The following is a 272647-nucleotide window of genomic DNA, read 5'->3' on the forward strand; positions in this document are numbered from 1 at the left end:
AAATCCCTGTTATCGCTGAATAACTGCTGCAAGGGGGTTATGTCAGCAAATAACTGTAGACAGGAAGAAGCAGAGAATTTGCTTATCGATTTCTTCCTCATGACATTCAAATTTGCCTTTTAAGCAGGAACCAGTATATTTACAAGACTTTGGTCTTCAAATGCTTTCCTGTATCCTCATGTCAAGCAACCTGCTGTATTATTAACAATATTAATAAATTAATATCTTCATAAATAGATACCTCTGTTTCACTGTAACACTTCTGCCAAAACACAGTAGTGAAGAACATGGCTGAGATACAAATGGTTGAACAAATGGTTGAATACATGGCTGAACAAATAACCCAATTGGCCCAGATTCTACCTAAACTTTAGAGAAGCTGGTTGGTTTGGTAATCTGGTGAGCTGAGTATCAAGATTTGCCACTGCCTAAAAGGTCCTGTTCCTTTCCTCTGTTTGCATTCTCTTTCCCTAATGTTCTCCTGCTGCTTAACCTGTACCAGCACAAGGGCCTGCTGGACCTCTCCAAGAGTCAATTTAATTCCCTCACGTGGCAGAAAACAACCCAGCAGTGCACTTTCTCGTGAAAGATCTAATGAGCAGCACCACCAACTAGGAAGAGAGGAAAGAGCAGAAGCAGAGGTGAGGAAAGTGCCGGATTCTGCACCTGGGATGGGGCAACCCTGGATGCACGGACAGACTGAGGAATGAGATACTGGAAAGCAGCACCACAGAAAGGGATCTGGGGGTCCTGGCCAGTGGCAAGTTGAATTTGAGTCAGCAGTGCCCTGGCAGCCAGGAGGGCCACCTGTGTCCTGGGGTTCATCAGGCACAGCATGGCCAGCTGGGCAAGGGAGGGGATTGTCCCTCCCTGCTCTGCTCTCGGGCGGCCTCACCTCGAGTGCTGGGAGCAGGTTTGGGTGCCACAGTATAAGAAAGATATTAAACTATTAGAGAGCATCCAAAGGAGGGCAGTGAAGATGGTGAAGGGCCTTGAGGGGAAGCCGTATGAGGAGCAGCTGAGGTCACTTGGTCTGTTCAGCCTGGAGGAGACTGAGGGGGGACCTCATTGCAGCTACAACTTCCTCGTGAGGGGAAGAGGAGGGGCAGACACTGATCTCTGCTCTGTGGTGACCAGTGACAGGACCTCAGGAAATGGCCTGAAGTTCTGTCAGGGAGGTTTAGGTTGGATATTAGAAAAAGGTTCTTCACCCAGAGGGTGGTCGGGCACTGGAACAGGCTCCCCAGGGAAGTGGTCACAGCACCAGCCTGACAGAGTTCAAGAAGTGTTTGGACAAGGCTCTCAGGCGCATGGTGTGACTCCTGAGTATGATGCTGTGCAGGAGTTGGATTCGATGACCCTTATGGGTCCCTTCCAATACTGTTCTGTGATTCTCTGCTTGCCTGCTTTCACTGTGAGCCAAAATCAGAGACCTGAGCTAAAATGGGATTAAGACATGAACCTTTGTTCTCTGGAGTGGAGCAAAATCACAATAGCACTAATGCTTACAGGGTTCTGTGAATGGGACAAGGAGAGAGAGTCTGGGCTTTTACTATTCTGGGATTGATTTTAACTTCAGTGGTATCAAATCTTCTAATGTGCAGAACAGTAATGTATTTTTCCTGTTTTCTTCATTTTGTGCCATTCTTCCCCATTCACTGCTTATAATGGGACCACGCAGAGGATTAAAGACACTACAGATCTAATTGCAGACTGGATTAAATTCAAGGAAAAGTAAAAAATCATGGAGGGTGCAGCTGAGCTGGCTTTCTCCAACACAGTTTAACAAGATGCTTTGCTTGAATATTTACGGTGCTATTGAGGCATATACTTCCTGAAGCTTTTAACTAATTTTTGAAGTGAGTGAGGATTTATGGCCCTTGGCACAATATTTAGCATGCTAGAAAATAATAAATTGGAGAGTTGAGCATAAACAATGAAAATTGCATGTAGGTTTGCACCGTGAAGATGACAGATGATTACAGGCACTTGACTATCAGTTAATTTAGAAATTATCAGTTTGTGCTTATTTTTCATGTGATCTCATTTATCACAGAAATGGTTGCTAGGATGCTATGCTTTGAAATTTGAAACTTTCTCCAGAAAAAAGGCAATTGTAAAAAGGTTTTTTGAACATATTTTCTTTTTGGCAGCCTCTCTATAGTGACATTATTGATGCTAAATGGTTTTCTTATATCAAGACTTCATCTTACAAGCACTTATACCTAGACTTAATTTATGAATTTTGTTAGATCTCTGAGTGAAGTTAAGCATGCATAAGATGTATGTATTCAGCTGATCCTAAACTCCTGTTAACTGTCCTAATATTTTCTCCTTGCTCCTGGCAATTACGTTTCCAAGTTACTGTTTAGATCATGGAAATAATTTTTCAGTGGTCACTAGCTTCCACCCCTGAACAAACATGGAGACTCATGTAAAATGGAAGCTGTGTGTGTATGAGCCGAGTTGCTTAAAACCCCAGGGAGCTGATGAATAGTGAACATTACATGCCTGCACGGAACCTTGGGTAAGTCCTTTCAAATCCCAGTCCATGGCAATTTTGAGCAAGTCTTGTGACTTTCCTCTCACGTTTTCTGTGTCAGGGTAGCTGTAAACACTTTTAGTCTATTCCAGGTGATGCAGATGGAACTGGGATTCAGGCTGCAAGCACTGAAGATCACTCCTGACAGTCATGGCTTGCTACTTTTGGCAGATGCAATCCCTGAGTGGCCTTGCCTCATGCTCAGCAGGACAGTAGCTGGCTGCTGTAGGGAGCAGCCAGTTAAGAATACCTGAGTGAGAGGGAGGAGTAGGAAGAGGTAAGCAGAGTAGAGAGCCCTTAATTCATGCAATGGGAGCAGCCACTTGAAGGAACAGGTCAGGGAATCTCAAACAGGAAATCAATACTAAACTTGTATTTCAGAAAGAGGAGATTTATACCTTTCTGCTAGAAATTCTGAAATACGCACGTATACCTGTGAATATAAATACTTAGCTGGATGTTTCTGATCCTACCAATAGTTATTTGAATATTATATACTGAAGAATCTTTCTTGTGAATTTGAGACCCAGGATACCTGACACTTTATCCACCTATATCCTTTTCCTAAATGACTAGTTAATGAGAGAGGAATTAGTCCCCATATGCAATAGTCCTGACTTAATTTCTGAAGTGTCAGAATGTGACCAGGTAAGTCAGTAGACCTGTAAGCCCAGAAATGTAGTGGGATCCTGATTCAAAAGATAACAGGAATCATGTTCATTGCACTCTAGCTGTGATTGAAGAAAGTATTTACATCCTAAGAAATGGGCATTACATCCTATAGTCATGAAAAGAAGGCACAAATTGTAGAGAAAAATCCAGCTCACTCCTCAGAACATCTGGGGAAAGCAGATGGACAGAAGGCTCATTCCCAGGACTACACAGGGGGCAGAGTGATCTGCCTGCCCTCTGCTGATACCCCCCTTCATCTGTTGCCCACTTGTCCTGAAGTCTTGGGACCCATGAATGGTTTTGGGGTTGCAGGAAGGATGAACTGACTCTGAGACACTGGGGAAAATGTGAGGATAAAGACCCCACTTAAATGCCTGAAAGGAGAACATGATGTTGGGCTGGAGGGAGAGCATGATTACTTGCTGTGCTGAAGGTAACTGAGGGAGCAGGGGGTGGGGACAGAGGAGATTACTTTGTTCTAGTATGGGATTCTCCAAGGAGGTATGAGCTCCACATTATGATGCAACCATTAAGCCAGATCTTTATAAAATTGTTTTAATCAAGTCTTCTAGGAATAGCACATAAAACTCTGACTAAAATACCCTCACTAGGAATCTGAGAGAAGTTGATAACCATGCAAATGCCACCAACACAGCTGGTGGTTGTGGGCCCAGAAATCAGGGCATGCCAAAATCCACAGGACAATACCTTAAAACAGTAAAGCAAGTCTCCTCTTCTGTTGTTGGCATCACTGTGGCTCCCAGGCTGGTGGTAGTGTCTCTGCAATCCTCCTTTGAATGTACCAGCTCCCTGAGTATCCCTCTTCATCGGATGGAAGAGACCTACCCCACAGACAGCTGCAGGGAGTACCCATGGTTTTCTGACATCCTCTAGCCAGATTTGTTGGCTTGCTAGAGGTTTTGCAGCACAGGCTGGCTGGAGCAGGGCCTGAGGATGTAAACTGGTATGCTGGGAAGGAGGGGGCACAAGCAGCATGTCTCCAGAGCGCAAAGATGGGAGTTCCTCTGTGGTTGATAAGCATCTATCACAGCAGGGTACAGGCAGTTGGAGTACTCTTTTCTTGCTCAGGATAACCCAGGAGTCTAATTTAGGCAACTACAATCCTAGACATAAAACTAAAATGCAGTGTGTGTGACCACTGAGGTCCTGCATGAGGTATTCAATCACTTTGATGGCATTTTTCTTTGTCTGCAAACTGATAGGTTTAGTTTGGAAAAAAAAAAAAAAAAATTAAAGCTGAATAAAAACCAGCACTTCAAAAAATATATACTCTACCCTTCCTTGCTGTTTATAGGCCTCTAATTCGGTAGTGCTGCTGCAGCTGCCAAACTGTGTAGATTGGCTCAAAGTTGTTGTAACAACATTCATTTCTTATATATGAGTCAGTGTAGGAAGAACTGTCTTTTCAAAAATAGCTAACTAAGGATGGAAGATAAAATAGATGATTTATAAACAGATATTTTTAGCTAAAAAAACTTGATTATATTAGAAGTTGTAGTCTATAAAGATAACAGAGTTTGTCAACTGTTCCCATCTGTCTTGTCCCTGTCCTGTGTCAGTAGGGGGAAGTAGTAACTAAGACCTTCTGTGGTTTAGATACTAAGTGCTTTCATTGGAGTATTTTTGTCCACCCTCCTTTCTATCCCTCTTTGACATCAGCAAGAAGTTTTATTTATATTCTGCTATGAGCTATTATATCTACTACGGAAAATTACTGACAACTGCTTTGTCAGTGACACTTATGTCCAAGTAAATCTACTTATTTTACAACATTTTTTGTTAATCTGGATTAAAATATTGCAGGTGCTTCTCTCTGAAAGATATTAATGTTGTTTCAATTAGGCTAATCTCTGTAACAGCAGTTTTCTAAAAATTGCAGTGATGGTGGCTTCGAGGCATGCAGTGTGAGCGAGGACACCTCTCGCTCCCCATCCAGACCTCAGGCTGTGTCTCCAAATCCTGTGCCTGCTCCGAGCAGAGCCAGTTTAGCTCCACCCTCTCAGCAGTCCAGCCCTTATTTATATGAAGTCTGTGGTCCAACTGGCTTCAGATGTCGTGTGTATGTGCGTGTGCCTGCCTCCTGAGTGTGTGAGACGAGCTGGGATCATGAGCCAGGGTTGTTCCAAGTGGTTTTAATCAGCAGCCCATTAGAGGGGAACGGAAAACTTCAAACAGGGTAAGAACCAAGTAAGTAAACCTAACTTTGAACTTGCAATCTGGACAAAACAAATGCAAATGAAAATCTTCATAGTCTGTCAGTTTTCAGATAAATTATCACTTTTAGAGAGAAAGCTGTGCATTCTAACAGGAAGGAGGAAATTTAAAAGGACTGGAATGAAGGAAACTGTAAAAACAAAGTGGGAATTGAGAATGCAAGAGAGACAAAACAGCAAACGATTGTTCACAAAGTTGGTACACTCTCTTACTTTTTTCAGCTGTGGACAGGACATGTTAAGCTTTAACCTCTTGCTTTCTTGAATACTATTGTCTGGCTGAGTAAGTAGTTCCTTTTGCAAAGGGGGTGAAGATTTCTGCTCCTCACCTGTCTGCTGGCAGGTTTGTTTTCCTGAGAGCATGGAGTGGAAGAGCTCTCCACAGCTCCTTGCAGGATGGCGCATGGCATGCTGCAGTTTGCTGCTGCTCACTTGCTGTTTTTTTGCAGGTCATTCCAGTACCTCCATGGGAAGGTGTTCCCCAAACCTCTGCTCCTCTGGAATTTGTGACTTCTTGCTTGGCACCAGGAAAATACCCAGCAGCAGAAATGGGAAAATGCATGCTAGTTTTGGGTAAAGCGTGCCTTTGACTTATTTTACTCTGGCAAGACGTGGCTACTTGGACTGCATCTGCAATGTGGCAAAGGGCAAAGTGAGGTTGGCAAAGAGGCCATGCTTTGTGGGCACATCCCCAGATGCCGCAGGCTTTGTCGCCCTCGTCCCTTCCTTCTGGCCTTAGTGGTGGCCCTCTGTCTGTTCTGCCAGACCCTGACTCCTCTCATGACCAGCAGCATCCTTTCAGCAGTTGTTAATGGGATTGCACCCAACAAACTGACTAAAACACAGCAAGGAAGATACAAGGAGATCTCCCCAAGCACTGTTCACTGCTTCCTCCCTGGCAGCAATTCAGAGACAGTGAAAAAGGTAAGTCAGCTGAAGCAGAGTGCTGAGCAATAATTAGCAAAGCGAGGGATAGCAAGTCTGGCAGGATCATCTGAGTCCAGCTAAAATTAGCCTAAGGTTGGAAGTCTGGGATCTGTATACAAACAAATGGGTGATCTAATGACAGCGGCATATGCGCAAGCACATTCCCATTACCAGCTCCTCAGTGTGCTGTTATTAACACAGGAATCCTGAAATCTTCAACTGAGATGTGGCGTTGCTCTGTGACTCCAGCAAGATTTCAGTTTGCTGCACAGACCATACTTTATTTTGGCTTTGGGAATTGGTTTAGAGGCTTTACAGTACAGGCACGTAAATCAGGAGCCAGTGGGGTTTCATGGAAGTGACTGAGGCTGTTAATTGGCACAGGGACTGCAGCTGCCCTGTATTAAAGTTATCTGCTTGTCAGCTCTGAAATTTATTTGGATTCTGCTGAGAAGCTAAATTTAACTGCATTTGAGAAATAAAAGAAACATTTTTTATATTTTCAAATCACACTATATACTTCGGAATCTCTGTCTCACAAATTTTGCTTTGTCCATAGGTTACCTGACTTCATGTTTATTTTGTATAGGGGTCCTAGGATGGGTATTAAAACCTAACAAATGGAGACACTGTTATTTTTGTTGGGCAATGTAGTTTGTTAAATGGTCTCCAGACTGAGGTAGTTATTTTTACTCTGGAATCTGTGATCAGCACTAGCACAAATGTTTCAAGTTTCCTTCAGTCCTACAGAGAAGCTGCTAACAGTGCAGCAAATACCACACTGTCAAATTATCATTATGCTAACATTTTATATACAGCTGTAGCAGAACTGTAAAAAATCTGTGACCTCACAGATTATGGACAGCAACCACATAAAGCAGTTCATATTAAAAAAAAAAAAAAAAAAAAAAAATAGGCTGCTTCTTTGATTAGACAGAGTTCACAGTCTAAAAGGTCAGCAATATTGATTTTAGGAGAGCAGCTGTAAAGTGCATCTTCTGCAACAATCAAAAACAGATATGTGGAATAACTGTGGCATGAACTCTTTAACCTTAACTCTTAAAATACCGTTTTTTTTCTTATAGCACATGCTGCATTTGTCATAATTTTATATTTTAATGAACTTTTAGTACACTAGGTACCCAGATTCAGATTTGATCTGCAATATGACACAAATAATTTCATCTTAAAGGGAAATAAGCACAGCTGACATATGTGGGTTGCATTGTGTTACGTCTATAGGTACACTCCATTCCTTTTTACTCATTGCTATTGTAATGACAAAGAACATTTCATACCCTGGGTTACTTAATGTCTGCAAGAACTGGTGAAATAATGGCAGAGTTTTGCTAGTATGCTGTTTGGCTGAAAATATCTGTAATATCTTCTTTTCCAAATTGCCTGAGAAAAAAATGCAGATTGACATCAAACTTGGTGTGCTGGCCATTTGAAATGAGAAGAAAGCTTTTGTTTTTACAACATGCTGTACTTATTGCTCTCCAGCATATGTGGTTGGATGTGACTATCACATGCACATGCTGGACCTGGACCTGTAGTACAGATGTGGGTATATTAACCCTTAGAGGTATATTTTCCAGGGCTGTGCTACCTTAACACATTCCTTTTCAAGTTCTTAGGACCACCCATAACTGGCTCTCTATTTGTCTTGAATTTTTCCTCTACAGCATGATGAACAAAATGTCTTGCACATGTTGGGACGTTACTCTAAGTTGCTCTCTGTTTCCCAACTTTCTCTGCTGGTTGTGTGGGCTGAATAATAATCTCAGAGAACAGAAAAGACAAACAACACCAAAAATATCTGCCACTTTGCTTTGAAAGTGTGTTCTTGAACTGTGTGTTTTCATCCACTGCTGATATTCAGATAGCTGAACTGTTATCTGGCTTGATTTTATTGGGCACTCAGTAACATCTAAGACAGATGTCACAGTTGAAACTTTACACTGTTTTATTTTACAGTCACATGCCCACGACGGTAGCTAGTTTGGAAACAACTTTTCATTAAAGCTCCGGTTAAAATCTTCATTTATGAATCTGGAAAAATACTTTAAAATACAGTTATTCACATTGGTAATTAACTAGTCATACATGTATTCTTATTCTACAAGTAGTCCAGCAAGAAAATTTAAATGCATTAAAAAGAATCTATTATACAGTTAAACAGTGACTTAAAGCAAACACTGCATCATGCCTGATTAAATTAAAGTTCATGAATAAATTTAAAGGAAAATAAGACCCTGCTGGAGATAATATTCTTTAGGTAACACATAGTGTTTATGGGTTTTGAGCCATAGCATGTCACACTGCAGATTCTCTTCTGGGTAGGGGCAGGTTTTGTTCTTGCTTCCTTCAGAAAAACAACCAGTATTGTGTTGAGTCTGTTGTGAGAATTTGGTTCTGATTGTTATTAGAGGGGCAAAATCCCCTTTCAAAGCCCAATAATTTCTTACTTCAGAGTATGCATAGCACTAAGTGCCTCAAAAAAACCCCATAAAACTAAACAAAAAAAAAAAAAAAAAAAACCCTGGCATCTTTTATGAGTCATTTTTTGGAAGCAAAGGAAGAGATCTGAGGAAAAGTCCAGCTTTGCCAATGCATCTCTGATATCAACATTTTGGACAGTTACAGACAAGTGTGGAAGAAGCATGGGGATGGACATTGCCAATTACGTCTGTAAAAGTGTCTTTAACTACATCCAGGATGCTCTGGGATGGAGCCCTTCCTGTTGGGTACATAGTGCAAGCTGTCTTCTTTAAATTGCAAAAATTCAGATTTCATTCATAGCCTGGGAAACCAGACAGAGCTCCTAGTACTCCTCTCTCAGGTATCACACGTTACAGGAGTTTTAAAAGCTGCTGGGGATCTTATCCTGTGGCTTTAAATTCACAGGAATAGCGGTCAACATTTTCTAGTACAAAATTAAATGTTAATATCTGAAGCATGAAAAATAGAAGGCTCATTTCTGAATTTTGAGCATTAAAGGCATTAGAGAGTGATATCACATCTAGCAGCAAGCTGTCTGCAGGTTTAGCAGGGCCCTCTTACCTCCCAAATGATAAAATACTTGTGAATTATATAGTAAGGAGAAGAGCTGGTGCTGTAGCACCAAAACTGGAATAGGTATCAACAAAAAAAACCAAAACCATACAAGCCCTCTGTGTTGTTTGCCTGGCACAGTATTGTGCCAGAAATACTTTTGGTACCAGCCAGCTGTAATACTGCTACACTTCTCTTAAGTAATTTAGCTCTGCTTCTCGGCCAGTTTTGAGAAGAGCTAATTATCTGGTTAAGCTGTGTTTCCACTCTCAGAATTAAGTCAGCCAGAGGCAATTTAGATGTCTCTGCACACGAGTAATTTTGCCCAGGGAGACGGTGAACCTCTGCTGAGTAGAAGGAATATGGACCACATTGCTATTAGGAGGGCAGATACCTGGTGTTCAGTTGCTTTCCCAGTAAGAGAAGAGCCACAACCACTTTTCCTTTTTTCTTAAAAGACCCAGTCCCCAAGCCATTAGGCTTTACATCCAGGTTGAAATTGTGAGCCTGGTTCACCATATTGGCAATGGGATTTTCTGTTTCATCCTGGAAAGCAAAATTCTCTCTTTAGTTCTTCCACAGCTGGAGAGAAAAGAGGAGGAAATTATTAATCACCTTTTATAGTTTTTACTCCTGTGATAGGCACTTTTTTGGCATACTAGCTCTCCAGCCACTGCAAATGTATTAAGAAAAAAGAAATTCAGATTTTAAATTGGGTTTTGAAGGAGATTAATTATTTCATGGATACGCACAAGACTCTTGCTTCACATCCCCACACCATTAGGGCCAGCTGAGAACAAGAAAACAAAGAAGATACACAGCTGATTATATGAGAACTTGATGAGTAGGTTAGGCTGGCATCCAAATAATGAAATACCACAGGTGTGGTGAAAAAAAGCTGTCTTCCTTTTAAGGCCCTGAACCTGCCACTTATGCTTTGTCTAAAAGATGTATCTCAAAGAGGAATTATATTGAAGTGAGCAAACAGGAAGGGAATAAAAGGGTTTTTATGGCTTCATTCTGAAGAAACAGGAGAGGATATAATTTCCTAGGAGTGGACAGTGTGAAAGATCCAAGATAATGACAGCTTAATGTGGCCATATCTCAAATATACTATTTTTATAGAAAAATAAAGGAAAAAAAGAAAGGAAAAAAAAAAAAGAGAAACATCACAATTTAGTCTTAACCGACATCTAGAGGAAGATCCAGTTGAACATCTTGCATAGGTTACTGGCCCAGGCATCTATATTTGAAAACTGGCAGTCAAATTACTGAAAAGCTGAGAAAATGTTACTAGAACATTAGAACTCTGGACATCCAGAGTGGAATTATCCTCTCTTTACTTGAGTGCTCCACTCTGTCAGAGGCAGAAAGCTGGACTTCATAGTCAATGGAAATTGCTACCTCTAATGCAAAATTCATCGTGAATTAATGCAGACATTTAAAACAAATCTAGTGAAGTTCATCCTCTAAAGACTTCTTTTCTATTGATTTTTTTCTTTTGATGGAATATGCCTGCTTCAGACAGAATAAGCAGGGAACAAAGTAGATAGGAGCAGAGTCTGTTATGGAAGAAGGCATGAGGAAAGAAAGCAGATGTGGGAAGAGAGTAGGGAACTACAGTTGCAAAGTAATAGTAACCTCAGAAGGTACAGAAGAGATTGTGTGCAGGGACGGTCAAATATGTGCAAGGGAAGAGAAAGGGAGATGAGAATGGAAATGGAAAGAAAAGAAGACAAAGCTAATGAGAACTTTTGAAATGTAAATATGTGAAAAAGGAGAATTGAAGCTTGATGATAGAATGAGAAGGGATGATTTTTGCTGTTATGCAGGATGGAGCGTGGTGAGAGCTCTGGATAGAAAAGATTACATTATGCATAATAAGGTTTAATACATTTTTAAGTATATGTAACTTAAAAACTATTTATTTTATAGAATAAGTAGGGGGATGAGAACTTTTCACAAAAGGATAAAGAACTTTGCTGGTATGAAACCTGCTGTTACTAGAAAGCAATCAACATAGGGTATGGTATCAGTGACTGGTTTCCTTGGAATCATACCACATTCACATTGCGCCCTATGAAAGCAGGACATGTAAGTGTAAAATGCAAACAGCACTGAGGAAACAACTATTTTTACTGAGCAGATAGCTAGAGATATTCTGGTGATAAAGGGCAAGGCTATTGTGGTAGCAGTCAGGAAAGAGGGGCAGGGTGGAGACTTTGCAGGAAGGGGACTTTGAGAGGGACACATGAAGAGCAAATGGAGGCAGAATCTTACTCATATACTTCACTGGAACTTCCTCCAAAATGTGGTGTTTTGATAAGATGGTGGGATTGGCTCATTGTCTGTTCTCAAGACAGGGCAGTTGACACCACGTACTACATGCAGGCATAAAACAAAAAGCATTTTGATAAAATAGCTCTGTGCTTCCTCCTCACAGTGTTGGTGAAGACTGTGCAAATAATTCCAGTTTTGCTCTTGGATTTATAGTCATCAGAAGACAGCCATCAAAGTAATGCCAATAATCTAATTGCTTGTTCTGTATTTATCCAACAAACAATTCAAAGCAGAATTACATTTCAGCCGTTTCATTCTACAACCCAGTCCTTTCTGATTAGGAAATCCAACAGAACATAAAGCTAACACATTTAAATATCCTCCAGAAAGTGAAACAGGGAATTAACTTCTCTCTTACTTCTTGATACAGGAGCTATGCACACTTTAAATATAATGGTAGCATGAACAACTTACTATTTCTATGAAGTTTTATGCAAACACAAAAAGGAATTTAGAAGTCACATTTGGAGCTAATAAACATCTGCATAGTCCCATAAATGAATGGCTTGGGGCATTAGAACCACATGCTAAGTTTTTATTATCACTCTTCTGATTGATGCTGTTTAATAATAGTGCAGTATTTTCTAGGAGTCCCATTCACGTATTTTTTTGTAATGTTGTTTTGCTAGGTGGTATGTAGTAGCAAAGATAGATGCTGACTTCCTTTGCTAGGTAAATGGGAATTCAGGCTGTTCACTGCCTGTGAATATTGCTAATAGTGCCGGCCTTGTTTTTATAAGGCTGGTTCTATTTTGTGGTATTTTTGTTGCACTCCACTTTCATGCAAAGGCCTTTTGGTTTACATTGTGGCTCATACACCTCTTTTGCAGCTGCTCAGTACCTACAGGAAGCAGTGGGGTTAAAGTAAGCTGCAGTCAAGTTATTTGAAGCTACTGCACCAAGTCTCTGACAGTCTTGGCTAGCTCAGTGTGAAAAGTGGCTGCTTGTAATCAACACAGGGACTAATGACACCAGAAATGCGTAGCTGAAAAGATGATTCACAGTTTTTGAGTTCTTTCCTGAGAGAAGCTTAGGCTGACATGAGTTGGGCCATTATGTTAGGATAAAGAATTTTGTTCCTGCAGTTGAAGTGATGGTCAGTGAAATTCTATGGCAACAGTTCAAACTGTATATTTGCTTCTTTTCCAGGCATAGACAATGCATCAATATTTATGGAATTATGTAATCTTGGAATCTGAAAGAACTTCCGAGGAACTGTTTTGCTCTCTTCAACTTGAAATATCTTCACTATTTTCTTACAAAAGCAGTAATTATACATCATAAGATTCAGTTACTGACCAAATTCTAGGTTTTTGGAACAACCCAGAAATTCTGTGCAAGGGAGGAAAGATTAGAGACTAGTAGAATGAATTATATACTTACACATTCATGACCTAGAATTGGATATACTGGTTTCAAGGGAAACGTGAAAACATTTTCTTTTTAACAGAGAACTTCACAGCTATGTGGAAGTTGCAGACAGACAGAACTAAGACTTGCAACTCTGATAATGGGTGTCTATTTTCAGTTGCACAAGGATGATTACATAATTCTTCAGCTTTCATATTATATAAACTGGGCCTTTTATCTTGTTTGCTAAAACATCAAAGGAATATACATTTGATACAATATTTTTTAAAGAATCTTTAATAAATTTTAATGGAGCTCAATTTGTTTTCTTTTGTGTTTTTCATGTTATTTTGTAAACTGAAAACAAAATTACAAAATTCTTTTTTATGCATTTTTATTTACTTTACAGCCTATTCTGGTTTGTTTGGACCAGTTGTTCAGGCTGTGGATCATCTGTGTAACAGCCAATTGCACTAAAATGAGGTCAGTGACTCAGCTAAGTGCAGTGTTTTGTAAGCTGTAAGAGCAGGTATATCATGTCAAAGCTGACATAGGTCTCATCCAAAATCATATGGGAAATCTCAGTCTTGCTGTAAAGCCTCATTAATTTCTGTGGAGACAAACACACAATTTTCTAGGTATGACATGGGCTGCAGATGTTCTTTACCAATCCCTTTCACATAAGATACACTGAATCTGTAATAAACTGAGCCTGCTAACAAATAGTCTGAGCCTTCAAACTGAGAAAGAGCTACAAAAAATGGTTGGGACATGGGAACACTTGACCACTTACCAATTATTCTCAAATTTTCAAAATGTTATGGATCCTTTTTTTTTGTGTCTGAGTCTGCTGTACATTAAAATCACAGGGATGCCAAAAAAATCAGAACCATAAAATGTGGAAATATGTGAACAGCTTATTTTCATCTATTGCACGCTGCTTCTCTTGTACCAACTCTCTGCCCAGACCTCATTTTTATGATTGAGAAACATTTTATGAAAACCAGCAGACTTTTTAAATATATAAACATGACTGCTATTGCTATAATACTGGAAATTCTGAAAAACATCCAGTAGTAACTAGATCAGCATGTCCAGTGATGCAAGGCATTTTGTATAGAGCTTTGGAAAAAAGTATGGAATCACTTGCTACAAGCATGCAGTTGGCCAGATTTTTTTTAAATTCTGTGTAGCTGACAACCCACCCTACACTGCACTGCCTTGGCAAACAGAGAGGCCACGTTGCATCTTGTAACCTGGCCTGCAAATAGCTATTAAAGGACAGGGCAGAGAAAATAAATTTGGCATCACTATGCATGGATCTCAAGCAAGTACCCTAAAAGGTGTAGAGATACTTAATATTATTTAATAGTACCAGATTAGACATCAGGTCAAGCTGTTAAATTTAGGCCCTTGAATTGCCTCTGTGTCCCAGAGACGCCGTTGCTCTTCGGGAAGCTGGTGGATGGAAGTGCCGGTACCCGGCTGCCGGGCGGGGGCGGGGGCCGCGGCACGGACGGGTGTGTGTGGCCCTGCTCGGTCCCTCTCGGCGCTGCGGCAGTAGGCTTGGGACTCAGGGGCTTTTGTGTGTCTCTGGAGTGAGCAGTGAGCGTCCCAAGAAGAGCCCTCCGCAGAAGCTGGTGCTGTGCTGTCTGTGAGGGCTGCCGCAAGCCCTCTGATGACCCATCCCGGGGACGGCGCCCGCTGGGAGCCGGACCTTGCGTGGGCCCCGTGGAGCCGCTCGGGGCCATTTCCTTTGTGTTTTGTGGAAATGACCCAGGCCACTGCCACTGCCTGAACTTCCTCTTTTTTTTTTTCTTTTTTCTTTCTTTTTTTTTTTTTATGCCGCTATCGATGTTCTGTTGAACATTCGTCACTGCCAAACCAGAGCGCTGTAAACATTTCAGCCCTTCCCCAGGGACCTGAGGAAGATGCCTTCTGCATTAAGGCTGACGGGTTGCGGCGGGATCTTCCCTGGCAGATCCCGCTGCCGGCGGGCGGGCTGAGCCCCTGGGGCCGCCCCGGGGCTGGTTGGTCCCCGTCCCTTTGCCTCGTCCCTCTTGCAGCAGATGTGCGAGTGGGGGAGCCCTGGGATGCTGACCTTGGAGTATTGACCGTAGGGGAATGGAGTCATTGATGGGTGCCTGAGGCAGGACCTCTTAATGATTGAAGCAAAATACTTCAGAGGTGGCACTGCAGGAGGCTTTGCTTCCACGAAGAAAGGTGTGTTTTCCTGGCATAACAGAAGTGTGGTAATTGTTAGTGAAGAGGGGGGCACAAAAAGTGACCCCACATCCAAGGCAGGACCCTCGCCCCAGGCCGCGCTGGGAGGGACGGGAGTGGGAGAAGCCGTAATCTCCTGCAGAAGTGGAACAGGATCAGGGATGTGTCCTGGTCTGCAGCCCCTCTGTACTCCTCATGTGTCCTCAGTTCACCCCACAGCGCTGGCCCCTGCAGCACACGAGGGATGGGAAATGGAATTTTCTTGCAAAATAAAGCAAGAGGTGTCTCTATTTTCTGGGTTTTTTCCACGATGCAAGTGAAATGGAAAGTAGGAAGTATCTGGCTGGAATGCCTGGAAGAGAAGGGAGAGAGCAGAAGAGGGGGGGCTGGGACAAGGGCTGGATTTAGGAACAGGGAGAGAGGGAGGGAAATGAAGAGGAAGGGCTGCCAGCAGCTGCTGGCGCTGAAAGAGAACAGGAAATACAGAAGATAAGAGTAGAGAAAGGAGGGGCAAAGGCAGAAGGGGGACAAGAGTGATGTTGCTGTGGTGGGCAAGGGCCATCGGAGGCTCTAACACTGTGCTTGCCACCTGATTAATGTGTTTTAAAAATTCTGGGACGTCAGGAACACTATCAAACAGGTGACCTAACACGATTCTGATTACTTCACCCTGTGCTGTTTGTGCTTATTCTGGCCAGCAACCTTTACTTGAATGTCTCAGTTTCTAAACTAGTTTTGGGTTGCACACTTAGCAAATATGTGTGGAATACTCTGATAGTGTTGTATTGAGATTTTTTCATGGTCCCTTCATCAATGATGATAACACTTTCCAAGTGCTCTGGAGCAAAAGAAGATGTGGTGTTAGAAGCTAAGGTCTCTGAAATAGTTTGTGCTCTTTACTGCTGCAGAGAAGCTTACACTTCAGCCAAGCACAATGTAAAACTGCATCCCACACTCAGGGGACACACTGCTGAGAAGAGTGACTTTAGCACTAGATCCCAGGCCTGTAAACAACTGGACACATCTTGAATGACATTTCTTTGTATCAAAGTATCTGTCTCTTTTCAGTCTAGTCTACTGTGCAAAAAATGGTGGTGACTTGTTTGTGTAGTGCTTCCTATCTTCAGTGATAAGCCTACTAAAATTAGAAGTTATGGAATAACTTAGTTTTTAAACTGCTGACAACTGTCAGGTTGAAATTCACAAACTTGCAAAGAACTAATTTCATGTCCTGAATTTAATCCCTGCTGGTATGTTTCAATCCTAAAGACAACTATGTTTCGCCAAAAGAAAGTCTTGTGTTTTAGTGGTGTTTTTATTGCAAAAGAACAGCTAGACTGACAGTGATTGAAACATGGACCAAGCAGTGATACTGTAAGGACATGTATTAGTAAAAGGCACTGATATTTATACTGTTTTAGCTTCTGCATAACAATTTTCACTTGTTTTGTCTACCTGCTAGCTAATGCAGGAAGCCACAATGTTGCTTCTTCTTTTACGCAATTGCTTACCACAGCAGGATGTTCCATAATCTTCAGCAGAGTGTTCTATCCTTTGCAGAAGGATGTGATTTCTGCAGTTCTTATTTCTCATGACTCCTGCTGGACCAGCTTCAGTAAGTCAGCTATGCTGTTCATGTCGTTTAACTCATTCTGCTCTGCAACACTAGACTGTTGCAGATATTAGTGTCCTAATTCCCACATGGACCATGCTATTTTTACGCTTTATTTTATTGGGGTTTGAACAGCAACGTTTTGGTATTGGGGGGATGGCTACCATGGTGGCTTCTGTGAGAAGCTGCCAGAAGCTTCCCTCATGTCCCACAGAGTCAATGCCAGCCAATTCCAAGACAGACCTGCCACTGGCCGAGGCTGAGCCCATCAGTGATGGTGGTAGCAGCTCTGGAACAACAGATTTAAAAAGGGGAAAAAAGCGACTGTGCAACCGCAACCAGAGGGAGGAGTGAGGATGCATGGGAGGAACAACTCTGCAGACACCAGGTCAGTGAAGAAGGAGGCAGAGGAGGTGCTTCAGGCACCAGAGCAGAGAGTCCACTTCAGAATGTGTTGAAGACTGTGGTGGGGCAGGCTGTCCACTGCAGTCCACGGAGGTCCACAGTGGAGTAGGGATCCACCAGCAGGCCATGGAGTACCCATGCTGTTCCTGATGGATTGGGCCCCATGGAAGAGGCCCACGCTGGAACAGTTTGAAGAATTGCAGCCTGTAGGAAGACCTCATGTTGGAGAAGTTAATGAAGGACTGTCTTCCATGGGTGGTACCCCACACTGGAGCAGGGGAAGAGTGTGAGGAGTCCTCCTCCTGAGGAGGAAGGAGCAACAGAGACAGTGCGTGATGAGCTGAGAAAGCCCCTGATCCCAGCCCCCCTGCTCCACTGAGGGAGAGGTAGAGAATTTGGGAGGGAAGTTGAACCTGGGAAGAAGGGGGGTGGGGGAAAAGTGTTTTAAGGTTTGGTTTTATTTCTGATTATCTCACTCTAATTCCATTTATTATCAATAAAAATCAGTTTTCCCAAGCTGAGTCTGTTTTGCCTGTGACAGTAATCAGTGAATGATCTCTCCCTGTTCTGATCTCTACCCGCAAGATTTCACTCTACTTTTTCCTGCTGTCCAGTTGAAAAGGGGAATGATAGGCTGGCTTTGGTGGGCACCTGACTTCCAGACAGGGTCAACCCACCACACTTATTTCAGACATAAAATATCCCCCTTACCCAAAGATCTGATGGTAATGGCCCAGTAATTTGTCCTTTTCAGCAATTAATGTTATGCTTGCTCTATGACTCTGTGTTTGGGGTGCCTCTTCTCCATTTTTCTCTTTCAAGAAACTCATGCCCCAGGGTAGCTATAGAGGATGGATTTTCTCTAGATGCCGTTGTGCCTAGGCACCATATGGGAAGACAGTAAGTGGTAGATAATGCAAATGTTCCTTGGGATTCATTGGCGACATCAGATACCTTTCCACTTGCTCCTATATACAAGTCTCTCTGCCAGTCCTCCTATGGGCTAGATCATGTTGGACTGATAAGGCAATAAGGTACTGACAAGGTTACATTTAACTTTCTAGAGCACAGTAATCTCCAGTACTGTTTAGGATTCCTGTGTATGATTTTACCCCAGTACTCTTCTTACTTTTCTTAATAATGCTGCATAGCCCAACTCAGATTCCTGCACTTACTATCTGCATAGGACCCACATTCCATGGAACAGTTCACATGGGACCTAGCAAGCCCTCTCTGCTTAGGTGACTGCAGCCACAAAGTCAAAGTCAGACGGCAATTGCTGTTACCAGCTCACCAGGGCAGCCCAGTTTTCAGGAAAAGTTGTTTCCAGGAAGGGAAGCCGATGGTTTAAAGATCCTTCAGTGCTACCCAGAGCTTTCAAACCTTTATAGTATCAGTCCAAAATGAAGATAGAAAAAACGGAGAGGCAGACAAAATAGAATTTGTGGTCTGAAGTCCCTGATATAAAGAGAATTCTTAATTATACTAGAACTATTTCCCATGTTGTCACAGTAAGTTACTAGCTTCTTTTTGTGAAAAACAACTTTATTTTATACTGTTGAGGAGTCCTATCTTTACAACCATTGTCTTTGCACTGTGTTTGCTGTAGATCCATGACTCCATTCTCCAGTACTTTGGAAGCCACACGAGAAGAGCAGTTCTCTATGCACCTCCTGCTCACCATGAAACTGACCGCCAGCTCTGTCAGCGCATCCTGGCAAAACATGGATATACAGTCACAGTTCTTGAAAACAGGAGACTGGCGGAAGATCTGGGACATGAGGGCCCTTATCACAGTAAGAATAATTAGACTTAGTTGATTTGTTAATTACTAAGAGTGATCACTAAATGTAGAATTGATCCAGTGTTCTTCCACAAACATAAAGTGCATAAACTCTGATAAAAGTAAGGATAGCAACTAAATTCTAGCCCTTCTCAGCTGTGTGGATAATCTTCCACAATTAGGTGATTCTTCTATTAGGTAGAGTTCTATTAGGTATCCTTCTGTAAAAAGAATGCAGCAGAGTAGTTCATCATAGTCTTAACAACTAAATCAGATCAGTTTGGCTCCTGATAACTTCTCAAACGAACTTCATCAATATAACGGAGGGATTTTCAATAGAATGTTTCATAAGAAAACACATACCTGCTACATTTGTTTCCTTATCATTTTCTTTCCTAAAGAAAAGTTGTATGTGTGAAGGTACTTTTTCCTCTAGTAATGTTTTGATTGTTCTGTAAACTTGTTGAAGAACACAATATAGGACAAGTAAATTTTGCACTTGCTGTTGAATCTGGGATAGATTACTGTTGGTTCTCGGTTCCTCTTGAAATTTGATCCACAGTTAAAGCAGACTACTGAAGAATCCTGATCTCTTGCACAAAGGACTGTAGCTTTATTGTGTAGAGTTACAGTGTGCTTGATAGAGAAGCTTGGGCACCAATTATATATGTGATGACCATGTTTGAGTGTTCTTAGACACCTCTGAGGTATGAACTGAAACTGTGATGCCAATTTGGTCTTGGAAGTCAATTTGGGAACTGGAAGGCTTTGAAAAAAATACACAGGCTGCACTTCCATCAGAGGAAAAATGGTGTAGTTAGATATTTCTCGTGCTAAAGGGAGTACTGTTTGTGTCATTCAGGCTTGCAATACACTTCTGGGGCTACCAGAGAGCTCAGGTTTGCTTGAGCTTTAAGCAAACCAGATAATTTCATAGATGAAAACTACAATTACTTAGCATGCTTGAGATTGCTCAAAATTCCATTGCTAATTTCAAGTTTCTTTAAGAAACTTTCTTGAAAATGAGGTACATGTGGTTTTCTTTGGCAGGCTGTACTAAGAAGTAGTAAATTGTCTTCATCTCACTCTTACTTTAATCTAGTTTTATAGTCACCTTTTAGCCATTCCTTGCCTTGAGTACTTTCCGTCTGAAAGTGACAAAACACACCATGTCTGCAGGCTTTGCTAATGTCAGATGGGCTGCAGAGAAAAGATGGTGTCTCTGGGGACCGTGTGCACCATCTCTGTGAAATACTTCTGTTTCAAATGGCCAAGGAAGTGGGTATGCTAAAATCAGTTGAAACCTGTAAAAAAAAAGAAAAAAAAGACTGTACTAGATTTTCCTACAGTGCTGAGTTCAGATTGAAGTTCTCCTGTACAGTTTTTACACTCCAAATATTACCTCTGCAGAAATGAGCTGAACTGTGGATATTTATATTTTACAGGCTAGAACCAGTACTTCCTGTAGTATTTTCCCAGTAATAATAAAAAAAAGTAATGAAAAGGCCTTAGGTATTTTCCAGGAACATCCTACAGCTTTCAGCAGATGTTGGAGTATGTAAAAAAGTCAAATGCTTGCCAACTTAAAGCTAAGAGTAAGACTCTACTAATTCTATTTCACGGCAGCATAAATCTGCCTTTAACTATTCTCTGTTATGTAAGTGCTTAGCTTTAATGTTATGTTTTAAAAACAAGAAGAAAGTAAAAGAGGATGTCTACATACCAACCCAATGATCTTTTCTTACAGCTAAGCAAGTTACATTCAAAGTTAATTTTCTTCCCCAGTAGATGATGGAGTTTAATCTTCTGGAAGGGACGGTACTCCTTATTTTGGAGAAGGGTATTTTGAGCTATGCTTTGGCATAATATTTTTCTAATAGGAGTGTTATAACTTATTAAAAATATGCTCCTTTGGCCTCAATTAAAAATATATAGATAATGAACTGAGAAACACAGAATGTGAGTGCTGCGAAAAATCTATAAAAAGAGTAATTCCTTATTACTTGGTATTATTTAGCAGCTCTATCGGGTGCTTTTATTTTTTTGTGCAGACTGTCTTACTCATGTAGCTTTCAAAGTTCACTCTAAATTTGAAAGGATTTTTTGTTTTGAATGGCTGAGAGCCAAGACTCTAGCTGAAGTCATATATGGAAAAAAATTCACCACAAAACATTCCTAACTGTTTTTTTTTGTGCTGGCCTGCTAAGAATTTTGGGACCCATTCTGCTGGTGTTTGAAACCCAAATGTGACAGCTCTGCACACTGATCTTCCAGAAAGGTCCTCAACACCTGGGCTGCAGCACTATGTTGAATTCATTGCTGTCAGGGAGAAACATCAGGGGAATAGTTTTCTTCAGTGGAAATTTTTCACTTCTTACAAACCAACCAAAACCATTTTGAGTTTTGGTAACTGGAAAACAGTTGGCTAAAAAGGAAAAACATAGGGGTTTTTTTTATCATGGCAAAGTGACTGTGGTTTATGGGTTTACTATGAAAAATCCATACAGATGTGTTCTGCAGTAAAACATAAATTATTCAAACCCCTAATTTTTCACTGAAAAATAGCTTTGTCAGTAAATTCTGAAGCAGCTTTGCTTGAACAAAAAGTAGTTGTGCTTTCACCATTCCTTAGCAATTAAACCCACATGGAGGCAAAAGTCCATGGACTGATACCTGTGTCTGCTCTGAGCTGTGAGAGACTTCCTTTTGCAGCAGCCCTAAATGGGCCAGTTTTGCTGTAAATTTAACATGTCTCTTAGTCTGCTGTTGGGATGGAGATAGAGAGGTGGAACTGTGTTAGAACTACGTTAGTAGCAGATGATGGAATAGTCAGATTTTGCAGAGAGCTGGGATTACCACCTTGGGCAATGTTTTAACATGGTCATTATCTCTAGTAAGTATCTGTGGTAAATCCATTTTGAAGTAAGCAGTTCAAAAGAAGTTGCTGATGAGCAAACAGCTCATCATAACAGCTGATAAGAAAGATATCAGGTTGTATTGGCCAGCACATCTGCAAATGGCACATTGGTTTTCCAGCTAGTGTGACTGGTGTGTGTCCTTCCGAATTCCTTCCTTCCTAATTCCTTCCTTCCTTCCTTCCTTCCTTCCTTCCTTCCTTCCTTCCTTCCTTCCTTCCTTCCTTCCTCCTTCCCTCCCTCCCTCCCTTCCTTCCTTCCTTCCTTCCTTTATAAAATGTGAAAATCTGCTCAGAGAGGCATAGCCTCTGGAATAAGTTATGCATTCACCACAGCCTTGGAGGGGGTTGAAATGGGTGTCATAATCTCATTGAAAATAATAAAAGGATCAGGAGAAGTGAGAAAGCCCCACACTTCCAGGCTTTCTCCTGGGAGATTTGCCATACTGAGCTGTACAAGCCTCTGGGCTTCCTTCCCTCAGCCCAGGACAGAGCTGTGCTGCTCTATTGGAGATGAGTGTGATGGGCCACCTGGCTTCAGAGCCCCCTTAGATCCTCCCAGAGTGGCAAATACCAGAGAAGAACTTGCCAAATGTTTTCCAGGGTCTTCTGCCTTCTTCCCTGTTCTTCCAGTCTGAGAAGCTCTCATCTCTGTTACCACAGTAAAGATTTAACAGGATCTGTGTGTCCCTATGACTCTGTGCTACCATGCCAATATTTTCACATTTTTTAAAAGGATGGTTTTATCTCAGAAACTTGTTTCACTAATAGGCATTTCTGCCCTCCAAAAATAATGTTCCCTAGTTACTGCCTGCTGCCTGAATCTTTCCTGAATTCCATACTTTGCCCAGATGATATCTTCAAAGATACATAAACTACTTACGTCTTTCCTTACAGAGCCATCAGTTTTTGTGTCCTTTGCTGAATGTGCCTGCCTCATTAGTCATTGGTGACCCTCCCTTAATAGGCGTTTCCTTCATTTCTCAATTCTTCACCTTTACCAATAGTTAAGCAAATCTCAGCAAACTGCAGGCTCCAAGAAATGTGTGCAGTTGTATGTTACACATCTGACTGGCCAATTTTAATTCATTCTGCAGTAACATGCAAAATTCTGTCATTACCACTAGCTCTTGGAGTGGAAAAGATTGTGCATAAGCTCAATGATAGCCCATCAGCTTGGCCATGGAAAAAAGCTCATGTATTCAGGCTCCTGACTGAATGCAGTGTAACATTATATGCTCCCTGCTGCCTTAGAATGTTAGTAATTTGGTGGAAGTTTTTGCAATTGCAATGAGAGACTTTAAAAAAACAATCATAAACCATTTTCATAGTATTGCTTTTACATGATCATTTCCTATTTTTAGAATACTGTAGTTAAGTATTTAAACTTTACTATTGCCTCTTTTTGCAGTTTCAGTGACATCCATTGAAGATTAGCTATTTCCTCTTTTCTGAGATTATCAATATACACTGAATTCTGCTCTGTTTTCTTCCATTTTAAGAGCATGCTGCGTTTAAATACTTGGCTGTGTAAACTAAGCCCTGGTTCCAGCAACTAACTATGAGGATGACCTAGCTTTTTGCAGATGTGGGAGTGGTGCTTGGGTGGAGCTGCACCAGGAACAGGAAGGGCTGGTTGAGACAACAGACCCATGGGAGCAAATCTTAGCGAATCTTGGCCTTTCTCTTTATGTGCCTGGGTTAAGAGATCTGTCTGGTATTTAAAGTGGCACTACTTATGTATTACAGCAAGGAGTAAATACCCCCTCACTGATAAAGCCACCTGACTATATTCAGGCATAACTCATTTTGCTGTGAAATGATGGTTTGAGACTTGTATTGTTATGGAAGATAAGCCCTCTGCTGTTCCCCTCTTGGCTCTCTATAGAGAGTTCTTTTGCTTCTTTGTACCCAGTGGTGGTCACTCCCTGTAAAAGCTGGTGCTTGGGGAATGTCAGGGAACATGAGGCTGCAGGAGCAAGAACAGGTGTCCACAGATGTGAAGTGATGCTAGCTGCAAAGTTTTCTGTCTCTCTATATATTTACATGACTGAAGAAGCAGTTGGGGACAGATGAAAGAAAATTCTCATTTGATTTTCCCCAAAAGAAATTTTCAGTGTCAGCCTTTGTCAGTTTTTCGTTTTGGTTTTCTGGGTATCCTTTGGGAAAAGTACTTTTTAAAGAAAATTTACATTTTTCATGGAAGAAAATTACTCAGTTTACTTTGCTTCACAGGTGGAGTTACAAGGCCGGAAAATGTTGCCACATCAGTTAGAGATGGAGAAAACTAGGATAGAACCTGTATGAGTCACTGTCAGGATGAAATGCATGCTCTTTGCTGTATATCTTCATGTTATTCCTTTAGCATTTTGTACCACCTCTACTACTCCTCACTGTTCATATTTTTGACCAGAGGCTAAATAGGAAAAGTATCAGCTTGATTGCTGACATCTGGCCAGCAGCAAGGTAGGAACTCTCAGAAGTGCTACTTCGTAAGTGCAGCCAGTAATAGTTTCCTCAGAGTTGCTAATTAGTGTAGAGAATAAACTACAGCCATGGGTTTTGGAGGCCTTCAGGGCCACATATGTTGACTGTCAGACATCCGTTTTGCATTTTCCAAGACATATCATATCAGCAAAATTAGTGAAAATGAGACAAGGTGCTAGAGACAGGAGGACACAGTGGTGCTCTTTCTTCAGTGACTGTGAAGACTGGTATATTTGGGTGAACAGAGGTACTTGCTAACACAAAGGGCTAACAAATTCTGCTGCCAAGGAAAATAGAACAATCTGTTCATCATGTCTGTAGTAATCAGGGCATGATGTACTACAACAGAGTTGTTATTAGGAAATCTGTTTTGGGAGTAAAGCTAGTGAAGTAATCAAATGGATTCCCTGGAGCTCTGGAGCAGTCAATCTTAGATGTCTTGAATGATTAGGTAAAGAGATTTTATTGTGTGTAGTGAGTCCCCTGGTGGGGTAACAAGATGGTCTCACAGACTTCTTGAAGTACATGACTAGCCTTGAGAAAATCAAGCAGACAAGAAACTGAAGAGGAAAAATGGTGATTTCTAAAGAAGATGGAGAGATTTCAGGTATGATTCAGCTATGGTGACTTAGGGCTTGGAGGAACAAACAGTATGTAGTTTACAGCATATTCTTAAAATGCAAAATATTTTCAAGCCCCCCAAAATTTATGAGAATATATTCCTGATGGGAGTGGGGAAAGAGAAGGGAGCAAAAATCAGTAATGTATAGATAACAGCCAGATGAACTTTGAGAAAGTAGAAAGCAAATAATGTATTGTGAAATAGGTATATTTTTCATGGGATGGCATGTAAAAATAAGTACTAATAGAACCAAATTTCCTCCCTTACTGAATGACTTTTTGTGGAGCTAGAAACACATTAACAAGAGTAGGAAACTTTAGTTTTAACTTTTCTTTCTGTTTTGTTTTTTTTTAATTGTTCAGAGTACTGTTAAGAGGAGCCCCTACTTGCTGTTTGTTGCAGTCTCAGACAAGTTTTGCTGAAATCCAACTAACTTAGCAAACAATTATAAAGAATAAAAGCCTCAAGGAAAATTTCTTGTGTGTTCTGTAAACATCTGGTTGCCATTTTCAATTACAAGGACCAACCCACTGAAGGAAGCACTTTAGTTTTTTTGGAACAGAAATGGGACACTGGGGTTTTTGTTCTTTTTCATAGTGGAGAGTAAAGGAAATGTCAGGAATAGAGAGGTCACTAGATGCTCAGCTTTTATAAATACAAAAGTCTCTGAGAAAATTAAAGTAAATTGAAATCAGGTTCTGAAAGTGTAAACAACCCTGTGGAGGTAAGGTTAAATAAGCAGGACTGGAGATCCTAGCATGCCAGCAGAAGCACAAGATCATTCTATCATAAGTAAGTAATTTAAAATACTGTGCAAAATAATAATGGTGAAGGTAGCCACAGAAAGATATTTTTTAAGTTACCATACAAATACATATGTGTATTCAAATCTAGCAGATGTAAGTTCTCTTCCCAAAATCCTTTTGGTTAATTGTTGGTACAAATAACCATCTACAAAACTGGTTGGTTTCCTAATGCAAAATATACATCATGTGAGTCCTGAGCTAAGTTTTGACAAATAAAACACACATTTTAGAAACACTTTTTGTGTGTTGTTAAACAAGGAGCTTCCTAAACAAGCTAAATAGGTAGAAATGTGATCCTCAGAGCATGCTGAGTTACAAGCATGTAACAGACTTAATCTGCTTCCATAACATGGAATTTCATTTAGTTTTGGGAAGGTAATGCATACCAGAAACATACATTGTCTTGTTCACTTTTTAGTTTTGCTTTTAGCAATTAATGTCATGCCCACACATATTATTGGATTCAGTACAAGAGAGAAGTTTCTGACATAAACAAATGAATGCTGCTCTCTAATGTGATGCTGTGGTTTCATGTTAGAAAATCTAAATGCATCATATATTTTTCTGGACAATATGTATTCTTCTTACTAATTACTAGCAGAACATGTTCATGCTTTGTAGAAGAAGAGCACACAAATGATTTCTTTGTATTACTAAAATAAACCCTCTATAAGACTGTACAGAATCTTCTGTTTCAAATGCACTCTTTTCCTTTAGAAAGGGAAATTCTTTATTTGTTTATAACAAAAGTATAAGGACATTGAGCTTTGCCAGGTAAACCCAAAATATAGCATTTAGTCCTAAATGTAACAAACGTATCTTTCTCTGAGTGTTCTTTTCAGTTTTATAAACAGAACATACAGTCCAGTGGTATTTAAGGGGCTGACTTAGAGATTACAATAATTAAAATTATACACACTGATTACACAGTGAGCTAAAATTAAAACTTTACTGGAATAAATTATGTCATGTTAACAGAATCTGAAAAACACCAGTGTCCAGGAAGATCCACATGTCAGCCAAAGGAAGGCAGCAATGTGCAAGGCTACTGAAATTAAATAAATGCAAGGGATTTAGGCATCAGTATACAAGCTTTGTAGTATGCTGGTAACATGCAAATCCTGAAAAAGAGTTTGAGGCAATTTTTTATAACTGTAGCCTGTCGGATAAGAGGGTAACAGCATACAATTGCTTTTTCAAGTATTTTAAAAATGCTTCCCTATAAGAAATGAATCCTGGCTCTGATAGGGTTCAAGCAGAGACTCTGGTTTATAAATATATATGTCTGTTCCTAAATGTCAGATAATTGTCTGCTAATATAGGTGCTGGGAGAATGTCAGTCAGTTTAGCCAGAAGCCTGTCACCATCCTGCCAGAGCACTCTCTCTAAGGGATTGTTGGTTAGGATTGCTCAGTGATTTGGCTGCTGGAAGCTGTGCACCCTTTTTGATGCAGTCACTGGCTCTGAGCCCTGGTCAGCTGTGAGAAGTGTGCTGCTGCCTTTCATCACTGTGGTCCCATTTTAGGTAGTGGCATTATACACCACTGAAACAAAAACCTTTTTTTTTTTTTTCTTTTTTACTTTGGCTACCATGACTTTTATTGGTTCAGGCAGCAAAAACCTTTTACACTGTATAGGCCTTCATTGTAATTTGCAGCCAGCCCACGCCATTCCTAGGTTCAGATTCCAACTTTCTCCAGCTGCATCCACTTTCAGCTGACAGCTCCTTTGAATGCTGCATCCCAAAACCACCCCAGACATCAAAAGTGCATTAGCCACCCACAGTTTAGAACGTGTTTCTGAAAATTTCACACAACGTATTGTTGTTACACTGGCTTATCTTACATCAAAAAGGAAACTTTTCTTCATGGGGGGAGTGATGATTCTATCTTTCTGATGTTCACTGTACTCCCTCAGAGTTGATTTTTCAATGTAATATTGAATTTTTTTTTTACTCAGCCCCTGATGTTGTCCATTTGGAGGTAATCCTAGTTTGCACAGATGTCAAAGAGAATAGAGGCTCCTCTGACATAGTCAGAAATTGGAACTATATCTCAGTTTCAAATTAGTCATGAGAACTTTCAAATTCTGGAAAAAATTATTTCATACAGGAAAGTATTACGAAAAGTGACACCCTCTCTTCGATTAAAAAGGAAAAACCCCACATATCATGCATTTCTATCATTTTTGGCAGGCATGTTTCCTTACAAAACAATGTCCATTTTTCACAAGAGAAAGGCAAAACATTGAAGGGGTTTGGTTTAAAAAGTAACAAAGGAATAGGATTTGAGCAACTTTAACTGGTAGCAAGATTAAAAAAATTATAGTCTGAACATATTTTCTCAATGGTGCCTCACATAAATGAAATACGATCATGCTCTGATAGAGGGAAGGACAGAGGAGCTGAGTGGTACACATTTTGGAAAATTTGAACCAAATTATTCAAGTCATAAAGTGTTTCTGTAACAAGACATTGTTGTAATGACTTTGTTTCTGACGTTTGTGGTAATGCTTTCAAAAATAAATATTTAGCTATAAAAAGGATTTTCAGTATTAATTTATAGCAACTACTAGAAGTGTATATATAGAGAGAGCTTACAGAGTGTTCTTCTGTGTTTTGTAAATGCAAGACGAATCTGGCAGAACCACAGTTATTTTAGATCTGACATAATACAGCTCAGTTGATCTGTTTATTGAAAAAGTATTTTTAGTGTAAAATGCAGAAGTAAGAAAAGATAATTTTTTCTTTATTTGAAAGAAAACCATTTAACTACAATTTTTTTGTTGCAATAGGTAAAATAGAAAATATATCAGCCTACCAAAGTACTGTTCAACAGCTGATAGACAAAATAAGAACAAGACCTAGCTATTTTGGAGCAAATCAAGAAGCATTTGTCTGTCTCAATGGGAATTAGGCATTTAAATATTTTTTTCCCATTTGACTTCAGAAAGTGTATCAAAAAAACTCTCTCACTTCAGGTTTCACAGCCACAGTGAGGCCAAGTATCAGTGGAGGCTGTCTAAAAGTCCTTCTTCAACGAAAAATAATTGAGGTAATTTTGTATAAAGATGAGGCTGAAGTCAAGGACTTTAAATACATAGAGTTTGACATGTTAGCCCTATTTTCCCTAGGAATGTAGTGTTAGGCCTTTAAAAAAAACTCTGAGAGTAGAAAAAAAAGAAGTATTCAAGAAAGTACTAGCCCAGAAGGTAACTGTAGACTAGTTGGGTTGCCTTCTTTATGACAGGATGATGTGTGAAGTAGGAGAAAGCATCAGGTTTTCTTCCTATACCCAGCTCCATGACACTTATGATTTACACCCCAGATGTTACAGTACGCATTTTTTTGCAAATCTAACAACGTAAGGATGTCTGTTGACCTTCAAAAGTGAGGTCTGACCCTACGTTTCTTTAAAATGTTTGCAGAGATAATTTTAAGGTCTTTGGAGTCCATGTTTTATGGATGCTCTACATGGCAGTCCAAATATCTATCATGGACTTCTACTACCCCCTGGCATGCCAGGTGAATAGAGATGAAAGGCAGCATAGAGTGGTACATAGAAAACAGTATCTGTAAAGTACAGCTGAAAATCTTACATTTGGCATGACTTAATTATTGCATCACTGTCTTCTGCAGTTTTGTCTTACTCATAAACAAAATGGGTCAATTCCCTAGTCCTAGCTGCAAGTGATGCAGTATGGCTCAAGTCCATGTATCTAAACGCTTTTCCCCTGACTGAGGGTGGCCTGCTTTTTGCTGAGTTTTAGGAGCTGTCACTGGCTTAGGCTGTCTCCTGGGGCATTGCATGGCCACCCAGGGAGAAGAAAACAAACACAGTAGATGATTGCAGGCCAGTGATTGAGTCTGTGTCCTGACACTGTTTAGTTTAGTCATTGCCTTTATTCCCAAGCTTCTTTTTTTCAGTACTGTTTCATGTCTCCTGGGTATTATGGAATCTGATATGTTAATAAGGATTGGTATAGGATACCTGAGTGCTGTAATTGCAGTGATCAAGTTTGGCCATTTGGACCTTAAAAGATGTGTCTTAGTTTCTTGCATGTGATCAAACATCATTATTTTAATATTGTAATTGGTATCCTCATTCATTGTAATTAGAATGAGACAGGACATTAAGACAAAAAAATCCATTTACTCCTTGGCTGCCTATCCTGAGGCTCCTATATTCATAGAAGGGAAGAGGCTGTTTTCTCAGTTCTAGCACAGTTTCTGCCTTTTAAAGTCAGTGATGAATTCCCATTGGTGCCATCATTCAGAGACCTTCTCAGCTCAGGTACCTTATGTTCTGTTGCAAAGAGTGGGAGTGGTAGAAAGGTTGGGGTGAAATGCAGGATGGAAGATATACACAAGCTGGCAAGTTGGCTTCCTTGGGAGGAACTTCTCTTCCCTAGGAACTGCTTTCCAATTGAATCTTCTTTCCAGTCACCAGCTCTTCCTGTTTGTTGTATGTGCCTTTCTAAAAGCTCAGACTCTTCCTTATAAAAGTAGCAGGATCCGGAGGTTTTGCAACAGTCTAGTGGGGAGGGTGCCTCAGTACCACTTGGTGTTAAGGTCTGGGTACAAACTCATCCAAGTTAGTGTGTACTTCCACAGTTCCTCAGGTCCACAAGGTGCTTTGGGCCTCCCGTTCACTCATCATGATAGGCACTGTGGCGGAGTCTCCCCAGGGACATCTTGGGGGTACCAGGGCAGGGGCTTGTGTCTCTCTGACAGGGTTTCTGGGGTCACCCCACCCAGCACTGTGCCTCTGTGCTCCTTCATGTGTGTGTGCATGCATATGCATGAGAGAAGAGTATTTTGTGGGCAGATCCCCCTCCTGCTATGTCCCTGCTGGAGCAGGGTGCTATTTGAATTCTCCCACCTGCTGCAGTTCCTCTGGGCTCCACTGTGCAGCCTCCTCCCTGCATGTCTCAGCTGCATGACCCTTCTTCCCACATGCACATTCTCTTCTTCCAGTTTTCACCTGGTTCTTCATGCCAGTCCACTCTCAGTAGCCTGTCTCTAATATCTCTCAGTCTGTCTTTTCTGTCAGGTGGTTTCCTTCTCCACCTTCACAGAAGGTAAGGAAACACCTACATAGATGGATTTAGCTGAGCTTTGGTGGCTCTGTGACGTCTGTGCTTTAACTAGGTACCAAATACTTCCATCCCTCTGAAGGTTAGGTCCAAGTCCCACAATGTGTGAGTGAGAAACATATAGCAGTTTTGACTGTCGTAGCTTATGTTGTGTATTAAATACGTATAAAGTAAGAATTCCAGCATTTGGTAGCAGTTGGGGTTGTAAGTTATTTTAGCATGCTTACAAGAAGAGCATACCATATTGGATTATTAGAAGCTTTGGGTTGCACTGAGACTTGCTGTGCAGAAAATACCCATGTGTGGAGAACATACCAGAGTAATCTGAATATTCATCCAAAGCACGGTGTGTAAGCACAGAAGTGGAATGACAGGCTTGAGTGTTTGAATTGCCTCAATGTGTTTGTCATTGGGTCAGAACTGCATATTTTCCTTTTATTTGCTACTAAAGCTCTGAAAGTATTTTGACAGCATATTTTCATACCTTGAGTTGACAGGTTATGCCATGATAAAACCTATAGGTTTTTAGAGTTACAATCTGTAATACAACTCAGTGGAGAATTATTCTTAGCCTGACAGTCTTTCCTGGAGAGACTGGGAACTATCTATTGCACCTGCCTTACAATACTGCAGTGCTCTTCTCCCCATGTCAGACTAATACAACTTTTGAATGCATTTTCATTTCCAGTATTCTGCCCATTCTTTGGTTGCACAGAAAAATATAGGGATATAGTTTAATAATACTGCAATTTAATTTTTTTATTACCTTTTGTTGTCTTACTGACACTCATCTGCAAATTGAAAACCCAACTTTAAAACATTTGCTGCAGGTCTGAAAATTCTTTTTTGCTTGTCTCTTATAGTATGGTAATTTGTTGATTGAAGAAAAGATTGTTGATCTATTGCATGACTAAATGTGATATAAATGGAGAAGGGATTGTCCTGTCTGTTCTCCATTCTTGTACTTATGCCTGCAATAGATTTCTTTTGCTTCTTTTAGAGAAAGTAATCTGCCTTGTATTGTCAGTTGCTCCAGTAAGGAAGTTGATAACTCTGACTTGGTAGCTAGGTCTAAGGTAGTTTTACAGTTTGAGACCAGGCAGAGAAATTAAAATATCTTTCCACGTTTGAGAATATTTCTGATAGAAACAGGTAGCTCTTGGCTTGTTACGCTCATTTTTTTACTTTTAAAATTCGCCTTCGGATTGACAAGAAAAGGAGGCTTGAAAACTGTTCCTGATATAAATAAACAGTAATAAAATAATTCTTTCTTTCAGGCAAGAGTGGAAGTGTTATGCCTCTCCATTTGTAGTTAGACCCAGTATCCCTCCACAGCACTTGCAGAAGAGATACAGGATAGTCAAGCATTACTCTGTTTTTATGAGAGGCACTGCAATAGAACTTAAAATGCCTATTTCACTGCCCAAATTCTGAACTCAGATGTGACTGTGCATTAATTCTTGAGCACAGGGCAATCTTTTGTGCTAAGCTGTTCAGGGACAGATGAACTGCTTTTGGAATTACACTGATTCCATTTGGTTCACGCCAGCCTTTCCTCTACAAGGAATGGTTGCCTTGGCACTTCATATCCTCTTAGTTAGGGAGTAGTTGAGCCAAAAAAAAAATCCTGATCGTCCTCAAGGGGAGTGAATAGTGACTGTCCTCAGGATTCCTTCAGCCTTTCCCTGGCAGCCATACAGCAAATGCACAAAGTATTTTGTGAATGAATTGACTGTGTCCAACAATCTCAGCCTCATACATAGGGTGGGGTATTTTTTTACACGTAAAATACTCCGCTGTGATTAATGTGACAATAGATTTTAGCCTAATTTGTCCAGCTAACATAGAGGTTATGGGGCTGTGTGTTATGACAGAGTACAGTCAGTCTGAACACACTGTGTGAAACAGTGAAAGCTTTGCATATGGACAGGTGAACAGCTGCTTTCCAGAATAGTTCAGAAAATATCAGAAACCTCTTCATCTTGTCCTGTGCTATCACTCAGTGGAGTGATCATTTCTTCATTGTTGTTGAAATGAGTCCATATTGGTGATTGTTTATGACCATCAAGGGCCACACCACAAGAGGAATTAAAATGCTTCCAATAACTACTTTTTAAGGAGAAAATTCCTGAACAACTAGGTGTGAGACATTCCTTTAGACAAAGTCTTACAAATGGGACAGTGATATCAAAAACTTGTAAGAGGAGGCATTATTAACAAAGAAAAGCTCAACAAGTGGCATTCTGATATTTGCATAATGAGACAGCCAAGCTGCTGTAACCAGAAATAGGCTTCAAAGGCTATTTTCCCCTGGAGTGTTATCAGTGAAGCTCAGATCTTCAGAGGTGTAGAATTCCCACAACCCCAGACCCCATCACGCAGCCTGCCTGATGCTGCTGCCCTCTGACATGCTGAAGGGCATAAAATTCTGCCTAGAATTGAAAGGCAGTGAGGCAGAAGTTCTGTCTTTCAGACATCTGTTAGTGCTTCCACTTTAAACTCCTGGCTAGCAAACTATTGGCTCTTATAGAGTGACTACATTGTAGGGTTGAAGCCCAACATATTCCTCCGTCCAGTTTAAAGTAGGATTTGTGCACAAACAGCTACTTCCATAAATAGGCGCCTCCTCACCAAACTCGGTAAAATCTGTGCTCACTCCGTTACCGTGCAGGAGCAGAGGAGGTTGACTTTTTTTTTTCCTTGTATACTGTGACAACTCATGATTCATGAAACTAAAACCTATATTCATCATATTTATTTTTTTACAGATCAGGGTTACAACATGCCATAAGTATAACTGAATACAGTTGAATGCATCAGTATGTAAAAAATAACTTTTCCTGATAATCTTCTCTTTACACCCATACAGCTCAAAGGTGCCTTAAAATATATTTCAAGTACAGCTGACAGGAATTTCTCTTAAAAAAGGATCCTGTACAAATCTCAGGATCTCCCTTAGCAGGGGTTCTATAGCCTCCTTAGAGTAAGGTATTCTGGTACTTGATACATGTGTTTAGAAATGGTTTTTTATGTACCCCTTGCTGCAAATTAGAATGCTTACATTGTATCCTGTCTCCAGTGATTAAAGAGACAATTGATTTTGGAGGGGTGAAAATTTATTCTGTGGTGGTGTGGTTTAACCCCAGCCAGCAGCATAGCACCACCGAGCTGCTTGCTCATCTCCCCCTGGTGGGATGCGGGAGAGAATCAGAAGGGTGAAAGTGAGAAAACTCATGAACTGAGATAAAGACAGTTAAATAGGGAACGCAAAAGCCGTGTCTGCAAGCAAAGAAAAACAAGGTGTTGGAACCCTGAGTTCAGAGAATTTCAGCCTTTCAGTGCTGACAGACAATGATCTTCAAAAACACACTGCATTTGACCTGAAGCCTTGGGAAAACTTCCCAAATTGTGTGATAACACTGAGGTTGTTGCTGTGTAATTGAAGTTATATCACAGGGTGGAATATGTAGAGGTGTAGAAAAATCAGGTTTATGGGATTTAGTAACAAGATGGAGGATTTTGGGTGTGGATTAGTTCTTCTTCTTTTTCCTCCTTCTTCTTCACAAATCTGGGTGGTCTGGTATTGGTTCAAAAAACCCACAGTGCGGATCATAAATGAATAATTACTGGGTTATAAGTAAAAATAAATTAGTTGGCATTCCATAACTGGACAGTTTGGACTTTGAAAGGTCTTGGAAGTTAGAACTCGGGGCCATTTTCACCTTGTTAACTCAGAGGCACCTTCTGTGCAGCTATATTTTAGATAGAAATAATAAACATTTGAGTCAGAAGATAAACCTCATGTCTCTTGCGTTTCAATCCAAACTCTGAGTAAAAGAACTCACGAAACAGAGGCAAAGAAGAAAAGAAATTAAACAGAGAAAATTAATAACAAGGAATTAATTCACCACTTCCCATGAGCAGACAGGTGTTCAGCCATCCCCGGGACAGGAGCTTCATCATGGATGGAACTGACAATGTTAGTTAGGCAGACAGATGTCGTCACTCTGAATGTGTGTGTCTTCCCCCCCGCCCCGGCCCCTTCTTCCTTCAGCTTTTGTTGTTGAGCACAGCATCATTATGGTAAGGAGTATCCTTTTGGCCAGTTGGGGTCAGCTGTCCTGGCTGTGTCCCCGTCCAGCCTCATGGCCAACCCAGCCTCCTTGCTGCAGGTCAGAGTGAGACACCAAGAAGGCACTGACACTCATAAATAGTTAAAAACAATGGTGTTTTATAAACCGGTTTGGTAACAAATCAAAAAGACATGACTCCATCTCAGTTAGACCCTGTACGAGGTCTTCCAAAATCTACCTCCGTTTTCTAACCCTCTACTGTGAAACCATGTTTTCCAAAACTGGGAAACAGTGTTGCTGGAGAGGTATGACCAGCACAAACTGAAGCAGAAGGATTACCCCCCAATCATTTTTACCACCATAACCCTCATAAACAGGTTTGGTTACAATTCTTGGTATCTACAGGGCTATTATTTAGAATTCTCTGGGGAACTGGCATGGAGTAAATTAAAACTGAAATTTTAAAGGAGGGGATTAAACTCTTTCAGCATTAATAAATACTTGCCAACATCTGAAAAGTTGTTTATATTTGCTTTGTTGGATTTTTTTTTTGGCAACAATATTGTATTGTTAGTTCATATGCAGTTTATGAATTTGATCCTTTTCTGCAGTAGTTCTCTATGGCAAGTTGTACCTCTCCATTTGATTTGTGCTCATGAACTATGGCACTTTTAACTTGTTTTGAATTTCCTTGGATTGAATTTGGACCAATTATCGGAATTATATTGAATTCTGACCATGCTTCATGTGACCTTATACTTCTTTTCAACTTGGTGTCACTTGCTATTTATAAATGCATTTATTATTCCAGCATTCAATTTGTTACTCAAAAATTTGATCAGAACTGATTGTACATTTGGGTATCTTTTGCGGTTCTGCTCCAAAAAATTCCACTTTGATAGTGGAGTAGACTTCATTTTTTCAAATAGCTGTGCAATCACCTCATAGGTGTGTTACATGGAAACAATGTCTAAAGACTCACTAAAGTAAAATTATTTCATTGCTGGTATTTTCTTTGTTCTCTAAATCAGTTACTCTGATTTCTGTTTACAAGATCAGTTACTCTGTCAGAAGAAAGGAGACTACTACTTTTATGTAATATGTTCTTGACAAACAAATTCCAGCTGTTTCTTGTTGTCTTTTCCTCTAGTGCTCATAAACTGATTAATTTCAAGGTAGTGGTGTAAGCAAATGCAAAATTGAAAATTGACTTGAGATTAAAATAAAAATAAATCCAAGTGGGTTTTTTTGGTTGGGTTTTTTTTTTTGGTTTTTTGGGTTGGTTTTTTTTTTTTTTTTGGTGCTGGTGGTGGGGGTTTTTTTTTTAGTTTGGCTTGGTTTGTTTTTTTTTATTTCCCATAATGAATGAAATACAGGAAGATACACATGAAAGATGAAAATTTTATTTATTTTTCAAAGTTCTTTCATTTCAAGATTCAGGATAGAAAGCTTAACACTGCAAAATGAAATTTCAGTCTATGGTAATGAAATGAAACTTAGTCATTTGATTAAATGAAATAATATACACCTAAGAGATTAAAAATTCCAGAGGTGCATGCATTTAACAGTGTTTCTGAAAAATTTAGCCTCCAATGCCATAGCTCATGGGAAGCATGTGGTCATTTCAAAGACTGGAATAAGATCACTTTACTTTAGAAATCACCTTCAGAAATTCTTGAGGTTTATCTGTAAACTTGAAACCCCACTAAATCCTACAGTTCTCATTTGATTTCTGTTAACTTTGGTCTATGATACCAGAATACAAAAACTCTCTGAAGAATATCATTATAGAAAAAGTTAAATGTTTTTATTGGTATCTGCATTGCTATTTCCTCTGCTGCTAAAAAATGTTTGGTTTTTTGCCTAGACTATTATCTTTTAAATTATTTTTTCCGCATTAGCTATTTAAATGATTTCAAATGACAACTCAGAGTCAAAGCCAATGAAAACAGGGCTCTCGTTGAAAATTATAGTTTGTACATTATACCAATTTTCAGTTGAAAGGTATTGCTCTCTAAATTGAATAGCATGTACTTTGACTCATTCAGAATAAAAGTAAATAAAGCTGATGACACCAGATTTCAATCAAATTATGCTGTACTGCTACTAGTTGAAGTAGAAACTTGGGTTGATGTTCTTAGGTAAACCTGAGATACACATTGCAGGTACAAATACTTTTTGAAATGGGACTGGATGACAGCTACAAAGCCTGCAGGAGAGGAGAGGCTAAGACCTGGCAAAAGACTGGTGAATAAAAGCATCATGCTGCCAGCATGTATCACTTTGCCTGCATAATTAGGTGTAATTCTGCAGATGAGCACTCCTTGTGTGTGCAAGGCCTTAATTAACAGGCTGAACTAAAAACCTTGATTTGAAAAGATATTCAGAGAGCAGATGAACTTACTCTCATATATTCTCATCTTGTTACCACTTTTCTACTTGTCCAAAATAATGCAAACAGTAGAGAGTATCTCCATGAGGTGTGATTTCATGCTGTCTAACTGATCTGTGGCTCCTGTGTGCTGAACTCCACTGGTTTGCTGAATAAAGCAAACAGAATTTCCATAACTAGAGACAAAGTTCCTTCTGTGGGAAAAGCTTCATGCAAATTGCTAGTAATTAAATTGTTCAGATATGAAGCATTCTTTTCAACCTTCCACCTCAAATGTCCTGTAAAAGCGTGCTTTTGGTTTGAAGTCTACAGGAAACCGGCAAAACAGTGTGTACATTGAATATCGAATATTATGGACATTATTAATGCTTCTTCATTAAAATCTCTAAAAACATTTTCAAACATGAGTCCTTCCATGTATATGGCTTTTGTTATCACTGTCACTTTTGTTCTTTCTCTTTTATTGTAGAATGTTTTAGCTCACATGTGTCTTGCTTTACTTTAAAAATAAGTTCTGTGAAAGGGATCTTCTATGTTAAAACACAGAACCTGGGGTCCTTTGCGTGGCCCATGTGATGTTGTTGGAATACTAATAACAGTAGCACTTTTTTTTTCCTGAGATATAGTTCTGTAATTATTAAATATGCAGAAGGAAGACAGATTGTTTGTTTCATGATCACAGATGTTAATTTTCCACAAAAAGTTAAGCTGTGAAAGGAATGACATGGGCAAATTTGAGGTAATATCTATTCCTAGAGGAGCCTGTTCTAGGACTAAATAGCTTTTGTAACACAGGCTTCTTTTGTTTTTGTTTTCCAAGAATGTTTTTTCAGGTATAGTTTATGAGGAATATATTGACACACTTAAATAGAAGTCCCACTGCTCTGTCAGCCGGAATCTGAGAGAGAGCACTAGGTGCACGCTGTTTTTCTAATAGGAAATCTCCTGACTTCTATAAATAGACATGTTTCAGTTCTGATTGTTCTGTACTGAAATAACTGGCTAGAGGTTTAATTACTCTGAATAGAAAACACAAATAATGGCAGGCATTCAAGCTCTCCTGAGCTGTTCTACTTCCTGGGCACTGGCTCAGAAGCCCATCAGACCTGAGGGTACATTTTTCTTTTCTTCTCTTAGGTACATTCATATTGATCATTCTGATGTATCCTAAAGGCAAATACAGAGTGCTGCATATCCTCTGGAGTCAGGGATCAAATTCTTCCCAGGGCAGGATGTGTCACAATAAAGGGAAGGAAATGAACTGTTTCTGAGAAATGGAGTTCCCTCCAGCTCCCTTTCAATTTGCACACAACTAGGCATTGTGATTTATATGTAATTATAATGATTTATTCAAAGGTGTTTACTAGTCAGAGGCATAACCTCTTGCTTATCTGATAATTACATAGCTGGTGAGGACATTGAGGAGGTTGTTAGCACTGCCAAATTTTTGCGCTAAAATGAGGTATTTGTTTGTACATTTCTTTAATGCTTCGTTTGTTTGTTATCTGTGGCATTTTTATCTACCTGCAGGGGTTTTTTTGTTTTCTTTCACAAAGAAACATGTAGTGAATCTGTCTTGCCTAAATTTCATATACCCTAATTACTTTTATACCATAATACTGGTTCTCATAATGTGAAATTGAAGAACTTTTTACAGTAATAAATGCAGTATAACTGAAAATTGATCTCTACAGCTTTGTCACACTGCTAATAAACATAAAAAAGTGATAGTTACTTTCGTAGTCCTGGATCCATTCTACACAATCAGTTCATTACTGTACTTAATGTAAATTGAGTGTTAAATCTCCTTAAGTGGAATCTTTACCCTGCTTGACATTTGTAATCATGATTGGGATAGGAAAAAAATACATTCTGGAGAAAGAAAGAAAGGAAATAAATAAAATAAATACCTCTGTGGGCCATCAGTGGGACTAAATTAAGGGGGTAATCTAAAAAAATTAAGATTTTATCACAGATGGATAGCACAGAATGGAACAGAATACATGTAGTCTTCCCAACCTTGGGAAAAAGAACCAACCAGTCCCTGAAATGGCTGTTCTGCAGGTAGCTTTGAGACCTGATTCTATACCCTGCCTTGGATGCTGTACAGCTTCTATGACTGCCCTTTCTGTTTGAAGTTCATTATTACTGGTTGTCTTCCTGTCAAGGAAATAATTTACCCTTTATTGAACATATTCATGGTGTCCTCAACAGATGTAATATTTCTGTTGTAGACTGACACTATCTCTAACTGGTCCAGATAGCGAAGGCTGTATACAGAAGAAAGAAAATGACCACGTGAGGGAGCTGACCAAGGTTACTTGAAGCAACACTGGCATTTCTACACCACATCACATGCTGAGATGTGGGCAACTTCAAGACCTATTTGTATCTTCAGGTCACTTTGCCCCAGGAAGGAAGCATCACATTAGCTCGAAAGCTAGCAATCTAATTCCCATTTGTACACCAGTTCTAGATCTGGCAGTCTGGTGTCTAATATTTAGGAATCCACTACACCAAAATTCCTGCTGTATTCAATAGCATGACCAGTAATACTTCCTGTAAAATTTGCTTCTCATTAAAGAAACACCTCAGAAGATCACACTGCATGTACTGGATACGTGTTATAAGCGTTCATGTTGAGGAGTTCAGAAATAAAGGAACAATGTAAAGCAGCATCCTGTTAGTGAACTTTTTAATTTCTGAGTGTTAAACAGGTCAAACAGCAGGGTTCGGACAACAGCAGGCAATCCCAACTGTGAAACACCTAAATATAGTTCCAAAGCATGAACTGTGATAGCAAATATGTCTTTCATCCTTCTGCCACCTGTAGCTGTTCATGTAATTAGCTCTCCAACAGTTTGCTGTTCTTCAGGATTTCACTCTTAAGTACTTTTTATGCAAATAAGAATGGCATGATATTTTCTTTCTCAAAGTGCTTCTTTTCTTTCCGGATAGGTAGAATGAACCCTTGGGATCTTTTGATCTGCTTATCTTCCAGAAAAAATGGTGGTACTGGCTGCTTTCAAACAGAAGATTTGCATAATCTAGAGCTTTTCCAGAAGGTATGAGATTATTGTGTTATGCTTTGTGGGAATGAAAGGACATGCTAGCCCAGATTTTCAGCCCTCACTCATAAAAGGAAAAGTATCTAATGTTTATTCTCTACTGCAGCAGCATAGTTTAGCAGGAATGAAGTTTGTTCATGTTTTCTATTTACTGAAAAATACTTGTCAAGTAACAACATTTCATTCTTCTCTATATCACACCCAGTTATCAAAAGCAATTTCTCATTTGAACATAGTATGTTAGTTCAGATGTAAGTATTTCAGTGTAAATACTGAAAACTGTTACAAACCAGTGTCAGATTTCCCTTTTCTCTTCTTCAGCTTAAACTTTTGCATTCTTGGTGACCCTTACCAGCATGTCTGGCTGCAAAAGTGTCTTCAAGGGAAACTTAAGCAGTTTACCCCATCGGAAAAGATAATTTAGAAATGGTGAGAAACAATTAGAAAATGCATGCAATATTTCAGAGTAACAGTATGGGCAGAAGATAAAGATGAAAGAATTTAGGCTTCACGTCTTATATTACTACTGAGTTTCACCTAATGTAATTCCTCCTTTGTAAACATAATTTAGGCACTTCTCCAAACAGTGGTAGTAGTGGTCCTACAATCGATAATGTGTAATCTGGATCAGGGCCTTCAAGGGAGTTCTTTGCTCTGGCACTGCAAGCTGCTTACTCATGGTCCAAGGCATCAATAGTGCAAATTATCTTGGTATTTTCAGGATTGCTTTTTGGGATTTTTTTTCACTTGAGCATGTTACGGGCACAGTTTAGGTTACTTAGATATGTAACATCTATGTAAACACCTGACCTGTTGATAAAAATATTTAAGTGGTATAAACTGAAGTCTTTGATAAAATGTGACCAAGCTGCGGGTACAGTTTGACTTCTATTTCAAGTAAAATAGCACAGGTAATTATGGAAAGACTCTAAATTATAGAATCCAGCTTGAGGGTCTGAGAGAAATGGAGCTGCTTTTAAAAGGTGATACAAAAAAATCATTGGTGTCCATAGAAGTTGGCGCTAGGAGCATGTACTGGGGTTGCCTGGGACGAGATGCCATATCTGAGTGTATTCAAAGTGAAATTTTTATGGCAGATATAGTTTGCTAGAAATATACATGCTTTGAATATGCTCAGATAATAGAACATCCCATGTTTCTGCAAACTGCTTTTGCTCATTCTGAGCCTCTAATGCTGTGCAATATAATAAATCCTTACAGTATGCTGCAATGTCCAGATGTGTCACACAAGGTGATCAAAAGAATTGTCCAAGTTCTCTCAGGAAGTCTACAGCAGAGCAGGGACTTAAACCAGATGGCCCATTCCTCTGGAAAACTTTAAATATTGAAGTAACATTGCTTGCTGCTGGCATGTCCATACCACAGTGCAACACAGTGTTTTGCTGCAGAACCTGCCTGTGATTTAGCTACATTAACTTACTACTGATCCCAAGCACAGCAATTCAAGAAGCAATGGGTATTTCCATGCAGGGAGAGACAGTAGTTGGTAACTGGACAGAATAGAGAAGCTGCAGAGACTGAAAAGGGGACAGGGAACGAGTCAAGGCTCAGCAGCCAGAAGGAGAGATATAGGCCTAAAATTTTAGGTTTTATGGACACAGAGGAAGAGTCCACACCTTAACTTCATTATCCCCACACTGCAACGAGAGCAAAGTTGTCATTTCCTCTAGACTGTGACGGGAGTTTTGCACAGGAGGTGTCTCTGATAAATTGAGCACAAACCAATTGAAGGTGTTTTCCATTGAAGAAAAAAGAATATTTTTTTGAATGAAATCATTAAAGCTTCTTTTTTTATGTACAGGTAAACCTGCTTCCAGAAATCCAGCATTTTCTTTGCAGAAAAGAGGGATTATGCCAGATAACAAAAGCCTTTTCAGGTAATCTAACCCCTTCAAATCTGTGTATGTGATGATGTTCTTTTAATAGTTGTCACAGGAAGTTTCTGAAATGAGACTGTCAAGCTTACAATTCCATTTTATTTTTAGTCATGAATGCATAGAGGGGAAAAATGAAAGATTGATAATCCATTTTAGACACACTTAAATATAGATTACAATTATACAATATCTTTCCAGGTAAAGATATTGCATTGTTTAGCTGTTGCGTATTGCAGAAATAATTTGTCTAGAAGTGCCTTATTTTTGGACTGTTTTGTGTTAATATAGTGTATTGGTGTTTACACTTCTGTGCCCTGGGTTTGGTGTAATATGTTTGTTCAGCTTTACAAAAATGTTGTGGCATGGAGAAGGAGTAGGAGTCAGAGTTTGGTTCCCATCCAGACATAATTAACTGATAAAAAGCCTTTGTGTATTAAGATCATCTACCAGAAAAGTTTAAAGGTTATGGGCAAGTTTCCAAAGAATTCTAATTTACCATGGGTAAAATTCAGCTTTGAATAGAAACTGGAAAGAAACTGTTGTGCACTGTATTAGGTCTATTTAAACCTCCCTCTCTTTTCACTTGTATATATATATATGCTAAGTCTAACACAAAATGAAAGGATTCATTACATCTCATTTAACCATTTAGGAGTTAGGTATCTTCTGAAAGCAGTATTCTGGTCTTCCATTTAAGTCAGTGGAGAGAGAGGCATACCTACAAATGCTACTTCTTTTTATCCTAAAACATGTATTTAAAATAGGTGTGTTGAATTAGTCTGTGCAGGTACTTGCTACCCAATTATGTCTCACCACTGCCTTGAGAAATGGGTCAGTCCTACTCATACTGTAACAGATTGCCTTTAAAAACATTGGTTTGCCCTGCTACTCGAAGAAAGGTCAGTTGCAGTGGTTTTATTATTTTACTACCACAAAACCACAAACACAAGAGGCACTTACTACACACAGAACTTCCTCTTTAAAACATGCATGTTTTCACTGCTGTCCGTAAACATGGCACAAGCCACTTCCTATATGACACTTTTATTTAGCTGCTCAGGGTTTTCTCCTGTACTGGATTTGCATGGCAAGCTTTTGGTAGTGGGGGGCCACAGGAGTGGCTTTTGTGAGAAGCTGCCAGAAGCTTCCCATAAATCCAGCAGAGCCAATGCCAGCCAGCTCCAAGATGGATTTGCTGCTGGCTAAGGCCGAGCCCATCAACAGTGGTGGTAGCACCTCTGGGATAACATACATAAAAAGGGAAATAAAACAATTGCACAACAGCAGCTGGAGAGATTAGTGAAGAAGGAGGGGGGAGGAGGTTCTCCAGGCACCAGAGCAGAGATTTTCCAGTAGCCCATGGTGCAACCCATGGTGTGACAGCTGTGCCCCTGTGGCCCATGGAAGTACATGGTAGAGCAGAGATCCACCTGCAACCCATGGAGCACCCAGTGCCAGCAGAGGTGGATGCCTCAAGGAAGCTCTGACCCTCTGAGAAGGCTCCTAGCAGGACCTGTGGAGAAAGGAGCCCATGCTGGAGCAGTCTGTTCCTGAAGGACTGCACCCCATGGGAGGGACTCACGCTGGAGCAGTTCATGAAGAACTGCAGTCTGTGGGAAGGACTGTCCTTGGAGAAATTCACAGAGGGTTGTCTCCTGGGGGAAGGGAACCCAGGAGACTCCCATGCTGGAATTTGAAAAGTCCTCCCCCTGAGGAGAAAGAGGCTGCAGAGGCAATGTGTGATGAACTGACCACAGCTCCCATTCCCATCTCCCTTCATCACTGAAGGAAGGAGGTATTGATTCAGGAGTCAAATTGTGCCTGGTAAGAAGGGAGGAATGGAGGGAAAGTGTTTAAGATTTGGTTTCTTACTATCCTACTCTGATTTGATTGGTAATAAATTCAGTTAATATCTACACAATTTTTTGCCCATGATGGTAATTAATGAGTGATCTCTCCCTGTCTTTATCTTGACTCACAAGCATTTCATAACAGTCTCTCTTACCTATCCAGCTGAGTGATAGAGAGGCTTTGGTGGGCACCTGGCATATAACCCACCACATCTTGTCTTCAGGGAAGGGCCATTTGAAAGCATCTTATTCCTTACTTCTATTTTTAGTGCTTTTCTGGCAAAGAGAAAAGGCCTTGTGACTGATGTTGAAATCGCATTGAAATTGAGGTAATACATGTGCTTTGCAGCAGGGCTCTGAACCTTACCCACACAGCAAAGGAGGATTATTCTGGCACTCTGCTGAAGAACTGTCATACAGAAAAAGGCCACCCCTCACTCTTCTGTTACCAATAAGAAACCTAAACTAGCTGAAGTGTTTTAAAGTAAAAATTTAAAAATTCCATCTCTTAAATCTAGGTATCTCCAAATCAGCATGTAGCCTAGGGCTGAGATAGCTATTTCAAAACAAGGTTCTCATGACATTTAAGATGCCATGGAGAGTCCAGCATGCCCAGTAGAATAGGCAGATTGGGCACAGGACCCCTGTCCTTTTGGTCGAGCAGCTAGAGGTTCAGAGGGATATCCTGTGGTATCCTAGGTGGCAATAGATGTCTATTTGTGGACACTGAATTTAACACTTGGTATTTAGAGTGAGCAAGCCCAAAAGAGCATTTATTTTCAGCATAATTCAGGGTTAGCTGAATTGCTCTGTACTGACTTGTACGGACTACACTGATGTACACTGATGTACACTGACGGGAATGGAAACTTAGACTGTGGTACACAGCGGGGTCATCTCTGTATAGACCAGACCTCAAAGTGTTTCAACCCGTGAATTAATCCCATTCAGTATCACTGGGTATGTGACATGTTATTTACAATGAGTGGAACTTGTCCATAAAAAGTGAAATTAGAATCAGAAGGGTAAATTATTTGATTTCAGGTTCAGTGGACAAAAAGGTGTAAGTTAGAGCAAAGTAGTCTAAAATGGGACTTCAGTTACTCTCCCTTCCATTCATCTGATAAAGCCAGCTCTTTCCACTTTCTTTTGCTTGCATTCTCCAATAGATCTCTCTTTCCAACAACAGCAGAGTTGCCAATTTTTTGATCCTCAATTTTAAAATTATTCAGAGAAAGAACAATTCTCATCAGTGTTTCCTTCACAGAGCAGTTTGTTTCCTTTCAAATCAGTCTACGTACTTTCACTCTTGTGTCTTTGAGTCAACAGGATTTCTCTGCAATTCCTGTTAGAGAGGATCAGTTGGTTTGTTATTACTGTCGTTTAGTCAGCCTCCAAGGAGCCAAGCAATTTCCTGTAAAAGTGAAAACACAAAGAATTATGTTTTCTAATTAAAGACGTAGTAAGTTGTAGGAAGAAACATCAGGCAACAAGGCTGAGAAAATGGGATTACTGGATTTACTATGCCTATGACAGTGTTGATGTTGATAAGCAGTGGTAAAGAGGTTTGGGGTTTTTTAATGTTATTTTATTTGTTGTGCAACTCTTAAACTGGTAGGCTTTGTATTTAAGACAGCATGCCCATTCTCACATGCCTGTTGTATAGGAAAGAAAATTATTTGTACAAAATATTGGGCCAGTTCCTCCTGGAACTACTACTCCCAGCCAAGAGATGGAGAGTACTAAGGTCCACAATGTGAGCAGAGTTGCCCAGCTTCAGTACAGGGCACAGGAAAGGCATCCTGATGCATGCACAACAAATACTATATTTTACAGATTTTGCCTGGGAAAGTGGTGGAACTGCTTCTAGCATTGCCTCCCTAATTTTCCTATTCTCTACGAAATCCAAACTAGTCTGTCTTTCCATGTAAGCATTTGTCTCACTTCACTACTTCCAGAGCCCAGCCTGTGCCATGCATAGCAGTTTTCTCTACCCATGCAGATCACTGATCCTCTTTTTAAGTAATACTTTTGCTGTATGCCTTCCTTCTGTGTTTCAGTTTATTGGTGCCACTAGTGCAGAGACTTTATGAGTGTCTGCCAGCCTTGTGTGCACCCGTGATCTCCTGCTGGGCTGGCCAGCAGCGTTAATCACACAGAAGGTCTTGGGATAGGCATGAGCTTAATGAAATTGTTCAGGAGGGAGAGCCAAAATAGTCCAGCTGTGTGACTGTGCTTCCACTCGGTGATATGTTTATTGTCTGGTGCTAACCCCGTGCTAGCTTTCTTCTCTGCTGCCTATCCCCAGTGTCCTTGAGTTACTCTGGAGTCAATATGAGAGGTTATGATCTGAGGGTAGGAAGCAAGACTCAGTGGAGCCACCTGTGGAAGACAGAAATTACAGATTAAATTTCTTTTCTGTTGTAGCAATTCAGTATCTCTGAGATAAGAACTTGATTTTTTATAGGGGGATGCATTTCTTTTGCCAGCTGGCCCTTACAAATATTTGCACACCAGTTTTGATCAGGTTTGTGCCTATTGCCTTTCTGCTACTGAAGTTACTAAGAGCCTCAAGAGTGGCCAATAAAACCAGCATCTGATTTTTTACAGTTAATTTTATTATAAACTATGTGGGGCAGGAATTTCATTGGTTTTACAACAGTGTCAAATCTCAGCTAGGATAAGAGCAGCAACATAACAGCAATTATTAGTAGTTTGAAAAGAAGTAAAGCAGCTAAATTAATTTAATTACTTGGCTTATACTTTTCTATATTCTACCCTGTCACTAGTACAGAATTGTGGCTCTAATCATGAACAGTCAGCCAGCATTTTCACTGAGTTTCTTTTTCCAAAGTTTTATAGCTTATCTGTGTAATTAAGTTCTAGTATGAAGGGTGCATACAAAAGAAGCAGCCCTTCTGAAAAATATTGGAAAAAACCCCACACCTCTAACTTTTAACTCTTAGGATGCTTTAGGAATGAAGACACAAACACTGTACTTAACATTGTAAATACTGTTTTTTATGCACCTGCCAAAACAGAGAGTCAAAAAACATGGTAAGTGATTAATCTAAACTGAAGCTGTATTTGCTGATGTTTCTAAAGGGAAAAATAAACATCATCATACAAATGATGCACTGTCATAATTTTGTCTTTTTAACTCTGAAACTTCACAATGAATTTCAGTGCATTTCAACCCACAGTATAAATTAATTTACCTCTAGCTCTGTTTTACTATAAAGTTGTTTGGTTTTTAATACTATAATTATTTAGGACAATTTAAACTTCCAGAAATGACAAGTAGTTTGACATTTCTCCAGTCTAAATATCCAGGGTGTGTTGCTTTGAGATTAAGTGTATTATAGCGTGTGGGATCACTGTATTTTTTAATGTGTTCTTTTAAGGACAGCTGAATCAGTAGTCAGCAGTGGGTGGAATATTGGGCTTGCAGCAATGTTGACATCACAAATAAAGCTTGTAATGCACATCAAGGCCATCACATATTAAATCTCAAGCAAGAAACCATATTCCAGTGAAATCAATGGAAATTTTTCCAGGACTTCACTGAGGGCCAGGATTGCCCCTAGTTTTTCTAGTTTCTTTCAAATATTCATCATCTACTTTGAGTTTCTCAGCCACGCTTTTCTAAATGCATAGGTTATAAAATTGAGTGCTAAAGGTTCTCTCTTTTCTTTAGCAACCTCAGGGCATAATGTGTAAGCCATAGTACATTACCAATCCTTGTTTCAGAGTCTTTTCATCCAAAAGTCAAATGGGTAACAGCAAGTGATTAAATGGGATAGATCTGCTTTCTGTGACAAATCTCAAGGCATGAAGTGGCAGTAGTTCAAGTGAAATTGTCCATCCTCCAAAATCAACCCCAAAAAGTGGAAAAAAATTGTACTTTCAATGCTTATTGCTTTCACAGTTATGCAGCTTAGAGCAGGCTGCTATAACTGATTGAACCAAAGGTTACTAGGCTTTATTTTGATCAAAACTCCTTGTCCTGGAGGACTCAGAAGTCTGCCTAAGAATCTATGAAATCTTTGTAGGCATCTCCTGCTGTGAAGCAATCTTTGCAGCTGTTAAACACACCTTTCCAACCTACGGAGGCTCAAAATTGCCCAGCTGTAAATTCTAGAAGAGGACCAGGTCATAGCAATACAATGTGCCTGGTCGGTATCACAAATTAGCTCTTTGTGCTCCAGCAGCCCATACCAGTAAGGAAAATGGATGATCCCAGAACAGGATGCAGTATGGAGTTCTAACTCATTTAGGTGCCCTGTCAGAACACAAACCTGCGAGGCTGACAGAGAGGATCTGTTATCAGTAGTTCCTGAATATTGTACTGTAGAAAATGCTGATAAATGACATGAGGTGCCTATCATTCTCTTTTTTTTTTTGGTTTTTTTTTCATGCGAGAGAATTCAGACTCCTGCTAGAAACAGACTACCACTATGAAAATCTAGGAAGACGTTCATAAGGCTTCTAAGCAGATGGAACGGCTGATGTACAGTTCCAGGATTAATGTACTTTAATGTTCTAAAGTAATGTTTTTCCTGCTAAAAAGAAAAGCAATTGGAGGAAGACCTTGCAAGTACAAATGTGCTGAGCTTACAATTTCATTTCATGAAAGAAATTAACAATGTGCTGGGCTCAGAACAAAACACAGCACTTCAGTGACATTTCATTCCATCTCTAGCTTTGTGCTTCATTAAACAACCAGGAGCTCCCAAGGTGACTCAATCAGTCTTGAAATGTTTGTAACAGATCTGACAGTTGATGGGCACTTTAGAAACAAAATGACTTTTTTCTCACAGACAATAGTCTTAATTGTTCCTTGCTCCATGTTTGAAGTGTGTAAAATATATTCTATTTGATCTTGCACAAAGTAAGAAATCAACTAACAAACCCACATCATAACCTTCCTTGTAACATCAAAGGATACTGTAGAAGAAAAGATAAAGAAGAGGGCACATCCTCATTCATCTTCTGTTTCCTTTTCTTTCAACCAAATGTTATTTAGGTCAACCAGTAGGGTATTCTCCTGCTGAATTCCTTGCCTTTGCAGATCTCCAGATGTTCTTGTTAACCTAAGTGTTCATTTACCACCAGTCCAGGTGGCCGCAACCTGGATTTTCTCCAGGAGTTCTTAATTTGTCCAAATGTACTTCTAGCTATTGGTAAACCTTTTTGCTCAGCCACACGTTGTAACTCTTAAATCAGCTAATCTTTATTGTGTATGTGTTGAATCTCATGTTACACTTCAGAACTCTGAGCCAAAGACAAGTAAATAACTTGTGAGCTGAAAATGGGGGGAGAAGGAGCAAGAAGTCATAGCTGTGTAAAACACTTGAAAGGCCTCATTAGATGTCAGCGAGGCTGCTGCATTAGGTATCAGTTGTCACTGTCAACTGATCTGTTTGACTGTTGTACTTTGAGAGATAGCAGTTGACAGAACAGTATCTGCCACGTGTTTGTGTGACAAAGAGGTGCTTAATTTTTTTGATCTAGAGGTGTTGACTTGCTTTGATGGATTTTATACCTCCTCTTCACATGTGCCATGCAGCTGTTCTTATGTCTCAGGTCTGTGTTTTACCTGTTGCTGTGGTTAATGTGTGAATTCAAGTAAGAACATATAGTGGCCTCCTTGCTCATCAGCATGGCCTCATGTGAACACCCTAGGCAGAGGTAAAGTGTGTTGTTTGTCAGTGTTTTCAATGGTACTATTCCAGAGATGTCAGCATCAGAAACCTTCTTCAAGCCAGAATTTCAAGGAAATGAAGCTTTGCGGTTTTTTCAAAGTGAAAGCAGGTATCGAGCCATATTTGCTTTACACTCTAGCATCAAAAATGGCAGCAGCTAAAAGTACTTGTGGCAAAGCCTGCAGCCACTCCTTAGGAAAAACAGCACTTTGTGTAACATTTCCATTACTACATAGTCACTATAAAAAGAAAAATGATCTTTTTGTGTTTAATTTTTTTTCCTTTGATCTTTAGAGTCTGCTACAAAAATTACGATTTACAAATTACAAATACTAAGATTTGGATTTTTTAAAGAGGGGATGTAGTCTGGACATGCTATTAGGATGCTGGGACTCTTTCTAACTTGGTTTCCCAAGCTATCTGACACATCAACTGCTGAGCCTGCTTCACCTCTTCCACTATAAAATGTTGATGTTGTTTACGTACTCCAAGAGGACTGGTTAATTAACAAGAGTTTGTAGAGTGATTTCAAGATGGAAAAACATGGGAATTACTGCAAACAGTAAAGGCTCTGAAGGCTAATTTTCATTGATGATAAAGTTGATTAACAAATACACAGATCTAATAAACACTGTTACTGCTTTTGAGTGCAGGAGCGGGTGAAGAGTTGCCACAAGAACTGAAGAAGCTGAGTGTGCTCAGTTCAGCACTAATGATGTCTCTTCATTATTATGATTATTGTGTTCATTGATTACTAGCAGTAGATTTACCATAGTGAGGGACTGTCACTCCCTCTGAGCTCTGCCTGATGGTGTACATTCTCTGTGTCATCTCAAAGGAGTAAGCACCTAGTGACAGTCTCACTTCTTACAGCCCCCTTGTGATGGGCTCTCTCCCAGGGGCATGCCAACACAAATCCAATAAAGGCGTGTAAGGCACTGTACAAACAGGATGCTCTATAGAATGAGGCCTAATTTATGAGCATTGCCCTTTTTTAGTTTTCAATGCTAATCATCAGCACCCTGAAATTTGTTTAACCTTCTCTTCCTTGAGATGTGGTTTTTTTGGAGGGGTGTTTTTGTTTGGGTTTTTTTTGTTTTGTTTTGTGGTTTGTTGTTTTTTTGTTTGGGTCTTTTTGTTTTGTTTTGTTTTGTTTTGTTTTAAGTTGAGGCATTTTGCAATGACTTAGGGCAATACTAAGGATCTTCTACCCAGTAGTTTGAGAATTCCAGGACATTTCTGTTTTTCATCTGTCCCTACTCAGTTGTTTTACTTTGTTATATCCAGCTCCAGTAAATGGTCCACTGGGTAGTAATAAATGAATTAATGTCAAAGTAATCTTTTTCCTTTCCCTGAAACAGCTAAAACTCTCATTTAAGAGGGATAAATACAGGTACACAAACCTCATCTCATTATTTTCAAACTCTGTCTTGTTACTTAATATGATACTGGTTACTTGTTGCTTTAGCAACACAATTAGAAACATGTTTTTAAAAGGAAAAGACACATTGCTTTCTCTTAAGTAATGATCTGTACAGCCCTTCGCTGCTGTTCTTATTTTCAGTAAAATGTTTACTTTCTCTTAAATAGCTAAAGTGATGCGTAGGAGTAGTTACATGGGACCACTGTTAATTGCCGTGGTGAAATGCTATTGGCCTTCTACAGGGTAGAAGTTGCCATAGTAAAATGCCCTTGTGTCTTGACATCAAGTCAGATATGGAAAAAAATACAACTTGATTGTGCAGATCTGGTTCCTGTGCATATTCAGAAGCAAGTCTGCTCAATGAATGACTTAATGGGAGTTTATTGGCTTACTCCTGTTGTCACTATACAGTCAAGTAGGCGGAGCAGTCTGCTTTTGTCACTGTACTTCAAAAAGCAGGTAGTCACTTACAAAGTTCAAATCAGTTATAAAGCATAACACAACAGAAATATGTCAGTGTGAATGTAACTTGAGCATGACGTGCTCTATTAAATAATGGCCTGGTTTTGGTTATTAGAGCCTTTAGTCTGCTAAATGGTGCATGTAAGGCAGAGGACCAGATTAATTCTAGATCCCAGGAGACTGGAAGGCTGAACCGAGCTGATCTAATGAACAGCCAATAAACACAGACAATCACAATGTCATTTTAATAGGATGTCTGGGAAAATGGATAGTTTTTTTCCTTAAATATCTGTTTACAGGTCATCAACAGGAACACAACATCAGTTTTATTTTTCGTTTCATGTACCAAAGTTGAGAGTGCATGCTTTAAAAAAGATGCTCTACCAATAAATTCATAACATAACACAATGCTGTATGTCATTAAAAAGAAAAGTAATAAGGTTTGGGAATAATGCAAACAACTTGATTTTTCCTGACCATTACTTAAGAACTCAAAATGTGAGGCGTATTAGAGTTAATGAAAACTACCCTACATTAAATAATGACACAACATAAGGGCTTTGTGCCTTTTTTACCAAGCATAGTAAAAGCAGAAAATACATGCCACCCCTTGACTGATCTCTCATCACAATATTTTGATTACTATTAATAGTCACATGCCTCAATAATTTTGAGAACTGTGGCACATCAGTCCTGCTCCCACTGTGTTTGGTGGCAGAACTAAGCCTCCCATAGATTTCAGTACCTGCAAATTGTAGCCTTAAATGGTGAACATAGAAACAAGGATATGTGCTTGTTAATTGAGCTATTATTACAGTGGCAAAGTCCCTTGGTCCTTAGACAAATAAATTCTTTATCCCCATTAATTGTAATTAGTGCTCCATGAGAAACTAAGTTTTGGTATTCTATATTTATAAATCAAGGATTTCAATTTTTAGGAAGGAAGAAGGGGATGCTTTTTGTAAGCAATATTCCTGCACTCACCTCTGAAATGGAAGTTGCAGCTAAGCCTTTCAGCCTGCAGCTTGCAGCTGGAAGGGGGTGCTTGGTGGAGGTGAAAATCTCTGCTAGCAGATCCAAAAAGGTTTATTGTCTCAGCATTTATTATTTTACATTTTCATCTGATGTTGGTGTTGTGTTTTATACATTTTGTCCTTAGCAGCAGTAGTCCACACCTGCTTTCAATGCTCTGCTGACTTCTTTTCTCATCCTCTTGGTACTTTTTCAGACCTGCAGCTCCCACTTGTCACCCCAGACTGTTCTGGCCAGCCTGGACTGTCAAGGGCCAGCGCCCCAAGAAATGTGTCCCAGGGCAGCGCAATCACTGGGCAGGCACGTGCCTCCCATGTGCAGCACTGGTGGAAGCAGAGCACGAGCACACAGCTGTAAGTTAATGATAACCCACCCTCAGAAACTGCCAGTGCTTCAGCATGCAGTTATTTGGGAGTCAAGGATGCAGAATGCAGCAAAAGAGAAGACCACAGCAGATGGAGCACTTGGATGTATTGCATCTCATACTTGCATTATGTTTGTTTCTGTATTAGCCAAGTTTGCACGTTTTGAGTATAAACGTCTAAGTCTTTATGTTGAGGCAGTGAAGCACCTAGACAGATAAATACAGACCCAGAGACACCCCTGAACCTTTAGGTCTCATGGTGGCTGAGCTGTTTCCTGCTCCATTGTTGTAATGCTAGGCAGATCACCACACTCCATCCCTGCCTTGCCCCTACCACAGACACACATAGTAGTCATTTGCACAGAGGTCCTCCCTTAAGTGAAGAACCAAGAAGTTCTTGATAATTTGTCTGTTATCAAGTGCTGTTTCCTCCATCACAGTATATCACAAATTTTATGTTCTGAGGACACTTTCTGCAGAGTGGAGAAAAAGTTCTCTGTAAAATAGATGTTGTTAGACTTACTTAACAGGTAGCAAAATTGAGGTCTGGAAAGGCCACATATTGCCAAAAATTACACAGAAATGGAAGGAGAGCCCCTTGTCTTTTACCAGTAATCATTCTTAGAGATCCACAATTTCTATCATCATCTTCCCATTGAATTTTCTATGAGGTAAATTGATACTCAAGAGATTTTTAACAGACTGATTAATAACACCATTGTGAATATGCACAAGTATAGCTCAGATTTCCCCAAGTAATGAGCTTTTAAATAATAGGTTTTTTTCTTGGGTTTGCTTTTTTTCTGTTCTGCTTCTATGGCTGACTCTTTTTGTGTGTACTATGGCAGCTGTAGGCCAGTTTTAGAGAGCTGTGTCACTTCTTAAACAAAGCTAGCTTGCAGAATTCTTAGGTTTAACTGATTTATTATGGGTTATTTCTAGGTATCCTAGTCTTTCATAATATTTGGAATGATTGTATATGGCTTTCATTAGGGGAAGTATGCAGCACCACATGTTTCTGTCCCTTTATTACAGAAGAAAGTGCTAACAATAGTGCAGCCTTTCCATAGGATTGGGTGGGGGTGTTTTTCTGAATTCACTGCAAATCAGTGTTAAATAGGGTACCTTGGCTATGCATTTCTGTTATTTAAGATGCTTGGATTTCTTTAATGTTTAATTTAATCTTGATCTAATCTTTCACTCTGAATGTCCTGGATTTCTAACACTTATATTATTCCCACAATGCATTTACCCATATGTACTCTCAAACATTACTCCCTCCAAATATAGTTGCTTCCTGTGTTTGGTAATTAAGAGTTAAAAATGCTGAAAGCAATAATATGACGATGCAAAGCTTTGTTTACTTGATTTAATCTACTGTGCTGCTTAACTTGGGGGAAAAGAGGCTAATTTACTATTTCCGCTAATTTCACTGTTTTTTATAGCTCATTTGCAGAAGAACTGCATTAATGCTACATATTATTACATTCCAGGAATCAAGTATCAACTTTGTCAGACCACAAGGACGTCCTTAAAGCTCAAGACCTTTCTGTCATCATCAAAGCATATGTGCTTGTGACATCCTTAACACCCCTGCGGGCATTCATTCATTCAACCACCACTGTCTGGCATCCACCCAAGAAGAAGCATTTTACCATAAAGGTGAAACATTTCATTTCCTCAGTTTTCCATCTTTCAGGCAAAGTACATAGACAGAAAACTGGAGAATATCTTCCTTCTCTTTTACCCCTTACTTATTAGCAGTCCACAGCCTACAGTGAATATTCTCCTAATGTACAGCTTTCATTTCTCAGAACAAGCAGGGTTTGCTTCATGAAGCAGGAAAGCCTTGCCCTGTGCACTGGGGGCCTGGGATTTGCATGTCTCCAAGCCCATTTTTATTGGTGACATTTGACAGCAATTGCAAGGTCAGAGTTTTCTCTAAAGTGTGAGTGCTGCCATGCAGTAGCAACTTTTGCGGGGATATTGACAGTGTTGTGAAAAAGGAAAGTAAATATTTAAAACAGCTTATTTAGATTTCCTTTTTAGGTACACTAAAGCAGACTAGAGGAGGGTCAGGGCACTTCTAAATAAAGGGAAGGAAGTATACCATGGATAGAGTGGGCCCCCCATGGTCTCAATTTTTTGAAGAAGGATGTTTCATATGTGCCTTAGATTAATTCTGGACATCTCCAAGTGCCTGGAGATACCCCTCTCTCCACATCTTTCTTGCTCAGCAGTCCCATGGATTTGCAAATATGCCTTGCCATTCCTTTCTTCTCCTAGCAGGTGACTGTGCTTGCAATACATCAGCTCTTTGTGAAGAAGCTACAGTTGTGCCTCTGCTTCTTCCCTTTTGAAGAATTAAGGTCACAATGTGACAGTGGTTTCTTGAGGTCACAGCTCAGCTCCTGCAGGAGCTGTTAGAGGATGGGTGCACTTTGCCCATGTAACCTTCTCGGGGTAGGAGCAGGTCTCAGCTTTGGATCAGTCTGAGAGTTGTGGTGTCACTGTCAGGACTGTAGATGATGTCAGCTATTTGGTACGTTCTACAATTTTAGCCCTCACCAAGTGCAGTGCCTAGTTTAAGCTCATTATCTAATTCTAGTCATTGGAGAAACAGACACCTCTAGAGAACAAATCATGCCACCTAATTTAGACACCAGTTTTGGAATAAGTTTCCTGGTAAAAGTGTTTGCTTCCTTCTATGGGCTATGACTTTCTTAGAGAACATGTCAAATTCTGGATTGCCAAAATTAGGTGAGCTGAATCTACTTCTCCCTTCCCCCCACATAAGCTATGGAAGCCCATGAAGATATATTACTTTGCTATGTATTTTCCTCCATTTTCATTTATGAAGAGTGATGGTCACTCACTTTCAAACCCTGGGATACAGTTTTTGTTTATGTTTATTAAAATAACACAATATCCAGCAGCATCGATGTTGCAGCTGAAGTAGGGACTACTTTAAAGGCTAGTAGTCATTAGTAATTTTGATATGGCTCTGTAAAACAATTCCCACTGAGGGAAGTCTGCTGAACAGGGTGCCAGCCACCATTTACAGAGCACTTTGGCAGCTGAAGAAGCAATAAAAATGATAGATGGAAGCAGCAGCACATCTACAGTGGTTCCAGTCTGTTTACTGTTGTTGTGGTGTTATGCCTTCCATAGCTTTAGACAAACTCATCAAAATAGTGAAAAAGACACAAAAGATAGGCAGGTTTTGTGAAAGAAAGCACATTTGTAGTGATGTAGATTGAAATGCAAATTAAGAAAATGATGAAAAATGGTGTGTGTAAGGCTGCCTCTCAGCACAGTGTGCCCTGTAAAGAATATGGAAGGGGGCAGGGAGCTTCCAGGAGAAGTGAGACACTGGGAATTCAGAGTGGCTAGAAAGCGCTGCTAGGAAAATCATATAGAGGGTCTGTGCTTGATGCAGAGGCAACAGGCAGGTCACCCATCAGAAAATACTTGGGAGAAGGTGTGAATTCAACCACTGATATCCTTTGTTAAGAGATTTTTTTCAAGTTTCTTAAAAACTTCATGTAGCCCTCCATCAGTTGCCAGTGAGACATCCAAGGCCAGGAGAGTCATCTCTCCCAAAGTAGCCAGTAGAGCTATACATGCTTGTACCAGCCAAGGAGCCTAGTCCAGAAAGCTCCTAAGCTTTAAGTTTCTGCCAGCTCTATTGTGCAGGATGGAAATCGTCACGTTTTGAAACTTCAACCGGTCAATAGTCTATACAGAGAATCTCCAAGACCTATTTTTCCACTGATTGCCAGAATGCCCACTGGGGACTCAACATGCCTAGAGGGGAGATTTTGGTCTGGAAAAATTTGCCAGTGTTTTTCCCCAAGAGCAGGTGACTGAGTTTTATTTTTTATTTTTTTTTATGAAGTGATGAGAATCATTTTGATTATCTTCTTTCAGTAATGTTATACCATAATTTAGAGACCTCCTCAGTGAGTACAGACCTCCGGTCAAGACATTTTTTCTCATACCAGTATAATTACAACATTTTTAATGAGAAATTCATCCACATTTGTGGTCAACTTAGTTTTGCTATCACAAATTCAGTATGTTAAGTACATTTAAAATTTGATTTCCCATGTACAACAATAACAATGCCTTATTAAAAAAGTGGAGATGGGGTAGATATATGATATCAATGATTAAGAGAAATTGTGTAAAGAAAAAACAGGAGTTTCATTAATTAAATAATACTGCATTCCTCACTGCCTTTTTGTTAGTAAACTATTGTAAATGAGTTTTGCAATGCATATTTGCTTTTTATAGTCATAGTGGCATGGCTTCAGAATGATTCCTTGAATATTGGTCAAATGGCAGTTCAGGAAGAGTTCAAGTGTGTTTTGCTCACCAGCTGCCAGGTTTTCTCTGGATTATGCATATTTTAGTATTTCATTTCAGAAAGCAAAAGAAGGTAAATCCTGAGCTGGCATGAGGATTTTGTGTGCAGTCAAGGGGTAAAAAAGTGCGACTCCAGATTTGGGCCCAGCATGGGAAGATGCAAGAGATGCAGGGGAGAGAATGGCTTTCTGCCACACAGATGTTTAGATATGAGGCTTGTTTAATAGCCCTATTTCTTTGAGGAGGGCTGGAAACTGCTTATTTAGTCCATCTGTGTGTGCAAAAGTTATTAATAAAATAGAAGCTTTCTATTTTGCATATTGTAGCAATTAAGGGAAGGGTCTCTGTCAATGTATGCAATAATTCCTTTTGTGTAAATCGACATTATGCATGTGCATTGAGAAGAATGCTGACCCCTGAATAATTTTCTGTTTTATAGAAACCAGTGTGCAAACCAGTAATTTATGATTAATTATTTCAAGGCTTAACACACTGTGAACTGCTTCCTTTGCCCTGCCATTAACCTTTCCCAACCTGATCCCAGTTCTTTATGAAGGGATACACTTTCGTAGACAGAAGTGCCACATCCTGCATCATCAGGGGAGGCTCTTCTGTGCTGTCAGCAACTTCCCGTGGCCCCTGCTGTGGCTCATCATCCTTTTGCTCATCCAAAATAGACAGGTGCCTCCTGAACTTGAATTCCTTGACTGGTGTTCTTGTGTAACCCTTGATGCTCAGATGAAACTCTGTTCTTAAGTGATTTTCCAGTTGTGAAGTGAAGTACTTATAATATATTAAAGCAGTTTGCTGTTAAGCTTGCTGTGGTGTGAGTCACTAAAAATGTCGCTGAAACTCTCCCTGTGTATTAAGCATTTGGAAACTTGAGTAAAGGAATTTTTATTTTTTTTTTCTACTTAACATACATGCAAATAAATCTGGACCCTCACCTATACAGGAAATCCATATTTTAATATGACGTGGCGGTCTGGTTTATAGCCGAGCATGGTGGAAACTAGGTTGCAGTATTGCCCTCAAGTGGCCAGTTTTGGTACCACTTGAAGTATTAGCCGCACGTATTTAAAGTGAGAAGGAATGCAAACGTACATACAGATACAGAGCAAAGTGTTGCAAACAGCAGAAAGGCTTGGGATTTTTTTCCTTTGTTTTACGTTTACTTGGTTTGTTTTTGTTTTTGTTTTTGTTTTTGTTTTTAATTTAATATTGTTGCCCTGACACTTACAGGACAAAAAAACACAAAAGAAAAATTACCATCAATTCTTAATCAATTAGATTGCAGGGTTATTTGGGACTAAAATTATATTTGTTCATTAGGTTCTGTTAGAATGCTGTAATGCTCTTCTTTCTGTGAGAATGAGCATAATATAAATGCCATCTCTGTTTTCTTTCCTTGTGGTATCTAGAGCCCTATAATTTCTTTTTTCACTGATATAAGAACAGAACTTCTAGGCTCGGGGAGATCAAAGACATGCTTAGTCTGACACTCATTTGTGGCAGCAACCAGGCAAGAGAGCATCATGAAACTGTGCAACAGGACAAACATAAAGCAGTAGTGGTCCCTAGGCAGGCTGTATCTATTTCTGGTAACCTGCAGGGTTAGAAACACAAAACTGGGAGTGGAATATATGTCTTGATGTTTAATAAGCTCCAGTGGGCTTTTATGCATGCAATCGTCTCATAGATTTTTAAGTTCATGAGTGCTTTTGGTCTTACCAATGTCTTTGAGCAATGATACTATACAGATTACTTACTTGTTGCTTGAGAAAGAGTATTTGTTTGCTTTAAAACCTCAGCAAAATCAAATATAGCTTGATTTCATATCCTTAATTATTATCTTAAAAGGAAGAATAAGAAATCCTTCCTTATTTGTCTTCTTCATCTATGTCAACCTGTCATGCAGTGCACAAATAAAATCCTTTCTGAAGTTCTTTTCTGCTTTTCTCATTCTGAACATCCTTATTTAGCTAAGCAAGAGTTCAGACTGATTGTTCTCTACAACATGTGAATATGCCATAGGTTTTATACAATTACTCTGGCCCTTAGCTCTCTGTTTTTTTTCTAGTTCATTGGTCTTCTTGCTTAGGCTGTTCAATCCAGTCAGCTCTGTAAGCATGCCCTTCTGTGGCTTCCAGCTTTCCTAGACCTGCCTCCCATTATCCTGATTCTTCTCATCTTTCCTTTTTTTGATTTCCGGCTTCCCTTAGTCAAACTGATACATTTTTGTTTCTCACAGCAACCTGGGAAATGCTGTTAGTAAATCACCTTTAATTTCCCACTAAGAAGTCAGTGCTGAGTTGGGAAACCACTCTTAGTTCAGTCTCTTCAAAAGGCCTAATTTTGTGGTTGCTGAAGCTGGTGAGTGGCTTTTTGCTTTTGGACTTAGTCTTAAGAGCAAGGAGCTTTACAGGAAAGAAAAGGCCTACTCAGATGGCTTTTTCTCCTCCGTGTAATTAAGTTATGAAAGTGTTAAGGGACAAGATGTTGGGGTGTTTTGTGAACAACTCTTTTTCTGAACAATTTAATTTCATCTTTTTAAAAATCACGTAATGAAAAATATATACAGAAGTGGGACATTTACTGTAAAAAAAAGTTGAGTACTAATGTAATTTCCCCTTTCATCTAGTGCCATGTTAGATCTGCAGAGAAAGGGCACATCATAACACTAAATCAGGAGTGGAATAAACAGATCTACCTGAAGCTAATGCAATAAACTTATGATAAACTGCTGAACTGTTTTCTCTGTGTTTTATTCTGGAACTAATGTTACATGATTCATGGCTACATTTTTCTCCCATTACATGGCCTTTGACTATTTCTATATACTCCAATCAGTGGAAAGGTCCACCTGTGCTAGCAGAAAATATGGAAAATAGATTCCTTGCTAAGTATGTTTCCTCCTGGCCTTATGTGTGGAATTAGTTTTTATTCTTGCAGACATGTTAGCTATTTAGATACTTCCATACATATAATCAAAGAAATTCTTGGCTTTGTGTAAAACATATTTTTGTACCTAAAAACAACTACTTATGCCCAAAAGTATTTGGACCTGGTGAAGAAATTTCACCAAAGACATCCAGTAAGAAGAATGAATGTACAAAAGTGAACTGAGAGAATAGAGCCTATGCTGAAAGTTTTTAAAGATTTATTGAATTTATTCAAGCTATTTTTAAGAAGAGGCAATTACTGTTAGTCTTTGAGACCCTGCAGATCCAGATGATCAGAAGGAGTGCAACAGCTCCAGTGCATAGCAGAACAATCTGGAGAGGATGCCCTTTGCTACTTCAAAAAGGGTAATTTCTTGAAACCAAAGGTCATGCTTTCATTCCTCAGCCATAAACCTTACTTTCAACTCTTATCCTGATAACTTTGTCGTTTTGAAGGCTACTACTGGGAACGAGTATCGTCTTTCAAAATTGATTCATACAAAACTGTAAAGTAGGATGTTCTAAATCCCAAAATGCAAACTTCAAAATTGCACTGAATTACTCAGTAGCCTCAGTGGTCTCTTTTCTTCTACCTCCTTGCTTCTGAGGTAGATTCAGAGCTCATCTATGCCTCCGAAGGAGTTACTGTTACAGGAAAAAACGTAGGAGTTCACCTTGTTTAACCAAACCCAGAAGTGTCTAACTGATGATATACAATCAACTGGCAATGGGTAATTATAATATACCTTCTATCAATTTCAGTAACAGAAGTGATAAATCATGATACCAGACACTTGAAACACTTCAATGAACATTGCACATTTCTAAACATCCTTCTATAAATACCCTCTGAAACTCTAGTGACATCTGCTTATTCACCCATGTTTATCCAGCCTCTATCTCAAAGGCAACACAGGTTACAAACACAGTCCTGCTCTTCTTCCATGCACCTCTACTTGGAGAAGTGGGGGCCCCTGCTCTGTGTGTGCCTGTTTCACACATACCCGTACAGGACCTGTGTCCATCCTTACATCCCAGTATTCCCTGAAATCTAGGCAGGAGCTGTGGTGCCAGCAGGCTGACTTGTGGCAGTGCCTGACCAGGTTTTGGCTGCTGCTTTCTCCACCCAAAGTCTCTCCCCTGCTGCTTTTCTATTATTTCCCAAGCTGACTACTTCTTTGTTTCAAAAGTCGCTTTGCAATTTCCTGGTTACTGTTTAACCTTGCTGATGGTTGCATTCCTCTTTATCAGGGTAAGTTTGGTCAAACATCATCCCAGACAGTTCTGCATATTCCAGGCACACAGAGGGTGTTGTCTGTGGGCAGGCTGTATGAGCATTCCAGTGATAGATCTCCTACCTGTCTTCAGTGTCTCACTTAGATTCCCCAGGCGAACCAAACAATTTTAGATCGCAATTAATGTCACTGTTTTGAGACATCTACTTTAGGATAGCATAAATTATGCTCTGTCAAGCATCTGTGCTCTGCAATGTGGTGTAAAGGGAACCTAGATGTTTAACTTGTACATAGACATAAGCCATGATGTCTTGTGGTGTGGGATTCCTCTACAATATTGGCACCCGAGTGAATAGTCTTCATGAGAGCTGTGTCTCTGAACATCTGTTACAATCAACAGAGAGCTAATCAGTGCAGTCAGTGAAGGAATGTGTTCTAAGTTAGCATTTATTGCCATTCCCAAAGTTAGCTAAGGAAAATCTTTCTTGTTTGTTTCATCAGGAGGCAGGATTTTCTAGGATTGAGCTAAAGGCAGTCTCAGAAAGATCACTACATTTTGATTTTATACTCTTTCCCAGGGCAATCCTCAGCTGACCACTCAGCTAGCTGCCCCAGGCTGCCCCAGCAGCTCTTCTGAGAAATTAATTTGCAGAAAAATTGCCCAAGGAAAATCCTGAGGGAATTACTACAGTCATCATAACATCCAGCCCTGTGAGTGCCACACTCTTTCACTCTTCTTCAGGCTCCATGACTCTGTGCATGAAGTCTGAAAATCAGAATTCCTTTGTCAATTAAATTGCATTTTTTCTATGTGTCAGACCTTTACGTGATGACTCAGTGTATTTTTGAGGAGCCAGAGGGATCCATGTCATTGAGATTATAAAGCTAATTTTAATGACTGCAGATTTTAAAAACTGGATGTCAAAATGGGTGAAGAAAAAACATCATAAAAGTAATATTGACTTGGCCTTTTTTTCCCAGTGGCTTTTCCTAAAGCAAAGAGAAGTTATTGGGGAGTGAAAGGTCAATGAGTTTAAATTAATTGAAAGAGTATTTCTTGTTCATTCTGGCTTTACAGAAAATGTGTGCTTGATCCATGTAACTTGACTGCATTTGCACACTTCTCTAAGGCATTACATAAATATTTGGAACATACCTCCAACTGTATGAGTCCAGCATTTGGATGAACACCTTCATGCTTCTGAGAAGCCTTGCAATTCTCTGTATAATGGCATCATTGTATAAAATATATGTACATAGCTGCATTAAGTCTTACAGCCTACTAAAATTTAATCCCTATTCCTCTGCTTAAAAAATCACCAGCTAGAGGTCAGCTTTCTCCCAGAATAGATTCCTGTAACTGCCAGCAGTAGTTCCTACTCTGTCCTCTTTAAATTGTTCAATGCTTCTGTTAATCGCACTCAATCAATGGTGAGGTTGCATTTTGCTGGACAGACAGTTTGTTTCCTCTGAAGTTGAGAGGATCAGCATCAGTGGTGGTCACTTGAAGAAACCTTCATCTCTTTAGTATCTTGCAGTTGAACACAGATATCTGTATACTTTTATTCACTCAGAAGAACCTGAGGTTTCTGGAGATTTTCACACTTTATCACCCTTAATCCATACAGTTTAAATTTTTCCTATCTGTTGCTGTAAATCCTGTGGAATCTGTTGAAGTCAAACCTAACCTGAACTTCTTTAAATAGGATTTTTTTTAATGAATTGAAATTTAAGCTGAAGTACTCATCTCATCTCCATTGGTCCTGAACCAGCCTGACTAAATATTTATTTTCAGCTATTGGCTTAGAATAAACATTGGTCTAAAACCTGATATCCTCCAATGAGAACCTGTTGAGCAATGTTTCTTTTCTAGGCTGGCTAAGGAGAGCTGTAACTAAAATGCAGTTTCTTGGAGATGCCAGTATTATTTTAATGCCTGTTCTGATGGCAGCAGTTGGCTAGTATAGCCAACAGTATGCTCTGAGTACCAGTAGGGCAAACCAGCCTGTCTTTCATCAATTGTTACTAGAAATGTATGCATTATGTATCCTTTGTATTAAAGTGCTTGGGAATTGATTGATGGTGAGGGAGAAGATGAGCTAATGGTGCTCGTGCTTTTCCTCCCAGTAATCCCCATCTCTCCTTATAAAACTCTTCAACTCCGTATGTTCCCTGTGCAGCAAAATAGCACATCTCCTCACTTAGTCCTTCAATATGCACTGGAGATTTAGGAAGTTAGAGAAAAGGTGCAAGCCAGAGTAGCAGAAATGGAAGTTGTGTACTGAATTTGGCAGACGTGCTGGTAATAATTGCAGTAGAAAAATTCCCAGAAACAATGAGAAAATTTTCCTTTCTTAATGTTAATGCAAAATGTGTTCTACATGTACTGTACCTGCTTTATTTCCAAAGATAGCATTTTTTTTGCCATGTAAAAGTGTCTCTTTGGTGATATAGTGCTACTAAATTATCTAACAGTTTTGCATGGTTCAGACCTTAACTGGGTTCTGTGCTGTATGATAACTCTAATGGAAATATGGTTCAAAGGCAGCCCCTTTCTTAGTACAAGGGACTCATATTACAAAACCTGCCTACGTTCCACTCTTCACTGGGTCTCTGTATTGCTCCAGTTGTTTCACTGAATCTCTGTCTGAAGTGATGATGGGGTGAATTTGCATGAGCGATGAAAGCACTTGAGGACAGTGTTGTGCAGGCCAGTAAATATGCCGCTGGGAGGATTCACGAGTCTGAAAGCCACAGAATATGCAGAGTTCGGTAAAAACACAGGCTGTGGCTGATCATTTTTCCAACATCTTTCTTTTTTATTCTATTTAAAGCTTGTTGACCAGGGTAAGGAATTGTAGTCAAGGTCAAGTGGGATAGCCCTTGGCACAGTATGTTAAGAAAAGAGAGTGTGCTATTACCCACTGATGAAAATAGAAGCATTTGTGAGTTTGTTTGCCTAGAACCAGTGACAGCAAAAGGCTTTATCAAAGTAAGCTTAGATTCTGAGCAATATTTTTTAAAACTGTTAATACAGATTTTGGTTTCGATATACTTATTTGTAAATAAAAAGTCGTTCTCTATTAGTATGCTGTCTGAAGCTTTTCATTCCACTTTATTGTACAAATGAATAAGAACTGAAGTTGATATTCCAAAGCAATTTTTATTTCTACCAGCCTTTTAATTTATGATTTTAAGCACTGATTTACTGTAAATGCTCAAAAATAAATGTATTCTCTTTCACAGCTGCAAAAGTTTTTTGAGATATTCTTCAGAAACAGTTCTCCCCAACAAGCCTTCAACAACATGAAGGAGGCTATAAACAAACTTCTACTTATAACTGAGGTCTTCAGCAAATCATCCGCCTCAGGACCAAGTTCTTTCAATCAGTAAGTGACTTGCAGTAGTCATTGTAATGCTAGTGTCAAGATAGCTCCTTAAAACAGAATAAAAATTGTAGAGGATACAAGATTCTTAAAATAAAAAATTCCCATCTATTTCACACTTCTTTATAAAGTAAGGACATACTGCATTTAAGGAGTACAACTCTTCAATATCCACAGGGTTTCTGGTTTGTGAAAAGGTTTTGATGAATACTTAGGACCAGATGCTAATTCCTAATGAAGTGTTTCAGGCAGCACAAATGAACAGAAATCACTCACGATTGGGCTAGTCCTAACATATATAAAGCTGTATTTCCTTTCAGTGAGTATTCTGTCATATGTCAAATATTTAATGCTAGAGTAGCCCAGATTGTTCAGAGCTGGTTCTGGTAGGTAATCTGAACAAGAGACACTGTAAAACTCTTTATGAAGTGTACATTATGAAATATACCTAGGCACCAACAGTCACATTTCTGTGTGTAATCACTTCTATTAATGTTATAATTCTTACACATAAATCAACCTTTATCATGTAATATTTTTACTAAATAAAATTAATATTTGTTCTATATATGTTATGCCCCATCCCTGACATTTTTATGATAAGTACTAAATAAGTTACTATTTATTACATTTATGTGTTTTATAAAGCTATTTTGAGAACCAGGTGTTTTAGTAGCAGTAATGTAAAGCTCATTATTTGACTTACACAAGTTGGGAATAAAGCTTATATTGTGAGTGGAGAGGGTAGCAAGGAGGGGAGGAGTGTAATGGGGATGAAGCTATTTTGACAGTGGTCCAAACGCTCTTTTTTACCAATGAAATGGAGTCTCTTGTTTGTGTAACACAAGGCTTGCTTATAACTCCTGACTCGTGCCTCCAAACATACCCATAGCTGCAGCAGAGCTCTTTGGCTTCAGTGAGTCTGGAGCCTTTCACCATCTCTTGCCCTCCAAATGTCTTCAAAGCTTTTGCCAGGCCTCATTCATTCTCTTCAAAAGGCATTTCTTCCTTCAGCATAATTCACCTCCCTCTCTGTCAAGCATTAAAAACACGTTTATATAGCACTATTTTCATCACCTCACAATCTGACTCCTTCCATGTTTAATGCTGCTGGCTCTTCCTAGAAATTTATTTAGTCTGTATCACATGTTGTCTCTTGGCCTGTGTGTATATGTTTTCTTGCATGTGTTCTCTGGACCTGTGTGTGTATGGAATTTTACTGTATACAGGGACGTGGTTCAGTGGTGGACTTGGCAGTGCTAGGTTTATGATTGGGCACAATGATCTTAAGGGTCTTTTCCAACCTAAATTATTCTATGATTCTATATTTCACAACAGTACCTAACCTCACTGAAACTGATTCCTTTTATATTGTGTTTCAGATGCAGCCAGTGTTTTCAAATGCTAACCTTTGACATTGGATTTGGCATGTCCATACACCCAGTAGTTCTTAAGGTGAGAAAATTGCACAAATTATTGCTTGACTCAAAAAAATTACACCAAGAAGAACACAGCAGGAAACTCTCTTTGATAGGTACCCTCAAATCTCTAAGTGTACCAATACTTTAATATTAATTTTGCCTGATTGTGGAGATTTGCTGTAAAAGAAACCCGTTTTTAAGAGTCTGAGTTACTGTGATGAAGTTCACCACACCATTAAAGTGTGCAAACTTTTCAGTTTATATTAAAAGGCTAGCTATTACCTCAAATGAATATCAGTGGAACAAAATCCATAGGAAGCATTGCATGAAAGTGGAGTTAGGTTTTAAATGTGGCAGAACAAAGATGAAGGGAGGAAGTTAAGAAACCGCAATTGGCTTTAAATACAAATTAAAGTTCTCCATAAATTAGATTGTACTTCTTCATTTCATTACCTGCTTTGACCTCCACTGTGCTGCCTTCTTCCTGGATGATCCACAAGGCCCTTAAAACCATGGAAATGGGAGCTGTGCCAGTTTTTGTACCACTCCTGCCTCAGAACAGTCTGTCCTGAAACAAATATTGTACTGCTTTCCAGCTGTTCTCATTACCTCATGTGCATGCATATAAATAGGTATATAAAACGTTTCTTCATATTTATGATATACAAATATTAACAATAATTAGCTAATATATCCCCACTTAAAATCTGTTCAAGTTTCTAGTAACAACAGTGCAGTCAATCTCTCCATCTTTCAGAATAAAAATCCTTTAAACATAGGAAAAATGCACGTATGAAAGGAAGTTTGCACAATTGAAAAAGTCCATGAAGACCATATCCTTAATTAGTCTGAGAAGACTTATTTAGCTACTATAAGAAATGTGGTATGTCATAACAATTCAATAATTGTATATCAGACTGTAAAAAAATTATCTCAGAAGTGCTTAAAAAGCTAAATATAAAACAAAATGTTTACCTGCCTGTATAGAAGTTTCAACCATTAGCCATTATCCATAAATTTACAGTATGAAAAAATAAATGGCTCTAAAAAATAGCAGTTGATAATTAATGCAACATTGAATTTGAATATTATCACTTGGAAACTGTAGCATGCACACAACCTATTCATGTTGATGCTATATTTGTGTTTATGTTAAAATAATGATTTAGTCAAATTTTATAGCCATGAATTTGTTCATTGTGTTTATATATTATAAAACTTACACATTCATCTGTAGTAACAGATGTTCTGTATTAACTCTAAACACATGAGTTTTGCAAGAACTGTATTAACATAGACTGTGACATAATATTTTTTTAATCAAATTTCAAATCAAGCATGGAAAAAAAAGCTTTCACTTGTGTCTGCAATACTGCACTCTGTCCACTGGAGGACAGCAAACATTGTGGTATGGACTTGTGACAGAAAATGTGGCACAGCATTTGTTGTTTTATAATCCTGTCAGTTTGTGTTATTATTACCTTTTTTAAAGTTCCAGTTTAGTATTTATTGCTATGAGAAGACTGGAATTCTTCTGTAGTTATTCAAACTATACATTCTTATATTATTTTCCAACAGGTGCATGAACACTTTGACTTTCAAGATGAGAATGAATTGACTATTCAGGACCAAATTTCGAAAGAACTTCTTTTGGAAGATACATTTAAATTTCTCTTATCTAATGAATCCTCAACATCCAGTTTTATAGAAGCTCTGCAAAAAATATATGGATCATCTGTGAGCAAGGTAGTTCATTCCAACCTTTTCTTATTATTAACTATTTGAAAATACTTAATTTTAAATTGTATGCTTCTGAAATTCTTGGTGCCAACTTATAGAATGAAGGATTTATTTAAAAAAAATCTTTTATTGTATGCTGGGGAATAAAACTGTAATTATATTAAACAATTGAATATTCTTTTGTAAAAATTCCTCTCTCAAATTGTTTCATTTTCCAAAATACCTGAAAGACATATTTAAAGTTTTAACGAAGTAATTTTCCCACTGTTCTTTAAATGGTCTTTTCTTGATATACAGATCTGAGTGTTTTCACAATTTCATCCAGAATTGATTAACTTCTGCACGGAGATCCATGAGCATCAAAATTAAATTTTGGTTCTTACAACTTTGTGTCTTATTCTCAATGCAAGATCCAGTTCCAATATTCTTTTTGCATTTATAGAATCTGTATAAATTTTGCTTCACTAGTGAAAACCATTTCTGACAAGCTGAGATCTCATTTAGCAGTATTTCTCTCAGTCTGGGCACTTTTAAGAACTCATTTCTGAGGAGTCCCCTTCTTGAAAGACTTACAGGGACTAATTTATCCAGGTAACTTCTGCCTCTCAGACAGATGTGGCTAAAACAGAGTCATGGGTTCTAAATTTATGACAGGATGAAGTAGAAGCTGTAGACATACAGATGTAGTGATATGATTACCCAGCCCGTGCTCCAGAGACCCGTAGTTTCTATGGGTTTGTCTCCACACAAAGCTAATGCATAGTGTGCTTTATTCTAGACTGAAAAACAGGATGAGCTGTCAAGGAGCTGGCTGGCTGAGGTAACAGCTAGTTGAGAGCTGCTGTAACTTGTTCCTATGATCAGTGAAGGGATTGGGGTCTACTGAAAGCACACTGCTTTCCATGTGATTTCACCAGAACATGCTGCTGTTTCCTTCACAGGATGGAACATACAACAGAGAAGAAGAGCAATGTTTCTCTTTAGAAGAGATAAATTCAATGATTACTTTCATAAAGGAGCTGAAGAATCTTGGACAATTTGAGCTGGTAAAATAAATAGGGTTTTGTTTCATTGCATATATATTTTATGTAACTCTTAACATTTCTCCTTCATTACCATTCTCTGCTGTCTCTGGCATACGTAATTAGGCTGGATGGGCAGGGAAGCAAGGAGATAGAGGTAACACTGATTTTATTTTGGTGGATCATTTGAGTTTATTTTAAAAGAGAGAAACAAATACAACAGAGAATTTGAGATGAGTTTCCACTGAAAAGGACAGCTAAAGCAGAAACAGAGACATGAAAATAGAAGGAAAGGAAAAGAAGGAAAATAACATAAGTGACTAATGAGGTGGTAAGGAAATAGAATGATAACAAAGCAAAGCAGGAGTGAGTGGAAGGACTAGACAAAGTACAACACTGAGATCATGACCAGAGTGTAGAAATAGATTAAAAAGTGGCAAAAAAAAAAAAAAAAAAAAGGCAGGTGGAATATGTTATGTTTCTTCATGCTTTGAATTCATTTTTGGAGAAGAACACAGATGGAGGAATAACAATCACTGTCTGTGAATAGGCATAGTTAGTGAGGGAAATGGTGAGTGTTGGGAAAATAAAGGATCTGCAACTGAATCTGTTGTTCAGAAAGTCTGCATGATATCAGGATTTCTTTGAGACTCCCTGGATGAGTATTAGGGATGGAGACTGATGACACTTTCTGAAGAAGCATTGAGCCTAATACATCTGGAATTCACAGAGTTGTCTGAGTTGGAATTGGTCCAGAAGGATCATCAAGTCCAACTCTTGGCCAATACAGGGGTTGAACCTGTAACCTCAGCATTATTAGCTCCGTGCTCTGACCAACTGAGCTAATCTCAGGGTCAAGTCAGGGGCAAAGGAGATCAACTTCCACATCAGTACTGGTAATCATGATTCGCAAGGCTGGGCATGATACTCAGTTTGTAAGCATGTGGGAAAGAGCATTAATATATAACCAGCCCTATGCTGTACATACTGTCTTCTGATAATTTCTCATGTCTTTGCACTCTACAGATATCATACTGTGTTATCTCTAATCAGTGTCTCTCTTCTCAGCTTTTCCCTTCTTCTGCACCCAAGATCCAAATGTTGCTGCGTGACCTTTATCGAATGGTAGACCCAATGAGGCGTCTTAGTTCAGTCCTGACTGTGCATTGGTTGCTTTCCAGTTTACTTCAACAATTCCAGTTCATGAATAAAGAGGCACATACAAATCTTTTTGAGTGGTAAGATAACTCTTATATATGTTGAGGGTAGTTTCTCAAATTATATAATTGCAATGTGTCCAGTGAGCATCATAAAACTTAATCCTTCAGTAGATGTAGGTGGACTTGCAATGCTTGAGGTGAAGGTCTGTCATCCCATATGAAGCCCTGTCAGTCATTCTGCCATTGGAACTGTAGCTAGGTTTCTAAATAGAACAGGTTTTGCTTCTCTGTCTAATGTGAAGGACTCTGGATTAAAAATTAATTGGAACTACAGTAAATTTTTTTTAAGAAAGATTTATTAGGTAGGTTTTTTTCTAAACAACTGTAAACTCTGAATTAGTAGCATTTCCCAGGGTTAAGACTGTCTTAATTTATGTACCAATTAAAAGCAAAACTGTAAAGAAGATATAAAATTTCAGGTGAAGATTTTTCCAAAAGAATTAATAATTTTGGTTGGCTCCAAGTTTTCTGTCCAACAAATAACAGGTCAGAGAGCATAATACTCTGAGAACCTCATTTTAACTGTTTGTGAAAATATGGGGAAAATGCTGCAATGTTAAGGGTAGATGCATTGAACTTTTGGCAAGAAGTTTTAACTTTCACAAAGAGAGGAAGAGGAAAGGAAGGACAGAACAAGGGAGGGAGGGAGGGAGAGGAAGTAAGGAAGCAAGCAAGGAAGGAAGGAAGGAAGGAGAAAACTTATAGTATACTGTATGTTTTCTATAAAATTTGTTAAAATGTGGTTTCTGTTTTCATTATCTCTTAGTTAATGATGTTTCATATATGTGTGCCATACTGACTACTGACATTTGTGATTTTACAAACAAGGACTTGGGAACAGGCACATTAGACAATGTGTATGCTCTATTCCACTGAGTCTCAAGATGAATGTGTAAATGATATTATTTTGTACATTTTTCTGGGAGAATGCTGTAGTCAGTGTATGAGGCATCTGTAAGATTTCTTAAGTTTTAATTTTGTTCCTCATTGAACTGGGCGTGGCTTTCAGCAAATCAATAATTATCTGTATCTTTGCTTTACTGTAAAGGGGAGCTTATACTTTATCACTGTACTAGGTAACTGTTTATTAGTGTTTTGAAAATACACAGTTCCATGAAAGTGCTAAGTTATTGTTGTTACTGCCGACCACTCTGATCCCTCCATGAGGAGTGATTCAAAGATGCAGCTGCTTGCATTCATATGTAAGCCCTTGCCCTTTTGCAGAAATATTTAGGTTTGCATATCAAAGCATACCAGCCTTTAGCAGCTTTCTGTTCTAATCTAAGCTGTGCCACTCACTCATTTTGAGCAAGCCCCTTGGCCTCCTCTTTTCCTTCAAGCTCAACATTATTGTATGTGTATAAATATGTGGAAGTACCATGACCTTTCTCCAGGGCATAGGCCAGTCTGCTTCTTTGCACTGTATTTTTCTGCAGTGGCTAAGCTAATAACACCATTCTCTTCATTCAGTGTATAAAAAACCATGTCCTTTGACATTGCTAAATCAGAATCTTCCGCTCCTTTAGCTACATGCATGTGATGGTGATGCATGTGTCAGATATGCATGTAATTATACTTAATTGCAAGGAAGAAAGAGCTTAGCTGTATTTACTCCCCAAATAACTCAAGTATGCATTCTCTTTGAGCTTAGATTAATCTTTTTTTTTCTCCCAGCTTTGATGAGTTTGTGTATCAGAACACTTTTCCTGAATTTCTTCAGTTAAGGCCAGGTTGTTCAGTCGATTTATTTAACAGTTTTTATTTCTCTGACTGTGGAAAACTGGTATTTCCATTTATCAAATCTAGTGATTGCATAACTGACTGTCCAAGCAGACAAGAAATTTATGGGAGAAATAGTGACTTTTGACTGAGGTCTTGTGCAGTTACTTTGTTCACTGATCATGACTCCGTAGGATGAAGACAGGATATAAAGATGTTTCCTAGTCTACGTATTTTAACTCATTTCATCTATATGACTAGTGTTGAAACCTTAAATGGTATTAGTGAACTCCCTGAATTCCTTCCACACAAGAAATAAGAAGAACTCTAGAAACTCATCTCAAACTATAATGAAACAATTACAGCCTAGGTGAAAATGACCACTTCAGATGTATGGGTATAAAATATTACACCTAACATGTACTCTGAAAAAAATTTTTGGCATTTTTTTATGAACTTTTTTCAGCTCTATGAAGTTTATACTCGTGATATGACTAGGACATACATAACCACTGTCTTCTAGATTAGGGGCTATGAAGTGTCATGGGAAGTATATTTGGCTATGTCAGACAGCATGGAAGAATCAGATTAGTGAGTAAAGCTAATGCTTCTGTATCTGTAAAAGATAGAAGCCTAAGCAGGTCTAAAAGCTGCAAATGTTTTGTGAAATCAACTGATGTATTTGGGAAAGTGGTTTTAGCTTCTCATATGCAAGCCCTTTTTTAGTTCAAACTAGAAGCATCAGCCCTCAGACTGAATCTGGGCTGAAAATACTTTTTTGGAATTTAACTTGGTCATGTCAATTACCTGGAAAGTCTGAGAAATTAACAGGTTTTGGACTATGGGACAGAAAAAAGCAATGACAAGGAAGACAAGGATGAGATCACTGGCCTGGAATGGGAGGAGTGAGAGACAGAAGGAAGGAGGAAAGGAGAGAGACAGTTGGGGTTAAGTGCCAGGAAATTAATCCCACTCTTGAGTCTGAACTTTTTTATTTCACTTCTGAAGATCAGTGCAAGGTATTTCATTTAAGGAGCCAAATGCCCCCATGGAAACTCTGTGACTGAAGCCAAACAAACACTCTACAAAATAGAGAGCTTATTTTGAAGAGAGACCTACATAACATCATCTAAAGAAAGAAAATTCATAACTCTACTGAATATTGAAATATGGTCTCAATGTTGAGTTTATGACCTGTTAAAAGTTGCACAATTCACAACTAACATATTCATCAGAGACACCAAAAGAGACTAGTTTTTTCCTTTTTATGTTTTAGTTTACGAAATATTCTATTTCTACATGTCCTTAATCGCTTATGTCTTATTGCATAGACCATCAGAGCTATATTATTATTGCTGCTGTCAATCCTTTGCTTTTCTTGTTTGCTGAATCAGAGAGATTCCTAAAGGACAGGTTCATAGTCAATAGTTTGTGATGTACACATTGGGAATCTTTTGAAAGGTTCATTCACAAGCATGCACTCATCAAGGGTGCTGACATACAGCCATTAGTTTCATTAGAAACTGCAAACTGTGTAGGCAAAGTGCACATCTGTACTAGACACCTCCAAGATATTTAAGTAAGTAGGAGGCCACTCAAACAGATGGAGGTCCTTTCTTGAGGAAAGGGATCTGCAGAGTGCTCTGTATTAGGAAGAGCTTCATAACTGCATTGTTACCTCAGTCTGCTTATTGCAAGGAGCTTGAACAAAGGAAAGCTTCATGGTGCTGATGATTAAAAAGCTCAGGCTGCAGCAGAGATAAATCATTGAACCATAGAGTCATTTATGTTGGAAAGGTTCCTCTCATCCTATCACTTATTACGTGGGAGAATGACTCCACCTGGCTACAGCCTCATTTCACTGACTTGTAGAGAGCGATAAGGTCTCCCCTGAGCCTCCTTTTCTCCAGACTAAATACCCCCAGCTCTCTGAGCCACTTCTCATAAGGCTTGTGCTCCAGCCCCTTCCCCAGCTTCATTACCCTTCTCTGGACATGCTCCAGCACCTCAATGTCTTTCATGTAGTGAGAAGCCAAAACTGAACACAAGATTCAAGGTGTGGCCTCACCAGTGCTGTGTGCAGGGGGACAGTCACTGCCCCAGTCCTGCTGGCCATATTGTAATCTGAGTATTTTTCTCTAATATGATTTCTAAATAATCAGATATAGTTATTATATGTCTCTTAATGCTGTCTGATGTTAATTGCAGTCTCTACAGATTTGAAATTCATACAGGTCATGCTGTTCCTTTGTGAGCAGGGACCTTGCAGTTGTGGTGTTGTCGCACTCCTCACGTGTTCTCTGACTAAACAAAAGTCTGTCATTTTATAGAGTTAAGACATGTTGCTTCCACCTTAAAACAGGGTTTGGGACCAGGCAAGCAAATAAGAACAGCAGAGAGAAAAGGTGTATTTGATAGATGTTAGCTGTTACTTCCTTGACAAGCAGAAAGAAGGGTGCAAAATAACTTACAACTTGGAAAGCAAACTCCAATAGTGTGTTAAGTGCCTCCTTTGAAGTAGGTCATGAATGTGAATAAAATTAGGGTGGTGTCTAGACACTGCAAGCTCAGAACTACGTTTTCCTGCGCACGCAAAGACACACAGATCTGCCAGCTGCTTCTTTCCTTATCTCATTGAGTTAATGCAGAAATCTGTTTTATCACTGGACAGTTTTTTATCGCTGGGCAGTTTACGTTTTCCCATGATTGACCTCAATACTGCTTTCAGAAGCTACTCTTGAAACATCAGTGATGGATGCTTGCACAGAGCAATATTGCCACCTCCCTTCCTTGGCGCAGAGAGTGACTTTATGTCCTTCAAAACCCAAACTGCAGTATCCAGGAAGAAGTTGTGTTATGAGAACTTCTAAAGGAAACACTAGGAGGAAAACCAGTGAAAGCTTCAAGAAATGCTAATGGACCTCCAAAAAGGTCTTATCAGCCAGAGGGTTGGATTGAAGAGAAGCCTACTCCCTTTTTTTCTACCATGCTACCAAAATTCTACTTGAAAGAAAAAATCTGCAGAGTTCACAATATGGACACCACTGACATGTTGATTAATTGTCACAATTGACTTGTCTTTTTTTCACAGAGATTTTACATATATATATATATATATATATATGCATATATATCCACTCTCTGGATTTGTTTTTAATTTGCAAACAAAGCAAAACACATAGAAGTTCCATTTTAGGAATTCGTGATAATCTCAGTACAGATATTCCCCTGGAGGCATGCCTTCATTTTTATTTAAATGTTTTTGAACGAAGTCTAACTTTAATCTCAAGTATATGCAAAAAAACCCATCATAGAAGCAGTTAAGAGATATAGTGTGGGTTATTTCGTTCTTGGCTATATCCACCCTTCCTTTTCCTAGCAATGCAACTATGTTTTGGAATTTATTTCTTTTTTTTTCTGTTGCTGTGATGTGCTGCCATGTATTATTTGTGTTTTCTGTTATGTTCACTCAGGTAATATTGCTAATGCTGGGAATATGAATGCAAGAGGTTCATCTTTCCACAGAGAATACTAAAATACCATGTGCCCTGGGATACCATATAGAAATTTTTGCAAAATATTTCATTGTTTCTGTTCCTTCCATTCATGTAGAAATATGTCTGCTATTGAATTGACAGGCAACCTTCTCAAGAAAATATGAATCCAAAGCAGAATGTTCCTTCTGACTTCAGGAAGAATCATGGAGGTAAGGGTTCAGAGTAAGATCTTTTATATACAGTACGTTTTTCCTATTTGTATTATTTCTGATAACATGTGGATTTAGATTGCATTGTCTTGCATTCCAACTGAAAAATCTTAGCTTACTCCATATAAAAGACTAATTACTTCTTTATCTTATGTAAGTTGCTACACTGAGCCCATGAGCAGCATTCACAAGCCTAAAGTAAAAATTTCACACTGTAAAGAATAAAAGTACAATGCGTCTCTTATAAGTAAAAGATGGTTCCTTCTCCAATGGGACTGTAATCAGGCTTAGAGTAGAGAATTATTAGCTGTTTCTGTTTATCTTTCAGCATTGCATTATTCCAGTAAGACTGAAGAAAGACAATGCAGTTATGGTAAGTCAAGGTCTTTCTAGATCACGGAGGGGGATGAAGAAAGATTTCTTGAAAATTTTTCTTGGGTTTCTCTACATAACCTCTAAGCGAAGAGAATCTGCAGGCTTTTACTAAAAAAAAAAAAAGGATTTTTCAGTAGCAAGAACGTTTATTAAACACTCAGTAAATGGGCTATTATATTAAATAAGCTCAAAACCAAAATTAAACATTGCTGTATGTGCATATTAATGTGAGTATTCCAGCACCCATTGATCCCTTGTCACACTTCAACAGACTTTTGCCCCCCTTTTTCCAATAACCTCAGCATACATTTGTTCTTGTGGAAAAACCTTTAAACTTGTCTGGAGTTTAATCAGCTTTGTTTAAAGCTTTGTCTTCAGCTCAATAATGAAGTATTGAGGAGCTGTTTAAGAGATGAGGAGTTTTTCTAAAATATATGCTTACAGGAATATTTAAAGTATTTTTAAAGATCTGTAAAGATGTAAAATATGTTTTTCTTTGGTGGTAGCAATGTTTTCTGCTGCCTTCCTCATTCCCAAATTATCTGAGGGGCCCATTTGTAAACATGAAGCCATTGCTCCATGGTGGATAGGCTTTGTTACACATTGAGCCTCATGTCCCCTCTGTTGATGATCTCGTGCTGCCCCCAGGAACAATTCTTGTGTCAGATAGAGGCCAGAGATACTCGTGGGCTGGCTGATGGGCATCACCATTCTAACTGCATGATATTTTATTTTAAAAATACCTCGATTAATGTTATTTTGAAATTCCTCCTCATTTTTAAGCTAGTAGTAAGAAAACATTTCTAAGTCATACAGGATATGGAGAAGTGTTTATATTCATCTCTCAGGGGTTTTTTAATACCTTCTGTGTGTCTGTGTGTAAGACTCTATTCCCCTACAAATGTAGCCCAAATTCTGTTCTTCCACTGGAATATTTTCCCTTAAATTTTCATCCATGCAAGAGAGTTCTGACATTGCCCTGTTTTGTTTCTCAGGGCAGATGTTTCAAGGTAGAAAAGGTTCACATAAAAGTATTTGCATAATTTTTGACCCTTTTAAGCCACAAGATTTTTCAGATATTATAGTAAAAGAGTTTCCTATGTGGAATATTTTCTGAAGTACCCAGTTTAAAACATGTACTAGTGAATATATGTGTAAAGCAGTTTTGAATGTGTAATTATACTGTAAATCTGAATCCAATAGGCTGGATTAAAATATTTGTCATAAGTAGGTTGCCAACAAATAATTATTCTCATGAGTAATTTGGCAAACACTATGAAATAAAGGACACATTTGAGTAAATAGGATTTGATTGTGGAGATTTCATACACAGGAAAGGAGCTGGAATTTGTTGATATAGGAATTTTAATAAAACATTCTTCCAGCTGTACTGCAAATGACCCCATGGGTCTTGATATCTCCACGTGACTTGTTCTTATGAACAGTAAGAGTATGTCTAACTTATTTTGATTTTTATTGGAAATTACACTTGTGCATAAACCCTGTACACAGCCTGGTACCTAAGTATGTTATGAATTTTGGCCTACCTCTTCTTTAGGTTTCAGTTAACTAACTAGAGACAGATCTCCCAGACTTAATCCTTCCATTTTCAAAGGCTTACACAGGCTTTGAGTTTTTGACTAGGACTAAAGTGATTGGACACTGAATGTTTAAAATCCCTCCAAGGCCTACAAATTTCTCAAGTGCCATTACAAACTCCATTAAAATTTTGCAGCAGGATTATGAGTCTCTGAGTCACTAGGCATTAAATATCTTGCCACTGTACATGTTATCAATCTGCCAGAAGTTGCATGTAGTTCCAAAATGTTCATACATTTCATAGTTTTTTTTCTTTGATGCCTTCTTGGAACAGATAAAGATACCCTATCTCATATCAGACAGCTCTTCACCAGTCCACAGCTGGACTTGAATCCTCAGTTTAACCCAAAGATCAGAGAATACTATGCAGAAGTGCCATTCGACATGGTGACAGTGAAAATAGGAGCAGAACCCTCTAACTGTCAGTGCCACGTACACCTCGATGACAAGAAAGGGCCAAGGTACGAGAAAAAAAATATGAGTGTAAAAACTTAATTTTGGAAATATGTCATCATGTTCCACATTTTTTTTTGTTTCCGAAAACCCAGGACACAAATAGATTAGTCATGGGAACATCAGAGGGAGTTCAATGCTGAGAAACTTGTGTTTATTTTCAGTATCCTGAAGGCAATGGTCTGTATGTTGTTCTCAAGCCATAATTAACTCTAGCTTAATGGAGTGTACAATTGCAGTATCTCACCCATCTTCTGCAGTCACTGACAACATCAAAGCTGGGTGGGAACAGACCATCACTACACTGCACACAGAAGATGACAGAGAATTTGAGCTTTTGTATCCAGGTGTTAATTTTGCACAGTGCCCTAATCTTCTGCCCTGCTGGACTTGGTCTGCTTACATGGGTCAGAGTAGGGCAGCTGTCTTCAAAGGAAGAAGTAAGTTCAAGTTTACTAACTGAGAATAATCCATTTTTGTCATGGTTGTATTATAAGGAATTGTCGTAGAATCGTAGAATAAGTCACATTGAAAAAGACCCTTAAGGTCATCAAGTCCAACTGTTAACCCAGCATTGCCAAGTCCACCACTAAACCACATCCCTAAGCAGCACATCTACACAACTTTTAAATACCTCCAGGCATGGTGACTCACCACTTCCCTGGGCAGCCTGTTCCAATACCTGACAACCGTTTCAGTGAAGACATTCTTCCCAATATCCAACCTAAACCTCCCCTGATGAAACTTAAAGCCATTTCCGTTTGTCCTGTCACTTGGGAGAAGAGACTGACCCCTACCTTGCTACAACCTCCTGTTATCTGCAAACAGACTGAGGGTGCCCTCAATCTCCATGTCCAGATCATTGCCCTGGCCATCCAGCCAGTTTTTTACCCAGCAAAATGTATGTGAATGTAAGGTGTGAGCAGCCAGTTTCTCCAGAAGAATGCTGTGGGAAACAGTGCCAAAGGCTTCATTAAAGTCTAGGTAGGCAACAATCACAGCCTTTCTCTCATCCACTAAGTGGGTCACCTTGTCATCCACAAGAGTCCCAGCTTATCTGATCTCTTAGAGAACTATAAAGCTGAACGATAGAGGAGAGAGCAGAGTCATCACTAAACATCATGTTTGAGCACTGACCCACAATAAACCATGATGTTTAATTGCTACTGTGATCCCTGGCACACTTTTGGCTTTCCCAACCAGCTCTGAGAAAACAGCATGTACCAGGGACAAAACCAATAGGTATTTTGGGTATGGCCTAGTTTTTAATGTTGGGAAGGACAAAAAGTGTTTATTTATCTGGGTCAAGTACCTCAGAACCAGAGAACTGGCCTATTTGCATACTAGCCATTAGTGAGTGGATAAAAGGGAGAACAGGGACAGTGATTTACTTGGGAAGAAAAATTCTTAACTATTTCAGAGGTAACTTTGCTTCATGACATGAAGTGCTTAGCAAACCTAGCATCTTTTGACTGACTGTGAAGCAGATGCTTTGAACTAGAATGTCTGTTACTAACCAGAAAGTCTGTGCAGTTGTTATTGATCTAATGCCCAATATGTTTCCTTGTTTTTTCAATAAAAAAGCAGTCTCAATTTATCATTTCAAAAGAAACTGTCATTAAATTCTTCCACCCAATATTTTGGTGTTTCAGTGTTAGCTGCCTTGGCAGTCAGCATAGATATATGTGAAAACCTCAAAGATTGCTTCCTTGTAGAATGAAAAAGAATAGCAAGATGGTCTTAGCACTGAAAAGTAAAAGCCCTGCATGTGCAGGTTCTGTGCCTTTCAGCATTTATTTCCCTGCTGAAGGAAGAAGAGCACAACTCAGCTTTTCTCTGGTTTGTCACTCTGAGTAGTTTGACTGGGAATCCATCACATTTGGCTAGTGGACAATTTCAGCAGCTAACTACACTTCTGATTGTATTTATCTCCCTGATGACTTCATCACAAATTTGGGCCTGCTGGGAATTATTGTCCCTAATGATTTCATTCACAGATTTCATGTCAGAATATTTGCCACTGCCACTGCTTTCACTAAGGTTTACTCTCAGTATTTTTTCTTCTTGAAAGAACTACAAATACTTACAAATCTTATTTTACACTGTTTTTATTTAAAATCTCATGTATTTTGTAATACAAAGAAAATGTTAGAAATAGCAACCTCTAGGAGCAAGCGGAATTCAGCAGCCATAGATGAAGGAGTGTAAATCTTTGTGTCTTTGGTGTTCCACTTCTTTCCTATTTTGTCATGCAGCATTGCTAACTATCCCCTTGGCCTTGGATTGAACAAAGTCATCATTCTCTTAACGGATGATTCGCAGCCCAGCCCTGAGGTCGTGAGCAGCTACAAAATCACAATTTATCGAGAGGACCGCCCCAGTCTCCCTTTGTTTGATGACTATATGATGTGTGGGTTTGTGCAGGTATTGTCTCTTCATTTTTTTGCTATACACATTAATAGGAATAGCTGGTTTCTGTTCATTCAGTGGTATAAATTAGGGTACATGAGCCATGTAGAGCCAGTTTTTGTTGAGATTAGAATCTGAGTTCTAAGCACTTTAATTGTATGAAATTGAGCATTTACGCAACATTTTGGATATAAAAGGTAAGTCCAGCATAAGTACCTGTTACCATGTATTTGAGAGCTCCAGGTTAATTAATCCTTACCTTGGTCAGCTAAACCTTCTCAAAACTTTTCATAAGTGTCTCTCTCTGACACTGGAGCCATGGAATTCCTTTTACCAGGGAAGATATTTATGATGACAGTCTATTTATCAGTGTTCAAGACAGATGCTGCTACGTAATTTATTAATGAAAACTGTTTATTCTAGATCAATAAACACAATAAAAAAGACTCACTCATAATTCCAAAGGAAGGGATTATTGTTGCTTACATCACATTTATCCAAATACAAATTTGAGAATGCATGTAATTTACTCCCAGCAAATAGCAATCCTTAGGAAGGAGTGGGTCTGTTGAATGAAAAAAGGACCAGAGTCTGTCCAATAGGGCTTAATAAGGGCTGGGAAAGGGGAGCTCAGACTAAATTAGACACAGAAATGGAAGAAAGGTAATGAAATTAACAGTGTAGATTTCAGTTAGTGAAACTATAATGATAAAAATATTATGCATGAGAGAGAAAACCTGGGACACATGCTGGATCAGAATTACTTGTATTCAAAAGTTTGTCATTTCAACTAAATGTTGGTTGCTACTTGATATGGTGGGCAGAGATAAGCCAGCCAGTTCAAAGAAGGAAGTGACATTGTAAATGGTAATCATGGGCAGTTCTTTTATCTGTGGAATTTTAGGCAGATTAAAAGGATTGGTGAGTTCATTCCAGAGCATCCGGGAGTAATATATTTTGTCACAATTCTACAACCAGGAAGCAGAATTTTCAAAACTATTGTGTTGAAACTGTCATCCATGTTCATGTCAAATATCTAATCCTATCTTTATTTATCTTCTTTATGAAGATCTTAATACATCCTTTAGCAAAACTTGCTTCCTTTCCCTGGTTTCTATGTAGTGCAGAAGAGGTCAGGAGACCAGGATCATAGAAGGCAGAGCATTTTATATGATGGGGCATATCAAGAGGGATTTTGTTTTTCTTGCGGAGATATGAGCACTAGAGCTTAAAACAGGAGCCAAAGAGATTATAAATGTTGATAGCAAATTCGGTGTTGACAAAAATTATCTCAATCTTCAAATCAGGACTGCCAGAAAAAATGTATGTAGTAGTCATAGTGTACTGACTGCTGACCTGAGTACCTGATTATGGTGTTGTCTGGCCCACCACCTAGTCTTTCTCTTCTCTTAGACTTCTCTTACAAGCTCAAAAGGTCAAGGACCATATTCTTACTATTTGTACTGACTCAACACTACATCTAGTAGTTACTACAGTAAAATAAAAATAAACACATTTAATACCTGAGATTTTGGTTCAGGTGTACAGCAACCTGCTTGACATCTTAAGTATGACTTAATATGAAAAGGAGAACAGCAGTAAGTTGAACTAGAGTTATATTACTGGAATACACTGGCTGGAATGATGTGAGAAAAGCTCTTTTAGTTTCCTTATTTGGGGCATGTATCTGAGTGTAGGAACAGGAATTCAACCTCAAAAATGTCTTCCCACACCAGAGTTTACACTGTTGTTAATGTTTTATCATAGCATTTATGAGACTGAGTATGAATCTTTGAAGCACTGTGAAGGCAAAGAGATCTAGACTGATAAAAATGAAAAGTGATTTAGAAATTTCTTTTGATTGAGCTTGGTTTTCTGCTCCTCTGTGAATAACTGCTCTCTAATTAATACAGTTGTTCAGAGCTAGGGATGACTTAGGGAGTTCAGAGTAAAAATGAGATGAAAAGCATTCTTGTGGTATCTAATAAGTGCTGTGAAGATACAGTGTGAGATTCTAAAACAAGTTTTAGATATGTTAGAGGCAAACTTATCAGAGAGTGCCTTTAAAAAACAAACAAAGGCTGGAGCTGGAGATAGAAATGGCATTCTAAAACATTTAGAAGCTTGAATTTTTTCCTATTTGCTAGAATAGAATGTGTTGTCTTTTGCTTAGAATTATGTTTTTTTATCAATACAAAACTCAGGTCTTAAACAACATCATTACATTTTGCTCTTCATACCAGAAAAATTATGCACTCTTGCAGAGTGAGTTGATACACTCCCATCAGTGGCATGAATACTTGTTCTCTTAGTAATGAGACACCTGTTTTAGGAGCAAAAGGATAAATACAGCGTGAACTGATGGAGACTACTTTGGACACTTGACTAGGCACAAGTGGGATCACACACAAGGAGAGCAAGGCCACTGATAGTGGTGTGGTCTTTCTCATAGAAGGCTTCAGTTAAAATTCTAATCCAGCAACTTTTTTTCCCAACTTTCTTTTATGTTTAATCCCAGTAGGATATTCAGGTTTCACTGCAAGATGATACTATAAGGAAGCTTACAATAAAAAGAAAGAGTGTGGGATGTGGTTTCCAGCAGTCTAACAATTCTCATGAAGTTGAATAATCCTGGATTAATTTCAAGGTATTGAGTTGAGAAGTGTGTGGTTCCAAGCCTTGCAAGCCCTAAAAAAGGAAAAAATATTGTCTCCTGTACTTTTTGATACCAGGTATAATATCCCCATTAAAACCAAATTAGTATAGGATAAACTGCCATCTCACAATAGCACCTTCAGCAGATTTCGTTGCCTTCCATTCTGTGTTCCACATTTTGCAGTATTGTTTGGACTGCAAATGGAGAGGTTATTGATTTGTGCTTGAACTTAATTTTGTGCAATTGCTGACAATATTCAAATTAAGTATCCTTGAAAGAAGTGGTGCCATTTCATTATCACCTCTGAAGCTGTGATATGAAGATAGTCAGAATCCAAGGCAGTCAGCAGAAAAAACAGTGAGCTCTTAAGACAGTTATCAGCATCACTGTCAAGTGAAAGATCCCAGACTATGTACATACTAGTGTAAAGGACAAAATATTTTATACATTCTTACACTGCCCATTATCTTTAAAATGCAAACAGATTTATCTATGACTCACTTGAAATGTGTGGATGCTACCTCTTTGATTGTTAATATTTACCTAGTTGCAATCATGGAGAGTAACTGCTGATGTGCTTAGGGAACCTTTTGACCCTGTGGACTTCTGTACCTGTTTGTACCTACAGTGTCCTGTTGCCACATGGCTTGTTTTGTTTGGTTGGTTGGTTGGTTGGTTGTGGGTGGGTTTGGGTTTGGGTTTGGTTTGTTGTTGATGTTGTGTTTTAGTAATACAGTTATTTATTTGGGTTTGCATTTATATTGTGAACAATGGACAGCTAATGCTATTTTTATAGCATAGTGTGTTTCATTCTCTGTCATTTTCTTTTGTGCATTTGTACATTTGATTCCAAAATCAGTGCAGTGCAGTGGGCTGATGTTCAGGCTGTCCTATACCTTTCTGATGTCTGAGAGAATGAACTTTCCTGATTTTTGTAGAACATCTTATTCTTATGTACTATTATCTCTTGTATTTTTGCAAATCCTTTTATCATATTCTTTTCCTAGAGCCCAGATAGCTTAAGAAGCCCAAGAGAGCTTATGAGATGAGCTGAGATACTGGCATTGCATTGCTGACTGTGTAACACTAAATGGCCACAATGCAGCTGGAATCAAGATGCCAGCAACAACATGTTGATTTCTCTGTCTACTCAACTTCCATTGATCGAAAAGCAATTAAGACCTAAGCCTAGCTTATTAACTGTATTTAACTTTACTATAGACTTTTTGAGGTAGAGATGAAAAAACTCTTTCAAAAGGAAGAAGCCTTAAAAAAAAAAAAAAAGGAAGTAATTTCATTCATATCCTCAGGAAGATATGAGAATACTTTTTTTTTTTTTTTCAGCTCAAGTTACACATTTCCAAAGGAAAATAAAATGGTTTTACTTCATTTTAATCTGTGTGCTGTTGCCATTGCAAAGCTTTTCATACCAGACAGTAGAAGTAAAAACTGTCAGTTATAGAAACGGGTATTAAGTCTTTGCCTAGTACTGTCATGCAAAGATTTCTAAGAACCTCACAAATATTAAATAATGTCAAGAAAACCCCCCAACAACTTAGGAGAAAAACAAAGAACTTGTCCCGTAGTAGGACAAGCTGGAAGTACATTAGTCTCTTCTGGATTTCTCATTAGCTTTATTAGATTCAGTGTGACCCTATTACAAACCACCCATCTCTTCTGTCCTAAGGACATTGTGGATGCTGTGAAAGACTCCTAGGTTTTGCAGTGGTTATTGTAGCAGCAACTGACCCTTTTGGCAGTTCTGAGCTTGAGTGTCTTGCTTCAAAAGGCATGGCAAGTGCATATCTGGAACTGAATACACATTCTAATTATATCAGCAACCAGACTGTATCTTATTTGCAAAGTTAGCTTACTTCCCTTTCAGAGAAAAAAAAAGAATATCCATTATAGGAGCAATCATGCATTGCATTCTTCCACCTTCTCAGATATAGAGCTGGTGAGAATTTTTTTCAGTGGTTTTGAATTTTTCAGAAAAAAACATAAAAATCCCCCAGACTTCAAAAAAATAGTTTGAGTTCTTTTTTGTTATTGTTGTTGTTCAGAAGAGGAAGTTTTGATTCAGTGAGGACTATTTGATTTAAAGATTTTAGCATTTGAAATTTGTATTGGTATAACTGTTAGATATTTTGACTATTGTGCAGTCCAGAATGCTAACTCATTTCAAGAAGGGAGTGGCTGGGACAACCAAAAAGCTCACTCATTCTATTTGAAAGAGCCAAATCTAAATTTTCCTCAGAAACACTGGTGAGAGCACAGTATGACAATCATGTTTTCCAGGAGCAATGCCAACTTAAGCATCCCTTTCCCTGCCTGCAGCTACTCATGAACCAGATGGGAAAACCCTTTTTTTTAAACAAACTAGTTTCTGGGATAAGGTTCTCATTCTCTCTGTGTCAGCACAAGGGAGTGGGTAAGTGCAGGGGCAGAAATGAGCAGCTGAGCACAGAAGGAGGGTTAGTGGGTGCTGTTTCAGGCAGCTTTTTCTTTCTTCAGGAAAGAAATTCACATTGAAATTGGGTTTAAAGCTCTTGCTGGTTTTGAATGAGCAGGAGCTTCATGTTCAAAAATTGTAGAAGTGATTTATGGGTGGAAACACACAAAAAACACTAGAAGTACTTTGCATTGCTATTAATCTATAAATTATTTTGGTTCTGTGTGACTGCAACCCACTTCCCAGGAAAAACAAAGCGAGGCTCACATAGCCTTGAGGAACAAATATGTAGCAAACTGAGCACATGTTAAATTGTCAGCAGTTCAGGTGAAAACCACAAAATAGAGAGCTAGGAGAGAGAGACTGCCATAAAAAGAAGGTTGAGGTCTTACATCTTCAACTGCTGTATGTCAGCATGGTTCAATTAATTTCAGGGGAGCAATTCCAGATTATAGAGATTGAGTACCTCTCCTGACAGATTCTTACAGATGAATTCTCTTTCATTATATATGCCAGGCAATGCTTATGAATTCACTTGCATAAAACTGCTGAATTTGTTAGTAATTTTCCTAAACATTTGGGTTAAACAACATCTTAGGATAATCTAAAAAACTGCTTGAAGGTGCTTTAAAGTATTTAAAAATTAAGGGATGTATGATCACCATTCACTGTAAGTATAAACTGAACAAACACCTAAGTTGAATAACACAACTTGGTGCTTCTAAAAAAGTATATTTAAGATGATATAGAAGGGAGAGAGGTATAATAAATATACTTAGCTAATTTTCAAGTAGAGGGTTAATTTGTGTGTGATCTCAGAGAAAACTTTGTAGAGTCAGCATGTTCTGTCTTTGTCAACATCTATACGACTGGGAAGAGAAAGCTTACCACATTTTCTTAATTATACCAAAGATTTTTGTGACGATTTAAAGCATTGCTCTGTAGATGAGTCAGAGGAACAATTAACCATTGTGATGGATATTCTTTATATTTATGCAGTTCTGTGCTGACCTCCTTTTGGATCTCAGAATCAGGATGTGGCTGCTAGGCTGACATCTTCATCAGTGGCCAGTATCTGCTGCTTTAAGGAAAGCTCTCAAAAATTCAGCAGAGCATAGATCCATCATTTGAAGGAATTAGTATAATGCTCTGGGCTTTCTATAGAAGTCAGGCCCATCTTTCACCTACAAAGTTAACTTCATAGACAGTCTGCACTATCATCTGGTGGTCATGAGTTCCCATCATCAGTGCTCACTGTGAGACATCTGCTGGACTCTGAAGAGGCCACAGAGAGCAAATGGGCACAACTACAGCATAAAATGGGAAGAAACAGCAAAACAATGAGTTTTTGTGTGCTTCTATTTAGGCATCTCGTGCTCTGAGCATGGAATAAAAATTTATCATTTTATTCTCTATCTCCAGTAGGCTGTGCCTGACTAGGACCATCATCCTACTCTCCAATACTTTGGGGATGCCACATTACAGAGCCCAAACTTTAAGGATCAAGTTCATGTTGGCTCCAGCTGCCCAGAGAAAAGTTTATAGTCTTCCAGTTTACAGTATTTTGCTTAAGCTTTGCTGATTTTATATTAGTTGTGCTTAGTCTTCTCTATGTAGCTAAGTTTCCTGTTAAGCATATGATTCAAGATTAATACCAGATATCCTCCAGGAAATGTTTCCAGAAGTTTCAGGCAGAGACTGAAGAGAGCGGATGTTTCCATGTAGCAGCAGCTACATTTGTCATTATTACGATGCACTGTACTTAGGAAATTGTGTGTGACACAGATCACCGGCAGATAAATTGTCACCAGTGCTTTGAATCCATATGAATACTGAGTCAAAGATTCAACAGTTATAAGCCAATAGTGACTGGGATGACACCAACAAACAAATTTGGTTCATAATCATTAGCCAGAAGAAGTTTTAAGTTGCTATAATAATTAGCCCTTGAGGATTGAGAATTTTATAGGCAGCTTTCTTTCCTTGCTTGGCACTCTTGTGGATAAGAACTTTTTAAGTCAGGAGTGATATCATTCTTCAGCACCACTGAATTTATTGACAGAACTAGAGTTGTTTGTAGCATCTCTTACCTCAGCAGTGGAAAATTTAGTATCTCCTACCATTCTTTTCTTCTTTTATGTGTTTGCAATTTAGCACAGTCTTACTAGGAATATCCCACCCTCCTAGATACTCAGTTACGTGACTCCTGACTTGAATGGAGATTTTGCTATTATGCTGCCACAGAAAAATGTCGTTAGTATATAATTATGTGATGAACAAAACCGTAAAAGATAAAATTCAATCACCTGACAGAGCAATTCCATTCTTTTGTGTGCTCAGGTCATTCTCCCCTTTCATACAATTACTGATGTCATCCCATGAGTGTGCATGACACATGAAAGATAGAGAAGATGAAGAGCTGCCCATAAACTCTCCAAGGAGAAACTCATAATTGCATGACTAAAAAGGTCAGGGAATTAAATTGTGACCTGTATGATTGCAAATGGTGAACAAAATCCCACTGGTGCTATTGGGGTGTATGGTTGGACATTCAGCTGCTCCCTGCTGTGCTGCAGGACAGGGAGATACTGAGGCAGATACAGTGCTGTGGGTGCAGATTCTGTAGATGCACTGCTATCTCTGAGCCCATGACAGACTGTTAGTACAGACTGGAAGAGATCCAGGTTTTTCTGATTCCTTGCCTTTAACTAAAGGATTAAAATGTCTTTTTAAATAATAGCAGCAAATCATTGTGGGTGGCTGTGAAAGGAGACAGATGACAGTAAATGCTGGGTAGGCAATTCTGCTCCTGGGAGAACACTGTTCTCTGGAAAAGTTTATCAGAAAACCTATTTTATATAATTTGTGTCAGCTATGTGGTTTTTTGTTTGTGCTAAGTTATCAGGCAATCATCCCACATATTTAAATTTTCAGTTATGTCCTTCTTTGCTCTTATTTTTGATGTTTTTAAGATAATACAGGTCCAGTAACACCACTGGAATCAATTACATTTTGCTAGAGAACTGGTAGCAGTAACTTTTGCAAAAGATTCCTCATAGCACAGACTTTTTTTCCGCTTAATCTTGCTTCCTCTCTCTGCCCTACACAGTAATTCCTCCATGCATTGCTGCACTGTGGTGCAGTTCAGGTAGAGAGCTACAGCTTGATGGTCCTTTAGGGGAAGGAGGGAGCCACACGCTCGAATCACCTCAGCCTGAGGCCAGCCAAGAGAGAAGGTGTTCGGGGGTTCCTGGCCCAGCCTGACTAGATGAGTTGCTTCCTTCTGGCTGCTCCTACCTACAGAAGGGCACTGCTGGAGCTGGATGCTGGGCAGGCAGAGGCAGGTCCTCTTGAGTCGTGCCCTCTGTTGTACTGATGATATTACCTTGTGAAGGCATCTGAGATCTCTGGAGAGGAACAGAAGATGTACTTGAGGACTCTGCCTCCCTCTACCAGCTGTTGTTTTTCCATGATTACACAGGGAACCTAGCTTAGCTGTCTCAATCACCATGCTGGGTCAGGATTTGCGTTGCCTACATTAACTAGGCTAAATTAGCAAGGTAGGGTGAAGCCCATAATTTTTTGATGCTTCCATTTTCAACTATACAATGTCAGGATTTAAAAATTAACTCCTCAGTAAAGCATAAAGCCTTACAGGTCTTTGAATGAACCATGTAAGTATGAAAACTTCATATATCAAAGTTTGAGTTAAGCAGTTCTCCTTTACAAGTTCCAGAAAATCCAATAACATTTAAAAGTACAATAATTGAAGAGGGAGGGGAAGAAGAAGGGGTCAACCAAAGTTTCTGAAGCCTCACTGAAATATTTAGTTTATGTTTTGGGTAAATAGCTGTGTCAGTGTTTGCATTCTGTCAATGTACCTGATTCATGAAGAGAAAGTTCATTAATTAGAAATAACTTGCACTGTATGACAGCACACAAAGTATTACAACCATGATCAGACTGGCAGTTTATAAATCACAGACAAATCAGTACAGGCATGTGGGTGAAGTATTTGCAAAGTATGTTGAGGGTAAATCTGTGGGGTTTTCGTAAGTGGTCACTGCAGTTTTTACTGAAGCAAAAGTTATTGTTAAGGTTAAACTTCAATAGGTTTGTGTGATACACCAGGGCTCTGTGGTGCCTTGTTAACATTTTTTGGTGAATGGTGGCACTTGTTAAAAGGCTAGTGTGACAGTAGAGTGAAGGGGCTGTTTGTGCTGACTGTGTGCAAGCTGGTCTAAGTACAAGGAGCAAACAAGGTGCCTCTGCTACATGGCACCCAGGCCATTCCAGCAATGTGTTAATGGAATATCACAGTTTCTGGTACATGAGCTTATTACTCTGCAAGGCTTTCAGTCATGCTCATAGACATATCATGAGGGGTGTACGGTAAAACTGTCTAGAGTCACGTTTGGGGCACGCAGAAGTTGCATGTTCCTTAGTTATACAGTTGTACACCTCAGCTCTTCCAGTTCTGGGACTCTCCAAGTAGACTGTCATTTGGATTTAGTAAAAGCTTCTGTGCCCAATTTTGTGGTGTGTATAACAGTAGAGAAAAATATCCTTAATTCAAGCCCATTGAACCGGGAAAAGACTCCCTTTGACTTCCATGTGATTTTTATCTAACCTAACTAGACTTATCTTCAGATGTAGGATCAAAAAATGAGTCTGCAGAAAAGAGTATGCCTCCTATTGCATCTCCAGAAACAATAGCCGGTCTTTGATGATCTCAGTTTTTGGTGCTAGTGGAAATTATTGGTGGCATTTAGGCATTGAAAATCTGTAAAGTGAAGTAGAGGGTATAGGTTGTTATGAAGATATAAAAGGAAGTCTAATGAGTCATAGTAATGACATCATAAGTCTTCATAGCAATTTGTCTGGACTTTTAATGACAGTCTTAAAATTCTAATTTGGTAAAGTTAAGCAAAAGGATAATTCTGCAATTCAGCCAAATGGTGCAATAGAACAATGAAGAGTGAAGTGATTTATTGCTGCACGGCATAAAGGCTGTCACCTCTTCCAGCTATACAGTCACAATGCATATTTGAAATGCAGATTGTTTTCCCTGTGTGCTATTTTGGTAAAGAAGATGTGACATGACCAAAATCCTGCTGTGGGTCTCATGATCTGGTATAGAGGTTTGACCATTTTTGTTCTCTTTGAAAGAGCTGTGGATCCTGTGGCTCTAGGAGTCAGTAACTTACTCAGGCTACCACACAAAAGATAGGAAATGGGATAATTCCATATCTCAGTGAATACAAAACTAAATACAAACCTGAAGATTTTATCGCAATATGGGGCAGTCCTTGACTTCTAGGCCTGTCCGTGATAAAAGTGGGAAATTTGGTCACCCTTGTTAAGAAGTTTGAGAAATGGCATACTTCGTGGACTGTAGAATTATAGAAGTATTTAGCTTAATTCGTGTATGTCTCTAACATCAGTCAGAAGTGGTTATACCTAGGTCACAGAAATCTAGATGCTTTGTAGTTTCATCTCGAAAAACTTACGGAAACTCAGATTCCAACTTCTTTTCTTGAAGTTCAAGAGATAAATAAGGAAGTCAGTGTTCTAGATTATTTTACTTTGTTCCTCAGTAGTTTCTTCTTGTAGAATGTTCTTAATTGAGACCCAAAATAGAATCCTAGCTGGCTTGTCAGATTCTTTTCCATATAGAGCTGTAAATGTATGAAGAAGGTTCTACTGTTCTAAAGACTGCTGGTTTTGGCCTGTGTTCCTCCCAAGTAAGATGGTACAAGTTTCTTGCAGGGATAATAATAGTTTAATTGGTCTGATTTTGTGCTTATTTAACAACTTGATAAAGAGCAGTAAAATGAGTCGTTGAAAAGTATTTACTATGTAAGATAAGTCCAACCCCTGAAGGAAAAACTTCTGCCAAAGTCAGGAAGCCAATCCACCACTGCTCTTGTTCCTTTTGGAATCAGGGTAGGTATAAAACACAATCACTTATATAAAACACAATCTCCAATATATGACAAAGAAGAGACTCAGATTTTGTATACTTTTCTTTGCTGAGAAAAGCAGGTTCACAGTATAGATCCGTTGCTATTTCTGTGGTTGTAAAATTGTCTGTATCCTACAGAGAACTGTTATTCTCTTTACCTGGCCCTCTACAGTTTGTGTTTCAAAGCTGAAATCCAGGGCATTCATTACTGACAGTTCAATTGGTGTATTCTTTTTGGTTCACCTCATACACTGCTCTCAAATTCATCTGAAAATGTGAAATAGCCTGTTGAACTTTCCCCTTGATGATACCACAATGGATTTGAAAGAAGAGCCTCGAGCATAAGGCTTCCTAAGTGTTAACAGATCATGAAAATTGGCAACAACTGTTGTGCCGAGTATCATAACCTGCAAGAGGAGGGCCAGCAATTCCACTGTGATGAGAAGAGAGTGCTTGGTGTATGAGCTGTGGTCACATTTGCCTTTCAAGTCATTTGGGCCTCCATGCCACACTTTTCACGAGAAGAAAGCTAATGCAGCTGCCTTTGTTAATCAGTCAGTATGACCCAGGCCCTCGGGGAGGCAGGCAAAGGCAGATACATACTGAGACACACAATCCTTGCTGATTAACAGTAAAAGCTGGTAAAGTTACTCTCTAAGCCTGTCTGGCCCATCAGCTGCAGAAACGTAATTTAGATGATTATCTACATGCCCATTAAACCTTGTGACCCATCACTAGTCTGTTTGAAGTTTGCCTGCTTAAACTCGCTAATAGGAAGAATAGAAGGATTAACTCAGAGGTCATGAAATAAGAGAGCAGCAAAGAAGATGACAAAAGAGCAGAGGAAAACTTCCTACTGCATGCATTTGGTAAGGAGAAAGAACTACAGTACCATGATCATCTCAGCAGATACTGTTACTTTATGGAGAAAGCAAGCCATCTGGAATCCAGGCCATTTAATACTTGTGTGTTTGTGCTTTCAACCTATTTTGTTTAGCTGCACAAATAAAACAAACTGCCTGTGTGATGAATGTTGTCAAGTTAGGTGTTTACTAAACATAATGCAACATAAAAGAGTGTGGAATGTTGGTGGACAATAAGTGTTTCTGATTTTGTTCAGGGCTAGAGTGTGTAGATATAAACAAGGAAGGAATTTAAATGAGTCTCATCAGAGTAGTTGCAGTCAGGTCAGCATCAAGTCCAGCCTTGTTCCTTTTAGGATAAGAACCTCCAGCCATTACAGATGCTTGTTAACTTAGGAATTATGAATGAAAATCTTACCCAGTGATCTATTTTTTTTTTTTTTATCAAATTGAAATAAGTATAAACATTTATAATAATCTGCCTAAATTAGTTGCAGGATGTTGCAATGAAAATGGTGACCAGTTAAAGCTGAATTCATGGAGAAAAGGTGGGATGCATTGCAGAAAACAGGATGGAATATATGAGTACCTCAGCAGGGGTGTCCTGGGGTCTGACTAGTTACTGGAAGAAAATGAGCTTGAACTTTAAATGGAGTCTTGACGGTCATTTACCTGCTTTTACATATACTACCACTCTTGAAATGAGTCCTTGCCTTTTTGCTAAAGACAGTCAACTTATTTGCTGAGAAACATTGGTTAGGAGCATATTTCACTGTGTATCAAAGAAGACAAAACCATTTCTCTCATGCTATGTCTGGATCCCTAGGTTTTGCAGTATTAGATCTCTTTATAAAGAATTATTGTGGTCTATTTTGCAATACTTTTGGTATATTTATTTACTTAGATTTTTGTTCATATAGTTATGATTAAACATAGTTCTGTTTCTCATTTAATTCTGTTGAATTAAGCATATTTTCCAATTATCTCAGTTATCTGTTCATTTACACGTACTGCTCTGTATGAAGTGCAGCAATATGTTACTTACTGGCAGTATTCAGTGCTGTAGCTTTTCATTTTACAACCTGAGATTTTTCCCCTGGTGCTTTTAGTATTTTTCTTTTTGTGACTGATACTGCAAACTCAGATACCTGATGCTCTGAAGCTAATGCCTGTACTTTGTAATAAAATGCATAAATTTTAAAACTCCTCTTTAAGCATCACCTGAAGATGCATTGCACATTAATCTGGTCAAAAATTTTCCAAATTAGTGTCAACCACAGCTGGATCTTCAGTGTAAAACTGTCAGTCTTCATGTGTTGGTCACATTAGCAGTGATTCTCACCTTGAAAAATATAGAAGTTTTAGGAGAGAAACAAACTTCTGTTGCTGATCATAAGTCTTCCATTGAGTGGCATGTACTCAGCTGTTTGCAACCAGAATGCTTCAGACAGAAGTTATTCATAAATCTCATTCCATTGGTGTTGTCTGAAAAATAAAGTAGATGCCAATATCTGCTGGGAAGCCTTGTAGAAAACAGATCAAAGGCTTCTGGAGTTTATTTAAGAAGGAGCAGTTGTGAGTGGCTTAGTGTCTGAGCATGGCATGAAAAGTGAAACAGCCATGACAATGAGCCACCATATGCAGAAGTCCTGTGGACTTCAGTAGAGAATTTGAGTAATATGTGGTACAGATGGACTGTAGTCTCAGCCTGTCATTCTGTTATTCCTTTGTCTCTAAGGAATGCATTTCCTCCTCTGTCTAATCCCATTAAAAAGGGGGAAATTCTGAAAGTCATTGCAGAATAGAGCCACCTTCCCTTACACAACGTTGAGCCTGACGAAGAGATGCTGTCTTCTCTAGGGCATTTGGTTTAAAGGTCTGTGATTATGTGTAATTCACTTAACCTGTGGCCAGTGTTCTGGCCAGCATTTTTCCTTTGATGGCATGAAGCTGTGTCAGACAGGATTTGGGCTAGATATTAGGAACAGGTTTTTCACCCAGGGGGTGGTTGGTCACTGGAGCAGGCTCCCCGGGGAAGTGGTCACAGCACCAGCCTGACGGAGTTCAAGGAGTGTTTGGATGATGCTCTCAGACGTATGGTGTGACTCTTGGGGCTGTCCTGTGCCAGTAGCTGAACTTGATAATCCTTATGTGTATCTTCCAACTCTGGACATTCTGTGAATCTATGATTTGAGAGTTTCTGAATGAAACTGTTATCTCTGTTCCAGATGTGAGAAACTGTCTTATTTTCCATTAGAATTGTCTATTTTATTTATGTCTGCTCCTCATATGTCTTTGTGGTGGGTTGACCCAGGCTTGACCCAGGCCCACCAAAGCCACCCTATCACTCCCCTCCTCAATTTGGCAGGGGAGAAAAAAGTCTAATGAAAGGCTTGTGGGTCAAGATAAGGTCAGGGAGAGGTCACTCGCTGATAACTGCCATTGGCAAAACAGACTTGACTTAGGGAAATTAGTTGAATTTATTACCAATCAAAATCAGAGTAGGATAATAAGTAAAATAAACCTTAAAAACACACTTCTTCCCATTCTTCCCTCCTTCCCTGGGTTTAACTTTGTTCTTGATTTTCTACCTCCTCCCCAGTGGTGCACGGAGATGGGGAATGGGGGTTTCTTCCAGTTCATCACATGTTATTTCTGCTACTGCTTCCTCTTCAGGGAGAGGAGTCCTTGTTACTGCTCCAGCATGACATCTCTCCCACAGGAGACAGTCATCATCAAACTTCTCCAGTGTGAGTCCTTCCCCAGACTGCAGTTTTTTGTTAACTGCTCTGGCATGCGCCCCTTTCCACAGGGTGCAATCCTTCCAGAACAAACTGCTCCAGTGTGGGTCACCTGTGGAGTCACAAGTCCTGCCAACAACCTACTCCCACACGGACTCCCCTCTCCAGAGGTTCGCAGGTCCTGCCAGAAGCCTGTTCCAGCACAAGCTTCCCATGGTTTCACAGCCTCCTCTCAGGCGTCCAGCTGCTCCAGCATGGGGTTCCCCCATGGGCTGTGGATGGATATCTGCTCCACCATGGACCTCCATAGTCTGCAGGGGCACAGCCTGTCACACCATGGTCTGCACCATGGTGTGCATGGGAATCTCTGCTCTAGCACCTGGAGCACCTTCTCTCCCTCCTTCTGCACTGACGTTGGTGTCTGCACAGTTGTTCATCTCACATATTCTCACTCTGCTCTTCTCTGGTCACAATTACTTCTGCGCAATAAGTTTTTTAAATTCTTCTTTACCCTGTTATCCCAGAGGCACTACCACCATCTCTGATTGGTTCAGTCTTGACCAGTGGCTGGTCCATCTTGGATCTGGCTGGCATTGGTTCTGTTGGACATGGAGGAACCTTCTGGCAGCATCTCACAGAAACCATCCCTATAGCTCCCCCCAGTACTAAAACTTTGAAATGCAAACTCACTACAGTCCTGTAGGATGCCTTGATTTATAAAATTCCTTGGGACAGCTGCAACATCTTCAGTTCATACCACTAATAGATTGTAATAAAAATAGTGCCTGTGCTTCCCTCTGGAATCATTCCTCCTGTGTTTTAGGGATTTCCCATTATTTTCTTCTTCCTTCAGACATTCCCTGTGAGGCTCTGTTTTCTTCATGGATGGCACATACAACAGCAAAAAAAACCCCAAAAAACCAAAACCTAAGAAGAACCTGAAAAGGCTTAAAAATTTAAATAAGTGGCTGTCTTGATATCTCAAGGTGGTCCCTACCCCTTAGTCAGCTTTCTCTTTATTGACCTCAGTGGGGTACAAAGGCACAAGCCTTTTCCTGGCCATACCAGGCTCTGCTGGGAGAATAGCTGAGGAATGCTTCCACTCACTCTGACCTCTTAGTTTGAGTTCCTCCAAGGAAAGGAAAAACTTCAGCAGGGAAGTTCCCAACTACTGCATCTTTAGCAATGAAATCACTTTAGAAAAGGATCAAGGAACCTACTAGGAACTGCCACATGAAAAGGATACAAAGAGAAAGGGAGCAGGTATCAATTGCCTCAATATTAACTTCTTATCACATCAGAAGCTCAGTATCACACCTTCCTTCAAGCTGCTGATCCCAAAGAGACTGGGACTGTGCATACTGCACCTTCATGCATCCAAGCGGCCCTAGATACCTGTGTTTCAGTACCTGTACCAAACCCCGAATTCCCTGAATGTTGCTGGCTGGTCACCTGATCAGATGAGGTAATTTCCATGACCTCTTGTTGCTATATGATTTTTTTTCTAGGAAGTATGTTGTTACAACTCAAAAACCCTCCTGATACTCCTGATAACTGTCACCATTGTGCTATACCTTTCCTGATCCAATAGCCTAGTGTTTTTCATAATATTGAGCTACAGATAAAAATCAAAAAAAGATATTGGAAAAAAACTTCTTGAGCGATTGTCTTCTTTTAATCAAAATTAAAACATTCCTAAGAAAATTTTTTGTGCAATATGCCATAATATCTTTTTCAAGAGATGAAATACTTGACAGAAAAGTTGCACAATTTTAATTTAGTGGTACTTTTGGGGGGCTTTTTTTGACGCAGATGTTTAAGACTTCAGAATTTTATTGTGAGAGAGTGTGGATGTGCTGGAAATTGGTTATGATAGTAACAAAAATCTCTACGAGCTGCCAAGCAAATTCTAGACAAAAGGGAACACTATATAGAATGTGTGAACTAAACAACAATATAGTAACAGCAAAAAGACAGAAAATACTTCAGAGACCTCTAATCCCCATGGCTTGTTGAGGTTTCAGAGGGAGAACATGAAGATCTAGTGCATTTTTCCTCAAAGTTGTATGCATGCTTGACTTCCCACGTTGGACATTTCCACTGAAGTCAGTGGGATAACTTGTTCTGAATAATACCATATGTCTCCATCTTTTCAGGCCCAAAGTCCTAAGATGTATTTATTAGGTCTGGGATGTGTATAGTTTTATCCACGTTCACATTTGTCCAGGACAGTCATTATTTATTTACTCCTAAAACAGAAGAATATTTGTAGTGTCTATCAGTGCTCCTGACCTTTGTCTTCTAAATCTTTTTGCTCTTTTGCATGGTGACGTGCTTTGATATTTATGAAAAATGCAAACAGAGTTCAGCCCTCTTAAATATTGCACCAAATCACTGAGCACTTTAGAGGCTGTTGGTGAACAGTACTTTGAGATCCAGGATGTAAGGACATGGTCTGTGAATCCTTGGCTGAGCAGATACATTAGCTGCCCAGTTTTCTGGATGATGTAGAAAATACTCAGAAGGAGCCACTCTGTTTCTTTTTACCTGACCCCAGGGAAGGCTTCTCCACAGTTTATTTGGCAGGATGCTAAGGCTCAGGCCCACTGTTTCCTGATAGAGAAAGTGGACTGTAGGCTTTTATAAATGGTAATTCCCAGTATTGCCAGCACTTACATACAGTTCGTGTGATAAGCAATGCTACCCGGCAAAAAACCTTTAAGAAGAAAAGACATCCCTAATAAAGGCATCATGTAAACAGCTAAAAACCATTGTAGATCACAGTGGGAGAAACTTGCATTATGTCTCACTCTTAGCAGTTCTTAACTTGCAGTAATAAAGATAAAATGGGCACCTTTCTTTTTATTTATTTTAAGGAATTTTTGATTTTTGCCAAGGGATGCAAAGGTGCCTGGCTCACAGAACCCCAGCCATCTTTAGTTCTGTGATGAAAAATACACTTCTGCACATACTGATCTCAATTGTGCACACAGCTTTGGCCACACATTTCAAGATTTGGACACATGACTAGGATGCATTTTCAAAACTAATAATAAATATTCAGAAGTCTTTTAAATTATGTATGATGACTAACACATATTCAAAATGACCTGAAAGCAAATTCAAGCTGTGAGACCCAGGGTCTTCAAATGTCCAGCAGAGAGGTCAACATTAACTGCATGAAATTGTTTTGTGTAAAAGGGAAAGATTATTCTCTTTATTTTACTTACATTCATGCATTTCTTTTCAGATATATTGCATATTTTATGTTGACATTATGAAGCAGTTTACTGTAATCCATAATAAACTTGGATTTTTTTCTTAAGCTGTGTTGTATTTTTTGCATTTGATTGTAGCAAATGAGGACTGAGCCTGCATTCAGCTGTTGCTGTGCCAGCCTGGCATAACCCCACCAAAGTAACTGAAGCTTTGTAACTGAGTCCAGACTGTAGGTTTGTACATTTTGCAAAGCATCTGGAAACTTTGGTGGACCAGAGCCAAACTCATAACTCATTGTTATTACTTTCATTATGTGATGATTTTATGACATACAATATCCCATTTTCTTAACAGCAGTCTTTTAAATGCAAACCTCTGGGAACTGATACGTTTTTGTCCCTAACTTTTGTTCATTGCTTGCTTGGGTAAGGGTGTTTTATTGGAGACCGGCTAAGATGTATTTGTTTGAATCTAGTGCTTGAACATGACAAACTTTTAGCACCTTACATAAACAGTTTGGGTATCTGAGCCAGCTTCCAAGACAGGACTGAGGGCATCATAACAAATATGATCTTAAATCAGAAAATGACATGAAGGACCAAACCATTCATTCTCTGTCTGAAAGACTGATACAGTCCCCTTAATAATATAATTTGCCTGGGAACATCAGAGTTCCCGTTTGAAATGAGCACTCAGAAAAATGGAATGAAACAAGTTGAATTACTTTATTTATACCTCTGGCTGTCTTTAGGAGTATAAAGAAACTTAACAGATATTTGCTGCTTTGGATATTTGCAGTGCTAACCCTAGGTCTGAGACAGGATCATTTATTTTAATTTGACAGGTGAGTTTTTGTACTTAGGGTTTCAGAAATAATCAAATTTCACCTTTGAATTATTGCATATAACTAAGCATTCTATTTTAAAGAATTGGCTAAAGCATAAGTCGTTCAATAGAAGCATGAAAATACTTTTGTTATCATCTTGGAAAGTTCTACAATAAAATGGGAATAATCCCTTTGGAAGTTAGTTGATGCATGTGTTAATTAGGTTCAGAAATACTGATGCATTGTCTGTTCAGGCTTTCAGTTTTTCTACCCCTGCTTTGATCATCTGATGTCCAAATAGGTTTCTTTTGAAGGCTGGTTCAGCATATTGGAATTGAAGCAATTTGGTGAGTTTTTCCTAAAACAAACTTTCAATGCAGAACATCCTTCTGCTTCCTCCAGTCTTACCCTAAAATAAAAAAGAACATAGCTCCTAGTCTATTTTTCTTCTGCCTCCAGCTCAGTTGTGTCCTGTCTTCCTCATTCTTAATGACCTCCTCCAGTTGTTCTCAATCTGCTCCAGGTTCTTCTGTGTATATAACAAAGTAGGTAAATTATTTCTCAGAAAGCTCTTTTCTCTGATGGCAGAGAATAATCTGTTTCCTGGCCAATAGTTTCATTGGTGATATGTCATTACTGAGATGAGGTTCAGAGGAATGCAAGATGAGTACTGCTGTGCCCTCCTCTTGACTGGCTTTGTCCTTTATAAGAAGTGTGACAGCACCTTAAATAATTGTCCTGCTGGTGGTCTTAATGGTTCCTTCTGAATCATATTCCAGTGATCATCCTGGATTAAAATGTCTGACTAGTCAGTTTTCAGAGAAGCTTTCTGTTACTGATTTATGGAATTCTCCACAGTTCCAAATCAGTATAGTTGTCCTAAGGCAACTGTTTCCACAGTTTGATCTCTTATATAGCTTGATGATGGATTGATGTACAAAAAGATGGTTCTCTGTCACCTTAAATACCATGCAAACCTAATTTTCCAATCAAGAAAAAAATCCACTCATTTGGGATTTTATCCAAGACAAAATATTTACACCTGGAAGGTTGTGTTTTGGTCCCCACTACACGAGAAAGGACATGGAGAGGCTGGAGAGGGTCCAGCACAAAGATGATCAAAGGACTGGGAAGCCAGCCAGATGAGGAAAGGCTGAGACTGCTGGCTTTGTTGAGTCTTGAGAAAAGAAGACTTTGGGGAGACTTTAGGGCCGTGTTACAGTGTTTGAAGGGTGGCTGCAAAGAAGATGGAGGCTTCCTTTTTACAAGGAGTTACATGGAAAAGATGAGGGGTAATGATATAAGTTACTCTGGGGGAGATTCCAGTTGGACACAGAAGGAAAATTTTTCACAATTATGTCAGCCATTGAAACAAACTGCAAAGAAAAGTGGTGGATTACCCAACGTTGGACACCTAAGCTTCAGTGGACAGGGCACTGGGTCATTATGTCTATGCTATGCTTTTGACAAAGGAGTTGGACCGGATTATTCTTGAGGTCCCTTGCAACCTGGTATTCTATGTTTTTATGGTTCTATGGCAATTCAGATTGAGACTCCAAGAAGGAGCGTAAGCAAAACTGGATTGAGAAGGTTCATTCTGGAATAGGTTAAAACCTTTGACTGGGACATCTTTGGCTAGAGGTTTGTTAACCAACTGATGGGATCCACCAGGTCTCTGCTGTATTGCTTTCAGTTGCTGCTGGTCAGCTGTTTGGTACTGCTTCCTCAGCAAACATGCAGTCACTTCTTGTAGAAATTCTCCTACACTGTTTCAAAATAAAATTAACCGGGTTTGCTAGACTGAAGTATGTGGAAGTTGAAATACTTTGGAGCCCTCAATAAATGAGTTATCACATTTCTGCCTGCTTTCAGCCTCATAAAGTCTGTTTCAACCTAAATTATTCTGTGAGTCTGAGAGTCCATGAAAATTAGTTGAGTGTGAAGACTGTTGGGAATGCCTCAGCTCCATGGATTACTTCACAGTAATAGTAACTCTATCCCATAGTATAATGTCTTTTCTGTAATTCCTGTACACAAGAATCACAGGTGAGCTTTCCTCACCTCCTTTGTATATGTGTCCCATGAAGGAAAACAGAATATTTCCACTGCATCTAGCAAAAATTCACCTATCTTTGAAGGTCTGAGTTGACTGTAGCCCTTCCAATTTGCTAAATCCCACAAATAAGACTGTGTGCCTGCCAGCTGGCAATCAGACCTACAAGTGGATAGAACTCATTAGCAGGGACTGGTTCTATTTGGAGATTGGACTTGCAGTGTACATATCCCACACATAGTTGCAACTAGATTCCAACCTCTGGACCTTTGGCAGTGTAAGGCAGGAGCATCGTCTGCCAAGTCAGACTGCAACTCCCCACTCAGCAAGTTAGAAGCTGTGCAAAATTGCCTACTCTGAAGCTGAGACATGTCCTAGTACTCTCATACAAGTTAGTCCACTTGAGAAAGGAGAACACATTCACCAATATTGTTTTTCTCCACAGTCATACTTAGAGTTTTGCAAACCACTGTTTATTTTCATCACATTCAAATAAAAAAAAACCCTAATCTTTTTTCTCTAGTATTACTCTGACATTTTGAAGGAGAGAGTTAAGGTCCAAAGGATGCAATGCACTCCTTCATGTCACATTTAATCAAAAATTCCACTCAGAAGAATTTGTCTCTTGATCATATTCACATAAAAGTAACCAGGGTTAGTAATTAGTATCTTAGATGAATTCATATTTTTAATATTTTTAACTGAAATGAGCATAAATAACCTGGAGTTTTCTGTTAGCAGGTCTTTTGGTTAAATATCTTTTTTGGTTTAGAACTCTGGATTCACTTTTTTCTGAATCCTTCTTGTGCTCGAAGGAAAATTTGTTCATACCAGAGTCTCTTCTATATTGCACTGTTTTAAATTAACTTTGTAGTTGCAAATCTCTAGAGAATTGCTTTTTGTCCTGTGAATTAATTCCTCTCTACTAATGGTTAGTTAAAGATTCATCTATGAAACGAGGGAAGGTCCTATAAAGAAGAAATAATAGATGTGAAACAGATATTTGGCAAAGAACATTACTGCTTATTCCTTTTGCCAATTGCTTTTTCTCAGCATTTCATGAGTGATAGATTATGTGGCTTCTCACAGACATTTTAGCTATGTTGTGGAATGCCCTTTACTGGAAGACTTTAGGTGAGCTTAGTAAAACTTCTGGTACATTTGATCTTGCCTCAGTATGGGAGGATGAACTAAATGACCCTGTGGATTTCTTTGCTGAGGGGTTTCTATCCTGCTTTATGTGTCCAGGATTCTCACAACTCAGATTTTTTTTTAAAAAAGCTGTTCTATGCTACATTTAGTTAGTCTAAACTGGAAATAAAGTAGAACTGCCAATGATTTTATCCATTTCTATTTCTCATATCTGAGCTTAAGAACTTCTCTTTCCATTCAGTTTTAAAGAAGTGAAACAAGAGAGCAGTATAATTTAGAGACTTCTTACTGGCAGAAATCTTGCTCACAAATGCTTTGCTCTGTAAATTAAAGTTCGAGAGGGTTTTAAACCAGGATGTTCCTTGCCAACAGTGCAATTTAGGAAGCAATTACTTGTAGCTAATATGGTTTGGGATGGATGCCATCATTGGAACAATGAGATTTTTCCCTTGTTTTTGACCCAGTAAACACTCTGTTATGAAGCTATGTAACCATACATATGGACATTAGGGAAATGAAAGAAGAGTTTGAAAAAAGAAATCTCTGAATTGAAGGTAAACTTATGATGATACAGATTTCAACTCAAATTCAAGCTGGGATTGAGAGTAAAGACTTCATTTATGATTACTGAAGACTTACGAGGTTGTTGGAGGTCAACAGAACTGTGGTGTTATGATTTACATAAAAGTATAAAAGCAAAGCAATTACTTTAGTCCATTGTTCAAAGCAAGCTATAATGTCTACCTAGTTTAAATTAATAAACTGTGATGTAGTAGAAAACAAAGACATTTTCAGACATGTTTTACTTGCTAGCAATCTCCAGCTATATATTGCTGCTCTAATGCTTTTCCAGAAATTCAGCCTAATCACTAATAATTGAATTTTTCAGAAAACTTTTTCTACATATTGGCTTCATAAAACCAAATTGAAAAGGTAGACAAAATCGTTTTGTTTGAAATGCCTTTTTTTATCTGAAGAAAGCGGCTTTGCACAATTATGAGAAGCGATATATGGTCACAAGATGTAAAGTTCTAATACAACATCATTTTTACAGCATAATCAAAGGAAACTTAACATTGTTTTCTGCATTTCTGGTCAACTGTGCACAAGTAAGAAAAATCATTAATATTTTCCCTATTTTGTCCTCTGATATTGGTGGTAATTTCAAATGAAAGGAAGATGCATTTGCTAAACAAACCATGTTTTAACCACACAGTTCCTATTGTATCTCCTGTTAGAGTGCTGTGGAATGGCCAGTGTCCAAGGACACAAAAATACGTAAAACATCTGTTCCAACATAAATATGGAAAACTACTTTAGGAGACATTTGTGTCTATTAGCATCAACTGTGTTACATTTGTTAAACTTATACTAAGTTCTAGTGTTCTGAACAAAGCCAGAGTATCTAAAACCCCATTCTTTTGAAAAAGCAGGACACAAATAGGACAGAAATGAAACAGTGAAAAAAACAGCTGCAAAAAGAAGATCTGTGGTCACCTGCAAATACTGAAATAATGACTTTTTAAAAAATTTTAACAATGCTACACTTAGATAGCAGAAGAGCTGAACATATCTTGTCAAAAAGTATAATGATTTATTAGCTGTGGGATCTGTCTGGGTGTTTCTGAAAATAAAATTTGGACTGTGATTGTGTACACATCATTAAGCAGGAGTAGGTTAAGCTGCCTTTTTTCCTCATAACACTGTGTTACAGATTTTACCTAAACACACTCCACTCTACTGATGCTTTAATCCAGTGAAGGAAGGCTCGAGGCTTCCATATTTTCAATAAGGGAAAGAACAAACCATCTCAACTATTGAGATTATTCTTAATCTGTCCAGCAAAAATGCTGACTTTAATTACAAAAATTGGCATGTGCCATATTTTAATCCTAGATAAGACTGGAGAAATAGCCATAGAAATCTAAAAATGTTAACTTTGTCCCTCTGTGTGGGTAGATTCTGCTGGATAACAGTATGGAAGGAAAAAATAGCTGTAAGCTTTATTGTGTAAATTTGGTGTTTGGTCCAGGCAGGTGAAATCGTGATGTCCTTAGCCAAGGGACGTTTTCAATGATCTCTTCTAGGCACAAACCCAGAAAAGCAGAGTCAATACATCATCCACACCTTCTTTATTAATTCTTTCCACCGGGTATTATGTTAAATGTTAAATTATGTTAAATAAATTCTTTATTCCCTGTTGTTTAGATTTGACAGAGTTTGAATGCCTGACTGGCCAAATTAAGATGAGGCATTGTAGACCAGGCTCTGTCTGAAAGGTTAATCAATAAAAACAGAGGCCTCTGATAGAAAAAATACTGTTTCAGAAAAAGAAAATGGAGTATTGGAATTGTTTTGTTCTACTTCAATAATTCTGTGTTTCGTAGCTGTTTTCAGCGAAGAGCAGATGGAAAACTGAGTCGTGGATCAAAATACTCTGTAGGAATTTAATTTTTCTGTTTTACAAGAAATTAAACTAATAATCATAAACTTTACACAAAAGCACAGAAAAATGTGTAAATCCACCAAAAAAGAAATGTGAAAGTGTATTTTCTCCTCAAAATGCATTTCATTGTTCCCTCTGAAAGCAAGATATTGAAAATAGCTTAGCTTCAAAGCCCTGTTTTTCATTATTGTGGCTTATTGCCCACTATTAGCTGTTTCCAAAGCCCGTTAGAAGCTCTTGTGTTCTTTGACTCCTTCTCCTACAGATTGTGAAAGAAATTTCTGCCTGTTGTGGAGCATTAAGTTTTATATTTGTATTGCTATAGAAAAAAATATTAACAGTATCTTCTGCTGACTACTCTTCTTACAGTGGGAAAGATGGAGACAGATGTGTGGGTTTCCTCTGTGCTTTGTAGAAGCCTTAAAAGGCATTTGTTTGATGATGAGTTGCCAGAGAACTGACATGGTACCTGCAGAGCTGCCATGGGCATTTCTGATAGCTGCTGTTGTAGCTGACAGCTTACACTGACCTTCTGTACCAAATATTTTGCTTGGTCCCTGCTCTCTGCAGAAATGAAAATAGGACAGTGGGATGGAAGCGAAAGTCTTCTGTGGCCCAAGTATTTTTTCAGTCTGTGCACTGTGCATGGGATCCGTCTTACCTGACTTCTGTTTTCAACAATGAGACCTAGTTCCTTTGGATGCCTGGGTGAATTCCGGTTTTAAGGCACAGTTCAGCTGATCTTTTTGAATATCTATTAGTTGTCTGAGTGACTTAGCTATAAAGTTGTAGTGTCTGTGTTTCATCTCCTAATATCTGATCAGATTAAACCTATCTTCTGTAACTTATATCCTGAGCAATCTGGATAAAATATGTTTGACTAAAACAAGTCATGCAAGCAAAGTTACATGAGTCTCCTCTGCAGAGGAGGTAGGGAATGTGGTACAAACTCCTTTAGCAGGATGTTGGTTGTATTCACTAGCCCATGAAATTCGTGTAGTTCAAACCTGATATTGTAACTCGTGGTACCACTTTGTGACTAGTGAGTATCTGATGATGGATATCCAGGGCTTGAAGACTTGTGGGGTGCTGAATAGTCTGTATACATGTACTTGAGCAGAATGAAAGCATTTGATCCTAAGAGATTGGACCTGTCTTGGATCTGGCTCTTCACCCACTGAAAATTCCTAAAACTCTTATAAATACAGGGTCAAGTCATTATAGAGGTAACATGATTTTTGCATGAGGTTTGTTTTGGAAAAGGAAGTGAAAGAAGAGAAAATGGGGCAGGGAGTGGGAAAGGACTGGTGATGGAGGAAATTGAGCAGAGAAACCACTTTTCCCGTAATCATTTTATTTGAAAGTATAATTTCATAACCTTTTTTAACTTTTTCTTTATAGGGCTTGAGGTTTTACCCTTCTTCCAGGGTTTTATCATCTGTTATGAATTTAATGTATAATTTAAATAAATGATAGAAAAATGAACCCGCTAGTGATAAGAATGAAGGCTCTGTCTCTATGAAATAAAAATTCAAATTGTTCATTTCTCACCTTATAAAGTTATGAAGCTTTGCTCCAGTCACATACTTTTGTGATTGTTCCCTACCTTTAGGTGTGAAAGTCATTATTAGTTGTCAAAAGCTGTTGAAATATAAAATCTGACCTGTAAATATTATTTGCTCTTATTATTTTGCATTAGAATAATATGAACAGCACAGCAAATTAACATACAGCATACAAGTTCAAAAATGCAGTTTTTATTCTTTTGAGATTTTAAGTTCCAGCCTGCCAAAAAGGCTCCTTCAAAAGTGTCCCTTAATCTTAAATAACAACCTAGAGGTAGTAAGGACCATAGGGAAAGTCTCTTTTGTGGGAAGAACAAAGAAATGTATGGTGTCTAAGTCTTGGTGTAGATACCTGTCAAGATGAAAAGAGCACATCATATACCATATTTGGGATGTGGTTTTGGCCCTCTCACTTGCTGAGCAAATGTTGGACTTTAAGAAGCTTGGAAACTTAATTTATAGTAATAAGCACCTGGATCAAGTTCATTCCTCTTGATAGAAGCATTCTTTTTGCATCAGCTCTTCATGGGAGCATTTCTGTTAGGGGCATACTTACAGTAAGTTCCCTCTGTAGCAGATGGGCACTATCCTGGTTCCTCCAGAAGGCTATTAATTTTGGCACAATCCTAATCAACTTCTGAAGCTACTACTCTCTGTTCTTTGACTCAAAATGGCTTCAGCTGTTGTGTCATAACTTACAGAACATCGTTAAGCCAGAATCAAAGAATCAACTCACATGCCAAGATATGAATGATACAATGCTCTTGTGTCGATAGCTTATCTCTGTCATAAAATATTATAGTTAAAAAATTAAGACAACTTGGGGTTTCATAACCATCCTAAATATTTTCAGATTTGCTTCAATTCCCTATGTCTCTTCTGTGTTTGAAAACCCCCTGAAGAAAATGGAGGTGTTTATCCCTGTTTAAATCTGAGCATCTCTTTCAGATGCCTGAGCCAGAGCATTTATCCTTCAGAGTCCTCTCAGCCCACCCAGTAAAGCAAATGGAGAAAATTATCCTTCAGGGAGTGAGTTGGAGAACCTAACAGATGCTATCACAACATTACAGAAAACAGCTCTTAAGTCAGTAGCAACCCTATCCTTGTCCTTCTCAAAGATCAGAGATAAGGATCACTTTTTAAGCCAGAATTATAGTTTAGGTGATGGTGGTAAAAAAGACATTCACTGAGCTTGTACTCTGCCTTTCCATAATTTTTGCGAACTGTCTTGCAGCTTCAGAAAAGACCTGTGAGTTTCCTGCATGCTATCTGGGGACTCTTACAATGAAGATGCTACAGAAAGAAGGCTCTGTGCCTGTAACACCATCTCCTGTAACCAGGAACTGTAGCAGTCATTCCTATGAAGTGCTCAGTATTTTGTTCTTAGCCCAGAAAAGTACTAATATGAGTGCTCAACCTCAATCATGTGACCTTAATCAAGAAAATGTGAATGGGAAACTATGTCCATTCCCCTAATGATGCAAACAGGAGCTGATATAAATGAATACATATTTTGAGCTTTGTATTGCTGAAAATATCTTGTCTTTAAAAACTAGACCAGATAACCAGTGACTGATAACCAGTTAATTGTGAACTCCAAGTGCTGAGTTACAGCTCCTTTTTCAGTTGAAGCTGCATCTAAGTAGGATCTAAAATAGTAGTAACAACAAATAGAGGACTTGACAATCTTTCAATCACTCAAATAAAACTTCATTGCAACAAGTATAGTGTAGCTGATTAAACTAGGGGTGCGATTTTCATCTCATAGAAAAAATATTTTTATTGGTTTGTGTTTGGGTTTTTTAAGTATATGAAACCTAAAGTGGAGCAGAATTCCCAGATGGACCCCTACCTTAGAGTTAGTCACTTCTTATCCCATTGGAGATTTTTACTTAAACCACTAACTGAACTCACATCAATCAGTACATAAAGGATTTGAACTTGCATCTCCTACATCACAGCACTTCTCATGAGAATTATAGAACCATTGCATTATTAAATTTGGAACAGACCTCTAAGATTATCAAGTCCAGCTATCAACCTAGCATCACCACTATGCTCACCAATAAACTGTGCCCTCCAGTGCCATATGCACACATTTCTTTGAACACTTCCAGGGATGGTGACTCCATCACTTCCCTGGGCAGCCTGCTCCAATGTTTGGCAACTCGTTCTGTGAAGAAATTTTTCCTAATACCTAATCTAAACCTTCCCTGGTGCAACTTGAGCCCATTTCCATTAGGCTCTTAGAGATTACAGAGGTGTTTTAGTTGTGTTTTCTACTGGACATGGTCTGGTATATCCGTTCCCAGGTTATTTACTAATCAGCCTTTCCTGACAAAACTAGAGGAACGCCTGCTTCTAACTTGAATCTCAGCACCATCAGGTCTCCAATGGCTGTGTGAATGACAAGCTGCACCATAGGAAGCCCTCAGGGCACTTCTGGCCTGCAGCAGTTGCCTTAGGAGGGAAGGCTGAGGGAGATGGTCTATTTTAAGCTAGAATACACAAGGTTTCTGTGAGAGTTCATAGCAGCTTTCCTGTGCAAGAAGAGGTTGACAAGAGGGAGCCAGGCTCTTTATGGAAGAGGTTCACAGCAGAATAAAAGCTGATAGTCATGAATTGAAACAGGGCAGTTTCTGCCTGGAAGCATGTAAGGGAACATTTCTTTCTTTGTGATTCAGGCTGCCCAGGGGGGTTGGGCAGGCTCCATTCTTGGAGGTTTTCAAGACCAGAATAGCAAAGCAATCTGAACAACTTGGTCTGATTTAATAGCTGAGTCTGCATGAAGCAGGAGGTTAGATTAGAGACCTCCTGAGGTTCTTTCCAAGTGGAATGATTTTGTGAGTCAGTGATCCTGTAACTGTATGAAGGAAGCACATTTTTGAGGGATGTAAAACAAATCCGATATGCTCTTTGACTGTAGCAAATTGTTGTGATGTGAAAGATTCAAAGCTATATATGTTTGCTTTTATTAATGATTAGAAGTGCCTTTTCATTTTGAAATTCTATGATTTGACATTTGAAGTACATAATATAATGTATAAAATATGAAGAGTGTTACAACTGTAACATATAAAACACAGATGAACATATCACAGCCTCAAGGTAACCCATTTCTTGCTTTATAAGCCAGAAATACTTGTGGAAGTATCATAGTTTTCCAAAGTGCTACACTGTGCAAACAGATCTCTACTCCTAGCTTACAGATGTGGAGCAAAAATATGTGGTTAGACAGGCCCTTAAACACTGCACATGTGGGGGTTGCAGGCAGCAAGTTATTCCAGATAAAATCATGATAAAGCTGTGATTGGCATGCTTCCACTTTGTCATTTTTCTGACAGTGTATCACGATTTGACACGTTTTGATTTTTTTATACCATTACATCTGTATGAGGAAAGCTTCGTATTAAGGACCTTGTACTTCAGAAAAGAAGGACAAGCAGACCTGAAGAGCTGCTCTGTTGGAAAAAAACCTATATATGAGTTGTATCTAGTAGGGTGCAAACGTAAGTATTTGGGAAATTTACACTTTGCTTTAGCTCCTGGCATTTGTGACATTCACTATTAAGCACGGTGAAACAATCAAAATTACTTTTGTAACTTGCTATATTTGCTGTGGAGAGGTACTCATTAGTCTCGTGGACTTTTGAAATAATTGCACTCAACAGCTGACACTGAGGTCAATCAGAAGACAGGGAAAAAATATCTTGGGAAATGTCCAACTTCTTGTAAAAACTGGTTATGAGCAGCACACTGCCAGTGGACCACCAGCACTCATAAATAATGATAGCACAGCTTTTGTTTGACTTTAACTCAGAACTAACTGCACAGCTTCAGTCAATTACTGGAGGGTGAGAAAGGCAGAACAGGACTGAAAGAGCTATTTTTGCTTTACATTAAATGCCTTACAGCACATTCAAGATTCATTTAATCGTAGAACCATTAAGGTAGAAAAAGATCTCCAAGATCATCAAATCCAACCTTCATTATGGTTCTGCATTCTGATACAGTGAAGGGGTTTATGCTGTTTTACCAGGAGGAAGTGGGATCATTGAACTTGGCAATGTGAAGGCCATTTGGAGCCTCTGCATGTCTGGGATTTCATAGCTGCATTGAAGTCCTTTGTTGGATCTGTGTACATTTCCATTCCCCACTATGCTAGATGATGAAGTTTATCAACCTAGAAGGAGCTTATTTAATCACATAATCACTGTGGGGTGTTCTATTAATATCAGTCTTTATATGGACATTTTGTAGTGCAAAATGGTAAGCTAGATTTTATCTACTACATGTTTTCTTTTATATATGTATATATATATATATATATATATATATAAAGTTTACTCTTTAGTATGAAAATAGTAATGCAGTGCTTTCAGACTAGCAGCCAATCTTGAGCTGTTTCCTCCTACATTATTCTTTCAACACAGTAGGATAGTAGGTTTAATATTGAAAAATAGAGGCATCATTTCCAAATATTTTTTAGGAATTGCAAATAATTATTTAAGCAATTCTGTTCAATTGCCATAGCACGGCACATCTAGACAGCTGTGTGTCCTAAGAAAACAATTTACGGTTTATTTAGGCCATATCCTTCTCTTTCATCTTTCCCCTTTCTGGCCTTCCCTCAAGATTTCTTATTGTCTTTCTCATGTTGGTAATATGAAAAAATTACTGGGCAGAGACAAGAATTTCTCAAACATTAATACTTTTCTGTAAGTATCCTCCTCTGATTCAGTCATGCAGAGCTGCCATTTTTATGAGAGAAAGGGTTATTAACAGATTGGGGGAGGATCAGCACAGCAAAATTACGCCACATCTGTGTATTCCTATAAAAAAAGACTGTAAATTTTATACAATCTCTACTGTTGTCAGATGATAAAAAGGCTGTAAAAAGGATGTGGAAGGAAGGAATTAAAATGAAGTAAAAGCAAGATGACAACATCCTTGTGCTAATACTTAATTTAACTTTTCTTAAATTACTATCATGTATCTAATACAGATTATAGTATACAGTACATAATGGAATCTAATGTATGCTTTATCATAATACACTGTAATCTAATATTTGCTGGAATAGATCCTTTCCATTATCTCAGTCCTTTTGTCTGTGGTAAATCCTCTGATTCAAACTTGAAATATTTCAGTTTTCTGCAGCAGCTTAGTCTGCTGCAAGGCCAGGGTCTCAGTGTCCACAGTAAGTTCTTGCAGCTCTTTGCCACATGGAAGAGAGCTAGAACTGGAGACAGTCTGGTCTGTGGGATTGGTTCAAGATTTGTAGGGCTTTTTGTAGAGCCTTTTTACTACTGGGCAGACACTCTGAATAAAATTCCTGTTCAAGGTAGCCAGTATCTTCCTGAGGAAGAGTAGGAAGATGAAAAATAGATGGTTAAAAACTAAGAGCATGGGCAGGTTGAGGGAGATGCCTCAGCCAGACTGTCTGTCTAAGGCAAAAAGATTCAGACAATAATATTCAATCCATTATTTTAGAGCTGCTTCAGGGAGCATTGCTTGTAATCAAAAAATCCTTTCAGTCAGAAACACAATGTGAGTCATAATGTGTGAGAGTTTGCTACAAGATGTGAATATATCCGTGCCTATTCTGCTGAAAAAAAACTTGTTCCATGTTTCCAGAAACTTGAATTTACAGTAATTAGTTTTATTAGTGGACACAAGAAAGTTAAATACTAAACACCTCACAGGCTGACTCAAAATACATATGAAAGGTAGAGGAGTCCCTAGGTCTACAGAGAATTACTTCTTTGAAATGCTGAATCTTGGTTTCACCTGGCCTGGGAACATTGCCCAGATCCAAGTGTAGCCTCTGTCCTTACAAGAAAAACAGTAGTTAACATGTTTCTGACATTTCAGTGGAAACAACCTGAGTCACTTTGATTTAATTATGTTTGTTGTGCTACACTGGCTGCATTTTCTGCCTCCTCTTTGCTCCCCAGACCTGAAGTAAATCACAGAAATCTTCCAGATGTCTTCCTATAAGGGAGAGAGAATTTCTGTATGGAAGTATTTATGTAGGTCAGGGGAAATTCAGTGTCTAATAAGATGTAATTAACTGCCTTAATACCTCGTTGAGGAAGCCTAAATTTTGATTTTTAAGAGTTTTTTTTTCTATTCCCACTATGTCCCATCTCTGGGCTAATGTGATCTCAATATTTATCAAAACAGGACTTCAGCTCAGCGTCACTTACCATGCCTTGCCTATAAATATAGTCATTAAGCACATTATTTGGTTTTCAGAAATAGTTGGGGTTTTTTGAGGAAGGCCTTGTTCGACTAGTGGCTGCTTGATTACTTTACCCAAATGAAAAGTACAAGTAGTAAATTACTGCAAGAAGGATGTTGGAGAAAGCAGGGTAAATTCTTACTTCAGCCTGCTCATTTGGTGCTAACTGCATGCAATCTGTTTCTGTCCATGTGTGAGAGCTACCTGCACACAGTCTGCTGTTCAGTGAGCCATCAAGCTGTAAGCCTGCATTTTCAGTCTGCTGTGCACCAGGAGGCAAACCTTTAATCAGTATCTTTTGAAAGAGATCATGGTTAGTAAAAATCAGTTAAGTTCACTTCTGTGATTCTAGCAGCCAGTGTGCTGCAAATTCACTAGAGTCAATTTCGACCCCATTATAGTTTAGAAAATAAATCACTACGTGGCTAGATTTTTAGGTGTTCTAGGAAAACAAACTTACTCGTCTTACTCCTGTCTCCCAGCTGTGTATATTAAATGAGTATCTGGGGATATGTGAAATTTAGTGCTGCTCATAGCTATTAGACGTCAATGAAAATATTCTAACTCAAAGGCTCTTTTGAATGAAATACGTAATGATTTTGAAAGTCAAATCAGTCCTTCATTACATCATTTTTTTAATGGTTAGCCACAGTGCGGTGTAAGGGAAGCATAAATGATAACCAGATTCTGTCTGTAAATGTATTTATCTTTTTTGTTTTGATACAGTCTCCATTATGAGTGTTTTCCAAGAAACTTTAGTCTCAAATGATGTCAATTTCTTTCCTTTTGAGTAATTTTATTTTTATCAAAGCTTTTAACTGAAGAGAAAGAAAGGAGAAAAAAACCCCATCACTTCTTAAATCTTCCCATTTATGACTCTCTTTCATATATAAAGTCACTGTCATCCTTTCTGTACTACCATGGGCTTATACAGCACATCCTGAGTATAAGTAGCTGTGGCTGGAGTTATGGATAGTGTTGAATGGAGACCTATCCATGCACTGCCCATGTGTCCTGGACATTTGCATAGATACTTTCTCTAGTGTCATTTACACATTCTTAGTTTTAGCCCTCACATTTTGTTGTGTAGGCAACAACACTCTGAACTTTACATCAGTAATAGGTTTCTCATAATGTATTTGCTGGTTACAGTTAGAAAGATTTGTGTAAATGCACTCTGTCTAAAAATATACTTTCTCAAGGTCTCTTGACTCACTTAAGCAAACGGCCTAATGTTGTAATAAGAGAAGGGTCTGATCTTTGGCCAGAAAAGCCTCAGAGATTGATTCTTTATCAGAGATGGATCCTTTGTCGAAGGTCACTTTAAAAACAGAGCCAAATACAGAAGGGTAAGTCAGCTGCTTGCAAGACTGCCAGGCACTATGACCTGCCTCCCACAGAGCTTCTGGGAAAGCTCAAGATACAGGGATCACCCCTGTCCAGAGTAGGGGCATTGCAATGAGCACACACCTATTTCAGGTGCCTCTTTTCTTCTTGGCACCTTTTGGATGAGAAGCAGTAGTGGATGAGATGGCTTACCAAAGAAAATCTCTAAACTTTAAACTGTGTTTGTTGTATCACAAGGAAATGTTCTACCAGGGAAATACCTATTGATGCACTGCACACTCCCAGTAATATGTCCTGAGAACAGCTATTAGACCAAGCATTATTGGCAAAGCGATTTTTAAACTCAGTTACTGCTGAAGGGGCTGACTTACATATTGCATGAGCTATGGGTGGCTTTGCCTATGCTCAATACTAGAAAATTAGGCCCTTAGGAGGATGGTGGTAACGGAGTGAGAGTTTTGAGATGAGGGTGAATAGTGTTGGATGGAGCTCCAACATACAGAAAATAAGAGGCAGAGTTGTGAATTGGGCTCAAACATCCTAAATCTCTCATTGGAATCCTAACCCTCAATATGCCCCAGCCCCTAAATAAAAAGTTAATAGATGTATTTCATCATCTAAAGGATTTTGTTCTAGAAAGAGAAAGAAGTGTTTTTGGTATGGTATACCCCAAAACACAGAGTGTTTTGCAAGCCTTGCTTACTGTGAAAAGCAGTTTTAACAGTAGTGTTGGCAGATGTATAGCTCATAGGTCCTTGGCTATCATGTTTTTTCAATGCATTGCATTCACTGTCAGAGTATTTCAGTTTCAGAATTCATGAAGGAACAGTAATGCTTTTCAACTCATTCTTTCTCTCATCCCTCTTCATACTTTCTGAATGCAGTGGTAATTGTGCAGTCTGAGAAGTTCTGCTGTGTTTGTCAGAGAAGTTCTGCTGTGCTTGTCATGGCTGTGATATAAAGGTCTCAGCCTAAAAGCAAAGGGACAGGGCTAGAGCTTGAGTGCCTCTTGCACACAGGAGGCTTAGGGTATAGATCTCTCTGCAGTGTGATCTCTGAATATCATATACCCTGAGCATGGGAGAGTAGAAATAAATGCTCCTTAAAAAAAGTCATGAGGCTGTGGGATTTCCCAGCTAGTATAGGACATTTTTTTACCTAATTACCAGGGAAAACAGTCAGGGTCACATCAGCACTTTATTGAGAGAACCATAAATACGTAATAATTCCTCTGTTTATTCCTTAAAACATTTACTTTTTGCACTGTCAAAGCACATGGTTTTCTCAAGCTATTCTCTATTTTCAGATAGTGGACTTGGCAAAATTCAAGTCAGTTCACATTCAGAGCTTGCACTTAAAACAAAGGATGTAAAGAAGAGGACTAAATAGGAATAGAAAACTGAAGCAGCTCTTAAGAGTCTCCAGGTCAACATTACCGTATCACTTTTTAAACTAAAAAACACCAGAACATAAACAGCAAAATGCTCCTCTTTATCTGCTATTCCTTGTTCCTGTTTTATCTTCCTTTTTAGGGAGGAAGAAATACTAAATTCTTTTAATTCCTTTTTTTTTCTTCCTTGTGTACTTTGTTTATAAAGCATATGAGCTGGAAATCGTCACTGTTCTTGCTTGGGAGAAATATCATTAGCTTCATGAGGAAAACATGTTTGCTAAGAAAGCATGTGAAAAATTCATAGAGATGTTAGCTACAAATACTGAAAAAACCCCTTCTGTAATTACCATTAGGTACATTTTGAAATGTTTTCCAAAATTTATGCTTATAATATTCTGTTCTTAGTGGAGTTGGAGTTGGACTTCACATTCAATTGTCTTTGTTCAACTAATTCTGCTGGATCTCTGAGCTGTTCAGAATGATAATTCACAAGACTTTGCTAGATTAAGAGTCATACATTTTAGGTCTCATGAGTATTTTTGTTCCATGGCTCACAAATGCAGCACTTTGAACTGTTTGGGAGCAGGAAGGCAGATAGTGTCTAACTTATGTCATGTGCATATAAAATGGAATCGAATCAAAATCATTCATAGATTAAAAAGATTATTTTATATTCCCCATGCACATAAAAGATACTAAACTAGTGTTATGAAACTTGTAATATTTTCTCAAAACAGTTTCATAGCTTTCTGTGAGGTTAGCACTCTCATTGCAGAGGAAGACACAGCATCTGCTGTAATGTTGGGATGAAATTTATTTGTCCATATAAACAGTAAGTGCTTTAATGCTCTCTTTGTGGAGAGGCACCTACTGGGATTTTCAAAAGTTCTTTAGCAGTTGGTAAAGGTACTGTATATTTATGACAATCTTCAGTCACTGGTTAAAGCATGTGACATTATTCTCAAATAAATTTTATATGCATAAATTTGTGATTGGGAAAAATCATGCAATTTCAGGTATGCTTCTATTCTTAAGAAACAGTAATATTAATTATAGCAAGAACATGATTAGCACAATTAAGAACTTAAAAGCAATTTAGACTGATGGCTGTACTTTGTCCACATACCAAACTGTTCTACCCTGACAACATGATCAGTATCTCAGCTTTTCATATCATTCCCAGTCTCTTACTGATGTCTGGGTGTTGCGTTTTCCAACCCAGGAGTGCCCAGACTCCTTTTCTAAAGTGTTTTTATGGTCCCTACTAGATCTGTGTGGAACTGAACATCTCACAGTCTTTTAATGTGTTATTTGTGACAGTCTTTGGGGTTGTTGGGGAACTATTATCCCATATTTGCCGGTAGATCTTATTAGGTTTCTTAAAAGATACTGTGGTGACAGTTTCCTTTAAAACATAGCTGCTGCACAAGGACACATTACTCCATCAGTTCATCCCGTTACTCCTATATTCTCTGTTTAATGGCTTTGTGTGTCTTTTGGTGTAGACAATGTTTTATCTATGCCTTCGACAGTGCTTGATGGCTAATAATAGTCATTGTTTCCCATCCAACAGCAGTAGCAAACTGAAATTTCTTGGGCGAATGCCTCTCCTTATGGCAGGTCTCCATACTTATTTTGTACACACACATGTTTCATTTCAATCTAGTCAATTTGGGTGCTGAACTGAACTGGCCTGAACCTCTGGATCTTCAGAGGTTCATCTGTCACTGAATACTGCAGCTGGACAGAGGGAGACAGTTGAAATGAGGTCAATATGCCAGCTGTTCCTTCATTTATCCCTGCCATATTAAGAAAGTTGATAGAGTGGAGCTAATCCATCTGCTCATAATTTATTACCTAGCAATAATATACAGTTTCACTATTTCATGAGCTCACTCTTTGACTAATTTTATTAGAAGTCCTTCCATAGCATCATTTTTAATCACTTTTCATGCAGTTTTAGTTATGTATAAAATAGAAGAAAAAGATGGACTAAAGAGACGTGAAAGTATTTAATGAGAAACTCAGGTCAGCTTAAATAGAACCAGATCAAATAAAGTTCAGTCAGTGAGCCTACAAAGACCAACAGAAAAGTGTTCTAAATTACCTCTTTCACATGAAGCTTTATTCTGTCATGTCTAAAGTGCAGTCAGAAGGAATAAGACAGCCCTGGCAGCACCATGAGAGGAGGCAGGGCTGCAGTGCCTGGAGGAGGTGGCTGGGTGACCTGCCAGGCTGATGGGCAGTGCTGGCCAAGGGACCACAGGGTCAGAGCTGGCAGGGGGAGGGGTCTCTTGCCTTCTTTACCAAGAATGCTCAGTGGGGTTTATCTCATCCACTAGTTCTCAGCCATGCATGGGTTCTGGATGTTAAAAGGATGCAGAATTTTGCCTGCGTGTTGGTTGTATGCAACACTAAAAGGAATTCCTGTGATCTTAATTATATTTCTCTTGTTATTTAGTTTAAAACATTCTGATCCTTTATTAGACTGGTAGGGGTAGTCTTCAGTGAATTGGGCTGGATATAATTTCAGAAATGAGTACTGAAGCAGAAATTGCCTGTTTTTCAGTGTTGAGCCCACCACTCCCATCGACTGTTAGAGGTTTTCATATAAATACAAGAAGGACTTTTACTGAGCAAGCTGACTGTAGAGCCTGTATACAGGCATCCTGGATGGGAGTTTCCAAAGCATTCAATTCATTAACATAAGTCTACTTCCACCAAAAATTATAGCTTTAGCCGCAGCTTTGAATGAACAGAGTTGGGTTATTCCAGAAAAATACTGAAAATCATTCCTTTCTATTTGAAAATGCCTTTTTGAGCTGATAGGTAGCCGCAGCTGTAGATGTTAAAAGTAACTTGATTTTTGTTTTGGTGTTGTGTCACTGCTGGAGCACCAAGTGTTAAAATGAACACAAATGGACATTTTTTCCCTATTGGGATGACTTCTCCCAGGAAAGTCAAGGGCTTCTTACCTTCTTTCCTTTTGCTGCAATTTCACAGTGATCATTTTTTCATTAGGGTGGAGGCGGTGAAAAGGTACAACAACAATAAAAAATCCATTTAAAAAATCCATCCATAGTTGTTAGACTCCTTAATCAAAAGCATCACTGCATCTGCAATGGTCTTTGCTATATGACATTCATCCCGTGACATCAGCTGCATGAGTGTGTTATGTGTGTAATGCTTTGTTTGTCTCTCTCTCTCTCTGTCTCCACCTGTGAGATTTTAAAACTGGTTGTAATTTTTTTTTTGCTATTTATATATATCTGAGTGAAACTATGTATGTATATGTATATGCGTAAGTATATAATTGAGAGGAAATATAGTGTGGTTATTGAAAGGTGAACTAAACAAGCAACATTCTTATTAAATTAGGCACCCAGACTATAAATAAACAAAATACCATGAACTAATAGCCCCAAATATTTTTAAGGTAATCATTAAGAAAACTTACTAAAGTAACAGACTTGAAAATCTGTTTCATCTCTTAAAGGCTTAAATGTTATGAAGAATCAGGTTCACTGTAGTGTGATCTGAAAGAGACAAGGAAATTGTCATTTCACATAGCAGATGGACTCCAGGAATGTTCACTCTCTAAGTATCAACTGATGTTGATTAAAAGCTAGGTAGATACACAGAAGACAGCTTTATTCCTCTTTTATTTGCTAGTGTCCAGAAAATCTTCCATAAAGATAAAAGTTTACTAGCAAAATACCACACTAATCTTATAGTCAATGCTAAATGCAGGGGAAATTTTCTTTTGATTCTAATTCAGACATTACAAGGGCCTTTTTATGTCTCCCTTCTAAAAATGAAGGTTTGCAGGAAGAGCAGACACAGAGCATCAACTATCATTTAAGTTTACATGTCTGGCTCTCATCTTTGCCATGAGTGATCTTTTGTAAAGATGCTTAAGATCACAAGATGTTTCATCTTTGGGCAAGGCAAAGAGGATGTCATGTCACCATGGCACCTGAAGAAAACAATAAAAAATCTACATGCAGTTAGAAAAACCCTCAATGTGCCATACATTTATGGAACTGCAGTAAATCTGTAGCTGCCACTGATTCATTTTGCATATTATATTCAATATGTCAAGGATGGTAAAGGATTGGTCTCCTACAAAGGTAAAAAGGAAACAAATAAATCTTGTTCAGGGATTCACAACCTCTCATGACATGATAGTTTAGATGTGAATTACAAATTAAATGCAAGCAGTGTCCTTTACTTTGGAAACACAACAAAGGCAAAGGGAATCAGTTACATAGTTCCCTGCATATTGGTTGTAATTAATAATAAACCAGAAACATGAAATTGTTGTTAATGGTTTTGCCCAAGAAATGTGATTAAAATAAAATTTTGTTTGCTTAAACACATACCCTGGGCAGAATGAACAAGAAAATCCCTGGTGAGTTATTTTATGGCACTGTGTTGAGGGCAATGGCAGCACATTCAGGAATTTGGGGCTTTCTTGTGAAGTCCTGTGCAAATTGTTTTACTGCAGGGTAGGAACTTTCTGATATTGATGTTAGTTGAAGTTATACTGTCAAATAGCTGTACAGTGTGTCCAGACCCAGAGACTCCAAACACCATTTAATACTAGAAGATACTGTGCCATTCATTTTGTCATAACAGTTTTCCCTAGGTAGACAGATTAAGCAGAGAACAGGACAACCCACACATAACCACTGTTTTGTTGCCTATTTATGCAGAGATATTATCATAACCCTTTGAAGTCACTGGGAAGATTTTTTTTTTAGGTTTTTTTTTCACCACCATGGAGTTTAATGAGATCAGAGTAATTGTGAGACAATGGTTTCACTTTGCTTTTTGATTGCATAATCAAGAACCACCAGTATTGACAAAATTCCAAGATGTGTTCATATTGCTATCCACATCAGTGGCACATATTCTATTAACTGTCAGCACCTTGACCCTGTTAGGACTTAATTGTCTTTTGCTCATTGGTGCAATTTAAGCATAGCGTCCTAGATGTAGCATAATCTCATGGCAACAGTGAATGATATTATATAACAGTGGTGAAATTAATTTTAATATCATTTTAAAAAATAGAAATTTTTTTCCTTTAAGCACCTGTATCTCCTGAAGCTAATTTGGGGCATTTCATCACAGAAATGGATCCCATATGACTACAAATAGGCATACAAAATTCCTAAGGGCAAATAGGTAAGAGATTATACAATATGTAGAGACCTCATGATGTTACATGAATGTTATATATGTTAGCCTTAATAAATTTTCTTATATCTTTAGCAAATGTAGTATCTTGTATGTTTACTGTGGACTGGGATAATTTATTGCAAAACCTTTGTCTGAATGGAAAAAGGATTCTAAATTTCATATTAAGCTATATATTGAAGAGCTAAGGGCGAATTAATTGCAGAACCACCCCAAATAACTTTTTTACTCTTGAAGAGGATTTCAAGGTGATGTGGATGGGTGCAGTGATGTCATTTTCACAGACTCTATTTTAATTCAGGACTGTGGTTCCAAAATTCACCCAGAGGAGTCCTGTGGCTTGCAGCCTCTCTCTCATGAATACCTCTCAGCAATTTCACAGACAGTGTTTAAGACCTGTGAAGCTGGAGACACAAAAGGTTTGTACTTTATCCCCCTTTTTTCTGAAAATTAACTCATTCACCTCTTCAAAGAAAAACTAGAAACACTATTAACTCTTTGCTATAGACATGCACTAACCTATGCACCATAAATGGAACTAATCACTTGTAATAGTTACTGATTTTTAAAATCAGGCTAATTTGTTTATGTGAGAATTTTTTGTTTAATAATTTTCTAATCAGTGACCACCACTGCATGTGCTATTTTCATATAGTCTTTAAAATGCATTGAAATGTTCCATCAAAACCACTTAAAATAAAAATGCTTTATCCTAAATAGAAGGGTTTTTCTACTCCAAATAAAAATTAACTCTAGAAGAGGAACACAACACTTAGATCCATTTGGATTTTATATTTCCACTGCTATATTAGAAACCCAAAACTAGTTTTTAATTTTACATATATTTATACCTTAAAAAACAAGGGGGACAAATAAAGAATTATACAATAACCAATACAATCCAGACATGTCTTTGGTTTAGTGAGAACTCAGATTACAACAGATTGTCAAACAGGTACTCATGTGAAAGTCACAGCTTCATGAAGATTTATTCCAGTGTACTTTAACTACTCAGGCATGGGGTCTTTTTCATATTTAAGTTGTTGCTGTATTAGACAGTAAGTAATTCTGTTCGGTTCTTGGTTAGAGAAATGAAAAATAAACCAACAGTCCTCTATGGTCTACTGACACAACTGTATTCTTTATCTTGCCATAGACAGGAGCAGCCCCCCACAGCAGTAAATTTGCACAAACTCGTTGAATAATCTATAAAAAGTAGCAGGAATGTGGGAACTGCCTGAATGCATCACTTCATTTGAAACAGAGGCATGTAATAAATTTGTGTTATATGGAGGGAATGCACAAAAGAGACACTGCTGTTCCTAGCAGCGTATTTTAATCACACAAATTGTGAATCATTCTATGCAACAATATCAGGACATAAAGTTCGACACTAGAAAGCCCAAACCAAATCCACTGAGTCCTTTCTCAGGCAGACCATCTCCTTCTCCTGATATACAACATACTCTTTTTGAATACTGAATCTAGCTAAGTGAGGCTGCATATAATATCTTTTGCAGCCATATTGTGAATAATATACAAAATTAAAGTTCAAACAAACTTCAGGAGATGTATACTCAAAGGACAAGTATATTAAACAGGGAAGAATAATTTGTGCTTATAAGTGAATATTGCCAACAGGTGTTTAGTGAGCCTAGAAGTGGGGTTTGCAGTATCTGGCAACAAGAAACTGTATAGAGTTAATGTGTGTCTCAGCTCCCACCTGGAACTGGAAAGCATCATTCCAAATTCGTAACCAACAAATGATATACCAATCCTGGCAATGAACAATGGCAAATGGCAAATTCCCTGCTAAAGCAGGAACATCTCTTAAATAAGTTAATTTTTCAGAGAAGCCAAGCAATGTCATTTCCCCTCAGAAATCAACTCAAAACTTCTGCAGAGGTAAGGTGGTGTCATACACTGTTCTCATGCTAGGAAACAGTTTCATAGGGATACTGAGGTACTACTACAGTAAAATATATCTGTGCTGAGAAAAGCTTGTGTTTGAGCGTTCACAGACAGAGGCTGAGGTGGAGCATCAGAGATAGAGATGAAACCTTACTTCTTCTGACATTAATGGTAGAATTTAGAAGGCTGCTTTATAGCTCAGTACAACCAGGATTTCACAACTCATTTCTGACCTTTTGAGGTAGAGCAGAGGCAGTAATTCAGGGTCTAACCGTGACAGAAGTGACTTCCTCTTCTCCTAGTCACCCTGGCACTATTCTTTGAAGGAAATTCAACACTTTTCCAAATATACACTTAATTTGCACTATTTCTCTCTCTCTCTCTCTCCCCATCCCTCTTTTAATCAATAAATGCAAATATACAACAGGGGAAGTTTCTTTCCTTTGTGTTTACATCGTGGAATGAAATTACAATTTTTCTACCAAAAAAATCTTTTTCTTTCAGAAGTTCTCCTTTGATTCATGTGGTTTGAGCCAGGCTATCATATGAAAATTAACTCGTTGTTCATTTTTGCATTATCAATAATACAGAAGTAAGCAAATATTAACTGTGTGTTTGGCTTCTAAGAAGGAGAGAGGGAGAGAGAACTGAAAGACACCATGAGAACTTGTGCTAAATTCCTGCAGGTGGATTAGATTGCTGCAGTCTGTAGAAATGTGGTTTGTAGACAATTACAAAATCTGGTGGGTAAGATATCACAAATTCCCTTTTAATTTTCTGTTGCTGTGACATGTATGTTTTAGTTATATCCCACTTTCTATTCTTCCTACAACTGTACCCAGTCTAAAATAATTCTGTGTGGTCTCTCTCTGCATTCAACAGCTGTCTGAATCTGGATCCAGCAGAGACATAAATTGAAGTCCAACAAAATGAATGTGTCCTTTGGTTACAAGGAGTAAATCTCAGTTTGGCCATAAGTCCATAGGCCTAAGGCTATTTATTCTGTAGTAAATCATGTCCTTTTAAAAACAGTTTTTACTTTTGTTTTTCATAGATGCAGCTAGAATGAAAAGAAAAATATTTCCATAGCCTATTCACAGAGAGAAACCTTTCTAAATGCCTTAGGGTACCAAATAAAGACCAAATGCAAAAGTAAACTAGTAATAAATTAACAAATTAACATCAGTGTAGGTTAAACATTTAGATTTTGAATTATCAAGCTAGAATAATATTTTCTCTTTCTATGGATGATTGTTCAGCACTATAGAAAAACCTTGATTTTAAATTTGAAAGCAAAATATGTGTAATTGTGACTATGACAATGTAAAAGGATGAATAAAAATAAAAGAGACTGAAAGAAAAAGCAAAACTATCAAGTGTACAGCCGTTATTGGTTAAAACTTTCAATTTTAGGCTAATATTTTTTAAATAGAAAGTAAACAATCCCAACTAATTATTTTGAAAGTCTGTTTATTTTCATGTGATTTTATGAGAACAGTATTAAGGAGTACTGGCAATGTTTTATCTCGTATCTTCAGCAGAAGATTTATGTATGCAACTGATAACTACCCTAATGAGCCAAAAATCCAGCTTTCGCTCTTCCTGTGGAAACCTCCTGCTTACTGGTTTTCATAAAACTTTGATTATGCCAATTTTTATTTTGTGAAGAAACTAACAGTGTGTCTTTCTTTCTTGCTCTCATTCACTTAATTATTGGTAAACTTGCCCGTTCCTGGTAGAGCCAATGTTAGTGCTTTTGCCTGAAGCACCACAAAATGCTGCCTGATTGAAATGGTGCTGAAAGCTGGATTATGTGCTGCTAACTTATATAAGTGAGGGAAGAGCAACTTAAAATTGCCATAGAATATAAGCCTAATTTCCAAGCTAATAATGTTTGCAATTTTTCACTGTTGTCTTCTTTTTTGTGAGATTCATTTTATCTTTTAACACAATCCTATTTCTGAAGGTTAAGAATTCATTGACCAATTGTTGTGAAATTGCAACAGGAAAAGTTCACAATAGTTGGATTTAAAATGCATAAACTTACACGCATCATTTAAAAACTCTATGTAAATATAAAACCAGGAAGTATTCTGTTAGCATTAAATGTTTAGTGCTTCCTATAAATATGAATTTATCTCCATATATGTGTGTTCTCAAATCTTTTTACATTTGCCACTAACCTTTAACATATGCCAGAAATTGATCTTTTTTTTCATTAATATGCCTAGGGAATTATTGAACATAAACCAAACTATTTAAAAGAAGCTAGTCAAAAGTTACTTATCACTTTCAGTTGCCAAAGTTTAAACTTTTATTTTTCAGATATTTTGGCTCCCCAATATTCATTTTATATAGTTCTACTTTTCTAGTTTATTACATAAGACCAGATCAGCTCATAAAAGTATGGGATGTTAAAAAGAAAATTCCATGAAATGAGGGATCTCGTATGTTGTAGACATTGCCAGAACTTTTATGTATTTGGGTTGAAAGAAAAATTACAACATCAGGAAAAAAATACTGAGTTTTCATATAATTTTAAAATATAGGTCACTGCCTGAAACACCTCTTGGGTCATTTATTAAGACCTCTATAGTAGTGGCAGGGTCTGAGTCCAGACTTCAAACCAACCAACCATTCTGTCCCTGCTCTCAAAAGGTACAAAGCAGTAAAAGGTGTTTGCATGGCACCTATTGCTGGGTTATGAGAGTCCTGGCATTTTCAATCTCCTCAAGAGAAGGCTGTGAAGCTGGGAATGACCATTTAGTCATAGATTGCAAAGTGGGAGCCAATGGCAAGATCCACAAGTGGCAATAGAAATCTTGGAGGGTCAAAGTATTCCTGGCCCCAGTGATGGCCACGGGACCACAGCCTGGAACAGGGCACCACAAAGCCAAGGGAGGGCCAGCATGAGTAAGGGATTCACAACAGGCAGCGCTGGGAGGCTACAGTAAGAGAAAAAGTCGAAATTCAGCCTCTGGTGTCCCAGCTGAGCAGGGTATTCATTTGGAAGAGGACTCCCTGCTCTAGAACCTGATTATCCCCTTTGTAACTTGATAAAGATTCAATTTAACCCCTTGATAAAAATTCTACATAGGATCTTGCTCAGGGATCAAAGTTCAGATCTCTCTTTTCACAAAAAATTACCAGGTTACAAGCATGCTGTTTGCCTGTCCTAATGAATTTTGAACTTTAGAGTGGTCCTTAACTGAGTGGGGAATATTTCTCCTAACTGCTGAGTGATTAGGATGCAGAAAATGCAAGTTTGAAACTCCTCTGAGCAAGAAGCGTGGGGTATCTCTGTCTTTCTGTTTGCACCCTCCCACCATGGTCCTGAGTTTCCCTCCTTCTCTCCTTCCTCCGTCCATGCTGTGAACTGGGCTGCTTGCCCAGCACAGCTTCCATGAGGCACCCATGCCCATGGGAACAGGGGAAGCTGGGTTATGCTCACTGAACCACACTGTGCTCAAAGCCAGAGTCCAAGGTTTTGTTTAGGTTCAGTCTTCTATTATTTGCTCCAAATCATCTACAAGTGCTTCTGAGGGTGGTGTGAGCATGTTCTGCACAGGGCAGAAAGAAGGGCAGCTGTGCAGTGTACGCAGCCACTGGTACTGCATGGTCATGGCACTGTGGGATGTATTCGTCCTTTAGATGTACCTGTGTGGGCTCCCATACAAAAAATTCTTGATGCTTTTATTTAGAAGGACTTCTTTATCTACTAAGACAACTCACCCTGCTACTTACCAAAACATAGTCACTTGGACTTTTGCCTAAGTGCAAGCACAAACTGCCTCCCTGGAAACTCCCTCGCTCCTGAGGTAGCAGCTGACTCTCCCAAGGCCGCTGGGATCTTGCAGGGTTTCTTCACTCAGCCTCCCCCTCAGTCCCTGGCCAGATGAAATATCAAAAGGCAGTATTGTACTTTTTGTTGTTGCTTCCTGTGCAGCAGCAATCCATCGCACACAGCTGGCTGCTGAGCTGCTGCCTGGCAGCAGTGGTGGGGACAAACTCTAAGGCCAGGTCTGATCTCCAGGCATTTGACTTTGGCTCTGTTTTCTGGGCTTTGGTGAGAAACTCATCTGTGGTAGCAAGGCCCAATAACACTGACACAAGGATGTGAGGCCTCTGTGCCCTTCTTTGTGTAATGCCTTCAATAAGAACAGAAGTAGGTTTTGCTGGCAGTTACATAGGCACTGGGAGATATTGTCAGCACTGTGTACTTCTAACAGCAAGAAAAAGTTTCTTTTGTTCATCCGAATACAAAGGCAACTCAAAAGTTTTCTGTCTTCCTTCAGAAATTAAATCCCTCAAGTTTCCAGTAGGATTTTGGAAAGGAATAGTTTTAGAAAATCAAAATAGCAAAACCATTTAACCTTAGATAAGGGATTACTAAAACCCACTGATTTTTAGTAATCCTACTTTATGCTCCTAATCTTCAAAATAATTTTTGTAAATAAGATCAGGCTCTCATAAATCACGTATATTATTCATTTCACTTTACTGTCATCTTCTGAAGTGTATTTGTGCAGTCTGGGACAATCCTCTGAATTCTCACAAGTTAAAAAAAATAGTGTTTTGGAAGGAAAGTCTTAATCTTGCTTCATTTTTATATCAAGTGCTCTCAACCATACACCCAACCTTTAGATGTTTCATTGTAGATGAGAATGAATCTTCAGACATGTCTGAATGTGCATATTTTCTTTTTGCATCCAACGTCCTCACCCGTTTTCTCTTTCGCATACCCCTTCTATTGAGAAAGGATAAGCTGCTACAAGAAAGGCAACAATGGACTGAGAAATGAACCCACAACTGGCTGTCAAATTTGAGCATTCGCAGCTCTTTCAGGAAAGGAAGAAACTCCCACCCTAGCTAAAGGAAAAGGGCATAACACAGTGAAACGAAATAGTCTCTTCAAAGGATTGGAGGGCATTTAATTTACAGGAAACTCCCATATGAGGTTTTTTTACTCATATGTGAATAAAATACTCAAAAATATCTTACTTACTTCCTGTGTAATAAAACTACTCAGAAGAATACAGAGGAGGTGCTGACATTCATTGCTGTTTTCCAGGGCAATGGATTGTCCCTTGCCTCAGCTGCTCTGACAACAGAACCTGCGACTGGAGAGAAATAACATGGCAGCCCCACGGCTGCCAATACTCTGTGCTGGCCAAGCCCGAGCTCCAGCGCTGTGTGGAGGGCAGAAGGGTATGTAAAAGGCTTTACATTTTAATTCATTCTTATTTACCTGGATATTTAGTGTCCTGAAGCTTTCAAAATATTTTTAAGATTGATATGTGAGAAAAATCCCTTTTTATTGTAACTAGAAAAATATTTGGGTGAAAAATTCACAGGGATGAAAACCAACCGCTGTCTGTAATTTAGCCTCATATGCAGACACAGTTGTCTGCTGCTGTTTCACAGAGGATCTTAGGTCACAACACTGGAGTTTCAAGACTTATGGTGTATGTGGTTGTCAGTCTGACCTGCAGTGAGTACACAAGGACAGCGAATGGAGGACATATTTGCATTGTTGTACCGGTTTTGTCTCACATGCAAGTTGGTTTTCTTCTGCTGCATACCTAATGCATGGCATTGCTTGTGCACACTAATCTTACCAAGTCTTCTTGCACATTCTTTTCTTTTAGTGAAGCTTCTAAAGTGATTGCTTGGAAACACAAGGTCTCCTTAATAAGCATGCTATGACTGTTAAACTGTTGAGAGAGAGCTCTGATCTGAGGCTCAGGTACCTTACTGAGGATACAAATATCCAGAAAGTAAGTAATTAATTGTTATAAAGCTCTTTAAAGTGTATTGCCTAGGTAAGAAAATAGTAACTGAAAGTGGCATTTCGATAAAATCCAAGAGCATTTCCATATAGACAAATACAAAAATAATAGTCTTTCAATTAATATTTTCTCCTTCATTTCTGATAAATTTCTTGCCCTGCACAAAGGACTTTATTGCAATTTTGCTTTATTTCTTCCAGTGGTTTTCTCTGTTACTATAGAGCTGTAGGTTACTCCTAGAATATTAAAAAAAAAAAAAAAAATATTGCTTTTTATGACTGAGGAGAAGCTTGATTTGCTTCTCATGTACAAAGCAAGCTCTTCTGGATTCACCACAGAGAAAAATATTCAAGAATATGATTGGTTTGCTTTGGTCTTTGATTTCCATGGTCATAAGGCTGCTTTGACAAGAAACCACCCTTTGGTCAGGCAATTGAAGGACAGTGGAGGAACAGTATGCCACTATGGAAGTGGATTGCCAGGGAATTGCTGAGAGGATTTGCTGACATTTCCACATCCCATATCTGACCACTCTCATTCATGAGTGTCAAAAACAGGACAGCATTTGTAAAGGCTCCATTAAAACCAAGTGTATGAAATGAGTGTCTGTGAAGCTTAATTTTGTAATTCAAATTCCATCATATTCTAACTCTGAGGTCGCTGATCTATTCTAGTGTCAGATGACAGCCAGATCCTATGTGACCTACATTAACACCTTGAGAGAAAAATCTCTGTAAAACTAATAGCACTTGTTTCCCATTCTGCACCTTTTACAGGAGTCTCCTGACATTGTCTGATAACCTTTGCTGCTCTGTGGAAATCTGCTGAATTACTCCTATTACCTTTGCACAGATGTCCATTTACCTGGTTTATTCTTTTAAAGTCATCACTCTAAAGCATGCTCCCCTTTTAGTATATTTCTCCTATCTCTTTCCTTCAGATGTTATTTTATCATAACTTTGTAGTGATTTTAATTTTGTGTGACATTTTGCAATTGCATTTTTACTTCTTTTACCAAATAAATAAATAAATTGGATCAACTCCTTTGTGTCAATGCAACTTAAGAACTAAGAGTGACTTTCTTCATACCAAAGTCAGATGAAAAAAAATGGTTCCTTCTTGGCTGATAAGATCCTGATTCTGCCTTTGATAAGTCAAACGTTGAAATTACTTTACGCTGTCCAAGCGATGTAGTAGAAAAAGAATTTTTTTTCATTTGCTTACTGAAAAAGACTTTTGTCTGCGTTATTTAGGTTTAAGCAACCTGGACTTTTTATAAAGGAGCTATTGAGAAGCAGGAAGATATAATTCTTGTGAACAAATACATGTTTATTTCAAAAGAGATTTTGATAACCATCTATAAATGTTTATATTTCCTCAATTGTGATTTTAGTTTTGATTTATTATATACCTTGTCTCTAAGTACTACAGAGATCACTGACATCTCAAACTGAAGATATCATAATTTCCTTAATAAAATAAGCAGGAGGTTTCAATGCTGGAAACAAAAGCAGATGTCAAAAAATAGCATGAGTGCCAAATGAAAGGGAAAAAGTCATCAACCCAAGTGAGGACACTGAGGTGATCTGGAATGCTGTTTGATTTACATTTTTGTTTGCTGAAGTTCACTAAGAACTTCATTCATCTGTCCACTCAAAATGGGCTCAACTAACCTGGGTGCCACTCTATGCAGGGGTTTCAAATATTCAGCTTGTGTAACTTTGGTCTCTGGAGTTCAAAATCCCTTACAAAGGACATCTTTGCTGTTGACATGGACAGAGGAATTGAGTGCACCCTAGGCAAGTTTGCTGGCAACACCAACCTGTGTGGTGCAGTTGACTTGCTGAAGGGAAGGGATGCCATCCAGAGGGACCTTGACAGGCTTGGAAGATGAGCCTCTGTGAACCTCAAGAAGTTCAAAAGGCCAAGTGCAATGTCCTGCACCTCTGTTAGGGGAATCCCAATCACAAATTCAGGCTGGGCAGGGAATGGACTGAAAGCAGTGAGAGGGACTTGGGGGTGTTTGTGGACAAAAAGCTCAACGGGAGCCAGCAGTGTGCACTCACAGTACAGAAAGCCAACCACACCCTGGGCTACATCAGAAGCAGTGTGGGCAGCAGGCTGAAGGAAGTGATTTTCTCCCTCTGCTCTGGCTGGAGTACTGTGTCCAGCTCTGGGGTCCTCAGCAAAAGAAAAAATGCTGACTGTTGGAATGAGTCCAGAGGAGGGCCTGTGAGTGGTCACTGGGCTGGGGCACCTCTCCTATGAAGACAGGCTCCAAAAATTGGGCCTGTTTAGTCTGGAGTACAGAAGGTTTTGGGGAGACCTTAGGGCAATCTTCCAGTATCTGAAGGGGGTCTACGAGAGAGATTGAGAGGGACTTTTTACCAGGGCATGTAGTGATAGGACAAGGGGGAATGGCCAGAAAGAGGGTAGGTTTAAATATTAGGAAGAAATCTTTAAGGATTGTGAAGCTCTGGCAGAGGTTACCCAGAGCAGTTGTGAACTTGCCATCCTTACAGGTCTTCAAGACCGGGCTGGATGGGGCTCTGAGCAACCTGGACTAGTGGAAGGTTCCCTGCCCATGACAGGGGGTTGGAACCAAATGATCTTTAAGGTCCCTTCCAACACAAACCATTCCATGATTCTATGATCATGCTAAGACATAAACAGCATAAGTGTGTGATTACATCTTTTAATTTGAATAGGTGTTAATCTCTATACCACTGTCAGATTTCAACTTTGGTAGCTGGAGGCTGTTTTCATGTGCTTCTCTATTAGTTTTATATGGGGAAAAAAAGATAAAAAAACCCTACTTATCTTTCTACTTTTAATGAATGTGAAGGGAGACATGCAACAATTAACCAGTGCTGTGCTGTGTCCCTGATTTGTGTTCACTTCAGCAAGTGATGAATTGAGATGTAAAGTGAATGCTCTTTTTGGCTGAAATGCAGCGCATGGAAGATGAACTGTGTTTATAAGTGCAATCCTTCTGTTGTTCTCGAGTTTCATAGAACAATGGCAAAATGCAGCAGATATCTCTTGGTCACTAACTTGTATTCATTTGTCAGTGCTTCTGAAATATATTTGTGGTCACCCAAACAGAGCACTTTTTTCCTGCCTGCATCATAATTAAGCTTTCAAAAATGCTTTCTAATTTGCTTTCTGACTCCAGGCTACTTTTATTTCTTACATTAAAATTGATTTGTTTTCCAAAGCACATCTGTAAAATTATAATCTTTCTCTATAAGAGAAATCCATTTCCCTGGCTGAGTTCCAATTGATTTCACATCATCATTAACTGCTATTTTAGTTTGTGTCCATATAAAACTGTTTGAATTGTTTCTGTGTGTTGTGGTTTAACCTGGCAGGCAGCTGAACACCACACAGCCATTCACTCGCCCACAGGGATGAGGGAAAGAATCAGAAAATAGGTAAAATTTGTGAGTTCAGAAAAAGACAGTTTAGCAGAATGGAAGAGGAAGGGAAAATAAGAAGAAAGAAGAAGAAGAAGAAGAAGAAGAAGAAGAAGAAGAAGAAGAAGAAGAAGAAGAAGAAGAAGAAGAAGAAGAAGTATACAAAGGAAGTAATGCACAATGCAATTTCTCAACACCCACTGACTGATGCCAATCCCATCCCAGAGCAGCAGCCGCTGCCCCCCAACCAATTCCCCCCACTTTTATTGTTTAGCATGATGCCATATGGTTTGACATATCCCTCTGGCCAGTTGGGGTCAGCTGTCATGGCTGTGTCCACTCAGCTTCTTGTGCCATCATCCTCTCTGGCACGGAGGAAGGAGAAGCTAAAAAGTCCTTGACTTAGTGTGAGTGCTGCTCAGCAACAACGAAACCATCAGTTACCATAATATTGGTAACCAGTGTGTTACCAATATTATTCTTATCCTGAACCCAAACCACAGCACTGTACCATCTACTAGGAAGAAAATTAATTCTATCCCACCCAAAACCAGGACACTTGGTTTCATAAAAACATAAGACCACCTGTAGTGAAACAATAACACTCAAGCTGGTGGAGACATGAGAATGTATGTACATGCACAAAAACAGTTTTATGAGGCTTTATTTTGCTTTATGATGTGTTAGCAAGAATAGTCAGTCATATGTTTGTATTTCATACACAGTAAACAGGAAAATTTTGAAGTGCTGAGGTTAAGGTTTTTCTGGCTGAGTAGATTTTCTTTCAGTCCACTTATAATATCAGCAGGCTTTTTTCTCCACTTTAAGGGAAATGAGATGCAGACTGTCTCATTCTTAGGCAGCTCCATATATATGTCCTAATTGAATCAAATAAATTTTTCATCATAATAAAATACTATATCTCTATTATGTTGGCTCAACAAAATTCTCTGTAGCTGTGGTTAACGACTTTTTACAGTAAGACATACACAAATGTATTAAGACAATTCTTTGATTTTTGTACAAGATTGATTTTTTACTTTTAAAAATGGGTGAAGGGAAAAGGGTTCTAGCAGGTTGTTATTTATCCAATTAGCAGTATATAGAAAGTTGGCCTCAATAGCAGGAGGGATATATATTTTGCTTATCATTGAGAAATACTACCCAGAGTTTAGTCGTATAATAAGGTACCATTGAGTCATGTGTAATTAAGAACAGGAAATATTAAAAGGTAATATTTGCTGAAGTACTTAAAATTCAGCTGTTAAAACAGGAATTTTAACTTATAATTTCTTAATAATATTTTAGAGTTAAGTAGTGTTTTGAACTTTCAGGTGTTTAAATTTCCCAAGTGTGGTTAATTTTTAATGATAGGTCTTGTTAAGAAGTGAATTCCTCTATGCTTACACAATCTTTCAAAGCCTTTAAGCTATAATGGAATTTTTCACACAAAATATTTGCAACAGAAGACAGTGAAAACATCTGTCTGTGTGGAAGCGTTGTTCTTTGTCTGGTAAAATTATAATCCGTGTATGTCTGATTGTTTAGTCATCCTGCAGACAAATGCCCCATCAACTTGAACAGTATATGACTAAGTCTTGTGCCAGACTTGTAAAAAAAATGAGGTATGTTTTACTCTACACACCTAAGCCATCATGTTCCTCATTATTTCATAGAGATAAATACAGAATCATCCCTGGAGCCTTTTGTTCAAATCATATTAAATACTACATGGCACATGCAACTACAATGAGTTCATCTAATTGTATAGAAATAAATGTGTCTATAGTTACCATACATTCAATTACACTGAAAGATTATTTTCATTCATTAGAACTCTTGGGTTAGTTGAAGGACATAGGTTTTCTTCCTGGGGCTAAACACCACTTATTTTAACATTTGAGTCCTCCAAGCATTTGCTGAAAATGAAGCTGACTTGCAAAAGGTGGACTTTGAAAGATGCTTTCTGATGGCTTGCATACCACAACAAAATGTGTTTGGCCAACTCTCCACAAGGGCAGTTTGAAAAGAGGGTAGGATACCTACAGATATCCTCTTCCTCCACTAATTTTTTTTTTCTTTCGAGGAGAAGAAAAAGAAGAATTTGGGGGTTTTTTCCAGGATTTACACGTCTCACATCATGGTTGAACCAATGGTTTGAAGCAGATTGTTGGATGCAGACAAGATCTTAATGAACGGATGTGTGTGTGCAGATGTGTTGGTGATGTGCTAAGCATCCACCAGCCTGGGGTGCATCAAATTACAAGAAATGCACACCTATTTTGCTATCTGAGATCTTCTTCAGACGTATGAGAGAGCATTCCCTTCAAAATCCCAGCACACAGTCTCCAGAGGGTGACTGCTGATACTGTCCCGTGATGACTGCAAACAGACTTTAGAGCTCCCTCTGAGAGCTAGTGGGCAGGAGCCATAGGTTTCACATACTGCAGTCCTAGTTTTCATACCTTTCAACAAAGCCATGATTTCACTGTGGAAGACAAAAACAAAGTTAAACAAATTTGTCTGATTCCAGTGATACAGTCCTGATGTGGCTCATACCTACTTGAACAATCAAAGATTTCTTGACTGAACGCTAATATGGGTACTATAATTGACTGACACCTTTAAGAATAACCTCCCCTTTTGATCTTTCTGTACAACCACAAGTCCACTTTGGCCCATTTCTTTCTTTCCCACTTGCAGCAAGCCTTGACTATTCTCTTAGCAGACCTGTTTCTAAAAGTCTATGCTAATTTCCCCAGAGGAACAACATGTATTCTTCCCCAGTGTGATGTTGCTATCTTTCTCATTCCTGATTTGGAAATGGGCTGAGCGCAGTCTCATCGGTCTTGTGATAGTATTTGAAGAAGTATGTCAGGGCCTTAACAGTTGCCTGTTTCATGATCTGATTGCTCTAAAGGAATCTGCTCTGACTCCTGTCAGCTACTTCACATTTTCCGAACATCAGGACAAAAACAATAAGAGTATGCTAAGGCCCACCTGATATTTTCATATGGCACCCAGCATCATGGCATTTCCAGACTAGAACTGCCACTTTAAGACATGATCGTATCTAACTTCTTTCTTCTGATAGGGGTTTACTAAATGACTGCACATAGTTCCCCTCCATCTCCAGACCTGGCCAGCAAGGTACCCCAGGGCAGACTTGAAAATTCTGTCATGGGTCCACTGTTTATGTGTATGTACCTGTGTAGGTATAGAAAAATTGCAAAGCCCTAAAATGCTAAATCGTTTAACGATGTAGATTGGGGTGTGTGTATGTGTTTTGCTCTAATTTTGACATAACAAAAACATGGGAAAGAGATCTTAATCTTTGGTGCTCTGCAGTCTTTGAGACTTTGGACATGTTTGCATGATTCTTCACACCTAAATTGCTGGTGAATGCAAAGTGTTGGCAAAAAAGACATCTGTGCATCATGTTCATTGGCATTGGACATGGTTCTTTTCTCCTTTTTTCCCATGGAAGTTGTTGTCCTGCTATTTGAAATCAGTAGTAGATGAGATTAGATCAAATATAGTTAGGAGAAAACAGCTATGAGAATTCTAGTCACACTAGAATGAGATAAAAACATCCCATCTGCCAAATTAGTGTAATTAATAGCTGAATATTCTCCTTAGCAATTCCCATGTGCTGTGATAACAAAATGGTGTCATATGTTACTAGAAGTAGACGAGAAGCAGTCTGTATTTTCTACCAACTGCTGTACGTGTGTAACTCGGTAGGTCCTGTTTGTTATTCTGCTAATAATGTGTTAGGTTTTTACAGAAGTGTTCTCACCCACATTAGAAGCTAATGATGGCCTTGTCTGTGAATATCTGAGAACTGCTTTTTAAATACATATGCATCAAGATACTACAGTGATGGGCTTATGAAATGGAGATTAAAGAGACAAGGATATAGACAGGCTGGAGAGATTAAGAGATTTTGCAACCTAAAAGAATTGTTGCATAAAACCTCAAGTTAACCTATTTTAAAATTAGGACGTATTCTAAGCATGAACTGTCTTCCTAATTGTAAATAATGTGTGTGTCTGTCAGAGAGGGAAAGAGAGAAAGAATATGCAACCAGTCCTTCCATGGATCCAAGGATCCTTGACTTCTGTGAGTCATGTTATGCTTGATTTAAAGAGGTTTCTTTTGACACGATGTGAAAAGCTGAAAACCCCCTTGCATGTGAGAGAAATGCTTATGCAATACAAGCATGAGCAGCAGCTGTTAAAGAATTTCCTCAATGAAGCAGCTTTGAGGAGTCCAGGACAGGAGTTAGAAGAGCCTCTGTGGGCTCAGTGCTAGTTGAAATTTGTTTGCTACCATACATAATCTATCAAGGGCTTCTCTGCAGCCCACCACGGGCAAGGCATAGGAAGTTAAAGGCATTGTCATGCCCGTTTTTGGCCCTAACCAAGAGGGATAAGGGTATGCTCATCTGAAATTCCTTCTCTCCTGTGGAAAGTATCATTGGTACACTGTTGTGGCTTATTTTTAATCGCAATGGGTTAAAAGTGAGAAGTGGAATCAATTTTCAAAACTGTGACATTCCTGACGAGAATAGACAAACAGATAAATAGATAAATAGATAAATAGATGTGTTAGATGAGTGTAGTCCAAAATGCCTCTACCACATAAAATCTCTAAGAAAAGCTTTGGAAATATATCCTTAAACATATCATCTTGTGCAGTCTCAATTTTATTTGCATCATCAAATATTCAAGGTGGAAGTGGTAAAACATCAAACTCCAAATCAAATTAAGAAATGAAACAACAAAATCCCAGTTTACAGGATGCCAACTACCCTGAGTGCCAGAGGAGGTAGGAGAAGCTGAGTATTTCTGTGCAGAGAACAGGGCTGTTACTGTGTAATGGCTCTATGGGTTTCGTAATCCCAGTTTTACATTTTTGCTCCTCATTGCGGATTGCTGGCTGAGGTGATTGGGGTAATGGATTCTGCACACAGTTTCACTGGCAAACCACAGTGAACTGGATTCTCCTACTCTTTGGACTTTTCTTCTATTACGTGCTTCATCAGAAGGAAATGCTAGTCCTATTCACTCAAAAATAGGGCAATAACATTTTAAAAAATCCCACAACACTTTAAGTTCTGTAGTCTCCCCATACAGAGACGTCTGTTTTTTCAGAGGAATCTACGGAATGAGTAGGAGCAAACCCAAATTTACTTTATTCATTTTCAAGTTCAGGGTAGCCCAGCAGAGACTGCTATGCTTACAGCATTTTTGTCATCCTGGGAGGGTTTCTAACTCCTTTCAGGCCATGGTGCTTCCTGGTGGTCACATCACACACAACAGGACTCTATTCAGATTATCCTCCACCCAAATAAGACCCTTTTCTTTCCCCTCTGAAACTGCAGAAAGGCCATCTCTCTACAAATAAGGCAGCAGCTGCATCCTTCATGGGGGTTGTGTGTGCGTGTGTGTGTGTGTGTTACTTTGATATAAATTCTAATGAATCCCATTTGTTTAAGAGCAATACATGCTGTGTAGGAACAAACCACATGAAAAACTGAAGGAAATACTGCAGGAAGCTGCAAGCAATCATGAGAGCAAGTGTGTACTAGAAAATGGAAGTAAATATAAGCTTAAGCAGAAGAAATTATCACCAAGGATGGAAAATGCAGGGCTATCTATAACCTGCACTTTTTGCCTTCAAAATATACAAAACAGCTTTTTATTAATCAAATGACACAGATTTTGCTAAAAGAGAAATTTAGTATTAAGATGCCAGGGTACTGGCGGTTCATAAAGATATTTCTGGAACATTATGAGAAGCATTTAAAAACCTCCCAACTAGCCGTATGCTTTTCTTAGCTTTGGTTTCTGGATTGTACTTCTAAGTCATATCTTTTTTTCCATCTGAAGATTCTTTTTATAGGTGACTCAACTAACAGAGGGATGATGTATTATCTAATAGAAAGAGTGAATAAGACTCTTCAGGAATGGCAGAAGACCCATGATGTTAAATGTTATCACAATATCAACGAGGGGAAAACATTTATCAGTTACTCCTACTACCCCCAGTTCTGGATGAATGCAAACCAGAGACCGACTTTTGAAAAAGCACTGGAACAGCTGCTGCAGAGGTATGGTACAAACTTTGTATCTCCCTTGTTTGTATCATCATTCTATTCCCAAATGTGTTTAACACATTTTACAATTAAAATCAGTAAACAATAAAACATAACCTGCACAGACCATATTGTGTGGTTAAAAAATAGCTGAAAATTACATCAGGCCTCTGATCAGGGTGCCAGATACAGTTCAGTGAAATGCAAAGCAGTGTAGTTAAAATGTTTGCCATCTGTTTAAAGCAACGTGTGTTGTTTTTCTTTTCTGGGTTTCAGGTCACGTCCCCTGGAGAACACAGACCAGACCGTATTAATTGTAGGTGGTGTTCAGTGGCTTAATTCCAATCACCTGCTAATTATCCAAAAGGTGTTGAACAGGTAATGTTATGTACTTGGTGTTATTCCAGTTTTTGATATGATAAACTATGAGAAACAACAAAAAATTATAAAAATACAAACTTTTAATTTGTTTTTTTCATAGACGTGTACTTAAATGACTTTGAAAAAAATAAAGTATGCATTGTCTTTTGATGTGTCTGTTAAGAAAAAAGTGTGTCCTTGTTCTTTTTTTCAATTTGCAAAACAGGGAGAATTTATCAAATATCCTGGTAATTGTCAAATCCATAGGGATGGGCTTTCACCTTCCAGTGGATGGAATCCATTCTCTGTCACAGGTAAGACACAGTACATTTTGAGTGCATTTTCATGGAAGACTTGTAATTTCAGCACTAATTTGCTGTCTGGTCAAAATATGTTACAACCTCTGCTGAGCACATTTTAAGTGGATCCAGGAAGGTTAATGTTTGTATGTGCTTATACTGCTTACTAATAGGGATTCAAACCAATTTCCTTATTTCATGGATTCTGCTGCAATCAGAGAGCCATTTGAGATGCCATACTTGGTCAGCTGTCCCAAGAACCAGAAGAAGCTCCAATATTAATCCAGCTGCCAAAATTGAGAGATCGTGCTGGGGATGAGCAGATTGCTCCTCATGCCACACTGCGCATAGGCCCTCCCCAGGCTTCCTCCACGGTTACTGCTGGATCCGACTCACTCGTCTGGCTTGCACAACTCAATAAATCCATCTTAACCCACCTATGAAGCCAGAACATTACAGAGCAGCTGGAATGTACTGATGAATCCAGCCTGTTATTTGCATGTTAATCGGATGTTACAGTCGGTTTAAATCATATCCAAGCCTCTCAGAGTAACAAATGTGCTCATTTCAATGCGCTGTGTAATTCACTCAATTCACTATTTTTATTTACAATTTGGACAGTGATTCGCTATTGAACACACATAAAATGCATGGATGAGAAGCACTGCAAGGCAGAATGGAGTAAATGATGCCTACCAGTGCTGTGTGTCATGCTCCAGCTATTTCCAGGTGTTGAAAAGAGAAAATTATTACCTTTCACAGATTATGTACAGCACTCCCTGTGCACTGGGGACTGGCGCCCACGTATTTTTGCAACCATAACACACTGCTGTATTCAGCATGTGGCTTCCTGCTACTCTCACCCTTCCTTTTGCTACAGAGACTGCCCTGTCTGATTTTGCCCATTCTTTCTAAGTTAGTACTGCCTATCTGCCTTGTCTCTATTGAATGTCTCCTTATTGATTCAAACAATTTTCTTAATTTACCTGCATGACCTAAATAGAATGAATTAAGGAAACTGTTGTCATCAACATGAAGAATCATTTTCATAGCTCCTGTCATAGTTTTCAGCAAAATTCAGTCCTAGAATGAAGAACTTCAATCCAGGGTACGTGAGGCAAGGATAAAGTATTAAAGGCTTCCCAGGTTTACCTTTTTCTTTTTCTTATTTAATAAATTTTAAAAGCTCCAGAAATCAACTACAGTGCATAACCAACATTCATTTCCCTTTCAATATTGGAATCATATGCCAAATTACCCGTGTGGTTTGTATGCTTCAGGATTACCCCAGCTACTCTCACAAGCCTTTCATCTGCTGTGTCGAATCCACTGCCTTGCCAACTTTATAGCTAACTTTTTTTCTATTCTTGGTCTTCCTGAAGTATATTCAGAAACAATAATCTGTTCTTCAGTATAACCATATTTAAGATACCCATGGTCCTGTACTCCCTTTTAAATAGCTGCCTCAATGAATTTGATTAGAAGCTGAGTTTTTCTTTAAAGGAGCAGTTTCACTATTTGTTACAGACAACTTTATAATTGGAATTTTTTTCTGGATTACACCTCATTAGCTAAATACAAGTTAAAAACCATTACCCAGGAATTATATTTTAAACTATCATGAAATCTTCCTATAAAGGAAGCTGCACGTGTACTGAAAAGTAATTATAATTTCTGAAGAAACCCTATATCAGTCTTGGAGTAGTAGCTATTTTCAAGAGTGAATTTATAGTAATTCATGTCTGTAGTATAACATAATTGCTTGTTCAAAATGCAGTTTTGCTATTTATTTTCATGACACAATAACCTTTAAACAGTCCTTTTGACAAGACATTGCAACATTTTATCTGGAATGCAGGCAGAAGTGCAAAACTTGTGGAATGAAAACTTGGTTATTCTGGATACAGCAAAAAATTTGGGCTATGAAGTGGTTGACACCTTTGTCATCACCATGGGACGTTACAAAGAATTCCTGCAAGGGAAGTGTGGCTGCCATTTCCATGAGGTAATGGTTTACACTTATATCATTCCCAGGTATTTAAGAAATTTTGACTTTCAGGTCTTAGAAACAAAAAGGCATGTGGTGAGGTTAGCATCTGTCACTCAAAGTTAGGCCTGAATACAAATCGTGGGGAAAGCAGTTTGTACGGTGGCACTTGTCCCTCACTGCTCAGAGTGCAAGGCCACCCAAGGACATGCTGAACTGCTGGCCTGGTGATACCTTGAAATAAAAATAAACGTGCCCTTCTGCAAAGGTAACTCATATAAAACGATGTTGCACAGTTTCCAGGTTCTTGTTTTATTTATTACGTGTTATGTATCTCTGCTGCTTCTGCATGGACTCAGTGTCTCTTTTTACTCAGTCTCACAGGTTTTTGACTGATGCCTCCCTAACTGAGCAGCTCAGCACACTCACATCAAACCATAAGTACAATTAAAATGGAGCTTAAAATTGAAGGACCTATCTTAATGCTATGTATCTGTTTTCTTATGTCTGAGAAAAAATAATCTGGAATAGTTACAGTGATCCACTGTACAAACAGAAGTGTAAATTGCTGATTCCCGCTCACACCTGTAGTCCTGCTTTCTTGACTAAAACCTACAGAATTTTCTTGGGAGTGTTATCAGACTCACATGAGCTCACGTGCCATGTGTCAACCTCCCAGCTGGTTTCCGCCTCAGGCTCCACAGCAGCTCACATGTTTTCAGGCCCGTGCCAGGGCCTCTATCCTGCTTTGGGGCCAACATCAGCAGGTGTGGTTAGTTAACCAGTCCTTTAATCTACTCTGCTCAATACTTGAGAGGCACAAACACAGCTCAGTCCAAATGAAGCCAGAAAAGAGGGAGTAAGTCACAGAGTAGAAATTTATGTGATTGATAAATAGTCCCATGGAGCAAATGCCTCCGTCCATTTTACCCAGACAGCTGTATTGATCCTTTTTTATCTAGAACCCAGATGCTGGTGTTTCTGTGGGTCATTGCTGATGGTTGCAATTTCCACAGATCTTTTGAGTGAAGCCGTGAGTGTCGAAATTGAATATTTCAAATGTTTTTTATGGAACTGGGTGGAAAAACAGGGTGTGATCGGTCATCAGCATTTTTCATGTACTCCTCCATTATTTTCTATGAGCTCATGTGCACATTTGGTCTTGCTTCTCTGCCCAAGGAATCTCAACAGAATCTGTGTCTCTGGGGAGGATCAGGGGAGAATTTGGCTCACAGAGCTGTTATTAATGAGGCTTGAGAGGTCATTGTGCCTGAAAGAGCCATAGATATGCCCAGTAGAATCCATCATGCACCAAAAATCAGACTTGATGCTTGAGGAAAGCAAAAAGAAAGTCCTTGAGTTCTTTTGATACTTCATTAGTTTTAATAGTTTTGTCATCAGCTTATTTCTGCATCCTGGCAAGTGGAGTTTCATTAGGTGCTGAAGCAGTTTGCACCAGGAAAATGGCATTTTGCCCCCACGGACAGAGCCAAGAACGCTGTGTAAAACCCCAGCACTTTTCATGTTTTCTGAAACCAGACGAGACAGATTAAATCTTGTGCTTTGTACTTTCACTTTCTTTCTCTTAAAAACTGACATTCCCAAAGTCTCAGAAGATGGCACCCCTCTGTAAATGCCATCTGAGCTCAAGTACGGCTGTGCAGGAATGGAGGACTGGCCATTCTGTGCAGTCAGGAAACAAGAACAGAAATGCCTTGAGCAGTTCTCATTTAGTTCCCACTAGCTGGCTGAAGAGAAAGCTATTTCCCCTGAATGGCCTGAAAAATTGAGTTCCCACCAACTCATTTCAGAGGGTCTCAGGTGACCCTGATAGCATAGAAATCTCTACCTCTGTAGACTCTACAATCTTTGCACAGAATTCTGAGGAATCTGGACTTTCAAAGGGATTATACTGAGCTAGGACAAAATATCTTGCATAACCCTGGCACTTAGTGCCCAAACATATTTCTGGTTTTATGTACACATGAAATTTGATTTTTTATTTACCTCATTCTTTGAAAATGCTTATGGAGATTGTTCAGCACTATGAAATTATTATAGAAGCCATTTTTTAATTCAGATTTATTTCATATTTTAATGGCAGTGAAATCATAATCACATCATAGGAATGAGCAACCCTGGGATTTTTGTATCTTAATCAGTGGCTGGCTGCTGGGCGAACATTAGATTGCATTCCTGGGAGATTATGCCTAACAGGAATGCAGTTTGGGTGATTGGTTCAAGGTGGCATCATTTTGAAATAGTTGTAAGATCTAAGACACTAATTAAGAAAAATGAACCTACAGTAATTGCATGAAAACAAATAATAGCCCTTGGCTTAGCTGTATGAAATTGATCAGAGGATATATTAATTTTCTACATGGGTAATTCCTAGTCTGTTTTCAGTTCAGCCAGCTCCCTCATAGTCTCTCTGCTCAGTCTTTCAAGCCTTTGCACATGTTATTTCTTCACTCACATTTAATTTTATATGATTTATTTCATTTATTATGAGCTTCGCTGCATATGAACATTTATTCTGATTGTTTGGTGACAGTAAATATACATTATATTTTTAAAAGCTAACATGCTTCTGCATAAATATGTGCATCAGTAAATGAATTCTGCATTTTCAAGTGTCTGCTGTGATTGATATAGCAGGATAACTAATGGGCATCAGAACTATCAAGTCAGCATATATATACTATTTTCGAAATAAGTTAACCGCCTTTTCTGCTTTCTCTGGGTTTGCCACTGCCTGGGCTGAGGTCCTCTGTCCTGCATATATGCAAGGTTCTAAAGTTTTGTCTCTCCCAAAGCTGCTTCATTATTCATCAGTGATTGAGTATTCACTGAGACAAGACCTTCAGCATTTCACAGGAGACCACCCACCCCCCCACCCCCCAGTTATTAAGTTCCTGACAACCATACCTTTCACTTTCTCACTTGTTAGTCCCATGAGCATGTTATTTTTCCATACGAGTTGAACACGATAATCCCAGAGCTTTATACATATTTCAGGGGCCAAGGTGGAGCATTCTTTGGCACTAAGTTACTGAATCATGTTGTGTTTATGTCAGTGTGGTGTCCTGGGGAGAGGGATGTTAAATTGCACCGTCACTCCCTTCTTGGAGAAACACAACACATGAGGGTTTTCATCTCAACATGGGGCTGGGCCAGGTTTGCATCAAGGCCTCAGAGTGAGGCATTCTCACTGGGCTCATAGCTGAGACATGTTATATGTGCCTCAAGTGCTTGGTATCAGAGCAAGATTTAAACCTTTCTGCAATTTGAAGCAGTCATGAGTGTGTTTTTTCACATGCTAAAAATACAGGGACAAGCTGTTGAGTATCAATTTTATTGTTTAAGGTAAATTGTCTCTAGTGAAGAGAACAGAGTCTAATACACAAAGGCATTACAGAGTCAAGCAACCGAGTATAATGGGCCTATGCATGTAGATTTCAAAACTTATGTTCTTGCACTTTAATTTGTAACATAACAAGTTTGCTATTAAAATACTCTTTATGAGCAACTTGCACCTCAAGGTAAGAGTATCAGTACCTGTGTCATGGACAACTGCCTCAGCATTTCTGCACACACAGCTGTGTATCTGTCTTTCTAGGTGCAGGCAGAAAGCACTCACATATGTCATTTCTTTTGCAGGTGGTGAAATCCAATCCCTCTGAAGAAAGGCCACACATAACAATGACGTTATCGAGGCGCTATACACGGGGGAAATATTTCGGCAGTCAAAGCAAACCATCACAACTGCAGGACTATGCAACAAATTCTCGGTCCCCGTATCATGTCCGAGGTCCAATAAATCAAGTTTATTCTGAAATCCTTCTCAGCAGGCTCTGTGCAAGTAAGAGGGAGGTTGTCAGCACATAGCCTCTCTTGGATATAGCACTGAGACTAGAGAAGTGCCACTGCCTGAGTGACAATTGAAGGATCATGGTGGATTTGTGATATGCTTCCTTGATTGGTTGCACGCACACAAAGAGAGTTTGGGACATGTGGTGTTTTTCCAAAAACCTTATGAAATTAAGTTATGCCCTGGTGACCCTGCTGTGTGAAAATGGAAGATGGAGGGCTGCAAAGGAGAGAAGAGGGGAAGTTACTTGAACTGTTGCCAAAGACTAGAACAGCTGTAGTTCAAGCAAGTGTGTATTATTGATAGCAAAAAGAGACCTATATATTCACTTGAACATTTGGAAAGGGCTGCTTTAGGTCTTCAGCACTATCTAGTTTTCTATTTATAGAGACACTGTACTATTTGAATGTATTTAGAAACTGACTACATTCCATTTTAAAGAGTTTAATTTATGTGGACAGGTTTCTCTTCCATATCAAACCTTTTCTGTTTAGACACTTGGTTTATAGAATCTGAAAATGTCTATTAGCATTTTACTGGTGACGTCGAGTTTTGGACTCTAGTGGTTTTAGTGAAAGCACATCTCTTCTCTATTTTTTTATATACCTACTCTATTTTTTTGCATGTTCTGAAGGTAATAGGGAGATAGGTTACCTACACTTGAGACTGTAAATGTCTCAGTGTAACATGTAAATATAGTGAATTTGTTAACATAACTTTATTTATGGTCCCAGTTTAAGAGAGTGCCCATATGCAGGAAGAATGCTTAGATAAGCACTTCAGTGTCTACCTTGGCCTGTAAGCCAAGCAAGTATTCTTCCTGGATGGAAGTGCCATTTCTGTCATAATTTTTTATAAAATACTTGCCAGTGTGTGAAGTCAGTACCACAAACATAAGAAAAACCCCTCTTGCAAGCACACATAAGGATTTCAGGATCTGATAATTAATCTGTCATAGGAAGTGTGATGTGATGTGATGATGTGATGTGATGTGATGGCAGCAGAATATACTGCCACCATCTCTTGCTTGGCAGGGAGAAGACCTTCTCTGAGTGCCAGTTTCAGTTCAAACCTTCTCTGAGCTGCAGTTTCATGCTGTCACCCAGCTACATCCCCAGGGTTTGCAGACCTTCTGTGTGTGACACCCCAGGGAGAGGCTGTGTGTTGGTGCCCTGCCACAGTTCTGGCAGCCCACTCTTTCACAGCTGTGGTGCCCGATGGGAAACCACACATGGTCCAGGATTAGCAGCTGGGTGACAGGTTAGTGGCAACCCGTAAGACTGTTGTCCCTACAAATTACCCAGTTACGGATTTTTATTCATCCAGTCATGCAGCAGGCAATCAAGGCCACTCTCCCACCATGCATTAGAGAAGGGAGTTTTAACCGGGCAAGTGCAAGTCTAACAAAGGGTCTGCTGAGTTCTGTGTCATGCTTCCCTGTCACAATTTTACATACAATCCTCCACTAGCTTCTGCTTCGTTAAAGGAAGCCACAAACAATGTCAGGGAATAAACAAATTATAGCAAGGAACTAATCATCATCTTATTGGCCTTAGTAGCACACAGAGGGGGTACTCTATATAGAAGTCGGGCTAGAAATTCATGACACAACATTTAGTATTTGCCTAAGATCCTTAACAGTCTGTATGCCCAGCTATAGTTTTGTGAATTTGTGCTCCTTCAGGTAAAATATGTAAAGATATAACAGGAATTTGTCATGCAATATGGAGTTTGGCATTCTAGGTGATAGAGAGTATCCTCCAAAATAGGATCTGGCATACATAATTTAAGACACCTTTCACTATGTTGAAAAAGTTCTGGATTTAAACAGTGACTTAAAATTAGTGAGATGGTATGATTACCTCTGTTTCTGTATAGTATGCTGCTGGTTGCTTACAGCAAATATCCCCAAATTTCAGTGTAAGATTTTCCCTGGCATGGAGATCTACATGAAAGATGGGTCAGGAGCTGTGCATAAATACTGACAATATCAGCATTTGGTTTTGAGCAATATGATTATCTAAAGAATATAATTGTATGCAAATGATATATTCTCTTGGGTCTGGAAATCCAGGGCTGCACAACCTTAAAGCTGAAGGATAGAATATCATCATTAATACTAGCAGATGCAAAATACAGCCAGATGTCTTTGGTATTAAGATGATCGATGAGAGGTGTATTACAGTTCTGCTTTTGATAAGATTTTTTTGTAGCTCGTTTAAATCCACATGCTGTTACTGTTATTGTTTCATACACAAATGTTTTTAAGGCATTAACTGGGTTTTTATGTTTGGGTTTTTTAGCCAAAACCTATTGCTGAAGCATCAGTTTAGTGATGAAAAGGAGAGAGCTGACTTTGTTATACTGTAGTGGATATCAGTGAATGTGCAATTCATCAGTTCTGGTTTCACCATGAAATGGTTTACATGTGCTGTACACCCAGATGTCTTAATGTTTTCCAAACCTTAATATTTTTCAAATGTATTAAGTGTATATTTTCCTGTGTGTTTTCTATTTTTTACGTGTCTATGTACATTAATATGTTTGTACAAAGTCATTGGTACAATTTGCAAATTGATTTTTATTTAAATGAATTCTTTGAATAAGCTTTTTCCAACACTATATATGATACATGTAGTCTTAGGAATAAACAAAGAATACTAAGCTACATTTTTGTTATTTAACTTTAAAATATATCTAGTATCTAGGTATGTGAAAGGCAAGAGTTTAGATTGACATGCAAGGATTGCTTGTTCATATGCATTAAGATTTATGGATTGAGACAATAAAAGAATTACTGTGTTTGAATTCCAGTGAGAGCACATGTGTTGCTATCTACAGTTTACTTCAGAATTATTGTATCTGCTGTGACATTTTGCCTGAATAAATATTAAAGTGTTCCTATAGTCCATGTATTTACCTTAGTCCCATTACTTACCATTAAAATAGCCAAGGACTGAGTTGTCAAGTTAAGTTCCACCTCGTAATACAGACATGAGTGGCCCTGGAATTAGTGGTAGGATTGAAATATTCAGGCTGGGAAACAAGTACTCTGAGAAGTGGAGTTTCCTGCTCAATGTCTGCCCGGCGGCATGTGGAGCTTAGAACAGAACTAGGGTATACTTTAAGCTACAGGTAGAGAAAGAATGGGACTGTGTTGCAAAATAAATACTCTGATATACAGAGCAGTAGTCTCAGTTATTCTTGCATCCCTTTAGCTGAAGCTGGAGCACAATTTACAGTGTCCAATGAGTTGCAACTCCTCACCTCTCATATAACTCTATAGATGTTGAACAGTGAATTGGGTTAGTGAATTGGCACCTGGCCACCATAACCAAGTCCGTCCTAAAAAATATCTTCAGAATAAGTGACTGACTTTGGAATAAAAAATATTTCCCTTTTTGTAGGGAAAGGCCTTGATAAGTCATCTTTGTCATCAGAGTTGCCAGATTTCAGGGTGCTGAAAGAATGGACTACAAATACAATATTTAGTCTTAGTATTAATTTGAAAATGATAATCTTTAGAATAATCTCTTTCACACTGTTAAATACAAAGCCTTTATTTTTCTCTTCTGTGACACATTAAAGGGACATCAAAGTAACTTTATTTGCTTAGTGGGTGGGTTAGCGAGGCATCAAATTACCTCAAGGTTGAAACAACCACTAATAGTTATGCTTCTGTTGCTATGTTGAGCCAAAGAGAATGCTTTGAAGATGCAGATATGTGTGATATTAAGTTGACTGCAGTCCAGGGATCTTTCAGATTATTCTTTTAGAGTAAAGCAATTTTTAGAGGTGCAGTGAACTATTTGCTGTAGACTCAAACTGCTGAACAAGTCTCTGTAGGGTCACATGAAAAATATGGTGTTACCTTCTTGTTTGCCTGCTCGCTTTGCATCTGGCTTGTTTTACCTCCCTATCTGTACCTGCTCTACTCCACATCACCCTTTCTTTCAGATGACCTTAGAAATTTGTGTTTTTTCAGACTAGCAGCTCCTGGAAATCTGAGACATAATTCTTGCAAATGCAGTCTGAGTCTTGAAAATATGTTTTTGTCAATCCCAACAGCGCGCAGCAGGGGTAGAACAAGCCTCTTACCTAGGGCAGTGATTTTCTCTGATGAATTTAAAACAGCTGTGTTGTGTTAAGCAGTTAGTTTGCATTAGCACTTAGCTCTTCATGGAGCTTGCCTTTACCAAGCAAAAATCCATCTTTCAAACTCCACTGCCATCTTTACCTGTGTAAATTTTCAAAACACCAGACCAGTCTGTGTAAAATGCAGGCATACCTATTTATTGGTGCTGGTACATAAACTGAAGTATTTACTGGTGCCTTCACACTATCCATTGAACAGAAAATCTCTGACTACACAATAAAAAGACACTGTGCATTTTAGGCTTACTCACCTGTGATTAGATTGTACTAAAAATAGTGCTACATCTCAGCCTAGACCAGAACCTGGAGCTAAGCATTCTAGAAAACTACTCAAGTCATTAACTTCAATGGTCAAGTTGAGCCTGTAGGGTCATAACAGAGTCTTCTGCAGCACAAGTTTCTGTTGTGATGGACTTCTCCCTTTTCTGTGTTTTTCCATCTGACTGTTTGGCCAGCTCTCAGCACCTGTGGGCAGCCCTTCCTGCAATCCCTCAAGCATGTTCAACAGCCTTGGCAAGTGACACCACATTAAGCAGCCCTGAACTGAAAATCAAGCATATGTTTAAATGAAATCTGAACTAAGGTCTTTATGAAACACAGCATCTACTAAGCATCACTTTCATTTCCTCTAGTACTGAACTTCCCTAATGAGGAGCAGGATTCACTCCCTTTCAGCTGAAACTCAAGTACAAAGACATTTTCCCAGCTTTTGACAAACTTTTCCCACTGCTTGCTGGCATGAAATGAAGGGAGGGAACTGCTCTGCATGCTCCTGCCTAACACAGTGAGGTGTGTTCACACAGTCACTGCAGTGGGCATTTCCCTCCCATACCTCACTGTGGGGACAACATTTCCACAGCAGAAGGTGTTTTCAATATTGTGACTTTTTTATCTGTTTTGAGCAGTGACAGTCTATGTGGTTCAAACAGACAGCTCAGTGTCTGCCAGCACCACCTGCCCCAGTGCTGCTCTAAGGATGCTGGGTAGATTCTGGGTGAAAACAAGAACTGCAGAACTAAAATCCTTGAGTGAGGAATAAAAATTACTCAGACCTCTGGACAAAGTCAGGGCGGTTATGAAGAGCTCACTGCAGATCAAGCAGGTGCAATTAAAGTCATCAGGAGCCCTTTAAAGTTAATAAATTATATGGGTTATTGTCAGGGTTTGAAGACCAGATCTGTCTTTGGCAGAGTTTCTCACTTGCCATGTTTCAAAAACATATTCTGTATTTTCTTTTGTTCTTGTCATTATCAACTTCCATATTTCTGTTTTTATACTGTGGGACTAAGAAGTTTGAAGTAGTATTTCTACTCTGCCTGATAATGATTGTGTAGCCTCCCCAGACAGCTGTCAAATCATCTAACAGATCATCTAACAGAGTTTTATTACTTCTGAATGGTATTTTTCCTTTACTTCCATATGCCAGCTCCAAAGTTTCTTTACATTTACAGAAAGCTTTAGGTATGATAGCTCTAATGCCTTCAATGTATTCAAAGAAACCTGCCAACCCCTATTTATCTTAACAGGACGGAAAACACTTTAAGCCGTGAAAACCTGACCTTGCAAGCCATTAGACAATGCAGCACCCAGCATGATCTAGCCCACAAATGGCTTCCTTTGAAATAAAGAATCACAGTTGTGTTCTACTAAAGTTTTCACTGGGGTGATTACAATTTAAACATGATTTGTGTGGACTGATAGGTGTGGTTTTTTTCAGCTCAGGGCCTTTGTTGAGCTCTCTTTACAGCAAATGGTATCTATTAGCTACTGTAAAATCCTGTTTCAACATCCTTTGACACTGCGTCCTGCCCAGTTCTTATAAAACACATACATACAAGGGGATTTGCTGTTGATGGTAAAAGGTTAAATCGTAACAGGTCTTACTGCTCCACCCATTACTGTTCCCTAAATTCTACATTGCATCATTTTTGTGCAATAACAAGGAATCAGGGTCTAGTAACCTCTTAATGCATGTCTCCTCAGTCCCTAGAACAGTTCAGCACTGTAGCTCTGATGGAGTTATCAAAATAACACACCTTCAGCTGTGAAATGCATGCAGCAGAGCCTGCAGACATACTCAAAGCTCGCCTGTTAGATCAAGGCCAGCCTGAAAGTCAAGGTCAACAGCTTCTAGAGACTGTTTTCAGGCACCAAGACCTGGTTTCCTCCTTAACTCTACATATTTAACAGAGGCATTGTAATTATGATTGTGGTCATACTAGGGTTCTTTGTAATCATCACAGAAAGACCAAAATCTGAATTTTTCTCTAGAGGTGTCTATTATTTCTACAATATTGCTTTCTGTAAAGGGAACCGAAAGCAACTCAGATTTTTCTGATTGGTACATAAAATTTTGAGAGAAGAATGTCAGTGTTCCACAGAGATGTGGCTGTGGGATTCATTATGCAGGTAAGAGAGGTTTTTACATCCCCCTCCTGCTCCTTCACTGCAGGATCTTGATCACAAGGCCACCGTTACCATCACCAGGACATGCTTTCCAGCATGGATAATGTGAACCATTCTCAGCATCTGTTCCTGGAGCTGCTTGTGCGTTTAACAGTGCACTGGGTCAGAGGGAAGCCAGTCCTGCAGGTGAGCAGAACATTTCATGGTAGTATAGGATATACAGGTTTAAGACCCTTCATTTGGGTAAATGAAGAACAAATCTCCACCTGTTGCCTTACAAGAGGGCTAGGTGAATGCCTCTGTTTCTGTGAGAAAAGCCAAGCTGAGAGGCACCAAAAAACAGTAGAAAACAATAGAGATTCTTTTTCAAGTTTAGAGGTCATATCAGAGATAGGTACCTGGCTGGTGTTTGAGGGCCCCAGCTTCTAGCACTTACTTCTGTACAAGAAGTGCATGGCGAACCCAAGTAACGTAGGAACTGCTGACCTCTATGCAGGAAAAATGTCTAATAGGCATCAAAAAATTAGTCTAACCTTGGCTACATTCCCAATTTTGGGTCTATGCAGGATTTAATGCCCTGAGCATCTCTCTGCACCTCACACACAAATACACCCCCAACGCTACCGCTCTGTGCGTGGCTGTTGGGGTTTTAGTTTAGTCTTAGGTTTTCCTGTTAAAGGAATTTTCTCCCATATGCATGTTGCTAGGGGACAAATAGCTGTACTTAAGAAAGACAAAAAGGGGAGTGGGGCGGGCCTGGCTACTCTTTTGTCTACACCTGGGTGTGGGGACAGTTCGCTCTGAGCGTCCGGAGAGAGAAGCTGCAGAGAAAGGAGCTGCTGCTTCTTTCTTTTTGGCCGTTCTTTCTTCCTGCTGGAAGCAACGCCGGGACCCCAAAAGCCGCTTTCCCTGCCCTGCTGGAGACCGAGCTGTGGCTGCCCTGCTCCGCTGCTGCTTCGAGTTTTCGCTACGCTGTAGCCCTGCTCGCCCTGCCTGCCTGGGCCTCCGTGGTTTTTTTTTCCCATCTGGATACATCTCGTCTGCCACCCGGGATTTGCCGTTCGTCCCTGCCGTTTCAGCCTGCTGTTCCTGAGAGCCCGGGATCAGCTGCCCAGCGGTTTGTGAAGCCTTTGTTCCATCCTTCCCGGGATCCCAGGGCACCAGAGCCGCGGGTTTCCCGAGCTCGCTCCGGAGCGCCCCCTGCAGCCGCGGGGGAACCATCGCACCTGCCCTGCTCACCGGGAGCCGCCAGCGCCCCTGCCGGCTGCGAGCGGAACTGCACCCGAGGGGAAAGGGCCCGACAGCCGAGAAGGCTGGCACTGGGTTTGTGATTGCTGTTACTGCCAGAGTTGTTGTTGTTTTGTTTGACTGGTTATATACATATATATATATATAGTAAAGAACTGTTATTCCTATTTCCCACATCTTCGCCTAAAGGCTCTTGATTTCAAAATATAATAACTTGGAGGGAAAAGGGGTTATATCTGCCACTTCAAGGGGGGCCTCTGCCTTCCTTAGCAGACACCTGTCTTTTCAAAACCGAGACAGATCTTGGCGCCCAACGTGGGGCCTGAGGGCATTAAGAGATAGAGGTGAAAAAGGAATAACAGTTCCTCGATAACTTTATTTTGTGTGCTGGATATTGGAACCTTGTTAGGCAGCACTATGTGGTCTAGTTTACCCTGGTTTGGGTGGCACGTAGCCGTGGCTATATTCTTCCCCTTTGCAGCTCCTTACTTGAATATGGGTCCTCTGACTAAGGCTACCATTGCTGTTATCCAGCTTGCGTTATGGGTCGAGAAGGTGAGGAATTCATGGGTTTTTAACTTCCTCCGGAATGTGGGCTCATGGATAAACAGCTATCACACACTGAGCACATGTTTTTGGGGTTATGTTAACAATGGTACCTTCTGTGAGGAAATGACACCAGGGGAAGTTTTCTGCCAACCCCTCAACCAGTTCTTTGGGCCCACCCCATCAATTTTCGAAGGGTTTAAATTCCCTCTGAATACTAACCATCTGCTGCTGATAGGCCTACTCTATTTAGCATTCAAGGATAAGTTGAGATTGGCTTGGATATCTACTCGGACACCAGCCCCAGAGACTAGAGATCCTGCCCCAGAACCTGACATGGCCCCAGAGAGTAGAGTTCCTACCCCAGAGCCTGATCCTGCCCCAGAGCCTGACACGGCCCCAGACACTAGAGATCCTACCCCAGAGCCAGAGCCTGCCACAGCCCCAGACACTAGAGATCCTACCCCAGAACCTGACACGGCCCCAGACACTAGAGATCCTACCCCAGAGCCAGAGCCTGCCACAGCCCCAGACACTAGAGATCCCGCCCCACAGACTGATACTGCCCAACAGTCCACCTCAGAAATGGACTACCCAAACTGGGTGGGGGTACTGGCAAAAGGGATGCAGGAGATGTGCCAAGAGATGGGTCAGGTGCGCCAGGAGATATGCCAGGAGATGGGCCAGGTGCGCAAGGAGATGTGCCAGGAGATGGGCCAGGTGCGCCAGGAGATATGCCAATTGCTAAGGGAATACACCTCCTCAGCTAGTGAAAAACCCTCTCCCTGCCCCAAAGAGGGTGAGTCCGATGGTGCAGCAGTGGAACCCACGGATGTTACAACCGTCCAGGCTTCAGCTGAACCACAAGGACAACCACAGCCAGCAGCAGTCGCCCCTGTGCAAAGGAGGAAGTATAAGACCAAATCAGTACGACCAGTTAATGATGATGGGCAACCAGGACCCTCACAACCAGCAGGAGAGCCAGAGCCAGAAGTCATCACTGAGTCCCTGTCGCACGAGAGTCTCCGTGCTATGCGAAACGACATTGTGCGAAGGGGGCGTGAGCCTTATACCACCTGGCTGCTTCGGGTTTGGGACCTTATGGGCACAAGTGTGCAACTGGATAGTGGTGAGGCAAGGTATCTGGGATCGTTGACCCAGGACCCAGGTGTGGACCAGATATTTGTGAGGGAGCCAGGGCCTCTCTCTCTTTGGGAGCGGCTCTTAATGAGTGTGAGAGAAAGGTTCATTCACAAAGAAAGAATGCAGGAGTATCATCATAGAATGCAGTGGAAGACACTCGAGCAAGGGATCCAACAGCTAAGAGAGGTGGCAATATTAGAGGTACTCTTTGGGAAGGATGGACAGCATGATAATGACCCCGATAAGGTCAGGTGCACAGGACAGATGATGTGGAACCTGGCAAGGCTAGGGCCATCACAATACACCACCTTCATTGCAACGATTGATGCTGACAATACCCGAGAAACAGTGGGCTCTGTTGCCAACAGGCTCAGGCATTATGACAGCATGATCAATGGCCCGCTGAAAGCTCATGTCTCTGCTGTGGTCCAGGACCTCAAAGAGGACATGAAGGAGATGAGGAAGGAAATGAGGGAGGAGATGAGGGAGGAGATGAGGAGGGTCAGTGTGGCACCAGTGCGAGTCACAGGCCCCCAAGTCAGAGCCCGTCGTCCCCCTGCTAGAGAGAGAGGGTACACCCCACGAGCTGAGCTGTGGTTTTTCCTGTGTGAGCATGGGGAAGACATGAGAAGGTGGGATGGGAAACCCACCTCTGCCCTGGCAGCGCGGGTGCGTGAACTCAAGGAGGGAGGCACTAACCGAGGGGGTTCCGCTAAGGTGAAGGTAGCCTCAGCCTCCCGTGACCGAGCTGCCAGGCATTACAGAAGGGAGGATGATATGTCAGATCCCCTTGAAGGTACCTCGAGCATGTACGCCCAGGGAAAGAATGATAACCAGGGCTAGAGGGGCCCTGCCTCTAGCCAGGAAGAGGCACGGGAGAACCGAGTTTTCTGGACGGTGTGGATCCGATGGCCTGGCACATCAGAGCCACAAAAATATGATGCGTTGGTTGATACTGGGGCACAGTGTACTTTAATGCCATCGGGACATGTGGGGGCAGAACCTGTATCCATCGCTGGGGTGACCGGGGGATCACAGCAGTTGACCCTTTTGGAAGCTGAGGTGAGCCTGACTGGGAAGGAGTGGCAAAAGCATCCGATTGTGACCGGCCCAGAGGCCCCGTGTATTCTGGGCATAGACTTCCTCCGGAATGGCTACTACAAAGACCCAAAAGGACTCAGGTGGGCATTTGGGATTGCTGCTGTGGAGGCAGAGGGCATTAGGCAATTGAACACCCTGCCTGGACTATCTGAGAATCCTTCTGCAGTTGGGCTCCTGAAAGTGGAAGAGCAACGAGTGCCAATTGCCACCTCGACAGTGCACCGCCGGCAGTATCGGACAAATCGAGATGCTGTGATCCCCATCCACAAGATGATCCGCGAGCTGGAGAGTCAAGGGGTGGTCAGCAAGACCCACTCACCCTTCAACAGCCCCATCTGGCCTGTGCGCAAGTCTGACGGGGAATGGAGATTGACTGTGGACTATCGTGCCCTGAATGAAGTGACTCCACCGCTGAGCGCTGCCGTGCCAGACATGTTGGAGCTCCAGTACGAGCTGGAGTCCAAAGCAGCAAAGTGGTACGCCACTATTGACATTGCCAATGCCTTCTTCTCCATTCCTCTGGCAGCAGAGTGCAGGCCCCAGTTTGCCTTCACCTGGAGGGGCGTGCAGTACACCTGGAACCGACTGCCCCAGGGGTGGAAGCACAGTCCCACTATCTGTCATGGACTGATCCAGACTGCACTAGAAAAGAGTGAGGCTCCAGAACATCTGCAGTACATTGATGACATCATTGTGTGGGGGAACACCGCAACCGAAGTGTTTGAGAAAGGAGAGAGAATAATTCAAATTCTCCTGCAAGCTGGTTTTGCCATCAAGAAGAGCAAGGTCAAGGGACCTGCCCGAGAGATCCAGTTCCTGGGAGTAAAGTGGCAAGATGGACGACGTCAGATTCCCACTGAGGTCATCAATAAGATCACAGCAATGTCTCCACCGACCAACAAGAAGGAAACACAAGCTTTCCTAGGCGCTATAGGTTTCTGGAGGATGCACATTCCCGAGTACAGCCAGATCGTGAGTCCTCTCTACCTGGTTACCCGCAAGAAGAATGATTTCCACTGGGGCCCTGAACAGCAGCAAGCCTTCACTCAGATCAAACAGGAAATTGCTCACGCCGTAGCCCTTGGCCCAGTCAGGACAGGACCAGAGGTGAAGAACGTGCTCTACTCTGCAGCCGGGAACAATGGTCTGTCCTGGAGCCTCTGGCAGAAGGTGCCTGGTGAGACTCGGGGCCGACCACTGGGATTCTGGAGCCGAAGCTACAGAGGGTCTGAAGCCAACTACACTCCCACAGAGAAGGAAATCCTGGCAGCTTATGAAGGAGTCCAGGCTGCCTCAGAAGTAATCGGCACAGAGGCACAACTCCTCCTGGCACCCCGACTACCGGTGCTGGGGTGGATGTTCAAAGGAAAGGTTCCCTCCACGCATCACGCCACCGACGCTACTTGGAGCAAATGGATTGCCCTCATCACGCAGCGCGCCCGAATTGGAAACCCAAGTCGCCCTGGGATCTTGGAAATAATTACAAACTGGCCGGAAGGTGAGACTTTTGGGTTATCTTCTGAAGAAGAAGAGGAGCAGGTGACACGTGCCGAAGAAGCCCCACCATATAACGAGCTACCAGAGAGTGAAAGACAATACGCCCTCTTCACTGATGGTTCCTGCCGAATTGTAGGCGCTAGCCGGAAATGGAAAGCCGCTGTATGGAGCCCCACACGACAAGTTGCACAGGCTACTGAAGGAGAAGGTGGATCGAGCCAATTTGCTGAGCTCAAAGCTGTCCAATTAGCTCTGGACATAGCTGAAAGAGAGAAGTGGCCAAAGCTCTACCTCTACACTGATTCATGGATGGTAGCCAATGCTCTGTGGGGTTGGCTGGAAAGGTGGAATAAGGCAAACTGGCAGCGCAGAGGAAAACCAATCTGGGCTGCTGAAGAGTGGAAAGACATTGCCACTCGGGTAGAGAAGCTATCCGTGAAGGTCCGTCATGTAGATGCTCACATCCCCAAGAGCCGGGCTAATGAAGAACATCGTAACAACAAACAGGTAGATCAGGCTGCGAAAATAGAGGTGTCCCAGATAGACTTGGATTGGCAACATAAAGGAGAACTGTTCCTAGCTCGATGGGCCCATGATGCCTCAGGTCATCAGGGCAGAGATGCCACCTATAAGTGGGCACGAGACCGAGGGGTGGATCTAACCATGGACAGTATCTCCCAGGTTATCCATGACTGTGAGACATGCGCTGCGATCAAGCAGGCCAAGCGGGTGAAGCCTCTGTGGTATGGTGGGCGATGGTCCAAATACAAGTATGGGGAGGCCTGGCAGATTGATTACATCACACTGCCTCAAACCCGCCAAGGCAAGCGCTATGTGCTCACAATGGTAGAAGCCACCACTGGGTGGCTGGAGACCTACCCTGTGCCTCATGCTACTGCCCGGAACACCATCCTGGGCCTGGAAAAGCAAGTCCTTTGGAGGCATGGCACCCCTGAGAGAATCGAGTCTGACAATGGGACTCATTTCAAGAACAGCCTTATAAACACCTGGGCTAGAGAACATGGCATTGAGTGGGTGTACCACATCCCTTACCATGCACCAGCAGCTGGGAAGGTTGAGCGGTGTAATGGACTGCTTAAAACCACCTTGAAGGCACTGGGTGGGGGGACTTTCAAAAACTGGGAGATGCATTTAGCAAGAGCCACCTGGTTAGTTAACACTCGAGGTTCCACCAGCCGAGCAGGCCCTGCCCAATCCGAACCCCTACAAACAACAGATGGAGATAAGGTTCCAGTGGTGCACATGAGAGGTATGCTTGGAAAAACTGTTTGGGTAAAGTCTGCCTTGAGCAAAGACAAACCCATCCGTGGGGTTGTTTTTGCTCAGGGACCAGGCTGCACCTGGTGGGTGATGCAAAAGGATGGAGAGACCCGATGCTTACCTCAAGAGGACCTTGTTTTAGGGTGAACTACCCATGGCTCTGTATTTGTATCAGTATCAGCATGTATATTTGTATATAATTTGGGTAATGCATAGATTTATATGGTTAAAAAAAAGTTAAGTTTCATGTAACATGTTAGTATGGGAAAAAATTCGGGGTGGATAATGTTGGGGTTTTAGTTTAGTCTTAGGTTTTCCTGTTAAAGGAATTTTCTCCCATATGCATGTTGCTAGGGGACAAATAGCTGTACTTAAGAAAGACAAAAAGGGGAGTGGGGCGGGCCTGGCTACTCTTTTGTCTACACCTGGGTGTGGGGACAGTTCGCTCTGAGCGTCCGGAGAGAGAAGCTGCAGAGAAAGGAGCTGCTGCTTCTTTCTTTTTGGCCGTTCTTTCTTCCTGCTGGAAGCAACGCCGGGACCCCAAAAGCCGCTTTCCCTGCCCTGCTGGAGACCGAGCTGTGGCTGCCCTGCTCCGCTGCTGCTTCGAGTTTTCGCTACGCTGTAGCCCTGCTCGCCCTGCCTGCCTGGGCCTCCGTGGTTTTTTTTTCCCATCTGGATACATCTCGTCTGCCACCCGGGATTTGCCGTTCGTCCCTGCCGTTTCAGCCTGCTGTTCCTGAGAGCCCGGGATCAGCTGCCCAGCGGTTTGTGAAGCCTTTGTTCCATCCTTCCCGGGATCCCAGGGCACCAGAGCCGCGGGTTTCCCGAGCTCGCTCCGGAGCGCCCCCTGCAGCCGCGGGGGAACCATCGCACCTGCCCTGCTCACCGGGAGCCGCCAGCGCCCCTGCCGGCTGCGAGCGGAACTGCACCCGAGGGGAAAGGGCCCGACAGCCGAGAAGGCTGGCACTGGGTTTGTGATTGCTGTTACTGCCAGAGTTGTTGTTGTTTTGTTTGACTGGTTATATACATATATATATATATAGTAAAGAACTGTTATTCCTATTTCCCACATCTTCGCCTAAAGGCTCTTGATTTCAAAATATAATAACTTGGAGGGAAAAGGGGTTATATCTGCCACTTCAAGGGGGGCCTCTGCCTTCCTTAGCAGACACCTGTCTTTTCAAAACCGAGACAGTGGCTTATAGCTGTTCGTGTAATTGCTCTCTACCTCACTTAGTTCAAAACAAAACAGTATAGAAGAGACCTCTGTGAATTGTAGCATGTAAACTAACTTGTGCAATTTCAGATGGTTTGAGTGGGGTAGCTGTGAGATAGCAGTTATGACAGGGAGTGAGTGGTAGCATCCTTGAAGACATAGAGGGGAAAAGCAAATGGAGAGCTGGAGCCAGGAGGGAGCTGGCAACACCTCCACAAGTTAGATGCAGACAAACCACATCCTTCCCCACTGAAGTGCTGTTGGTGAACTTGTCCTCAGCTCCTGCAGTTTAAATGCCTGGCTTCAAAGTAATATCCCTAATGTGAATAAATAACTGCTACAAATACAACTACGTAAATGAGATGAAAAGGGTAAGAAGCAGGAACTTCTAAATGTTTGGTAACTATATCTAACTGTGTCTAGGGAGCCCGAGGGACTATAATGAATCTATAAAACAAGTTAACACCTGCTCCTCACACTTCTGTTAATTAAAACTCAGTAGAGATGCAAGTAATTGAAATGAGTGATCTGTCACTCCACAGGAGCCAGTCTGGAGCAGAGCGTCTGTCTAGACAATGCTGCAATTACCACATTTTGTATCTGGTATGCCATCTTCCATGCTCCTCCAGCCTGGGCACTTGAGTTATTTCCTAGGGTGTGAAGGACTGAATATCAGCCCTCAGGTTCACAGTCATTTCTAGTTTTGACTAGACAAACTCTAGACAATAATTTGATTGTGGAGAGGTCTGACTGTGGTTCAGAGCTGCCTGTAAGCTCTCAATCCCCAAATAACAGCACCACCATCTCCACACTACAGAATATGGTCCTGCAGATACTGGAAGAGAGTCAGTGCAGTAGCACAGTCCAATTTTTGGCAAGCAAAGTGACTGCCATATGCCAGACAAGGGCAGCACTTGTACATCTAGCACGACTTCTCTTGTTCAAAGAGATGCTACCTGACGTAGATTTGCTTCAGTTTATTCCACCTGGGAATGTAAGATCTAGCCTTGCTCTGTCAGCCATAACGAGGTCTGTGCCCCTTTTGGGGCTTGGGGAAACTGGGATCATCCTGTCCCTCTCCATCATCCTGACCACACATTTTCTGGGATATTTGTAAGTGAAAACACCACACTGATTATTTGTTGCCTGGTTCAAGGTCGCTGTTGCCTCTGCTGAGCAAAGGCTTTCTACACAGAGCATAGAAGATCTGAGGAGAAAAGTCCTATGGAACATTTAAGGGTTTGACAGTAATTCAGCCACAGTCAAGTTGCTGAAGTGAAAAGTACGGCTAATGTCCAAGTGGCAGCACACTGCACTATAAAATGAAAGAAAAATCAAGGCCTGATTTACAAGGGCTCTGGTAAAAATGTTATGACACAACACTAGTGGATTTCAAATAGCGATTTTTGTCTTCAAATCTTTCACCAAGTAACATTGAAGGACCTGGACTTTTTTGTTGTTGTTTCAGATGGGATATTTGTGGTTTTTTTTCTCACCACACAACAATATTGATGGCAGTGCAAGCTGAAATAGGAATCTAAAATCCAATCCTGGCTTGTTCATGCATGATATCTTACTACTTTTGAAGAAAATACAGATACCCAGCAGAAATTCTCAGTATCCTTCCAGGTTATTTTTGACAGATTTAGAGACAACTGCTATAAAAGTACCTAAGAAAATGCCCTGTTATGGTCACATATCCAACTACAATCAATGCATCTGCTTCCTGGATCCATGGATAATTTACAGCCATCTAGCCAAGGATGCAGATAGTGCTGTGTCTTGCACATAGGTACCATATATGGACCTTCTCATGTCTAGACTCCTTTCTCCAACTGGTTACATTTTTGTTTGAAAAGATCCCCTAAAAGGTCCTCCAGATGGCCAGAAAATGACAAGCCTCTGAAGCCCAAAGTTCTCCAGATTTTCTCGTGCTTTACCTAGGCACACATGCTTTATGAACATGACTGCATGCAAGGAATTCTTGGGTTCTCCTGGCACATCTTGACAAGTCCTGCAAACAAGTGATTGTCATCCTCTTACAAAAACAATCCCAGTCTTTTCCTTTTCCTGCCTTTCTTTGAATATTCCTTACTAAAATCTTCCAGCCTTTCTTTTCCACTTCCATCATTTTTCCTTACTTCTTCATCTCCCCTTCCACCTCCCCTGTCTATGAACAAGTTACCGACTTCATTTTTCCAATCTCCACACATCACCTTAGCCTGCTGACTAGTGTCCAGTTCTCAGCTTTATTTTGGGCAAGTGGTGAAGGCTTTGTGAGCAAGACAACGTGCCTATGTTTATACAGGCCCACTGCATAACTAAAACCTGTTAGAAGTAAAAGTTACAAGAAGTCAAAAATTAAAATAAGGTGGGAATGCATTTCAGTTTTTCATTTTCTCTTACGAGATCCATCTCTTCCTTCATCTCCCTCATTTTATTCTCCAGCAAATTAATTTCATCAAATTCCTATTTTCACAGAAATGTGTCCCGCCTATTTATCGTCCTCCCCCTGCGCTTGTATAAGCAAAATTAAACGGTGTATTTACACAGCCATGTCCTCCTTTTTAGCTGGCTCTAATACAGGGACAGTGTAATAAAGGAAGGAGAGTTTTGTTTTGTTGAGGTGGAGACCCCTGATTTAAATAGGTGGAGCTGTATTCCCGTAACATGGCAGATTTGGGATTTGGTCAGTAAATTGCACCAACTCTCACACTCACACATGCATAAGTGGTCTCAAGAGTCATACTGTAAAGCAGTCCCCCTTGTAACACATCACCTCAGCATACAGCTTTAAGGGTCTTAAAGCTTACCTCTATAAAAAAGTTGTTTCCATAGTTCCTGGCCACTTTCTGAAAGTGACAGATTCTGCAGCTAGGGAGTAGTTTTACATCCGATTATATATATATATTTTTTTTAAGCTCATTTGCTTATTTTTGTAAGGCAGGTAAATTCAAAGTTAATATACAGCCCTTCTATAGCCACAAGTAATACAATGAATCCTTGTCCTCCAAAATTACAGCAGGGAACTGATCCAGTAGACACTTACTGTTAAGTTTATATGATGTAAATACAGTCTGATACAGCTTGATTCAGCAGACATTTATGTTTCTGCTTTATTTATACTGTACACATAGTGCCATTTATTCCTTGAAAGTAGCAACAGATACAAAATAGAGATCATTTGGAATGTTTGCAAGCTCTGAAGATTTTTATCATCAGATATGAGAATATGTTTCTTTCCATTTTTAATACATATGATTCACTTAACATTTTGTATTTAGTCTTCCCTTTGAGCTATGCTGCATTAGTTTTTGCCACCACAGTACTTGTTCATAACAGTACAAGTAATTCTAATTGGTAAAGGTAAGTGATCACTATTTACTCTCTGTCCTTAAGTTCAGCTTATATTTTTGTTTTGCCTTCTCAGTATATTTTTAACTCTCAATTTCTGCATTTACCATAAGGAGACATTAGTGTTGACACTGCTAACAGTATCATCTTCAATCTCAAATGTAAAAATAAAAATAGTACATCAAGTTCTTCATAACTGTGATAATATAAAATTTGTGACAGCTGCAATAAAACAATTTATATTGGGTTCTCTTTCATGTATTTTTGAACCTGAATCACACACTCAAGCTCCATCTACAATCATGAAAGCTTTTAATCACATGTGCCCATTAAGTTGTACTTCAAAGTACAAGTCAAGTATCATCAAGTCAGTCTAAAAATCTTTCCTGTTGAATCCCCTACATTATTGGCCAGCATGCTGTGATACCCGGTATAGCCTGAGGATGAGATAAACAGGAAGTGCACAGAGATACTGGATTTGCATGCTAACCAAGTCATCTGTGCGATAATAAAAATAGAAAGCCCCTATGGCTTTCTTCCCCTTTGTTCCAACAGATATTGAAGTGTAACAAGCCTTGGAAAACACAAGATGATGTAAAGATCTAAAGATAGCCATTTCTGGAAAACAGGCTTATTATCCCTTTTTTTTGGTGTGGACCAGGCCTGCTGTATATCATCATGATGTTTGTCCATGACCAAATGGACTCTCTTGGATCCTTGCAGATAACACCTCCCAGAGTGCAGCTGAAGAGGATGTATGTTCCATTAAAACACAGATAATGGGATGTCTGGCACTGGAAAACAATTTTGAGGAGTAACATATAGCTTACGCTCCAAGTTCATTATCCAAAAATATTTCCTAATCACTTCTGTAGAAATAGCCACAGATACTAAAAAACAAAATCAGTGACAGCAACGAAGCACCTGTCAGACTCTCACATGCAAAAGTACCAAGCACAGCTGGGGCAGAGTGATGATCCTGAGCACATTCTAATGCCATTGCTGAGGATAATTACAAAATAAAACAGATTATATTTTAAAAAATGAGAAATTAAAGGACTTGATAGTCCTGCCTGTTGTCCTTCACTACCTAAAAGGGACAAAAATTTTGAATCACAACATAATTAAATTTTCTGAGCAATAACAAAGGTTGAAAACATTTGCTGTGAGTGTATTGAAACTATAGAAATATGCTTATTTCTAGACAGAAGATGTCATTAACTTGGTTTTGAGGCTGTAAATAATTGGTTCATTCAGGACAGAAACTTAATACTGTGTGCACTATTAAAAACAGATATTTATGGCACCGTGGCACTTTATTTTACAGCTGTGTTTGTGAGCTCCTTTACACTTTGTCTGGGGAATCTTTCACATACCCTAGGAACTGCAACAAGCAAGAGATTCCAGGCATCTGGGCAGCAGCCCTGTCTCTGCAGGACGGTGAGGAAAGGCAGAGGGAGTGATAAATGGCCCAGCTCCTCTCTCAGAGTCAGGATTAACCGCTGCACTTTTAAGGCACTGAGATGCTTCCATCAGAGGTGTTTATGGAGTCCTGGCATCACCTGGATTCTCCAGGGAAATACTGGGCCATGTACCTCCCACCTGCCTCTTCCAGCAAAGACTACCTGGCTGTACTATCTCCTGAAAAGGGCTGGAGTGGAGACTGCCTTGCCCCACTCTGCAGGATGAATCCCAAGGTATGATTATACTGCCTGTGCCATACTAAGGAATACTGATCTCTCCTCACAGGAGTAGGGGAAATTGTAGATGCTCAAGCTCCACACTGACCTCATTTTCACTGGTGGTCACTGGAGGTTTTTGTGGTTGTTGAGCTGCTCAAACATCTCAGAACACAGGAGTAAAAGGAAGTTTTCAAACAAGTAATTGTAAGCACAATAGGAAACTACCAGTGGGAAAGGCATAAAAATACAAAAAAAATCCCCAAATAACTCAAAACTATTCCCTTTTATGCCCATGGCCTTAACTTTTGTATGATTTACATCAATGCTATTACGAGGTTGCTGAGATGTCAAACCCCAGTTACTCTGATAACTTGCCAGTTTAGCAGAGTTCAATTAGCTGGGGACAGCCTAAACCCTGTAGATTTTGGCATCTTGCCCACGGCTACACACATTTTAAACCACATTTTAAACCACGCTGCCTTATGCAACAGTGGAGAAATATCACAGCTGCAGGAATATAATAAGGGTAGGGTTTCCAAAGCTGAAAGACTTGCTTTGACAACGGTGTTAAAAAGTTTAAGTGGGTTCAGATACTCCAGTGCCAGGCCCAGCCAAAAAAAAAATTGTTAGAAAGAGAGAAGAAAGCAATCACTGAGGAGAGGAAATAAGGAAGTGGTTCAGGAAACAGGTAACATGTAACACTGACTTAGCAAGATATAGTAAGATTCAAAGAAGGATTTGATGTTTATCATCTAACCCAATCAAACTTTTTGACTGTCTTATAAAACCTGCTAGTGCAAGGCATCCTGTAGTCATTTGACATTAAAATGAACATTTATGAAGGGGCAGATTGCCTTCTTACTAGGGAGTTTCTTGCATCTTGATTTTTAAGATCTGTTGTGCTCATTACCAGTGAAGAGATATAATTTTACATGGGCCTTGGATTATCCACAATGTAGCCATATAAGTTTTTAATTTTTTAATATTTTTCCTTTTTATCAATCGAAAGTGCTAAGTGGGAATGGGGCAAGACATGAAGCAAGGATTATTGGGGATATAAAGAAAAAAAGATGAGACACAAAAGATTAAGTTGATGCACTGAAATGGGAGAGATCATTGAAATTGGGGGCGGGGGAAGTGTTTAATGAATTATTTGAATTTGGAATGTTTTAAATGTTGTCCTATAACTTAAATGGGTCTTAACTTGAAAAAGTAGGCAATTTATTTTTTCCCATTACCACCACACCACGGGTAGAAAGGGATGACTTCTGTGACTGTTGACACAATACCATTCTTTCACATTTCTTCCTAAACTTCCTCTGTTTAAACTGGCCTTGGAGGTAAATCCATATGTGTGGTGCTAGTCTGATCACTGGACCAAATGCTTTGCAAATTAGGCACACATCCATACCTCGATTAATGAGAAGATAACAAATACAGCTTTGTATTATGACAGTTACAGAATAGATTCTTCTGTTTCTATCATTATCATCACTCAAATGACAAGCAGCTCATTAGAAATTGAATTAGCAATGAGAAACCAAGGACCTGATCACAGTTTTGATGATGATGCCCCATCTGACACCAGAAAATTAAATAGGTCTCTGAATGTCAGTTGTCTCATCACAGGATGGCAACAGTTCTGTGCATGTGAATCATGTCTATTAGGAGATGTAATAACATTGTCTATGAAAGACTCCTGTGGAAAGTGTTAATGCAAATTATCCGTTGGGGCAGGAATACAAATTGTGTTGTAGACAGCACTGCTCCTAGGGGAGCAGTTCCCCCTCCTTCCTCTACCTGTACTATACCTACAATTCCGCGACCTCCGTGGGAGCAAGCATGCTGCTTCTGTGCACACCAGGGACACGCATGGGCACACACACAGCATCTTATCCTGCTTATCCCACGAACTTCTGTATAAAGCTTACACATACATCAACAAAGCAGTGGTGTTACATCCTCAGGGGAGTGTGATTTAAAACTAAATAAGGAATATCTCCAGATGTCCCCTCTGCACTGAAGTAATTTGGATTCTTCCATGCACTTGAGCTAGTCTTTTCACCAAACTCCACAATTACCTCCTAGAAGTTCTGTAACACCAGCCAGCAGCACCAACTCTAATCTCATACACTTTATCTAAAAAACAAAAAATAAAAATTTTAAATGATTTTGCTTTCAGTATGAAGAAAACATTAAGCAAATTTTAAGTCAGTGAAAAATTCTTTTTTTTCATTATATCCTGTCTCCAAGAGTGTTTCTCACCATCCTCAAAACAACCAGGGAAATTCATTGATGGCATAAAGGTGCACTGTTATCAAATACAATTTTACTACTAATTTTAGCTTTTACTGGTAAGTAAGGTCTGGGTGAAATCAGAATTAATAAGTGAACTTTATTCCCACGTCTTTCACACTAGGCTTTGAAGTTTTTACAGCATTCCCTTAAAGAATTTTACTTAATACTGGCATACTGAAAGTATTTCTCTGGAGTAACTCTAGTAAATACCTACACTTAGTCCATGTCAGAGAACAGAATTTGCCAGCAGCACTTCAGAAGGAACCCATACCTGCTTCCAGGATCCCCCCAAAAATGAGCAATTCTCAAGCACTTGTGTAAATTTTGGTAAGCTTAGGACACTACCTCCAGATTTGTGACCACAGGAAACAGCAGACTGAAGTCAGACTGAGTCCTCTCTTTCTAAGCCCCAGCTTTCTGGCAGCACATCACCAGTAGATGTAGATTGCCAGAAGACCTGCTCAGCAATTGTTTCAGCAACTATCTGGAGTTATGGGCTCCAGAAAGCTTAGTTTTCTTCTGGATCCTTTGGCAAAGACAGAAGGGATTGTGAGAAGCATGCATGCTTTTTCCTCACCTTCTGGGTACTACTCCCTTTTTTTTATATATCCATGCACATACAAAATGTGGTTCTGTATACGTGTTGTGCAGTTACTATAAACAATATTCAGGGGTATCTTTGGAATCATCACATGTTTGTGAGGTCTGTTTGTGAAGTTTCCATCTGACATCATGCTGCTACTGGATGCACTTCAACTGCTGTCCCAGTCATTTGTAAACTCAGCATGCTAGGTCTGAATCAGCAGCAGTGTGTACTTCCAGGTATAAGTATCAAAATGAATAATACACTGATAACAGCAATAACGTTAAACCTCTGGACAAGAGGCAGAGGGGTCTTGGAGGGCTATGTAGGGGAGAAGGGCCATCTCTGTTTTCCTCTCCTAACTTCCCTTCTACCTCCAGCCTGACCTTATTGAACTCCTGAGACTTGTCTACAGACATGCCCCGACAGAGAGATGCTGCACTGTGAGGCAGCACTGCACCAAGAGCATGAGGACCCCTGCCCCGAAGTCCAGGGAGTCACTGCACATCTCTCATGTCCCTTCTCACTGAGGGTACAGTAGTCTCACAACCCCTGTGGTGCAATGGCTCTGCTTGGGTACCACTATTTTGCTAACAAGGTTCCAGTTCCTTCAGTGCAAAGACTCGGCACATCTGCAGTTCCCAGAGTGATGGCACATCATGCAGCCAAGAGCTGAGGGGGATTGAAAGCATGCTTTTTGTGTTAGAAGTACAGATTTTGAGCTTGGTCACCACACGTGACAAATGTCATAGCTGAAGAGATAACATGATACAGGTTTTCTTCTGCTCATTTTTATATGATAAGGGGATAATGACCCCATTGTATGGACGGGTAGGATAGTGCAGTTTGTTCTGTCATACTCATGTCTCTGATGGGCATAAGAAGTTCCAGGAGAAGGAAAATATTTTGAACAAAGCTTTCAAAAGTGGTGATTTCTTTAGGAGAAGTTGACTTTGTATGTACTTATATCTAATAAGATTACAAACCTTGATTAGAGTGAAAGCATGAGCCACCATCTTTTTAAAGAGAAAATTGGCCTATCTCTGAAGCACATTATCTGTGAAGTGAAACTTACTCACACAGATTCTGTGCAAGAGTACTTCTTTATGTAACAGTGAATCATACATCTTTTTTATATGTATATATATGTATATGCAATTGACTCAGTCAGAATCACATTAATGTTCATTAAATATTAAATTAATAAATGTCTAGCCAGGAAATACAAATCTGCTTAGAAACATTTCCTTTCTTTCTTTTTTTTTGTCAACATTTGATTATCTTCTTTTTAAAATAAAAAAATGTGGGCATTTTAGTATGAAGGGCCACAGATAGCCCCACCATGGCCAAAGAAAGCAATCTAAGCAGTAAGTCAAATTTATCTTCCCTGATTTATAGTAAATTTTGTTCACTGAAGCTCGGCACTTGACCTTGGCTTGGATTCCTCTTCACTGTCTCTGAATCCCACTCATGTTGCTGTTTGTGATGGAGTGAATGGTCTTCCAGCACAGAAGGCTCTGAAGCATCAGTGAATTAGAATTGCAGACTTCAGAAACATTTGCCAAATTACAATAAATTTTGGTAGATCAGCAAGGCATTTCTAAACTGCTCCCCTTTGTAGGTTTGTAAAGCACGTAATGTGCGAAGTGCTTGCCCTTCCATTCTCAGTAGCCAACTGACCTACACAGACACAGAGCTCTAGACTAACAGAAGTAGTACTGCATGTGCTGCCTTTGCCTGGGGAAGATAGTATTGCTGGAGGGAACAAAGCACAGGGATGGTGTAAATAGAAGGCAGGAAGCTAAAAGGCAGGAGAAGGGGAGGGGATGGGGATCCAGTGGGAAATCTGGCTGTGACAGCAACAGGGGAGTGGTTGTAAGGGAAACAGATGGGAAGAAATGCAGATGGGAGATTAGGATTCAAACACATAGTAACCCAAACTTCTTTAAATCAGATGGTCATGGAAAAATGTAGTTTGCTTCCAGTCACTGCTAGAGATTGAACTGAATGATCTCAAGAAGTCCCTTAAAATTAATATTATTTTTTGTTTAGCATCAGCCCTGCAAATTGCAAGTGCTTCACCTTACAGTGTATGCAATCAAATGGTTTCCCTAACTAGATAAAGATGATTGTACCAAAAAATGTACACAAAATCAGATCCCCATGGGAACCCAACAGAGGGGTAATTTATTTATTTATGGCCCTATGCATGAAATGCTACAAATAGGATTGAAATTTTTGAAATCAATATTTTTCTAGTATAAATCTTACATTGCTATTAGCATATAAGATTCTGTATCTACTATAGAAAAATTCACATATAAGAATTTAGAACCAAAAGATCCATATTAACTTTAAAAAGTTAAAAATAAAAAAACCCCTGCAACAACAAAATCAAAACAAACAAACAAACACAGAGAAGAAGTTTAAAGAACCTGCAGGAAAAAACAGCTCCAGAGTGTATGATAAATGTATAGAGCAGATAAAGGAGCACATAAGGAATCCACGTCTGCTAGACCAAGGCTTTGAATTAACTTTAGAAGATGGAGGCAGGAAACAGCAATGAGGATAAAACGAACCATGTGTCCTGGAATAATTAGATAATTCTCTGACACAGCCCACACATTTTGGCTGGTTCAGGCCTGTTTCATGGCTGGTACCCTGTGTTCCAATGTCCTTTGTCCATTTCCCTCACTCTGGTCTTAAGTTCCTCTGCAACCACAAGCAGATGTTCTCTAAACTAAAATTCAGAACAGAGAAAACAAGTTATATTGAAAGGTTTAAATAACTAGTGGGGTCATTAGCAATCTGACCAGAGTTGGTGATGCTTTGGAGACCCTTTGAGAGCAGATACACGAGCATGAAGTAGGAAGGAAACATAATTTTATAGATCTAAATATACCACAGACTGTGCTCTTAAAATATCTCAGCACATTCATGGGGAAGAAAGGCAGGGAGAACAGCACATCTACATGATGACTTCCCAACATGTTGTACTCTTAAAAATGTTCATTTGTCATTGAGATGATTTATTGTGCTCTTCACTTGGAGCTATTGTCAGTCAACAAGAGCTATTTCACTAATTTACAACTTCGTCAAATCAAAGTTTTACAGATCTGCCTTTTTATCCAGATTATTTTTAGTGCAGGTGTTTTGCTTACACAGAAGGAAGCAGCGATATATTGTGATCAAAGAGGACTTGAAAGTCCAGAGTGCCAACACCAGCTCTCCATCAGGTGCTAGCTGACTCATTGGCTTTCAATGTGTAACTAACGACTAACAATCGAGGTAGCAGTTGATAAAACTGTCTCACTGAAGTTAACAGGAATGAACAAACGCTGTCCTAATGAATACTGATGCTGACTCAATTAATACTGCTAAAGCATTATAAAATTTGAATTAAAAGTGTGGGGAATGTTATGATCTATTACCATCATTTCTCTCATTTGTGTGGATTAAATCACTGCAGACCTACGGGTTCCTCTGCCCGCAGTTCCGCTCTGCCGCACCCGGACCCCGCTACACCCCTCGCAGCCGCTCTCGGTGCCTCACAGCCCGAGAGGCAGCACCGCAGGGGCGCGGCCGGGCGCAGCGGTGCGGAGCGGTGCGGAGCCGTGCGGAGCCGTGCGGAGGGGTGCTTTGTGCAGAGGAGCCCCCGCCGCGCCCCCGCCCAGCCCGCCCCGGCCCGCCCCGGCCCCCGGGCGGCCAATGCACGGGCGGGGAGGCACGGCCGGGGAAGGAGCCGGGGAAAGCATCAATCCCAACTTTCTCACCTTGAAGGGAACCGAGCGCTCCCGATGTGTCCCCTCCTGCCGCCCTCCCTGCCAGCCCAGCCTCCCCAGGAGGGCCGTACGACGGCCCGGGCTCGCCGCGCCAGCTGCCCCCTGTCCCTCGAGGGGGGGAAACCCGAGTAGGGGGGTGCCCCTGGGTGCAGTCCCCTCGGTCCCTGCTGCCGGGGCCGGGCCGCGGGCAGGGGCGGCTGCGCGGCGGGGCTTGATGCGGCTGCCATGGGGCGCGGGGCTCCCCTCGGACCGTGCCTGCTGCGGACACTGCTGCTGCTCGCCCTCTGCCCCGCCGCCGGCAGCACCTGGATGTGAGTAGCCGGGCGCGGGGTCGGGGTGGGAGGGCTGCGCGGAGCCCGTCCCCTCGTGTCCGTCGGGGCCCGGCGCTGACGGGGGGCTGCCTCTGCAGTTGGCTGGGCATCGCCGCGGCCGGCGGGCCCGAGAAGCCGAGCTGCGCCAGCCCTCCGCTGAGCCGCCGGCAGCAGGACCTGTGCGAGCAGAAGCCGGAGCTGGTGCCCGCGATCCGGGAGGGAGCGCGCCTGGGCCTCCAGGAGTGCCGCAGCCAGTTCCGACACGAGCGCTGGGACTGCCGCTCGCCGCCCGCCGCCCGCCGCGGGACCGCCGCCCCCACCGCCTTCGGGCAGCAGCTCAGCAGCGGTGAGTGACCGCCCCGGCGGGGCCGCTGCCGGCACGGCGGGGCGGGGGACCGGGGCTGCCCAGCTGCTCTGGGTGTGCGTGGCCACGGAGCCCCGCGGGGCGGCGACGGGCACCGTCCATGCGTCCCGTCGGCAGAGCCGGGCACAGCCGGGACGGGCGGGCACCGCAGCCGTCCTGGGAGGTACCGCAGGCACACGGAACGCACCCAGCAATCGAAACCTGCCCTTGTGCTTGCAACGTTGTTGTTGCTTCTTGTGATTTTTGCATCGTTCGTCCGTGGATGATACTGCCCTAGGTAGATCCACTTAACTGTGTTGAAATGTTGCTCTTAGACTTACTTAGGCTGGGTTTATGCCCTTGTGTCATAGTTACTAAATGAGTGGGCTTACAACATAGTATTTCGAAAAGGTCACTTGCAGGTAAAAAAGTCTGCTCAAGGCACCAAATACAATGTAAAATGCCTTAAAATGTATCATATGTGCCAACTTACGTGGTATTGATCGGCACAGCAAAACCAAAGCTGCTCTTTTTTTGCATAGAATAATTATGGGATTGCTGGAATTTCCACTGAAACAAGGATGGGTTTTTTGTATCAAATGTCACACCAAAAGCTTTCCTGCAAGTTGCAAGGATTCTGCAACTTTATTTTAGCTCCCTGGTCACTGATTGTGTGATGAATGTGACTTTAAGTATTGTGGTACTTCACTTGGTGTTCACACAATCTTCACTTTGTACTAAAACAGTGTAAAACCCTCAAGCATTAATCGTGAAAAGATAAAGTAAGGAATAAAAAGTGATGCATATTCCAAAAAGGAAAGGGAAAAAAAGAAAACGAGAGAAGTTTTCCCCACTGTATGGAGCTATATGTATCGTATGTTAGTCCTTCTGTTCAACAGGAAGGACTGTTCCTGAAGACCCATAAATGAGTGGCACTGCTGACCTACAAAGCTTCACTAGTGTGTGCTGTGGAAGCCTTTTATGATGGTACCAGCACCACAGACTAAGAAACAAACAGGAATTTTCCTGTTCATGAGCAGGAACTTGAGAGACTGGAAATGGTTTTTACAACAGTGAAAATTGGCCCATTTCAGCAAAAATTCAGCTACATTTATTAACCACTCACTGACTTTCAATTTTCTTAGAGTATGCCTTGCTTAACACAGTTTAAAGCTCTGTGCCACATTATGCCAGAAGTTTCAGAGAATGGGACAGGTGTAAGAAGCACAGGCAGGTCCCTCCATGATTCTTCTGAGATATAGTCTAACAAGTAAAGGCCTTTCATGCTGCTGTCTTTCCCATGGCCAGCTTATTCTAGGAAAAGCACATGGCCTCAGTCTTTGTGGTAGCCTGATTTCTGCCTGGCATAAGATTTTTGGGGCTCTTTGCAACCTTTGTGAATTATAACAACATCAATGTTTGCTAAATTTAGCATGAGGTAAGTTTTGGCCCTATACCAAAGTAACCTGGGATCATGACAACTTCTCTGAGATTTAAACTAACCTTTTCTTCTTCAAATCAATATGAATAGTGAAAAGCAGAGTGGAGAGTAAGGGGTTTGGAATGTGGTTAGTTTGGGATTTGATTTTTTTTATTTGTTACTAAAACTTAATTGACTTGAAAATTTCTGAGGCAAATAAAGTTCCTAATTAGATTTAGAAAGAAGTTACCAAAAATTTCACGGTATAAGTAGCAAGAAACAGCACCATTAATAGCATGGTCTTATGAGGAGGCCCTGAAGTCATTTTGGGATGTGAACATTCACTGCTTTGAACAAGTTAACGCTACAGACTAAGCTGTGATGACTTTAAACTTGTAACTGTTCTCCTTTAATAATCATCTGTCTTGTAAAGTCCCTGTCTATGGCCCACCCAGGAAGGTAGTCGGAGGGAGTTAGGGAGTAACATTCCCACGCCTTGCTGTGTAGGCACGAAGGAGACCGCGTTCATCTCGGCGGTGACGGCGGCGGGGCTCGTGCACTCAGTGACACGCTCGTGCAGCGCGGGCAACATGACCGAGTGCTCCTGCGACGTGACCCTGCGGCACGGCGGCTCGGCCACCGAGGGCTGGCACTGGGGCGGCTGCTCGGACGATATCCACTATGGAATGGCCTTCAGCAGGAAGTTCCTGGACGCGCCTTTCAAGAACATCACAGGCAAGAGCGGGAGCGGGCTGGTGGCGATGAACCTGCACAACAACGAGGCTGGGAGGCAGGTAGGTGTCATTCAGATATGGCAGCAGCTGCTTGATCACCTTCATTGGCAAAATGGCATCAGCCAAAGGAGGCGGGTCCTTGGCTGCAGGTATTCATGGGGCCAGTGGCAAGAACAGCAGTAACATCACCAAAGAAAGCATGCGCAAACTCTGAATCAGAGCTGGTTTTAACCAACTAATCTCTGTAGGTTAAAATAAAATCCACAAAGTAAGTAATAGATCTACAGTGCTTAAATAATATATTTATCTTAATTAGATATTTGATATTCAGTTGCAAACTTGAAATAGTACTGTTATTAGCATAATACAATATGATTTTTGTCACTGATTATTCTGTTACTATCATGACCTGCATTTTTAATTCTCTCTAACACTAAAGGAGAAGGCCAGCTGGACACAAGGCCTCATTACTTATCCTCAGTCTGCAGTCCACACCTGAGAGTGCAAGTTTAACATTGTCAGAGGGGAAATCAAGAGTTAATATTTTCTTTGAAAACATGGGATAGAAATGACACCTCCAAAGTAGCTCATTGGTTAGGACACGCATCAAAGTGAAAGGAGACTGACTTTGGATGGTTTTTCTTCAGCCCAAAGGACTTCCAACCCAGGGTTGCTGATGAAAAGTGTGTGTTTTGCTGTGTGGCATTGGATTCTCCTTCCTGTCCTGCAGAGGATTTAAAATGGGGGCAGAAATAGCCTATACAGGGAGATGTGAACCTGTAATCTAGTGCTTGGAGCTTACATCTGGAATGGCAGAGATTTGGATTCTGATTTTTCCTTTAAAATAACTTTCTTTGCTTTACCTTGGAGATTTTAACTTTCATGGCTCTCTCTGGGCCCATAATACTTTTAATCTGTTCTACTTAGTGACACAGCTTTAACTAAAGGGAAAAAAAGAAAGGGAAAACCTCTGGTTTTGACTGCACATATTGATGGACTCCATTGTAACTCCAAAATTTCCTGTAGCTAGAAGCAGCATCAGTGGGTTTAACTGTAATCAACTTTCCTATTTGCATAGACAAGGAATAGCCATAGTAAGTCATCGTAAGAATGATACTGGTATAATCGAAAATTACTTTAATTTGAATTTTTACAGGTAATATGTGTTATTTCTTTTAAGCTAAGTAACTGGAAAAGCAGAAAATCTTTCAGATCTCTTCCAACCCAAACCATTCCTTGATTCTGTGGTACTATGACATAGACCCTTTTCATAACTGAAGTAGATGAAACAAGCTTTAAACCTAAGTAAATGCTGAGAACAGTTACTGTGAGTTTAATCAGTCAGCTAAATCATCTCCAAGGAAAGGTGACTGGTATCTTGTAGTAGGAAATGTTAATAAGAGGAACAGAAGATTAAATTATTATTTCCTTAAAGAAAGACCAAAGTGTTGTTTATCATGTTTGTAGAGCGAGATAGTTAAGGCAGAAATATATAGTCAGCTTCCATGCATAAATAGTTTGTAATTTAATGGCAAAATGTAGGATAAAGCAAATATTTTGATCACTGTCCAGAATGAAAAAGAATGTTTACTGTTGGTACTTGGGATTTCTAGAAACAATATTATCTGAAGTTTTAGCATAACTCTTCCTTTTTGTATTTTCAAATTTTAACTAGGAGATGCGAAAAATGTTGACCTTCATGTTTTGGGGCTCACAAGAAGGATGTTTTGATATCTTATGACCTTTTATAATAAACACTATCATGTATCATTTGGTGTCTTGCAAGAGCAGTCTAACAGGGACAATGCTTCTGTGTTTGTTTGGAGTTAGTAACAGAACTGGTATGTGCAGAATTCTCTTGTTTGTCTCCTGTTTCAGTACAAAATGTTATTTTACACTTCCACATCTCATACGTATCATATCAACATATAAAAATTTTAAAACTGTGTGTCTTTTGAGTTGTCCACCTATCTGACTCTCAGAAGATTCAGATTGCATCCTTATTCTGCTACAAGATAAACATTCATCATCTTAGCACAGCAATTTTCAGTACTTAGATGTGCATATGTGATTTGGGCTCTTCTGCTCCTCATACAAAAGGATGTGGGGAGTCAGGCACTATGGTTTCACTATCATTGTATTAGTATTATTTTACTGCTGGAAAAATTGCTCACTTTTCCACTTGTGGAAATTTATTTGATGTGGGACTTGTGTTCTCACATTGAAAAAGCCTGGCTCATTGGAAAGTTTGTTTTTACTGACATTTGTGGATTGGTAAGAGACTCACCAACAGTTTGGAACTGTTCTTAAGTGCTGCACCTCTGGTAGGACATGCTTGTCTTCATGAATAATCACATTAGTTCTACCAGTGGCTGAAATTGGGACGTTTGATTACACGCATCGGTTCCTATTACAAAACAAGTATTGGCAGTCCTTGTCTCACAGCTGAGAACAGCGCCTGCAAACAGAAAGCTTAACTTGGAGATATTAAGCATTAACTGCCATTAGAGGGTATGCAAACCGTGATTCCATTGACACTCTTCTTTGCTGCAAATCAGTCTCTGCTTTCTGCCCATCTGTCTGTTGTAGCCACAGATCCCCACCCTGTGCTGCTCTTTCTGTTAATTGCATTGGATCAGTGAAAGGAAGACAGTTTAAAAATTATCTTTCTCTCACGTTTAATTTTAAAAAAGAGCAGTGTTCATCCCTGTTCATCACTTAACCCTGCACTCTTGTTGTGCTTGTACCACCAAGACTGAGTGGCAATAGGGCCAAGAGGAATGGCTCAGATGGACTTGTGGATGACCACAGCGTTTGTGGACCCAGATCAGTTCCACACTGATCATTTCTCACAAGCTATCAGTCAGTTCTATAACCCACCTAAGAAAGCCTGTCCCAGCTTGCTCAGAACAACACATCTATCCACTAGGTTTCTGCAACAGTGCTCCTCTGAAGTTCTCCATGAAATTTTGTTTTACAGGGAGAATCCTCTCACTATTTCATGAATAACTGAACAGATTCACCCTATGCATCGAAAGTGTGAAACAGAACACTGGTTGTGGAGTCAGCCTGGAAGTCGTGGTCCCAGTAACTGTGCACCCCAGTCCCTGTGCACTGCTGAGACACAGGTGTGTGCTGCAGCTGTGTCCCACCAGAAGGCCACATTGACTCTACAGGCACCATCTTAGGTTTCCTTGCAACATCAGGAGAAGATACCTAGTCTCTAAATTTTGCCAGATGTTCAGTTATGGGAGTTTTTTCATTGAAGTTCACATGGCAGACTGAGATCCAACAGCATGTTCTATGGTCAGACAAAGCAAAATCTCACTTCCCTGTGCTGGCAACCCAAAGTATATTGGAGTCCAGGCTGAAAATTTGCCCAACCTAGCAGCTGGGAAGCAACACACTGAATCACATTTGTAGTTCTTGCATTCATCTGATCATCCGTACACTGCTAATGTATGCTGCATTTTTGTATTTTGATATCAGTCTAAGACTTCAACATCAGTTTCTGCTCCTGTTTCAAAACTCTGTCTCCCTCTATTTTTGTTTAATTCATCCTCAGAGAAAGACTCTGAGTATCATCTGCTGGGCTACTTGCCCACATGGAAGTAACTCACCCTTAGCACCTTAGCAGACATGTCCAGAGCTTCCTCTGACAGTTTCTGGATCCTTCTGCCCTTAGTAAGTACCTTATTGTACTGCAGTGAAAACAAGGATTACATACGCATGATATGATTTAAAACTAATTTGAAATTCTAGTTACTTGATGAAAATAGCCAATCATTCAAAACTGGAAAAATACTGTCAAATTCTCTCTAAGTTGTGTGTAAAATTTATCTTTTGATATTGTGTTTCTCTTTTGCTTCACATTTTCATTAGGTCATCTGTCTTCTGACAGACTTTCTGTCCTTGGATTTTAAAATCTCATCTGCCTCAATCACTGTTACATCTTAATGATTAATATTCTGACTATGCAGTGATTTCCTTATTGACAGATTCTTGAGATATGAGCACAAGGTCAAGTCTGTCTATTAAAGAGAAACTAGTTTGTGTAGAAGAGATGGTAAGTATCTACCAGTATTAACTAGCAGTTGATTTGCCATTGAAAGAGTCTGTGTGCTCTAGGGTGAGAGTTTGCTTGTTGCAATGTTCTTATTTCTTCCAGTAGTGCAGAAAAATCTCCAACTGCAAAAGCAGCCCACAGCATGTGGAAGTATCTCCTGTGCAGGTGCATCTCTTCGCCAGGTGTAGTTTGCAAAGGCTAATGGCTGTCCTAGGTCAGGGCATATGCCTGGTCTTTATTGCTAACGTTTTTTGTGAATGTCTTGCGTGTTTGGCTTCCTTAGTAACCTCCACCAACAAATAGGTCCTGTTTATTCACCAGAGATGTGACTCCAAGCAAACATTTTGGTCATGTGTTTAATATTTGTAGAGATTTATGCAAATGCCAGCTCAGGCTTGTGTCAATACTTTTGGGGCAGAATGTGCCAGGAGGCCTCAATGCCCACTGAAATCAATGGAGTAACCATGCTGGACTCATCCCAAACTTCGGTGACCACAGTCACCACGATGGAAAGTCCCAGTTTAGCACATAGGTTAGAAATAGCTCATTTGATTTACCCTGTGCCTTGACTGGTTTTGGAACTTTTGAGGACGGCATTTGTGCTGCCTGAGCTACCAATATGGAGTCTGGGACTAGAGTTTATTTCTGGTCCTGCAGAGGGCCAGTGGGGCTCGGTAGGATTTCCAGTCTCAGATCTCACTGCAGAATCAAATCTTAGGAACTGGCATAAATGACACTACTTTCTCAGGGGCAACCAGAGGAGGGTGATAGATTTGTCTTCTGTTTTTTTAATTCAGTTTGAGAAAGACAGAAATTGACAGCAGTTAATATTTGTGAAGGCTGTGGGATAAGCGAAGGTTTAGGATGAAATTTAACAAATATTGTGTCATTGGGGTGCTGGGGGTTTTTGTTTTCCCCATGTTTTGCTAAATAGTTGTTCCTCCAAAGAGGATTAATTTGAATATGCATTGGCCTTGATGCACGAGAAGTTTCAAGACAAACTTATTATTAAAATCCACACTCACTGTTTAATTTCCCAATTCCTTTTGATTTGCTTTCCTTTGGGAAAGGTCAGTAAAATGGAAGATTTTGGGCTTTCCACGCTATTAACCAATGGCCCATATGAGTCTACAGGATGGCTCCAGAAGGTACAGTAACAGAAATGTAAAACAAACCAAAAATTATGATATTTTGTCCTTGTGCTACATCTGTACATGTGTGATTTTTCAGTGCCTTTTTCAAACTCTAATGTGAGAGCTGTCACAAGACTAATTGTATGATTTTATACTATGACTATTACATGTTAGAGAAGTAAGTATTGTACTGATTGCTGAGTGTTTGAATCAGTCTCAGATAAAGAAAGTTACTGCTTGTTTTCGGATTTCAGTTATTTGAGGCTTGATCTCCTATAAACTGAGCCAAAATTGTTGTGTGTTACAAAAGCTTAACACAGGTTTCAGATTCCCATTGTTGGTCAGACAGTTACTGTTCAGCCCAGCCCTTGGTTCTGCATGGGCATGGAAAAGTAACTCATCTAAAAGTATTTTAGTGTTGGTAATAACTGTGGAAACCTTGCTAAAACATTGACAATTATAAAAGTAATATGAATGCAACTATCTAACTGTGTTAAATAGAGCCATTATGAAACTGGAAACACTAGGAACCCATACTAGAACTAGTATGCCTAAATTAAAAGAAGAGGGCTTAAGACTATAAGTGAGAAGCACACAAGATTTACTACAGAATACCTGAGTTGAAAACACCTCTGCTAAGCCATGGCGGGTCTTTTGACAGACTTTCTGTGAAGCTCAGAGACGTGGCCATCCTCCTGCTCCTCCAACAGAGTTTGTCCTGAGGTGCCTCCAGGATGTGCTGCTTTGGGTTCTGAGCCACAGTGGTTGCCCAGCCACTGTTGTGTGACCTCAGCCATTCCTGTGGCCTTAGTTACAAACTGGGTTGTGAATGTTTAGTGATCTTCTTGGTAGCTGTAAGGTACCCTTAAAAAGCAACGCAACTGGGCACTTACTCGCCCAGTAAGTGTTTTCCGGCATAGGAGGGGTGCCGTGACCTGCGCTATCCCTGCTTTCCCCTTCTGCTATTCCCCGCTAGACCCTTTCACCCATAAGAGCCTTCTGCATTCCAGCAGTGGGAGGAGCAACACAGGACATGTCACTTCAGGTATTTAGGATCCTCCAGAATGAAAAGCCATCCAGAAATCACAGCTTTCATTGTTGTGATTCAATGTTGCTACATTATGGCCATTGCAAACTGCAAAATGAAGAGCACGTCTGAAGATCATGCCTCTTGTAGTGGGGGTCCAGGATTGGAAACCTGGTTCCTAACATGTGCTCTGACTTCCCTGTTATGGAAATGGCAATGGCAGCTGTAATATCAAATACTTTGAGACCTCTGTGTTACCGATGTCAGGCAGCATTACTAATGAATGAAAGACCGCATCCAAATGTTGTTCTCCCTTTACTTTCAGGCTGTAGCAAAGCTGATGTCTGTGGATTGCCGTTGTCATGGTGTTTCTGGATCCTGTGCTGTGAAAACTTGTTGGAAAACCATGTCCTCCTTTGAAAAGGTTGGCCGGTTTTTAAAGGATAAGTATGAAAACAGCATACAAATATCAGACAGACTGAAAAAAAAGCTACGCAGAAAAGAGAAAAGCCAGAGAAAAATACCAATTGGGAAAGAGGACCTGCTTTATGTGAACAAATCACCCAATTACTGTGTCGAAGACCAAAAATTGGGGATCCCTGGAACTCAGGGAAGAGAATGTAACCGCACCTCGCAGGGACCTGACGGCTGTAACCTGCTGTGCTGTGGGCGCGGGTACAACACCCACGTTGTCAGGCACGTGGAAAGGTGCGAGTGCAAGTTCGTCTGGTGCTGCTACGTGCGCTGCAGGAGGTGTGAGACCATGACTGACGTGCACACCTGCAAGTAAGATGAAGTACAGGAAACATGACCAAACCATCCACCCTGTGTGGTGCACACAGCTCCCGCAGGCGCAGCAATCACAGTTACCATGTGGGATTTCAGAGGGATCAGCCTCAGGGGGAACAGGTACTGCTGGACAACGGGTAGTCCAAGCATGCGTCGACTGAAACAACAGCTGAGTAAACATCAGGCTGCATGAGGGGACAGCTTAAAGAGCAAAAAGGACTCCTGATGACATGTTTGAACGTGTCACTCCATGAGCAGGGACAGATGCTAAACTTTTCAAGTATTTAAGAGCCACAACATCCTGAAGATCCATGTGGTGGGTAGGTACAGTGGAGAAATCTCAAGATCTCATTAGCCAGAGACTGAAGAGCTAAGAGAGTCCGTAAGACACATTAGATATAGTCCTTATGTCTGTGCTTTTAAAACTGGGATGAGATGGATCCACTAGATAGTTCATTTCTGCTGACTTCAGAAAAACCCACAAAGATAGGGAAAGAGTTCAGCTGTTGACCACGAAGCATTTGCTTTGCAGGCGTTCGGAAATCTGCGTCTGGAACTGAGGAATGTGTGTGACTGCAGAGAGCTCAGCAGTGTCTGCCTGGAAAGGGAAGGTCAAGCGGTGCCCAGGGGAGAGAGGCAGAAGCACAGCTTGGTGAATGTGAATGGGGTGCCAAATAGCAACCTTGCGATTTTTAACAGGCTGTCCTTCAAATACACAAGGGTCAGGCCTGAGAAGGGACAGAAACAGAGTTTGATATTTGAAGGAAATAAAACCCCCTGCAGGCATTTCCTCAGTATGTGAGCACACATTTTGTGAGTCAGCTGGTCATCACCCTACTCTTGAATTCTATGCAATAACCTGCCACATTCAACCATCTCACTGGTGGTTCACCATCATTATCAAAATTAACCACATGAGATTTAGCCCAAAGGAATCTGCCATAAAGCAAAGGATTTTTTAAAACATATTTTCTTTATAGAATCAGCAGCTAGAATTTTTCATTAGGTTGCATCCTCAGTAAGTTCAATGCACAATGTAATTTATGGATTGGCTCACAACACTAAAATATTTAAACTGTTAATGATAACATTTTCTCTGCCTCCATATGTTGGCTTGATTTTATTTTACATCTGTGAAAGGTTGTTTATTTTTATGCAGTGATTTAATGCCTGGCTTAAAAAGCATCATGTGAAAGGATTACTGTTGTTTAATTGTGCAAAGAACTATTTTTGATAAGACAAGAAAGTTTATATTTTGTAAATATTTAAATTATGGAAGCTATGTTAAAGGTTTCCAAAACTAATGTGATAAGACTACAGCTCTTGAGATTTGTTGGTTAGATATTTGTTAATATTGTAGTAGCCTTTAATTGATTTTTATTTGCATGTGCTGGGGGAAATTAGTCAGAGAACTGCATAAATGTTGGGGTTTTTTACCATCAGGGTGGTTATAACTGATGCAGTTACTATACACTGATGAGAAACTTACTGTGATTTTCTAAATGGTCAGTTAATTAGTATTCTGCATACTTTCTTTTTGATTATTCTCTTAAATGCATTTTACAAACACTGAAATCCCAGCTCCAGCAGTAAGTACTCCCACTGAAATCAAGGGAACTTGGAAGGGTTTGCAACCCCTTAACTTCTTCCATACTAACAGCCAGTTTTTAGAAACTTGGATAGTTTGGCTGAGGCTTTCAAAGTTACTTTGAAGAATCAATTTCCTAGTTGTCAATTATTTTCCCAGGAAAGATGGTGACCAGATTCTGAACTGTCTTTATTGAATGTGTAGGTCAGGAAGAAGGAAAACCTTCTGTGTTGTGGTATTTCACTGCCTTATGTGGATTATTTTAGGAACATCAGTTCAGCAACAATGAAATCCTTTATCTGCTGGTTCTATTTGGACCTTTACTCCACATTTGGCCAGTCCATACCCATTGGTCTGACCAAATTATTACCTTGAGACCACAAAAGCTGCTGTCTGTGGGAAAGGTGCTCAGCATGCCAGTAAGGCACTGTCACAGGATGTTTCAACACCTTCTCTGTGAAAACTTGGATAGGGAGGACACATTATGGTGGAAAACCCTGAAGAGACAGTTGTGACCCCAGGTTGTTTCAGTCTTCCAGCAGTGAAAGTAAACCTACAAGTTCTTCAGGCTGTGCCACAGGACTGATTGGCAGCATGGATGGGAGATGACTAAACAGCACTAAGTTCAGACAGAATGGTATCATACTCTCTGCTGAGACCATACTTGGGATAATACAATTTTGACCATTTAAATAACCTTGAAATATTACTTGAGCTCAGCAGTTTGTTGGCTTTTGGGTTTTTTTTTCCTGTTTGCTGATTGTTCCATAAATACAATGCTAAGAAACACTCTAAACCTCTTGCACTGTAGTGCAAGATCAGCAAGAGGAACAGAATTAATTAGCTGCTTTGGCTGCCTTCAGGGATCAGAAACTTCCCAGAGGATGGAGTGATTTCTGTGCATTTTACATAGTAGACAATTAGTTGGACTATTACAGTGCTCTGTACTGATGCCTACTGATCTCTCCAACGCCCTGAAACAAAGTTTTCATATCTGCATTCTTCAAATGATAATAAAGAGACTGTGTTAATTTTATTAACTAATATACTACAAAACTTAACACAAGGTGCCGTTATCTACATGGTGGGTTAGGTCCTTTTGAGGCATCTATGAGGACTAAGATATAAAAGTAATAAATCAAGACCTCCACCAAGTTTTTCAATGGGATGATTCCGCTGCCAAGATCTGGGAACTTGACGCTGTACTGATAAAAACAATGCTGAAATATTCAAGGCTGAAAAGGATAACTAGAGAAGACTGCTGGAGCATTTGGTAGGAAAAAAACATTTGCAAGCTATGTTCCACAGAAGATAGCACTCTCTTCCACTACCATCCATCAAGCTCAAAGAGGAAACACAATTCCTCCTCAGCTTGGAGTGCCTTTTTTCATGGTTTTGCATGAGCCTGTAGCTATATCATGCTATGGACAACACCATAAGAAAGGAACAGACCTTTGAGGCAACAGGTGATTACAGATTTAGAGATTATAGCAATTGAAATGCAAGATTAAATGAACTGGTTTGCATGTTCTAGAGAGGGGAACGTAGGGCTAGGAAGAATGTAAAAAGATACCCAAGTGGAGAGTCATCCATTTTTAACTTGCAGAAAAGTAATTGTTAATTTTCAGCTAAGAAGATTTGGATGGCACATGAGCCAATCTAGCTAGATGGACAGTTAAGCATAGGAAGAGATATCTGAGGAATCTGTTTCAACCTGAGTCTATGAAGGATGCCTTAGATCTTTGTAAAGTTGAAAGGGCTAACTACAGAGGCAGCAAGGAGGAATTAAAAGTGGCTTTAAACTAATGTTATCAGAAATGCAAAGAAACATTTCAAGTAGAGCATGTTCTCTCTTGCCATTCTTCACTTTTTCACCCCCAGGGAGGCAGGAGCAGGACACAGCTGAGCTCAGGTGTTTGTGCCCTGTTGGCCTGTTGCTCAGAGGGTGAGAAACAGGGTCCCTTGTATTCCTTGTACAGCATCAGGAGCCACTGACACCCCACGATATCACTGAACAGGTCAAGAGCTATTCTCACACCTGAGGCTGAAGCAGGAAAAGTTCCCATCTAGCCTCAAAGGTTTCTTCAAGTTTCTTTTGCAGGCCACTTGTATTAAGATTAGGCTATGGCCTTACAGCCTTAAAACTGAAGAGGATTTCATCAATAAAAAGTCCTTTGCTTAGTCTCCACCTTAGCCATGACCCAAGTCAGGTAGGGAGGGACTGCAGCCCTTCCCATCCTTACACAGGAAAGTCAGTCAGCACTTATGATGGCAATTTCCCCTTCTGAAATTACCCACCTGGCCTCTAATTTTATTAATACACCTATTCTTGAAAAACACTCAGACTGCAGAAAACCCAAACAGTTCAGGAGACATTACATACACATCAAGCATTTAGCAGTCACTTCAATGTTTGAGGAAACTAAGTGCCACAGTAAGACCTCTGGAAAGCAAAACATGCTGAGCAAAATAAAAGCTTTTTCCAAACTGGCAACCAGGAAACTAAGGCTGTAAAGGGGTCTGTTTTTTCCAGAGGAAAAAAGAAGAAGTTGGATCATGAAAGACACTAGGAAAAACTTAAGACACATGAAAAACTGAAGAGACCCCCTTCAGTTTCTTTCTCAGGACTCCTGTTAATTCATATAAAGCACCACTAATAAAGCAGTTGAGAGCTGTGGTTTACACCGAAGTCATCTTCAGCTGCCTTGAATCCCAGCTGGGTGTTCCTTGGTCAAAATTTAGTTGAAACCTTCTTGTGTCCTTCCCCCTTCTCTTCTCAGAGGTTGTGGGGTATGTCTACCTCAAAACGTAAAGCTTTCTCTTCCCTTCCCTTGCTGCTCGGTTCTTAACAAGTCTGCAAGATGCTACAAATGTTCCCATCACCTTATATAGGAAAATATGGATCCTGGAGCTTTGTCACACACAGGTATTCATGTACAAACACCTTCATTGTTGCAACTGATTTCCTACCACCAGCTGGAGAGGCCAGAATAGTCATCTTTGTGCTTGGCAACTCAAATGAAATGCAGATAGATTACCAGAAAGCCTTGCTGATAAAATTCAGAGAGTTCACCTCAGCAGCAGGATACTGTAACCTGCCCACTCAAGGCAGAGAGGGCATGGCCAGATCTTGCAGCAAGTGAATAGGTCATGACGATGGACAACAGCAAGGATACCCCATTTGTGTGGCCACTCCAGTACAACTTTTAAATATCTGACAAGAGTCCTATTTAATATGATAGCATACAGCTGTGAGGACATGCCTTAGAGAGTAAGAGGAATATTTCCATCAAAATTTTAAGAATCAAGTTATTTAAGATGTAACAAAAATAATCCTACCATTTTATTGTTTTAAAATTGTTTAAAAGGTTTTTTGCAGACTTTAAAAGGTTTTTGCAACTTTAAGGGGTTAAGAGAATCATGATATATTTACTCAACTTGGATAGCTAATAAAGGCACATATTCTCCATTTAATTTTGTAGAGGAACTCTGAACTTTTTGATTTGAAGATGAAATATTCATTGGCGTTCAAAGCCAAAAGAATGAAGACAAGTGTAGTCCAGGGAAACTACTAATGCAGCCAAATAGGGTTTCTTCCTCTTAAGACCCTGCTGAGTAACTTCAAAATTATTTTGATGTTATTCTGGATAGCAGCGTAGCCAATACTGGCATATACACCAACGGAACTGTATTTCTGTGAAAATTCCAGGACTTACACTGTTAGTTTTTCACAACAGCCTTAAGTAATGAAATAGAATTTCAAACTGATTAGAAAAGGGGATTTTACTTCAATGAAAAAATACATACAATTTTAACACATTCTCCTACACAGGAAAATCTGGAAGATTTAACAAAAGCAGTTTCACTGTGTCAGGTGCATTTTATGGAAGTTTTACATGAATATTGACGGAAACCCACATTATTTAAAAAGCTAGTTAAACATAGAGAACAACACAGAATCCAGTCTTACTCTGGTATCAGAGATTATTTATTTTCCTAACAAGGTAATTCTCAATATTGCTTGAAATTTTTAGTGCACAGAATTTGTCTCAGAAAACATCAACAATAATACCATTCCTAACACCTCTGCGTTAAACTCACTGTGGGCTCCTGAAAAATCCTTTTTGGCTTTTGCCCCATAGTACTACCTTGAAGTTTAAGACTATACCAGAATTCATGACACAAAGCTCCAAGAGATTACAGCCAGTTCTATGTCAGCCCTAATTTTGTGAATATGGACACAGTCAGTTACACCATACTAACTTAGTTTCAGGAAAAGTTCAAGCTGGCCCTACTTAGAAGACATACAAGTTTAGGAATAAAGCAAGGTCTTCTCATAGCTCTGATATAAACTAAAGAATAAGGCCACTTAAACTTGGTCCTTTTTTTTCCCCATTAATAAAAAGGATGAAGGAAACATCATCAGTTAGGTTTACAAGTCACACACTGCATAACCCAGGACACAACACTCTCTCTAACATTCCACTGAAGAAGAGATTGCCTCGGCTCATGAGAAGTAATGTTGCAGTAAAGGTGCACAACTGTGTACCCTGAAACAACCCTCACTAGAAGGCAGACTGCTTTCTAACAGGCTCTTTGTGATGAGAAATTTATTCCTGATGTTAGACCTAAAAGAGGAAGCTCTTCCATTAGGCACATTCACTGCGTGACCAGCCACTGCAGCTGAACAGCCACAGGGAGAATCAACAGTTAAGCAGTGGTACAAAAACTGCAATAAAAAAGGAACAAATTAGCCATATTAGCCATAGTACTGCTGCTTAACGTGCCAAGTCCCTTCTATAAACACTTTCAAGTTAAGTACAAGTTCTTCCAAGCCGCTTTTAAATATCACACACATTATTCATATATTTATCTCAGTTCATCCCCAAAAGATTAAAAAAAAAAAAAAAAAATCTATTGTGCTTTTCATGGCATATTATCATGTCTTCCTTTCATTCAGTTATATCATTATTCAGTTTTGATGGGGGACTACAAAATAAATTTTTGGAGCACTTGGTATTAGAATAACCAAATAGATTTAATAAAAATGGATGCTGCCATTAAAAAGGCAGAAGATAAAAAAAAATTAAAGCTCCTTATTAACGCATCACTAAAATCTACAATATTCCATTAAGTTTACGTAGTCACAGCAACATTGCACTGTTAAGAGGACAGTACATTTGTCAGGATCTGTTTATTGTCCACATATGTAAATCATTAGCCAGTTATCTACAAGTATCATTTACCACAGGCAAACTAAATACTGTGCTTTTAAGAAACCGGCGTAGAAATGATTGGATGTTTATTTTATTTTGGACATATTTACAAAAAGAATTTCTATGTGTTAGCAATAAATAATCCCAATATTCAAAATGTCAGTGCTCATGCACACACTGACAAGATGGCTGCATGCTTCAAAAATAATTTTTACAGTACAATCTCCTTCATAGCCCTCTCTCTAATAATAGCAGAAAGTGCATTTTCTTTCATATTCTTTCTCCTTTTCCTCTGTTTTCATTTAGTCTTGCTTCTGAGGGATACAGCCTTCCATCTCAACAACTTCTGGCCAGCCTTCATACTTGTTTGTGTCCTTGTTATTCTTTATATGCTATAAATGGAAAATATCAATCTGCCATTAATGTGGAGTCCTTTATCCTTTTGCTTTAACTCACAGCTTTAAGACATGTACTTATTTTCAGGCCATGGACAAAGAAAAAACATCATGATTAACTTCTTGTGCTTTGAATCAAATATAACAATCTGTCAGTATTCACCATTTAAAGAAACTTGCTCAGACAAGTGTATGGTAAAAACAGTTACGCCATACTGGGAAAACATTTTTAAATTTTATTATGGATGTTTGCTTAGGAAGAGAGAAGCAAGGAAATGACCAACTGCATTAAAGCATGACCCACTAGGTAAAAATAAATAAGGCTACTAAATTTACAAGGCAATGAAAGCAAATAGTGAGATTTTAAGGAACATTTTATTTTTCCACCAAGGGACCATCTGCAGTCAGGTAAGACATTATCGCCTCCAAGAGTCTGACACTGTTTCTGCACTTAGTTTCCCCTCCCTTGCAAAGCTGGCCGAAGAAAACACATCTTCCTTACTCTCCTTACTCAGTAATTAAAGGCAACATTGACACATGCTGAATTGTAACAGCTAAAGTATGGGAATATATTCTATTTCAAAATTTGGCTATGGCAGCAATTTGAGAGAAGATCAAAGCCAACAGCTGGGAACACGAACACCTTAACTATTCACTTATGTCTTGGAAGTTCACCATTATTAGTGCATCTAAAATACAACTCGGGGAGAAAGTTTTGAATTCTTCAGTTTAATTTAATCCATTAAAAAGATAAATGATCTAGTTACAGGCATAATAAGATCTATACCATATAAGATTTTTTTTCTTATTTATGAGTCACCAAAGAGTCCTTTGTGTGTTTAAAAGGAAGAGGCTACTCAAGGAAAAAGCCTGAAAATAACTGTGTGCCAGTACTGCAATAGATACCCATCTTGAACAAATGCATGGCATTTATAAAACATGCTATGCCTCTATTAATGCAAGCTGTTAAATTCCAGGAAGCTACAGAATCACAAACCTGTTCAAATGGACTTTTGGTCTTAATTCCTTTTCCACCGCAGAAGACCCAGTTGTCTCTGAAGCCAAGGTTAGTAACGGATGTGCTTCCTAATTCAGCGATCAGTTTCCGTGCTTCCTCATTAAGCCTTGAAAAACCAGAGAAATTCAGTGTGTCAATAAAATACATGCCCTAAGAGCTTGCATTGCTCAGTGCACCAGTCTGCTTTGATCTTATTTAATATAGTTTAAGTCAGTCAATATTGGGGAAGATCTATCTTTCAGAATCAGGTAAGGTTAGTTCTGAAATCACCCAATGCAATGAGTGCTGCTTTTCATACTATAATCTCAAGGAACCAGGATATAAACCTATCACTGCATCAACAAAAGCCAAGAACCCTCTGTGGGAATTTATAAATATATCTCCAGTCCTGTTAGCAATTCTCCAAGCAACTAAAAAACTCAGCCTTTAAGTAAACCTTGTTTGCAGGCTCAAGCTAAAGTCTAGATAAAGTAAAAGCTATATTTTAGATTAGAAGAATGAAATGACTATCTGAAAGAAGTTCTCATCTGCTTGGGGCAGTTAATTCAAAATTCAGAATGCTGCCTCACAGCATGGTTCAGTGCCTGTAAACCCAAGTAGGATAATTTTAGTATCAAAAGGAAAACAATTCTGTAGGATAAGTTATCATTCCAAAATCTCCATATAGCAGCTCTTAATTTCTTCCTTTAAGTTACTAAATGTGCCAAAGTTACTAAATGATTACCAAACAAGACACAGACTTCTGATTACTACCCCCTATTGAGATACAGCTGTATGACTATACACTTTAGCCAAATTTATGAAAATTATTAAATACTGTGGAGGTTATTTGCCCAACCCATACTCCAACTTCCTCAAGCATTAGGGCAGCTTGATTCTTCACAATTTTGTTTCCAAGAACAGGCCTTTATATTTACAATCAACTACCAGTGGTAGTTGTAGTATTTCCAGCAGGCAGTAGTTCCTGTCAGCATGAGAGGGCCAAATACAACTTCTTGTTTAGCTGTATTCTATCTACATACAAACTTTCAAAAACATCAGCTGTAACAAGATTACTGAAGCAAAACTAACCCTACTTATTATCTAAAACATCAAAGAAGAAAGGGAAAAGGGTAAAATGTAAAGTAACAAAACAAGTGAACAGAACAACAGAGAGAAGATCCAACCTTGGTCAAAGCCCCAGTAAATTACTTCTTTCCTAAAAGCAGTGAATGTAAACACACTCGACTATTTACTGTAAAGCTTGCACACTGCAAAGTCAGGACTTAGTCACAGGGAAGCTGCTTCTATATCAAAAATACAAATAAGTTGAGGATAACAAATTGAACCAAAAGAGGAAAAAAAAAAATGTACAGACCACATTAACAAAAAAGTTAATTATTAGTAAAACAATGGAGGAAAAGGAAAGAAGTTTCAATTTTCACTGTGAAAAGCAATCCTTTGGATACGATGACTTAAGTGAGGAGTAGATTACAATACATATTCTACAGTAATTTTTACTATCTATCGAAACTGACCCAAGTTGTGAAAGTTAGAAGATAATGCTTCAAGAGACCTAAACCCTCTTAGTCTACATCTAGATTAATAAATTGAAGAGCTTTAGGGTGGAACAGTAAAACACTGAGGCCAAAAAGTACAAGGCTCACACAAGTAACCTCTGAGACTTTAAATGTAAGGATACAGGCAAGGCTTGTTGGGAATGGTCTCTGCCATGCTGTAACCACCAAACTCCATCTTAGAGTTGATCTGAAGAAAGTGCTGGATGGAACAGACTACTTTCCACCAGAGTATGTTCTCACAATCACGTTCCTATGTCTGGACCTATCTGAACTTACTAGCCTAAGACAGAATGAGCTATCAGCAATAGAAAAATCAGTACACCTATATCTGCTTAGTTTTAGTTTGATCTTTATTGTGCCCAAATCACATCTGCATTAAAAAACTAATAAACTGGAAGTATAGTTTCAAATCTGTCACCTTGGAAGAACAAAACCTTGTTAAAAGTGATTGTGTGGTAATGTATTTTTTTCAGTATACAACAGCATGTAAAAGTTTAAGCAACATTTGCTGTTTACAATCAATTACATACTTGGTTGCACCATCATCATATGTTGCCATTAACACAATCGTTCCATCCTGGATGGTCTTCAGAAATTCAATAAGTGGTGCCACATCTGAGAAAAAAGAGAACACAAAACTGTTTAATAATAAGCAACAATTCTGTATTTAAACATCTCCAATGCCTTTCTGCAATGACATTATTTTTAAGAATATTTGTAACGCTAATATATATATATAATATTTATATATATAAAATATATATAATATTTTTAAATATATCTTTATAAAAAGATGTTGAGTGAGAGAAAGCTAAAACATATCAGAGAACTCTTATTTTATAGAGAGAATTTAATCCATATTGTGTAAAGACATAACCACTAGTGAGAACTACTCTGGGGAACAAGTCTGTTTGATTAACCACACCATTCCCTCCCACCTCAGCTACTTGTGTTTCTTTAAAGTTCGACTCTCCTCACAACTACAAAGGTAGAGGTGAAGCACTCCCTTAACTGTCACCTTAAATCTCCACAGCAAAGGGTGTCTGGACAAGAAAGAAGAAAAAAAGACCGGTGTAAGTGCACCTACCTCCTGCCCACATGTCAAAGAACTTAGTATCTAATAATTCTCCCGTTTTACCTGAAGAGAAAAAGAAACATTTGGTACCATCAAATATAGCCAAAATTATTTTACAGAAAACATGCCCAATTCCTCTTACACTCTTTCAGACAAAGTACTGCAGAAGACACTAGATAAATGAATTATGGTAACTTTTTTTTTATGAAAACAGTGTGGTGGTTTGTGAAAAAGTGCAGGAAAAGGTAAGAAGAAAAAAGTGAGAAGATCCATGAAAGTGCTGGAGGCCAGGCCGGATGCGGCTTTAAGCAAACTGGTCTAGTACAAGGTGTCCCTGCCCATGGCAGCAGGGCTGGATCTGGGTGTTCTTTAAGGTTCCTTCAAGCACAGACCATTCTATGATTCTAGGCAGAATTCTGATTTTGCTTCAAGTAGAATCTAAAATAAATGAAAACACCCACAGGCTCTAAAACCAACACAGTATTCAGTTCATATATCTGCCTTTTTCAAAAGCTGGTTTTGCAAAAATAGACAGTACAGCTATAGACTGCCTTTCGTGCCACATGGAAAATCAGAAAGATTAAAATTAGACTGCATGTTTTGCTATAGACTGGAAATTGTAAGTAGATTTGAACATCCAGAATAAATAGAACAAAGTGGACAATATATTATGTCTCATTACCTTTTTTTATTATGCTGTCTACAAAGGAGTATTTGATGGAAGGTGAAGTTTTTTTTAATATACACATTCATTTAAAGTTTGGAAGACAGAGAGAAAGACTGGAGCTATAAAATACAAAGATAGGTATTTTGGTTTTGAACAGATTGAGACAATTTAGGAAACCAACATAGGATTAGGAAGCATTGTTCAAGTTATGCCTTAGATGATGTAAATCTGAGTACAATCCACAAAAAACAAGAATTTATATTGCAGTGCAATGACAAAGTGCTATCTCAGTGCTACAAGGAATAGTTTCCTACACATTAAGGACAAAAGTGCCAGTGCTTACATTCAGTTCAGCTTTCAAGGTAACACACAGTTAAATTAGTTTGGTTTTAATGAAAATTACAAACCCTGAACACAATTACCTAACATGATGTATTTACAGACAAGATCTATAGACCAAATACACTGATTCAAGCGAGGAAATAATGAACTGGTCTTTCTGTATACTAACAAAACTGTTAAAGAAGCTAAAAAAGTTTCACTGTAAACAGAGCAACAGAAGAATACAGTCTACAGTTTAATTAGTGGCAGCAACACACAAGGTCAAAAGAAGTAGCATGCATCTCATCTTTTTCCATTTTTCGGTGCATTAGGAATTTACATGATGTATCAACAAGACAGTCATCACAGCACTCCACACTACTATTTTTACAACTCATTTTTAGAAACAAAAATGCACTGAGTTTTCCTACTTTGTAACAACAAGGTGTCAGTGCCAATATCTGACATTACCTCAGTATAAATAAGCTGAATACTTGCTTTTCTCCTTGGTGCTTGCCTTTTACCACCCCATAGTATTTCACCTTAAATTTCAGAAATAATTTGAAAATGAAGACTACAATCTGTTCACTTAAAATGTCACTTACCATTGACCAAGGCCACATTTATTCCTCTGCCAACATTATTTTTAACTCCACTCATTAAACTGAAACAAAATAAATATTTTTATTTTTAATAGGACAATCTTCTGACGTGAAATATTTCTGGTTTTTTAATAGGACCAAATTCTAAGAGATATATAGTTAAAAGACTGCATGTTCATGAGAACTTAAATTAAATCTTCTTGATCTGTGTTCTTAAAGCACCACTGAATTAAGAATACTACATCAAGTATCCCCAGTTGTATTGATTTAATTTGATTGCTTAATCAGAGTTTCAAAGTATGTCTGTATATTAAAACTGTCACAAAAAATAGTGTTATGTCATTATGTTATTAATGTATTAAAAAATAACCAAATATTAATTTGCGGAGCTCAGCACAGTCACATAACCAACATTTTAAGCCTTTTTTTGTAAGCACACAATGAACAAAAATGTGTTAACAAATTTAAAAGCTAACTGAACAGGAGCACTTAAAATCTACATGAAGAAACAAGAAAGGCAAAGCACTTAGCTATTCATACACACAACAGGAAGTCTAACCGCAAGAAAAATAGTTAGCACACTGATGGGACTTCAAGCAAAAGTTGCATACAGTCTTGGACTACAATCACACATCCCCAAAAAAATGTCACAATCTATGAGAGTAATTTATTGACCAAACTCAGAGGAGCAAAGGGGCTGGAAAGAAGAGTCCCATTATGAAATGGAAACCCTTCAGAGAGGTAAAGAAGAGGTAACAGGAAGGTTAAGATTTAGGTAGGATGCTGTACTGCCTTAGACCATGGTGGCTGTACCACTCCAGTGAGAGGAAGCTTCCAGACTTCCTCATCCCTGTTCACTGGCTCTGTGTGAAGAACTCTGTTCTGCCTTCAGACCTCAACTATCCCAGCATCAACACTTTGAAGCTAGGATTAAAAGAGGCAACATAAACATGACAAATAGAAGTTTGGAACAATTACATAATTTAAGATAATGAAGAAGCCTTCAGTTGAGATTAAAGAAAGCATCTGAGCAAAAGCATGTAAGTGCACACGTGTCCTTAGTTACAAACACACTCTAACAGATGCTTTAATTTCATCCTGATCAGGATTTCTCTAACCTCTTTAGCTGGCTTTAGGAAGGGGCTGCACGTGTGTACAATCCTGTTATGTTCAAAACTTTTTTCACATTTTTTCTGCAGCAATATGATTTTCAGGTCATGTCTGAAGAGCTGTTCTAAGCAATGCCTCTTTACACACACAGCTTCCATGTCAGCTTTCTCATGCCAACCTCCTAGTGATAGGCTAGAAACAAGAAATGGTCTATCATAGAAGTATGTCAAAAATCTTCCTCTCTGGTGCTATCTTTTGCACCCAGGATGAAGACAGAAGCCAACATTTAGAGGAATGTCAAACTGAATAAACAAGTATCAGAAAGACTCAGTATTCAGAGAGGCCATGAAAGACTACCAGATAATGGCAACTCTTGGCACAGTGAATTTAAAAGGTTTTAAAGAACTAGTAATCAGAGATGACAGAGTTCATATTCTTCTGTTAGTCCCTTAAGTTATACTATCTGCCAAAAACTGTGATTTAAATTAAAACTCTAAATCAGTAAATTCTGAAAGAAAATACTTGAGATTTTCTGCTGAAGTGCAGAATTCAGTTCTGGTTAGTAGGGAACTCTAGAAGTATTATAGGCCCTGGAGGATCATTTCTGCTCTGATCATCTGATTGTCATGTCATGTCTGAGCATCCATTCTAAACAAGAAAAACATATGGCAAATAAAGACTGGAACATAAATGAATAAAGGCAATGAAGTTCTGAACAAATTCCTTTCCTCCTGCAAAATTTAGTGAGCATTTCTTTTACCAAAAAGAGTAAGAGCTTCCTTTCATTTTAACTACAAAATTATCTGTAAATAAATACCAGTCCAAAAATATCTAATACTGAGATGACTAGACACTGAAATTCCACACATGCATAAAGTTATAATGGATTCAGATAACAAAAGCTGCAACCATGAATACAAGAATTACTTGTTACTCAAGGAATGTAGTACAACATTCTGCTATTTGGTCACTGTGGCACAATCATGCAATTGGCTTCTTAATAAAGTAAAACCGCAGGGAGAAGTTGCTGGCAAAGAAGTAAATATAGCCCCTTCTAAAAAGCCCATGAAGTAGCAACTACAATATTTAATATTTTGATGCTAAGTCCAGCACGTTCTTTTTTAATTCTGATTATGGCCTCCCAATATAGAGCAAGGCTACAAATGAACTTGTATACAGCAGAAACCATGTTTCACATTAAAATATCTATATAATTAAAAAGAAAAATTGAGAAATTACTTGCATTCTGAATTGTATCAGCACCTTCAGTGCTTTCATAAGTCAAGTGACATCCTTACATTTAATACGTAAGAAAAAAAATACGCTACTCTGTAAATATCATTTACAAATTACGAAAACTTGTTCCTGCTGTCCTGTCTTGGAAGTATGAGGAACACAGAGTAATCAGAAAACAAAAAATCAACCTTTTTTTCAGGTGTGAGTTCACAAAATATCGCTAAAAAAAGAGCTACTTGAGAGGAAATGAGGTTTTTTCAGGACTGGTATTCTACTTTATACGCTTGAGACAGCTTGTGCACCATCACAAACACAACAGGCTGCAATGCAACAGCTTCTCACAGGAGGGCAGCCCTTCATCAGTTTTAGAATTCTTCCAAGCATTTATAGTCAACAAGTTGAGAGCTTTTGAAAGAGAAATAAAACCTCTTGTGAGCAAAGCAGGAGATCGTATAAAATCAATCAAATATTCTGGTGGACACTTAAACAGACATGACCAGTTCCCCTCTGAAGGGATTCAGAAAGATGTTTGCCAAGGAAAGCTGGATTTTAGAATCCAATAGCTGTGCACCAAAGTGCCCACTTAGAGGACTTTTTCCAGCAACTACTTTCTTTTCATCACTTTCTTCAGCAAAATATCTAGTAGAGGATTTTCTTTTTTTTTTTTTGGACAGAAATAACAAAACTCTTCTTAGTTAATCAGTCAGCAAGAACAAAAACCAGTCAAAAATCCCAAACTAAACAACCCTACAATCCTTAAATTAAAATATTACTTGCATTCCCAAAACTTTAAATCATTGAATCAGCTTAAGTCTTCACAGACGTTAAGCTTCCTATATTAGGCAACCAGAATGAGACAGTTGCACATTTTAGAACACCTGCAGAAACACTGTGCTGAGAGATTAGACAAGCCTGCCCAAGGTCACCAAGCAAGTCACCAGCAAGAATGGAAAGCGGAAGGAGCAGCCTGTAGTCCCCACGTGCCAAGGTGAGCTCCTGCTGAGCACATGCTCCCCAACTACACTGGGATGCTCTGCTGCAAACTGACTCCCACACAAGCCAGCAAGCTTGAGCTAAGCCAGCCTTACAGAGGAATGCTAGTTAGTGCTAAAAATAGTCTTCTCTTTAAGATCACTTGAGACTAGTCTTACAATTAAAGTGATGGAAAATGCTACCAATACATTTTTTTCTCTTGTACATGAATTATCCTATTTACTCTATTATGTGGGGTTCTGTTGTTCACAGAGAAGTTGCCATTGGCTCTAGAATTCATTAGCACCAGCTGCTGTATGTGCTGTCTGTACTAATATAGCGTGAGCTGAGAAACAGCTGAACTGGAGTAGTTTAAATGCAAGTGGAAAGCAAAGGCATTAAGTGTGACTGATACTAAAAACATTCTCCTTCTAATACTAACATTTATGTCTTTTCTGACATGTCACCTGCAAAATCAAGTGGATAGATTATGTTATAGAAAGCTGCACACTCTAGGTGACAATGAGCAGGAAGAACCTAAGAGGAAAAATAGAGTCTAAAAATATTAATATTATGGGCATTACTGAAAAGTATTCAGTTAAATACACACAGTATTATTGATAATACTGTGTCAAAAGTATTATTATTAAAAAAAAGGACTTAAAACCAAACTGTGTCTCAAGCAGTTCTTTTCCTCATTTCACAATTATTTGAAGTTTATTAACTTAAGTTACCACCAGCACAGTTAAATAACTACTGATAGTTAAAATACTATTTTTCCCTTTTGAAGTCAACTTTCGAAGTAGAAAATATGTTCTGACATTGGTACTGAGGAAATACAGTTTAAAAGATTACTTGCAAAAGACAATACAATTATTCACTGAATTACTACTAGAGGCACAAGGACAAGTTACTTAGAGACACGTGTGCATCTGATTTGACAAAGTCTAACTAACCTTTCAGTCTGTAAATCTGAAACAAAGTGCAAGCTATCTTGCATGCATTAAAATAACATACGTTTCTGCATTTACTGCAGAGCATTAGGTGTGCTTCCCCAGAGACAAGGTTATAATGCAACGTGACTTTTTCATGGAGTCAAACTGTTTGCAAAAAACCCCTAATTTAAACTGCTGATTTTATGTGCAAAGTGATCTAAGTATTTGAAAGAGACACTTAGAAATAACAGGTGAAAATACTTACACATTATCCTCTACACAAATTTTAGGTCCAACAACATTTGCTGCTCCACTTGACATTTTGAATGCAAAATGCTTTTCAGGACAAGCTTTAGAGATCCCACACTTGTATCTTGGAGGTTTTGTAGCTTTCAAAAGGAAATAAAACAAGATTTTAGAGAGAACACCACAGTTAGGCTAACAGACAAATATCAGTTACTTTTCTGAAGGAATGCAAGGAAGAGAGCAAACACAAACACTATCGCCTCTGTAGTTACACAGCAGCTTAAAATAAACTAAGTTCCTGGAGCACCTCATTATTCCAACTTCTTGCTGTCACCCTGCTGCTTGTTCTGGCACTGTCATCAAAAGCCACAAGCCAAAACTACAAAACAGACTTTACCAGAAATTTAGGAAAATCAGGAGAAGAGGAAAATTAGTTTCTGATTGCATTTGAAGTGTAATTAAGACTTTCTTAACTATGAAAATTCATCAGTCTTTCTGTTATTAGTAAAAGCAAGTCACAGCAGTAATACATGCATATGAATACTCACAGTGTGCAGCTGCATCTAATGCTGATCTAGCTAAAATGAAAACAAAGTTTTACAAGATGTTACTAATAAAGTGTCATTTGCTATATAATATCCTATAAATGTAAAATCTTTCTGTACCCCTATATAAACAGGGTGGTTGAAATGAAGTATCAAACACACCTGAATATCATGGTCCAATAAAAAAAAACTTTTATGCATTAGAAGAATGCAAGTGATCAGGAATCCCACTCAGAAGCACTGCCTTAATTTATGACTGAGAGTCATTCAGAGTCACAGAGTCAAAAACCCATGGAGATCCAAAACCTCTGAGAATTTATGGAGTTCTGGGCATTAAAGTGAAATTAATTCCCTCCTGACAGCTTCACTGGGATGGGGTTCCTTTCACCTAAACTGGAAGCCCGCAGCTCAGGTGTACTTCAACCCAACCATTCATGACTCCCTTTTTGGGCTACGAAGAGACGCGAGTGCCCCATCATGCCCACATCTGAATGACACCTCTGTCTCCTCACTGATTACTAAAGATGTCTCTGCAGACTGGTTCGGATGGCAGCTCACACTGCAGTAATCTGGAATTAAAGAACACAAACTCCACCCATGCACCAAAAATTGTTGGGTTTTTTTGGTAATGAAAAGCACCTTGAAAGACAATTCTGGTTCGAAATAGACTCTGAATTTTGAGACACCTCGACTGCTGATCTTTCTCTGTGTAGAACCTGGCCACATCTGAAATGTTTTGTCTACTGCACATTCAACGTAACATGGTCCCTGCAGACGAGCAAAAGCCCACCCAAAACAAATCCTGAATCTCTTTAGCAGTACTAAGGCAGAGCACAGACCTCCAGAAACACAATTCAAGTCGCCTAGTTTATTACTCAACACTAAGAATGCATTTCCAGTAAACAAAGAGAAAGCAGGCAAAACTATGTATCTCTGGCAGACAAAAGAATCACTCATTAAGAGAGTAGGTTAAATATTTCATACAGAAAATAATTTAATACACATATTATATATAAAAAATAACAAGCACACATATTAAACACAGAATTCTTAGGTTGAAGAGCCTAAGGCAAAATAAATGCGATATTTTTTATAAAGGCTCAAGTAAATATTAATAGGTGTCCAGAGGAAACAAAGTCATCACTTACCAAATATGTGTCCTAAGTTTGCATCCATTTTTATTTCAAACACTTGAGATATGACATAAAACGTCAATAAAAATATTGCTATGACTACTACCAACTTTGCAGCACCTGTTAAGAAACAAAAAAAAAGTTTCAAAAAATTATCTGGAAATGGTAACATTAGTTTACCAAAATAAGCAACAAGAGAAATGTATCAGATTACATTCTGGGGAACTCAGAAATAGGATGATCATTTGCAGACTTATTGAACAGAACAAATCTGAAAAAAGTATCGGTATTATGGATGAATATTATAACGTAGGATGGATATTATAATGTAGGATGTAATGCACTGATCCATCAGGTTATCATACCAAATGCACACTTTGGTCTTAACTTTCTCTACCTTCATGCTTCTCTGACACCATAGTACACCAACTCAGCTGAGCAAGCCAGGAGAAACCAGACTTTTCCATGAAAATCCAGCTTAACCAAATGAATGAAGATGATCTACCTGACTGTTGTCCAAAAGCAAAATTCCCTCCTTCCCCATGCCACTTCCCTGTTCTTAGCCATGAGGACCTGGTTCTTCACTGTTCACAAATACTGTGTTTCCCCCTGCCCTCAACTTGAGCTACCTCTGTTTTAACGTATGGCCCAGACTGAGTGATTAGGGATCTGTTTATATACTGCAGGTTGGCTGCTATGGTCAGTCAGCTCTGAGTATTAAATTAAAAAACAAACAAACAACAAAAAACCCCAAACCCCAACCACCAGCCAACCAGAAACAAGCATGCTCACCTACTTTTCAAGAAATTCATATTAATGACATTCAAAAAGCAAGTTTGATGACTCAAAGGCTATTTTAAAATAAGTAAGAAAAAGCAGTACCTCTACCCTCCCCCTTTTAATATATTGAGGTCTCAGGTAGCTTGAAGCTTTACAAGCCTAAGTTCCTCCAGTGCTGAGTGGCCAATCTACTTCTTGGGAGAAGAGCTGTAAGCACACAACCACAGCAACTTACATCTGAAATGGAAACGCATGTGATACTGCCACAAACCTCACCATTTTTTAGCACAATTTGCAATACATTTTTACAGAATACTCCACTCTTAACTGATGGTAAAATACTGACAGAGTAGAAGCTGGGTGAGGAGGCATCTGATCAACATCTGGCCTTCCTATCTCATTGCAGTATGTCAAACTGGTTGGAAGAATCAACCTTAAAGCATGCTTCTTTTTCTCAGATTGCCAGCCAAATACATCCTCTAGAAAAAACCAAACTTATATACTCCTGCAGATCTCAGACAGCTGCTGTGATAGGCTGTTCAGAAAAATCTTAAAATAGACAGATTACTCAGCCTTCAGGATGAGAGATGCTAATCAATCCTCCCAAAAGGCTAAAAAAAGATAAGGGGATAGAAAAAGAAAAGGAAGATGAAGAAAGATACAAGGGTTTTTTGTTTGTAGTTTGGTCCTTTTCATGTGTGAGCACATACATACTATGATGTAAGAAAACACAGGTGCAAACTTAAATTAAAAATATTATGCTGGAACTCCAAAGATCACTGCACTTGAAAGAAAGGGAACCATGCACTAGCACTGGAGAAACAGATGATCTGAACATATGGTAAAAAGTGAGGTAAAGGTTTTCCAAGCAACACTGCTTAAAACCACAAGATGGTACCAGATTTTGGAATGTGTCATCTAGCAAGTGGCATTTAGAGACCATGTTGTTTTAGTATATAGTATGTGAGATGAACAAGAACTCAGTCTGAGGACTAACCATCCCCTCTACTCTCTATTCTGAGCTCTCCAACTGAATGGCAAGTGCTCCCTTCAAAGAAAGAGTAAGAAATCTCCTAGAAGGTTCTCCAAGCATTTGAACCAAAACTGGCATGTTTGCTACAGGTGAAACATTCTATAGGAACTGCCATATCTTCTTTGTGGGTTTTTAGCAAAAAAACCCAGTTAGACAGAACGGGGAAAAAAAACCCGAAACATGTTTGGAAAACAATTTTCCAGGTGAATCAGGCACCTAAAAATTGGAGCATTTTCCAGTTCTTTATCAGATTTACTTTAGCAAGTTGCTCCCAGTTATACATACTGTTGTTAATAAAGCAAATTTAAGAGTAGTGACAGAAATTGACTAATTTCATGCATTAACAAGGTCTTGGAAAAGGTGTCATTTTCTCCTAGAAGAGGCAACAATTTCTCCTTCTGCAAAATAACACTGCAACTATCGATAAAAGTACAGTGCACTCAACTGAACTCAAAACTGTTCCATTGCTACACAGGCTATTCTACTGTGACAAAATGCCTAAATAATGTTTTCTTTTAATGTTGTATTGGCAAAGATCTTATTTTTACAATCACTATACCTTCTGTCAAGTAGAATTAGTTTCTCAAAGCCTGTACCACAGTAACTTACCTCTATGAAAAGGCTTTTATAGTTTTCAAACTCCCAGCAACCATTCAGGAAGTTTCAGGCACTTAAAACAGCAGATAGCAATTTTAGTTAGGGTGCAAGGCAGGGAAGAAATGGCTTAAGACAACCATTTGCCATCTCCTTATTCCCTCATCATCTTACAGAAATAGCAGCCGAAATACGTCAAGTCATGGCACCTTAAGCAGTCACTGCAGATCAGCTACAGCATTTTAACAAGGTGATTGCTCCTTGACCATCCCAAATTCCAAAATGAGTTTCATTAAACATCAATAAAGTAGAACAGCAGTGCCTGTCACGCCAGTTAAGTGAAGCATACCCTGACAAAGTTTGATGAGGATACCAAACTGAGTGAGGAAGTGGACACGTCTAAAGGGAGAGCCAACCTGCAGGAACACCTGGATAGGCTGGAAGAGTGGGCTAACACTAATAGTGAACTTCAACAAGGACAAGTGTAAGGTCTTCCACTCCAGAAATCACCAGGAGTAAAGAACAGACTGGAATCTACCCAGCTAGGGAGCAGCTCTGTGGAAAGGGACCAGGGCATCCTGGTGGACAACAAGCTCAATACAAATGGAGGGTGCTGGCAAAGAAGCCAACAGGATGCTGAGCTGCATCAACAAGGGCATCACCAGCAGAGAGATAAAGTCATATCCCTCTCTGCACAGCACTTGCCAGGCCACACCTGTTATACTCCCTTCAGTTTTGGGCCCTGCTATTAAAAAAAGAAAAAAAAAAAAAAAAAAAAAAAGACACACATGGACAACCTAGAGAGAGTCCAATACAAAGATGATCAAAGGACTGGGAAGCCTGCCAGATGAGGAAAGGCTGAGGCTGCTGGCTTTGTTTAGCCTTGAGAAAAGACTTACAGGAGAACTTAGTACCATGTTCCAGTATTTCAAGGGTGGCTACCCTTCAAGGGATGGAGGTTGCCTTTCTGCAAGGAGTCACATTGAAAACAAGAGGCACAGTGGGTACAAGTTATTCTGGGGAAGATTCCAGTTGGACAAGGAAAAATTTTCACAATAAGAACAATCAGACATTGGAATAATCTCCCCAGGAAAGTGGTGGACTCCCCAACATTGGCCATTTTAAAATTTGGCTGGACAAAATGCTGGGCCATTGTATAAAGATGGCTAGGGTCCAAACTAGAGGAAGTTACAGCAGCACAAAAATTATAGGGTAAAATACAGCTGCTACTCCCTGGATGGAATGCTGTGAGCACACTCCAAACCTATCCCACAATGATTCCCCACACACAGTCTGCAACCTCAAGCACATGCTAACGGGGATCAGAGGGTGGAGAAGAGTAGAAACACCTTGGCCAGGCTCTGTTGAAATCAGATGGAATTTTGTAGCTGATAAACCTGCACAGCACCTGTCAACCAAGGGAGATAAGAGCAGGTATCTTGCTGCTGAACCAGTAACTGTGGTGAAATCACTCTCCTGAGATGAACTTGGTTCTTTGTAACTTAATTGTAATATTAACTCACACCATCATTCCAAAGTTACCTCCCTCCAAGGTACAACCACCCCTCACTGAGCATGCACTCTATATTTTATTGACTATACCTGTAACAGCGAAGCAAGACAATTTTCCACCAATGAGTAACAAAAATATGTATTACTAGAGTCATTCAAGATCCACCCAGTGAACAGGAAGTTCATTGAAGGGTCCCCATAATAGGACACTGACAGACTAGTTAGGCACAAGGGCCTTGGCTTTCCTGGTGTGCTGACAGACTAATCAGAAATCAAAGGTTTGAGGAAATCTCCACTTTTCACAAGACAACCATCTTGTCTAGACCATGCTTCTGCCAAGAAATGTCGGACCAGATGATTCTTCAGATCCCTTTTAACCTGGTATTCTATGATTCTATGACTTTAAAACCTTATTGTCACAACTTGCTATTGTTGTCTACAGCAGTTGTTTCACAAATGACCAAAGTGTGATTTTACTGAGCATACTTACCTGCTATTCTCATGTTTAGTCTTCAGCCAGCTAATGACACTATTGCATTAAAACAGCCACCTATGAAGAAAGAAACAAAACAAAGCAAAACAAAAACTAAGAACCACTTCACCATAATTACAGCCAAAACCCCACTTTTGTGATGAATAAAAAAACCCCATAGATTTTCTAGTTAATAAAATTAATGATGATTGTTCTGAATACCTATTTCTTAATGCTCACAGTTAAGGAAAGATTTAAGATAGATTTCTGATGTCTTGCTTTCATTTGTTTCTCCCCAAAGAAGTGTTCTGAAAAAACACTAATTTCATCTAATCCACTACAAATTCAGTTTAACTTTCAATCCTTCAATCTGTGACCTAAGTACTTACCAGTGTTCTACCTAAGCAGTCTTTAGTTTCCTAAAGCTATGTGGTAGAAGTCAACAACTCCAACTGCACTCCTTCAAAACCCTATCTGCTTCTGGGTGCAAGTTGTTATTTGGCAACATAGCATAGCCAATCATGCTTTGGAGAGAAAAGATTTAAGCATTTTGGTCTTTAGGATACTACGTAAACTGCATTCAATGGAACTGAAAGAAGGCCAACACTTTAACCTATGCATTACAGAAATGTAACAACACATTTGTCATTCACAGGTACAGCCAGAGGAATAACATGGTCAGCAATGACAGAAGCACCAACCCTAATACTCCAATTATTTCAGAATAAACTGAAAACCATTCTAAGCAAGCAGCACCTAAGCAACCACAAGCTTCACCACACAGAGTCAAAGTGGGCCACAAACTCCACAGGCTCTGCACAAAAGCTCCCACCTCCTCCTCCTCAAGCAATGCAGGGTCCAGGGGCCATACCAAATCTTCTGCCCTCTACCTGCAGAGCCAGGGCTGCTCCTGGCTCTGCACCATGCTCATGCTCAGTCCTGGTGGACACATGCTGCACTGAGTCTGGCCATTTGGCATGACTTTCCCCCGATTCAGGGATCTTGTTGAATCATCTACACTAAGGCCACATCTGAAAACATGTAATCAGCTATCACCCTAATCCAAGTAGCTGTCCCAGACCCCCATCACAAAAGCATCCCTAACCCTCTGCACTCCTATGCCATGATTTTGAAAACCATCAAAAACATTATCTTTAGGAATTATTAGAAAAAATGCTGTTATTAGAAATACAAATTATTTCGAGACAAGCACCAAAACACCCACATAGTTCTCATGGTCTATGCTAAGGAGAAAAAATTGGTATTATGTAGACAACCTTTTGCCTTCACTTAGTTCAGTATCTTCAAGTTCAGTGATTTGTGTCCAGATCCTCTTTGCCAAAGACTCAGTCATTCTCCTTTATCCCTTCAAGTTTACAAGAAAATTGTCAGCAGAGAAATAAACAGGGAAAAAAATTGCAAATACAGAAATACTTATTTCTATTTATTGGAATTTGAAAATACTTATCACCAAAGCTTAAAAGCAGACAAATGTTTCTGAGTGCTAATGTTGTACTGTAAAGGAAATCTCACAGCATATTATAGACCATAATATATCCATTTAATTGTAGCCACATATATTATATCCTCATATAATAACTTCTTTCAGTGAAAGGCTAGTATTCATCTGTCTTGTAAAAAGGCAAAAAAGAATTCGTAACGGCAGATAAACCCAGTTTATTTCAAAGTCTGTGAACAGAATTATTCTAGGCTTCTTCCTCTCCACACACCCAGAAATATACCAATGTTACAATAAACACTGTCTGTACTTGGAACAACTACAAGCTTCTTTTAAGTCTGCACTGAAAAAAAGAAGTTTCTTTTTTTGTTTTACTCTAAACAAAAACACACCACAAATTCAAAGCATGAAAAGAAGAATATGAACAAAACCAGAAAAAGAATCTAAGTGAAACAATCGTATGATCTAACCTTGACTGCTTTTATCCCAACATCCCCTTTCACCCATCTCAGGGAACATTATTTGTTGCAATCAACGAATAAGAGTATGCATCCTTTTTTAGGTGTGGAATGTTTGTTTTATTTAGAAAAAGGAAAAATGAGTGTGCTATGCCTCAACTTGAGAGGAATTTACAAAATGTAGTGATTATTTTTCTAAATTACAGTATCCTGAAAAATCATGGGGTTTGATTTACAGAATAATACAGTAGTGCTACAGTAAAGACAAGTCTTGCACAGTGCTTTCCAGCTGCGAGAAAATAATTTATGGACATCAAGTCCTTTTCCTACACTGCATTATCTTAGATTTTTTTTAAAAAAATCTTTCAAGACAGAACAGGAATAAAACAGGACAAGCCATGAACCCTTATGAGTGCTTAGAGACCATTACTCCACATCTTTGGTATTAAACCTCGTAACTGAAATTAGAGAACTGACTAAAAAATTTATTCGGAATTTTTAATAGTGCACATTTTAGGATCATTTAAAAACAAACAAGGAACACAGGATCACAACTAAGCTTGCTTAGATTCACATGCACAAAACCAGTACCAACAACCTTCATTTGATTGCCTTAGAAATGGGCCAAAATAACCCAAACACTAGTTTTCTCTTCTTTGATGTAAGATTCCATCAAGCAGAGGCAGCAGAATTAGAACCTTAGTATCCTCCTGACTTATGAATGTCAAGTAATGCAAATAATGATTTATTACTACATTGTTCTCTGTCAGGCAGTACAAAAAGGCTCCCAAGTATCACTTATTAGAGGCTGAGGCAGGAGGTGCAGCCCATAGCAGGGTTGAGAGGCAGTGTCCCGATGAGTACAGCAGAACCCTACAGAGATGCAAAGGCCAAGGAAAACACAAAACAGAAGTGATCAACATCTCCAAGTTGCAAAGTAAAATGGCTGGGTTTGGGAAGCATTATATGACTCAAACACGGATTTTCTTTTACTTCACAGTGTTTTCTTAGCACAAAACTTAGGAAGTTTATCAGTCAAGGTCAGCAGAAAGAAACCAGAAATTCTGTTGTGCAGCAGTGCCTTGAAATAAAAAGCTATCCACGAAAGAACCTGAACAGGAGAAGAAAAGAAGTTACAGGTTATAAATCCTTCTTGAATGCTGGCATGTCATTATCCAGTTCCCTGCATGGAGTTGCACATCTATTCGTGCAAAAAAGATTATTTATTCTGGATAGAAACTACTAGGGAGAGGATATACGGAAAGACAGTTGGGAGCTGAGGTTACTGGTTGCTTCTTTTCTGCATCCTTGTGCATCCCAAACAACCCCCATAGCAGTCTGAAATGCTCTGCATAGGGCACAGAAAACAGCATCTTACAATTTAAAAAAAAAAAAAAGTAAGAGAAAAACAGCGGGCTTTCCTCCACCCTGCTCCACTTGTTGATTAACTTGTGTGCTATGGCATACTCAACACAAATACAAAAAATTTAATATATTAATCCACAGAACTACTGCATGTATTTTTATTCATACCTAAACTAACTTCAGTAAGTAGACCAGCAGATCCTTGCTTTTAAAAGTAACATGTGTCTCTTGAGGGAACCCTGCTAGGTCCTTCCCAGAGGAAGCTTATAATACGACTTCATTTAGGAAAATTACAAGCCTATAATCCTTCCAAGCAAATCATCATCATATTTTGTTAGATGATATCAAGTTTCTAACACACCAAGACTGAGTTCTTTCTACATTAATGTGTTAGACAGAGTGGTCATCAAGCAAGTTTTCCTCCTAGAATCATTGTGCAAGAGGAAACTGCACTGAGATAATTGACAAATTAACAGTTCTTATTAATACAGCCTCACTGACATAACAGTGAATGAAGTGCAGATTTCAGTCCCAAGCTGAATGCAATTCAATTTGGTTAATTCTTTATCAGGCTTTTCTTGACACAAGTCCAGAGATGGTGCCTGGGGTACACGTCACTAGGGCAGGAGTTCAACCTCTGCCCTATTTACTGCGCAGAAAGCTGTGGCCACGTGCCACAAACTTCGGTTTAAAAGAGGTTTCAAACACGATTGTAACTAATGTTTCGAAGGATAATAATGAAACATGTAGTCTATTTCATTCCCAGGATAATAGTATTTCCATTAGCAACTTGATAACGTGAGTGGATTACACTTACAAAACGGGTACACAAAAGCAAGCAAAGATGAGACGCCAGAATTTAGAAGGTCAAGAAAATTTTGAATTCTGACCTTAGCTGATTAGGAGGAGGTTCCAAAATCAACAACGACACTTAATAAAACAGAAAGTAATACACTTCAAAATGGACATCAAGCACAGCAAAACAAGCAGCAGAAATGGAGAAAGAGATTACAGCAGCACTCTAATATTGGGGTCAACAATGTCATACTGCCACAAAAGTAACTGTTGTGAACTGCACTGACAGGACTGCTGTGTACGGAAAAAAAAAGCAATTACTCTGCTCTGCCTAAATAAACAAAAAATACCCTGCTATCTTGACTTTTAACTGAGACCCACATGCAGTTTTTTTCTAAGTCTATCTTAATGCATAATCCCCAAATGGAAGAATCTAGATAAGAATTACATGACCTATAAACCAACCAAGGGATAAAAGAATCAAGTCTGATTTGCAGGAACTGTGAATAAGAGAAGTAAGGATCAGACATCTTTATCTCTTATCTTCAAGGTGCCATTTTAAAATTATTTAGAAATACATTTTATTTTTTAAAAATACTATTATTTATAACAAATCTAAAACATATATTAAATACATTATTATTTTAAATATGTATTTTTAAAACTTTTTTTTTTTCTAAAAAAATGCTGAGAATAACCATTCTCAGTATTCCCTGGCTGCTGCTTACCTATTTGCAGTTATAATATTGAAGAAAAACAACCTTCCAGTTACAAGGATAAACAAAAAATTTAAAAGGAGGCTGTAAACCATCACAGAAGTCTGGAAACAGAGACAGTTTTTCTTAACACAGATAGCCTACAAGGTGTGAGCTAATGTCCCCCTCAATATTAAGCCCACATTTCTATACTATTATACGCAAATCTGTACCCAGGTTATAGAATATTAAATCTGTGGCAGCCTGAGATGCTTTGCATTCAATTCAGGGGGAAATTTTTTCCCCAGACCAGGACTTAAGTGTTTGTATACTTTCTAGCAAGGTCAAATAATGTTATACCTGTTTTTGTATATATATGTTATTGTTAATATGAATAGCATACCCTGTACTAGAATTAAACAAGTATTCAAAATTACTTAGTAAAAAAAAAAAAAAAAAAAGAAAAAGGCTTGAGCTTTTATTTTTATTTCCAAGACTTTAGTAGATTAGGATGTTGTCTTTTGTTTTGTTTTTTTGGCAGCACAAACTGCATTCCTCAATGATTAGCAGATGCATTTTATTCCTGTCAGAGAACAGGAAAAAATCTTCTAAACAAACAAAAAAATTAACTTTTCATCCCTGGTAAAATATAATCAATGAAACAACGTTGTGTTTAATCCAGCCTCTGTTGATAAGATATTTCAGTGTGTTGTGTTAAAGCAGCTCAGAGCAGTGGTGGTTTACTCAAAATTATACAGTGAATTAGATATGTCAAGGACAGCATTAGCTATTTTTATGTGATTTCTGGTTTTAAACCAGTGGTTGTGCCAACCTGAATTATATGCCATGGACAAAACAGCAGACACATTCAAAATCATTCAAGACTATTTCATTAAAATGCAGGATGCATTTTCTTATCCAGATGATTGCTTACTTTTCTGCTAGGCTACGAATTGTTTTTCCAGCATGTTTACAAAATTAATTTAATTTGAAATTAGTGAAGGACACACATAGAAAAGAATTATATCTTTAAAAAAGTAAACAGTATAACTCAATTTTATTGTACAATCATGTGCCATTTGTGTCTTCTGGAAACACAGGCTATGACCCCAGTAGTTGCTCCCTACAGGCAGCACTCCTACACCCCTATAAATTCTTTGAGGCTCTGGCAGAAATCCACATAGGCAAAAGGTGTGTCCACACAGAACAATTTAGAGACTCAGGAATACATATTTTCTCTTCTCCTTTGTGACAAATGGTACCATGAAGTAAAATTACTAATTTCTTATAAAAATGATAACACCCAAATTGTGTTCTTCCATATACATATTAAAGTTCACCTTGGCATTCCACACAACTGAATCAGACCCAAAGTGTTTGCTTGTAAAAACAAGATTTTATTTTACTTCTATCAAATTATATCTACAACAAATAAATGCAGATAAATTCAGGAAATGAAACCCAAGCTTATTCCAAAATTAAAAATAGATAATTCAGTTACTGTTGCATATCCTATGTTGTGAATACCACTATGTGGTTTCACTTTTAGGAAAGGAAATACAAATGAGAAGCAGCACTGAGCCTCAGTGTTTTGATACTTGATGTGCAAAACAAACCTTTCCCAAATGGCATGTCAAATCACTGACCATGCAAGCTTTTGCTAGTGGCATCAAGCCGGTACTTTCACCTTAGGCAACACACAAACCAGCCAGTCTCAAACGCTGAAAAATTCTTCTGACTCCTGAGAGGCTGAGATAAAAGTACTAAGGCATTCATTCTTCCTACAGAGAATGAAACTCAACCCACATTCCTTTTGCAATTAAAACAACAAAACCAAACCAATCCAAGAAAAAAAAAAAAAAAGCAACACAACCAATCAACAACAACAAAAAGAATTTAGTCTTATAAGCACTCAATCCATACTTTGAAGACTCTTCTCAATTATTACACAAAATTTACTGGTCCATATAGTTAAGAATGTGATTAATGCTCTCTAAAACTCACACTATTTATACATGATAAAGTAAATCGTACCACTGCTGCTGACATACCTATTGAAGAGAATCTTAGCTCTGTGTTTCATGGGGTTGGATAATATCACGTATTGCAGATCAGATAGATAAAATCCTCAAGGACAAATTGCTGAACCTCATTCATCAACTTACTTCCCCACTTCATCACAGCAAACTACATAAATCTCACAATAAGGATTTTAAGAGAATGAGGTACCTCAAACTATTTTGTAAATGAAACACTGCTGTAATTACCACCTGTTCAAAAGTTCAAAACTAATTATTTGTTTTCTGTCATACTTTTAAGAAACAAATTACCACCTTGACTTCGTAAGACAGCAAAGTCTGTTCAGTTTTTCCACAACAGGAAGTAAATAAAGCTTTGCAACATATTTATCTACGGGATCACCAGGTCTCACTTGAAGGTGTTACCAGAATCTAGTAGATGTTTCAAATATACAACAGCTTTCACATCTTTATATCAATAAAAAATACCAAGCCTCTTGCTATAATATTGCATCACTATCAACAATATTATCCTGCCCTATAGAGCAATTCTCAACAGAACTACCATAGCAAAGGATATGTGCATGAAGAAAAATAAATGTACACATAATTACTGTGACTTCACAGAATGGCTCAGGTTGGAAGGGACTCCAGCAGGTCATCTTGCTCCACTTGCATCCACTCTCCTTGCTCGAGCTGGGTCATCCCAGAGCACATTGCACAGGATCATGTCCAGAGAGTTCTTGAATATCTCCAATGAGGGAGATTCCACAGCCTCTCTGTGTGACCTGTTACAGTGCTCTATCACTGCACAGCAAAGAAGTTCTTCCTCAGAAGAACTTTATTTAGGTGGAACTTCCCATGCATCAATTGCTGCCCGTTGCCTTGTGTCTTACTGCTCAGCCCCACTGAGCAGAGCCTGGCTCCATCCTCTTGACACCCTTCCTTCAGATACTGACAGACATTTATGAGGTCCTCTCTCAGCCATCTCTTCTCAAGGCTTAACAGGCCCAGTTCTCTCAGCCTTCCCTTCTGAGAAAGATACTCCATGCCTTAACTATCACTGCTGGACCTGCCCCAGGAGCTCCATACGTCTCATGTACTGAGGACTTGATAGAACAACATATGACCACCACATAAATTTACCTGAGAGTATGGTTACAGAACATCATTTTATACTGAGGCCCATTTAAAATAAAGTTATCAAGCAAGCAAGGAGAAGAGGAAAGAAGCATTACAAATACTTCCTCTATAGCTCCAGATTTATTGCAGGAAAACCGATCGGCTCCTCTGCACTGTTCTTCTCCCAACCACAATAAGACTCTAGATAGTAGCTTTAAGGTGGCAGAATGAGATGATCATCCTTTGAATGAGATTCATTTACTGCACAGACCACCACAACAACCTCATCCCAGAGATGCATACCAAGACTACAAACATGGCAAGCCATGGAGTTTGTATATACTTTGCAAGGCAGAGAGGATGAAGACTACTAATAGTAACAAGGGACATCTCCACACGCTGTTGGAAATAAAACCAAATCTGTACTACCTACCAAGCATTTAAGCTTCTTTATCAAAAGCTCAGCATGATCTGAGGCTGCATGTTGGAGTTTTAACCTTTTCTCAGTAGCAAGCTGATCTCACTACAAAGCTGGGGGAAAGTACTCTCCAGTGACAGACACTGCTCACAGCACTGTTGGCATCCTAGTTCCTCTTGTTCCTAGGGGCACTGAAATCTATGCTCCACTGCAGTGCCCCTTGTCATCTACTCATCTCCCATGTGAGGTAGCATTTGGATAGGCTTTGGCCCTTTGCAGGATTAAAAGAGCATGTCACTGGCTGAGCAGAGCACCCAGCAGAGAAAGCACTGTACATCAGCTCTGGGAAGAAGGGCAGCAGCAGGCTCAACACACAGAAGGGCCATGCTATGCCTACAGGATAATGGGATCACACTGCATATATGAGACTGCTGCTGGTGCCTGATAACCTCCATGTGCATGAGGCACCCAGAAACAAAGCGCTTCTGTGGTACAGGCAAGTCATTGTTACTGGTCCATATTAGCACAGGACAGGCCATCATTTGTGAGTGATGAGATGAAAGACGCTTGAAAACGGAGAGGAAGTCAGTCAGTGACATGATTCTCAACAGCTCTAAAGTGACTCACTTCTTCCTACTGAAGATGCACAAGTCAGTCCCAAAACCTGTAGTTTCTAGACTGGTTTCTGAGCATCAAGATATCAAAACAAAGATCCACAACCTACATCTTGGCTAGGTGCAATCTTACAGCAACCACTATCAAAACCATAAGCCGTATCTGAGAGGAATAATTTCACAGAAAAAAATATCTAGGGACAATGTATTCTTTTTATATTTTATATATTTACATAATTTGTACACTTAAATATTTAGTTAACAACTGGTATACATCCACTAACTAAAATCCAACACAGCCATTTTCTATCCTTTGATGTGTAATAATCTAAGCATCATCATGGATGGGGAAATCTAAAGTTATGCTGCATAGGAATTTACTGTATGTCATTACCTATGTAGAAATTTGCCACAGCAGGAACATATAAATTCCTTTGAGGAACAGCATCCCTCAGTGATAGGCTCTATGCACAGCTGACACAAAGATGCTGATATGCAACCACTGCATACTCTAACAACTCCTGACGCAATCCCCTCTGAATCAAGCTGTTCTAAGAGAAATTCCCTGTTACAGGAACTCCTTTAATAAACTTCTGCCTGAATCAACTCAAATGCAATTCCAAAACCATTCACATGCCACTGATATTCAGCTGACCAGCAAGCACACGAGCAGCCACGGCAGTTCTGTCAACCACCTCCCTAGAAAGTACAAGAGTATCAAGGCTGATCCAAAAGCAGAATCAAGTGTCTGGGAACAGGTCAGCAGCTTTCTAGCAGCAGCAATACTAGCAAACACCAGGTTAAACACTTGTGAAGTGATAACTCAACTAACTGGTGATACCACAACAGATCAAAACAAAAAACAAAACAAAAAAATTTTTTGCTACTAGGAGATGGTTACTTTCTCCACAGACAAAAGACAGCTGAAGAGAGGGTGGGAGAAGGGAAGGAAGCCAGCCAGTCACAAGAAAGCAAGTCTTATGAATGGGGGGGAGACTGTCATGTATTTCAATGTAAAGATGTTAACTGGACTGTCATGAGAACTAGCATGTGTTTGTACATATAAACACGTTGTGAAACTTTCTGCCACTAATACTGACTCAACAGTCACATTGAATGCAGCGCAGAGTTTACTCCAGCAGCTCCTCCTGTCCTGATAATCTTCCAAAGTTCTCCTCTCTTCTACTAAGTCTGTTCCACGCTCTCTTGGCACTGAGGATATATGAGGCCAAGGCTGGAAAATTCTAAGGTGCAGCTCAGTCTACAAATGAAGATACAAACTATTTTTGTATTACAAAGATACAGTACTGTATATGGGGAGCAAAAATAGTTGAACAATTCCAAAAGAGTAACTATTGTTAATGCCCTGTGAAAACTCTAATGTGATTGAATTTCAGGAACCCTGGGTGAAATACCATTTAATACAGTCATCCACCATTTATTATAAACATCAATGAAATACTGAGGAAGGATAAGGTTTTTAAATTTGTGGATAACACCGAAAGGCAAGCAGATGGAAACAAATTATAGGGGGGAATTAGAGCTACAAATTACCCAGAAAAATATTTATTTATTTTCACCAAAATATTCCTCTCAGGATGCATATACCCTTAACAAAAGTATTAGGAAGCTATGCTTGAATCCATGGTTAGACAGAGAATTTTAGATGATTAAGCAGGAAGTCAGGAACACCTATTTATAGGTTACAGATGCTTAAGCTAAGAAATGAAATTTCAAGCAGCAATACCAGTTTAAAGTCACTTCCTCGTCACACTTCTGCTGTGTTCTCGTGTCACTACCTCAGGCCTACATAGTATTAGGAAGCATTGAAAATTGATGAGATAGGTGAGCTCACTTGCCAGGCTGCTCCAACCCATGTGATTTTGCTCACTAAGGAAACTTAATGTAGCAACAGAATGTAACTTATGATAGATTAGAGGACAACTTTCAAGAGTGTTGAGATGCCAAGCACAGCAGCATCGGGCTGCTAGTTTTGCTCACCCATGTCATGGTCTCACTTCAAGACTATCAGACTTCTGACATTAACAAAAATTACATATTTTCTAAGAATTAATGTACAATCTTGGTTGCAGACCAATGTGAGACTTCTCAGGAAGATCCTTCCAAACTGCAAAACGATTACAATATTTCCAGTACTGTTGACAGCAAAACAATTGTCACAGGGTTATACAGCTGGACACTGGCAGGTAAAACATAGAGGTTTACAATAATCATACCTCAAGTCCTACACAGTCTCAGGAAATTTTAGTGAAAAACTCAGAACTGAACATACATATCACTTATATGACTCATGGACACACTGATTACCGATATAAGTAGAAAGACCTGCAGCTGTTACACTCACATGTCAACCCCCTGACTTCACTGGAACTACAGGTTCAAAAACCAGAACTTAAGTTCTATTTGAATAACAAGTTCTCTTTGATCAATTTAAAATTTTAAGAACAAGTTCTCTGTGTCTGCTGGGGATTCATTTTATGGACACCTAATCTTTACACTACAAAAAAATCTGTAAGCAGACAGGTATTTTTGCATAGCACCAATCCACCTTATGATCTTATTTAAAAAAAAAAAAAAATCAGTTTCTTGTATGTTAGTATTTTTCCCCAAAACCTGAAAACTAAACATTTAGGAATTCACTTTTTAAATATTAATTTTCCAAAGTTCCACTAAAATTTTAAATTCTTTCTACATTATCACTCTCTCCTTAAAGCACTAAGAGTTCACATTAAATGTGGGTGGTCACTGGATGGCTGCACTCAAGAGCTGTGGCCAGTGGCCCAATGTCCAAGAGAGTAGAGCAGTGACAAGTGGTGTGCCTCAGAGGTTGGTATTGGGATGGTGATTAGACACTGACACAGGTTTGCCAGAGAGGTGGTAGGTAACCCACCCCTGGAAGCACTCAAGGCCAGGTCTGGATGGGGCTTTAAGCAACCTGGTCTAGTGGAGGGTGTCCCTGCCCATGGCACGGGGGCTGGAAATAGATTGTCTTTAAGGTCCCTTCCAACCCAAACCATTCTATGGTTCTATGTAGAGCACATATGCCCTGAAGCACTCGGGCCGCACTTAGAGAGGCTGGTTCTGTGAAGCAACTATTATTATTTACTCTGCACTCTTACTGGGTGAAATGGTCAGGACTTCTGCAGAAAGATGGAAGCAACGGCCTGCAACAAACAGGTGCTTCCTCCATCCTGAAGTGATTAGATGTCATCACATGACAACAGCAAGCTATTAGCTTGTGAACAGCATACCTGCAGGCTTAAAGCAAGTCACAAAACTTGTTATGCTACACAAACAACTATGCAAATCAACAGCTGAAAAAGATTTCTTCATACTTAAAAGAAACCCTGTTGGGAAAACATGTGCTGATTAAGACACTCACACCTTGAGAAGTTTCAAAAGCTCTAAAAGAGAGAAAACAACACGACTGTTGTACAGTCATTAACTAGTCATTTCTGGTGTGGGTTTGTGGTTTTGATTCTTTTTCTAAATAACTCCCCAATCAGTATTAAATTAATACTTTGATAAAAGAGAGGAGCAGTCAGCTGGGTTCACCAGCAAAGCCATCACGGGCTCCAAGCCTGGGCAGCATTATAGGCCATGCAAAACATTAAAAATATCTGGAATACGCAAAGATCTTCACTCAAGTCTGGAGTTATTACGTTGCCATTTAACCTCTTTTAAATGTGAGAAAATGGGAAGATAAACAAGACAGGTGAGTTACACAGCCCCTTAGTGGCTCAAGCAAACACGTGGCTTAACATATGATAGCATTTACCTAAGAGGAAAAAACCGTAAATGTAATTTCTGTATTTTTTCCTACTTCAGCAACTCAGAGGAGCCAGTAACCAAAGGCACACAGGCTGATTCGACAAGTATCTCACTGCAAACAGCACATTCAACTTCCTTAGGAGTTCACGGCTGCTCTCCGTAACGATGCATTTAGCGCTTTAGTTAAACAAGGGCTGAGCCCTATAACCCATCTGCCAACAGGGTTCGCGGCTCCGTACTCCACCGAGAAAGCCAAGGGAGCACCACCACCGAGCAGCAGCACCATCTCGTTTTCACCGAGCTTTGTTTCAGCAGGAATGGGCTGCCACGCTGCCAGCGTTTCACGCATTTCCCTGGACTGGGGCGCCCTGCCGGCCCGACCGCCGCCACCCGGAGCCTCCTCCTCCTCTTCCTCCTCCTCCCCCTGCGCGGCCACCGCCGGCAGCTCCGGGCGCTCGCTCCCTGCCCCACCGCCGCCTCCAGGCTGGTCCTGACCCCCTCGCCGGGCCAGGACGGCGGCGGAGCGGAGGACGGGCGGGAGACCCCCGCCCAGCGCACCGCCCGGCTCTGACCCGCGGCCCCGGCCCGCCTCACCGCGCCCGGGGCGGGAGGGGATGGGGGAAGGGCCGGGCGGCCCTGGGAAGGGCACCGCGGGGGAAAGCCAGCAGCAGAGGCAGGGGCTGGCGACCAGCAGCTGCCCCGCGCAGAGGAGGGAGATGCCCGCCCGGGCGGCGGAGCCAGCGGCGGGATGCCCGGCGGGAGACGGGCAGGGGCCGCCCCCCGCGCAGCCCCGCGGAGAACGCGAGCACCTACCGGGGCTGTAGGGCGCGGACACTCGCGCAGCGTCCCCTCGGCGACCCCGCCGCGAAGTCTGTCCCGGCCCGAGCAGAAACCGAGCGGAGCCGCCGCCGCTGCGCAGCCGGAGGGAGGAAGGCGCGGAGGGCGCACCCGCCCCCTGCCGGTGGCGGACCGGGGCTGCTCCGCCCCGCGCCGCCCCGCGCCGCCCCGCGCCGCCCCGCCCCGCCCCGCCCCGCCCCGCCCCGCCCCGCTCCGCCCCGCACCGCCCCGCTCCGCCCCGCCCCGCTCCGCCCCGCTCCGCCCCGCCCCGCCCCGCTCCGCCCCGCCCCGCCCCGCCCCGCCCCGCCCCGCCCCGCCCCGCCCCGCTCCGCCCCGCCCCGCTCCGCCCCGCCCCGCTCCGCCCCGCCCCGCCCCGCTCCGCCCCGCCCCGCCCCGCTCCGCCCCGCCCCGCCCCGCCCCGCCCCGCTCCGCACCGCCCCGCCCCGCCCCGCGCCGCCCCGCTCCGCCCCGCCCCGCGCCGCCCCGCTCCGCCCCGCCCCGCGCCGCCCCGCCCCGCCCCGCCCGCCCGCCCCGGGACTCGGCCCGCCAGCGCCGCGGGGGCTGCGCTCTGCCCTGCGCGGGAGCGGCGTCTCCGCACTGAGCGTGCCAGCGTGCCCCAGGCAGGCTGGTGCCCGGGCCTGGAGGCACTTGGGCGCCAAGATCTTTCTGCTTGTTTTCTGTTATATTTTACATGCCTTTGATTTTTTTTTACTCAAACATACCAGAAGTTCTCTTCTGTTACAGAACAGAAATGACATTTTTTGTTTTAAAATAAAGTCCAACCTTTTTCTTTTACAAACATTATGATTAGCAGGACTGAGCCACTCTGTGTTATTGAATAAGAAGAAAATATAATCCTGTCTCTTTGTCCTTTTTTTTGGCACTGATTTTCCTCTAACCCTGCCACGAGTTGGGGTAGGTGGGGACGAAAGCAGGAAGAACAGCATTTTATTGTGTGGAAGATTTCTACTGGCCTAACTCCCTCCGCTGGACTATTGCTGGGGTGGGTATGGAAAGTGCTGGGGAAGCAGAGCTCTGTAAATTCCACTATTGTCAAACCAGCAAAAGAGCATTTTTACAAAATCAGCGTGGCACTGCTCTTAGCAGAGAACAAAGCCACAGCCAAAATGTAGGGCATATCACACATCACTAGTGTCAGGTAGACAAAAGGAAGTTTCCATGTCTTATTTTAACGACTTCTGGTTAATAGGTCTCTCTTTTATTTGTTTTAAAATAGTGTACTTTGAAACATCCTTGGTATGAGATGGTTATTTGAACATCAATCAAGTAATTTCTTTAGTAAATTTTCACAACACAGTGAGGTTTCAGGCATACTGTAACATCAAAATAAGCAAAGGAGTACCCAGTGGGAGCACTGCACAAGGAAAGAAGGTATTTATAGCTTTTAGTTCTAAATGGTAGTATAGATATATCCTGGTTTGACAGTTATCATGATATTAATATATTAATATATGAAATATAATATAATAATTAATATATGAAATTTAACCATGTTCCCCTAATTACTAGTTAGGTGGCACTGTCTACAGTAACAGATTAGTAAGGTCATTATGCTAACAGAGGCTGACTCCTTTGATAAGCAAATGTTTGCAATAGAAACAAACATTTTTAAAAGATTACATAAGTAGCAGTATCAAATTATTAAAAGAAGAAATAATATTATCTGCACAATAACCAACACCTCAGAATACATCTGTATCAAAGTCAAAGAAATAAGTTGAGAATGGCTGCAGCTGAATCCCGTTGATAATTTACTTGGCTGAAAAGGTGCCACAACACACAGAAGGTGTAGAGTCACACTTCCCTGAAAACGTGGCAGCTGATAGAACCAAAGGAGAAGGGGTATGCCAGCCCTCCCAGTATCTCAAGAAGGCTCACAGGTCCTCTTTTCCTTTTTTCTTTCTAATTTGTCATGTAATTGTACCTTTTTCATATATTAAAATTGCTATGCCCATTAAGGTGTTCCATAAGAAATACCTACAGGAGTAAAATCTATACCTACAGGAGTTTGCTTTTTATTATTGTCTATGATGAACTGATCATTTTTTCTTCTGTAGATTAAGTTTGTCATGAAACAGAATGTGTTTCATAGCCACATATATTCTAAATGTTTAATTGTGACCTAACATATTCTAAATTTACAAATTTTAGTTCCAAAATGTTTACATTTATTTAAAAATAAATCAACAAAATAACTTGGTTTTATTATTACACTGTTTAGGAAAAATATATACTATACCTATTTATTTTGCAAACATCAGAAACCAAAGTATCCTAAGAATTTGGGCGCATTGGGCCTGAACAGAGATGACCTTGCTGGCCTTATTCACATCTTTGACAAATTTCTTTGCTAGTGTCTCTAGCATTTGACCTGAACTTTCTTGTCTCTCTCATAACTACATCATTTTACTAAGTGAAATAATCACATTGTAGTATGATTTTGGGTTTTATCGAGAATGAAAAGATTTCCTTCACGTAGTTACAGGAAAACTAGATGTACTGTGTGTTTCATTTAGCATCCTAGGGATAACAGGGATAAATGAAAATAAAGTAAAATACAGAAGCAGACCCTTTCAGGTGCTTTACCTCTGTTCTGTTGATTATTGCCTCTGGCAATAGATGTTCTGCTAATTAGTCATCAGTCTTGATGGTCATCAGTCATGGTATCAAAGCAATTTATGGTGACTTTTAAAAGTACTATTTCCCTGTAAGCCTAAACTTCATGTTCATATGCTATAAACTAATACTTCTGCCCTAGCAAATCTGTCCATGGCACTTTTGAATGAACCAGCCTCAGATTACTGGCAGTGACCCAGCTCTCCAAAATTTGGAATATCTGTGGCATAGAAGTTACTTTTCTCAACACAGTAGGCCAGGCATAGGAAACACTTTGCATTTTATAACACAAGTATTACAGTGCTGCGATAAATAAGATGCAACCCCAAGCCATATTTTAAATATTACAGAGAGGAAAATAAAAGAAAGAAAAGAGAAAACAGTTCCTTAGAGAATGCTGCAGGCAGTTTGACTTGAAGAAATTGGAAAATGTGATTTTCACCAAATTGTGAGCCTTTTAACTGTAAATAGAAACTAAAATGTATAAGTACAACATGAAGCTCATTCCTCTCTTCTCTCCTGCGTCTTCCAAACATGTGAGAACATGTATGAAAAAATCTTCCTTAAAATGACATCCTCTGTTGGCTTTCTGATTGGTGGTATCAAGTTTTGTATAAGCAGTAGGGGTGTGTGTCTGAAAGAGAATGTAATATTTAGCGTTTGTCCAATGATGTGCTAAAATTTAAAATATATACATTCAGCATATATTTTTGTGACTTCTCACCCCATTGCAATCAAAAGTTAATTTTCAAGCAGCCAAAATAGCAGATCTGATATGAGATGTCTGGGTAACAATGAGTATGGAACTAAAATCAGTGCTCCAGTTTTAGATAAGAAGCATCTGAGGAACATTTCCAACTGAGTTTGTACTCATTGAGATCAAGAACAAGCATCACCAGCTGGAAATTGTAGATGTCCTGGGACAGACAGACTACAGATTGTACTGTTCATGAGCTGCATTGTAAAAGGTCACGAGCACCACTCTGAACATCTTGTGACAGCATGAGAATTCTTCCACGCAATAAACCTCCTCCAAATGTAACTCTTTGTCATAGAAAACATATGGAGTTCGCCTCCAAGTTTATTAATGTTTCATTTTAGCAGGATATTTTTCCTCATCCACAGGCTCTTAACCAGATCCTACCTTTCCCGAGGCAGAGCTCCATGCATCGCTGCTGCTCTCAAAAAAGTTCAGTTCCTCTCCTCCCTCCCAAGTCCTCGCTAAACTGCCTGTATCCATCAGTTGCACCACCCCATGTGTGAACTAAGCCATGACATCACAGCTATGCCAATGAGATTTTGTGGCTCTGCAACTGCATTCAGACGTCTAATCCCCCCTATTGATTCTCCCTGCTGCATGCATTCATGTACGAGCACGTCAGATAAGGCACCAGGTTGAGCTGATGTCAGAAAAAGAAAAAGATAAGAAGGCGTTTTCCCTTATTGCTGTGTATTTGCTTAAGTTGACCTCTTTCACCATGTTCTGTTTATTACATCTCATCCCACACCGCTTCCTTACTTGATTGTAGGCCATTATCTCCCTCCCTGTTGGTTTGTCATTCCTAAATTACAGCTCTCCTATGTTTGCCAGTCATATGGCGGAACTGCTTTATCTCCCCTTTGGCAGGAACACCCTGTTTGTTCCTAGCCGTTGTTGACACTCAGATAAGATCTTATAATCATAAAAACTAGATCCCTGTTATTGATGCCAGTTGCACGATGCCAGTTGATGATCTGTGGTGTCTCTCCACTCCTCCTCGAGACTTGTCTTTCCTTTCTCTGGCAGGATCAACCAGAAAACTGCTTGGGCCACTGTGTCCTTGACCCTCGCTACCAGAGTCATAGAGTTATGCCTAATATGTTCACAGCTTCCCGTGGCCAATATCAGTACTGCCCATGCGGAAGAGTAACAAAGGATAATAGTCTAAGGCCCCACAAGTCTTTCTTCAGTATCTGAGATACAAGCCCAAGCAAGAAGAAAATGCCCTTTGCCAGCAGGTGAGGTCAGCCTGTGGGGACCTTCTTCCCCATAGCAGGGAGTCTGCCCCTGCTATCACTTGCAGGTTCCACCTGGTATTGTTGTAGGTTCTGGCTTAGCTGGTGCAACTGTTTTCCTGGACCGAGCTCCTGGACCCTGCTGCCAGGACACTCAGTATTTTGTAGCGGCAGGTCTGCAGATAAGAGTGGGAGCCTTCCTCTTGTTGCTAGAAGCCACAAGTTTCCAGACTTCTTTCCCCTCAGCTGTGTGAATGTGTGAGGAATGTGCTCTGTTTTTTACAACACATCACAAATGATGAGAGAGGAATTGATGGACAGTCTTTCCATGTCCACCCACATCTTAGTGCTTAATCAGGATAACCACTCCTCCATCTTACCAACATATAAACCATTGTCAGTAGTTATCATGCCTGTGTTTTTCGAGTGGAAAGGAAAGAATTCCATCTTCCGAGAAAACTCTCAGTGTGATGGAGCAGGACAGGGCAGCTCAGCAAATAGCTGCAGGGTAGAAACTGTACTCAGTTAGGCCTTTAGGTGTTACTATAATAAAAAATATTAAATCCTGTGTATCCAGAAATAGGAAGCAGCCTGTATAACTAAGGATTCTGCCAGCTTACACATTTTTCACCAGGATGGAATGACTGGACCTCATCCATCTAAGCTTCAAGTGATGAGTAAGATAAAAAGTGCAGAGGCGGTGGTGATCACTCCGTCCCTACTGTCATGCTTGGCTAGACCACAGAAAAGAAGTTGCATCCTTAGCTAGGATAGATAGGCACAGCCCTGAAAAGGGGATTCTAGCTCTAATCACAGAGTTACAAAACTGGTACTGGAGGCATCTGACTGACCTTGAAAGTGAAAAAGAGAACTTGGACAGCAAACACACTTTGTGTGCAGCAGACCAAAATGCAGACCGTTTCAGGTCAAAGGGATTTATCTAGAGACCAGACTAGGCTCGAGCTAGTACAGGCAGCTCAAATCTAATGAAAGGATCCCTGGCAACTGTGGAAACTCCAGGAACAGATACATGGCGATGCAGCAGAGCTTATGGCTCACCAGCCATAAGATCACACTGTAAAAATGATCTCTTCAAGGGCCAGAAGATACAGTACTCTGAGACTAAAATACTGAAGCTATGGCAGTTAGGATGCTGAGGTTAGAAAGCATTGCTTTGCAGTTGTGGGCAAAAGAATCAGAAACATGAGAACTTCTGGGATGACTTGGAAGTTGTCGGCTCCTCTTTTAACCCATATGCCCTCTGATACTGTTCACTGGCTATCTTCACACTGGTGTTATGCCTCTATATATCTATGTAGCAATGGTATTGCTGAGCATCTCTAAGTAGCACAATAACTTTCACAGTTAAATGCAAGCAGACTCTGGCTTTGCCTGTGGCTGACCAACTCCTGTCTCAAAAGGTCCTCTGCCTGGGACAGAGGTTCAGCCTTTCTGAACAATAAAACAAATGCAATTGAGACTCTATTCACCACAGGCATGGTGGTTTTCTGGGCACAGCAGTTTAGGAGGAAAAAATATTTCTCATTGGTTACTTCCTTCTACTACAGCGTTGATGTGGTCACTTAAACTCAGATGTCTTTGAAGGAGACTTATCTCAATAGCTAAAGTGTTATGGTATGAGAACCAGCCAATTTTAATAGTAGTCTCATTAAGCACAGTACCTTGTCAGAACTGACACCTCCTTTTTGCAGCAGGACAGTCCCTCCTTATACACATTTATCTGTTTCTCATGCTGCTGGCTTCAATAGTGTACAAGCCTAATACCACAGATTTTCTGACAAAAGAATAGTATTACTTTCACTGAATTTTAAAAACATATATATCCCATATGATACAACTACAGATGACTTTTATTTTTGTTCAAATAATGACACTGGAAGAATGTTTGCTTTGTTTTGCAGCAATGTGCTGTACAAACATCAAAGGAAAGAAAGAGCTCATAAGGTACAAGAAGATGCAGCTTGTAAGTTATTCCAAGGCAGGCATCCTTTTGTGCTGTGGTGTTTTGTGCTGTGCTTTTGCTGGGTCTTTTCACCCAGTTTGTTAAACTTGTGTTCAAGTTTCAATTTGAATACTAGTTTGTAGATTGTCCAGACAGGAAAAATCTCCTAGAGCCCCGCCTCAAAATGCAGGGGTGCACACATCCAGAGGAAGGCAAACTTCTCCTAAGAAGCATGAACTTCTTCCATCAGCTCTGCACAGCAGGCCACGGCCTGTCTTTTGACCCTGTGTCTCTGTAGGAAATTTCACTAGTTCTACAGAGTGTGACATTGCACATGTGCCTCACAGCATATGTGCACAAAATATCTTGCACTTCTTAAATAAAGTGCTAACAGCCCCTTCTAGAAACACTCCTAAAAAAACCCAGCAATTTTGGGGTTTGGCACTTGTATTTGCCTGAATGTGGTCTTTCTTTTTCTTCTTTGTTCGTTGGTTTGTGGGATTGTTTGGGGGGTTCTGTTCTGTTTTGGTTTTCTTCTTTTTTTTTTTTTTTTAATTTTCAGCAATAAATCTTGTCAAAAGGAAAATCTATTAACTACTTAAAAGTAATCTAGGCAAGACTTGAATTCTAAACTTTTGTTTCTTGCAATCAGTCTTTTATCCTGCAAACAGAGCATAAAGGAAAGGAAAATACTGGAGGAGTGTAAGTCTGTTATGCTGTTGCACGGTTAGTTTCTAGGCAGGACATATTGGAATTACAGTCGCATGACTTAGACTAGACAGAGTTGTTACTGTAACAGATTTTTGTTACAAAGCATCCTTCTTATGTACTTTCTTTCTCAAAGTGCTGTGTTTCTGTTAAAAAATCACTGAAGATATTTCTCTGAGTAAAATGGCTTAAATTATCCCTAAATCTGTTCCTTTTAGAATTTGCTAGAACTGACTGGTTGATCAGATAAAGGCACACATAGTTTTCATAGCTGTCAGGAAGAAGCTGGTGGTCTCCTAATTCACCTTTCTACTTCCCATCAGAACCTCAAAACTTTCTTTTACACTCCATCTGGTGAGGGAAAGTCTAGTCTCTGTAAATCACCCATGCCATTACCTATCTATGCTTATGATCCCAACATCTGACCTAAACCTACCTTGTTGTAGTGCATGCTCATTTCTTCCTCTCATCTACAGTGATGATGTACAGAGAACCACCTATTTGCTTTGCCTGTGCTATTTTTGTTTGTGCTATTCTTGTTTGAAGACTTTTTTGTTTTCTCTCAGCCTTCCCTAAACAAAGCAGTCTCACTCCCTCTAATCCTTACTCACCAATCATGTTTCACAGACTTTCAGTCTCCTTCTCTGGATTACAATTTCTTTGTAACATGGTAGCCAAACCTCAACACGTCTCTCCTATTTAGGCATCACCAACATAAAATTATCTATGGCCCACAGTACTCTTACATGATGTTTTCTTCCATTTTTGCCACAGCAATTTCTTTGACTGATGCTTGACTGTGGCTGTATATGACCCCTACATCCTCACCTGTGGATCTGCCACCCTGCTGGGAGTTTCTGGTCCTATATTTATGCAGCTGATTTTTTGAACTCTAAGTTGTAGCCTTTTTTATATCATTTCTGCTCTCTGTCAAGATCTTTCTGAAGACATTCCTGTTCTCTAAAACCCTCACAAGCTCCTACAGATTGGTTGTAGCTGCTTATTTAGCAATTCAATGCTCCATCACAGTGGGAGCAGTGTTCTTTACTAGAACAGGACAGGATAAACCACTGGGAGTAGCACAGGGGTTTTGGCAATACATAGCTGAGTGCATTTTTCTTCCAGCAGTATTGCATACATGTCATGGAAGTTTCTTCCAGGTCTTGAGTGCCAAGATTGCACCTGAAAATCTCAAAAAAGGCAGAGTCCACAATCCCCCTACCGTATTACAGCCACTGCATTTCTCCTTCTGCATGGCCTCTTTACTTGGTTAGATCACTCACCTAAATAATTTTATTTTTCTTTAGCATAATAGGGCCTCTGATGATTACCCGAGGGAAGATATTTAGTCTTTGTGGCGTTTGAAGAAACATTTCTTCTTTATTAACAGAATTCTCATTGATATCACAGCAAAAAATGTCATTAATCGGACATTTGCCCACCTACTCAAAAAATATGTTTGCAGTCAGAGTGGTTTTTTACTTACTACCATTTTAGGATTGGAATAACTGGAAAATCCTACACTTTTTGAACCTGCTTTTGGAGCTACAAGATTTTATTTCTTGTAGCACTATTAGAAGCTGTTTAAGTGAATAAAAACTGCTTACAGAGAGATATACCAGGATTTCCGTAGGAAATACCCCTTTCCAGTATTTAGGACTAATCTGGTATTAATGCCTGTCTTTAATCAGAAGCAGGCTTCCAGTTCAATTAATTGTTCTGAACTTAAGAGCATTTGTGGACATATAAGAAATGTGGAAGTAGAGAGCAATTAATTACTTTCTGGTATCAGCTTCACTTGGTAACAATTTCCCTAACTGAAGCCTGAATGATGGAACTGGAACTTAGATTTCAGCTAGAGGGTGGGGTTCCTGGAGCAAACCCGCAGAATCAAATGCCACTGAATGTTCAGAGTGCTTTGCTCATTAACCTGATCCGACCAAACCATGTGGGAGTGGAGAAAAAACCAAACAAACCACAATCTAAAAAACCCCCATAAAAAATAACTTTATCTACTTCCAACAGAGAACAATCTGGCTAGAAAATTTCTGATGAAACACTTCTTCATTAGGGTATGCCATTCATTGAAATCAAAATGTTCCACAGAAGAATTTCCATTTTTGACCAATTTCCAATGGAATCTAGGCGGGTTTCCAAGACAGATGATCCTGCCAGTTCTCTTCTTAACAGCCATTTGGCTGGTTCTAGGACATCTTGAGCTTACAGACTGCTTTGCCTCGGTTTTGATGGAGTGCTGAGAGCTGGGAAGGAAGGACCCTCCACTTTGTGGCTTCTTGGCAATCCCGATTCCCCAGACATGTGGGGGCGAGGCTGACAGGCTTCCCCAGAGCTGAGGCATCATGCCATGAAAAGACTCAACACTCCTTGGTTTCATTCCAAATTTTGAAATATTAAAATCTTCTATTGTGTTAAAAAAAAATTGCATTTCTTGCTGATACTCTAATGAGTCTATATTCCAGATCAGAGCCTAATCCTGTAAGTATGTGCATATCCATTTATTACAAGCTGTGGTATAAAATTACACAGATATTAATGGAGTTCTGGCAGGCTGGCTATACATAGGCATGTAAATAACAAAGGCCACACCTGAACATAAGACAGTAGTGCCCATGGTGATGTGGTCATATAGCACTGCTGTTGCCAATGCTTTCTTCACAGTACTTGACAACTCACTACTTCTTTCAATATATATTCGAAGTACTAATATGTGATATTCCATTTTAGAAGCAAAAATCTGACATGGAAATGTTACTGGTTTTTCAGAACCACAAAACACATTTGTATAATTAGGTTTACTATTTCAAAGTCCAGCATATTCTATTAAGAGTCTTATTAAGAGTCTTAGATAATCATCCAATTCTGTCTTCAGCCAATGAAAACAACTTCCTTGCCTGTTCTTTTTTTAGCTTTCACTTCTCACATGCTAGTCTTGCACTCAAGGGATTTACAGCCCTTACAGCTCAGCTCACAGAGCAAGTATGTGTCTGTTTCTTTTCCATTCCTGTGTGATGCCATTGCTCCTGTCTCAAACTTGGCCTAAGATGGCAACATGGCCTATGTACTGATGCTACTTTGTCTTGGTGATCTACACAAACAGGAGAGTAGCAAACAGCTATGGAGATGGCAGTGACTTCAAAGCCACAGCAGATTTTTCAAAAAAAGGCTATTTGCTCTTCATGTGTTTCATGGTTGTTTGGCATTCTCACACTAAAATGCTTTGAGAAAAGCTCCAATACCCATTTTGTGATGCACAATGTCAAATATACAATTAGAGTCACTAAATGTGATGAAAACTACTAACAATCCACTAAATCAGGTTAACGAGTGGCCCACCAAAGAGTAGAGCTTCAGTCCAGGATGCCTTTTGGAAGCTTGATGATTGGGCTAACAGAAACTTCATATAGTTGTAAGAGCCGAGGTGCAAAGTTCTGCACTTGGAGCAGGATTACCCCATGTGCTGAGAATTAACTGGCTGAGTAGCAGCACTGATGAGAAGGGCTTGTGATGGAGGTCACAGTGAATGTGAAGCTGCATATGAGCCACTAACGTGGTGATGGGGGTAGGAGCATGTCAGGGAGTTTGTCCAGCCTGAACAAAAGCCAAGAGAATAATACAATTGCTGTTTTCACCTGTATAATGAGGGAGAGAGAGAGGGTTTAAAGGTGAGACATGCTGTAGTCCTGTGTTGAGTGGGAATGGACCAGTCAACCTCCACATTTCTATGATTCCATTAAAACTGTGTTTTCTAAAATTTTATTTGATTAACATTCAACACAATTGTCTAGCTGAAACCAAGACCCTGGAAGTTTCTTTATTGCAAATAACCAGGATATTATGGGAGGATATACCATGAAAAAATATGTTTTGTTCTAGTCATGGTTTTTCCTGACCTTTTTTCACAAATATATAGTATTAGCCACTGTCAAATACAGAGCTAAAGGGACCATTGACCTATCTACTAAGGAAAATACTGGTTCTAGATTCCTAAGGGAAATTACAACAGCTCATACACATTTGTAGAATGTAAACATTTGCTGAAGGTAATAAAAAGTCTGACTGTCTTCCAGTCAACAGTCACAACTGATAGACACAGTATGTTCAGATACTGCCTCTGAGGCAGCATGAAATCCTGGCACTATTCGACGTCCAGGAAAGTTTTTGTATCAATTTCAGTGGAGCAGCATTTCAAGCATATAGTTTTAATCTATCAATTTATGAGAGTATAAAACCATGCTAATTTACCACTCACTTGACTAAAATAGAGAAGTATGAGCATTTTAGAAACCAAACTAAGCAAAAGAGTGTGCCTTCTGAAGGATAGATATGTGCTGGCAAAGATGAGGCATTGGTTGGATTCTCCATTGACCTAATACTGCTTGCACATATTAAATGAGTTTTAAAGGATCCCTGCTTTTGCTATCATGCCGAATATACTGCCACGTGATGAATATGGGGGAGATCCTGACTCCTTTGAAGTCATGGCAAACTTCCCATTCCCTCTATTGCCCAACACCTTGTATGGACACGACTGTAGGAACCACATGAGGCGAAATTTTGACAAATGTGAGCAAGAGCTGCTGGCTGTATCTAGTATGAAATTGTCTGTTTTGTGGTGATTAAACTTTATTTCTTGCTTAGTCAAACATCCAGTCATGTTATGGGATAACAACTACTGTGCCATAGATGGAAAACACAGAGTGACTGGGAAGCAGATGAAAAGCTGGTGACTGTGCCCACCTCAAAACCGAGGCTTTTCTCTCTGTTACAGCATTCTTAGGCTAATCTACACTCAAGGATGATCTTATTTCTTGATTTTCTTTCCAAAATACTGGGTCTCTAATTTTCCTCTCTTTGATTTCAAAGTAAGCTGAATCAGTCCCTCTGTGGATACATTTTCATGTTATTCTGTTGCAACATTTTGTATTTAATGGGCTGCTTTTAAATAAAACTCCAGTTTATTTGTTAAGCAAAACCTCTGTGTGGTTTTGACTCAATCTGAAATTGTATGTGTCTTTAGGCTCCTGCCTAAATTTGTCTTGGCTTACTTCAACAGGTCTCATTTCTCTGTATGTTGCAGTGATTGGGAACTCACTGGTGACTTTTCTTGCTCTTTGATAGGATTTTTCAGTCTTAGAACTTAACACTTCTCCAGGATACAAACAGAAAATACTGGGTTCAAGAACAGGACAGGGAGTTATTTTTCCTAAGTCAACTACTTCACTCAATTGACTACCTGGCCAGACAGAAAAACACAGCTGAAAAGGCACTTAATAGGTATAAAGTTAAGTTCAGGTCAATTTGGCACAGAGTGGAGAACCCCACCCAGATGAGTCAGAGATATCAGTGGAAGATTAGTTGTGCCTATCCTCATAATTTCTTACATGGGTTTCCAGTCCAATATATCCCCTCAGACTTCCTATTCTCAGTTTAGTGTATACAATGTTTAAACTGTTTCCAAGCTCTCTTAAATAATCTAAGAACCTAAATTGGTTTGATTGTAATGTAAATGGTTATCATTCCCTGATTACACTGCAGTCTGGCATTATGACTGAACTTGCATTGGGACCACAATGGAAAACTAGTCTGCAGCACAGCTCTACCAGGCATTGCACACTCTTGCTTTACCAACTTTGGCAGTTGGTTACTGCTTTTATGAATCACCTTTTGAACTACTGGGGTTGTTGCCATTTTTCAAGGATTTCTACATATCTCAGTGTCTTCATGTCCACACGTCCAGGACATACAGCCACTTACCTAGTGCTTACTTGTGCTATAGTGTGTAGGCACAGCCTGAGAGGTTTATAGCATATGGGATCCACTGTGCAACTGATTTTGCATGCACTGGAAGTAAGACACATTTTGAGCACTGGTTTTGCAGTACATGCCTTTAAGTTCACTCTGCACAGGCAAAACAGCTCTGTTGTGCCTGGGGTACATCAGGCTCCATACATATGCAGACACATATGATCTGTGTCAGTCTGAAAGAAGATTGCAGGGCTAGTAGGCAGGGTTGAAAAGATGACTGTCTGCCTCTGACTTCTTTGACTTCACCAGCAGAATGACATGCTGCCCAACACATGCCTGCAACATCACTGGTTTCAGGCAGTGTAGATCCTTTCCCAAAGGCTACAAGATAGTTTGAAATCGGAGGGCCAGGGTACTCATCACTAAGGAAAATTCTCATCTTAGAATTCATTCTTATTTATTCTTAAGTATTCTCATCTTAGTCTCATACCCTGGTAAAACCTATGTAAAACTTCGCAATCACAGATTCAGAATAAATGACTATGCATGATTTGTTGCTTCTCTAAGTCCTGAGGTAGTACAGCATGACCTCCCTCTCAAACCTGTGTGACCAAGGTGGACATTTGCCACATAATCAGAATAGAGAATGTGTCGCATGAAGAGACATCACCGTGGCTATCTGCCTTACATGCTTGATAGCCAGTGTGTGGGACACTTTCTCAGATGTAAGACTCAGCTTCCTGTAAGGACACAGTGCTGTCCTTTTATCCCAGTGCTTTGAGAGCTCTCTCACGCAACACAAAGCAAGGAACAAAATGCAAATCTGTATATGAGACAAAACCAAAACATTAGGCTTCAATGCTGAAAGAAACCAAGGGACAGCTAGTGATGCCATAGCTGCTAAAAACTAATTTTGTTTTCTTCATATGCAAGCAAACCACCAAACCTGCCCACAAGAGCTTCCTCAGTTTTAACAAACTGCACATGTATGAGCATGGTACAGTATATTTCTACTGTAATAATTTCCATTGCATAGAAGGGCTAGTTTTTGAGTAAGCTAAGCAATAGGAGAATCATGTAATGGTTTGGATTGGGTTTGGGACAGGGACCTTTAAAGTTCATCTAGTTCTAACCCCCCTGTCACTGGCAGGGACACCTTCCTCTAGACCACATGGCTCAAAGTCCCATTCAACCTGGCCTTGAGCACTTGCAGGGATTGGGCATCCAAGACTTGTCTGGACAACCTGTTCCAGTATCTCACCACCCTGAAAGTAATCCTTTACTAATTTACTTCTTCCTAATATCTAACCTAAACCTACCCTCTTTCTGTATAAAACTGCTCTCTCTAGTCCTATCACTACTTGTCATTGTATAAAGTCCATCAGAGGGTCTTACCAGAAACTAATATAATTACTGCTTATTTCTCCCTTTTACTGACACACATTTGTACTTGGAGATAAATTCTGTTGCAAGACATAGCTGTTGCAACACTGGTAAATACCACATGATTTTTTCCATTAGACTTGTAAGGAAAACTGTGAAGCAATATCAATTCAACCCTAACTGCAGTGGCTTGAGGTATGAAAGTCTATACATTTACAGGTTTTTCCACTTTGTTTTGCCAAAGTACTCCAGTCTTGGAGGATGTAGAGCTTGTAAGTTGTTCTGATCCCCAGCATGGGCCAAACTGAAAGTGTCAGCCTGGATGATTATTGTGGTGTAAACATAGGCCTGTGTGAGATAACTGACTCAGTTTTCACTTTAAAATACAGATTAAAAAATAAATTAGTTCAAATCATACTGTGCCTTTTAGATCTTCAGGCTAAGACCTTGAAAAAAAAGATATCTAGTTAATTTTTTGCAACTGTTGCTTGATGAAAGGAGTATTAATATGGTGGTAGTAGGTTACAACATTTAACACTGTAGCCTTGACATTTCTTATTAAATATTTAACTGCTGGAAATGGTATACTTGACAAGCATCTGTGGAAATGAAACCTGGTTTTGAGAACACAAGGTTGATACTGTAAAAACAAGGATGAGGATATGGATAAAAGAAATATTATAAAGTTGGCACATTATTTTTTGTCTCCAAGAGAAGATTTTGATTTTTTGATATTTATTTGAATGCATATTTTTGCTGTGGGGGAAAAGGTTTGTATACTCACTAAAATAAGTGCCTTTAGTACACAAACTGGTTTGGCGGGGGGGGGGGGGAGTTGGATTGTATGTAAAACACTCCTTGTGTTTTTAAAGCAGACTACTTTTGAAACATGGTGATGTAAAAAAGGCAAACAGATGAAAAGATGGAGAACCTCACAAAGATACCAGTTCTTTTGTCCTTTGTACATGACCTCAGTATAATTTCTTTTTGCAATGATGCTATTACACTAGGAAACATCTCAGTCATTTTGCTTTTGAGAGTTAAAAGCTGGTGCTGATCTAAGTCTCTGTCGGAATTTTACCCTGACAAGTAGAGAAACATGGCAATTTAAGTATTATTCTTCTAGTTCTTGTATTAAAGTGCTATTTTTTCCTTGGAAATAATAAGAAATATGATAAATCAAGTAAATTGCCTAAGCACCTTTAGCTCTTTTTTATTATGTATTTGTTATACACTGCATTTCTCTATCCATATTTTACTGCAGCATATGGAAGCATTTAAACTTTGATTGCAGCAAGGCCTAGTAATACCTAGGTTTGGGAAAGGAATGCTCTAAGCTTCTGAGGAAGAACCTTGGCAGAGACTGCTTCTCAGAGACAGCCTACACAAATCTGTCTCTAATTGTTTCTGAGGACAGCAGTTAATTATTTTCTGTTCATTATATTCAATCATTTTAATTAGCGATCCCATGAATTTTCCTAGTAAGGGCAGAAATACCAATTTAAAGGCTGATTAAAAGGACTGTAGTCATCTTGAATGAAATCTCAAAAGCATAAAAAGTGGATGAACAATAAGCTGATCACAAATAATGACAGCATTGGTACCATACTTGGTGTCATATTTAAACAGTAGAATGAGGTTCCTGCCTACCTGCCTAGAATATACTAAGCAATTTATACTCTGTCTTATTCTTTCTTAAAAATTAATACATGCAGAATATCAAATCTATAAAATATATCACACCAACAGGTCTGCAATTTGAAGACCTCTGTTCACCCGAGATGGAAGTCAATCATTCCTGAAACAAGTCCCAGGAAACTGGCTTTGTGCCCAGTGACTGTGGTGGAAGCAAAAATAACTTTTTTTATATGTGCTGGTAAGTCATTTAGCATGTTCACCTCATTTCTTAATCCATTTGAAAGAAAAAGGGAAGGAATGCTTTGGTACTTCAAAAAACATGAGGCAAACACATACACACTCTGCTCAAAGTAATTGAGAGATGAAAGCTGTCTAGGGACAGATGACAGCCATGAGGCCATAAGGTGGAGTTAGTGGTGAGCTGCAGGATCTCAGGCAGCACATGCAGACACTCTTTGTTCCCTGCTACTGAGCGTGTCTCGTGCCTGTCCCAAATGAGAGCCCTAAGGAGCAGTAAGGATTTCATTCTCTATCTGCTGGCAGTGCCTTCAGCTCTTCTGCTGAAAATACCAGCACAGATGCTTGTTAGTTGCAGAAGCTTTATTTTGGGATGAAGACATGTCTCTCTTGGAAGCTGGATGAAATCCACCTAACTTATTTTGCAGAACTAATTTCAGCAGACTGTATTACAACCTCTTTTGGTCACTATGAGCCTTACTTGACTCAAATGAGCAAGAGATTCAGATAAGAAAGAGAGACTTAACTGCACTTCTGAAGTTCCATTGCCATATCTATTCCTATAGGTATATTTCTATATTTGCTTTTAGCACCATTTCTGAGCCATAGTGATTTTTAACAGCTAGTTGCCTAATTTAACTCCCCAAAAAGAAACACAAAATTTTATGGTGTATGAGATGCAAAAGCATATCACTAGACATTTTTATTAGACCTACGTCCATCAATGTACTGGAAAAGATGAAGCAATCAGTTCTGCCTTGCCCTTGACCTTCCAGCACATCACTGATAATGGCCACAGTCACGAAGCAGCCTATGTGAGTCAATAGTTGATTTGTCCATCTCTCCATTGCTCTTTGGATGAGTTTGGATTGCTTTTGGATGAGTATTCTCTTTGTGTTCCTCCATATACAGACACCACAGAAAGTTTTAGATTGTGGTCTGCCCTTCTTGTTTCACACCAAAGTTGATGAGGAGTTCTATGTACATGCACTGATTTACTGTAACTACAGTGTTGCCTCCTATTTTTTATTATTTTCTTAGTTACTAGAGTTGTGAAGGCTTTTAGCCTGCCAAAAAGCCATGGTGAACAAGCAAATCTCCAGGTGTGCAAAAGATATCTGTGTCACACAGTCCATAGGAAGAAAATAACAAAAAGTTCAGTGTCCGTTTCTCGCGCTTTCACGTGTCGGAGGAAAATAACTTTAAGGGATGGGACTATGCAACTACACGAATTTATTGTTTAAAATAACAAACGCATCAGTCGAGGCGTGAGGTTTTACAACACCTCTGAGTAATGGCGACTAGTCACAAGATTTAGGGTTACATCGTAATTTAAAACTTTCTAATCCAACAGATACTTAAAATGACACTTTGTTTTAGATTAATGACCTATCACCTGTGGCAATTCTCACTGCAATGCAGCCATGTCTTGACCAATAACTTCTCATGTCACGTACACACAGTTGTCTCTCTTATACCATCTACATTCTTAACTTAAACTATATAAAACCACACTATTGTATTTTAAAACCCTTCACCAAAACACCCAGTGTACAATTTTACTTATGATGATAGGAACACAAGTTTGTAATCCTTTTGCTTAAAGTCCACAAATCTCTGTCAATTAAGCCAGACCTAGTCTCTTCCAGGGTTGTAAATCAAAGCCTCCTTTAATTGCAGGAGTTTCTACTCCTCTGTCTCCCGCAGTTCAGAATAAAGAAGACCTCATTTCCACAGTAAATACCTCAGCACTTCAATTTGTCCCTTAAAATAGAGGGAGATATTATGGTTTCTGAGATTGTATTGAACAGCAACTACAAACTAAGAAAGACTTTTTAGTGGCAACTTTTATGCACACTAAGTCATATCATGGAGTGTCATAACTGTATTATGGAACATAGTCAATTTTTCATATAAGATAGGGGTATGAAATGAAATGAGTTCATGTCCTGCTTTGCTGGTAGTCTCTTAAGCTTTTGAAATTCCTTGACTATATTTACTATTTTGCAAGCAAATGAATGGAATGCTTATGAAGCACTCAGAGTTGAACCAGTGGTGCATTTGGTCCTGTACAGATGGCCAGAAAATATCAAACCACTTTCTAAATGTTCAGTATGATGCATGATTCTGGAGTATATTTTAGATAACTAATCTTACACAGCATGTTTGTCTTTAGTTTAAAGCAAAATGCCAATATTCTATGTGCATCTGTAATTTCTGGGTATATGACTTGCTACACAAAATAACTAACACAGAGTTGCAGCATCTAAAAGAATAATGCTTAGTGCTATGAGACTGGATGAAATAGCACAGAATAGCAAAGCTACAGTCAATCTGTTTTATGTACTATTAACATAATATAATGTAATAATTTTTGTTTGTATTATTGCTTCAGGACCAAGAATAGGCTGTCCTATATCCCTGGAAAAGTGCTACTATGCAAAATAATAAGAAGAGGTGTGGTCGGATTATTTGAGGGCTCAATGTACTTACAAAACCCTCATCTATCTGTGTGAATAATATGAAGTTCCATCAGCCCTGGGACACTTCTGGAAATAATAAATGTGTTAAAAAAATTTCTTTGGACCCTTAGCTGAATTGTCCAACAAACCTTCTCAAATCAATAAATAGAAATAGGCATTTGCAGTTGGCTTGGCTGAATCACTGTTCAAAGATATTTCTCCCTCTTGTTGTAAAATGACCCTAAGCAACAGGCACTTCAGTTAGGAGACTAAAATAACTGAGATGAAATGTGTGAGTGGCCATCCAAAATTTGTAACATCCAAGAAAATGTTTGCACTGTTATACTTGAACAGGGCATTTTTTTCTTTTTGTTCTGTATCCTTCTGTGGTTGCAAAAGGTGTGCTAGCAGGGGTGCCCAGTTCTGCCCTGCTAGAACAGAGCTGATCACGTTCTCAAGAGGTAACAAACACTGGGACTGTAATCATTTCAGAGGCAGAGTAAAAAGGGATGTCCTCTGATACCATTTCACCCTCTCAGATACCTAGAGAAAAAAAATTCCTGATCTTGCTCTTAATTACTGCTCCTGCGTTGATTTCAAAACCAAGCAGCACTCCAGGAAAAGCATTTCTGAAGGCTACTTTCCTGTCTCTAGCAGTCAGTCACTTAGCGTGCAGAATCGTGGCTTACAACCTCCACTACCTGAAGTGTGATAATAATTACTCAGAAAAAGATTTGTTTGTTTGCTTGAGAGAAAGCCTTTATTCTTGAAGTTGTCTTGATAGGAATGTCAAGAAAAGCCACAGGCTTCCAAGGTTGGACTGAATCCTTTTTTTTAATATCAGTATAAACAAGCTCCACATAATTCAATTTCTAATTGAATCTCTCATCTCAGACATAGCTGCTTGGCTAATTACTCTGGAAAACTATTTTTTTTACTTGACCAGCTATTAAAAATGGTTACTTCTGTGATATTGCAACTTAAAAGTAATGTTATTTGGGAACTGAGGTGTCTTTATGATCTAATGACTATGAGAAAAGTGAAACCTCCGTGCTACTAAAGTTTATTTTTAGTGCTATGATTTCTACGTTTACTGTAAGATAAATGCAAGCTTGGCATATCACATTTGGAAACATTTTAGATCACTTATGCTAATTTATGTGATGTGGGGATTAATCTCTGTCAGCTCTCAGACAAAACCAGGTTGTCTGTCATTGCTTTTATTTATTGGAATGCAAAAATCTGACTGCAGAAAGCAGAAGGATTTCATGTGGGTGCTATCAAGAGAAGACAGATTGGTGGAGCTGTGGTTTTTCAAGAGAAGGAGGAATATGGTGGAACTGTGAAGTTGACAGAGGCCAAAGGTTGACTCCAGCTCTAGGGCATGACTTCAGCTAGCAACAAATGAATGGGCTTTTGGGGGGGAAGGGGAGGGAAGCAGGGTGTAGACCAAAAGAAAACTCAAAATGGATGAATAACCCATTTCTATTTCTTTCCTCTTCCTCAATGCAAAGATATGGAACTTGATGCCTGATTGGAAAGAATGAGAACAATAACAAAGAAACACATTGCCAACCACTTTTGCTTCTACGAAGAATGGCTCATAACTCCACCAATTTTGGCTAGCTGCTCAGGAGGAGGGGATAGCAGTATTACATAAAAATGCTTCTTTTTCAAGAATATTTTGACTGATTAGGTTAGAACATTATGGTTTCAGGAGTTACCAGTCCCAACGGAAGTCCAAAGCAAATGTTTCTTGTGTAAAATTTCACTACCTGCCACTTACAGGCTGAAACCATTCAGATGCCTTTAGTGCAGCATGACAGGGGGGAACATAGGTGCAAGCACATCAGCAGATCAGTACTTGTGCAGGTGCAGGGAGGGAGCATTCCTTGCAGCATGCTGTGGGGACAGAAGCTCAGCAGGGCTATGCACCCACTGCAGCTGTGGATCCCAACAGGCAGAGCTCCTTCAGCTTCTTGTGCCATTTCATGTGGCTTCAGGCATGGATGCTAGTATCAGCTATGTAGATTATACAGCATTTTTACTGGTTTTTCAGGTGGTTTTTTTTTTTAATTTTAGATGCTCGTGGCTCATGGTTGCATTTGTTGGGAAACATGGCTAAATGAGGGAAGAATCTGACAGGGAAATTAATTAGAGTAGGGAAAGCACCATTTGCTGTGTTTGCCAAAGATTGACTGCCTTTTAAATCTCAGAATATTCTTAGCTCTGCAAGCCCCATTTCTTCTGTAATGCAGCAAAACAAACTGCTGCTGTGTGTAAGTTCACTGAGAGTCCTTGGAAGCTAGAAAGGAATTAGGAAGTAGAAGATTGATAATCTGAACGGCAGAAAAGTATTGGAAGGATGGCAAAAGAAATTAGAAGGAAAGAAATTGCAATAACTAACATACATGTCTTGGTATCAGAAAATAACTTCCAAATTTGTGACTCTTCCTAGCATAGCATCTTATTATTACTATCTGCTTTTCCAGAGCTTCAAGTGATTAAATGAGCACTAGGAATGAAAGTTAAAAATTAGGTCTAGAGTTGGAGAATTAAAAAAGATAAAATAATTTAAATTCACATTTGGAACCTATAGGATGACAGAATTGAGGATCTCTGTGCAATTTTAATTTGCTCAATTCAATGTATAGACATTGTGATTGTCTTTAATAATATGAAACTGTAGCTATATTTTTCAGTAATTTCCCACCTCAGACCATGGTTTGGATTAAAAAGAAATTGCATTTTCTTTACAGAATTCTCATGATTGCTGTTAATAGAATAAGCTAATTCAAAAGCATTATTATAGTTACCTCCACAAAGTGACTATTACATTAGGTAGTATCATTATTCTTATTCTATAAGCAGAGGCAGAAAAATGAAAACCAAAATTATCAATACACAATATATGCCAATTTCTATTAAAAAAAAAAAAAATCAGGGCCCTAAATTTTCAAAGCATGAGGCTCACTTATTGGCCAAGACAGCAGGTTAAATGTAAAAAAAAGTCTAGAATCACAAAAGCAGTCTGTAGTTGAGGAAGGTTCAGTTTCCCAGAAAAGCACTCAACTATGAAGTCTTAAAGTCATCACTTGCCATCCTGCTTTTCCCTGGCTTATCCAATGCATGTCTCCTTATGTCTTTGGAAGCAGCCTATAGTCTCTACCCTTACAGGCTCCAGATTTGTCCCAGAGCATCATCCATTCCCTTTGTGAATCTGGAATATCTTGCTATTAACCTAAAATTAAACATGATATCATAACACACAGAAGGAAGAAAAAACTGAGATTGAATGAAGACCCCTCACTGGGACATCTTACAAGCTTATGAATGCTTGGCTTTACTGTCTCATTTTTTTCAATGGTTGTATAAGAAAGAAGGAAGCTAAATTGAAACAGGTTTCCAGAGAGAGCATGATCATCAGAATACTGAAGTTGCACTGATCTTCAGTGTTAGTAATAAAGCAATCATCAATTTAAATAATCTTACAGTGATTTCTGCATCTTACAGTAACTGCTGCATACTCAGATGTTCAAATGAGTAAAAAGAGAAGAAGTAATTACAATTTTCAAAGCACAGTGCTTTTTATTAATGGTACAGGATAGTAGGCTACAAATTAATTCTTTAGCACAGTGTGATAATTACCTGTCATATTTGACATGGCCAAGTCTAATCCACCTCATACTGAAATGTATGAAAATTTTTTCACCATCTTCAGCAAGTGCAATGGCATCTCTGGATGGCTGTAAGGTTTTTTGGCATTTCACCTGAACAATGCAGATTCAGCACCTGCAGTTTCATATTACTATTGTTAGCTCTTTTGTCCTAAACACAGTAGTTTCACAGAGCTAAATCATTCTTTCATTTGTTTGTTTGAAGTGATGCTTTGCAGCCTTTGTATTTTCATGTATTTTTAAGCCTATGTCCTGTAGTAGCTGAACAGACTCTGCAGAATTGTGAAGAGAATGTCCCGACCTAACTGCAGCTTTTCAAGGAGCTCATTGTTGTTCTTATTACAGCTCCACACAGAGAAAACTGGAAAGAGAGAGAAACAGCATAGGCTTATAACTAACAAGCCCCTACCATACCCACAACTACAAGGAAAGTACAACTGCAACAAACCCTTCTGTTAGAAAAATGCCAAGTGTGACAGACTGAGTCCAAGATGTCTGCAAACCATGTAATAATAAAGTTATTGCTTGAATAAAGAACTCTGTAAGGTAAAAAAAACCCCACCTCTTTGTCAAACATTCCTACTCTGTGTTTTCAGGGCCATGCGGACTGTGTCTGATACACTCTCCTCTGAACACTTACAGAGGGACTCTTACATCAACGTGCAGGAACAAGGATTTACTGCATCCCAGGTCTCCCATGTCCATCTATTAGATGCAGACCCCTATAAACTTGCCAGCCCATTCCTGGTTCTCCCCAGGGAAACCTGTCCATCACTGCTGCAGGATAGGTGCCCCAGCAGATGAATCTGACTGCAGGTATGAGTGTAAGGAGTGGGAAGAGAGCGGCAGTGCACAGTGCTGCTGCTGGCAGTTCCCATGTCCATGACTAGGGATGAGACTTTACATCACCTTCTTTTCTAAATAAAATCTTATGTCTTCTTGTTTGTTATCTGATACAGACTGACCAACTCTATATTTCTTGTAATTTCTTGCTGCATTTCTCTGTGCTTTTTACACCATCACCGTATTTTTTGCTGATTGTCAGATTTTTAGAAATGTGGCTAGGTCCTACTGCTCTGATTGTTTCCTGGACACTGGACGGCAGCCCTGAGAAATCACAGAATCATAGAATGGTTTGGGTTGAAAGTGGTCATTAAAGATCATCTAGTTTCAACCCCTCTGCATTGGGAAGGCACACCTTCCACTAGAGCAGGAAGAATCACCTCTCCTGACCTGCTGGCCACGCTTCCGTTGATGCAGCCTGGGGTACAATGGCCCTTCTGGGCTGTCAGCACACACTGCCAGCTCATTTTGAACTTTTTATCAACTAAATGAGTACTCTGTACTTCTTCTTTGTACGTGCAATGAGTTACTTGCACAATATTGTTTCTGTAATTCATGGAATATCATTACTGTAACTGAATAATTGACCTTGGCTGGCTGCCAGACACCTACCCAGCTGCTCGCTTCTTCTTCCTCCTCAACATGACAGAAGAAGAAAATGCGAGAAAGCTCATGGATAAAGACAGGGAGATCCCTTGCAGTCACTGTCGCAGGCAAAAGAGTCTTGATTTGGAGAAGATTGATTTCATTTATTACTCATTAAAAAAGAAAGAATAAAAAAGTAGAGCAATGAGAAAGAAAGACAAAACCAAAGCACCACTATAGGCCTTCCTCCCAGGTTCAACTTCAATCCTTTTTTCCAAAATCTTCTAACTCTTCTACTTCGTCCTACCCCAAGTGGGACAGGTGAATGGAGAATAGGGGAGTTGCCATCTGTGCACAACTGCTCTTTTCTGCTGCTTCTTCCTCCTCCTCACACTTTCCTGTTGCTCCAGTGAGAGTCCTTCCCATAGGGTATAGTCCTTCAAAAACAGACTGGTCCATCATGGGTGCTGCAGCTCCTTCTGGGAAGTCTGCTCCTGTGTGGACTCTCCATGAGCCGCATGTTTCTTCAAGGGTTTCTTCACCAGCTGTGGCATAGGGAACGCCATGGGCTGCGCTGTGAATATCTGTTCCATTATATTCTACGGGCTGTAGGGGAATCACTGCACCTCCTTCCTCTCCTTTTCTGATCTAGGTGTCTCCAGGGCTGTTTCGCATTTTCTCAATCCTCTCTCTCTGCTGCTCTGCAGGTTTCTAACCCCTTTTTAAATGTTTTCACAGAGGTGCCACCAGCTTGGCTAACAGGCTCAGCTGTGCATCATGTGGTGCCTCAGTTTTGGAACTATTTGGAACTGTCTGGCCAGTCAGGGGCAGGTCCTGGTTTCTTCTCAAAAAGACCACCCTCACAGCCCCTTGCTGCCAGTACTAGGGCATGGACACCCAAGACAGTTGCTGTGCAAGTGTGCAGTAAACCCATGTCGTCCAAAATGCACCAGGTTTCAGCATTCATCCAGCTCAACTCTGCAATCAATCTGTGACTGCATCTATCCCACCTGTAGTGAGTCAGTGTGCTGGTCGGGTGTAGTCTGGCCATGGCTCATTGCCTCCCAGAGGACTGCTCCTGCCCTTTCTTCCCACACTTGCAGCTGCATAACTCTCTTGCTCCAGCATGCCTCACAGCACAATACACTTTGGATATGATTAAGTTTCTTAATCCAATGAAAAACTGTGCCCTTTTCGTTTGCAGAGTTAGCTTTCTGACAAGTTTCTTTCCTGACAGATAGGTAACATCTAACTTAGTTCAGCTGCAAATTTAACTGTGGGTAAATAACCATGATCGGCAGAGTTCATAGTGTGCATGCACACTTTTTGTTCCCAGAAAACCCAAATGAAAATACAGGATGCTTTTTGAATGTGGAATGAGGACAGGTATGTATGATTTAAAAGAGTTGCAAATGCCCATGCCAGAGTCTGTTACAAACTTAGAGCTCTGGGAAATAAACAAGGTTGCAGGATGCCCAACTTTCCACATTATATTCCAGAAAAATTATCCCAAATTGCACAACACAATTCAAACCAGGCAAAGCATAATAGATAAGGAAGCCAAAAATCTCCAACTGAAGGCCCAGAGAAGGATAAGAGCTCTCAAGTATACGAAAGAAAAGGATTTGCTTTCTAGAAAAGGCTATTCAGCCAGGAGAGTTCCCCTGAGATACGATATGATAGTTACCTATGAAATCATGAGTGTCACAGTGAATAGGTATAAAATGAATATTATCTTAGACCCCAGCCAAGGTGATAATACCAGTGTTTCCAAAACTTGAACATTTACAGGGAGAAGAGAGCATCCCAGAAGGTGCTGTATATCTTACTCCTGGATGTCTACTAGCCCTATCCAGACAAGCAAGAAGCCTGGGTGGAAAATGGTGGGACTGTCTGAGGACTGGAAATAAGGAGCAACTGGGAGCAAAAGAGCCAACAAGGAAACTCAGTAGATTCTTGGCTTCAGTATTGGTAAGATTCCCATAAGCTGTAACTTTTATAGCAGAGAGATAAGATAGTTTGATTTGGAGTAGGCATACCCAAAGTACTTAGACTAATCAGAATAATATGTTAATGGGTCACCAGGACCAGATAACATTCACCCAAGAGTTCAGAAGGAAATGAGATATAATACTGCAGAACTATTGGCTATCCACAGCACGCGCTGGAGGGGAAACCTGGGAGCTACTGAGCAGTGAGTATGACTCATGAGAAAATTGTAAAACAGGTCTATAGAAAGGAAAGAGATTGCTGAATACATGAATAAACACTGTCTATTGAAAAAGTGTCAGCAGGGCTGGAGTGAAAGGGTGTCCTATCTCCCTGGCCTGCTGGAATTATATCATGGGCAAAGGGAATAGTACATTTGAATTTCCAAAAAGCCTTTGACTAGATTACATGCCAAAGGTTACAAAAAACCCAACCTTACATAGCCATAGGATTACAGATAATGACCTTTTATCTATTGGAGGATGGATAAAGGTTTGAAAATAAAGGCTAATGCTGTACAAAGTGGAAAAATATTGGCAGTGGACTTCAGTAGGGACTAGTATGAGGACTAGACTTATTCATATTCTTCACCAGTGATCTGGAAAGGGAAATGCAGCAAAATCATCACATTTCAAAATAATACCAAGCTCTTACAATAGGCAGTGAGGAATTCCAGAAGTTCACAAAACTGAATGGGAAAAAAGATACCTAATTCATTTCACCAATCTAAAAGAAAAGCAGTGCATCTAGAGAAAAAGAATCTAAAAGTCACCTATGTGGAGAATTCAGGACTCTCAGGATTCCAGCTCAGGAAAGTGATCTTGGAAATATCACAGTCATTTTACAAAAATTTTTGACATAGTGTTCAGTATCAGCCCCCTAAAAAGCCAGCAAAATGCAGATCATTGGCAGGAAAGGTGTTGAAAATAACACAAGGAGCATAATTGTGCCACTATGTAAACTTCTCATCTTGTGAGCTTAAAACTCCTGAGTCCTCAAGAAAAACACAGTGGAGCTAGACAAGGTACAGAGAAAGGCAGCTAAAATGATTGAGGGGATGTCACAGCAGTCTTATAAGGAAAGATTCAAAAGATTGAAGCTGTTTAAAAGGGAAATGAGGAAAAAAGGGAAAGGAAAAAGGACTAAAATTTACAAAATTATGAGGGTGGTGGAAAGGTCAATGCAGAAGTAAAATTTACTACATCTTGCAATGCTAGGGCTAGAGAGCACTTGGTGTAGCTAATTTTGAAAAGGCAAAACGGAGATACTATCACAGCCTTAAAAGGGAGTAGATAAATTCCTTAAAGGGAACAGGCAGTGATGTGTATTACCTTCTGACACCTTTTAACCAAGCCTTGTGGACAGTAGGCAACTGGTCTCTTCTGCTTTCTCCGAGTGGCATTTTCTAATGCCACTGTACAAGACAGTATGGCCACTGATGGTTTATCCCACTGATCCTGAAATGGGAAGTTTCATGTATTCTTACCCCCAGCCTAAATGGGCTGGGCTAAATGAAGCATAAGGAGAAATTTGTCTTGTCATAGAAAACTCATGCTAAAGCCACTGCTGTAATTTTTTCAAACCTCTCAAAAAAAAAAAAAAAAAGGAAAAATAGGAATTAAAAAGTAATTTCCTGTCACTAATTTCATGCTCCCCCTCAAAAGTGTCCTATTTCTGTCCTTTCCTTAGAATTTTATTCAGCATTAACCACAATGCAAGTTGTGTAATATACTCATATTGAATACTAATACAAAAAACCAGGAAGTACAATTAACATAAGAACATGACAACATTAATTAAATACTGCATCGCGCTCTTAAAGTCCCTTGTCCAATAAAATGGAATATTTTAGTTTTATTCTGTGCCCCACACAATAATGATCAAATGAAGTGAAACTAGGTATCAAGTTTTCATAGCTCTCTTCATCTCAGAAATGTACAGAAAGTTTTACTGTCCTCCCACTCTGCCCACTGCTGCTCCAGCTGATATGCAAATCAAATCTGCTCTGCTCCCTCACCAACTCTCTTCCCCCCACGAGAACTGATAAAGAATAAAGCTAGAGTTGCTTTCCTTACTTCTGATTCTGTTGCTGAGCAAGCCTGAAACTTAACTTCTCACTTCTCTCTCCTATTCATGACCATGGAGAAAAGAAGGGAATACTGCATTATTTCCTGCTGGTACCCCTAAAACAAAGGAAATCAAAGCTTTCCTTTTTTCCTGCTCTCTCCTCTCTCCTACATGCTGGTTTACTTGCTGTTCTCCTATTAACCCCAACGAGATGGCACAGTGCCGATGCCAGGTGCTGTACCCACGTCTCGGCCGGGGGCACAGGTATCTTTAGTTGTTTCATTATCTTCAGGTGTCTCTGTCCTTCTGTAATCCTCATCTATTCAGGGCTCATTCATCCTCTTACCTTAGTTGAATGGTTAGTTATGGCGTGTATCCCCCACCTGCACCTGAAGTCCTGATCGTTCTGCTCACACTGAGTTGCCCTCAAAGCTGATACTGTGACCTGTGTTGCCTCTTACCACATCGCCAATCCAGTGTGGCCATGCAGCAGGAGACTCCACAAGCCCGGCCCCGGAACACCCCGCCCCTGCCTCTCGCACAGACAAAGTGCAAGGGAGACGCAAGACCCTTTGTCCCCAGTGAATATTTAGTGTTATTCTTGTTGAGCTGAGCTGAGTAAGGGCAAGTGACTGGAAATGCAAAGTCCCGCCACTCCTGTGCTCAGGAGATTTAGATCACTCCGCTGGATTATGTTGGTTTAATTGTGCTGAAACAGAATGGCTCTTTGAGTTCAGACAATGCCCAGCCCCGCGGAGAGCCCTAACCAAAGGTTATCTGTCAAGAGGAAGTTCACCCATCCTTGGTTCTTGGTTTCCTTGGTCCTGCAGGATGCAGCTTCTCGTATCAGACATTCCATTTACTCTAAAACTAGTCATTCATTCATCTGAATGCAAAAAAACCACCCCAGTATTCCAGGTGACTGAACTGCACTTTATTGAAGGATTTGTATTCTGCTGCTGAATGGAATGAGCAGTTAGTCATAGAGGCTTCACCCAGCAGATCACTTAAACAGCTGAGAGAGTCACAGCAAAAGGTGTCCCATCTGGAGGGACCCCGTTGTTTTAGAAGAGTAACTGTGTAATATTTTTGTAATTTGATGTTAAAATCAACTTTTTATAGCAATTAGAGATTTTTGTTCCTATTCCTTATAGTTTATTATCTTTTATATTTATTAAGAAGTTTAAATGGGTATGTGGTATGTGAGGAGATGTGACCTTTATACTTTAAAGACTGTGAAACATTCCAAACCTTTAGGTAGAAAAGTAAATCAATTTAGAAGGTGATGTAAGGAAAAAGATCTTTATTTTAAGGAGGTAGTGTAGGACATTTATTATTATCTTTATTTTTTAATGAAGGATCTGAGCACATATGTCTCTGAGACAGAAATAAATGACAAAACTTTCCAGAAGCAAGAAATTCTCTCTGAATTTTCAGCATTTCAGTGCAGGTACCTTCAGACATTCCAGTGTGTTGTGTTCCACATTTCATTCTGTACCTCCAGTCTGTGTCCCATGTATTTGCCTCAGTACAAATGTTCATAGCAGAACAACTGCATAGAATCTTTTCCAATAGCAGTCATACCACCACAACTGTGGGAAAAATGTTCTTTTCATTTATTGCTCTGAGTGAGCAAAATGTACCTTTCCCTTTACTATTGTGTGTTGCACTGTTTATTTCAAAAAGAATCAGTGCTCAGCAACTCATGGCAATATGGTCATACTCCTCAAACAAATAATTTCTATGTTGCCGAGGGAAAAGTCTGAACAACTTCCAACACATCAGAGACAAAGCTGGCATATCTGATATCACTCTAACATGTCTGTATGATGCTCAATACAATTCAAACAGTGGGCAGATCTTGCCCAGTAGAACCCAGGAAAGCAACTACTTTTTGTCTGTGTACAAAATTCTCATTGCAGCTAGTGAAACAGCTACAGCAAATTTCAGCTAGTTTTTGCTAGTATTTTGTGAAGCACAATACTGGTGTGAGCAGAAAATCATACCAGAATTAAATAATGGATTTTATTCCCCAGCTCCTAATTTTTGAGAGAAGTCTTCAAAACTTCTTTTAATTGAAAATAATATTTTTCAGTTTCTTCTAGTTTGAGTAATATATGATGATAAAAATGAGCAGAATGCTACTTAAAAAAACTGTACCATTAAAGTAGCTGTGAAATTTAGGTCTTCTCTTGTAATTATGCAGTGTACACCTAACATACAATGGTTTATGTATGTAATTAGGAAATTGAACTCCCATGGGAGCAGAAATGCAGATGATGTATAGTGGCATTCTTAGGAAGTAGAAACACTTTAACAGAAGTTTCTTGGTCAGGAAGACTGTCCAACAGACTGAACTGGTGGTATTTTAAAGACAGAGACTTACACTAATGCTTGCCAGAGTTAAAAACATAGATGAAATTTTGATTGTCTGGGCATACAAAATTTGACAAGCATTTATCATGTATGTTGAACAAAAAATGTCTTCTATGCACGTGTCAGAAAGACAAGAAAGGACATGAAAAAGGTCAATAACAATTTAGAAAAAAAAACCTGAGTCCTTGGTGTTATCATTATAGTAATTTAATAATTTTTCAGGTGATTTTTGCCTGGTTTTTGTTGTCCAGTGCATCAGGGTGTGGAACAGCAACTGCAAATACAGGAGTACAGAGAACTACTGTTCAGAAGAAAAATAAACCCTACTTCCATTTTCAGCCACATCATAAGAGAGTTGAGCTAGATAAAGAATTCAGAGTGTGAGGTTTTGGTCTAGTACTTTCCTGCACTGTATGCAGTTGCTCAGACATATTTATTATTACATTGCATTAATACACTCACATATATTATTTTTAAAATAAGAATTGGGAAGATGATTACAAACGCAGCTGATATTCCTAGAAGTCTGATAACACTTACTGTTCTCCGTTAACTATGTCTAACCAAGAGTGAAACACAAAGATGGGACAGATAAATAAAAAGGGATTTCTCACTCTGGGACAGAATTTATAATGAATGCATTAAACTCTGTTAGGCAGCTGGAGAAACCTTGGGTTATAACAGAGGACCCATAAACGTCAGTGTTCTTAGAGGATCTGGGCACCTTGAAGTGGGGCTTACCTCTTCCAGGCGTTAGGCAAGCTGTTCAGCACTTTGAAGAATGAAGTTTTACTTACTTGTACAAAAAACTCCAATTAGTGTGCATCAGATTCACAGGCTTGACAAAAAAAAACCCAGAGTAATTATCATTTGCCTACTTAGATATTGCTAAAGGTATTCTTATAGTGCAGAAGAGCTCCTATCTTTTGAAAGAGAAAATTTGTTGGTTTAAATAAAATGGATTTAGTGTATGGTTTAAAATTCATAAATCTAGCAGGAATATGGAATTTGCCTATGAATTATATTTTAAATAAAAACTGAAGCAACAGAACAAACTAATTATTCATTTAATATGAATGATCTCCATAGAGGTAAAGATGTTTCTTCAGGTGTGCAAGGAATTAAACAGACACTGTCAAAGCTATGGACAAAGTATAATGAGCTTACAAAATCCATTCTATTTTCTTTATCTGTTCCCTGAAGCCACAGTGTTAATAACCACTTTCATTCAAATTTGTCTCAGGCCTATTTTCCCAGACTACCTCATTTTATAGATAGATAGATTTTTTTTTTTTTTTGGAGCAATTTACAAATCAGGAAGATCCTTATACAGTTTAAAAAGGAGGATATGCATTCCTCATGCCCCTGAGAGTCCATTTCTGGGAGCTATCTGCAGTCATTTTTACAGTAATAAAGGGTTGTATTCAGAACTGCTGGTAAGTGGTGCAGGAAGACAGTCAAGAATAAAGCCTGTTTGTTGGCACTATTCATTTTAAGAGAGACCAAGCTTTATCTTGGAAGCTCATAAAACCTGTGACTCCTGACCACACTCACTAAGGTTCTGATAGATTTTATATTGGCACGTTGTGTACAAATTAAGAAGCAAACTATATCCTCTTCCTAAGGTATACCCTGTGATAAGCACATTTGGCTGAGAGAGAGAATGTGGAGTTTAAGTAGAGCCAATTTCATTTAACTTATTAACAGCTGTGTCAGTCACCCATCTTTTTGGGCTGCATTCACTACCACTATGCTCTATACACCCATTATTTTTCTCAGGTCTGAAATGAATGCAAATTGACTTGCTAGCAGTTAACCTCACTGGTGTCAGTGGGTGCCTAAGCTGCAGGAAAAGGGTGAATCAAATGTGCTGCACGTGTCTGGGGCAGACATGACAGAGCTTCCTCCTTGCTCTTGTCAGAGGGATCTCTTTGGCACTCTGTCACACCGCACTGCACAAAGCAGTTTTATTCTTTCACAGCCTCAGCAAGGAAGGTAGGCTCAGTGACCTCTGTCAAACAGGCAAATGTGGTTTTCTTCCCCATAGCTGAAAATTAAATGTATTATTTTGTCCTCCTACTGAGTCATAAAAAAATCAATTTTGTGTCAGCAGCAAAGCTGCTCACCGAAGTGTTGTCTTCCCTGGCCGGCTGGGAGCCCTGAGGCTGAGCAAATCCCCCTCTCTGCAAGGATATCTCATGTATCTGCTGCCTCCGTGCCTGGACGCAGTAAGTACCTGCCCCCCTTTTCCCTCCCATCTCCTGTGCCAAGCCCTACCCAGGCGACACCACGCGACTGACCAGGGGCAAGGTGAGACAAGGTAGTGCTCTCCACCCCGGGGTCTCCTCTTTGCTCTCGCCTCTGTGCTTGGGACGGTGTCCCAGCCCTGCTAGTGGGGTTTCTCTCCAGAAGGGGCAGAGGTAGACGGGAGCGGGCAGGGGTGCAGGCTGTGTACTACACGGGCTGTGGGGCTGACTTGTTCTCTACTCTCTGAACCAGTCGGTGCAAATGGGGCCACTTTGTCACTGTTACTGAGCCAGTGTGGATTTTTCTAAAATTATCCACTTCACCTCTTTTCAAAGCCAGTCCTACTTATGAATGAGCTGGTGCTTATTTAGATCCTTGTTGTCAAAATGTAAACCGTGGGGATTGATCATATTCCTGGGACATCAGTGGAATTTAGCATATGGAAAATTTCTGGGGCTCAAAAACTTTTTTGTTTCCCAAATTATTTGTTCATAGTAGGCTGTGTAAAAAAATTCTTCACTAGATAATTTTTATCATTGTGATTGCTAGAGCAGGAACTGACAGGGGAAGTGGCTTGCTGAAAACTGTAAATATTGTTAAAGTTAGAATATAGTGTGATTAGACTCCATGTGTTCTGTAATCCTACAGCTAATTTATCTGTTAGTATTAAACCAAAAGATATTATTGAAAGCAATGGACATCCCATATCAGGTCAGCACTATCTCCACAGGGAATAAGATGAATCACATACCTACAAGGCTAAGTGGCAGACAAGGTATAGTTGCTTGTACATCAGTAGTGTCAATCCTTGAGAATTTAGCTCTAGTGTATTAATAAAAACAGAGGGCACTTTTATGTAGTACCTACTTTTCCTATTTTTAAAGTGCTCCATAAGTCAGTTCTGTAAGCTAATGGAATGGTAATGGATCAATAGTAATAGCATGAGAAAATGCCACTCTAGCACACAGAAGCCAGCAGATAAGCTGATTAATGCTCCACCAGTCATCTGGTACAACAGAAATAGCCATTATGAAAGAACTCCAGTACATGATATCTCTAGAAAATAAACACTTGATTCTGTTGGGCTTTGTTTGTTTGTTTGGGGTATTTTGTGGGCCTTTTTTTGTGTGTTTTTTTTTTCTCCCACAAATGTTGGAATGTTCCCTAAAAGTATTTATGAAGCAGTCAGATGCATTGACCACACACAAGGCTAGAAAAGCAATTCTCCAGACATAACTGTTCTTCAGCCAGTGAGGGGCTTTGCTGAGAAATGCAGAAAGTGAGTCTTTCCCGTTTCCCTTGTCTCTTTGGTGTCAATAAGACAAATGAAATGTCCTTTCAGGAGTTACCTAGAGAGGAATTCTTTTGCTTATCATTGGGGCATGTATGAAAGGGCCATTCTGTCCCTTACTTTATGACCAACTGACTAATCTGTGAATTATACCCAGGAGTGTGAAGAAGAACACAAGGACATAAGGATATGAATAATTATTGTCGGCAATCTTAGACTTTGGAAAACCAAACTGAGAGCAGGATTGAAAACCTCATTAAACATGTAAACCAAAACTGAGTCAAGAACTATTCTGAAACCTGAGAAAGCCAAATGACTCTCCAGCCAAATTTAATGGACAACACATTATCACTGACAAATGCTGAATGCTTTGCTAAGGGGACAGGAAAACCTTCATTACCTGAGGAAAGTTTAGGAAGAGTTGAATAATGATCATATGTGAATAGTGAATTACACAGTCCTACCAGTGAGAGTTCCTTACACCCTTCAGTTTTTCTTCCTTTTGCCCTCAGATGGCTGTCAATATTTAGTACAGTTTTTGGGCTCAGGGCTGTTTTCAGGCAGACCCCTTTCAAGCTGCCTGCTTTCTGTAAGGGACCCTTGGTGATTGTCCTGGCATTTCCTCCTGGTACTGTACCCTGTAGCTCCAGCATTGCCAGCTGCATCACAGTGTTTCTGCCTTATCATTTATCTGGGTGTGTCATACTGCCTCTGTGCTCAGTCTGTTTAGTATCAAGACTCTCTTATCTAACCCCATAGCTCTGGGGCAGAGCTGTTTCTGTTCTTCATTTCTCCAGGCAGTGCCTGGCTGAGGTATGTTGGCTCCACAGCCAAGATGGTCTCTGAGCAGCAGAGTCCAGGCAAAGGAAAGAGCATGTCCTCAGTCCAAAGACTGGGTTTCAGCTCTGTAAAGACACTTCAGAAGTGTCTGGGTGCCAGGGATATATCCTTCTGCTTAAAAATACATCTCAAATCTTGCCCTGGCCCTTGTGTCTGAACAGGGATAAGGCAAAGTGTTCACTCAGGTGTTTTAAAATAACTTACTTTTTTTGGCACCCTTCTTTTCATTTTTTTCACCAGCAACTCTCACCTCCTGGAAACTGTTGCTGCCTCAATTTCTTACCATCAAGAGCAGTAACAGCTGCACCCCCTGACTGTCTCAAGGAGATCTGCTGTTGCTGTAGGCAGTGAGGAGAAATTGGAAGAAGGTAGTTATGGCTGGAAGGTCTGTCTCTGTGTCCTACCCTCATCTGCCAGAGGCAGCAGCAGCAGTACTGTGGCAGCTCATTCATAGCCTCTGGAAGAGGCATCTGTCTCTTCAAGTGTCATTCATACTTGAATGACTATTGCATCTCTTCCAGGGAAGACACCAGATGGAAGTTTTCTGAATGCCAGATTTGACTACAGGTTGCCAACAGGACCACACTGGGTCAGACATGAGGGCTCACTAGTTTATACCAGAAATCCAAAGGATTCCTGGCCAAACCTCATGCTGCTTGGCCTGAAACCACGCAGAAGATGCCTGCCTATTTCATTCCCTCCTGTGTTTTCTCTGTAGATGGCATCAGAGCTCTCTCCATCTGTGAGCTGAAGCCTTCAGGGCTAATGATGCTTTTGTCATTTTCAGTATCAGGTAATTCTCAAGTGTTCGACTTTTACAATTGCCACAAACTGCTCTTTGCTGAAGTGGAACCAGTTGATTCACACAGCAATAAACAGAGAATGTCACTGGTCATCAGGATGCTCCAGCAGAGTCTAGATGTTACAATGGAGACCTGTGGTATGAGGCACATTATCTCCCATGAAATACTAGAGTTAAACAAACAGGTAATGCCTACAAAAATATGAAGTGTAAGAAGATGCTGTGAACTAATTTAGTCTTAAGCATGATGCAAAATTATGCTTACAGAATCAAAAATTAGCAGTCAATGTTAGAGTGCCTTTGGGTGTTCTCACTGCAGAAGAGCGTGAGGAATTAGTATCTTACTAACTCATTTTTGGTTTTATTAAAGTTATTTCCCATTAAAAATATCCCTTGAGGGCATGACCTACTAAACCACATTCTCTCATGCAGCCTGAAGTATTATCTGTACAATAACAATTCTGTCATTGGAATGCAAGACACCACACTATTTTGGATGATTAGTATCTACAGTCATTCAGCCACAAGACAAGGATTCCTGATGAGAAAACCCATGAGCTTGATCATCCTTTTATTACCTGCTAAAATGTTCTCATTTGCCTTCCCTTTGCAAAATTTGGTTCTCAGTACTCAAAGAGATTAAATTTCAGAAAATATATTTTCACAAAAATAAATCTCTGCATTTGTAAGAAAGGGAATGATTTGGAGGGTAATATGGGGCTGTATCCAGATGAAACCGACTCTAGGACAGACTGACAGGCTTGATTACTTACCTGATCAAGACAAGGTTGTGGCAAAAGACAGAGCAAGATGAACCCACTGTTGTAATATGTTGCAATCCCATGTAACCACCTAATACAGAGTGGATACCTCAGTCCTTCCTGAGCAGGGAGCGAAGGAAGCTGTGTGGAGTACCCACCTGGAAACACCTTTTGAAGGTCTGAACAATTGCCTTCTCTGTGAATTTTCAGGACTGACTGTGTGTAGGCAAGGGGACAACTTCCTAAATAATGTTTTCTAAGACGGAAATGAGAAGTAATCTCTGCCAGCTGCCACAAGATTGGTGGTGGCAAAATTGTGAGCTAACCTATCTGGCTTTTTATGGTGACATTTCCCAGACAAGGCATCTCTGTGTCTTGTAGACAGAGAGCTGAGAATGTCTACATTGCAGGGAGAAAGAGCAGAATGTTGTATCACCTTTCTTGTCTCTTCCCAGGAAACAACTCTGGCTCATGGATATTCCAGAAGGAACAGACTGGAACTGGCTGCTTCAAACTGGCTGCTTCAAACATTGCTTAGGGTAAAGCTATGTCCTGATGATGCAAATCAGGCCAGATTTTATTTGAAAACCTGCTTTTCCAGAGTGGTCTGGCTGACATACTATTATTCCCTACTCTTGGCACTTTCTTGCTCTGACTTTATGTCCTTTTGAAAGCTCTGACTTTATGTCCTTTTGAAAGACCTACACACCACCCAGCAGAGCCTGGGCTGCACACTGATCTATGCATACAAAGTATTCTTTGCTGAAGTTCACAGTATGCACTGTGGGTGCTGGACAAAAGAACTAGCTGTAAATATAAACCAGGAATAATTGTTGTTGGCACCACTGCAGCTCTCAGGGTAAAATTCATTTCACAGATCATCCACAGAGAGGCAAGCCCCAGAAAATCCTTGGATATTTTATTTGCAAAGATTCCTCTGACATTCAGTCATTTTAGGCAGTGCAACCTTATTGAAGACTTTTGACAGTTGTCAAGAGAGGTTGTTCTCTGGATTTATTTAAGTCAGATGTTGTAGTACTTGATGTCTTGTCTTCCCCTTTCCTTAGGAAACATTCTTAGGCTGCCACTGTTTTTACTGTGTCCATTCTGAATTTAAAATAACTCTTTATGCAAGGAAGTGCAGGTGCAACTGTTCTGCCATTATAGGAACATTCTGCCAATGTAGGAACCCTGGGAGAAGCAGAGGTTTTGAAATGGAAGAAGAATGTCTTCACAGGACTGTTCCTTTCCTTGTTCCTGTGGCTGCTTTTCTGCTTATTTTCACATATGACACATCACTACAAGCTGTTTTCCTGTTAGTGAATTTTCCACACAATATTATCTCTGAATAGAGATTATTTTAAAAGCATCCATTAAAATTCAGAGTACATTTCAGTGTTTCATCTGCTTCTTCATGCTTCTAGTTCAAGGATAGTTCTGAAATCTGTTACAGGATGTTTATCTTCATTTTGCTTGTGGGTGCTATATGTTCTCAGTACCATATTATTCAATAGGGAAGAGGGAAAAAATGAATGGAGTAAGGTAGTTGCTAGTAATCATTTTAATTTTTTCCTTAAAAGAATGGAGTTCTGACAACTGCTGACTTTAATCTGCTTCTGGCATTTTAAATTACATTGTTTTTCAATTAGAGTCCAAGAATGGAATGAAGCAGATTGCTGTCAGAAAGCTCTGACGAATGATTGGTAAACTTTGTGGTAATACTTCAAAAATAATCAATTTTATAGAGAAAATCATCACCTCCAGAAAATCCCCCAAATGGAGAAAAAACATAAGTTGAATAGAAAGATTTTGCAAAGTGCTTCAGATGGATTTCTTGAGCCTCTGTATATTATTGGCTGTGCAATACCCTGAGGATCACATCAGGATGCAGCCTGCTTGTGCTTCCCTCTACAGCACCCATCCTGCAAGCACAGAAAGCAAAAGGAAATTGTTATGCAGCATGAGGCCACTTCAAAATTGGCTTTTAGTTGTAAGGTTGCAATTACTCAACATGTTTTCCTTCCCAAAGATTCCTGATCCCCTTCTGCTTACATAAGAAAATTTCTGTAGATTTATATAGGGTAAAGATGGAGCCATTATTTATCATTTATTGCAGTGTTTAGTGTTTGCCTTTGCTCTCTGGTTTCTTAGGTACTTATTCAGAGCCACTTGTCCTGCAGCAACCCCCTCAGCTCAGGACACTGTGCTCTCCCCCTGACAGCAGCAAGAGCAGTAGGTGGCCTGGCTTCCCAGTTCTTGTCTGGGCAAGGTGGCTTCCAGGCTGTGACACTCCTTCCTTCTCCCCTTCCTTCCCTGCAGTCCTGCACTCTCTCCAGCTGCCTGTTCACCTCTGTCTCAAAGCATCCTAAAAAAATAGTGGTGCACAGGTGACCCTGTGCCAACCCAACGCCAGGGCTTGTTTCCTGAAGAAAAACACAATTACAAAATAAAAGTGATGTAAGTTCTTATAATTCTTTATAGTAGATACAGCCAAATGTAGAAAAAAAATGACATTAAAAATGTCCACTAAGAATAAACCCATTTAGTACCTAGCGAGCTTTTATTCAACACTGGCAGTATAATCTCTTATTCTGAAAGGAAAGCTTTGCACATGCTTCTCCGTTTTCAAGAGCTCCTTCATTAATATTACTCCCTCATCTATAAAGTGAACTCATGACTTTGCATAATCACTCTCCCTCCTGTATGAGACAGAATCAAGCCAGCACTGCACATTCCATTACTCCTGAAGGGCAGCTTCCAGAGCTGCATTTTAATTAGGGTGATAGGTTGTTTATCTCTAAAGGTTCAAGTAGACTAGTGGGTTTCTGAACTTTAATAAGTTACTGCATGTCAGCCAAGACAGGTGACTGCCGATGTGCTTGCTCCTTCCCTGATACTTGTCAGGGAAAACATTTTTTCTTTCATTAACCTATACTGAAGTCTGAGCTAATGTGTTTTGCACCACATTTGTAGTGAGAACCTCCAGTCAGTTACCAGTAGCTTGTTAAACTGCAGGTGAAATAATCTTACCTCTTAGACCAGAGTGCTTAGGCACAGCTGCGACACGGCCCATCTCATTCATCTTCCTTAGGAGAGCTTGGTTAATGGGAAAGAGCAAAGTCCATCTTATCTGCCTTCTATTTCTTAAAAATGCATGAACCCCAGGTTAATTACATTGGTTTTCTGTCTTTAGGAGGAAAGATAGTTCTGTATATTAAAGATGCATCCACAGACAAGTAATTTCAAACACTTTGACTGTGAAATAGCATTGGAATTTTGACCCCTTTATCTAGTAATGCAGATACTGCAGTAATTTGGGATTGAAGCTTTCCTGCGCTACCTGGTGCTATTTAACCTTGCTTGAGCTTGTTTATTTATACAGAAAGTGTGGAAAGTAATGCTTGTCTTTCTCACAAGTCTGTGAGGAAGCTTGTACTGAATAATAGATGCAAAAAGCCCTGTGAATGTTGGCTAGAAGAAATAACATAAACGTGGGCTCATGTTAATTGGGGATTTATTTTTTAATGTCAGTCTACTGGAGTAGAACTTCCAGGATCATTTAGTTTTTCCGAGAAGACACTCAGCAATATAGCTGGAAGTGCTGCGCACACTTAGCTTGCAGTAAACAAAAACATATTTCAGGTTTCTTATGCTTGAATTCTAGAAACACAGGTGATGTCCAGCTCAGGTGTTGATTCACTGCATGACTCACGGTCTGAAGGTGTAGCTGTCTCTTGGAACAGATGCTGGGTGCACATGTTTTTTCTGCCCGCTTTGGAGATGTGTCTGCAAATGTGTTGGACTGCAGCTCAGACCAAGGTGTTTTCTGTGTGTGCTTCAAAGCCTATATTTAGACTGCAAAGATAAGAACCAGAGAACCCATCAGGGTGGCTAGGTAGACACACAACAAATGTACATGCCAGATAGCCTTTATGAGTACAGAAGGATAGGCTGTCTCAATCACTTAGTTTCAAATTCCCATTGTAGGTAGACATCCAAAATCTAGCTCTTAACATCTTGCCATCTAATCCTCAAGGAATTTTAAGTCCACAGGTACTCATGTTTCCTATGTATAGTATTCCCCAGATATTTGAAGTTTTTTCCTCATAAGTTTAGGCCTCTATAAAAGTTCAAGAACTTTTAACATTGACCCCCATAATGAGTTGTACAGAACTGTTTCTCAGATGGGGACTCAGTCCAGTAGGCATCTATGTTATAATGGCTACATAGAGCTCTTCCAAATACATGTCTGGAGCATGTGTTGGCAGTGCTATTTTCCTTCTTTATGTGCAGATGTTCAAGGATTAACATTCAAGAGGAAAGAAGGTGCTGCCTCTTCTTCTGCCTCTTCTTCCTCTTCTTATCTGCAAGCCTGAACTCTTGGGAAAGCATCTAGACTCTAGATGTATTTTGGAGATGGCGGGTTCATCAAAGCAGTGGGGCGACAGATGAGGATTGTGAGGATGAGTCAGCGATTTGATGATTCAGGCACCTGGAAGAAGACCTGGCCTCCAGTTTGTGCTCTAACCTGCACATAAAGCACTGAAGAGCACACACTGTTATACCTACCTGTAAAGACCTGATGGCACCGCAGGATTTAAAATCAGGATCCCTGCTGTTAGGTGGATGTTTTATCTGGCATTGCCATGCTGCCAGAAGACCCAGGTTCCTCTTGGGTGATAGCAAGGTTCACCTAAGAGCAAGGCCATTGACTGATGCTCACTTTAGCCTAGTGACTGATGATCTCTGTGCAAAGTGGGACTTCTACACTATCTGATTTAAAGCTAATTTTCATAGACATGAAGGAGTAGGGGAGCAATGCAAGGCAGAGGAACCCAGTAACCTAATCAGTGCCAGCCAAGCACATCTACTCTCCAAGCTACCGGCCCCACTGCCTAGGAGGGTCTCCCTAGTTCGCCTTACAGACTGAGAGTCTAGGGGGATTCCTGCCTCCAAGGGTGTGGAATCCATTATGGAATGCTGGCAACAGCATTTTTGGCATACAAGAGACTTAATGCGGGATGTTTAGGAGAGGAACCAAAAGTGGAGCAAAGGGAGGAATCGAGGTCATTTGAGGAGAAACAAATGTGGAAAAATAGAGGTGAAAAGGGATAAAATGTATAAACAGGTTGTGGTGTCTGGCAGTGCCCTGTGCCTGATCCCCACAACAGGTGGGTGTTTTGGGGAGGGGGGTGGGGAGGTGGGTGTGGCAGGTCAGAGTACAAGCAACCAGACCGCAGTGGCAGCCTGGGGGTGCCTTTGTCCCAGTGACAGCAGCAGGGGAGACTGGGATCCAGAGGCAACTGCTGGTCACGTGTATATTTTTACATGTTTTCCACTAATGGGTTTTATCCTAATCAGAGAGAGAGGGGAAGAGTATGAGGCCTTTTGTGCTCTTCTTGCTTAAGTGCTGTGTTTTCTGTTGGTGTGGCCAGCCATGTGTAGACATCTGTCTCTCTATGCAGATATGTGCATATGTATTTTGTGCATGTGTGTGTGCCCATGGCACATGCTCAGCCTCACTACTTGCTGGACCTGGAACTAGGAAGTTGTGGCCTCACCTCGAATGGGCCACTGGATCTGAGAGCTTCTGAGAAGTACAATCCAAACCATGAGCTCAGAATGTGAGGATCCAGGAGGGAATATGAATCCCCTCACAGAGAACTAAAGACACCAGCATCTCCTTTCCAGTCACAACTCTAGAAGAAAGCTGTGAAGCTAGGACAGATTTAAGCTCTTCAGTGGTGCCCTGATTAAGGCAGCTAAAATTCAGAAGGAAGTTTTGGGGATGTTTCATTTTTCTGTAAGGGTTAGTCTAGGTGGCTACCCTTTCACTGAGCTCATTTCTCCAGACTGCAAGCTGCTCACTTGCTTTGAGGCAATTGATTCAGCCCAAAGGAAGCTCTTACCTCTTGGCTCACATTACAACAGGCAATGCTATGATATTCTTTCTAAATGCCTCAATTAAGAAAAATTCAGACTTGTTTAGTCATGTAAAAACAGGGGAGGAAGAAAGGGACACATGCTGATAATTTTTTGAGTGAAAGAACTCAAAAGTATAAATATATATGAAAGTATATATATATAAATACACATATACAATATATATTATATTATATTGTATATATATAAAAGTAGAAGCAACTTTTCTCAGGACTGTAAAATAACATTCCAACAGATGCTTGTGCTTATTGGCTGCTGCCATCTCTATGAAAGTCTAGCCCTGCAGAAAGAACATACTATATATAAAATAAACAAACATATGCTAGTGCCCCAAACAAGTCACATGGAATTTTATTGCTTTACTGAAATAGTGAATTAACCAGAAATTTTGTTAAAATATGCAGGAAAACAAAATATACTGTATAGTATCTTGGTCTTGAAGGTAGTGGGAAAAGTTCCACCAAATTGTACCAGAGAAAAATTTCTTGATGAACAGAACAAGCCTTAGCTATCAAAAAGTACAAATAAAATACTGTTGGGAGTTGCTGCTAGTCCTTAGCATGCCATTAATGGAAAGGTTAACAAAATGTTTTGATTCAGTAACTAAATTAAATACAGTTATAAATAGCATGAGTGCTAGGGATTAACTGAATTATATATGGAGATTGGGAGTAGGGACCCATGGAGAAGGAGAAATTTCTAAACATTTCATTGGCTGATATTTGATTGTACTCTTACAGTCCTCCAAAATACAGTGGTCAGACTTTGCCTTTGCGTGCAATATTTGTGGCTTGTAGTAAAAATTATAAGATTCGAAGAAGCATTTGTTAATTTTTCCTGATAAAAGCAGGAGAGTCCATCTTTGTTGGTACAAGTGAAATCTTTCTAGCAAATGCTGGGAAGAATTTAAGAATTATACAAGGAGAAGACAAGCAGAAACAGTAGCTCATAGCATCTGGGAACATGGGGTTTTTTCATGTCTGGTTTGTGTTTGTGGTGTTTTTTGGTTATTAATATAAACTCACTAATAGACGTTGCTTTGGATGTTTACACGAAAGTGTAATTATGGGAGAGAAAGTCTGTCAGGGAAAAACTTTCCCAAAACAAACATCAAGATTCAAGATTTTCATGTGATTACACATATAATTTTCCTTTAATTCAGAGAATTTAAATTGCTTCCATAATATAGTTAGGGTCAGCACTGCAAGTCTGGTTCAAGAACTGCCCCATGCACATTCCAAACTGATTACATCCACTTGCATTTTTTCTAATTACACCCACTTTAGGTGATAAGATCTAGATAGAATGAAAGGCAATATTTCCTTTAGAGATTGCAATCACTGGTGATTTTGTCTATTCATATGGAGTATCAGGCTCAGCCAGGTGCTGTCCTGAAACATGCTGAGCACTTCAGAATGCCAAATTGACTCAGCTCCTGCAGGAGCCAGCATTGCAGAGCTGGCAGGTGTTTGGCATGGTACAGGGCAAGTAGTGAAATTATATTTTAGGGCTTTTCCTTGTAATTACTTTGGCTCATGGGAATCCCAAATCTTCTTTTTCCTTTTTCTTTTTGCAGAGGTCACAGCCACGTGAGGGCTAAGTGTAAACAGGCTGTTCTCATTTTATGAATGCCACACTTGTGGCCAATAATCACCAATAATGTGATACTGGCAGTTAGGTACATGGTTGTGAAAGTAGTAGGTACTGTAGCTCTACTTACCTTGAAATTAATTTAAACTTGAAGGGCTTCTCGGTAATTCCCTCTGCAGAAGAGATATAACAGAGACAGAGCCGATTAATTTATCCTCTGTGGGGGAAGGCAGTGTCATTTATCCAAAGTGCTGAGAATTATCTCCTTGCACTCCACACTGCAAAACATGCCCTTCATTATTCAGAGAGACTAAAATCCTCCTAGACCCTGTCATATTCACAGCTTAGAGTGAATCCCTAGTGGGTCTATACTATTCAGCAGCACCTTCCAGTGCAAAGTCACTTATTCACTTTAGAATGCTAATTACTCTCATATAACAAACATAAATAATTTGATGTAGTTTCTACTGGATACCTGGCAAGAGTTTTGGTATAAGTTAAATTTTCCACCAAAATTCTACTTTGGAACCAGGCTATTTTCCATAGATAATAGTTTTCCTGAAGGATATACGTTGAAATCCTTATCAAGATGTATCATCCTCCCTCTTCTGCTTCCAACCCTTCCTGTCCCCTCAGAACCCTGCCACTGAGATTTGTGAGGCTACTTGGCAGCTGTGACCAGATGGATCTGGCTGTGGCCATGGGGAAGGGGATTCTGAGCTCAGTTACACCACTGGAGCATCAGTATGATGTGTTCTTTCACATTTACACCCATGGGGAATAAAGAAAAATTTTTAAAATAATGATAAAGGGACAGCTTTTTTAACACTTTTTTTGAAAGTAAGAAATCCTACATTATCTATTTTATATCATCAAAGTCAAGATATTCTCATAATTTTTGAGCCATGTTTTAGTCATCCCAGTTTGGAGGACGTGGAGATAGTGAATTTTAGCAAAAGGGAATCTTGTTTCATTTATGAGGGAGAAATTATTATTACCAAAAACGGCTCCTAGAGTTGCATTATAATAATTTTATATTATTATCTATAGTGAGTGAAAGGAGGAGCAGAGGCTTAAAAGAGATCTTCAAAGCTTGCACCTTGAAATGGCAGGTAATCATTCAATGACACCAACCATAAAGGTCCCCAAACAGTGACAGTAGATTTGGAAAGGTCAGAAATGGTGACCACGCCTGCACCGTATCAGAAAGAGCACAACACTTCCTGCAACAAACAAATTTCAAATATTGTGTCTGGTAAGCCAGAAGCATAAAAAATACACAGAAACAGAGAAGGAGATAGGAAAGCTATGACATCAGGGCATTTGGTAGCATCTTACTAAAGGTTTCAAGTTTCCCTCATGGTGTGGTTTAAGAAATAATTTTCCTTTCCTTCCTGAAATCCTATGACAGTTTAAATTGCAAGAATATTTCCCAGACACACTTCTTAGTTACTCACAAGTTTCTCTGAACACTAGTTGATCTTTCAAAAAAATTTTAAAACTGGCTATTGACAAATGTTTTCCAAACACCTTTATTTATACTAGTCCCCAGCTGTTTTGTGAAACCTGCCCCAAAAAGTCCATGTTTCTTACTATTTACCAGGCAGAAGTCAACATGAATTGTATACCTCAAGTCAGCAAAATTCTGGAGAGTAATTTGCTAGAGATGAGCCAAAAATTAGTGAACTTCTGGCTTGTGAAAATTGGAAGATGATGAAAAAGGAGCCTGTATCTTAGTTTCAGCTTATCTGAATTCTGCAGCTATGGAGAGATTCAGATAAAAGTGTCCAAGGTCACATCAGTTTCTCTGGGGACAGGGGGCCTGGATTTTGATCAGACTCTCCTCACAAGGCCCTTGGCAGCTGGCACACTCAGTACAGGAATAGCTTTGAAAAATGCCATTTATTTCTGTCCTCAGCATTTTCTTCACTTCTATTTAAGTATGATCCCGTCTGTGTTAAACTATTCTATTACTCAAACTACCATGTTACTACATACCACAATTATTAAACAAATTTATAATCCAAGAACCCTAGGGATGCACTTGAAAGCTACAGCCCACTTTCAGTAAGTGCAAGGATGATACATATCCTTTCAGCATATGAATTTTTTATTTACTACAGTGATATTTGAGAAAATTAGGAATCAGTATATGTCAGAACATATGTAAATGTATTCAAAATGGTTTGCTTTTTGTAAAAAAATCTTATAAATCTTAAGGAAACATTAATTCAATAGAGCCTAAATCATTTGTTTTAATGACTGCATCTTGTGACCAAGAATTGTTGGGACTCTCAGTGCCATCTAGTGATGTCTGGATGGAATTGAAATATAGCTATTTTCACAGTATTACATACATGTATGAATATATTCTATAATAAAAAACTCTTTTAGATTAGCAATAATATACTTTAAAAAATATAAATAACTCCTTAAATTCTGTTGAGCATGAATAACAGCAGAAATCATGCATATATGATGAAGCAGGAGACAGCACCCACCTGCTAACTTTGGCTCCTGCAGTTCCGCCCCTGCATCTTTCCTGGATCCCTGATTTTTCCTCCCACCTCCTTTTCTACTCTGTAACATCTATGCATTGCTTCATCTTCACAGACACCTTGAAAATGTTAGTTTGCTAAAAAAACCCCAAAGAATAAAGTCAACAGAGAAACTTTTCAGATCCAAACATAGGTAAGGAATTCACCTTCCACGCAGAACCCGAGAATCACCCTAAGGTTACAGTCTTTATTGGTGACATTCACATGATGTGTTCAAGGTCGTATTTAAAATATACAATAGCTGGTCTTGCTGTATAATCATATATATTTCTCTGGATTTTCTTGCAAACTGCTGAAAGTCCGCAATTTTAGTGTTTGAAAAAGAATTTTTTTCTTAGAATATGAAGACCTTTTATTGGTCTGTAATGTTATAGTGTCTGAATTTAAACCAGGGTTTCTTTAAACAATATTAGTATTCCAGTCTTATTTTCAAACCCTAGTCAGATGTAAATAATTCTTTGTTAACTTAGAATAAAGAATATGTGAAATGCAGATTCCTGTCACAACAGTCCACACAATCCAAATCCAGAGTGCAACTAATCAAATTGAAAAACTGGGTTTTGGCAGACTGATAAAAAATTCTAAAAGTGGATCTCTCTGGATGGTGAGTGCAGGTTTGCCCTGCCCCTGCTCAGAACTGGTGGAGCTCTTGCCTGAACACCAGGGGCTGAGCTGGGCTAGCCCGCCTCAGCACCATGCTCTATTTGCTGGAATATCTGACTTCTGCAGGGCAGGAGAGGTGTTTGGTGGTGTCTGAACCCCTTTGTGAAGAGATACCCTCTGTAAAATCTGTGCAAATGCTACAGTTTTGGCTCTTGGTAAGGAAAAAATAAACATACTAGCAAGAGCTTACTTTCACTATTACATTTAAACCATATTTCAGCACAATCACCTTAAATGTGACAGTGAAAGGGAATTCATTTCATAAATACTGGATGGGAGAAGAGACTGCTTAATATAGAAAACTTGCTGGAAAGATCATAAATTTTCCTCTGGAACACCTAAACCTCACTGATGGGCCAGGGATACAGCACTGAGGAAGGCAAACTGAAAACAGGAAGAATTTACCAGCTGTTTTCACATCCGCCAGACAAACTGACAAGAGAAGCAGAACCGCAGCCTGAGTCAATGTTTAACAAAGCAAGCTGTATGGAGGGGTTTTTTTGTAAAAAATTGCACTATGTCATCATTCCCATTTTGCCTTTGGAGACTGCCTTTGATAGGAATGTGTTTTATGATTTAGAGTAATTATTCATGCTGAGAATCTATATCTCATCCACAGCACTGCATGCTGAGACAAGCTGAGTATTAGATAAATTTGGGCTCTGAGTCGCAAAGTATATAAAAGCAGAATTTCAGATCATTTGGAAAATCTGCCCTATGAAAACAGGACAAAAAAAACACTGATGACTTTCTATTTCTAGCTTCCAAGACAAATAGCGTGACTGAAAAAAGCTTCTTTTATCTCTGATGTGAAGGGATTTTATTCCTCCCTCTCAGATGTGTTCCTCTGATTTCCAACATGTGCTAAATTATTGCAATTCCCAGCTGATTTTCAAGACCAAATGAAAATTAAAATAAAATTTAGTGTCTGAATTGCACAGCCTTGAGGCAGTGCAGGTCAGCAGTGGTATTGACATCAGATGAATCCAGTCCTGTTCAGTGTTAAAAAGGGTCTATCTTGACCTTTAAAGCTAGCAAAAATCTAGGTCAGGCTTTTAGAAATGTTGGCTCCTCTTTTTTGACCTCTGAAGCAAGTTCAATATCTCTGATTCAAGAGGAGAGAGACAGTATGGGGGAGGAGACCATTACAGCTTCTTCCCTAAAACATGATCAGTGACAAAATGTTCCTGCAGCTGTGACAGGCAGAATCAGCAGGCTCTGCCACAGCACACAATACCAAAGAGGATCATGCTTAGCACCAAGCATAACACAAGTGTTAACATCTGCGGAGAGGAGACGCAGTGGGATTTCTGGGGGCTGTAGATGGGGAGATCTGCTCACCTCCCTGATCCTGCAAGCTCCCTGTGGGGAACTTCACCTCCTGATGCAGAGGAAGGTATTGAGACCTCCTATGGTAAGGGAGGTTCTCCTCCCTCCTCACCTCATTTCCACCCAAGGTGCTCTGCTCTCATTTATGACAACTCCGCATTTCTCTTCTGAACAGAGAAACATGATGAAAAGAGCAAAATGGACTGTGCTAAACATGGCATAGGACTGGATATGGGGAGCATGATATTGTGTGCCTTCCATTTCCACGTTCCCTGCTGTTGTCTGGTGGTGGTCTAGCAATGGGGTAGCACAGCATCATCTCTGCTGCCTTTCTCTGACTTCAGGGTGTGCCTTGGGTGGTGTGACACAGGTATCAACTTTATACAAGTGTGTCAGAAGAGTCAGGAATGCAGATGTAGCTCATTCTCTTGTCACAGGTGATGCAAGAAGAATGGGAACAAGCACTGAGGGCAACCCCATTTCTTGTGCAGTGCTCCTGAACACTCGTGAACACCTGAGACAAGCACCCAAAATGAGTTTGTTAGATACAGGTGGCTCTGAGAATGCACATGTAGTGGCAGCAACAGTAATGTGCTGTCATGTGCATGACTTGGTAGTAGACTTGGTTTACACATCAATGTTTCATCTGCATTAATCACTGTGAAAAGCAGACATTTATCAAATCCAGTTAAGCTTTCTAATTAACTTTGAACCTATCACAGCTAATCACAGCCACCAAGATAAGCCTTGTATCGCTTGCATTATGTAGATGTTTTTCAAAAGTTCATGAAAAAGTAAACATTTCAGAAGTAATTTCAGAAGGAAAATCATTAAAGTTATCCCATTGAATTTGATTGCTTTCTGAAATGACCAACATCTCAGCTAAGACCTTTTGTGAGTCTGTTGTTGGAAATTAATTAAATTTCATTAGTCTTGCATGTTTTCTGAAATCCATGGTAAACATCTATGATGTTCATATTCAGAAGATGAAGTTGCTCTCTTGGACCAGATTAGAGTTTCCTATAAATCCAGTATCCTGTTGCTGACACTGGCCAAAAGCTGATGCTCAGGAAAGACTAATAAGAGTGGGAGGAGCAATGTAATGTGTTTCTTGAGCACCCTCTAATCTCTAACCATCTAGCTGCTATATTGGAAGAGAAAGTCCTCTTTTCATGCCATTCATCACTGAACAGACCATGGCCAACAATCGTCAAAATTTGTATTTTCTCTATTTCCATGACCTCTAAGTCATCTGTATTCTCTGTGCGCTCTTCCCATCAGTCTTCCCATGTCCCCTTGATGTAGGTGCCTTCATAGCCTGGTTGTATCTCTCTGTCTCAGAGACTCCATTGGTGCTTTTTTGCTGATTTCCTAATATGGATTTTGCACCGATGGACCCCCTTTGACCTCGAGGAACAGAAAGACATCCTCCTACTGCTGTCACATTCTATCTGTCAGTGTACTGTCGCCCATGTCGTGTTGCCCCTCTTGACAGTCAGCATCTGTTTCACAGGATACGTGACAGCAATACCACATGACTGTTTTTCAGTATTCCCTGGGCCCACTAGCAAAGCATGAGATACTTTCCAGCTTGCAGTGTCTAAAGTCAAGGGGAACAGATAAAACATAACAGAAATGGCTGTTATGATTAGAGCAAATTCTTTCAATGATGTCAAGTTCTGGATAATGTAATCAAGTTTACCCGGGAAAGAAAAACACTCCATGCCATTTTTCTTTTGCACTAGGAAATCTAGCAGGCAGAGCACATAATGGGATCCTTACCTAAAAATCCTAGTATTTAAAGAATAAGAAACCCCATGATTATAGCCATGATCTGAGTCAGACAGGGAATATGTCTTTTTGACAGCCCGGAAGGTGGCTGCCATTTCTGTACATAAAAATTAATGCAGCACAGGAATTTTACAGGTCTCAAGAAAACAAACAAAAGTCAGATGTCTTCGAAAAGCAGATATCTTGATGAAACCTTGCTAAGGGGCTGAGAGCATTTTGGGCTGTAAGTCACAGGAAAAACTAAAGCAGATGTTCTGACAAATCTTGCCATTAATCAGAGCAGAAATGAGGCTAGTACTGTATTTCAGTTAAATCTATGCCTCCTCCATTTGATTTAATAACTTCTTGGCTGGCAAAGTGCCTGCTGTACAGTGGTTCCTTCCATATTTTAATAAAGGATAACTTGAGATAGAAAATTGAATATTGGATGGTAATACAATGTAGGGAGTTTTGATGACCTGGTAATACAGTGAATTCAACTTTAATGGTTTGTGAATGACAACAAACTCCTCATATTAAATTAAAACAGAGCATATGTTTTCAATCTTGCACTCTCTACTGCAGTTTATAGCAAGAAAAGAAAATCCAAAATACAAATACTACAGAGGACATGGATTCCTCTGCATTAGGACAAACCAGGTATTTTGGAATGTTAATAACAGAGAAACCTAGCTCTGGTTAATTCAAATGAAAATAAACATGTTTGCACTTTGATCTGTTTTGCTTGGAGCTGCTCCAACTGATAAAAATGAAATGTGGGCTGCAGAGTTAACCTGTGCCACAGCTGCCAGGAGATTTCTTTGTATTAGAGATGGAGCTGGTGGGGGAAGGTAGTTGTGTCCTAGCAGTAGCACAGCATTTTGGTATCTAATATAGAAGTAGGATTATATTTGATAAAGTGAAAAAAGGATTACAGTGCATCTGACAGTAGAGGGGGCTTGAAGGAAAATTGTTTGCCATGGATTATAGGGACATAATCTTTTAATGTCACCAGTAAATGTTGATTTTGGAGGAAAGATAGATCAAGTGCATATCAGTCTTTAGGGGGAGAGGGATTGTGTATGTAGGTTTCTGTCCTAAGGACCTAATATTATTTTTGTTTGCTTACTCTTGAGAAGGATATTCCATCTCACAGTGCTGTGTATAGGGTGTGGTACATGTAAAAATATCACAGCTGTAAATAATAGGCATGGAAACAAAAAATGCTTTATCTCTTTAGCTAATTCATTATTGATGTAGGCTTCCTACCAGAACAACATATTTTGGAGTCATTCTCTAATGTCTGTCAAGAGAAAAAAGATCATTCTGAGGCTTTTTTTTCTTGTTTTTAGATTTAAACCTTGAAAACATCAGGTAAGCAAAATACCTGATGAATATGTGAATAATCTGGTGGTTCATATTCTCTAGTCTTTAAAGGAAAATTAAGCAGAAGTGCATTTAAATAACCAGTATTGTTGCTCTCCTTCACCTCTGAAAACTCATTTATCCTCTAAAGCTTGTGTGAACAAGTCTTTATTATGGGGATAAAAAGTATTAGGTAGCAAATCCAGTAAAAGAAAGTGCAAATCCCATTGAAAATCTTGCCATTTATCTCTCACCTCCACTTTCTCAAGTTTTCTTCCATGCACACCTGCTGACAAGGAGCTCTGGCAGTCCTGATATGCAGTCTGAGCACCTACCAGATTGCTGGGTGTCCCTTGGTTCTCACACCTGAACAACAAAACTTGGCCCACCTTTGGTTATTACTTGATGCTGATGAAGATAGAAATAGCACACATATTGAGATGTTAAAAGCATAGCTAAGACCAGGTCAGAAGCTCAGGGCTCAGGCTGTTTTATCTTGGCTTTCTGACAACTGAGTCAATTGACCTAATTTTTGTGAGTGGCATCCATGGGACCAGGATTTTGCTCTGGAATTATCTGTTACTATGTAATTATACACAAGAGGATTGTAGGAAAAGTGTTTGAGGCTTAACTGGGAACTTCAGAACAAACAAATAAATAAATAGAGAACAAAGCACTCAGTAAAACCATGGTACCTACCACAGGAATCTAATTAATGCTTTCTATGCACAATCTACATATCTATATTTTGGCACTTAGAAAATGTGGACATTACATTACAATATAACCTGGCTGCATTATTTTATTTTTCAGCAGAACAATCCTTCTCATAAGGATGGGAATTAATAATACTGAGCAGGTAGTGACAGAGAGTCATGATGCCCTGTGTAAGGTCCCATTAGAGGCTGTTCTCATCTAAGCTGCAGGACTTGTTCAAGCACAATTTCATGGTTAGCAGAAAAATGGCCTTTGTGGAATTGTGCAGGACCATCAAAATCCATAAAGAACAAATTGGAAGAAGGGTTGGGTAATTCCTGCAGGACAGATGCACTTTTTTATTATACTCCATCCAGGGACTTCATTTACTGACAAAAATTGAGGGCAAGACTTCGAGAATCAAACCTTACTTCCAAGCAAAACTGCTCTACTCAGGTGTAGATGCTGAGGAGGCTAGCAGAGAAAAAATTCTCCACTTTTTACTGTCTCGTGAAAGTCTCCATTCTCACACAAGCTAGCTGTCTGATGGTTTGCTAGTTGGTAAACGTTTGCAGGTGCAAGGCTGTTGGGAGAACATAGTGGAATTGTTTTAGTTTACTGGGAATAATATTTTGAAATGGGTGGTTATACCTCTTAGCCTATCACCTAGGTACATGGTTGACCGATGGGACAATCATGTAATTTCTCTTTTGCGATCCATGCTACAAAAAGATGGGTTTTTGGCATTAAAAGGTCAGCTTCAACTATCTTCTCTGATCTGAGTGCATATCGTTTTTCGCTGTCCCTGCGTGCAACAGCAACACTCAGGTTCTTGTTCATCGCTACTGAAACCAAGAGCAAACCTCATGCTGACTTTTAGAAGAAAGGGGTTAAGATTACCTCATTTTGCAGATTACAGATGTATTTAGTGTTAGTTTTGAGTAGTAAACATCATTAGGAAAAGCAGCGAAATAATTATCCCAAAAATTTCAGGTTTTACCTAAAATATTTTACTTTTCACCTTCCAAAAAATTTCTGCACTTAATTAATCTAAAAAACCTAAAAAAATATTCAAGTGTATACATATTCTTCTCAAGTAGTCTTCTATGGTTATCCAAAACTTATAAGAAAAAATTATGCTGGCTGTTCATGATCAAGGCAACATTTTGCTATTCAGGAAATTTTTACTACAATAGCTAGACCATGATGAAAAATTGCTGTCAGGGTTAATTGGATTCCACTTAAGCAATCAGAACATAAATAGCTTTGATTGTCCCAGTGTTTTATATGGCAGAACGAGTATGACTAAGGTAATATGTAAAACACAACATTGATTCATTTTTCCTCTGGCAAAAAATGACTTTATGCTATTGCATAAGAGGTCATGGTAGTCTGTGTCTTGAGCAGATGTGATCCTCAGAACAGAAAAAAATTCCTGTTTAATATAATAAAAAAAAAGTGGACTCAAAAACTATCCATTTTCATTGACCACATTGCGTTTCTGAGATGTAAAGACCCTGCTGAATACTCAATAGGATTTATCAGTTCCTGTGTACCTGAAAATATTGTGGCTTTTGTTATAGAACTAATAGAAATATTTTTTAAGTAGAAACTCTTCTTTCTAGTTTCTATTCTAGTAGTTCCTCATTCTTGTATGGCAGTACAACCCACCAATACAACAAAATGTTCAAACGTAATAATATCTAAATTACATTATAGTTTTTATAACTGAATCATGTATAACATGCTTTCTTTAGAAGCTAAATGAAGGTATGAAGACTGTCTGGAATTAGGTCAAATATGGGTGATTGACAATAGATGCAATGGAAATTGCTTGCTGTACGTCACCCAAACACATCCAACCACAAAAGGCATTTTCCATAGCAATATACTGATCACTTAAAATCTAGAAAAATCCCAACTGTATTTCTTATATACATCCCAAAGACCAAGAATATTTATTTCCAACAACTAAAAAATATCTTGCATTTTGTGTTGTGGAGTGCAGGAGGTGACAGGTAAAACACAGAACTAGAATGTAGAAAAATACAAAAGACATTTTTCTTTGTAAGCACACACATGGAATTCCTCTGGCTCTTGGAAAAATTGAGCCATTCTACTCTTAGGAACAGATTTTTCTGCTCTGGTTTAGCCATCTAGAATTTAGGTGTTAAGGCTGAGCAAGGTGGTAAGACATTCCTTTCACAGCTACTGGAGAAAAACCGTCACCTTTGTAAAGTAACTTATTCTCTTCCTGCAATGGGCAGGGGAATCTCGTTCTATGTGCTATAAACTTCCTGGGCTTTGGAAAAATGTAATAGAGTGTGGATCATATTCGTTCTGGGCAGACATTGTGATCTTACTGACAATAAAGAGAATTCCTGTTTTTTCCTAGGTTGTCAACAAATTACCACCAAATTTAGAAAATAAAATGCTACTGTTTTATGAATTACATATTAAAAATAATCCAAAATGCAATTTCTGTCAAATGTTTCTGGGTGCTATGAGGACTAGATTAATTTTCCACAGAAGTTAATACCTAGATTCAGGAATCATAATATTACTAAAATAAAATGTCTATTTTCCCTGCTATACTTTTAAACATTCAATAAATCCTTGAATTAATTATACAGTGAACAGAAGACCTGAAAAATTATTGTGGAAGTAAAAGAAAGAGTTCAGCATATAAGGCAAGATTATAGAATTTAGCATTTGGTACAAATACTCCCCCAAAAGGAAAAAGAGTACAAAAGCAGAAATATCTTGAATACAAGTATCTAGACATGGACTGGAAGATTGCCTATAGAAATTAATATCTCCAGGCACTCAATAACTGCAGTATTTGGTTACCAGACTAGATAAGGTGCTAAAGTATTTGCATGTCATAGGTACATCTCACAGCTTCAGATTAGTCTGCAATAGAGTTTTTAGTGAAATTGGTTTTCTGCAAGAAGGCAGAACTTCTGATAGTTCTTTTGAGCTATG

The 272647-nt window shown here is 39.7% G+C and overlaps 3 protein-coding genes and 1 long non-coding RNA gene across 8 annotated transcripts; 3 read left to right on the forward strand and 1 right to left on the reverse strand.

Annotated features, from left to right (window-relative positions):
• Positions 1-5272: 5272 nt before the first annotated feature.
• CPED1 (cadherin like and PC-esterase domain containing 1) lies at positions 5273-147696 on the forward strand. Of its 3 annotated transcripts, none has more exons than XM_048301208.1 (23): positions 5273-5422; positions 5898-6372; positions 18969-19155; positions 40489-40595; positions 42421-42496; positions 53165-53321; positions 54826-54994; positions 65124-65266; positions 66646-66718; positions 68263-68430; positions 69366-69470; positions 70515-70684; positions 76024-76091; positions 76420-76464; positions 78340-78526; positions 80774-80942; positions 121353-121470; positions 128034-128170; positions 138062-138282; positions 138544-138645; positions 138854-138941; positions 140785-140931; positions 144574-147696. In XM_048301208.1, the coding sequence occupies exons 2-23, from the start codon at positions 6121-6123 to the stop codon at positions 144799-144801; spliced, it is 3117 nt and encodes a 1038-aa protein (XP_048157165.1). In that variant the 5' UTR covers positions 5273-5422; positions 5898-6120; the 3' UTR covers positions 144802-147696. The 3 variants fall into 3 exon arrangements, with proteins under 3 accessions (XP_048157165.1, XP_048157166.1, XP_048157167.1); XM_048301209.1 differs by having other exon boundaries at positions 5273-5411; XM_048301210.1 differs by lacking the exon at positions 140785-140931.
• Positions 147697-171030: 23334 nt separating this feature from the next.
• Positions 171031-185961, forward strand: WNT16 (Wnt family member 16). The gene is made up of 4 exons (XM_048300512.1): positions 171031-171387; positions 171486-171733; positions 173658-173944; positions 180436-185961. Exons 1-4 carry the CDS (start codon positions 171302-171304, stop codon positions 180898-180900), a joined length of 1086 nt encoding a protein of 361 aa, XP_048156469.1. The 5' UTR covers positions 171031-171301; the 3' UTR covers positions 180901-185961.
• A 291-nt stretch (positions 185962-186252) lies between these two features.
• Positions 186253-245798, reverse strand: FAM3C (FAM3 metabolism regulating signaling molecule C). 3 transcript variants are annotated; one of them, XM_048300515.1, is made up of 11 exons: positions 217458-217601; positions 205186-205274; positions 203927-203986; positions 199533-199637; positions 198388-198417; positions 197859-197982; positions 193344-193402; positions 191763-191813; positions 191206-191290; positions 189096-189222; positions 186253-188095 (listed from the first exon to the last, which is right to left on the reverse strand). In XM_048300515.1, exons 3-11 carry the CDS (start codon positions 203937-203939, stop codon positions 188006-188008), a joined length of 684 nt encoding a protein of 227 aa, XP_048156472.1. In that variant the 5' UTR covers positions 203940-203986; positions 205186-205274; positions 217458-217601; the 3' UTR covers positions 186253-188005. The 3 variants fall into 3 exon arrangements, with proteins under 3 accessions (XP_048156472.1, XP_048156473.1, XP_048156471.1); XM_048300516.1 differs by lacking the exons at positions 205186-205274; positions 217458-217601 and adding an exon at positions 245778-245798; XM_048300514.1 differs by lacking the exon at positions 205186-205274.
• A 4127-nt stretch (positions 245799-249925) lies between these two features.
• On the forward strand, positions 249926-255135 carry LOC125325529. Its single transcript, XR_007203372.1, has 2 exons — positions 249926-250035; positions 254204-255135. It is a non-coding gene; the product is annotated as an uncharacterized LOC125325529 (long non-coding RNA).
• The last annotated feature ends 17512 nt before the right edge of the window (positions 255136-272647 follow it).

Source organism: Corvus hawaiiensis, chromosome 4 (assembly GCF_020740725.1).
Source record: "Corvus hawaiiensis isolate bCorHaw1 chromosome 4, bCorHaw1.pri.cur, whole genome shotgun sequence".
In the NCBI taxonomy this organism is placed as follows: Eukaryota; Metazoa; Chordata; class Aves; order Passeriformes; family Corvidae; genus Corvus; species Corvus hawaiiensis.

Bases quoted from the DNA above. Each gene is read 5' to 3' on its own strand.
- CPED1 (XM_048301208.1), top strand. From the start codon at position 6,121: ATGCTTTGTGGGCACATCCCCAGATGCCGCAGGCTTTGTCGCCCTCGT. The intron at 138,942-140,784 runs GTAAGACACAGT...TCTGGAATGCAG, and splicing joins GAATCCATTCTCTGTCACAG to GCAGAAGTGCAAAACTTGTG. The intron at 140,932-144,573 runs GTAATGGTTTAC...TTTCTTTTGCAG, and splicing joins GTGGCTGCCATTTCCATGAG to GTGGTGAAATCCAATCCCTC.
- WNT16 (XM_048300512.1), top strand. From the start codon at position 171,302: ATGGGGCGCGGGGCTCCCCTCGGACCGTGCCTGCTGCGGACACTGCTG. The intron at 171,388-171,485 runs GTGAGTAGCCGG...CTGCCTCTGCAG, and splicing joins GCCGCCGGCAGCACCTGGAT to TTGGCTGGGCATCGCCGCGG. The intron at 171,734-173,657 runs GTGAGTGACCGC...CTTGCTGTGTAG, and splicing joins CGGGCAGCAGCTCAGCAGCG to GCACGAAGGAGACCGCGTTC.
- FAM3C (XM_048300516.1), bottom strand. The intron at 191,814-193,343 runs GTAAGTGACATT...TTTTCTCTTCAG, and splicing joins AAATGTGGCCTTGGTCAATG to GTAAAACGGGAGAATTATTA. The intron at 188,096-189,095 runs GTTTGTGATTCT...TTCCATTTATAG, and splicing joins CCAAAAGTCCATTTGAACAG to CATATAAAGAATAACAAGGA.